The sequence below is a fragment of the Canis lupus genome, chromosome 21, assembly GCF_048164855.1.
Source record: "Canis lupus baileyi chromosome 21, mCanLup2.hap1, whole genome shotgun sequence".
Lineage (NCBI taxonomy): Eukaryota > Metazoa > Chordata > Mammalia > Carnivora > Canidae > Canis > Canis lupus.
In genome coordinates, this window is record NC_132858.1 from 21,711,786 (window position 1) to 21,959,172 (window position 247,387).

The 247,387-nt window shown below is 38.7% G+C and overlaps 4 protein-coding genes, 3 long non-coding RNA genes and 1 pseudogene across 17 annotated transcripts; 5 read left to right on the top strand and 3 right to left on the bottom strand.

Moving 5' to 3' along the window:
• Positions 1–1,515: 1,515 nt before the first annotated feature.
• On the bottom strand, positions 1,516–37,761 carry LOC140612857 (uncharacterized). 4 transcript variants are annotated; one of them, XR_012013965.1, is made up of 4 exons: positions 37,016–37,761; positions 36,840–36,939; positions 16,668–16,764; positions 1,516–1,921 (listed from the first exon to the last, which is right to left on the bottom strand). It is a non-coding gene; the product is annotated as an uncharacterized lncRNA (long non-coding RNA). The 4 variants fall into 4 exon arrangements; XR_012013967.1 differs by lacking the exon at positions 1,516–1,921 and adding an exon at positions 14,197–14,360; XR_012013963.1 differs by lacking the exon at positions 16,668–16,764.
• Positions 5,242–32,022, top strand: DEPDC7 (DEP domain containing 7). Of its 2 annotated transcripts, XM_072791061.1 has the most exons (10): positions 5,242–5,436; positions 8,229–8,435; positions 22,973–23,363; positions 25,566–25,693; positions 26,502–26,688; positions 29,333–29,544; positions 30,514–30,656; positions 31,051–31,176; positions 31,290–31,368; positions 31,701–32,022. In XM_072791061.1, exons 2-10 carry the CDS (start codon positions 8,411–8,413, stop codon positions 31,892–31,894), a joined length of 1,485 nt encoding a protein of 494 aa, XP_072647162.1. In that variant the 5' UTR covers positions 5,242–5,436; positions 8,229–8,410; the 3' UTR covers positions 31,895–32,022. The 2 variants fall into 2 exon arrangements, with proteins under 2 accessions (XP_072647162.1, XP_072647161.1); XM_072791060.1 differs by lacking the exons at positions 5,242–5,436; positions 8,229–8,435 and adding an exon at positions 12,622–12,778.
• Positions 37,412–76,155, top strand: TCP11L1 (t-complex 11 like 1). 4 transcript variants are annotated; one of them, XM_072791062.1, is made up of 10 exons: positions 37,412–37,673; positions 41,601–41,784; positions 51,594–51,726; positions 53,292–53,412; positions 54,752–54,972; positions 61,002–61,138; positions 63,134–63,330; positions 66,501–66,682; positions 68,575–68,747; positions 72,228–76,155. In XM_072791062.1, exons 2-10 carry the CDS (start codon positions 41,625–41,627, stop codon positions 72,428–72,430), a joined length of 1,527 nt encoding a protein of 508 aa, XP_072647163.1. In that variant the 5' UTR covers positions 37,412–37,673; positions 41,601–41,624; the 3' UTR covers positions 72,431–76,155. The 4 variants fall into 4 exon arrangements, with proteins under 4 accessions (XP_072647163.1, XP_072647165.1, XP_072647166.1 ...); XM_072791064.1 differs by having other exon boundaries at positions 37,469–37,729; XM_072791065.1 differs by lacking the exon at positions 37,412–37,673 and adding an exon at positions 37,751–37,767.
• Positions 76,156–79,495: 3,340 nt separating this feature from the next.
• On the bottom strand, positions 79,496–149,501 carry CSTF3 (cleavage stimulation factor subunit 3). 3 transcript variants are annotated; one of them, XM_072791066.1, is made up of 21 exons: positions 149,278–149,501; positions 134,524–134,625; positions 134,307–134,402; positions 100,081–100,113; positions 99,600–99,697; positions 97,994–98,060; positions 97,876–97,910; positions 97,661–97,787; positions 95,737–95,814; positions 94,597–94,759; positions 92,396–92,505; positions 91,912–92,028; positions 91,573–91,647; positions 89,642–89,785; positions 89,002–89,104; positions 85,148–85,217; positions 83,711–83,906; positions 81,577–81,730; positions 80,782–80,876; positions 80,590–80,650; positions 79,496–80,211 (listed from the first exon to the last, which is right to left on the bottom strand). In XM_072791066.1, exons 1-21 carry the CDS (start codon positions 149,302–149,304, stop codon positions 80,009–80,011), a joined length of 2,154 nt encoding a protein of 717 aa, XP_072647167.1. In that variant the 5' UTR covers positions 149,305–149,501; the 3' UTR covers positions 79,496–80,008. The 3 variants fall into 3 exon arrangements, with proteins under 3 accessions (XP_072647167.1, XP_072647169.1, XP_072647168.1); XM_072791068.1 differs by lacking the exons at positions 134,524–134,625; positions 149,278–149,501 and adding exons at positions 119,841–119,972; positions 129,169–129,268; XM_072791067.1 differs by lacking the exons at positions 134,524–134,625; positions 149,278–149,501 and adding an exon at positions 129,169–129,268.
• On the top strand, positions 80,153–85,864 carry LOC140612860 (uncharacterized). The gene is made up of 2 exons (XR_012013968.1): positions 80,153–84,367; positions 85,085–85,864. It is a non-coding gene; the product is annotated as an uncharacterized lncRNA (long non-coding RNA).
• A 3,864-nt stretch (positions 149,502–153,365) lies between the features above and the next one.
• Positions 153,366–155,190, bottom strand: LOC140612861 (profilin-2). Its single transcript, XM_072791069.1, has one exon. It carries the CDS (start codon positions 155,144–155,146, stop codon positions 154,724–154,726), a length of 423 nt encoding a protein of 140 aa, XP_072647170.1. The 5' UTR covers positions 155,147–155,190; the 3' UTR covers positions 153,366–154,723.
• Positions 155,191–167,296: 12,106 nt separating this feature from the next.
• Positions 167,297–168,002, top strand: LOC140613566 (protein BEX1-like; annotated as a pseudogene).
• A 60,837-nt stretch (positions 168,003–228,839) lies between these two features.
• Positions 228,840–241,985, top strand: LOC140612863 (uncharacterized). Of its 2 annotated transcripts, none has more exons than XR_012013970.1 (5): positions 228,840–229,012; positions 234,494–234,625; positions 236,331–236,513; positions 237,788–237,841; positions 241,734–241,985. It is a non-coding gene; the product is annotated as an uncharacterized lncRNA (long non-coding RNA). The 2 variants fall into 2 exon arrangements; XR_012013969.1 differs by having other exon boundaries at positions 236,331–236,462.
• Positions 241,986–247,387: the final 5,402 nt, after the last annotated feature.

A 247,387-nucleotide genomic window follows, 5' to 3' on the forward strand; every position in this document is an offset into this window, starting at 1 on the left:
GCTGATCTTAAGTTTTTGTCTAGTAAATTGAAAACACTGGATGTCCTCAGGGTCAATTTCTTTCTTTCTTTTTTTAAAGTAAGCCCTACACCCAACATAGGGCTTGAACTCACAACCCGGAGATCAAGAGTCACACACTCTTCCCACTGAGTCAGCCAGGCACCCCGGCTCTTAACTTTTTGTCTGGAATATCGACCTTAATCAAATATTTCAGTCGATATTCCAGACAAATGCAAACTAAAAGCAACATGCATCTAAATTCCACAAAAAGACTAAATATAAATATAAGATAAAGATTTTATTTCTACTTAAAAATTTTTTTTTTTTTTTTTTTTTTTTTTTTTTAAATTTTTATTTATTTATGATAGGCACACAGTGAGAGAGAGAGAGGCAGAGACACAGGCAGAGGGAGAAGCAGGCTCCATGCACCGGTAGCCCGACGTGGGATTCGATCCCGCATCTCCAGGATCACGCCCTGGGCCAAAGGCAGGCGCCAAACCGCTGCGCCACCCAGGGATCCCTACTTAAAAATTTTTTTAAACATTTATTCATTTGTTTGAGAGAGAGTGTGTGCACGCACACAAGAAAGGGAGGGGCAGAGGCAAAGAGACAGACAGAATCACAAGCAGACCCTCTGAGTTCAGGGCCTGACTCAGGGCTTCATCTCACAACCCATGAGATCATGACCTGAGATGAAACTAAGGGTCAGACACTCAACCGACTGAGCCACCCAGATGCCCAAGATAAAGATTTAAAAAAAAAAAAAAAGATTTTATTTATTTATTCATGACAGAGAGAGAGAGAGAGGCAGAGGGAGAAGCAGGTCCCATGCTGGGAGCCCGACGTGAGACTCGATCCCAGGTCTCCAGGATCACACCGTGGGCTGAAGGCGGCACTTAACTGCTGGTCCACCGGGGCTGCCCCCAAGATATAGATTTTAAAAACTAATTTTAATTAGAAAAAAATTATGAGGCGTGGCAGGGTAGCTCAGTTGGTTAAGGATCTGCCCTCAGCTCAGGTCATGATCCCAGGATTCTGGGATCAAGCCTCGAATTGGGCTCCCTGCTCAGCTCTGCAGTTCCCCCTGCTTGTGCTCTCTCTCTCTCTCTCAAATAAATAATTAAAATCTAAAAGTTATAAGTTTCGGGGATCCCTGGGTGGCTCAGTGGTTTAGCGCCTGCCTTTGGCCCAGGGCGCAATCCTGGAGTCCAAGGATCGAGTCCCATGTTGGGCTCCCGGCATGGAGCCTGCTTCTCCCTCTGCCTGTGTCTCTGCCTCTCCCTCTATCTATGTCTATCATAAATAAATAAAATCTTTAAATAAATAAATAAATAAATAAATAAATAAAAGTTATAAGTTTCATAATAAAATGGTGAAGTGAATTTTGGTATATTTATGTGATAAAAGATTATGTGGTCTATAAAAATGTTTATGAAAGATTCTTAAGGTCTTATTAAGCAAAATATGCAAATACAAAATTTTATACACAGTAAAATATCAAATACATAAAATACATGTTGCTAAATGTTTTTTTTTTGCTAAATGTTTTTTTAAATGCCTCAAATGTTAATAGTGATTGCTTCTAGATGGTGAGATTTTTAAAATATATTTCTTAAGCTGCAAATGTTCTACAGTGTGCAATTACTTTTATCCTATGCCATGAAAGGTAAACTTTGCTTAAAACACAAGTCCTTTCCTCTTCCAACTTGGAATCAAAATACTGGACTTAGCTATTGACTGACAATGGAGAGCCGAGAGTGTTTACCAAGACATTGTGTTAATGGCAGATCCATGACTAGAAACCTTCAACTCTTCATACTTCATACTTCTCTAGAGGGAGCAGACTTTTGCAGGGGCTTTTTTGTCTGTGTTCATTGGCATATCCAGGTTCCTGGCTTCTTCATCTCTAAGTCTGGAATATCTGAGACAAAAAGAAAACTCATTACCATGTCATTCTTGGGTTCCAAGGCCCCCAGTCTGACTTATTTTCTACATCCTTCAGGGCCTTCTTGTTAGTATCTAGGGTTTGGGAGTGTACTTACCAGAAGGAATGGGAAAATGTACTTCTAGTCTATCTTCCTGGAGTCTGTACCTAATTTTGAATTTATAATTTTATAATATTATCCCCCTACCATTCCCACTCATTCTCCTCATTCTCTTCCTTCTCCTTTTGTTTTTAAAGCGGGCCCACAGATTTGCAGTAAGTTTCAGGCCTCACAGAAACTGGATCCACCTCAGTTATTGGCACATGACAAGAAATCAATAAAATTTTTTTTTAATTTTATTTTTTTAAAGATCTTTATGTATTTATTCATGAGAGACACAGAGACAGAGAAAGAGGCAGAGACACGGGGAGAGGGAGAAGCGGGCCCCATGCAGGGAGCCCAATGTGGGACTTGATCCCGGGTCTCCAGGATCACACTTTGGGCTGAAGGCGGCGTTAAACTGCTGAGCTACCAGGGCTACCCAATAAAATATTTTTTTTAAATGGATAAATGATTTGGTCCCATAGTTAAGACCTAATGAAATTAGGATGCCTGGTGGTTCAGTGGTTGAGCATCTGCCTTCAGCTCAGGGCATGATCCTGGAGTCCGGGATCCAGTCCCACATCGGGCTCCCTACAGGGAGCCTGCTTCTCCCTCTGCTTATGTCTCTGCCTCTCTCTCCATGTCTCTCATGAATAAATAATAAGTATTTTAAAAGACAAAGTACAGGGATCCCTGGGTGGCGCAGCAGTTTGGCGCCTGCCTTTGGCCCAGGGCGTGATCCTGGAGACCTGGGGTCGAATCCCACGTCGGGCTCCCGGTGCATGGAGCCTGCTTCTCCCTCTGCCTGTGTCTCTGCCTCTCTCTCTCTCTTTCTCTCTCTCTCTGTGACTATCATAAATAAATAAAAATTTAAAAAAATAAAAATAAAAAAAACAAAGTACAGTTGAATCTTGTGACTTAAAAAAGAAGATCTAATGAAAATATGGTACTTGACATTGAATCCTACAAAGAACGGTGCCATTGAAATATTGGAAAATTACGAGAAACACAAATCTTAAAAAAAAAAAAGAAAAATCTAATTGGAAACACCCCTCAAGCAATGATGCAAACTGGATATCTTCAGTATCTTAATATTCTGGGGAATGCCTTTTGGTTTTGAAAAAAAGTGAACTGAAACAAAGCAGCTAAGCGGTGACCAATTGCTGCTTAAAGGCTCTCGCGAACTTGTATAAGCAGCACAAGATTTTACCTTTCATCTAAATCCTAAATAGAAGGCAGCCTGGGTGGGTCAGCGGTTTAGCGCCGCCTTCAGCCCAGGGCGTGATCCTGGAGTCCCGGGATCGAGTCCCACATTGGGCACCCTGCATGGAGCCTGCTTCTCCCTCTGCCTGTGTCTCTGCCTCTTTCTGTGTCTTTCATGAATAAATAAATAAAAATCTTAAAAAAAAAAAAAAGGAAAAAAGAATACTTTGTAGATCCACTTGAGTAATATGGATATTTAAAAAATAATAATAATAAAAAAATAAATCCTAAATAGAAGCCTCATGGATCATCTATTCTAGCAGTCCCTAAATCTTGCTGCATCCTGAAATCACTTAGGAAGCTTATTTCCAAGTGCAAAAGAGATGGAACATTTTTGTACACACCCTACTGGTAATTATTAAATTATATACTCTTTGGACTTCCAAGCAGCAATTTATAATTGGCTCCTGGCAAACTGCAACTGAAAAGGCCATAGGAACTTAAAAACAAGGAGAAAATCTGCATCAACAAGTTGATATAATTCCAGCACTCCAAATTTAGAAAAATTCTGCTAAGCGGAGTATTGAATGGGACGAGATTGCAGAAAAACACCAGAGATGACATTCAACTGTTCTTCCAAACAAAACAGGATGTTGATACAGTGAGTAAATGGAGATCTTGGCAGACTCCAACTATCAACCTCTAATTCAAAGGAATAAAGAAAGAGTGGCAGAAAGGATAAGTCACAAGACTTAAGTGAAGTAGTTCAATCAAAACACTCTCCCCACATTTAAAAGGCCTTCCAAAGCCGCGGGTCCAAAGCCGTGGGAGTTGGAAAGCCTCAGGGCAAGCACCTCCTCGGTAAACATAGGCAGGTGGTGTGGTATTTCCCCACTAAGAGGAAGTTGCAATAGGAAAGACAGTAAATATAGTCACACCATGTAGATGGAGTGAGAACTTGCCCAAACATTAAGTTAGAAAGCTGGCCCTCCTATAGAGATTTCATCAAACACAAAAAAGAAGCTCTTAGGATGTTGGATTATAGACCTGGCCATGTACATTTACACCCATGAGCTCTCTGTCTAAAGACTGGAAAGAAGGTACTTAACAACACAACAGTGTATAATGTGGAGATCCAAGGAGGATCTCTTTCCCCTGTGTTAAAGCAAATGTTAAGCTTGAACAGACCTCTCCTCTTCTAAAAATGAAACAAAACAAAACTGAAAAACCTTGAAATGGGTGTACCTAGGGGGCTTAGTCAGTTGGACTACTGACACTTGGTTTTGGCTCAGGTCATGATCTCAGGGTCATGGGATGGAGTCCCCTGACAGGCTCCAGCAGAGTGATTCTTTCCCTCTTCCTCTCTCTCCCTTTCTGTCCCTCCCCTGGCTTGTGTGCATGTTATCTCTCTCTCTCTCTCTCATAAATAAATAATATCTTTAAAAAAAACTTGAAATGGAGCTTATGGGACAATTCTGCAATGTAAATAAAAGAACCTAATAGCATGGAGGAAAGAGTCTGTTTTTCTTTTTTTTTTTTTAAGATTTTATTTATTTATTCATGAGAGACACACAGAGAGAGAGAGAGAGAGAGAGAAAGGCAGAGACACAGGCAGAGGGAGAAGCAGGCTTCCCTCAAGGAGCCCAATATGGGACTCGATCCCGGATCCCGGTATCACACCCTGAGCCAAAGGCAGCCGTTCAACCGCTCAACTGCTGAGCCACCCAGGCATCCCAAGAGTCTATTTTTCAATCCTCAATTCACCAGATATTCACTGAATGCCTACTGGGTGCCAGGCACTCTTCTGGGTGCCCAGTATAAGTCAACGAATTTTCCATTGAGGGAGGGGGAGGAAACAGGCAATAAACAACAGATTTTTTTAAAAGTCAGTGTGTGTATTAGAAAGAGATAAGGAATTTGGAAAAGAGACAAAGATCACATTAAGAAAGATCTGGAGTGTAGAGCCACGCTGTGGAAGAGGAGGTTGTGGCAGTATTTAAACAGGATGGTCAAGGAAGTCCTTGTTGTGAAGGTCACATTTAAGCCAAAACTTGAAGAACAAGAGAGAAACAACCGTGTGTTTATTTGGGGAAAGAACACAGCAGGCACACTGAGCAGCTGTGCAGGGGTCCTGAGGCAGGAATGAGCCTGATGTGTCCATGGAACAGATGAAAAGCTATTGTGGCTGGAATGGCAAGATGGAAAGGTAGAGTGTGCAGAGGTTTAATCGGTGGCATCTCCAGACTTACGGTTCAAGGACTACTCTAGCAGCCTTGTTAAAACACTGAGAAGGGTGGGGGCAAAGAGAAAAGCAAGGTCAATCAGGAAGCCGCTGAAGCAGTCCAGGTAAGAGACAACAGAGACTCAGGCCAGAGTAGTAGGAAGGGAGGGAGTGGGACATGGTCAGATTCTGGGTATATTTGGAAAATGGAACCAACAGGTTTTCTCATGAATTGGGTGTAGTGGGTGACAGAAAGAGAGAAATCGAGGAGGACTTCAAGATTTTTGACCTAAGCAACTAGAGAGTTGGTTGGCACTGTCATTAACTGAGCGGGAGAAAGTTGGTGCAGAACAGATGTAGAGGGGGAAAGATCAGGAGTTTGGTCGTGCACATGATATGTTTGGGATGTCTGCTGGACAAGCAAGTGGAGAACTAGAGCCAGCAGCAGATATGAGGCTGCAGTTTTAATGAAATGCTTGGAGAAATAATTTTGGAAGTCTTCAACAAGTTTTTAAAAAACATAAGACAAAAAAAAAAAAAACATAAGACTAGATAAGGGAGTAATGGAGAAGAGGACAAAGGACTGAGCCCTGGGACACTTGACCCTTAGTAGGCAGGGAGAAGAGATACAGAATATGAATAACAACCAAAAAAATAAAAATAAAAAAAAATAACCAGTGAGACAGGAGGAATAATCAGAGTACTCAGCTTTGTGTTTTATGGCTCTCGGCAAAGGCAATTCTTACCATTTTAGTTTTTGAATTTCTAAGATCATTTGAGGGGCAGCTGGGTGGCTCCGTGGTTGAGCATATCTGCCTTCAGCTCCTGGGATCGAGTCCCGCATGGGGCTCCCTGTGGAAGCCTGCTTCTCCCTCTGCCTGTGTCTCTGCCCCTCTGTCTGTCTCTATGAATACATAAAAAAAATCTTTAAAAAATAATAAAATAAAGATCATTTGAAGAGAAGTTTGAGATGCAAAGGCTATTCTTAACTGACATTGACTCTTGGGTAATATATGAATGGTATCTTGAATTCTTTTTTAATCAGAGAAATTAAAGGTTTATGATTCTTTTTAAAAATATTTATTTATTTATTCTGAGAGACAGAGAGAGAGAGAGAGAGAGAGAGAAGCAAAGACACAGGCAGAAGGAGAAGCAGGCTCCATGTAGGGAGCCTGATGTGGGACTTGATCCTGGGACTCCAGGATCACACCCTGGGCTGAAGGCAGACACTAAACCACTGAGCCACCCAGGGATCCCTATGAATCCTTTTTTAAAAAGATTTTATTTGGGATCCCTGGGTGGCACAGCGGTTTGGCGCCTGCCTTTGGCCCAGGGCGCGATCCTGGAGACCCGGGATCGAATCCCACGTCGGGCTCCCGGTGCATGGAGCCTGCTTCTCCCTCTGCCTGTGTCTCTGCCTCTCTCTCTCTCTCTCTCTCTGTGACTATCATAAATAAAAAAAAAAAAATAAATTAAAAAAAAAATAAAAATAAAAAGATTTTATTTATTTATTCTTGAGAGACAGAGAGAGAGAGAGAGGGAGAGACATAGGGAGAGGGAGAAGCAGGCTCCCCACAAGGGCTCCGGATGTGGGACTTGATCCAGCATCCTGGGATCACACCCTGAGCCAAAGGCAGATGCTCAACCTATGAACCACCCAGGCATCCCAAGGTTTATGAATCTAACAAGTTTTGTAGCTTTAAATATCCAGTGGTAGTTTTTTAGACTTTGCACGTACTGCTTCAGAAGAAAAATAAAGCTATACACATTTTGCGGAGGGAGAAGAGAAGCACCATTTGTGAAAGAGAAAATGGTGTTGATCTAAGCCAAATTCTGTCTTAATAAAGTTATGACAATGATGGTCATAGTTTATCTCTATGTATAAGTTTGCCAGCCCAAAGTAGTCACACGACTTTGCTACAGACATTACTGTACTTTAAGTAGTAGTCATGATATATGTTAGCTTTTACTTAATTGAAACTTGTAGAGAACAAAAAATAAAACAACTGTTTAATGTAATTCACTGCTCCATGAGAAGGGTCATTGTTGAATTTTATGGTCTATATAAAGAACAAAGGGGGTGGATTGTAGATAACTGGAATATTTCTACAAAATACTTATGGTAAACATAGTTTATTCTAATTCTTTCATAGCATCCACAGCTTTCAACTAATAAGAAAACTTTAAAAGTCCTGTATTTGAAATCACATGAAGGGTAATTCATTATTAATACTAGTTGATTCCTTAATCTTCTATAATTTAAATATCCAAGTAAAATTGTACAGAAGTTTATATTAAAATTTTATGTTTATTTAAAAAAAAAAAAGCTTAAGGGTCACCTGGTTGGCTCGGTCAGTAGAGTGTGTGACGCCTGATTTCAGGTTTGTGAGTTCAAGCCCCACGTTGGGCGTAGAGATTACTGAAAAATAAAATCCTTAAAAAATAATGACAAAAATAAATAAAAATTTTAAAAACTTAGGATACACCATGATATCAAGCATACTTTGTATACAGAAAATTATACACTTGGAATGGATTTTTGCTTGATACTACATCTGAGATATTTTTTCAGGCATTCACAAAAAATTGTTGAGAGCTAAGTACTGAGAGCTAAGTACAAACTACCTTCTGAACTAAGTGCTGAGGATACAGCAGTGAAAAGACAAAAATTTCTGTGGTCTTGGAACTCACATTCATGAAAAAAGTCCTGTCGGGAAAAAGGAAACTTCGAGATTTTATTTTTTATTTTTTAAAATTTTTATTTATGATACTCACAGAGAGAGAGAGAGAGAGAGGCAGTGACACAGGCAGAGGGAGAAGCAGGCTCCATGCACCGGGAGCCCGACGTGGGATTCGATTCCGGGTCTCCAGGATCGCGCCCTGGGCCAAAGGCAGGCGCCAAACTGCTGCGCCACCCAGGGATCCCAAACTTTGAGATTTCAGAGAAGTACTGCTCAAGATGTGGTTCACTGACATCCTGCTTTGTAAGTATCAGTTGTGAATGTTAATGTGAAGATTTGTGTATTTTTACCATAATCTAAAAAAATGATGGAGATTGTCAGTGACACCACCCCAGAAGCAGGAAATCAAAAAGTGAGATGGAGGCAGGAATCTGCATTTTTTAAAAGTGTATAATGGTAGAAACCATTATCAGTAGAAAATTTAATTTTAGACTGTGATATTTATTTTCTCTCTTTTTTAAGTAAGCTCTCTGCTCAACATGGGCTTTGAACTCACAACCCCAAGATCAAGAGTTGCATGTTAAAAAAAAAAAAAAGAGTTGCATGTTCTTACAGACTGAGCCAGCCAGGTGCCCCTAGACTATGATTTTTAGAATATTTTTATCTTATTTATTTAATTAAGCAATCTCTACACCTAATGTGAAGCTCAAACTTATAACCTTGAGATCAAGAGTCACATGCTCTTCTGACTGAGCCAGCCAGGCATCCCTAGAATATCTTTTTCCCCAAAAATTTTTATTCAAATTCTAGTTCTAGTTAATGTATTGTGTAATATTGGTTTCAGGATCTAGAGTATCTTTTTTTTAAGATTTTATTTATTTATTCATGTGAGACAGAGAGAGAGAGAGAGACAGAGGCAGAGACACAGGCAGAGGGAGAAGCAGGCTCCATGCAGGAAGCCCGACGTGGGACTCGATCCCGAGTCTCTAAGATCACACCCTGGGCTGCAGGCGGTGCTAAAACGCTGGGCCACTGGGGCTGCCCTAGAGTATCTTTTTAAAAAAGTTATTCACTTCTTTTAGAGAGAGCATGCACAATTAGGGGAGGACGAGGGGGCATAGAGGGAGAGGGAGAGAGGAGAGAGAGAAGCAAACTTCCTGCGGGGTGCAGAGTCCAACTCAGGGCTGGATTTCACAATCCCCAGATCACAACCTGAGCCAAAATCAGGAATCTGACCCTTAACTGACTGAGCCACTCGGGATCCCCCAGGACCTAGAGTATCTTTAAAGTCCTCATAGACCCAAGGTCTTTGGTCTCCTTAAAAAGGCCATTTTATGGATGCCTGAGTGGCTCGGTGGTTGGGTGTCTGCCTTTGACTCAGGTCATGATCTTGGGGCCCTGGGATCAAGTCCTGCATTAGGCTCCCTTTGAGGAGTCCGCTTCTCTGTCTGCCTATGTCTCTGTATCTCTGTGTCTCTCATGAATAAATAAATTAAATCTTAAAAAAAAAAATCACCTCCCCAAAAGACCATTTTAAGGACATGCAAATCTAAATTTTTCTTCTAAATTATGAGTGGATGGATTCAAATTTGTTTAAATGAACTCATTTGAACTGACAATCTATACCAAGCAATGCAAAATACATGTGAGCAAAATCTTCCTAAGTAACAGAAGAGGGTATTTTCAGGTGTATATTAACTCTTTAAGCTTTAGAAGACTTTGTAATAGCCTACATGAATAAACATTTTATTTGCATGTCTATTTATTGTTTTTCAAATTCTACCAATAAGTGAAATCATATGGTATTTATCTTTCCCTGTCTGACTTTCTGACTTCTTGCACTTAGCATAACATCCTCTAGTTCCACCTATGTTGTCATGAATGATAAGATCTCATTCTTTTTTATGGCTAATATTCCATTATACCACTTCCTATTTATCCATTCATCTATTGAGAGACACTTAGGTTGTAAAGCTGTTATTTTTTTAAAACTCTGTATTTTGATAGAAGGATAATTAATAAATCTATTATATGCCTAACACTAGATACTAAAAGAATCTGAATGGTTAAAATATGCTCTCTGCCCTGGACAATCTTCCAGTTTTGTTAGGCAATCCACATGTGTGTGCTGAAATAATTAGGTAATATCTGTACAAGCTGGGGGAGGGCACACTAAATAGTAATATATTTGGTAAGTGCCATCGGTGGTCAGAGAGGGAATACGTCAGAGCACAGACTATCCAGTGAAGAAGGTGGGATTTGAGTTAGGCCTCCAGGGTGCCTAGAATGTGGTTAGGCAGAGAAGAGGAAATAGAGCACTTCAGGGGAGATAAATATAGCACAAACTGGCAAAAATTATTTAAGATGTTACATAAATTGTCAAAATGATCAGTAAAGTCAACTTTTTCAAAAACCCAATACTAGTGTTTGTCAAGGCTTGTTTCAGAGTTTGGTATGAGTATTTTTTTTCTCTCTCAGGCAGTGAGAATGAACATGTGTTTTTATTTAATTATGCAGCCTGGGAATGCCTGAAATTGGTCCTAAGCTGTATCTTATCTCTGTGAGCAGGACCCAACTGAGAAATCACAGAGGAAATTCCTTGAACAGAAGTGGGGCCACGTTTTACTACCACCAGGGGGAGAGAGCATATAAAAAAGGACTAACCAGTTGGCATTGTTTTCTAAATCTTCAGAACAGCAGGTATCCGGATCCGGATCCGAGGCACTAACTAAACTGTGGTTCTAGGATCACAGTGTCTTAAGTTTGTAGTCTTTGTAACAAGCACATGTATTTTCAGTATTGTATTCTTTGAACCACTCGTAGGACCTTCTTCCAATAAGCTAACCAATGAACTCCCACCTAACGCCATCCTAACTTACAACCTAATCACCCCCCCAAAAAAAACAAAAAACAAAAAACAAAAAAACCAACCTGATCACCCAGGCATCCTCCTTTTTTTTTTTTTTTTTAATTTTTATGATAGTCACACACAGAGAGAGAGAGAGGCAGAGACACAGGCAGAGGGAGAAGCAGGCTCCATGCACCAGGAGCCCGACGTGGGATTTGATCCCGGGTCTCCAGGATCATGCCCTGGGCCAAAGGCAGGCGCCAAACCGCTGCGCCACCCAGGGATCCCCTCCTTTTTTTTTTTTTTTTTTTTAGGCACCCTCCTTCTAACCAGACATATGTTCCAGAGGTTTAAAATGATTACAAAATTCCTAAATTTGGAAAAAATGGGCAAGTATCTGGCAATTGAATTACTAGTCCCTTACATCATTCATCCTTTCAGAAGCACCCACAGCAGTGAACCTCTGGATTGTTCACCTTCAAATTCCCGTTAACAACCCTCCCTCCTCTTCTCTCCTAACCTTCACTCCCTTTGCATAGCAAACCCTGTCCCTACCCTTCTGACGGGGAGTGACTTTGGAGGCGGCACCGATCTCCTTGGCAGCTAGCCCCATGGCCAGCCAGCTACCCTCCTAACCATGACCTCTAGACGTTGCTCTCCTGGGCCAGATAAAGATTTGTTTGTTTTTTTACAGGGAGGGATGCCTGAAAAACTCCGTGCATTCGTCATCATGACATAATTTAAAGCACTAACGTTTCAGAACCAACTACTAATATTCTGAACATGACTTAGCTTATGTAATGAAATAGCTTCATGGAAGAACTTCATGCCACGGGCACCCGGAGGGCTCAGTTGGTTAAGTTTCAGATTCTTGGTTTCTGCTCAGGTCATAATTTTGGGGTCTGGAATTAGCTCTGCGCCTAACCCAGAATCTACTAGACATTATTTATTTCCCTGTTCCTCTCTCTCCAATAAATACATAAAATCTTAGAAGTAAACAAAACTCCACCACACCAGGAGCTCCTAGGTGGCTCAGGCATTAAGCTTCAGATTCAAACTCAGCTCAGGTCTTGGCCTCAGGACCTCAGCGCCCTTGGGCTCCATGCTGGGCGTGGAACCTACTTAAAAAAACAAAAAACAAAAAAACCCTCCACCCCACCGGTGAGGGCACTGAGGCACAGAGCAGTTAAGCCACTTGCGGAGTCCCGGAGTTAACCAACGGTGGCGCAGGTCGGCACCCTGACAAACGAACTGAGCCGGCGGGCACCGCCTGCGCCCAGGTGAGCTAAGCCGGCGGGCACGGCCTGCGCCCAGGTGAGTCGAGCCGGCGGGCACGGCCTGCGCCCAGGTGAGCCGAGCCGGCGGGCACGGCCTGCGCCCAGGTGAGCCGGGCGGGCGGGGCGCTCACTGCAGCCGGCGCTCGGGAGACGCCGAGCAGCGGCGGGAAGCAGGCGGCGGCGCGGCCCCCCGGCCCGGGCTGACCCGCTCCCCACTCGGCCGCCGCGCGCTGCCCCGCGCACAGCGCAGCCCGGGAGCGCACCTCTTCGCGCCCGCGGGGCTGCGGGTGACAAGCCGCCGGGGCAGGCACGTGACCCGGGTGGGGGCGGGGCTCCGGGGCGGGGCGGGGGCGGGGCTCCGGGCAGGCCTCGCCCCGTCCCGGGCCAGTTACCGGGCGGCGGAGGCGCGGGCGCCCACTCGGCGGAGCGGCGGTCGGGCTCCGGGGCGATGGCGACGGTGCGGGAGAAGGCGGCGGCGCTGAACCTGTCGGCTCTCCGCAGCCCGGCGCAGAGGCCTCCCGGTAGGTGCTGAGGACCCGGGTCCGGGCGGGGGGCGGGTTCAGGCTGCGTCCTGCGCGCACCCCGCGCCCCGCACCCCGCGCATCCCGCGCCCCGCAGCCGCTCGCGCCGGTCCCGTCTGTAGGCGAGCTGGGTCCTTCTCCCGCGGGGCGCCACCCCCGCCCGCCCAGCTCTTGCCTAGTTCCGCAGCTCGAACGTCGCCGCCCTTCGCCGGCTCCCCGGTCCCCGGAGCCAGCCGCTCCCCGGCTCCCGCCTCCCCGCCCCCGGTGCCCCCGGTGCCCCCGCCCGCTTGGCTCCACCGCGCGCCCCTCTCGCCCGCTCTGCTCTCCAGACTCCCTGGGAGTGACGGGCTGTTTCTGTTCGACTTGGCATTAAAAAAAAAAAAAAAGTATTCGTTATAATTTTCTGGACGAGCAGCATTTCAGTGAATAGAAGTTTGAACTTTTAAAAAATGGTCCTATGACATTCGGGGGGAGGTGTTGGTGAACTCTGCCGCCAGCCTGACCCTCTCTTTGGGGGCAGTTTGCTTGGCCTCTTTTTTTTTTTTTGCATCTTTCTTTGAACGTCCAAGCAAATGAACGGAATGGACGATCGGTTCTAAAATTCTGATCCTAGCACATGTACAACTCAGTAAATAAAGATATTCAGATAACACTTGTCTTCCCCCCCCCCCCAACCTTTCTAGAGAAGTTACAACCTTTCTCCCTTTCTGTATCTGCTGTGTGGGGGTGTTAACAGGTTCCTGTCTGACAAAAACTTTTCCTTTGGAAAATACCAACCAGTGAAACTGACTCCTTCCTCAAGACGACAGTAGTCAGTGAATTGACTTAGGCCAGTTGGGTGCATCTCAATGGCTCCAGTCTTGTGTTTGATTTATAATTACTAATGCTCCTTTTAATCTTCAAAATACTAATGATAAATGGTGATGGAGAACTACGTGCCTAGGAAGGTTCGTAATATTGATCTTATTCAGCTCCAATTTAAAGAATTCAGATAAGCATATGAGGACTACATTCAGAATTTCTTTTTGTTTTACATGCTGAAGAGAAGGGATTCAGTCATCACTTGAGAATTCAAAATTGGAAACAGTCTTGGGAAATCTTTAGGCTTACTTTCTGAGTGAAAGAAATTGCCAGCTTTTCCATGATTAGAAGAAACATAGCACCCTGTCTTCTCTGACAGCTGAGATACCAGTTCTGAGCTTTGGGCATTTGTGAACAAGTTCTGAGACAGCATAAGGGAGGATGTATTCAAAATTAAATAGACGACTCTCAGAGGGAAGAGCCGAAATGCTGGTTTAGCAGATTTGAACCCAAGGAAAAGACCAGTTTCCTGCACTGCAGGTGCAGGGGGCAGAGGAGGGCCCACTGCCTTTTTTCATTTGTTTTGCTTGTTAAGAGTTGGAACCCTACCTGTTTGCATTTGTTAATCCCTCTTCCACCCTTTAGTGGCTCTGTCACAGTCCCATGGAGCACAGTAATAGGAGCCTGTGCTGCTTCTTGGTCCCTTGCTATTCGCTCTCTGTGTGCTCTGGCAAGCAGCTTTGTCTTCTTCCTTTTCTGCCTATTAGTTACTCTTCCACACCTGTAACAACCAGGGACCTGATTTATGTAGAAGAAATGAACGCTGTAAGCTAACCTTCAGCATGTATTTTGAAGATATTTGCCTTTTAATACAAACAAGAAAGTGGTACGTTCTCCTGCTATCCCTTTATACTGTAACCTAATTCTTTGAATTCACCTGGTATCACTTTTCCAAGGAGCTCAAAGTACTTCCCATATGCTATCTCATTAATCTCTATGAATTAAAGTAGGGGCCAGTGCCTACTTAGGTGGGTAGTTCCCCGAACCTATTTTAAAAGTGTTATTAGAAGATATTTCTTTTACATACTTTACCTACTTGCGGCCTTCTTTTTAGAGGCAGTCTGTCTTTAGCCTGACATCTCTAATAAATGTAAGGGGAAAACAAACTTTGGACTATCAAAACCAGTATGCAATAAAAGCATTGCATCTTGGTATCAGTGTATAGCAAGTTTTCCCCACTCAATCACAGCTGTTTATGTGAATCCCCAAAGCTCAATTCTCTACATCTGTCTGTTTTCATAAGGTTTTGGTTAATGTCCAATAGATGTTCTTTTCGTTTGTCTTGACAATTCTGTGAGTAATGTTTTAAAACCTCTTGGAAAAAAAAAAATTCCTGAAACTCTCTTTAATCCTAAATGACTTAGGCTTTACATACGATTTTCTGATGAAGAGTTTTATCCTCTGGTATGGGGCACCTTGGTGGTTCATTCGGTTAAGATCGTGACCTTTGGCTCAGGTCATGATCCCAGGGTCCTGGGATCCAGAGTCCTGAGTTGGGCTCCATGTTCAGTGGGGAGTCTGCTTCTCCCTCTACTCCTCCCCCCTGCTTGTGCTCTCTCTCTCAAATAAAATCTTTTAAAAAAAATTATTTTAAAAAATCCTCTGGTATGTGACACATCTGTCTTATCTGCTAGCAGTCTTTACTGTTTAAAGTTTGACATCATCAGGTGGTATGAATAGTTAAAGGATAAACTCTTTGAGGGTAGGGACTCTATCCCCTTAGTTCAGAGGAAGGAAGAAGAAGAAAGATACCTTCTCTTTTTACTTTTTTAAACCATTTTTATGGTCTTTTTTTTTTTTAATTTCCTTTTTTTTTTTAAAGAAGCAGCTTCCTTTTTTTTTTTTTTTTTCCTTTATTTATTTATGATAGTTACACAGAGAGAGAAAGAGAGGCAGAGACACAGGCAGAGGGAGAAGCAGGCTCCATGCACCGGGAGCCCGACGTGGGATTCGATCCCGGGTCTCCAGGATCGCGCCCTGGGCCAAAGGCAGGCACCAAACCGCTGTGCCACCCAGGGATCCCCCCCAACTTTTTTTTTTTTAATTTATGATAGTCACACAGAGAGGGAGAGAGAGAGGCAGAGACACAGGCAGAAGGAGAAGCAGGCTCCATGCACCGGGAGCCCGACGTGGGATTCGATCCCGGGTCTCCAGGATCGCGCCCTGGGCCAAAGGCAGGTGCCAAACCGCTGCGCCACCCAGGGATCCCTTTATGGTCTTTTTTATTCTTTTTCAAACACTTGTGTCAAGGGCTGACTTTCAATAGGTCACAGCGAGAGAGCTGCCCTGCTATGTTCAAAATCCAGACCCAGAAGCAGGGTCTTTTATGAATGGTTTAGTTCTTTTTACTTTTTAAATACATTTTTAGACTTTAGAATAGATTTAGATTTACAAAGAAGTCATGAAGTTGGTAGAGTCCTATATGCCCTTCACTGATTTTCCCTTACCATTAACATCTTACGTTAGTACCTTTGTCACAATTAATGAACCAATCTTAGCACATAATTATTAACTGAAGCCCATACTTTATTCCAGATTTCCTTAATTTTTGCCTAATGTTCTTTTTGTGTTCCAAGATCCCATGCAGGATATTATATTACATCGAGTCCTTAGGCTCTTCTAGATTCTGACAGTTTCCCCCTTTGTTTTGAGTTACACATCTGATCGTTGCAGGGTACTGATGCTAGCCTCCTGACATATATTATCTCCTGTGATCCTCACAGTGACCGAGAGACCTGGAATTAGCTCTGTTTTCAGCACAAAAGTTATGGTGTTTGCCCAAGATTGCATCATTAGTAAATGATAGAACTGAGAATAGAACCCAGGTACCTCGTGCTTCTGTCTGTGTGTATCCACAGAAACTAGCACGGTACCTGCTGCACTAACACAAGTTTTTGTGTCTAAATAGTATTCAGTCAATCCAGTTTTTGAACTTCGGGCACTGCTGACAAATTCTTTGTTGTGGGGACTGGCCTGTATTTAGCAGCGACCCTAGCCCCTCTACTCACTAAATGCCAGCAGCACTTACCCCTTCTCAGCTTCTGACAGCCAAGAACATCTCCAGACATTGCCAGATATTTAGTTGGGAGTAAAATCATCCACTAAGAACCCCGGCATTAGCCCTCCTGTAAAAAATTTTAAAGTAATATAAATTTTCATCTACAACTAACAAGTATTAAATAACCAAATGTATTATGTATTATGTAACTGTCTATAAGGCAGTTAAATAAGTTGAACTTTTGAAAACTGTAAAGATATTTGGAAAAAAGAAGGTACTAGCTCACTGTTCAAGTTTTGTGGAAAATTGCCTAACATGAGCTATCTGAATTCTTTTTTTTTTTCTGGTGGGGAGGGGGCAATCTAATGCTCAAGAATGAAAAGGAGATTGTTACATGTTCATTTAGAAGTAGCATTTTTTTTTCATAGTTCTGTGTGTGTTTACCTTGCATTGGGATCCACTTTCATAATGTGTATATTGATCTAAGGAGGTGAATAATCCTAATTTGAAGTAATTATAGAACTGTTTTTGATCCTAAATAAGTTTCACCAGCAGGGCCACAGTTGATGTGTTCTGCAGATCATGGTTCAAGCTGATTGTCCCTTTGTAACTTTGTTTTTTATTTGTAACTTTGAATAAGTAATTTGTTGGCATGTCTGCCTTATGACTTGATTTTTAGAGAATTATTGTAATAACTCGATTATTTAATGGGTATTTATAGAAAGAAAGATAACTTAGTATTACACATATATCAGAGTTCAATTTTTAGAAATTTACCTTTTTTATTGTTGGTAAACTCTTTTGGGTAAATTTCAAGTACATGCTACTGGAAAACAAAAAAAGATGAGTCTGCTTGAAAAATGAATGTTGGGATGCCTGGGTGGCTCAGTGGTTTAGCGTCTGCCTTTGGCCCAGGGTGTGATCCTGGAGTCCTGGGATCAGGTCCCACATCAGGCTCCCTGCATGGAGCCTGCTTCTCCCTCTGCCTGTCTCTCTGCCTGCCCCTCTCTCTCTCCGTATCTTTCATGAGTAAATAAAATCTTAAAAAAAGAAAAGAAAAATGAATGTTAACTAGCCTAAATTTATATAGTGCTTACAAGCATGTATAGTATGTTATAGATCTAGTTTAAAACAATTTTCTAGGCCATCTTCCAAAAATCGTTTTATCTGATAAGGTCATATTTGTTCCTAAGCCTCATTTCTTACTATATTTTATGTGGTGTTCAATGTCCATATCTAAGTGGACATGGGTAGAATTTCAGTCTCTAAAATCCTATAATCAGCAGTTTAGACCTGAAACCAACCTTAAACACAGTGTTCAGCTCTTGTATCAGTAAGTGAAGAAACCAACCTGTAGAGATTAATTCTCTTATCCAGGGTTATCACAGCTGATCTCTAGACTCTTTGATCCTTCCGTCATGCTTTTAGAACATTCTTGACCAAAAGTAAATAAGGAAGCATCAGGATACAGATAGTAATGAATTTCCTTTCCTTTCCTTTCCTCCCCTCTCCCCTCTCCCCTCTCCCCTCCCCCCTCCCCCCTCCCCCCTCCCCCCTCTCCCCTCTCCCCTCTCCTTTCTCCTTTCTTTCTCCTTTTTCCTTTTTTTCCTTTCCTTCATGATTTTATTTATTTATTAATTCATGAGAGACACACAGAGAGAGGCAGAGATACAGGCAGAGGGAGAAACAGGCTCCATGTAGGGAGCCTGATGTGGGACTGAGTCCCGGGACTCCAGGATCACATGCTGAGCCAAAGGGAGATGCTTAACTGCTGAGCCACCTAGGCGTCTCTTATTATATGTATTTCTAAAAATGTTTTATTCATTTATTTGACACATGGAGAGAGAGCACTAGCAGGGGGGAATAACAGACGGAGAGGGAGAAGCAGGCTCCCTGCTAAGTTGAGGCTCAATCCCAGGACCGTGGGACCATAACCCAAAAGGAAGGCAGATGCTTAACTGACCGAGAGACCCAGGCACCCCTCTTTATTTATTTTAGAGAATGGAGAGAGGGGGTAGGGGCAGGAGCAGAAGGAGAGGGGGAGAGTGAATCTCAAGCACGCTCCAGAGGCCCAGCACAGAGCCTAACATGTGGCTTGATCTCACAATCCTGAGATCATGACCTGAGCTAAAATCAAGACGGGGGTGGGGTGGGTAGACACCTGGGTGGCTCAGTGTCTGCCTTGGGCTCAGGGGGTGATCCCTGGGTCCCGGGATCGAGTCCCACATCGGGCTCCCTGCAGGGAACCTGCTTCTCCCTCTGCCTGTGTCTCTGCCTGTGTGTCTCATGAATAAATAAATGAAATCTTAAAAAATAAAATAAAATCAAGAGTGGGATACTTAGCCCAGTGAGCTACCCAGGCACCCCAGATAGTGATGAATTGTAAGAAATGTCTAGCTCATATGCAAGTGAGGGTTGGGGACAAGCCAAAGCTGAAATTCTGATGCTGGACTTACAAAGCGCTCATTGTCTACTACTGGTTCTTGAATCCTGTTTAGAAGTCACAGTAATTTGTCTTACTGGGCCATGGTCTGCTATACTCATATTCATTTCAGCTCTTAGATGATGATAAATAAGTTTCAAACCAGCATGTGGGATCTGTGTTCAGCTGGTGAAGTCAGCATTAAAAAAACAGGTTATCCTGGCGTGGGTTTTGGCACATGTACTTGTCAAGTGCAGGGTATATTATGTAGTAAAGTATCTGTATGAACATGAGCTAGTTTGGGTCTGTGGGTGGTGATGCTTGGGGGGAAATATCCCAGGATGCAATGTTGGGAATTAATGGTCAGTGAGAACAGAGGGGACCTGAAAGGGCTGAATTGTATCATGCCTGGAGGACTTTGGAAACACTGTGTAGCTCACAGGTGCCTACTATCCTGCTCTAACCTGTTCTTTAATCTTTTATACTGCGTTATCCAACCTGCAAAACTTCCTGATTTCCCATATTTAAGTAGCAAGTTAATACGGGGAAATTTATTCTTCTTACTTCCCCTCTGAACATTAGCCTTTTCCATGTCACTGAAGCTGTGTATGCTTTCCCTCCCACTCCCTTCTGTTGTCTTATTGATCTCCAAGTAGGAAGTGACTCAGCCTTGATTTTTAGGATTTCTATACTTACCTACTTGTAATTTAACTGTTATGACTGATGTGTTTCAAATTTAATATCATTACCAGCCCAGAAGTCTGTTTCACTCCTACTTAAAAGGCTCTCTGATCTCTACAAGTTTGGATCTTATTTTCCTCTCCTGTCCTAATCCTGTGTACTATGGCTAGTATATAGTATAGAATTTATGATATCTTACTATATTTTAGGAATAATGACTTTTTGTTTATTGGTTGTTTTATTTAATGACTGCTGTTTTTTAAATAGCTTTGTTAAGGGTTCACAAATCTTCTTTCCTTTTCTTCTTTTTTTTTTTAGGGCTCACAAATCTTTTTTTTTTTTTTAAGATTTTTATTTATTTATTCATGAGAGACACACACAGAGAGGCAGAGACATAGGCAGAGGGAGAAGCAGGCTTCATGCAGGGAGCCTGATGTGGGACTCGATCCCCGGTCTCTAGGATAATGCCCTGGGTGGAAGGTGGTGCTAGACCGCTGAGCCACCCAGGCTGCCCAGGGCTCACAAATCTTAAAGTTGTTTTGTTTCTTCTAATCTTATTGGCTCGCTTAAAGCTCTTTCACTTAATCCAAATCTTCCAGGAAAGGTTGATGCCGAAACTGGTGACTTACTTTTTAATATATTTACATTTGAGTACTAGAGAAAGTATAATTTACTACGTGTGAAACTGGGAGCAAGTTTGTTTAACTCATGAACCTCAATTTCTTCAAAATAAGATTATTAGTAAGTATTTCAAAGAAGTTTATCAGGATTAAACAACAGAAGTAAGAGCTTGTCCTATTTAAGTACTCAAATATTAGCTCTTATTAATAACAATATGATGAAGATTTGAAAAGAGACTAGAGAACAGACATTAAGTTCATTTAAATCTCAGCTATAATATCTACTATTTTAAGAAGTTAAGAATATTAACTGTGAATACTTCTTTTTTTTTTTTTTTTTTTTCAGTTCTTATGGCAGGAAATAGTACAGAGTTCTAGACATCAGGAATGACCTGGACATATTTTGAGATTTCATTAAATGCTCCATTCCAGCTCTATTCAGTAGATATTAAGTACTAAGCCAGTAGTAAATCTAGTTCCAGCTTGGTTTATCTAGTTGATTCTCCATAATTCAGTCCTTAAAACTGCTCACATGATATGTGGATAGCTGGCATCAATTACTACCTTCTCTGTTTAGTACTGGATTACGGAGTATCTTTAATTTTAAAATATAAAGACAGTCTTGCTTATTATTCTAAACTAACATTATAATGGATAAGTTACCCATCTACGTTTGGTATGGGAAGTATACAAATAAACAAAGGGCGTGCGCGCGCGTGTGTGTGTGTTAGTAATTTTCATGGTGAAGATGTTAAAATTTCTAAAAGTGTCCTAATGACACTGTAAGTGAATATGTGTAATGGTTCACTATGATTTATTATAATACAAAAGATGAATTCCAAATGACCCACTTAAAATTTATGACCCAAGTACATTAAGTGGAATTTTAATGTCCTTCAGGAACTTATCTTTGCTTTCATCTTGTACATTCTGTTTTATCTAAAAAGGCAGGAAGATAATTTCAGGTAGCAGTTTCTTTAATTATAGCTCTTCTTATTCCTTACAGTTGTACTGATACATAGTTTTCCTTTTTACATGACCTTAAGGGAAGTAAGGTTTTCAACTTCACTGCAGAGTATCCTAAAATTAAAGTAATACACTTAACAAAAATGGGGGCTTAAAAATTAGAACCACTGGTGAAAAAATTAGAACCACTGAATATTCAGAGGATCGTTGAAAAGTGTAACACCTAAAAAGGCATACTTTGTATTTATGTAAAAAGGGAGCCAGCCAGCCAACAAGCTGATGATTAGCTAGACTCTATTCCATCAGTTTATTAAAACCTAAGGTCCATTTTTTTTCCTTTTGTTTCTCCTTTTCTTTGTAGTTTTGCCAAAAGCAGTTTATTATAACGAGGGTAAATGTGATAAATGTTTGAAAGCATGTTTTCTTTCTTTTCTGTTTTGCTAAAATCTTGCCCAATTTCTGTGCTTTTCCTATCTCTGTGGTAGCCTGTAAGCTCCTATTGGGCAGGAACCAGTTTTCCCTGTTACAAAATACTTAACTCAGAAGCCTGCAGAATAGGAAGCTTTAAAAATACTAGTTTATTCCAACTAATTGTGTGTGTGTATAACTATACATTTATCTATTTACTGATAAATGCTTTAAAATCATATAGACCATGAGCCAAAGGCCAGTATCACCTCTTATAATAAAATGTCTGGAAGTTACACTTAATCCCTGTGAATCTATTTTCCATCTCTCAAATAGAGATTATGTCTATCTCATAGGGTTGCTAATGACCCAATACTATTTCTGTAAGGCACTTAGAGTTCTAGCACATAATTTGCAACTGCCACAAGGTCCTGCTTGATTTGTACTCCCCCACCCCAAAGACCATTTCCACTCCCTTTTCATCTCACTTCCTAATGTTTTTTCCCTGGTCACCCACTCAGGCCATGCTGGCTTTGTTCCTCCTCTCCTGGCCAAGCACTCTTACTTCTCGGGCCTTTGCTCTTTCTGTTCTCTCTGCCCTTTCCTCAAATATCTGCACAGCTTGCTTCCCGGTTTTACTCAGGCTTCTGCTTAGATATCACCTTGTCAGACCTTTCCTGACATCTCATCTGAATAGCATTCTCCTCCTCACCAGGCTTTTTTTTTTTTAAGAAGTTCTTTTTTTTTTTTTTTTTTTAATTTTCATTTATTTATGATAGTCACACAGAGAGAGAGAGAGAGGCAGAGACATAGGCAGAGGGAGAAGCAGGCTCCATGCACCGAGAGCCAGACGTGGGATTTGATCCCGGGTCTCGAGGATCGCGCCCTGGGCCAAAGGCAGGCGCTAAACCGCTGCGCCACCCAGGGATCCCTCACCAGGCTTTATTTTTCTTCTTGGCATTCATCTAACATATACATATTGCCTCTTCCCATAAAGTATAAGTCCATGAGAACAGGGACTTTATTTTGCTCACAGTTGTATCTTAGCACATAGAACAATGTTCAGCATATAGTAGGTACTACATGTTAAATGAGTTGCTACTAATTAAAAGTTCAATAGCAAGCTGACTTCATAATAGTTCCTTATTAGTAACTTTAGAAATTGCTGCTTTTTGCTTAAGGATTGCTTAGACCTGGTTATAAATGAACAAGGCTACTCTGCGTTTTTTCCATTCCAGGTTTCAGTGTGGCCCAGAAACCATTTGGAGCCACATACGTGTGGAGCAGCATTATAAACACTCTTCAAACACAGGTGGAGGTGAAAAAGCGAAGACACCACTTAAAAAGACACAATGACTGCTTTGTTGGTTCAGAAGCTGTGGATGTCATTTTTTCTCACCTAATTCAGAATAAATATTTTGGGGATATAGATATTCCTCGGGCCAAAGTGGTGAGAGTGTGTCAAGCACTTATGGACTATAAAGTATTTGAAGCAGTTCCAACCAAAGTCTTTGGAAAAGACAAGAAACCTACATTTGAAGATAGTAGTTGCAGCCTTTATAGATTCACAACCATCCCTAACCAAGACAGTCAATTAGGCAAAGAGAATAAACTATATTCATCTTCCAGGTCAGTATATAATGTTAGATTATCTTGGGGTTGGGACTCCTACGTGGCTCGGCGGTTGAGCACCTGCTTTTTGGCTTAGGTGGTGATCCGGGATCAAGTCCCACTTCAGGCTCCTGCGAAGAGCCTGCTTCTCCCTCTGCCTATGTCTCTGCTTTTCTCTCTTTCTCTGTGTCTCTCATGAATAAATAAATAAATCTTTAAAAAAAAAAAAAAGATTATCCTGGGGATATTGGCAGGATTTCATCTACTTTTCAGTGAGAGACTGACTGGCTTTATGTTGTTTTAGAAATTGTAAATTAGGCTAAATTCTGGGTCCATGGGTAAATTTGATAAAATACAGTGGACTTCTGTTTATTTGGTGTCTCCTGGAATTCTTAGTCATATTTTATATTTGGCAGAAATATTCAACAAACTGATTTTTCTACTTCAATTTACAATTACAGTGTAAAAAATATATTAGTTTATACACAAAGTGGTATGAGAACAGAAAAGGTGGAGGTAGGCAGGTAGGTTATCACTAGAATCCAGGAAATGGTGGATGTGAAGTATGAAAGACATGTGGGGCCCAGAACGCAGAGGGTTTCCTATGACATAAGAGTTTGCGATCCGTCATACAGATGTTGGGGAGGCCACAGAAAATGATCTTGTTTCTTAGAAAGGTCATCCTGGCAGCCATGCAGACAGCCTAACAGGGAGAGCTAGGTAGGAATCTCTTGCAATAGTGCATTCTACAGATGAGAGTGAATTAAGCAGCTGTAATGAAGAAGGAATCATTTAAAGGGAGACTGGGAGACAGAATTGTAGAACTCCGGGGCGCCTGGGTGGCTCAGCAGTTGAACATCTGCCTTTGGCTCAGGGTGTGATCCCGGAGTTCTAGGATTGAGTCCCACTTCGGGCTCCCTGCATGGAGGCTGCTGCTTCTCTCTCTGCCTATGTTTCTGCCACTCTCTGTGTGTCTTGTGAATAAATAAATAAAATCTTAAAAAAAAAAATAGTAGAACCCAGTGCTTGAAATGGATGTATGGGATAAGTGCATAATTGGTTATTTGTCATGCAATAAAACATTTCCCTTTTATTTCCTTCAGCTAAACTGTTGTAGCAGTGACCATGTAACTGAAGCTCTTATAATTGAGATTAACCCAAAGAGTTTTAGTGCTACTTTCAGTTATTTTTAATGTATTGTGTATCAAATATTGTGTGTTTTTAATGTATAAATTATCTTAATGTAATAACTTTTTTTTAATGTAATAACTTTCAAAAAGATGAAAAAATTTACCTTTCTATATAGAAAAAAGATATATATATATTTTGACATATAGGGAGGAAATTTGAGGGTAAGGCAGGGCCAAATCAGTGCTTTCCAGATGCAGGTCTACATGCTTTATCTGAAACCTTTGGGGCCACATGCATTTAGAAATTTGGAATGTTGGGGTTTTTAAAAAGATAATTTTGTACCTAGACCATCTATTAGATAACACTCCTAGAGGAGCCTGGGAGAGCATCTGGGAACCAAATGCATTAGTATTTCTACATTAGTATTTTAAACAAAATACTTCTACCAACTGGGATAAGACTAAGTCTCGGGACCAATTTTGTCACCATATGAGTTTTTTTTTTTTTTTTTTTAAGATTTTATTTATTAATGAGAGACACAGAGAGGCAGAGACCTAGAGGGAGAAGTAGGCTCCTCTCAGGGAACATGATGCAGGACTTGATCCTGGATCCCAGGATCATGCCCAGAGCCAAAGGCAGATGCTCAGCCACTGAGCCATCCAGGAGTCCCACCGTATGAGTTTTGAATGAATTTTAGATTTCTCACAGCTTTTTGGGTTACAGAATTGTGGATAAAGGATTATAGGTCTATATTTGGAAAATGATGAGCACTTTCCACCAAAGAATGCCCCAGCAATAGAGATAACTGATAAAGACAGTAAGCATAATGAAGTTTGATTATGTCTTAAAATTGGAGATCAAAATTTTAGTCATTGAATTACTTAAATCTAAATATTCAAAGGAAAATTTAGAGTATATTTAGGCTTGAGAAAGAAGGTGGATGTTTTTGTATTCTACTCTTATAATTTGCATTTGTTGTGTTTTTGCTCTGAAATACATAAACTTTGTAGAAACTCTTAGCTCTCTGATAGTAAAGTATTTCTCTGGGCTTACTAATAAACATTAATTTAAAAATTAAATTCATTTTAGGTATTCGGATGCATTATTTAAGTCCTCTGATATCAAATCAGCAAGTTTAGAGGACCTGTGGGAAAATCTGAGTTTAAAGCCCACTAACTCCCCTCACGTAAACATCTCTGCAACCTTGTCTCCACAAGGTAAGTAAAGATACAAGTGAGAAATAGAAGACTAATTTCGGATAAAATTATTTAAAACTTTTCAATCTTAACCTTTATTAGAATTTAAATATTCAAAGCACAAAGAAAGAGCACACTGTGTATTAAAGCTGTTTATATTAAGTTTTAACAGAGGTCTATTATCTTTAACAAATAGATCAGTGTTGGAATTCTTGAACACTGACTTTTGTCCTATCAGCTGGAGGAGGTTCAAATCTGCAGTGTTTTTTGCTTGTAGATTTTTATTTATTTAAAATATGCCCTCAGATACTTTCTCTAACATTTTATTAGGTTAAGGAAAATTTTGAAAATTACATTCAGACATTACAGAACTTATGTTCTTCTTTGTCTGTGGCAATGGAATGTGGATTAATGACCAATTTCTACCTTCCCTCCCCCACCCCAGTTACGGAAACCCGGAGTGGAATAATCAGCCAATAGTTTCAAACCAGTTTTCAGATTGAATAATGAATCATTCTTTCTTCCAAAGTCCTTATTAACATGTTATATGACTTGATCTCTTATCTCTGCCATATTGCTTTTACAGTAAAAAGAATGACAAGAATTCCTGTCGTCCAAAGTCTGTTCTCCTACACTTTAAACAAATCTTGAATTGTTTTACTTTGTCATAAGAACCCACTTCATAAGGTTGCCTTTTTCCCCCTCCTTCTTTTCTTTTTCTTTCCTTTTATTTGGCCACAAATTTGTACCTAAGACTTGCCTAGATAAGTATTGTGGTGAGCTTTTAGTAAATACTGTTACTTTTTACCTTGTCATTTTTCCTGTGTAGTTATTAATGACATATGGCAAGAGGAAACCATTAGACGTCTCCTGCAGCTGGTAGACCTTCCGCTTCTTGACTCCTTGCTCCAACAACGAGAGGTATCCACAGTTCCTCAGCCTAAGAGGCAACCTGACTTGGTCAACAGCAGTAACTATCTGGATCGAGGGATTCTCAAGGCTTACAGTGACTCTCAGTATGTGGCAATACATTTATCTAATAATTTGAGTGTGTTTGTAGGAAGATCATAGGTCATGGTTTTAAGATAATCTTTTGAATTCTTCCGTCCACAGGATCAGATACGCGTTAGTCGTACATCAAGTGAAGAAAATGTTTTATAGTCCCATCTTCTTATCTTTGTTAAAATGTAGGGCTCTCTGGTCTTCAAAAGGACCTGCTACAAAATGAAGAGATTTGGCAAATTCTTTTTTTTTTTTTTAAGATTTTATTTATTTATGAGAGACACAGAGAGAGAGGTAGAGACACAGAGGAAGAAGCAGGCTCTGCAAGGACCCTGATGTGGGACTCAATCCCAGATCCTGGAATCACGCCCTGAGCCAAAGGCAGACACTCAACTGCTGAGCCACCCAAGGCATCCCACCAATTTGGCAAAATCTTTTTTTGTTTTTTTTTCAATTTGGCAAATTCTTAGACTCATTTGATTACCTATACTTTTATGCTTCTGCAGAATATATTGAATATGTATTTTTTTATTTAACTAGTTTTATTAAAGAAATGAAAGTAACTCTTGCTCTCATATTTGACTATCATTTTTCTGAATATAAATCTTAAGGTGTAAAGGCTTAATTTCAGGTGCTAAGGGAAGTATGATTTTTTTCCGTTAAGAGGAAGGGTTCTATATTCCTTGCAACTTTGAAACTCTTCTAAGTAGAATTATTAAAGGTTAAAATCTTGTATTTTCTAGCTTATTTAATTTTTAATTATTTCGCCTCAGCAGTAGTTAGGGAGATGGGAATGTTTAAAAGGAATGGAACTTAAATTTTTCAGCTTATTATTCAACAAGTATTTAAATCATTATGATGAGCACTGAGTTTATAAAAAATAAAATTGAATAAATCACACCTATAATCTCCTTTTTTTTTTTTTGAAGAGGGGGAAGTGGCAGAGGGCTAGAGAGAATCTTAAGCAGGTTCCACCCCCAGCACACAGCCCAAGGTAGGGCTAGATCTCATGACCCTGAGATTGTGACCTGAGCTAAAATCAGGATGCTTAACTGAGTCTCCCAGGTGCTCTACACATCTCTCTATATATATATTTTAAGAATTTAAAGCATATTTCTGTCATCTAGTTTTTTTCTAAGTTTATTTTTTTTAAGACTTATTTTATTTATTTGAGAGAGAGAGAGAGCACAAGAGCAGAGAGAGGGAGAAGCAGACTCTGCACTGAGTGGGGAGCCTGACATGGGGCTCAATCCCAGGGCCTCAGGACTCTAGGACCGTGACCCAAGCCAAAGGCAGATGCTTAACCAGCTGAGCCAGCCAGATGCCCTTCTAAGAGTTTATTTTTAAATAATCTCTATACCTATCACAAGGCTGAAACTTACAACCCCAAGATCAAGAATTGTATTCTTCACCGACTGAGCCAGCTTGGCGCCCCATATTTCTACAGTTTACCTTACATTTTAAATAGAGTGAGAAATTGTGCTAGAAGTGACCTTAAAATATCATCTAGCTGCATCTTCCTATGAACTTGATAAAACTGATGTGCAGAAAGGTGACATGACCTGCCCGATAATAATGCATCTGGGTCATGGCAGAGTTAGTTCGCCTGGGTTCATAGCAGTAGAGCAACATGATTGTTTTTTTTAATTTTTATTTATTTATTTTTTCAAAATATTTTATTTATTCATAGAAACAGAGAGAGAGAGAGAGAGGCAGAGGGAGAAGCAGGCTCCATGCAGGGAGCCCGATGTGGGACTTGATCCCAGGTCTCCAGGATCACACCCCAGGCTGCAGGCGGCACCAAACCGCTGCACCACGGGGGCTGCCCTGATTGTTTTTTTTAAACTTTATATAAAATGCATATATTAACAAGTTGAAAATTAAAAGTTACTCATTCTGGGCAGCCCGGGTAGCTCAGCGGTTTAGCGCCACTTTCAGCCCAAGGCGTGATCCTGGAGACCTGGGATTGAGTTCCGCATCAGACTCCCTGCATGGAGCCTGCTTCTCCCTCTGCCTCTGTCTCTGCCTCTCTCTTTGTGTCTCTCATGAATAAATAAATAAAATCTTAAAAATAAATAAATAAAGTTATTCATTCTGTTTATTGAAATGTAGCATTTTTTCTGAAGTTACCGGGTTGCATTATGTTGGAAATTAATATGTTATGTTTGAAACCCTACCTTATGGTTTTCTTTTCTCTCCTAGGCAAAGTGAGAGATGATAGATCGATCATACATAAAGCTCTAAAGTATACAACATCATGTTAGAAAAATACTGGCCTAGGGGTCAGATCTGGGATCTAGTCCTGCCTGGGACCTTGAGCAAGGAACTTAATTTAAGAGTTTCTGGGCCTCTGTTGCAAATTTAAGAGTACAGACTGGATTTTGATTGATTTTTTCAGTTTATATTGTAGTGGATAGCTTCTGTTTTCACTTCAAAAAAAAAAAAAAAAGACATATGAAGCCAAACTTTTTATCTGTGATACACGATCTAGCTCTATGTTAAAAAGAATTACATATATCTATCTCTAAGTATAAAAATTTACCCTCATGGCAAACTTGAAATAGGTAGTAAATTAGGTACTGTGTGTATATATGTTATTCTTTGCTTTATAAAATAATTAAAATATATTTTAAAAAATAGTTCTTTTTTCCCCCATAGGGAAGATGAATGGCTCTCTGCAGCAACTGACTGCTTAGAATACCTTCCAGACCAGTTGGTGGTGGACATAAGCAGAAACTTTCCTGAGCAACCAGATAGGATAGACTTAGTGAAAGAACTTCTGTTTGATGCCATTGGCAAATATTACAGTGGCAGAGAACCTCTGTTAAATCATTTATCTGATGTTCATAATGGCATTGCAGAACTCTTAGGTAAGTAAGATCTTACTAAATACTGGAATTTGTCTTTTGGAGGAAACAGGAAAAAGTTAATTATCCTCAGAATTAACCAAATGGCACTGCTTGCTTCAAGCTTGAAATGGATCTGGATTAATCCCTGGAAGGTATGTTTACTTCAAAACTTCTAGGGCTCATTTGAAAAGAGGCTTTAGTAACCTCTAAAGTTATGCAGGGACTTCTGGTTGGCACAGGGAAATGCTGCCCTCATTCACTGGAAGTTTAATAAGTATAGTGTGGCAGTTCTCTTTTTTAGAAAGCACTACCATTTTTCCCCCTTCATTGTCTTCAGAATGGTAGACACTCTGTCCCTCTACCAATGAGCCAGACTGTTCCACATGGTTTGTTGAAAACAAATTGGGGGTTTCAGAGAATCCTTTCTACTTTTCTCAGGTAGAGGCAGATACATCAGTACTTTACACATATTGTATCCCTGAAATGTGTTGAATTAATGAAAAGCAGGCTGAGAATTCATTTACGAAGCCAAGAGTTTGATTTAACATCCTAAGTTAGAAATAGAAAAAAAAAAAAATCCTAAGTTAATTATGACAAAGATTTAGGGTATTAGTTGCCAATTTGAGAATAGGCTGCCTTGATGGTTGCTATCGATCATTTATTGTAATTACTAGTCTTTTTGTTCTATTTTGCTTTTGAAAATGGTTTTGAGGGGCACCTGGGTGGCTCAGTTGGTTAAGTCTCTATTTTTAGCTTAGGTCGTGGTCTCGGGGTCCTGGGATCGAGGCCCGTGTTCAGCTCTCTGCTCAGTGGGAAGTCTGCTTCTCTCTGGCCCTCTTCACCGCTCGTGTTCTCTCTGTCTCTCAAATAAATAAATAGATAATAGCTTTGAGTAAGTTGAGTGTTTAGCTTAAGCTTTACCTTGAATTTTGTTCCCTTTGAGAGTCATATTTGGTCAAAATTAAAAGCAGTTTTTTCTTTTGGCTGAAGTGAACGGGAAGACTGAAATAGCATTAGAAGCCACTCAGCTCTTTCTAAAGCTTTTGGATTCCCAAAATAGAGAAGAGTTTAGAAGACTACTGTATTTCATGGCTGTTGCAGCACATCCTTCTGAATTTAAATTACAGAAAGAAGTAAGTCTTTTGTCTAAATGTTAATTGTATTCAGTAGCCTTAATACTTACAGGACCCACATGTCAGATTATCTTACATGGGGGATCCCTGGGTGGCGCAGCGGTTTGGCGCCTGCCTTTGGCCCAGGGCACGATCCTGGAGACCCGGGATCGAGTCCCACATCGGGCTCCCAGTGCATGGAGCCTGCTTCTCCCTCTGCCTATGTCTCTGCCTCTCTCTCTCTCTCTGTGACTATCATAAATAAATAAAAAAATTAAAAAAAAAAAAAAGATTATCTTACATGGGCATAGGTATGTTGAAATGAATAATGGCTATTAATATTCAACATTGCCTTTTTTAAAAACTCATTCTTTTAAATATACACTATTGGGTGTGTTTTGTTTTGTTTTTATAGAGTGACAACCGAATGGTTGTGAAAAGGATATTCTCAAAAGCTATTGTTGACAATAAAAATTTATCCAAAGGCAAAACTGATCTTCTGGTACTCTTTTTAATGGATCATCAAAAAGATGTTTTTAAGGTAAAATTCTGAAGGTAGTTAAGTTGAGCTTATGTAATAGATCATTAGATTAAAATGCACTTGAATAATGTCCTGTCTCTCTCTTTTTTTTTTTTTTCTTTCTTTTTTTAAAGATTCCAGGAACTCTGCATAAAATTGTTAGTGTTAAGCTCATGGCCATTCAGAAAGGAAGAGATCCAAATAGAGACACAGGTAATCAGAGAAATACTATTTTCATGGTCTACCAAAGATAAATTCCTAGTGTTTATTTGAAAGTGTTTTGCTTTAAGTAGTTGCCCTTTAATTTCAACTAAACTTTAAACTGAGAGTTATCTAGACTTAGTAGAGAGCCTCCTTCTGTCAAAAAGTAACCTGACCAAGGTTAGAAAGTCAGCAGTGCTTAGCATCTTCAGTGCATTTTACAAATTGAAAAATAAAAATATTGCTTTTTTTAAAGTTAAATCTGAGAAATAGATTCATTGACCGAACTTTTTACTTTATTTATTTATTTATTTATTTTTAACTTTTTACTTTTAAACTTAAAGGATATATATATTGCCAGAGAATTGATCAAAGTGATTATTCTGACCGTACACAGAAGACAACCAAGGATGAACTAATGAATTTACTAAAGACTATTGATGAAGATTCAAAACTGTCTGCCAAAGAGAAGAAAAAATTGCTAGGTCAGTTCTATAAGTGTCATCCAGACATCTTTATTGAGTATTTTGGAGACTAATTTTTTTACTGTCTGTATATAATTTATGTATTTTAAGAATAAATTATGTATCCTAAGTATCTAATCACATTTGTAACCTTAGAATTCTAAATATGAAATTGTACTTAATAAAAGTTTTTTTGTATAAAGTTCCGTGTCTGAAACTGAGTATTAGATGGTGTATTGCTGTTAAGTATTGACCTCTTTAGGGTGAGCTGATTTATAATTCCTGTGCCCAATGCTTTATAGAACATCATAGAAATTTAATGTTATGACATGGCAGTATTTACATAACAAGGTATTAAATAGTAAGAAAGTCTGTAATTACAAGTTAATAGGAGTGTGGTTTTTACCTTGAGAGGTATTCCTTAAAGATACAAGCTAGAAACTCAGGCTATGATAAAGTGAATTTGCTAATTACCATAAACAGTAGACAAGTCAGAAATTGAACTGTCCTATTGATTTTGAAAATTTCAGCATCTTATAAAGCTTATTATTTATTCAAAATATGTAAAAATGAGAAAGAATAGAATAATAGAGTAACTTCCATGTACTCGCTATACAGTTTCAGCAATTGGCAATTTATGGCCAATCTCATTTAACCTATACCCCCATGTGTTCCTTGCTCCCACCCCAACAAACTTCAGACATCCTATCACTTCATCTATGAAATTTCAGAATGCATGGCTAAAAAAATGACATTAAAAAAAATAACCACAATATCATCATTACATCCACACAAACCCACAATTCTTTAATACCATAAAATATGCAGTCAATATTCACATTTTCTGCTCTTAAATGACTTTGACAGTTTATTCAAATAGGGTCCCATTAAGGGTCATAAATTGCAGTTGGTTAACGCTCTTTGTAAGTCTATTAACCTATAGGATGTTCTTTTCACTGGTCCTCCTTCCCTCTCTGTCATCAAATAAACCTAACCCAGTCAGTTCTTTAGTTTCCCACAATCTGGATTGTGCTGATTGCAAGCCTGTACTATCTCTTATGTTCCTCTCGTATCCTGTATTTCTTTTGAACTAGTCATTTGCACTAAGATCTTCAACTTTTCATCCAAGGTTATGATTATTTTGGAACTGCACTATCAAGATATATTTGGTAAATAGACCAGCAATATACTACAATTTGAAACTTCATCCATACAATAATTAAAAGATTAAAAGGAAACAATTTTTCTACTTCGACTTTTTTTAAAAGATTTTATTTATCCATGAGAGACACAGAGCAAGAGAGAGGCAGAGATATAGGCAGAGGAAGAAGCAAGGAGCCCAATGTGGGACTTGATCCTGGATTAGTACCTGAGCTGAAGGCACACACAACCACTGAGCCATCCAGGCATCCCTACTTTGACTTTTAAAGAGAGGTAGGAAGGGCACTAGGCTGGTTTAGTCATTTGATGTGTGTGACTTGACCTCTGGGTTGTGCTTTTGAACCCTACGCTGGGTATAGAGATTACTTAAAAAGAAAAAATCTTAAAAGAGCGGCAGGGAGAATTCAAATGATGCGCCAATATGCTACTACGTCAATCTTATTTTCTAACATCTGATACCAACTAGTCTTTGAATAGAAGGTTGAGGACTCTGTATCTGTGATTCCTGTTCTCCTAATAAAGCAGGGAATAACTTTGTCAGGTTTCTTGGTTTTGGTTTTCATAGGTAAGGGAAGGCAGTTGTCTTTACTATGTGAAAAAGAGAAGATGGTTCGTGACTTAAGTGTTTAGGAAGTTTTCAGAAATTACTGAAAGCGTGATGAGACCACATTCGGGGCGTGGAGGTGGTTCTTGCCTGGCTGAACACTCAGATCACCTGTGAAATTTAACAGTTCTTCCCTCACATCACCCCTGGAGTCTCAGATGATCATTTTAGAACTCCTGCCCCCTAGGAGATTCTCAGGTGTAATCAGGGTTGAAAACGACTAATCCATCTAGAGACTGTACATGAGTGCAGAGCAACTGTGTGTACTATCTGACTTGCAACCTTTACTTTGCACATAATTGAATGATTATTTGGCAAACAAAACTAACACCACTTCTTCAGGGGAAGCCAGAACTAACCGCCTAGTTATTACATTCATGTCCCTAGAAGCAGTATCATTCTAATAGAATTATAATTTCACAGAAAACCTAGCAAGACCAGTTTACCTCAAACTTCCTAAGAAAGAATAGTTTTTGTTTTTTTAAGATTTGAGAAGAGAGAGAGTGAAAACAAGCAAGGGAGGGGACAGAGGAAAAGGGAGAAGCAGACTCCCTGCTAAGCAGTGAGCCCAATGCAGGGCTTGATTCCAAGACCCCAAGATCATGACCTGAGCCGAAGGCAGACACCCAACCAACCAAGCCACCCAGGCGTCCTACAAGAATAAAATTTTAAGAAAAATTGGCTCTATTTACTGCGAGCATGGTCAGAGTTTTAAGGTGTAGGTCGTGTGCTACCCTGAATGCTGTGGGCAACCATTCCGTATCCCTCGACTGTCAGCTGCTTGCTGTGTGCCCTCATTCACTCATCCATATCCCCTGGGGACCCATCCCCACTTATACACCTCGTGCCTAGGTGACCGTGAGCCTTGCCACCACCTTAGCTGAGTAGACCTGGGCTGAGCACTGATCCAAGGACAACTTCCCTATAGGCATAGGACTGATTTTACACAAAAGTCAGCTTTGCCAAGGAAATTCTATATAGAAAAAATAAAAAATAGGGATCCCTGGGTGGCACAGCGGTTTGGCGCCTGCCTTTGGCCCAGGGCGCGATCCTGGAGACCCGGGATCGAATCCCACGTCGGGCTCCCGGTACATGGGGCCTGCTTCTCCCTCTGCCTGTGTCTCTGCCTCTCTCTCTCTGTGTGTGACTATCATAAATAAATAAAAAAAATAATAAAAAATAAAAAATAGAAGGGAGTAACAACTAAGAAAATAGAGAAACCAGCCTGTGATTCAGAAGAGTGCAGGAGATCGCAGCAAGGAGCAGAGATGTGATGAGAACCATCCTGTGTGTCTTGGGGAGATGACAACAGTACTGATCTCTAGAACAGCTGCCAGCTTTCTCCTTCCCAACCCTACCTAGCCTTGCAGTGAACTCTATTTTGAGGTAATTTGAGTTTCCGGTACTTGCAGCCAAAAAAATTGTGTCAATAGGTTCTTAATATTTAAAGGAAACAGTTCCAGATCTATCAGAAGATAAGAAACCATTACAAGTGAAACCACTGGTTTTGATAGTGTAGCAATGTCACCTCCAGAAGTGAAAACTGTTTATATTATTCCCTACAAGAAGGTAGTGGACTCTCAGTAGGGATGGGGTGAGGGGAAGAGTGGATCTCTCTAGCGACGTGGTTCTTAACCGGCTGCACGTTGGAATCACCTAGAAAGCTTAGTTTTTCCCTGGCATCACCCCCAGAGTTTCAGATAATCGTTTTAGAATACTCCCCTACCCCCAGAGGATTTTAGGGTGTAGTCAGGGTTGAGAACCACTCATCTAGAGACTCTTTGGTATATTAGTCTGGACTCAGAAGTGAAAACTGAGTATTTTCTTTGGTGAATCTTTATTCCAGTTGAGTATCTTAAGGCTTTTGGCTTTTTTTTTTTTTTTCCCCTCTCCTAAAGTGAATCCTCATCTGAGGACTTTCATGTGCGTACGTAAGAAAAAAAAAAAAAAACCTCATGTGGCAGTTGATGAAAGGTTGGAGGGTGTTGTATTGCACTAAGCTTTCAAGACTCCAGGAGTACCTGCCCACGTGTGATCTATTCAGCAGTGTCTGAGAGCACTAATTTCACTAAATCTTGCTTTTCTAGTTAAATTTAACAAGTTTTATAGGCTATGGGTAGACTTATTACCATCATTTTGCTTAATTAAGGCATACGTGACTTATGCTCAGTCTTGCAGCATTTTTTCAATTGAACAGTTAAGAATCACAAGCTTTCAACCATTAGAAACGACAGATACCCACCATTTGCTTCAGGTGGATGGAACTGGAGGGTGTTATGCTGAGTGAAGTCAGTCAATTGGAGAAGGACAAACATTATATGTTCATTAATTCAGGGAGTATAAGACATAGTGAAAGGGAATAAAGGGTAAAGGAGAGAAAATGAGTGGAAAACATCAGTGAGGGGCAGCCCGGGTGGCTCAGCCGTTTAGCGCCACATTCGGCCCAGGGTGTGATCCTGGAGACCCCAGATCGAGTCCCACATCCGGCTCCATGTATGGAGCCTGCTTCTCCCTCTGCCTGTGTCTCTGCCCCTCTTCTGTGTCTCTCATGAATAAAGAAAATCTTAAAAAAAAAAAAGAAAAGAAAAGAATCAGTGAGGGTGACAGAACATGAGAGACTCCTAACTCTGGGAAGCGAACAAGGGGTAGTGGAAGGGAGGTTGGAGGGGGGGTTGTGGTGACTGAGGGGGGCACTTGACGAGATGAGCACTGGGGGTTATGCTATATGTTGGCATATCAAACTCCACTAAAAAGTCATATAAAATAAATAAAAGTAAGAATTTTTACAAATGACAAAAAAAAAAAAACCCACATAGCTTTTATTTTTTTAAGATTAGCTATAGGGATCCCTGGGTGGCTCAGTGGTTTAGTGCTTGCATTTGGCCCAGGGTGTGATCCTGGAGACCCAGGATCGAGTCCCACGTCGGGCTCCCTGCATGGAACCTGCTTCTCTCTCTGTGTGTCTTTCATGAATAAATAAATAAAATCTTAAAAAAAAAAAAAAAAAAAGCTTAGGTACAAAAACTGTTCCTATTCACGTAGTTCGCGATCGAACTGCTAAAAAAGGTGAGAAAAGCCCCTTTTTTTTGTTTTTTGTTTTTTTGGAGCAGCCTCCAGTCCAGCGCTGAGATAATCGCGGCCCCCAGTAACTGTGACGGAGGGAGCCGAGGCTCCGGAACCCGCCTGGCTCGGCACCGCGGCTTCCCTTCCAGAACTCCCAGGTCCTAAAATGCCTGCAAGCGCGCACGCCTTACCGACACCAGGCTGGACCGTCACCGGAGCCCTTCGTCCCCTCGCCCCGCGTCTCTGCGGGGCTGAAGTCTCGCTCTTTCTGTCGACAAAGTGTGGCAGCCACTTAGATAGAAGCGATGACCTCCCCCGCCCCGCCCCCCGACAGTGACTCTGTGCCACTGAAGGGAGCCTCGGCTACCTGGTTTTTTTTTCCAAACTGAGGGAATAGTAAACAACGTGCAGCTACGGAAACCCGACGACGGTACTACCGAAGCCTGAAGACCCGAGCGGGGGAGGCTCTGAACGAGCTCACGGATTCGCGGCCGGTCTCCTTCTTTCCCTTGACGGAGTCCGCGCAGCCTCTACCACGTGCTCCGCTCCCGCCTCACACTCCAGCGGCGCCCACCCTTCCGTACGGAAACATGGCGCCGCCCAGCACGGGGCGGGCGCCGCCCGGCTCGGAGCCACCCTCCCACTGAGCCCCGCCGGCCGACTCCGAGTCTCCGTACGGAAACATGGCGTCTCCCGGCTCGAGCCCCCGCCCGCTGAGCGCCCTCGGCCCGCACGGGACCGCGCCCCCCCCACCCCCCGCCTTTCCGTACGGAAACATGGCGCCGCCCTACGAGGGGCGGGGGCCTCCCGGCTAGAGGGCTGCGTCCTCCTCGGCGACGCTGGAGGGGCGACCGCGCTGGCCGCTGCCCACCGGAGCCGGGCTGGGAGGACGGCCCGCAGCGCGCCGGGGGATGCGGCCTCAGAAGGGCGGAGGCTGAAGCATCCCGTGCTCGCCGCGCGTCGCTCCGCGCCTCCGCCTCGCTCCGGCCCGAGCTGCAGGAGGGAGAACGCCGACTCCGCGGCAGGTGAGGGACGCGCACGGAGGCCGGCAGCCCCGCGGGGCCCGCACGGGAGGCGCCAGGTGCGAGTCACAGGCATTTCTTCGGCTCCTCCGGGCAGGTCGGGTCCCGCGCGGTCGGGTGGAGGAGGGAGAGGCAGGGGCCGCGGCGGGTGGCGGCGTAGGGCGGCCTTTGTCCCTCCCCTCGGGGCCGCCCCGCCGCCCGCCGCCGCCCGCACGGTTGTTTACATCGGAGCCCGGGGGCGAGGGGCGCCGGCTGCGGGAGGGAGCGGGCCGGGCGTCGGCGGACCGAGCGCCTTGCCTTTGCTGACAGACCCTTCCTGTGAGGAGTCTGTGGCGGCGGCGCGCGCGACGACCTCCCCTCGGGCCCCTTGTCGGGCGGAGCAGGAGCTGCTGGAATGAAGGAGCAGCTGAGAGCCGCGCCCCCGGCAGCCCTGTCGCGGCCGCCGCGGTGCGCGCCCGTCGTCCCGACCACCCCCCCCCCCCCCATCCAAGGAGTAGGTCGCTGCGTTTGGTTGGCAGATGAGGAAACTGAAGTTCCACAGCGAGGGAAGGGTCCGAATTGGAACCCGGGTCCGCCTGAGGCCAACGCCCACGCTTCCCTCCACACGCGCCGACCTCGCGGGGAGGACACAGCTGTCAACAGATACTCAGTGGGCGTCTGGAAGGCAGGCTTACCACGGACGCAGCATGTGTGGGAAATACGGTTGGTGGGAACGGAGAAGTCAAAAATCTAGGTGAAGAGTTGTGTGGGGGTTTTTTCGTTTTTTTTTTTTTCTTTCTTTTTTTATTGGAGTTCAATTTGCCAACATGTAGCATAACACCCAGTGCTCATCCCATCAAGCGCCCCCCTCAGTGCCTGTCACCCAGTCACCCCCACCTCCCCGCCCGCCTCCCTTTCCACCACCCCTTGTTCGTTTCCCAGAGTTAGGAGTCTCTCATGTTCTGTCTCCCTCCCTGATATTTCCCACTCATTTTTTTCTCCTTTCGCCTTTATTCCCTTTCACTATTTTTTATATTCCCCAAATGAATGAGACCATATAATGTTTCACCTTCTCCGATTGACTTACTTCACTCAGCATAATACCCTCCCGTTCCATCCACGTCGAAGCAAATGGTGGGTATTTGTCGTTTCTCATGGCTGAGGAATATTCCATTGTATACGTAAACCACATCTTCTTCATCCATTCATCTTTTGATGGACACTGAGGCTCCTTCCACAGTGTGGTTATTGTGGACATTGCTGCTACAAACATCGGGGTGCAGGTGTCCCGGCATTTCAGTGCATCTGTATCTTTGGGGTAAATCCCCAGCAGTGCAATGGCTGGGTCTAGGGCAGATCTATTGTTAACTCTTTAAGGAACCTCCACACAGTTTTCCTTTTTTCAGTTTTTGTTTTTTAAATAAAACTAGCCATTTCACAGGCTCTCCCCAACCCATCTTTCCCTCTTCAGCGTGGGCCACTTGTTCTCATCTTCCTGTGCCTTCACGTGTGCCCTCTGAGTAAAATGCCCCCCTTTTCTTTTCTTTTTTTTTTTTTTTAAAGATTTTATTTATTAATGGAGACACAGGCAGAGGGAGAAGCAGGCTCTGTGCAGGGAGCCCAATGTGGGACTCGATCCAGGGTCTCCAGGATTACACTCTGGGCTGAAGGCAGGCGCCAAGCCGCTGAGCCACCCAGGCGTCCCAATGTCCCCCTTCTCACCTCCTCTTTCACTCTAGACACTTATTAATTGGGTGAAATCCTGCTATTTTTATTTTTTTATTTTTAAAGATTTTATTTATTTGTGAGAGACGCAGGCAGGGGGAGAAGCAGGCTCCATTTAGGGAGCTTGATGTGGGACTGGATCCCGGGTCTCCAGAATCACGCCCGGAGCCCAAAGCAGATGCTCAACCGCTGAGCCACCCAGGTGTCCCATAAATCCTGCTTGTTTTAAAAGAACTCAAATGTCACCTTTTCTGGAAAGCTTATCCCAACCTCCTTCCAGGCAGAATTCATTTCTCCCTGTGCTGTGCTCTCTTACTGGTTTTATCATGTCACCAAGGCTTAAGTTTCACTGTTTCCTTGTGAGTGTGTTTCCCTTTCCAGACCTATTTTTTTTAAAAGGTTATTTATTTATTCGAGAGAGAGAGAGAGAGAGAGAGAGAGAGCACGTGCGCACACGAGAGAGCATGAGCAGGGGGAGGGGCAGAGGGAGAAGCAGACTCCCCACTGAGCAGGGAGCCCTGGGTGTGGCTGGGTCCCACGACCCTGAGATCATGACCTGAACCCAAGGCAGACACTTAACTGACTGAGCCACCCAAGCATCCCTCTCCAAACCTACTTAAATAAGTATATATATTAAAAAACAAACAAACAAAAAAAAGTATATATATTGAATCAGATCTAAGGCAATGATGCATGCCAAATGTGCAGTAACTGGCCCTACGAGAGTTCAGAGAAAGGTGCACACACTGTGGGAAAGGTGTCCTGGGAGGAATAAGACCTGAGCTGCACCTTAAAAGGATGGGGTTAGTTTACTAAACTGAGTGTTAGAGACCAGGAAAGCATGCCTTCCTCCTCACTGTGCAGTAAGAGTTACTTCATCCTTTCTGAGCTCATTCTCAGCATGTGAAAGATAAAATTAGAAGTGTGTGTGTGTGTGTGTGTGTGTGTGTGTGTGTGTGTGTGTGTTTGTCCTTTCTCATAGAATATGCTGGTAGTGTTATCTTTTGGATCTTGGAGCATATCCAGAGCCTAATAGGATTTAAGACAGAGGAGATGGGTGTCTGGAGTGGGATATTGGAAGGTAAGGGGGAACTGCAATAAAGCAACCCTCATATTAATAATACAGGCCTGGGAAAAAAAATACAGGCCTGAAAATGTCAATTCCAGTAACTTCATTCTATTTAATGGAGGGATCTGAAATTTCAGATAATTAAATCAAGTGATTCTTCTCTAATGTGCAAGAGAGCCTGCCAGACCTTTTGAAAGCAGTCAACATTTCTTTTGATCCCTGCATTGCCCTCCAGGTGTACAATAAAGGCTAATTAGTGTTTATGAAAATGGTTTGTGATCTCCAAGTGCTGATGGTACAAATACTAATTATTTGCAGAATTATGAATGCAGAAACGTGTCTAGCTTCTCTCTTAATTAGAAATACCTTAGGAAGAGAGAACTCTAGGAAAGAACTGGGGGGGGGGGGGTTGGTGAGGAAAACTTGACAAAAACTTTTACAGTAAAAAGAGGATACTATTTCAGGCCTTTTTTAACTGGCCCAAACCGATGTATTAAGTATTATTCTTGTTCTAACCAGCAACTTAAAAAAATTAAAACCCCACCCCAACCGGTACATTGTGGTTGTCTGCAGCTTCCTCCTTACCATCTTTTCCTGCTGACTGGCAAGAAGTTAATAAAAATATTTGCCCCACACATTCTTACGTGCTTTGTAAGATTCCGCCTTGTGTCATCCCTCGATTTCTTATCCAGAATCAGAGAACCAGCTCCTCAGTCCAGTGTATTCAATTGGAAGCCCAAGTTAAAAGCATGATTTTCAGAGACTTTGCCTATCAGCTCTCAGGAATGAAAGTAAAAAATTGAAGAATCACTCTTTGATTAAAATAGAAGCAGGCAGTTGATAGTATTATCTTCCAACAATGTAAGGTCCTGTTTTCTTTTGACGTGGTACTTAAAAGTGAGACAAAAATACTCAAACTTGTTACTCTGTATCTGAAGTACAGGTCCATAGATTTGATACATTACAAGCATAGTTTTACAAATAATCTGTTAAATCACTGAGGTAGAGTATGATAGCTGGATAAGGTCTCTGCAAGCCGATTCATTTTTACAGGTGAGAAAATTGAAACCCAAAGAGAATAACTGATTTGCCCAGAGTCACACTGCTAGTTAGTGACAGAGCTAGAACGTGTGGTTCACTTTGTCTTTCTTTCCTAGGGAAGTGAATAAACTTAATTGAGAATGTCTGAAAACCCTGACAAGCCCAATATAAATGAAGCAGGAAAATCAAAATCGAATGGTTCTGAGCAAGACCTTGAAGATGCTGTGGAAGGTTCTGATGAAGCTTTACAGAAAACAAAGTCGGGCTCTCCCAGCACCCGAAGAGTGCAAAGACCTCACTGTAAGCAGATTTGACTTTGGTTAGAAGCAATATTACTGTTTTCAGATGATGTTTTGATTAGGCTTCCTTGTGGCCCTGAGCAGGGTTCTAATACTGTGATATCATTGCCAATAACTGGCATTTAAGAATAGCAAGTTTCTCCGCTGGCAGCCTAGTCATTTGTGGGTTTTCAATTGCTTGAGAAATTAAAATTTCAGGATAATGTCCAGAATATTCCTGTCTTCCTGCAGTCTCCATAATATTCCACTTTCTCTGAAGTGCTCTGAGAAAGAGGGTGGAGTGCAAATTGTAGCTTTAATTTAAAAAGCATCTGAAAAGTCTGAGGCAGGTTCCAGCCAGGACTGTGCTTGTGCAGGTTAAAAAAGAAATAGGTTTTGAATGTGAGTGAGGTCACCACACCCTAACTTCACTGCCTGGGGGCTTAGTTCCCACGAAGTTGAGGGGATTCAGCTTGCTGAGTGTGTGGTGAAGTCATTTCAGATCCCTGGCAGGGAACAGGCTCGCGGATGAAAGGGTGGTAGTTTCCGCAAGTATTCCCAGCAGTCGCCCCAACTCATGTCTTTTATTAAGAATACTTAAGCTTTTTGAAGTGAGTCCAAAAATGAAAGTTTTAAGAGGAAGTGTCATAGTCTAAGAATGTCAGTGCTGATGTTATCTCTTTAAAGTGTAGATGATCAGTAGTTCTTCATATTTGAAAGAAGCATGAACATTTTTGGGTTTGAGGTATGTTTCTTTTAAAATGATTAAAGCCCTTCCCAGGTAATTTATTAGTCCGCACAGTATTCTTTTCTTTTTTCTTTTCAGTGAAGGAAGCTTTACACCCAATGTGGGGCTTGAACTCACGACTCTGAGAGCAAGAGTTGCATGCTCTACTGACTGAGCCAGCCAGGCACCCCTCAACATAGTATTCTTTTTTGATTGTTTGTTTAAGATTTTATTTATTTGAGGGCAGCCCTGGTGGCTCAGCGGTTTAGCGCCACCTTCAGCCCAGGGTATGGTCCTGGAGACCCAGGGTCGAGTCCCACGTCGGGCTCCCTGCATGGAGCCTGCTTCTCCCTCTGCCTGTGTCTCTGCCTCTCTCTCTCTCTCTCTCTGCATCTCTCATGAATAAATAGATAAAATCTTAAAAAAAAAAGATTTTATTTGAGAGAGAAAGAGAGAGAGCATGAGCTGGGGGAGGGGTAGAAGGAGAGGGAGAAGCAGACTGCCCACTGAGCAGGCAGCCCAACATAGGGCTCAATCCCAGGACCATAAGATCATGACATGAGCCGAAGGCAGACACTTAACTGACTGAGCCACCCAGGTGCCCCTCAACATAGTATTCTTACAGCAAACATTATGGACCCCATCTTATAATGGTTTAGTATCACATAGATTTTGATAGGTATACTGGTAGGTTCAGGGAAACATGCTGTTAATAACAGTCTATCATGCATGTGTTAGGCCTTACAGAAAAAAAATTATTTTTGGAAAAAAAAGGCAGGCTCTCCCAGCAAGCAAAGTGTACAAAGACCTCACTGTAAGCAAATATGACCTTGGTCATATTGGTCTCCAATATGTATAGCTAGACTTCTGCTGTCTCATTTTTATTTATTTATTTTTTACTTTTTATTTCTTAAGATTTTATTTTTACCTCATCGTTATACCCAACATGGGACTTGAACTTACAACTATGAGATTAAGAGTCACATATTCTAATGACTGAGCCAGCCAGGTGCCCTGTTTTCTTATTTTTAAAATGAGGAAAATACACTTATCTCTTAGGATGATTGTAAAGATTAAATGAATTCATATGAAGCATTTAGAATAGTGCTTGGCACCTAATAAATGCTTGATAAATATTAGTTGTTAATACTACTGGCTTGTCATCTGTTGCATTTAAAGATACCAGGACTGATTGCTATAATTTGGATGTATAGTAATGGTTTTATTCTTTACAGTTTCTGATAAAGGAGGACCTTTGGTTTAGATCTTTAGTCATTCTTTGATTGATGGCTTTGCCTTTGGCATCCTGTCTGTCTAATGGCATGACTCCAAATTAATGTCAAGCCAACACTAGGCTACATTATCTGAGATTGTATACAGTTATGCCTTTAAGCAAGAGTCCTTATCCTGGGACCTTGATCGAGTTGATAGGGGGTCATAGGAACAGCCAGAAAAGTATATCAAAATTTGTGTGCATATGCATTTTTTAGGAAGAAAATCATGGAGGATTTCATTAAATTCTCACAGAAGCCTATACCAAAACAAGATATAAAATCAGTGCCCTAAAATATTCCTCTGGCTTCCTTGCTCTTTCTCCTTATCATAATAGGTAGGCATAGGGCTGTGGGCCTCTGTGGTAAAGCTCAGACCCCATAGTCTGGGGGCCACATCAGGAAGCATCACTGATCACACATAGAGCATAAATTAAGAATTTATAAAATAAGAAACTGTTTGCGGACATTTGAGTTTATAGTAACTCTAAAATCACTTCTGGAATTCTACGAATTAAAATGTAACGAGCAAAAAGATAACCTTTAGTCTTGAAAATTATAATAGAGTAATATTTTAAGGATAGAATTGCTATTGGCAACTGTGATCATGGGATTTATAAAATAAATATATTTAGTGTTTGTCCAGTTTCTGGCGAAGAGCTCCTTTGGAATCTCCTAAGTGATGAGCTCTAGAAAGGAGTCTTTTGTTATGTTAACGAGTGACTTTTGGAGAGCACCCAGGTAACCAAAGGAGGGGGACTGGTTGCCAGGGGACCAAGTCATGTGATCAAAGTCCCATTCTCCAACCTCCAGAGTGGTGAGAGGGGGCTGGAAGATGAATCAATTGCCTGTGGCCAGTGACTTTTTTTTTTTTTTTTTAAGATTTATTTGAGATCCAGAGAGAGAATGAGAGCATGGGAGGGTACATGCGAGCACATGAACACAAGCACACACAGAGGCACACAGTGGGGAGAGGCAAAGAGAGAATCCTTAAGCAGACTCCCCAGGAACCATGGAGCTTGATCCCAAGACCCTTAGATCATGACCTGAGCTGAAATCAAGATTTGGCTGCTTAACCAACTGAGACAGCCAATGGCCAGTGATTTAATCAATCGTGCCTATATAATGAAGCCTCCATTAAAAACCCAAAAGGACTGTGTTGGGAGAGCTTCTGGGTTGGTGAACACGTGGTGGTACTGGGAGGGTGGCATGCTCAGAACATGGAAGCTACATGCCCTTTCCCCATACCTTGCCCTACACATCTCTTAATCTGGCTGCTCCTGAGTTTATTTCCTTTTATACTGAACCATGAATGTGGTTAAGTCAGTGTTTCTCTGAGTTTTGTGAGCTGCTATAGTAAATTAACAGAACCTGAGGAGGGAGTCATTGGAACCTCAGATCTATAACACGGGTGACCATGTGGACTTGCAATGGGGGCAAGTACCCCGCTATCTCCTAACCTATGGGATCTGACACTGCCTGCAGGTAGATAGTGTCAAAATGGAATTAGATTGTAGGACACTCAACTGCTGTCTGACAACTGCGTGGTGGTATGAGAGGAAAAACACCTCACCTTGCCCCCCACCAAATACACATTGCAGTTTGGGGGCAGAACCTTTAGTAAGTGATACAAAATATTGAAAAAGAAAAAATGGCTGGCTTGTGAGAACTGGTTGACACTAATCTGTGGTGGTGACTTGATTCCAAAAGATGATCTGTTCTTTAAACATTGAGATCCTCAGGGTAAGGATCAATCAACTGTAACTTAATGTCTCCTCTGAGATTCTCTACTTCTATATGCTTCTCTGCTCACAAAGCACCTTCTGTTCTGGTGTTTAATCACCTGTTGACCAGTAAATAAAAGATGCTGTATTTTGATGAAAAAAAGAACTGTTTTCCAGTTAATATCTTCCATTTAGCATTTTGGTTTATTAAATCAGGTCTTTGTGAGTTTAATTAGTAGGTCTTGGTCATCCTTAGATAAATGGATGACACTGAGTTCTTACATTTTTTTATTTTATTTTATTTTATTTTATTTTATTTTATTTTATTTTATTATTTTTTTCTTACATTTTTTTAAAGGTTTTATTTTATTTTTTAAAGATTTGCTTATTTTAGAAAGAGTGTACCCATGTGTGGCAGGAGAGATGGAAGCAGAGGCAGAGGGAGAGAGGGTCTCAAGCAGACTCCATGCTGAGCACAGAGCCCAACTCGGGATTCAGTCTCACAACCCGGAGATCACGACCTGAGCCAAAACCAAGAGTCACGTGCTCAACCGACTGTGCCACCCAGGTGCCCCTTTATTTTTAAGTAATCCCTACATCCAACATGGGGCTCAAATTTAACCCTAAGATAAGTATTGCATGCTGTACTAACTTAGCCAGCCAGCCAGGCGCCCCTGTGAATTTAATTAGTAGATCCCAGACATCCTTAGATAAATGGTAACACTAAATTCTTACATTTTTTTAAGTTTATTTATTTATTTAAGTAATCTCCACATCTATCATGGGAACTCACAACCCCGAGAACAAGAGTCATAACACTGTTATGACTGAGCCAGCCAGGCGCCCCCCTAAGTTCTTACATTTGTAAAGGTCATGACTAAACTTTGACTGAACAGAGACACCATAATTCAATCAGTCAATATTTATTAAGTGCATATTGTGTGTCAGGAATCTAGCAGGGAGCCAGGCCCACAGTGATCTCTTTGCTCCTGGAGCTTGTGGTCTAGTGAGGAAGACAAAATAACAAGCAGTTGCTACACAGTGCAGTAAGTTCTGTGGATAAACTTTACCCTTGCTGCACTATACTCACTCTATAGTAGTTTGGGGGTGACATTTGCCATTTGAGAATTCTCAAACACAAAATAATCCCACTTACAACCCTGTAATTAGTATGCAGTGAACAATTCCTGTGTGTGTAGATTTGTAATGTATCTTGATCATATTTTAGAATTGTAGCTTTTATCTTTTTGGATCAGGTATCCTTCATTAATGAGTTTGATTTTAAGTAGTTGCTAAGTTGGACAGCTCCTGTAAACTGGTGTCTGATGTTCCGTCCAGTTCCCAGCACTTGTTACAAACTGTTTTGTCTCAAGTATGCACAAAACCCTGAGAACACACTTGTGTATAATTTGGAAGATTCTCCTCTTTCATAGAATGTTTCTTCAGTTGTCTTCTTTTTTGCATATTAGGAAATAATGGCTCTGGAAGATTTAAAGACTTAGGGGCAAAGGGAGATGGAGAGAGAATCCCAAGCTGACTCAATGCTGAGTGCAGGTTTTGATGCCATAGCCCTGAGATCACAACCGGACCTAAAACCGAGAGACAGACACTTAACTTTCTGAACTACCTAGGTGCCCCTGGCCCTGGAAAATTTAAATGATTCTCGTTCAAGGTCACATCAAGAGTCTAGAAGGAGCTGGACTTCTTCCTGACTTGCTCTGTCCATTGTTTCATGACTAAGTGACATGCAAACAGTGTTTGTCATTACCCAGATGCCCCAAATTATTGAAAAATGGTAAATTTACTGTGAAAACTTGGTGTGTTTCTGTTAATTTCATAAATTTAAGATGATTAGACATTTGAAGATTTTTGCAAAACCAGAGTTAAAACAAAGCTTGGAAGCCCTGGTGACTATCCTGAATCTCTCTTTATAAAAAAAAAAAAAAAAAAAAGATTTTATTTATGAGATACAGGAGAGTGAGAGAGAGAGAGAGCACACGCGAGAGAGAGACAGGCAGAGGGAAAAGCAGGCTCCATGTTGGGAGCCTGACATGGGACTCCATCCCCGGTCTCCAGGATCACGCCCTGGGCTGAAGGTGGCGCTAAACCGCTGAGCCACCCGGGCTGCCCTGAATCTCTTTTTAAGAGATAAATATTTGGTGTGCCGGGCTGGCTCAGTTGGTGGAGCATGGCTCTTGATCCCGGGGTTGCAGGTTTGAGTCCCACATTGAGCGTTATGATTACTTAAAAAGTAAAATCTTAAAGAAGATAAGAACTCTATGGAGTCTAATAACTTCTGATGCTTGATGGTGACCTACCACAATGGAAGTTTCATTTTCTGATAAATGGTGACAGAAAATATTAGCTTTAATAATCAGGCATATAGCAAATTCCTGCTCAGTGCCTTTGAATTTTTAATCTGCTTTATTGAGGTATAATTTATATGGAATAAAATTGAATTTTAAGTATGCAATTTGAATTTTGACCAATACATTTACAATTGTGTCACTACTACCACAATTATAAGCTGCTATAACATTTTCACCACCTCCCCATACTTCCATGCCCCTTGGCAGTGAATCTTTCCCACCAATTGATCATAGTGTATAATCCATTTACTCTATTGTTGAATTTGGTTTGCTATATTTTGTCGAGGATCTTTGCATCTGTGCTCATAAGGGATACTGACCTATCATTTTCTTTCCTTATAGTATCTGGTTTGGGTGTCACGGTAATGCTGACCTCCTATAATGAGTTCTGGCCTTTGGCAACCACTTCCTTGCTTTCTGTCCTCTAATTTTGCCCTCCTTAGGATTTCAAATAAATAAAATCATACTGTATGTAGTCTTTTGTATCTGACTCTTTAACTTGGGATAGTGCTTTTAAGATTCACCTATGTCTTTGCATGTACCAGTTTATTCCTTTGTTATTGCTGGGTAGCATTCTGTCGTGTGGTTATACTACAATTTGTTTATTCTGCAGTTGATTAACATTTGGATTAGTTCTAGGTTTTGACTGTTATGAAGGATGCTGCTATTAACACTTGAGTACAGTTCTTCATGTGGCCATATATTTTCAGTTTTCTTGGGTAAAGACTTAGGAGTGAGGTTGCTAGGTCATGTGGTAAGTGTATGTTTTACTTTATAAGAAACCAAGAACCAGTTTTCCAAAGTGGTGGTACCCATTTTTCATGGCCATTGTTTAGGGATGAGAGTTCCAGATGCTCCACTCTACGTCAGGACTTGGTATGATTAGCCTCTTTAATTTTGGCCATTCTAGTAGGTGTGCAGTGGTATCTCATTGTGGTCTTAATTTGCATTTCCCTGATTCTAAAAGGAAAAACCTATAGTTTTCTACCTGTGTGGAGCAAAACCGAGTGCTTCCTCCTGTGTTTTTCTCCTGGGTATCTTTTACTACTCATGCAAAATGTATAACTTCTAGTACCAAATATGTGGGTTGTTTTTCCTCCCACCAAGCAATTTTCTGTGACACGGCTAGGTGGCCTACACTTCAACTAAATTCTGACACTATTTACCCAGAGATAACATTGGATCTCTCAGGTAAAGGCCTTAGTCCTATAAGAATACCCCTCCCTCATCCTTCTGCTTTGGATAGTAGTCACAAATCTAGGTCAGAAGACCAATTAACTATAGATTTAGATTCCAACAGCCCCTCCATGGATTCTACTAATTTGCTAGAGTGGCTCACTGAACTCAGGGCAACATGGTTTCCAAGTTTATTAAAGATAAATACAGATGAACAGCTAGATGAAGAGCTACATAGGGTGAGGTTTGGGAGGGTCCTAAGTGTAGGAGCTTCTGTCGCTATGAAGTTGGGGCGTATCACCCTCCCAGTATGGATGTGTTGGCAACCTGGAAGTTCTCTGAACCCCCTGCTATTGAGACTTTATGGAGGCTTCCTCATGTAGGCATGATCAATTATTAATTCCATGTTCAGCCCTGCTACCCTCTCTAGAGGATAGGGCTGAAAATTCCAGATTTCTAATCATGGGTTGGTCTTAATTGGTCCCCATCCAGAAGCCACCCAGGAGCTCATTCAGAGTTACCTCAACAGAACAAAACATGCTACTTGTGCTTATCACCTAGGATTTAACATGGGTTTTAGGAGCCCGGTGTCAAGGAAGAGATCAAAAACCAAATATTAAAACAAGATGCTCCCAGCGTTCTTATCACTTAGGAAATTAGAAGGGTTTTAGGAGTTCTGTGCCAGCAACCAGGGGCAGAGACCGATATATATTTTTTTCTATTATCTCACACTGATGATTAATGATATTCAGTAGCTGTTCATGGCCTATTGGCCACTTGTATATTTACTTTGGAGAAATGTCTGTTCAGATCTTTTGCCCATATTTTACTGGTGGTCGTCTATTTTTGCGTTATAAGAGTTCTTTCTGTATTCTGGATACAAGTCCTTTATCATGTGTGTCTTACATATCTTTTCTCCTATCTGTCATGCTTTTTCATTTTCATGATAGGAATTTTGGTAAAGCACAAGGTATCAATTTTTTTCTCTTATATGTTGAATTTTTTGTGTCTTACTCTAAGAAATTTTGCCTAACTCAAGATAAGGATTTCATCTTTCTCTCCTAGGAGTTTTCTAGTTTTAGTTCTTATATTTAGACCTGTGGTCTATTTTGAGTTCCTTTGCACTTAACATGTGAGGGAAGGATTGTGGGTCATTCTTTTATGTACAGATAGCCAATTGTTCAAGCATTGTTTAGTTAAACTAATCTTGCCTCATTGACCACATGTATATGTATGTATGTGTATCAGTCTATTTCTGGGTCCTCTGTTCTGTTCACTTGATCTCTATATAGATCTATCTTCATGCCAGAAACACTGTTTTGATTGTTGTAGCTTTATAGTAACTCTTAAAATTAGTGTAAGTCCTCTAACTTTATTCTTTATCATAATAGTTTTCATTTCCCTAAGTCCTGTGCATTTCCATGTAAATTTTAGGATGATTTTGGCATTTTCAACAAAAATCTTGCTGGGATTTTTACTGGGATTACATTTTATCAACAGATCACTTGGCAGAAATTGACATCTTAATGAGAATTCTTATCTGGGCTTTGACTTTTGGATATTCATTTTAATTTACCAATATCCATGAAGCAAATTTTATTTATTTATTTATTTATATAGTGTTTTTACTAATAGTCTGTAGAAACACTGGGAAGAATTTTTGTCAAGTATTCCCAGCTTCTCCTTACGTTCCTGAATAAAGATTTTTTTTAAAAATGTATTTTATTTATTCCTGAGAGAGAGAGAGAAAGAGGCAGAGACACAGGCAGAGGGAGAAGCAAGGGAGCCCTATGTGGGACTCGATCCCCGGACTCCAGGATCACGCTCTGGGCTGAAGGCAGGTGCTAAACCGCTGAACCACCCACGGATCCCATTTTTGATCTTTAAAACTATTAAACCCCATACAAGCCAGTGACATTATTTATCTCATTTTAAGCCTAGATCTTATCATCCTCACTTAAAAGTAATACAGTTATCCTCCAGGTCAGTGCCTCTCAAATTATTGTTTCAAAACATTCTTAGCATCCTATACAGGGTAGTGAGTGGCTTTAGCATTTTTTTGAATAGTACCTGGCACCCTAAATTACTTGACAGAATTTTAATTTGGGGAGATTCGTTCCTGGCATGGTATTAGTGGTGGTGCAAAATGTAAACTGCTGATGGGAGCAATTGAGGAAGTCCTAAATCTGGCTTTCCTTTCCTAAATTTAAGATAGAAATGTAGGAAAGAGATTGGAAAACAACCCTCCACATATTGGAAAATGTAATAGTCTGTGCCTTAAAAAGTTTGCTTAAGTCTCTGTTTCCTTTAATCATTTTCCACTGACCAGTCTTAATTTAAAAAACAGATAATTTGAATGTTGGAAGTGGTCTCCGTTTTTAGGATTCTAGGTTAAAAAAAAATAATGAAATAGGTGAAATTCTGTTGTTTGAAATGGCCAGAGTATTTTCATAAATAGAGGCATAACCAAAATTATTAGCTGGTACTAGAACCACTGCCTACTCCTTACTTTAATAGAAATTTTAATCTAGAGAAGCAATCTCTTACACTGGGTTTTGTTACAGCTAGTCCTCCTCGATTTGTGACAGTAGAAGAACTTCTAGAGACAGCGAAAGGAGTCACTAACATGGCTTTAGCCCATGAAATTGTAGTAAATGGAGACTTTCGGATTAAACCGGTTGAATTACCAGAAGACAGGTAAGGCGGTTACTGAGTTACCTTGTTTAGTGGAACTCTACCATTTTCCAGTTCTGGAAAGGTCTTCTTCACTTGGTGTCAGTATATTTAGGTGTATTTTTTCCTTTTGTATGTTGCTAAAACAAAACAACCAAAAAAACCCCACCCAACAATACATCTGTACTTGGAATTACTAGTGTTTGGAAATGGATCTCAGGACCACTGATCATAAGTAAAAGGTCTAGGAAATCTGTGGACAGCTTTCATGTCAGCTTCTCCCTACTGCTTAAGACTTAGCTGTCCTATCTTGTGTTTTCATTGTATTGTTTCATTCATTGCTTGTAACTATCATATCGTACTATAAGTGTTGGTTTACTAGTGTTCTTCACCAGATTGTAAGCTCTACAAAGACAAGGACTATGCATTATTCTCTAGGTTCATAGCACTTAGCACATATCATATTGAATTTAAAACTCTTGATTGTAAGGTGTATCTTTTAAAATGTATTGTCATAAGAAAGAAAAATCATTGCCTGTTTTAATTGTAAAAGTCCCATATAAATATTGGGAGTCTGTTAGCCAAGGAGGAGGAATGGCTGCTAGGTTGCCAAGCTATGTGTTGCCAACATGAATCTTCTATGACTTTACAAATATTTTTTTAAAGATTTTATTTATTCATGAGAGACAGAGAGAGAGAGAGAGAGAAGCAGAGACACAGGCAGAGGGAGAAGGAGGCTCCCTGCAGGGAACCCAATGTGGGACTCTATCCTGGGTCTCCAAGATCACGCCCTGGACTGAAGGTGGCGCTAAACCGCTGAGCCACCCAGGCTGCCCTACAGACAATTTTTATGTTCTGTAAAGATAGTACTTTTTCACCTTAATAATGAAGAATTACTTGTTTTGCTTTCACAATATAAAGACTGTGGGCTTTTTTTTTTTTTAAGATTTTATTTTTAAGTAATCACTATATCCAACATGGGGCTCAAACTCTTAACCTTGAGATCATGCTCTACCACCTGAGCCAGCCAAGCACCCCTAAAGATTGGTTTTAATGAGATGCCATATATTAGCTATTACAATTTGGTACCTAATTGAGCAATTCCCTCATGTATCACATAGGAATAGGATATTTTCTGTATTTCTATATTTTCTTTTATTTCAAGTCCTTCGGTCTTTATATGTGCTGAATTGTTATCTTAAACTACCTAATCAAAAAAATGTTAAACTTGCTGGTATCAGGGAAAATTAAGAAAATAGTTCTGAACTATTCGATATGCTTATTATCATATGGTACTGTTATATACTATTAATTGGCCCAATGTCTTATGTCAAATTAGTTGAAAATTAATTTGGTATTTTTTGAAATAAATTGCTTTTTATTTTAAATACCTCACTTGTGAGGTATTTATTGAAATAAAGCACTAAACTACAAATAAGATATGTGATTGACAAGTATATTTGGGACATCTTTCTGATGTTCATCCAAATTATTTTAAAATTTTCTCAACCTAAACCCATAGAATTTGTGCTTTTAAAGGTGATTTGAGGCTTAAATATTTTGTTTTTTCTTTTTTCATTTGTTTCCAGCTTGGAGAAGAGAGTAAAGGAGATTGTACATAAAGCTTTTTGGGATTGCTTGAGTGTCCAGCTAAGTGAAGACCCTCCAACATATGACCATGCCATCAAACTTGTTGGAGAAATCAAAGAGGTGAGGCAAAGAGCAAATTGTGGTGCTTTTCTAGTGTGTTATGAGTATTCAAACTCTCTGTGTTATTGTGCCAAAGACTTGAAAGAAATAGAAGGATTGAGAAGTTAAAGTTCTTCCTAAAATGTGGATTAATAACTATTTTTGCCTCTATGCCCTTATTAAAATTTGAAATAAGCTATGATAACCTGAAGGCTTTACTTTGTAAATGAAGGTATGTATGTACGTATGTGTGTGTGTGTGTGTGTGTGTGTGTGTGTATTTATATAGATTTATTTAGAGGTGCGTTGGTGACTCAGTCAGTTCTGGGATCAAGCCCCACGTCTGGCTCCATGCTCAGTGTAGAGTCTGCTTTTCCCTCTACCCCTCTCCCTGTTCATGTTTGCTTTTATGTGCATGCTCTCTTTCTCTCTCTCTAATAAAATTTATCTTTAAAAAAATTATTTATTTTGAGAGAGAGTGTGCACACACATGCACAGGGGCAGGGTCAGAAGGAGAGGGGGAGGAGAATCTCAAGTAGACTCTGTACTGAGCATGGAGCCGAACATGGGGCTTAGTCTCATGACCCTGAATTCATGACCAGCCAAAACCAAGAGTCGGATGCCATCCAGGCACTGCTGGAGGCTTATATTTTTTAAGACAGAATTATTTAAAGAAAAAAAATTACTTTACAGTATTGGTGATTTTTTAAAATTTTAATAGGTGTGGATATATTCAGTATATAATGGCCAAAAAGTGGGATCCCTGGGTGGCGCAGCGGTTTAGCGCCTGCCTTTGGCCCGGGGCGTGATCCTGGAGACCGGGGATCAAATCCCACGTCGGGCTCCCGGTACATGGAGCCTGCTTCTCCCTCTGCCTATGTCTCTGCTTCTCTCTCTCTCTGTGTGTGACTATCATAAATAAATAAAAAATAAAAAAAAAAAAATTCAAAAGATCCTTCTTAAAAAAAAAAAAAAAAAAAATGGCCAAAAAGTGATTTCGGTCTGTGGGATAGAGAAGGCATTAAATGGAAGTTAAGATTCTTTTTGCAAATATCTTTAGCAGTAGTATCAAAGAAGAAATGTGTCCATGGCTCAGTCAGTAGAGCATGTGATTCTTCATCTCAGAATTGTGAGTTCGAGCCCCATGTTGGGTGTAGAGCCTACTTTAAAAATAAAGAAATGATTCGTAAACATATTTTCTGTAGATTTGTTAAGTTAGAAGTTAAAATATGTATCACAGTAACAATTGTGTTACAGTAACAATTGATAAGCCCTTATTTGGGTAATTGTAAATTCCTTTGCATATATTCAAAAGTGATGTCTAAGAAACTTTGATTAAACTTGATTATGCTCTCTTGTAGACACTCTTATCTTTCTTGCTGCCTGGTCACACTAGACTGAGAAACCAGATAACAGAGGTCTTGGATCTGGATCTGATAAAGCAAGAAGCAGAGAATGGGGCCTTAGACATTTCAAAGCTGGCAGAATTCATTATTGGCATGATGGGGACCCTGTGTGCACCTGCTCGAGATGAGGAAGTCAAGAAACTAAAGGACATTAAGGAAATTGTGCCCCTTTTCAGGTATGGGAATTGTGTTAATTGCCTTTAGTGTGCTTAAAATACAGAGCCTCTTTTCTTTTTTTTTTTTTAAATTTACTTATTCATCTTAGTGTGAGGAGGGGCAGAGGGAGAGAGAGAGAGAGAGAATCTCAAGCAGACTCCCCACTGAGCACGTATGCAGGGCTCAATCAGAGCCTGTTTTCAAATTTAGACTTCTTCAAGTATAGATATTCATGAATTAAAAATTAAAAAAGCAAACACTTTATAAAATATAGAAAAGTCAAAAGAAGGAAAAAAATCACCCATAAGTTTACCATCTAAAGGCAAAATCACTGTTAATCATGTTGATTTTGTTATGTTTTCCCCCCCTCAACTTTTTTTTTTTAAGACACATTTATTCAGCATCACAATCAGACTATTACATTTAGCAATCAACAGCATGGGTGCAAAAAAAAAAAAAAAAACCCTACATTAAAACCCTTGTTGGAATGCTTTACACTTTCCACAGAGCAGAAACTAAAATAACCTGTTATACAGTTAGTCACAAATACTGTCCCCGAGTTTTTTGCCCATACACATGAGTATTGTCTAAAACATGTCTTCTTTGTAGCAGCTAGGCCCTGCCACCACTGTGCTTGGCTGAGTTCACAACTCTGTTGTAACCTGTAGCTTCCCTGTCACTTCTCTGGCTCTCCTCTCCTGCTAAGCTTTGTTTCTTGGCAGTAATTAAAACCTTCTGCCAGTGCCATAGCTGCTGCTGCTGCTGGAACCACCATAGCCACCTTGGTTTCGTGGCTTGGCAAAGTATTGGCCTCCACCACCATAGGGGCCAGAGCTTCTGCCTCCAAAATTTCCTCCTTTCATGGGTCCAAAATTTGAGGATTGATTGTTGTAATTGCCAAAATCGTTATAGCTTCCACCACCTCCAAAGTTGCTTCCATCATTACCAAATCCGTTATAGCCATCCCCACTGCCACCGTATCCACCACCACCTCGACTGCCACCGAAACCACCTCAACCACTGAAGGTCCCTCCGCGACCAAAGTTGTCATTCCCACTAAAACCACCTCCACGACCACTACCAAAGTTTCCAGAACCACTTCGGCCTCTTTGGCTGGATGATGCACTAGCCATCTCTTGCTTTGATAGAGCTTTCCTTTCCTTTTTTTTTTTTTTTTTTAAAGATTTTATTTATTCATGAAAGACACAGAGAGAGAGAGAGGCAGAGACACAGGCAGAGGGAGAAGCAGGCTCCATGCAAGGAGCCCAACGTGAGACTCGATCCCACAGTCTCCAGGTTCACGCCCTGGACCAAAGGCAGGAGCCAAACCGCTGAGCCACCCAGGGATCCCCCTGATAGGGCTTTGCTTACTTCACAGTTGTGGCCATTCACAGTATGGTATTTTTGAATGACAATCTTGTCTACTGAGTCATGGTCATCAAATGTCACAAAAGCAAAACCTCTCTTTTTGCCACTGCCTTGGTCAGTCATGATCTCAATCACTTCAGTTTTCCCATACTGTTCAAAATAATCTCTTAGATGATGTTCTTCAGTGTCTTCTTTAATGCCACCAACAAAAATCTTTTTCACAGTTAAGTGAGCACCAGGTCTTTGAGAATCTTCTCTTGAGACAGCCCTCTTTGGTTCCACACTCTTCCATCCACCTTGTGTGGCCTTGTATTCATGGCTGTTTCCACCTCCTTCACGGTGGCACTCATGACAAACCCAAAGCCTCTGGAGCGCTTGGTGTTTGGATCTCTCATTACCACACAGTCCCTAAGCATCCCCCATTGCTCAGAATGGCTCCTCAGTCTTTCATCAGTTGTTTCAAAGCTCAAACCTCCGATGAAGAGCTTCCACAACTGCTCAGGCTCTTTGGGAGACTTTGACTTAGACATGATGGCAATGGGAGGGGAGATTTTAACGAAGCTTACTCGGTGGCATCCAGGGGCAGAAAGGCCCCCCTCAGCAATTTATTTAGAAAAATACCAAACTTACAGAAAAGTTGTAAAAACAGTGCAGTTAATACTCATATATCCTTTACACAGATATATATCCTTTACACTCATATATTCATTGTTTTAAGGCTTTATTTATTTGAGAGAGAAAGAGAGAGCATGGTGGAGGAGGGATAGGAGGGGGAGCGAGACAGAATCTCAAGCAGGCTCCACACTTAGCGCAGAGCCCAACACAGGGCTCAATCTCATGACCCTGAGATCGTGACCTAAGCTAAAATTAAGAATCAAATGCCCAACCAACTATGCCACCCAGATGCCAAGCAACTAATGCCTCCAGACATTGTGACATTTTAGCCTTAAATGAGCAGGTATCTCTCAAGAATGTGACATTCTTCTATGTAATCAAAAAACAGAGGCACCTGACTGATTCAGTTACTAGAGTGTGTGATTCTTTTTTTTTTTTTAAAGATTTTATTTATTTATTCATGAGATACACAGAGAGAGGGAGAGAGAGGCAGAGATACAGGCAGAGGGAGAAGCAGGCTCCATGCAGGGAGCCCGACATGGGACTCAATCCCGGGTCTCCAGGATCACGCCCTGGGCTGAAGGTGGCACTAAACCGCTGAGCCACCTGGGCTGCCCTCCCATCTTTTTTTTTTTTTTTTTTAATTTAAATTCAGTTTGCCAACATATGGTGTAACACCTAGTGTTCATCCCTCAAGTGCCCTCCTTAATGCCTGTTACCCAGTTACCCCATCCCCCACCCACTCAAATAAATAAAATCTTAAAAGAGTTGTGTGCTTTACAGACTGAGCCAGCCAGGTGCCCCAAATTTGTATAATTTTTATGTTAGTATTATTGAGGAAGGATTGACACAACACTGTCTGAGAATTTGACTTTTGGATAACTGCTTAGCTCTGTTTTTCTATAAACAGATAAAGGTGTTATGTATCAAAATGCTACCATACAACATTGCTTATTGGGAAAGTGATCTCTGATTGATAAATTGCATCTGGTCTAAAAGAAATGATAATGAACTATAAGTACTGGATGGGACACCATACTTGGATATCCTTTAGGGTAGTAGCTTTTATAACCGGTCATGGCCCTAGTGGAGATACTAGAAGCCATGCCATAGAATTATTACAAAACCTATTAGCATATGAGGCTTGTAAGCCAGGTGGCTCCCACATATCTGTCTGCTCTTGGCTGATACTGTAACATGCTGAAGAGGAATGCTTGATGCTGCCTTGTTGGCCATCTGTGTGAATAGATGATGCCAGACTGTGGCTTATGGTAGTCTCGTGAGCCCAAATGTTCAATTGAATCTAAGAAGACCTCCTGGTGGGCATGATAGGCCTTTTTCTATGAACATTATACCCTAATCATTTCACTTTTTTTCTAATTGAAAGTGTCATTGAGATAATTTTACATTCATGTGAAGTTTTGAGAAATAATACAGTACACTTTATCCAGTATCTCCTAAAACTAACATTTTGCAAAACTATAGTGTATCACAACTAGAATATTGACCTTGATACAATCCAGTGATCTCACTTAGATTTCCAGTTTCACTTGTATGCATTTGTGTGCATGTATATTAATTTTTATATAACTTCATCCCTTGTTTAAGTTTGTGTATTCACCACTGCATTCAAGATAGTGGACAGTTCCAGCACCACAGGATCCTTTTTATAACCAACTTTTAATTAATTAATTAATTTATTTATTTACTTACTTATTTTTAAAGATTTTATTTATTTATTCATAGAGACAGAGAGAGGCGGAGACACAGGCAGAGAGAGAAGCAGGCTCCATGCAGGGAGCCTGACGTGGGACTCAATCCAGGGTCTCCAGGATCACGCCCTGGGCTGCAGGTGGCGCTAAACCGCTGAGCCACCGGGGCTGCCCCCAACTTATTTTTTAAAACTCCCCATAAGCATTTGCAGTGGCTGCAAAATACTCATTTGCATAAATATAGTTGACTATTACTCTATTAACATGGACAGTTGGAGGACTTATAATTATTTACCATTTAATCCTGCCATGAACATCTTTGTGCACAAAACTTTTTTCTTTTTTCTTTTTTTTTTTTTTTGAAAGATTTATTTTTATTTATTTATGATAGAGAGAAAGGCAGAAACAGGCTCCATGCTGGGAGCCTGACGTGGGACTCGATCCCGGGACTCCAGGATCACGCCCTGGGCCAAAGGCAGGCGCAAAAGCGCTGAGCCACCCAGGGATCCCCAACTTTTTTCTATATTTTAGGTTGTTTCCTAACTATAAGTTCTTAAATAGTATTACTGTGTCAGAGGATAGGAACAGTTTTAAGACTCTCATTGCATGTTGCCAAATTGCTTTCCCAAAAGTTCCTTTCAGGTTCAGCTTTCTTGATATTATATAAGGATTTGGTACATCAAAAATACTCTGCATTGTGAAGTTACCTCAGGGTTTAGAAAGCTTTGAAAAGATCTCCCAAAAAGGGGCACCTGGCTGGCTCAGTCCATAGAGTGTGTGACTCTTAATCTCAGAGTCATGAGTTCAAGCCCCCTGTTGGGTATGGAGATTACTTAAAAATAAAATCTTAAAAAAAAAAAAAAAGAACAAAAAGCAAACAACTCCTAAATATTGATTTATTTATTCAACAGACTCTTATCGAGCATCTGTTATGTGCTAGGCATGGTGCTGGATGTGAGAAATAGTAAGAGCTTCTAATAAGGACACGTGAGGAGTTCCTAGGAAGTGAGTCCCCTAGGGAGATAGCTTGCCACAAACTCAACCTAAATCAAATTCCTACTAGGAAGAGAAAGGATTGGGAGCCTGGCAAAGTGGGAGTCCACCCACTGTTGAAAGGGAGGCAGCTGATTGTGGCCATGATGGAATGTGGGCCCCTGTTGTCAGATCTTTTGATTTTTCAGGAAAAGCTGAAAATGGAGGTTTTTAAAAACACTTTGTGAGCACAAATGTGTTTGTGGGCTACTCCAGTCCGCGGCTGCCAGTTGGCAGTGTCCAACAGTCTCTGGTCTGCAGTAGGTGGATTTGGGGAACTGCTAAGGAACGTTCAGAGAGAAGACGCAGAATGTCCCCTGGAGAAGTGGGCTGTCCCATGTATTGGGGACATGGACAGGATGGCAGGGGAGAGGCCATGAATTGTTCCTCAGACTGTGTATCTTTTCCGTAATAAACTCACTCACACGTATGGTCATTGCATCATACGGTGTTTGGTCAGTCCCAGAGGGTGTCAGGAGACTCAGAGGACATTTGACCCTGTTCTTCCTTCCATGTGGGGCCACACCCAAGCCTGTACCTTGGGTTCTCAATCACCTCCTGCAAGTAGGTCACTTAGCAGCTCCCAGCCCCTGGAGAGAGTGGTTATGGTACATGATGGGCAGGACTGAAGGGATCCTTAGTATCGAGTCAGGTCTGCCCATTGGGTACATTCAGAGTGTGGACTTGTAGTTAACTGCCACAAAACTAGAACAGAAAACATGCCCTGAAACAGAGCCTGGGAGAGGAGGAGATGAGAAAAGAGAGTTCATATTCTTTCTTTCCTAGGAGAGTGAATTAACCTGTATGAGAGTAGAGACTGGGTGGCCAGCTCTCTGTCCTTGACCCGGGGTCCTGGTTGTCCTTCTTTTGTGGCTTCCAGGAGCGCTGACCCAGTGCCGAGGAATGAGTTCTAGCCTAGACAGGCAGTGAGGGAGCTGTGTTTTCTTGGAGGTATGGTGTGGAGGAGTGGGGACAGAAGGCAGCTTAAAAATTTGCAGTCTTTTTAATCCATTATTTAAATTTTTGTGTTTTCTAAATTTTTCTTTTTTTAAAAAAAAGTTATTTGGTATTTATTTTTTGTTAGGTAATCTTTATGCCCAGTGTGGGGCTCATAATCAATGACCCCGGGGTCAAGAGTTGCATGCTGATCCAGCCAGGTACCCCCTCTAAATTTGTTTTTCTTAATCTACACTCTTAGAATTTTCCAATTTGCTGCCCTCTCTGAGATGGAAAGCCTTTCTAAATCTGTTCCCCTCATTCCTCAAAACAGCACTTCCTTTACAAGTGCCCAGTTCTAAATGCTTTTCTCCCCTTTCTCGCAGGGCAATTTTTTCTGTGTTGGACCTAATGAAAGTGGACATGGCGAACTTTGCTGTCACTAGCATTAGGCCGCATCTCATGCAGCAATCAGTTGAATATGAAAGGAAGAAGTTTCAGCAGCTTTTGGAGAAGCAGCCAAGTACGTCTAATGCTTTATGGTGTCCTGCACTCTGTTTTTCCATTTCAGGGCTGTAGTTTGTTGCACAACTATACCGTTTTCAAAACAAAGCTAAAATTCTGTTTGAGAGCGTTCTAATTTCAAGACCAAAAAGCACAAGACTTTGGACTTGACAATGGACAAGCAAGAGAAACAAGTAGAATATAAGAATAGAAATTTAAAAGAACAAAGAGGTCTTAAATTAAATGGGTTTTTGATGAAAACCCCAGTTTGGGGTAAATCGTATGCTTGGCCTTGATTTTTTAAAACATGACAAACTTCTTGTGACTGTTTAATTCACTTGCCCCTCTCTCTGAGGTAAATGAGGAATTTTACTTTGCCTCCATTTTATATTGCAGAAAATCCTTGTGGTTTTATACCCAGAAGTCTCATTTTCGTAAGCCTCTCAGACAGCTTCAGGAAAACAGGATCATAGAATCCAAACCTGGGTTGCATTTCTAGGGTGTTTTTAGGGGGGTTCTGCATTGACAGTTGATGTTCTGGGTAAATTAGAGTCTCTGGATCCAATTTATTACGAGTTCCACTTAGACTCTAACTTTGGCAACTCCAAAATGAAAATGGCAATCTCTTTTTAGATCCTGTTGCCTGACCAGAATAGCTATTAATGCTGCACCCAGAGCAGGTGTTCATGCAGCCGCAGACAGAGAAAGCCAAGGTGGTCCAGGAGGGGTCAGGAAAGAGCGGAGTAGAAGAAACAGTACCAGGAGAAGATGGGCTGATGCTGCACACGAGGCATGTGCCAGGGCTGCATGTGCATTATCATTTGTAACCTCACACCAGAAGCCTACGAGGGAGACCCTATCATTTTAACCCCATTTTACAGATGTGGAAATTGATCTTGAGAAATTTTTGACCAGAACTGATTGACCACTGCGTTCACTTTCTCAACTGGTGTTGTCCTGCCTTTGAGGAGGCCTTCAGGCTTGCGACGGAAGAGCCTCAATGGGAGAGTCAAGTGCCAACAGCCCGGGTGCAGCAGAGGAGCCACTGCTGCACTCCCCAAGCCAGTTGCTCTCAGACTTCCTCCTCATATGTAAAAGCAGGTGGACTATGGAGTGTGCTGCCTACAGAAGGCTAAAGGGCCGGTATGGCTGCCCAGCAGGACGTCCGTGCCACCAGTGTGCTGGCGGAGGTGCGTCCTGCAGCGGTGAAAAGTGGACACCTACCATGCCATTGGCCGCCCACTTGGTTGGAAGGTGGCCTTCGCCAGCAGAGCTGCAGCACGTTCTGGGACCTGTCAGAGGGACCAGTTCTGAGACCTGCTCCCATAATGTGGATTAAAAAACCTCATCTTTCTCTTATGCTCCTCAGAATCCATGGTGTGTTTCTCAGCTTAGAAAAGGAGGGAGCGCATGAGGGCAGATGAAAGACACTTGAGCTCCTGTTGACAGTGCTCCAGATGCCTCCGAAGACACGTCGTATGGGTGCCAGAGCTCACCCCCTATGAGGCTGAAAGCAAACCGGCTTGCTGGGAGGCTAAGATCCAGACAAGGGAAGGGCCTCCTTTTCAGTGTGGAGGATATTTTACACTGGGAAACTGTCACCAGTGTCTCATCCCATCTGTCTCTGGGCAAGAATTTCTGCATCTCACTGAGCTAGAGTCCTCAGAGCTCCCAGCCTGGTCTCCTGCGGTGGTCCGGGTGGGAGTGAAGAGGGTGGTCTGTTGAACCATCAGGAGGGAGCAAGGCCTGGCTACGTGCTTTGTATTCACTATCTTGTTTAATCCCCAGAACTGCCAATGAGGTGGTATTGTACATCTCTTTGTTAGGAATCTGATAATCCTTAGCTAGTAATTGGCAATACTGTGATTTAAACTGAGTTTTATTTGATTCCAAAGTCCATATGCTATATATATATTTATATATAGCACACCTTCAGGATGATCTTCCTTAAAGTCATTCCGAGAAGCCTCCCTCCTGAGTGTCATAGTAATGTTCACAGCCTTGTTTTTCACAGATTCCCTGGACTTTGTCACCCAATGGCTGGAAGAAGCCGCAGATGACCTTATGAATCAGAAGTATAAAAATGCTCTGCCAGCTGGGGGAGGGGCCACTGGCTCTGAGGATAGTCCCATGCCAAATCCTGTGGCTGTCCAGAATTATGCCTACCTGAAGCTTCTGAAATGGGACCACCTGCAGAAACCTTTCCCCGAAGTAGGTGCTCCAGAGCAGTCTAACCACTCATTTCTTTTTGTGCTGCAGAACTTTAAAAAAATAATAATACTTTTGTTACTATACAGCTCTCTTACCAGAAAATCTCCCCTTTTAAATTGAACAATTCAGTGGGTTTTTAGTCTATTTACAGTTACAGAGCCATTACCACAATTTAATTTCAAAACATTTTCATCACACCAAAAAGAAACCCTGTGCCCATTAGCAGTCACTACCCTTTCCTCCCTCTCTTCCCCCTTGGCAACCACTAATCTGCTTCCTGTCTCCGTGGATTTGCCTACTCTGGACGTTTCCTATAAATGGGAGCCTACCATATTGACCTTTTGTGTCTGGCTTCTTTGACTAAGCATCATGTTCATCCATATTGTAGCATGTATCAATACTTCATTTATTTTCATTTTTATTTTTTTATTAAAAGATTTTATTTATTCATGAGAGACACAGAGAGAGAGAGGGAGGCAGAGACACAGGCAGAGTCTTTTTTACTGTGAAAAACATAATATGGGGATCCCTGGGTGACGCAGCGGTTTAGCGCCTGCCTTTGGCCCAGGGCGCGATCCTGGAGACCTGGGATCGAATCCCACGTCAGGCTCCCGGTGCATGGAGCCTGCTTCTCCCTCTGCCTATGTCTCTGCCTCTCTCTCTCTCTCTCTCTCTGTGTGACTATCATAAATAAATAAAATCTTAAAAAAAGAAAAAGAAAAGAAAAACATAATACAAAATTTACCATCCTTTTTTCTTTTTTTTAATTTTTTAAAAGTAGGCTCTACACCCAGCCAGGGGCTCATACTCACAACCCCGAGATCAAGAGTCACATGTTGCACCAGCTGAGCCAGCCGGGTACCCCCAAATTTACCATCTTTAAATGTACAGTTCAGTGGCATTAAGGATGTTCTCATGATTGTGCCACCATCACCACTATCCTTCTCCAGAACTTTTCCATCTTCACAAATTCAAAATCTTTAAATACTTAATGCCTTTAAACACACCTCATTCCTCCTTCCCTACAGCCCCTGGCAACCAGCATTCTACTTTGTGTCTCTGGATCTGACTGCTCTGGGTGCCTCAGAGGCTGGAATCCTACAGCATTTGTCCTTTTGTGTCTGGGTTACATCACTCAGCAGATTGTCTTCAAGGCTCATCCATGTTGTGTGTCAGCGTTTTCTTTTTAAGGCTGACCAATATTCCAGAGTATGGCTGTACCACATCTTGTTGATTCATTCTTCAGTTGATGGACATTTTGGTTGTTTCCACGTTGTGGCTGTTGTGAATTGTGCTGCTCTGAGCATATGTGTGCAGGTGTTTGTGGGGGCACATGTCTTCAGTTCTCCTGGGTAAATACCAAGGATGAGAATTACGGGGTCACGTGGTGGCTCTAAGTGTAACACCTGGAAGGGCTGCCAGGCAGTCTCCCCCAGTGGCCCCATCCCATTCCCATCCCCCAGCAGCGTGTGGGGCTTCCGGTTTGTGCTGCTGAGCTGCTGGACTGTTTTACACAACTCGATTAAAACCATGACAGTGATGTTGCTTTTCAGTTTTATCTAAATAATAGTTTCCCATTCCGCATAGAGCATTAAAAAAAAAAAGTAAAACTTCTTCACAATAAGTACCTCTGACTCAGTGGCCCGTTAAGAAGATGACTAACAAGGGATTGCGGTCATCTTGTCTGCAGCGTGCTGGCTTGGTGTGTAAACCATCACCTCAGTTTTGAGGGCACTCAGGCTTTTTATCTCTAGCCTCAGAACCTGCTACTTCTCTGAATCTTTCTCATCTAAGTTCCTGATTTTTCCTTTCAAGACACTATAAGCCTAAGGCTTTCCTCTTGCCCCTGAATTCCCTGTTTTGTGCCAAAGGAAGCTTTAAAGAGGGTGTTGTGTTGAGGGTTGGTGGGGGAGGGAGGATTCCTTTCTGAAGAGTGGCATGTTCTCTCCTGGAGGGCAGTTTGCAGACTGACGTATCTTAAAATACAGCTGTGGGGGAGATGGTGTTTTCCTTGGACATGGATATCTACCCTCAGGATTGATCGTTGGAAATCTTGTGTATCCTAAACTCCAGTCTTGAGCAAAGCTGGGATGCTGCTGGGTAACAGAGCGGAGTCAAGGGAGAGGCTCAGTCTGCCACAGCATCTCTGTTGAACAATAGAGGATCCTGAATCTTCAAAGGTAGTTTTTATTCCTGGAGAAGAATTCTGGGCTAAGACCCTGAATTGTTAATGTCTTGCTTTGGTGTGTCAGTTTCTTATAGCAAGACTGGTCCTTAACATTTATTTGGTTCACCTGTAAAAACTCTGATCAGAAGGCATAACTCCTCAGCTTTTCTAGTGCTCTTTCCCTAACCCCACCCACCACCCCTCCAACGGCCGCCCATGGGGGTGCTTTGGCCTGGTGGGACCCACAGGTGTCTAGCACCGGGGATGCAGTGGTGGAAGTTCACTCCCTGCTTTCGGGAGGCTTTGGCTTGTTATTTGTCATTCCTCCTTTTCCTACTTACCATTTCTTTTTCATGTTCTTTATTCACTTACCACTTCTTAGGGCCTCCTTTGTGCTAGATACTGAGGGGACACCAAGGTGAATAACTTAGGCTCTCCCTTCAAGCAGCTTCTCCCCTCCTTCCCTCCAGGTGCTCTGGCTGGGGTGACTGGCTGGCTGCTTTGCCCAGGCCTTGGTGGGGGAAGTGTTCGCAGGACTCGGGAGTTCCAGTTTTAAAGCCAGCACAGCCCTGGACCAACTGGGATGAGTTGGTCTCTCGGCTCCCTTCCTACCTCATTACTCTTTCCTGTCTAATGATACAACTCCTAGTTATCGAGTATTGGCTCTGCTAGCCCACTTTCTATCCCTGGTCTTCCATCCCAAAGACAGCCCTGTGAAGCAGGAGTCCTCACTTCATAGAGGGCTCAGAGGGTTGAAGAAATTTGCATGAGCAGAGATTTCAGTGAGGGTGGGCCTCCTGTCCTTACTGTGCTCTATGGAAGTCGGAAGGAGAAAGGGGCTCTGAGGTGGAAGGGTGGTTCACGCAGACTCCCTTAAGCTCTGAAATGACTAGAAAATGCTGAGGGAACCTGTGGAGGCATGTGTGGGAGCTGTGGCCTCACTGCCCTCTGCTGGCCAGCCTGTGTCTCCAGCTCAAGGACCATTTCTGTGTATCCATTACAGACCGTGTTGATGGACCAGGTTCGCTTCCAAGAACTCCAGCTCCAACTGGAGCAGCTGACCATCCTGGGGGCCGTGTTGCTGGTCTCTTTCAGCATGGCAGCCCCAGGAATTTCCAGCCAGGCTGACTTTGCTGAGAAACTCAAGATGATCGTGAAGATTCTGCTAACAGATATGCATCTGCCGTAAGTGGCCGCAAGCTGGGGGGGGGGGGGGGTTAGAGTGGGGATGGGGCTGGGAGGGATGGGGGGAGGTGGGAGGCAGCAGTAGCAGAACACAGACTAGGATGAGGTCTCCCGATGTGGGGAGATCCCGGGGCTGCTCTCCAGGAACTGAGAGATGCCCTTGCTCCCTGGTTTTCTCGTCCCAGCAGAATTTATTCAGGTTCATACGAATGGCGTTACAGTCGATGCTAGGATTGGCAAGGCTCTAGGAGAGTAGCTTTCACATGTTTAGGACCAGGACCCACAGGAGGAAATTCCTTTTCCGTTGTGACCTGCTACACACTTCAAAGACACACATGCCTGAAATAGAAACTTCACAAAGTGAAACTTACTCTATGCTTAGTACAAATTCTTAGAACTTAAAAAAAAAAAAATATCAGTTGCTACTCACTGAATTGTTCTCACAACCTGCTAACAGGTTGGGCCACACAGCCCTAGGGAAAGGTCCTATAAGAAGCAGGTGGCCTTCCCCCCTGAGTCCCTGGGCTGTGGACAGTTTCCTGCCCTCTGCACATTCCTTGTGACCATTCTGTGTTGTGTAGAAGTGGATCAGATTGATCCAGCAGCATGGACCCACACCTGTGCGGGGGCAGCTTGCTGGTCTGCTCTTGCAGAGACATCTGGTCAGGTGGTTCATGGGTTCACAGCATGTAGAATGTTTTCTTAATGGTTACAAGTAAACACCATATCTGACAAGGTCCGGATCAGAAGATTCCTCGAGAATGTCCCCAGACACATTCATCCTCACCAAACGGCAATTCTTTTCTTTCTTTCTTTTTTTTTTTTTTTTTTTTTAAGATTTTATTTATTTATTCATGAGAGACACAGAGAGGCAGAGACACAGGCAGAGGGAGAAGCAGGGTCCCTGCAGGGAGCCTGATGCAGGGCTCGATCCCAGGACCTCAGGATCATGCCCTGAGCCAAAGCAGATGCTCAACCACTGAGCCACCCAGGCGTCCCCCAAACAGGAATTTTCTTGCCAAGTTCGCACAAGACATGCACATGTCCAGTGTGATGAGGGGTGTGTGCACATGTGGTGTTAGGCCAGGAGGGGGCTGCTGATCTGAGGCCCTTGCACGGGGCATCCCTGGGCTGTCACCAAGGTCCCCCCACCCCCAGCAGACCTGGTTGTCCACTGCCTAAAGCTACTGATAAGGGGGCCTGTCTGGCGCTTCCTTACGAGTCCAGGCCTGCACTGTTGGGTCCACGCTGGCACTCGGGTCGGCAGAGTTGGTACCAGCAGTGAGTCTCAAGGCTCTGACATTTGCTCTCACTGCTTCTACTATACAAAGGGTCCAGGTCCAGGACAAAGGCCTTAGAGAAAACCCACCAGCAGGAGGGCTCCCCATAGATACCCTAGGAGAGCCCTAGGACTCCGGGAAATCAAGATGCTAATTTTCTTAACTTTGGGATTTCAATTTTATTTATTCTTTTAAACTAGTTCATACATTCCCATGTTTCAAAAATCAAAAAGGGACAGAAGGGTTTCCAATGAAAACTTCCTCTCCCGCTCCTGTCCCACAGCTCCCAAATTTTGGGTTCAGGCTTCTTGCAGCACACAGAGCTAGCCAGAGGTTGGGTTTGGGGTTGTTAGTGCTGGGAGAGCCTGAGCCCTCCCCTTCCCGGTGTCCTTTCCAGCAGAGAGCACAGGAGTCCCCTGAGTCCAGTGTGCACAGCCTGAAAGGGCGGGGGCAGAGAAGAGAGCCCCAGATTTTCTCTTTGAACATGTCAGTCTGTGAATGGGTGATGGTGACTCTTCTCAGGGCTTGGTCTCTTATTTGGCTTGAGTGGGGGGAGACGTGCACTTTGTTTATGGGCTCTTTCTTCCCTGCCTTCTCCTCTCCTTTCTCAAGCTCCTTCCATCTGAAGGATGCCCTGACTACCATCGGGGAGAAGGTCTGCCTGGAGGTGAGCAGCTGCCTTGCCCTGTGTGGGCTCACTCCCTTCACCGCGGAAAAGGAGGCCGTGCTCAAGGGCCAGATCCAGGCTGTGGCCAATCCCGACGACCCCATCCGCAGGATCATGGGTATGACTGGGGGGGGAAGATGGGCGGCAGGGATGTGCCCTTGGAGGGGCTGGCAGACTGGCCCCTCTGAAGAAATTTGGAAGATTTTGATAGGTTGTGAGTGCTGATGAGTGAGGAGAGTGAGTAATAATTCCCAGCAATGAGAGCAACCCAGAGGTTTGGACAAGTGACCAGGAAGCTGTCATTGTTCTGGGAGCTTTGACTTAGGAATCACAGGCTTTGTTCACAACCCTGCTTCAGCACTGTGACGTAATAGAAAATATATGTAGTGGTCACTCCCCCCCCCCCCCCCCCCCGCCCCCATTCCTAGCACAGAGCTCCTAAAATTCTTGTAATTTCCTAAGTGATAAGAGCACTAGAAGTATCTTTTGTTCTAAGATTGGTCTTTGACCTGGATCCTGACACAGAGGATCCTTTGGAATTTCCTGGGTGATAGGAGTGCCTTTTGTTTTAATGAGAGGACTCTGGGTGGGCTCTGAAGGACCAAGCCATGATTAGAAGCTCGGCGTTTTCAGTCGCACGCCCTCTATGCTCCAAGAGAGGGGATAGGGGCTGGAAATGCCTATGATGAAGCCTCTATAAATAACCCAGGAGTACAGGGTTTGGGGAACATATCCATGTAATGGGAGGGTGATGTACCCAACTGCACAAAAGCTCCTGCCCTCGACTCTCCCAGACCTCACCCTATCTTGTTCTGGTTTTCATTTGTATCCAAATTCTTTATTATCTAATAAGCTAGTAAACATACGTGTTTCCCTGAGTTCTGTGAGCTGTTCTAGCCAATAATCAAAATCCAAGGGAGAGGATCATGGGAACCTCCACTTTGTAGCCAAATCAGCAGGAGCTGTGTGTGTCCTGGGGACCTGCTACTCGCAGTTGGCATCTGAAGGTTGCGGGGGGTCAGCCTCGCGGGACTGAGCCCGATGTGTGGGATGTGACACTGCCTCCAGGCAGTGACAGAATGGGGTACAATTGTAGGACACCCCACCGGTGTAGCAGAGAATCACTGGGTGTGGGGAGCCCCTGCCCTCCCCCACATCTGGGGCTGGAGTGTTTGGGATGTGGGGTGAGAGTGAAGGAGGAGCAGGGGTTTTCTCCACAAGCACCTGCTGCATGGCTTGAGCAGGTGACCAGATGCTTGAGGTTCCTCATCTCTACGGGGAATAATAGGGACAACCCTGCACGGTTGCTGGAGGACCACAGGGCGGGAGATCTATAGAGTGCTTATCAGAGTGCCCGCAGCGCATCGCAGGTACTCACTGGAGAGGAGCCGTTCTTAAAAAGATTACTGTGTTGGCTGTTACTCTTCATCGTCACAGCTGTAGCACTATGGAAAATTCTGTTCATTGGTTGATTGAGAATACAGTGATCATCTAATTTTGTGGTGTCTGGCTGGCTCAGTCGGTAGAGCATGTGACTCTTGATCTCGGTTGTGAGTTTGAGCCCCACGTTGGGTATAGAGATTACTTAAACTTTTTAAAAATGTTTTCATCTAGGGGTACCTGGATGGCTCAATTGGCTAAGCGTCTGACTTTTGGTTTCTGCTCAGGTCATGATCTCAGGGCCATGGGATCGAGCCCTGAATCAGGCTCTGATCTCAACAGGGAGTCTCCCTGAGATTCTGTGTCTCCTCTCTCCCCACTCACAAAGTGAGTGTGCTTTCTCTCTCAAAAAAAAAAATATTAAAAATTGTTTTTCATCTAATTTTTTAAAAAATTCATATTTCTCTTTAGTGTAATTAATTCTGAGGTCATTCTTTAGCTTCTTTATGAAACCAGGTAGGTGTTCAACATGTAAATAATGAATAGTTAGCAGGCTTCAGGGAAAAGCTGAATGATCCATGGTTATCAGATTTCAGGTTGGAGTAGAGGCTGAACCAGTAACGTGAGCCTGCTTCTAATACTATGACTTCCTTTTTTATCCTTTTTAAGTAACATTTTATGGAAAAAGTTATAGGGATCAAAGACTTTTTTTTTTTTTTTTTTTTTTTTTATTTATGATAGTCACACAGAGAGAGAGAGAGAGGCAGAGACATAGGCAGAGGGAGAAGCAGGCTCCATGCACCGGGAGCCCGATGTGGGACTCGATCCCGGGTCTCCAGGATCGTGCCCTGGGCCAAAGGCAGGCGCTAAACCACTGCGCCATCCAGGGATCCTGGGATCGAAGACTTTTTAAAAATTAAATTACTTCATCCCATCCCTGGCTTGGTCACAGTGTCATCTGTGGGTCATTCAGGGGGAGCCTGTTGCTGACATAAGGATCATCAAAATTAACATGACTGACCTTGGTAGAGATGCAGAAAAATGCGGTAAAGAGACGGATGGCTAAAAGCTGCTCCGTGTCCCACCATGTTGGGTGCTTAGTGACCACTGGTTACTGCCCTGGGGATAAAAACCAGCCCTGGGGTAGGAATGATAGGAGGATCTCTAGTTCTAGGTGAGGCTTCCAGCTCTGAGAACCTCAGAAAATCAAAGTAACTTTGAAACGGGTGATGGACCCATTGGGTCAGCAGTTGCTCTGTCAGTATATCTTGGGATCCGAAGGGCGTAGGTCATTTGTACCTGAGAGGGTCCCACAGGGCAGGTGCAGTTTGAAAGAACCCGATTATATAAATGCCCCTATTGCTTTTCTAATAAAATTTGTGAGAAGCGTGGCTTGCATACTCTTTTTGGTTGACGAGGACAGTGCAAAAGCATCAGAGAGAGCAATGACTTAAAAAGCACCAACTGAAGTTATTCCCAAGAAGTAGAAGCTGCAAATGGCCAAAGCTCCATGGCCTCCTGCTGTGGGCATGAAAGAAGGAAGTTCATGCTTCTTACATGTGGGTTTGGTAGGAAAGGCTCACAAACCGACAATGCTGGAATCTTCTTTTATCTCTTCTCATTTTTGAATTTATAATTCCTGCTTTACTACCACCTCCCCACCCCCCACCCCCCCATTTTTTATGTGCTCTTCGGCAGTGGCTCATGGTGGTCTCCGTATGTCTTTCTCCTCAGCAGAATCTACTGAAACTGCAGTCTCCTTTTTTTAAAATAATTTTTTTAAAGATTTAATTTATTTGAGAGAGAGACCAAGCACAAGCAGGGGGTAGGGGCAGAGGGAGAGGAAGCAGGGAGTCCAACGTGGGGCTCCATCCCAGGACCCAGAGATGGTGATCTGAGCTGAGGGCTTAACCAACTGCACCACCCAGGCGCCCCTCTAGTCTCCTTTTATTGATTCATGCATTTGTCCTTCCTTCGCAAATGTATTCTGAGCTCTTACTGGGGCCAGGCCTCGTGAGTGCGAGAGGAAACGTCATAAACGGGGTGAATGCTCAGAAGCACTCAGTGCTGTGGGTCCACGGGCTAGGGGGTGGGCTGGGAAGAACTCTCCCGGAAGAGCGATGGAAAGGGGATGTTGAAGCTAAAAACCAAGCAGCATCAGAGGTTTGCAGAGTCATCCCGAACAAGTAACAACTGACTGCTTTCTTTTGGATCACAGATTCCCGAATCCTGATCTTCTTAGAGAGCTACCTTGCCACAGGTCATCAGAAGCCAGTGCCCACGGTACCCGGGGGATTGGGCCCGGTTCAGAGAGAGCTGGAGGAAGTTGCTATTAAATTTGTGCGCCTGGTCAACTACAACAAGCTGGTCTTCAGTCCCTACTACGATGTCATCCTCAGTAAGGTCCTCGTCCCGCCCTAGCGCATCCGCGCTCCGTAGCCGCTGCCGCAGTACTAGCCTCCTGGTCCAGTACCTGTTCTCCACCATAATGTTGCTTTGGAAAATGGCTATTTAGTACATCTCTGTGTAACAGCCCTGATTCCAAAAGGAGGATTATCGTGTATCACTGTTGAAAAGAGTTGTTGAAAAGCGCACTGAATTCTGTTTTGAAGGTTTGTATTGATGAGTGCAAGTTTACAAATCAAGAAGCTTCCTGTTATCCTGAGTTTGAGGTAGCTCTGCTACCGCCGTGGTCTGCGCCTGACGCTGTCCTGATTCTAGCTGCCTTGTCTTTCCCAGGGGGCTGGGGCCTCTCTCCTGCCCCCTGGGTCCTTTCTCTTTAGGACACCCGAGAATGAGAGACCGAGCCATGACAGTGTTGAGACTCTTGCCCCTCTCTGGCACACCCCCCACTGTCCCCTCCAGCTATTTTGTGTTAGAAGGGCTATGCATAGTCTTACTGTCCCCCGCCCCCCCAGGCGGCCCCCATATAGGGCTTTCTCCCCCTGCCTGGCCTAGCCAGAGCTCCGGAGCCCTTTTGCTCTAGAGGAGATTTAATTGATTTTAAAAAGCTTATTCTTTTATACAGAATTATTCCTGAGCCTGGATGACAGCAGTTATGACTTCTGGGATCTAGAAGAAAGGAGATTCTTTGACTTTTAAGCTTTGAAAGTTAAGGAGGAAATATTTTTTTAAACTATATATATGTTGGTGTAATTTAAAAGACAGATGTCTGAAGTTTTTACTGAGAAATTCACTCTGATACAATACACAGATGTATTGATTGGATTTGAATTTGAGAAATAGATTTCAGTGTTTTCAGATATAACAGTAAGAGTGTAAGCTCACTTGGATAAGGAAGTCATAGAAAATCCCCGGTTGTGAAGCACTATTTTTTGAGAAACTTCAGTGATTGGAATTCCTGACATATCCTGTGACTGAAAGGGTAGTCGAGGTCAGATGGATGACCCGCTATGGTAAAAAAATAAGTAAAAGGTGTGTGTGTGTGCATGGGTGGGTGTATGTGTGCGTGGGTGTGTGTTTTAGACAGGGACATTATATTAGAAGCAGAGCCATGAAGTCGAGCGTGAACTCCAAGTGCTGGAACAGCAAAAGGCAAGATAATGCAAGGAATCCCTTAAAGCTGGTGAGGGGTTGCGGAGGGGCAGGTCGGCTTGGCAGCCTCCGCGAGAGGAACGTTCACTGTGTAGACTCACCGCGAGGGGTACCAAGCTTCAGGAGCAGGAACGGTTATGGCGGGGGGATGTGATTGTTCCAAATACGTGCTACAAACTGTGTTCTAATGGTGTTTTTTACTTGCAGTCAGAAATACATGCTGTGTTATGTGGTCAGAAATCCTATTGTTAAAGTTTTTACTCAAGGACAAATCTTCCCTGGTTTCATTGGAAGGGAATAAAAGTTCAGTAAGTAGAGCTTTTAAAGAACAAAATCACATCTTTAATAGCGTCTTCAAATGAGGTCGCTTTTGGAAGTGTTTCCGGAGTTCATTGCTCTGTGGCAGCTGTGCTTGTTGGTCATACGGTGTCCTCCCAGGCAGAGAGGCTCTGTGCCCTCTGTGGAGCTTGAACTCATGACCCTGAGGTCACAAGTCGCATGCTCCAGTGCTCGCTTCGGCAGCACATATACAAGTCGCATGCTCTGCCGACTGAACCGCCAGGGCCTCCCCGCCACCCCCCATCCTGCACACTTGCCCGCCTCCACCTCGGTGTTTGTGGTTTTGGCCTTCCTCCGCCAAGGATGAAGGAGAGGAGCTTTACCTCCAAGTATGTAGCAGGGTCGGGGGACGGGGGAGTTAGGGCTTCTGTAGTCATTCTTACTAAATCTTAAAAAGCCTTCTTTTTGCCTTCTTTTATAAGGATTGACTTTTTACAAGGTGTGTTTTTTTTTTCTCCCTCATGAATTCCTAAATCGACAACATTAAGTTTGGACCATTGGAAATCTTGATGTATATATTACAACGGACCTGCACAGACCCTCATGCCCCCCACTACCTCAGTGTCCACTGGTGGAGTTCTCCAAGTGGCAAAGCCAAGAATGAAGGAGGCAAAGTTCAGAATCACAATATTCATATTGAATTGTGTTGTTGTTCTCTGGAGTAGGTGAGCTACTTTCTTCCTGGAATCTCATAGGATTATCACTAAGGGCCAGGAAAATTCATTTAGTTCATTTAGCCACTCAGGAAATGTTTGTTGAACATCTCCCCTCGCCCCCGATACAGTGCTCCCTCCAAGATACGTATCAACGATCCTTCAGAATTGAACTGGTTCTGTGTCATGCATTCTGATTGGATTCGACAGGATTTCCTAACAGGTTTGTGGAAACAAGCATCTTTTAGGAAAGTGCGAGGTTTATTTAGCGGTAGTACTTTACTGTGAATAGAACTGAACACCTTGAGCTCGGTCCATCGTAGCTAGTTTGTTTATCTGATGGTCTCATGGATGAATGTCTAGGCAGGAACTGCTACTTTGTCAGCTCCTGGTGGGGGGATGGATGGATGGATTTTCAGCATAGATGTTTTTTTCAGAGTCTCATTACATTTAAAGCAAGCTGCACAGTGGGACTGTTTATGTGACCGTATAACCCGACTGTAAATACACTTCCGGTAAGGATGTCTTGCTAATTGAGTGCAGTAGGCAGGTACATAAGAGCTTTTTTTCTTGAAGTTATTAAGAAGCCTGACACTGCAGGTGTATACTGTGCACGTACAGGCTGACGACTAATGGATTACTTAGCAGTTCTGTTTTTGTGGAGGTGCTTATGTTCATTTCTCCAAAACCTTAGGGTTCCTGGGAATAAAGGGCTTGCTGCCACCACCTTTCCTGATGAGTTATGAAGGGAATAGGTGTTTGCTTCTTGATTTCCAGTGGCTTCTGGCACGCTCTGGTTTTTATGTAGAACACTGTATTTCTTTTCATTTTTGAGGCACGGTGGTAGAGTGGAAAAGGTTGGGAGCTGTCTGGAAACTGGAGTTAACGACCCCATTTCTGATACGTACTAACTGGGGCAAATCAGGACCGACCTCCAGCACATTTAAAGTCAAAGGACTAGACTTGATCTTGAAATTGCGTTCAAGTCCTCACATTCTGTGACGTGTCTCATTTGAGTGAGCTAAGCATCCTGCGGTAGGATTGTGCACAGAGCTCCTGATTGAGAGGACGGTGTGGGTTGGAGTCTTCTCTCTGTTGCCTTCTTACTGGTTATGTGATACTGGGCCAGTCATTGTCCCTCGGGCCTCAGCATTTTCATCTGTAAAATGGGAAAATGACTAACTCATACGTCTTGTGAGGATTAAATTGGATACTGGATATTAGAATGCTCTGTATATGGGAAAGGACTATAAATCGCCTGGTGAACCACCAAGGAGAGCATGTAACCCTCTACCTGTAGGTGTACATGCGTCTGTACACGCGTCTGTGCCCAGCCTCCCTTCAGTCGGCGCGTTCTACAGGCTGGAGGGAAGGTTCCCCTGTCCCACGACTCGTACTTTCTTCTGTATTAAAGCTGCACTCCTCCTTTTCCTCCTCTCCCTACTTCCACCTCCACCCCACCAACTCCTCCCCACCCTCGCCTCCGTATTTGAACTAAATGAATGTGAGTGAACAAATGAAGGATGGCAGATGATGGGCTATGAAATTCCTATTTAAATTGAAAACAATCTAAATAAAGAACCACATTGATGTTTGCAATTGCATATTTATATTGGATTTTGAATTCTATAACTGTTTTGTTCATAGTGCTCAAAACAACTCTGTGGGACGGAGGAGCGCTGTAAGCTCAATAAGCTCTATTAATCTGTCAAATGCTCACTGATCCTGTCTGAAATAGCTAGAGCCCTAGAATAGAAAGTGTCAGAAACCTGAAAGGGCAGAACTGAGTTACACCTGGCCCTAGTGTGGGCTTGTTTATATTGCCTGCAGAACCAAAGAACCAGGACTGATGTGTAGGCTTGGTTGAGGTTTGAAATCAGATGTGTCTAGAGTCAGTAGCACAAGTCACATTTTTCACCACTTTTACATTGTATCTGAACTAAACAGAACCATTTTAAGAATAAATGACTGGGTGGGGATCCCTGGGTGGCGCAGCGGTTTGGCGCCTGCCTTTGGCCCAGGGCGCGATCCTGGAGACCCGGGATCGAATCCCACATCGGGCTCCCGGTGCATGGAGCCTGCTTCTCCCTCTGCCTGTGTCTCTGCCTCTCTCCCTCTCTCTTGGTGACTATCATAAATAAATAAAAATTTAAAAAAAAAATTAAAAAAAAAAAATAAATTCTTTAAAAAAAAAAAAAAAAAAAAAAAAAAAAAAAAAAAAAAAAATTAAATGACTGGGTGGATGGATGGATTTACTCTGAAATGGTTCTGACTTAAAAGCAACCCTAGAGGGGGATCCCTGGGTGGCTCAGAGGTTTAGCGCCGCCTTCAGCCCAGGGTGTGATCCTGGAGCCCCGGGATTGAGTCCCACATCAGGATCCCTGCATAGAGCCTGCTTCTCCCTCTGCCTGTGTCTCTGTGTGTCTCTCATGAATGAATAAATAAAATCTTAAAAAAAAAAAAAAAAAAGGCAACCCTAGAACTGAAGAAGCTCCCTCACTTCATTTTCATTCATTCCACCTCTGCTTTCCCAAGTGCCGTCTTCCTCGTGCTCAAAGCAGAACTCTGGATAGGGCCTAGGGAAGAAAATTTAGAAAATGGATGAATTGTTTTTCTTGTCTTTTATTCCCAAAGCTTAGTAAGCTGACCTTTTGTTGAATATGTAAGATTTTACTTAGATCAGGAACATGGTACCTGAGTTTTGTTACTTCGTCTAAATGATGTCAGGACTGAAATCTCAAATAGAACTTCACTTAAAAAAAAAATATGGGCAGCCCCGGTGGCGTCACGGTTTAGCACCGCCTGCAGCCCGGGGCTTGATCCTGGAGACCCTGGATCAGGTCCCATGTCGGGCTCCCTGCATGGAGCCTGCTTCTCCCTCTGCCTGTGTCTCTGCCTCTCTCTCTCTCTCTCTCTCTCTCTCTCTCTCTCTCTCTCTATGAATAAATAAATAAAATCTTAAAAAAAAAATAGAACTTCACTGCTGAATGGCAGGTAAGAGGACTGCCGACATTAATGATTGCTTTGGGAACTGAAGTGTAAAAAAAATTTATGAAAATGCTATTTATGACTTTACTGTCGTGTAAGTGAACTCTTGGTTTTACATGCTAAGCACAGGCCAGCAGAGGGTTTATAAAATTACCAGAAGAATTCATAATTACTGACCAAGGTTAATATACTGACAAAAGTATATTTTTTTGTTCTTTCCTAATGGTACAAATTTGGTTCAGTTTTACATTTACTAGGGAGCTACAGCCTCTTCCTTTACGAGGTGTGGCAGCATATTGAAATTCAGTGCTAAAGGCTAGAGTTTGATTTTTAAGGACTTAGAGTCCTTCTATCTTACCTGGTCCTAGGATTCTCTAGAAAATGTCATTGCTCTTATAATAAGGGAAACATGGATATCTTTTGGAACTTTCTTCTGGATCTAGTACTTACGGATAGAGGACGGTTCCTGGACATGTGGGACTGGCTGTATGAGCATCTGCACATTACGGTTATTTTTTTTTTTTTTTTTTCACATTACGGTTCTAAAAGTAAGTTCAGATTTCTAACATCATGCTACTTGATCAACTGTGTCTACGAAAGGAATGATCAAATACTCACAAACATGTTAAAATCTAAAAATTCATATATATCTATACCAGAGCATCAGAAAATAGTTTCTTCTAACAGATAATCCTTTTTGTGTTTAGATCAAATAATAGGGGAGAAACAGCCTAGAAATAAATGCAGCAAGAACAGCTATAACACACCAATGGCTGCTTAGTGGCACTTTTCAAGTTAGGCATGTGTGGGTTTTCTCTTTATTACAATGCTAAAAAAAAAATCATTTTTCATGCATTCATTAGCTTTGTGTTGTCGTTCATGCAGACATCCTCACAGATGGAAGCCCTTTTTTGTCTTTAACCCCCCCCCCAAAAAAAAAGCCCTTCCCAAAGATAGCAGCACTTCGAGAGAGATTCTGTACCTTGTATATTAAAGCCTGTGATGCTATTTGGTACTACTTGTTGCCTTTCACACTGCTTTGAAAACATTATAAAGGAAGACAACTACACAGCTTAAAGATGATACTTGAGAGGATGACAAAATCTGAATTAGAAGCAGCTGACCTTGTTTTGAGGCTGTTTTAGCATTAATGGGAAGAAACAAGAGACACAGGCTTGTGAATACCTTAGTAAATATTACCTGGCTAAGGCAATATAAGCTTATGTAAGAAAAGGATTCAAGATAACCTTTTTTCTATTATAAGCAAGAGTTTTATAGAAATATTTGAAGCCAGCTTAAAAATGTATTTCATCCTTTTGAATTCAAATTCTAAATGTGTACCCATATGTTACTGTAATACTTTTTTCTCCCCCTTCCCGTTAGCTTTTATTCTGAATCACAACCCTTACGTTCAACCAGTTTTCTGGCAACTCATTTCTAGAAAAATGACTAAAGAGGAGGTAATGTTGCTAACAAAGTTTAGGTTAGAATATTCGTTGCTAACAAAGAATTAGATTAAACAACAAACCTAATTCTTTGGACTTACAAGTTAATGCCATGTGTGCATAGCTCCTGAGGGACATGTTCTTGAGCACTGAGCACCCTCTGAAATGTTTGTGAGAACAACACAGTGGGTGGTGAAAGGAATTCCCACAAATGGCTTTTAAGAGACATGAAAGGTAATAGATCTGCCTCAGATTAATTGGGGGAAAGCACATTCATATGAGGATTTCTAAAATGTTTAATTTGCCTCTTAAATTAGATCCCTCATGTTTTCAGTAGGTTCTGAACCCAGGAGGGGACATGCAGGTAAGTGTATGTACAGTAAATACAAGAGGACTTTTCTTTGTATTGGCATTTATTTTTTAAAATGGTATTGGCTAAATGACCTAAAATAAGTAAATAGCTATTTTAAATAAATTCTGAATGGAAGCAGCAGCAGGAGGCATGACATTTTTGAGATCCTTTTATTTTTTTAAAGGACTGTTTTAAAATTTTAAACTACAAAACCGATTCCATACATTCTGCCATAAATAAAAACAAACAATAAGGCAGGACTCTACATAGGCAAACTGAGAACTGTTTTCAGAAAATGTGATAAAATGCTTTACAATCATAAGCCATCCAGTTTTTAAAATAAAACTGTTGAAAACTCACAAATCTTCAAGCGGCACATACAAGACACCCTTGAAGAGGGAACAAAGGTGGTTCTGCCATTTTGTGCTGTTCTCACATTTTTGAAAACCTAGTTTTGCTTAGAGCATAGGTCTGTTCCATTTTCTAAAATTCACACAGGTTGGTTTGTTTTTTTCTCAAGAACCATATGATAGAGGCACCAATGACAATACAACTTTGTTTCCAAGAACCTTGTAACAAAGCATTGTCTCTTTTAAACATACGACTTAAGAGGCAAAAGGGGAACCCTGGAGAAGTTCTCTTCCGGAGGCAGCCGGGGGAGCCCGCCTCACCGAATCCGCTTCTGCTGCCGCGCTCTGTAGATGTCGTGAACAGGGGGGACGACAGCTCCCTTTTCTTCATCTTCATCTGAGTCCTCGTTGGGCCTCTTGACCGCCTTGGTGAGTACCGCGTTGCTCTCCACCGGGCCGTTCCCCTCCACGGCCAGCTCCGGGGCGCCGCCCGTAATGATCCTCACAGCCTCCTCCACAGCTGCGCAAACCACACAGAAAGGACTGCTGGGGGAGGCTGGCTGCACGCACTATCAGGGACACTTGCTTTCAGAGCCTACGACTGGCAGAGCAAGGGAGGGCAGTAGTGATGCTACAGAATTAAAGGAAAAGACGCAAGCTGTTCTTACTACTCTCAGAAGCCAAGTCCCTAGGAGCCTTCACACGCATAGAAATGATGGGCTTTTGTGGTGGTTACTCAGTGGCATTAGAATGTGAACAAGCCTCTCTGGACTAAGGAGGGTTTGATTGCCCTGTGGCCTCACTGCACTCCTGCAAGATAGCTGGATCTGGAAACTTCAGTGGCAAAGAATAACAGACCATGTGAATTTGGCCCTGAAGCAGAGCTTTCGTGACTTACTATTTGGTATCTTGCATCTTCGGAAAATTTCCATCAGTTCATCCACTTGCACAAAAGGACCCTATTTTGAGACAAATAAAAATCCCTAATAATCTGACAAGTTAAAACCACACTACTTGACATTTTCCATGAGATGAGAAAAAGCACATAATTACTGTAAGCCACAGAGCAAGTATATAACAGTGAACAAACCTGGAAACAGATGGGAGGCGGGAGAAGTTTCATTAAGACAACGGCCGCAGGTGGCACTGGGAACACGCCCCCGGGAACCGGGTGTAGGCCTGGCGCTGTGACACAAGGAGGGGAGGAATCAGACAGGATGGAAGACTCTCTACAGAGGTAAAATAAGTCAGAAGTAATTTATGTCTAGAGTTCCAGATCTGTTGCTTTCTTGACATTTTAAATTGCTCTTAGTGCTTTGCATGTTTGACCAACTAAAGTGGATGAGACAGAGCCATCTCACCCCTGTGGCCACTGGGAAGCAGAAAGTAAACAAGGGACTTTGGGGAAGACAGCCAGGGGCTGAACTCCAGTCCGTTTCTGTCAGAGACCATTTCTAAGCCGCCTAAATCATGTGTTCAGCAATCCTGTTTTAAGGTCGGTTATTCAACAGCATGTTTAACCATAAGGGCCTCGTTCAAATAGGATCTGGAGGGGCTACTACCCGTTAGTAAGTGTAAATAATACCAAACAGCATCACCGAGGTACACTGCCAGTCGTACAGGTAATTTGTATGTAGCAGCATTTCTGAAGACTGCCTAGCGTCACTGCCAAAGCGCGTTACTGGAATCCGGATCACTGAGGGTTTTTTCGTTTTTTTAAAGACATTCTTAACTCATCTTGCTTCATAGATTACAGCTAAGTCACTTGTAGTGACCCAGAGTCTAATAATTAACCTGCAATGGAAAGGTCACATCACTCCCCCCCACCTCTGGATTTAAATCAACAAACAGAGGTCTCAGTACTGGATCTAAAGTCATGGCTTACGTGCTAAATGTCGTGGCTGAAATGGAATCATCTGCTGAGTGTCTGGTTTAGGGTATTCTGGTTTTCTATCCACTTCATCTTTCAGAACAGGCACTATAGAAGGAGCTACAACTGGGTCTGGAATTATAGCTGCTAGCTTAGCACGGGAGACATCCTGAAAATGCAGAACAGAAGAATCCTAAACCTGAAAAAGGGGCTTGAATATAATTGTGCAGTTCTACAATCTTGAGGATACACTGTGAATAACTGGGTTAAAATCACAGAAAGAGAACCAAGAGGGTAAGTAAGAACGTGACGGTACAGACCGTTAACCATTCGACAAGGAAAGCTGCAAGGCTCTAGAGATATGGAATCCCAAACCCTTACCCTCGCCCTGCTCAAGAATGGTCAGACCCCGTGCTACCGGGTAGGTAGGACAGTTGTAGGACAGAGACCAGCTTTTTTGAGTAAATATCTAAGATTGGGCACCTGATAGACACTGGGGCCATTTGAAAAACTTTACAATTTTAGACATTTTTTTCTGACACTTCCCTTCCACTAGAAGTGAACAATATCGGTTTAACTGAAGCCGAGTTAGGTGAAGTCCCTCTTCATGAAAGCTAAACTAATCACTTATACTAGTTAATATGATTCTGTTAACTAAATTATTCCCAACATATTGTTACAGGAAATAGGGATATAGAGTGAGCAGCCACTGTTTGTCCAGACATTTTTTAGCCATTTATTCCTTCTTCGATGAGGCAAATAGTAACCTCTCCATTTTCTAGAAGGGACTGAAGCTCAGAGTTCTGATATTTCCAAGGTCACAGAACTAAAAGGCAGAGAGGACTGGGAGCACGGGCCTCTGACCACAAACCCATTCACCATCCTCTTTTTAGTTTATCAGCAGTGCCCCACCAGGGCTGAGAACAGTTCTCCAGGACAGGTCGAAAGGGACAGTGTGGCCACCTATCTATCAACAGATCCTATCCCAGAGAAGTTCCTCTGCTATAGGCGCTGGTGTCAGTCTACCTGCCCAGAACCAAAAGAGTCCCTTATGCCATCATTGCATTTCACGTCCTCAAAATTTGCTCGTATGCAGTGGGTGGCAGATCTAAATGAGCAGGCCCATGGAGAATGGCCTTTTTTCTCTTCCCCTCTCACATTATATACACACAGAAGTATATATAATTCTCTCTCAAAAATAGATGAAATATGAATATTTAAAAACAGTTCTACTTGGAAATAGTAAGAGCTCTATTAATTTCCATTTCATCTTGGTGAGGTTGAAATAGTCCTTGCTAGTAACTTCACTTAAAGGTCTTTTGCTTTTCATTGAGAAGTAAACTACAAGCTGAACTTAATGAACCCTGAGCAGTCACCCCTAGTTACAGACTGGGACTTCCATTAATGAATAGGTCTGAAGCTCAATTATGGGAATTTTCCTCAAACATTTAAATCTAGTTCACATGCCAGACAAGGGAGACCCAGGCCAGAAGAGGCTGGTGAAGAGAATGATGGCCAAAGCATCCTAATGTTGATTGGCTTCAAGGGACCAATCTAGGATTTTGTGGATATAGTTTCTCTTCAGATTTTCATTGTTTTCATGACACAGGAAAACAAAACAAAAGAATAATTTACCCCTAGCCTGAACAGGTTCAGGGTTCAGATTTCTTAAGACTCAGTTGTCTATATAAAGGAGTTCTGTTGCTAGATAAGCTAATTTCCTCAAGAGCCCCCGCAGTACTGCTTTAAGATACAAACCTCTCCAGGAGCTACATTTGGCTTAAGATCTATCAAAACACGTTTAATAGTTTTAAGAACTTTTAGCAAAAACAAAATACCTAAAATGACAATTTTTCTTCCTTCCACAATACCTTCACATGCCCACCAGATAGAAGATACAGGACACCAACGATTTCAGGGAAAGGCTAAAAGTGTTAGTTAACTCTCACTCTAATTCTCATTTTGTTCAGTACTTTTGATATGCAATGTTTCATGAACTCAAAAAATTCCTGAACTTTTCCGGTTTTCTGAAAATCTATTCTAAAACTAATTTCTATTTCAGAATTTGCTTTAGAGGGATGTGTATCCTTGAACTATTCTAAAACATAAGAGGAGGAACGCTACACACATCTTGATCCTAAGTACATACCTTATAACCAAGCGCTTTTAGTTCACTTGCAGAGCAAGGATATAAGTCCATGAACTTGTATCTGTCCACCAGTAAAGCTGTTTCTTTGCCTTCATACTCTTCTTTGAATGCTGTAAACCGTCTTTTCTCCACTTTGAGTATGCTAGCTAGATCACCAATATTACTTTCGAAAGCTAGAAATCGAGCCCAGATTTCTCTGTAATAAATATAATCAGTACTTAATTATTCTCGGTTTGGAACAGGAAGTCCATTTCCAAAAACCTCAAGTTCCCTCCTCCCTTTATTTAATTATAAAAAGCTTTTTTTTTTTTTTTAATAAATGAAGATTTCCAAATTACAGGACAGTATAACAAATATTTAGAGATCATCATCATCATTACCTAGATTTAATCATCGTCCATGTATTTTGCCATATTTGCCTCATCTTGCTTTTGCTTAAGATTTGAAAAATTATAGATATAATCCTTCACCCTGCACACTTGTGTATTTAAGCCATTTTTGACATTTTATTTAGCACATCTTCCTATCAGATTGTGGCAACAGACATATTTACCTTAAAGAGGGGTAAACTCTAAGTAGAAGAGCTGAAAAAGGAATATACAGACTTCCAGTTTGTCCTGAATAATGTGGCTTCCCCATTTTGTCTAGTGGCATGAGGTAGGTGGAATACCTTCTTCATTAAATGTATGAATAAAAATATATTCTAAAATATGTTATATAATTGTTTTTTTTCTCATTAACATGGATTATTTGGGACATATTTGTACCTCAGTGCTGTTGTAACTGCCAAAATTAATTCTCTGAGACTCTACTTAAATGTCAGTAAACACCTTTGTACTAAAATGACACACTGAATGCCCACTACATACCAGGCATGGCACTATCACAAAAAGCCTATATTGGCAGACCTTCTATCACTGGATGAGACCAGGCTTGGAAAGGTCATGAAAGGTACCCAAGGTATAACTGGCTGAGCTGCAATTTGAAGCCAAGACTCCAAAGCCACCTTACCACTGTACCACTAAACCATGTTCCTCTGTTTGGTAAAACTGACAGCCAGAAGCATAAACCAGGGATGTAATATGTCAAACAAACTTTCAATATCTAAGAGTCTTTGCCTGGAGTTAAGGTAAAATTTTCAAAATTTTTAATTGTTCATAGCAATTTCTAGGGCATGGTAACCTAGGAAGATATATTAAAATATTTAATAATAAATTGCCAACACATCTCAAAACAATTCTAACCAGTATACAAGTATTTTTTTAAAAATCTTAAAACAAGTATAAAAATGTTACAGGCAGGCATTTGTTAAATTAAACTTCAAGAGAAAAGGGAAATTGCTCCTGAAACTTCTACTCAAATGTTCATCTACAGATCACAATTCAAGTATTAAAGCTGCTATCAGAACCCAGCCAACAAGTTTTCTCAACAGCTTACCCAGACTTCTCAGGAGGAAGGCTTCCAGAGGTTAAGACTCGTTCAAACAAAACTCGGGTATTATTGTCCTCTAGGATATTAAAAAGATTTTAAGTATTGAAAAATTAGGTTTTACTATCAACAGTGTATTTACACAGGCATCTCTAATTCTGACAAAAATCCTATGCAAAAAGGTAACTATTTCCCCAATTTTTATAGAGGAGTTAACCTATAAAACAACTGGGGTTCAAAACAATTGAGATGATCTGGCTCACTGTTATTAAAAGCTGGAACTAGAAGCCAGGTCTTCTTACCTGTAGTTCAGCCTGCCTTCTGTGTACTGCAGTTATAATGTCAGACCATTTCCAACAGTGTGATATCTGAGCAAGGCACCCCACTGGCCTTTAAAAAATAATATATCTGCTGACATTGGGTCAGATGATCGATATATTTTAAATATATGGAATGTGATGGATAGCAAGCTCAAATTTATATATAAGTGATTTTCTTACTTTGCAGCACCAGAACGACTCTCTAAATAACTACTTTAAATTCTCATATAGGTACAATTAAAGTTGAAATCTTGGTAGGTCCTCTGTAGCTGGAAGTGGGAAATAACACTTCTTCCTAAGGGAACTATTAAAATTTAGCAATTACTAACAATCACTGAACTGTATATTTAAAATGGATACATTTATGGTATGTAAATATCTCAATAAAGTTGTGTTAAAAAATCCAGCAGTGTTGGGTTTTATTGCCTCAGGATAGTTATTGTATTTACTACTACATGTCCACATGCAAAGTAAAACCAAGAGATTAAATGTATTGAACCAAAGAAGATGGCACCATATTCATGACGTTCATCTAAAACTTAATATACTGTACTTCAAGAAATAAGTAAATCTTGTATTTTATTATTTTTGCTTTAATCCAGACACACTTTCTACCATTCCACATAATTTTCCCATTGCTTTATATGCTGTGTTCTCTACCTGGAATAATACATTTTCCTATATCTTTTCCTGGCTAACTACTCTTCATCCTTTAAGACCCATCTCATGTTTCCTCTAAAACCACACTGCCCAACAGAAATATAATGCAAGTTATATATTTATAATTTAAATTTTCTGTGAGCCATGTTGAAAAGGGTAAAAACAGGTGAAATTAATTTTATTTTTTTTAAAGATTTATTTATTCATGATAGAGAGAGAGAGAGGCAGAGACACAGGAGGGAGAAGCAGGCTCCATGCCAGGAGCCCGACGTGGGACTTGATCCCGGGACTCCAGGATTGTGCCCTGGGCCAAAGGCAGGCGCTAAACCACTGAGCCACCCAGGGATCCCCCTAATTTTATTTTATTTACTTATTATTTTTTTTAATATATATTTTTTTATGCAATATGTCTAAATTATTTTGACGTGTAATTAATATGAAAATGATTTATATATATATATTTTTTTATGGATAGGGACTCTTTGATATCTGGTATATATTTTACACTTATACCACATCTCATTTTGGCCTAGCCACATTTCAAGTACCCAGTACTTAGTGGTCTAGTGGCTACCATAACTGCACAGCACAGCTCTAGAACTTAAATTGTACTCTCTTCTCTGTGCTTTCAGAGTACTTCATTCAGGGCTCTATTATAGTAGGACATTTTTTTCATGATTGCCACCATCATCATAAGTAGTTAACACTTAGAATATGCATACCACATTCTATATAAGTGAGACACATGTAAAAACTCATTCTAATCTTCTCAACAATCCCATGAGAGGCACTTTTCTCATCTACAGATGAGAAACTGGAAACAAGATTATACACCTAACCCCAGAAGTCATGCTACAACTGAGAACCAAATGATGATGCAGTTATGTTTACACATGATTCCCCATGAGAATGCTCTGAGAATAGGAATGGAGTCCTATTCACCTTCATATTCCCAGGCTAGTAATCAGAAGGTATTGAATAAATGATGAATAGACGGATAGATGAACAAATGAACGAACTATGTAAAACACTGATTTTGGAAGACAATAATGCTGATATCAGATATCATTTATCATCTGCATTTTAAAAATAAAGCAAAATAATTTGCAATTGGTGAGGAACATTACTTTTTTTTTTGAGAAACATTAATTCTGTAAAAATTTTTTAGGATTTCATTCATTTATTCATGAGACTCACACACACACACACACAGATGCAGAGACACAGGCAGAGGGAGAAGCAGGGTCCATGCAGGGAGCCTGATGCAGGACTCGATCCTGGGTCCCCAGGATCAGGCCCTGGACTGAAGGTGGCGTTAAACTGCTGAGCTACCTGGGCTGCCCAGAAAATTTCTTTTTAATTAAATGCTCCACTGTCTCATTTTTTTGGAGTTAAGTCCTCTTCCAGAGTATAGAATCACTAAGCTAAAATACCAAATTATATTTGGGTTTTTTTTTTTTTTTGAAGATTAATTGATTGATGACAGAGAGAGGCAGAGACATAGGCAGAGGGAGAAGCAGGCTCCTCGCAGGGAGCCCAATATGGGACTCGATCCCCCGACCCAGGATCACGACCTGAGCTGAAGGCAGATGCTCAACCACTGAGCCACCCAGGCATCTCCATATTTAAGTTTTATTATTTTCTACTATATAGGTATAAAGAATACTTTATTTTTCTAAAATATCATTCAAAGCATCGATATATACCTGTAATATCTAACTCATTTACATGGCACGTAATTGTATCTTTCTTTCTTTCTTTTTTTTTTTTTAATTTTTATTTATTTATGACAGTCACACACACAGATAGAGAGGCAGAGACATAGGCAGAGGGAGAAGCAGGCTCCATGCACCGGGAGCCCGACGTGGGATTCGATCCCGGGTCTCCAGGATCACGCCCTGGGCCAAAGGCAGGCGCTAAACCACTGTGCCACCCAGGGATCCCTGTATATTTCTTTCTTAAACCAATTTTTACACTAGATCATTTCTAGTCAAGAAATTACACGTACTGGACTGTGGGTAACTAGACTAAAAGACATATACACATATATGTATACATATATAAATATATGTATACATATATAAATATATGTATACATATATACATATATATAAATCCCCTAGCTCAGTGCCTGGTATAAGGTCCTAACTCAGATCTTAGCAAAGGATGGACATTATTATTAAAACAGAATAGAGGGGGTGCCTGGGTGGCTCAGTGGTTTCGCGCCTGCCTTCGGCCCAAGGCGTGATCCTGAAGTCCCGGGATCAAGTCCCACATTGGGCTCCCTGCATGGAGCCTGCTTCCCCTTCTGCCTGTGTCTCTGCCTCTCTCTCTCTCTCTCTCTCTGTGTCTCTCATGAATAAATAAATAAAATCTTAAAAAAAAAAAAAAAACAGGATAGAGAAATAAAGATGGTAATAAACATAATGTTTCTTTTTGAAATCTCTTCCCCAGCAGCCTCCAAGCATTTCACTTTACTACTTGGGCAGCTTTGACTTTTGGTAGCTAGATATTTGTTGTCTGTTTCTCCACCCCAACCCAGGAAATGAGATGATTTGCCCGGAGTTGTCACAGATGAGCATAAACAACTGTGTTTCCCAAGTGTGAATTTGTTGTTTTATCTTACTACTGATTAGACTTCACTGATGAGGCACTAAAGACCATTCTTCAGAGTCAAAAGTCCTCTACCAATATTCAAATAAAAATTCATGGTTGATAGGCCACAAATACTTCTTGAGTGCCTATTTAAGTACCTGGTTCTGGTGTGATGACAGAATCATAATACAGTTGAGGAAAAAAGAAACTCAGCAACATATTTTCCGAGAATGATATTGATGGTTTAGTAATAATTACATAACCATTATAGATCTAGAATTGACTTACCATTGAGGTGAGAAAGATAGTCAATATAGGCCAAGACATATTCTGGAATGTCTCCATATTTCTTTAGACCCAGCTCAAAAATCTTAAAGGCAACCGATTTGTCCTATAAGTAAAGAAGAATATACTGATCTCCATGAAATGTCAGACAAGATACTCAAAAGAATATTAAAACTACAACACCTAAACAAGTTACATTAAGTATTAAAATGTTAATTAAAATCATATTAAGTAAAAACTGCTGAGTTAAAAACCAAAGGATTTAATAAGGCATAAATTAGCAGGCAGTGGGAACTTGGGTGATACTCCAAAATAATTTTTTTTAAAGATTTTATTTATTTATTCATGATAGACATAGAGAGAGAGGCAGAGACACAGGCAGAGGGAGAAGCAGGCTCCATGCCGGGAGCCCGACGCAGGACTCGATCCCGGGACTCTAGGATCGCGCCCTGGGCCGAAGGCAGGCGCTAAACCTCTGAGCCACCTAGGGATCCCCTCCAAATAATTTTATACAGATACACTTAGACTTCCTTTATGATATGGAGCAATTAAAACTTAATGATAGAAACTAGGACTATCTTTTAATCAATTTATCTCAGATAAAAGAAATTATTTTACCTTTATATTTTATTTCAGCACTTACCTTACTACAATAATACTCCATGAGTGCTGCAGTAACATAGACATGGTGGCGGGTTCTGGTATCTTCTCTCGCTTTTTTAAATATCATTCTTCCAGATTTGATACCTTCTGCTCTTCTTGCAAATTTCATATATTGGATATATACCTATGCAAAAAAAAAAAAAAAAAGCATTTCTTTTCTACGGATTAGGTAAAATGTGATCCCTGCAGCATCCAAAACAGTCTCACCTTATTCCTATACTAGTATGTTTCCTGTAGAAGACAGCAATCTTGAATACCCAAGATATCAGAAAGTAAGCTTATAGATAGTGCTCTATTGAAGCCCACAAGCAAATTTTTTTCTGGTATTAAAGATGCATGCCAATTAATTTTTAATGCAAATAAATTTTTAAAAATTGATAAATAATTCACATATCACAAAACTCACCTTTTAAAGTATATAATTCAGTAGTTTTTAGTATATGCACATGGTTGTACAATCATCACTACTATCTAATTCCAGAATATGCAATTAAATTTTAAGGAGGGAACAGAAGTAAAACTACTAGAAAACACTCCATTAATAAATGCCAACACCTAGAAAACTTGAGATTTAATCTACTATAAGCATGTTTAGTAATATATACTTAACATTACTTTTTCTTGGTTTACTGCTTTAAAAGCCCCTTCTCTATTTTTCCAAAGACCATATAATATAACTTTACTGATAAACGATTATGAGCCATTTTATACTCAGCACCACAGGGTGCCCAATATATAAATATATAATATTTGTTCAATGAACAAATGTTTTTGGACTAAGAGTAGAGTCCTGATTTGCCCAGTTTTGATGATGTCAAATTATGTTACCCAGTTTTGATGGATAGATGGATGAATGGATGAATGAACTGAGTTCCTTGAGGAATGAGATTTTCTCTAATTTGTCATCATACTTCTGGAATCTAGCATACTTCTGGTGCACAGAACAATTTGCTAAGTGAATTTTAAAATCATAAATAAATGCAAGCAATTAGAACAGTGGAATCCTAATACAAACAGAAAAGCAGTAGATTTGACTTGAGGCAGAATGTCTAGAGCCACATGCGTTGGCCTATCCCTTCCCCCGCTGGATGAAAGAGCTTCATTGTATTTTTACAGAAATTTGGGGCTTGGATAACCACTACTATGGAGAATTCAAGATAAAGTGAGTTCCTGTTCAATTCCTTCCCAGAATATTGGTTTCTATTGTTTTGATTTATTTAAAAAGAAATATTAGGCAACAATTACGTGGCATAAATGGTTTTATTTATAGAGTTATAATAGAGTTGGGAGAGAGAGACAAAAGATAGCGACAGAGATATTGAGAAAGAGCACAAGCGGGGAGGAGAGGGAGAAGCAGGCTCCCTGATGAGTAGTGAGCCCAATGCAAGGCTTGATCCCAGAACCTCTGCCAAAAGCAGATGCGTAACTGACTGAGCCACTCAGGTGCCTCAGCATGAATGGCTTTAAACCGTGATCATGAGGAAGGTTTTAGAGAAAGCACCACTGCTTCATACTGCTGTGTTAAAAAAAAAAAAAAAAAAAAAATTGGGCTAGATCAGTTGGTAGAGCATGCAACTCTTGATCTCAGGGTCATGAGTTCAAGCCCCACATCAGGTGTGCAGACTACGTAAAATAAAGAAAATAGTAAGAAAAGAAAGGAATGAGAGAAAAGAAAGAAAGAACAGATCAGTAATTGGCTATGAAGGGGTCACATGAGGGAATTTTTGTGAGGTGACTGAAGTGTATTTTAATTGTGACGGTGGCCCCAGGACTCAGTGTTATTGGTCAAGATTCACTGAATTATACCCTCCCCTCAAAAAAAAAAAATCAGTGAATTTTAACATATGTAAATTAAAAATTTTTGTTAAAGCTGACTGCAAAGGTGGTAAAGGGATTTATAATGTTACTCACCAAGGTAGGGTCAATATCCTCAATTGCCAGAAGTCTGTTATATATACTGTGAACTTTCTCATACTTCATGCGACTCTAAGGTGGTAGAGAAGAAGTGGATATAAATATACATTCATAAACAAGCAGGATTTGAGCTCTGAGGAATCCAGAGGCTGCACCCCACAATGGCACCTGCTTTGAGCATAAATATATAATGAGATGAGGACTAGTAACTGTTCATCTTGCATCATCTCTACTAAAAGCAACATGCTTGGCAAAGAAGCAACCAGAAAAAAAAAAAAGTTTAGTCCTGCAGGGAAAAAATCCAATTATAACAAAGTTCTAAATATTGTTACTGACCTCTTCATAATCTGCATATGCAAAATAAAGAAGCATATTCTTCTTTAATAAAGTGCTTATGGCTCTTTCATATATATTAGCAGCTTCATCACTAAATAGTTTGGCATTATTCATATCCTAGGAGAAAAAAATTTACTCTTTAATAATTTTCATACAACTGAAAGAGAATGAATGAATAGACACTCACATGTATACATATGGACACATATGCATTTCTGGATTCTAAAAAAATTCCAAAGACTTCTTCTGTATGTTAAGCAACATACAAGTAATCTAAATGGTCCATCATTTTAATACATTAAAAAGCAGCCCCTATATTTTAATTATGACTAAGGGAGTCAGAGTGTCACTAAGCTTTATATTGACATGAGATTAAGATTTTCAACACTCATACTTCATTACCAAAATTCAATGTTATATTTTTAGCAAATTATTGCTCTATTAAAACCATGAAAAGGCCAAAGGAGGAGAGAGGAATACTTACCCCTTTTTCCGCAAGCAGTTTACTTGACTGCTCAAGATACTGGGCAGCTTCATACCAAATATCAGGGTGATGGCCCAATACAAGCAGGCACTGTTCATAAGCAAACATAACTAGGGAAGACAGTCACCACATTCGATTAAAATAAACATTATTTATGAAACTATCAGTACAAGCAACACAACTAACTTTGTAAGCTAAAACAGGCCCCTTGATAATGAATGATAATTAGAAATAAAAGCTGTAGTGATTTCTGGCACCATTATCCACCACGCCCCATCCATCCATCCATCCATCCATCCATCCATCCATCCATCCATCATTTATCAAATTAGTATTTACTGAGCACAAACTATATGCTAGAGAACGTAAGAGACACTGATTCTATCAGTGACTAAGACTTCCTATACTCAAGGAGTCTGCACTGTGTTGGGAAGATTGATATTACGAAGGCAATTATAAAATAATAACTATTATGAGGAAAATACAGTGTACTCTTAAACTTGCAGCAGCAGGACTTAGCATAGTTTAGGGACTCAAGAAAGGCTTCACTAAGGAACTGATTTCTAAAGCAAAACCTGAAGAAGGGACAGAATCTGGTTAGATGAGAGAGTAAATAGAGCTCAGGAAGGAATAGGGAACATGGTGTAGGCAAAGGAAACTATCTGCAAAGGCTTATAGGTAAGAGTAAGAAAAGATTGAGAAATTGTTTAAAGTTCCAAATTCTAGTTCTGACAGTAGCAGAGTTGTTTCTATTAAACTAACTCTCCTGAAAATAAAAATCATAAGCCAAAAAATACAAAAAACAACTATTTAAAGGCACTGAAGACGGATCAAAAGAAACCAATGGCTAAAACAGAAACCATAGAACATTGAGTCCTTAAAAAATCAGAACCACACAGGGTAAGATCCATATTTAATATGGCTTTTCCCCTCAGGGACACATCCTTTTGTGTACAGTTCTGGGATAGCTAGCTCTCAAGTCAAATCCTGAAGCTTACTGGCTTGAGGTAAGTAACATGGCATCCTGGGAGCAAGAATAGCTAGAAAATTAAGGGAGAAAATCCCCCTCGCAGAGAGAGCCACAGAGGGTGGAGCCTGAATACTTAAGCATAAATGCCCTCAAATCTTTACCTGGCCTCTAAAATATACATACCCAGGGAAGAATACAAAGAGCTCAAGTGGAAAGCAAAGCTGGAAGGCTGAAAATGCTGAAGAGGTTTCCCAGCAGCGGCCCACTGGAATGGAGACCAAGTTTAGAATTTGAGTCTCATCAAGTTACAGGGTCTGGATAAACACCCTGAACTTTACATTCTGTTTTAGATTTTGTTCCAGGACAAAGAGATTTACCGTGAGATTAAGGACAAAACTAAAAGACATCCGTTCTAACAAGGTCCAGGTGATCTGTCAGTAATTTAACTCCCTGCCAAAATAAAATTCAGCATTTTTCAGAGGAAGATGACAGAATCCAGTCTTTACAATGTATCATTTGTACATCTGTATCATGTTCAAAATAAAGTTTTAAATGTCTAGACTATGTCCAAACAGGAAAATGCAATCCACACTCAAGAAAAAAAGGAACCAACTCCATGATGGCCCACATGGTGGAATTAGCAGATGAGGATTTGGAACTACTGTTACAAGGATATAAAGGAAAAGATGGTAATAGACACACAGAATATTAACAGAGAAATGGAAACTATAAAAGAGGAACTATAAAAAATACATTTTTTTAAAGTAGGCTCCACCCTGAGATCAATACCTGGATGCTTTTAACCAACTGAAACACCCAGATGCACACACACCTCCCGCCCCTGCCCCACCATTTTTCTAAGTAGGCTCCATGCCCAGTGTGGAGCCCAATGTGGGGCTTGAACTTACCACCCTGAGATCAAGACCTCAGCTGAGATCAAGATGGACATTCAACCTACTGAGCCACCCAGGCGCTCCCTAAAATATCTAGAATGGAAATTTAGGCAACTGAAAAGTACAATATCTGATATGAAGAATTCACTGGATGGGTTTAACAGCAGATATGATAAAACAAAGGTCAGTGAACATGGATGGAGACAGATCTATAGAATTTATTGAATTTGAAGAACATAAGAGGAAAGAAAGACTGGAGGTAAAAAATAGCCTATGGGATAATATCAAGTGATTGAACATATATATAATTGGAGTCCCAGGAGGGTTAATTGTGTTACCTCTTTTTGTGATAAGAGTCTGATCTTCTGTACGAAGAGGGTTGCTCTTTTCCCACTGTATGTATTTCTTCCACATATCCACCTGCTGGGCTTCTTGGGGAGTATTCTGAGGAGGCACTGACGGAGCATTGCGGTCCAAACCTTTCATTACTGTCTCATATTCCTAGACAACAAGCATTGAGAATTCTGTGGTGAGCCTAGTAACAATTCAGATAAATGGAGTTGATCAGGTTGGAATATGTTGTTCAAAATACCTATTTTTCCCAAATACCACTTTGTTAATACAATCTAAAAACTATTGACGAGCAGGGAGAAAGATAACAGGATTACTTACCCAAGAACAGGTCCCCAGGCCTGAGTGAATAGAACACCCCTGGGCCCTCTCTGCAGGTGATCTAGGAGGTCACTCTCCAGGACACAGGTGTTGACAGATCAACATGACTGATGATCTGCTGGCATCATTACTGCTAGCTTTGGAGAAACTGTCTGTCTTTTAAAATTTCAATAGCTTGTATTACTAAGCTATCTTTCCTACTTCTAACAGTATCAATGAATGGAAAGGTATGCACATAAGACAAAAATCTGCCCCTGAGAGCTATGAGACCACAAAGCAGTACAGTATTCAAATATATATGAACAGATAGAAGGGAAACATAAGAACTACTTCATCTTTTGTAGGTAGAACTTTGTCTCCATGTCCTATTCATGTGTTTTAAAAACATTTCTTCCAAACTTGATTTATTTTATTTTTGTCCTTTAACATGTTTATAAAGAGGTGTTTAATTTCAAATATATCTGCTCAGACAATGAAATTAATTGTCATTGGCTAAGACTGCTAATAACTGGGGCACGTGGATGGCTCAGCTGGTTCAGAGTCTGCCTTCAGCTCAGGTCATGATCCCAGGGCTCAGGGATTGAGTCCCACATTGGGCTCCCCACTCAGTGGGGAGTCTGCGTCTTCCTCTCTCTCTGCCCCTCCCCTGTTCATGCTCTCTTTCTCGCTCTCTCTCAAATAAATAAAATCTTAAAAAAAAAAAGACTGCTAGTAATTGAAAATGCCAAGAGGAACACTAAACAAAGAAAACTCTTGTATAAACAACATACTCATCATTAAAATAAGTGACCTGTTGAATTCCATACCTTTGCTACACGCCTAGCATTCATGTAATCTCGACTCCGATCCTCAATCATTTTTTTAGCTAAATGAATATTGATACCCTAGGAAAAACAAAGGGAAATGTGTACTATTTTAAAATTAAGCATACTATATTAGCACAACACAGTTAATTTGTTCATTTACTAAATCATTTTAAATTCTATATTTTAAAACATTTTTAAAATAAAATCAAGGTCAATCACATTACATGCTTCAGGGATCAAGGAGAATCTGCTTATATCTGTTAGGAGCTGGTAGTAAATCTCCAGGTATCAGGAATTTCTAAAGATAAGGAATGATTTGGAAAGGGTCAATTATTTCATGGAAAATTCTATTAATAAAAAATGCTATACAGATTCATCAGGGTGAATAGCCAGCACTTTGCCTTAAAAGCCATTTTCTACCTAGTTCCATGTAACTTTAAAAACAAATGCAAAAGTAGCATGGAGATATAAACATTGTGTTTCACATTTAGCAGTTCTCAAACAGTAGTCCAAGGATTCCTGCTAACCAGGACCCCTTCACAGGGCCCAAAGGAGTTTCTCAGAGGCTACGTGATGTTTAGTATCATAACACATTGAATTTAGAAGCAGATATAAAAATCTATTAGACTACGTTGAGATTTGCAAAAATATAAAACAAGGTCACTCTTCTCACTAAAGTTTTTCTTGTTTTAGAAAATACAGTTTGTTTTAATGTTATTATGTTAAAATGTAAGGAGTTTATTATTGTGAAATTCAAGTGAATTAATAAATATCTTGGGCAACCCTGGTGGCGCAGCGGTTTAGCGCCGCCTGCAGCCCAGGGTGTGATCCTGGAGACTCAGGATCGAGTCTCACGTCAGGCTCCCCGCATGAAGCCTGCTTCTCCCTCTGCCTGTGTCTCTGCCTCTCTCTTTCTCTGTAGCTCTCATGAATAAATAAATAAAATCTTTAAAAAAAAAAATCTTGAAATTTTCTCAGTTTTAATCTCAATATGCTAAATACTGATAGATAAAAGCCACATTAACATTAAAAGTTCTTTAAAAAAACACACACACACATTAAAAGTTCTTTGTAGATTTTAATAGTTCTTAAAATCTAAAGGCCAAAAACTTGAGAACCATTTCTCATGCCTATGAGGGAACAGTTTCAACATCCTACATAGTTCTTCCCCATCACAATGGACATACGAGAAACTTTCTTTTAACAATACAGCTTATTTGGCATGTATGTTTACATTTATGAGCCAATTAGCTCAGTTGGTTAAAAAATACACCAGTGTTGGGATCCCTGGGTGGCTCAGTGGTTTGGCGCCTGCCTTTGGCCCAGGGCGTGATCCTGGAGTCCCGGGATCGAGTCTCGCTTCAGGCTCCCGGCATGGAGCCTGCTTCTCCCTCCTCCTGTATCTCTGCCTCTCTTTCTCTCTATGTCTATCATAAATAAATAAATAAATCTTTAAAAAAAAATACACCAGTGAAACAAAAAGCTTGGACTGCAGCCCCACTGCAAGCCAATAAATCACAGCACTCTATGTGAAAGATATGCAACACAACTGATCATTATTACTGGAAACAATTAGATCTAACAAGGTCCCATTTCATAAGAGATGAATGGTAATGTGTATGTATGTATGACTGCATGGGTATGGTGTATCATTGATATAAGCAGTTTTGTAAGAATTATAGTATCTCCCAGGGTATTCTCTAAAAAATAACTCAATAATAGTAGGAGACTCTCAAAACCTTACAAACACATTAGGAGTGGTTCTTTGATTACAATCAATGTAAAAACAGACCTACGTAGCACTAATATCCAGGTACCTTATACTAGAGAGGCTACAATCCACAAATCCACAATGCATAAAAATTAAAACAAAATTTAAAATGGCTTACTTATAATAATAATGAACTACTATGGCCTAATTTACCTCTTCATACTTGTTATAGTCTCTCCAGAGCTGTTCAATGTTGATCATTGGATTAACACAACCTCGTTGATAAACTCTTCGGACAGCTGTTATTCTCTGATTTTCTGCATAAGATCCAACAGCTTCCCTGGCATTCGATAAAAAAATGCCATCGATTATATTATAGCTAAAGCAACTATTCACATGGGAAAAAAAAAAACTATAAAAATACTTACACGCCTTTTAAGAAATTGATGTAATCCACCCAAATCTAAGAAATAAAATAAAATGTCAGTATCTTTCTTAATAATTTCAAGTTTATTAAGTGTGTATATGGAAAAAATTTAACTCTACCTGATAAGACATAATTTCCATTCCAATTTTATCTAGTGCAAAGTCATATGCTTGAGCCATTTTTTCTCTGAAATAAACGTGAAAGACATTTTTGTTTATTTATTTTTAAGATTTTATTATTTTTTTAAGATTTTATTTTTGAGAAATCTATACACCCAACGTGGGGCTTGAACTCACAACTACAAGATCAAAAATCACATGGTCTACCAAATGAACCAGCCAGCCATCCTCTTTAAAATTTTATTTTTAAGTAATAACTACACCCATTGTGGGGTTCGAACTTATAACCCCAAGATCAAGAGTCATGTGCTCTATTGACTGAACCAGCCAAGAGACCCAAGACATGTGTTTTTAAAAACACGTATTTGTTATTAAAACATATCTACAACTAAAACATATGGGGTGCCTGGCTGGCTCAGTCAGTAGAGCATGCAACTCTTGGTCTTGGAGTTGTTTAAGCTCCATGCTGGATGTAGAGATCACTTAAAAATGAAATCTTTAAAAAATAAAAACATAACTTCTGATCATATGATCAAAATGGCATTTGAAACTTTGTATAAACAAAAATGTAAAGATATTTGCAATTACATAAAGAAAGTAGTTCTCATGTGTTTGTCAATGTCGTTAATTTACATACTTTCTTTTACCTACTGTTTGTGAGCTTATCAAAGATAAAGCCCATGTTTCACTTATTCTTATATCCTTTAAACTGCCTTAATCTTACATGTCGCAGATTCAAATGTGGAAATATCTGGTTCTTTGACTAAGGAGGTAAGTTATGTCTGAAGATGTATTAGCTCCTAAGTAAAATTTAGGCAGGAAGAACTTCCTCTTCAATACAAGATAACAAAAGATGAAGAAAAGAAAACAAAGATAGAATTCTAGTTATAGAAATAACTTAGCCTGTTTGCATATGCATAATATATGCAAAAATAGCATTTGAGAGTCCATTACCGAGTTTCCGTGAAGAAGGATAGGTGGGTGTTAAGTCATAGTGGGGAGTTACATTACATAAGAGAACTATCAAAGATGGCTTTGAGTACGTAGGCAGCACATTGCATTGTAACCTGCCAAAAGTAAGAGTGGTGCTCTGACAAGTAATAAGATACTTTTTTTTATTAAGTTTCACAACAAGCCTGCCAACAAAATGATTTGGTGTTACAAATGTACAGTGTTGGGATCCCTGGGTGGCTCAGCGGTTTAGCGCCTGCCTTTGGCCCAGGGGGTGATCCTGGAGTCTTAGGATCGAGTCCCACATCAGGCTCCCTGCATGGAGCCTGCTTCTGCCTCTGCCTCTGCCTGTGTCTCTGCCTGTTTCTCTCTCTGTGTGTCTCTCATGAATAAATAAATAAAATCTTTAAAAACAAAACAAACAAAAAAACCAAATGTACAGTGTTTCAAACATAGAAAGGCTTAGTTGATTCAATTCTCCAGAATAGGACTTTCTTTGAAGCACTTGTTCCAAGTTTTACGGACTTCTCAGAGAACCCTACTTTCTGAATTCTTAAACCTCTTCTCCCCAGAGTTAAGAGAAGGTGTGAGTTTATGTGGAATTGACTGTATGCCTGGAGATGACTTGCATTCTTAAGATCTTGTTTTAACTTACTTGTAACTTGGCAGTTTACCCTTGGTTTCTCGAACATATGAAAGGTAACACTTCCATAAATCAATGTGCAAAACCTTCATAAGGCATCTCTGAAATAGCTATAAATACAAGAAATTACTATCAGAATCCAGTTAAATAAATTTCACACAGACATGGGAGAAATGGAACATTAAAAAAACAAATCCACTCTTTCCAAGAATTTATCTTCATATAGATAAATGGCAATTTAACAAATCCTTCCTATATTCAGTTTAGATAATCATTCTGATGATTTTGGTCAGTAGAGTATAAATATCTCCTTTTCCAAAATTTTTTAATGAACATCTTCAAACATACAAAAAAGTTGAATAAGTACAATGAATTCCTATATAATCACTACCCAGATTCAACAATTGTTACCATTTTACTAAATTAGTCTATATGTGTTAAGTCCCAAGTTAAACTTCAGCATAAAATTCAAAGTATGTTTCTGAAGACTCACCTTTTCAACCTTGTCATAATTTTTAGCTTTTATCTGAAGAAAAATAGAGAAAAAATATAGAATTAATATTGTTGTTTTTAGAGTATTGAAACACCATGCCAGAGTTTGACTAATCTTGCAAATTCCTCCCTACACTTTTGACTATTTCTGCCTTACAAAAATAAATAGAATTTTGAGCATGACATGGATAATTATGCATCGTAAATATGCCTTATATAAACTGATTCAACACATGTAGCTTTCATACAATTATTTAGATTGAGATTTTATAAATTTTAAATTTTGTAAAATAGTCACAATGTAGATACAGAAATCTATACAAGGCATACTTGAATAAAGCTTTATCTACTGGAGACTTAACGCTTTATTTTCCCTGAGTAGCTACTACTAGAACAATCTGAGTATGGTAGCAAAATGATTTGTTAATTTTGACTACAATTAAATTTTAGTCACTCAGTCAGCCTACTATATTCTAGGCACTGCAGTAGGAAATGCAGCTACCATGGTGAACAAAACATGTATAGGGTCTGGGTCCTCATAGGACTTAGAATTTTATGGGGAAAAGCAGTGCCAAGTTGGGGAAAATATAGGGTGCTATGCATGTGTTTAAGGGGAGCATACAACTGAGTCTTGGGGACTTGCAAAAACTTTCCTGGAAAAAGTGAAGATGTTAAGGATGAGGTGGTAGGCTGGTAAAGAAAGGGAGGAGTTATTCCAAGCAGGAGGAATAACATGTGCAAAGACCAAGGCTAAATATTATCAGACTTCCCTTTCTCGGAGTAGTTTCATCAGATGGTAGGTGGATTATTTGATTGGTTAGAGAAATCCTGGCTTGTGGTCCTTTTCTCTCAGTAGTATATGTAAATTTTCTGTTTTCTGGCTTCAGGTGACACAGATGAAAATTTTGACAGACTTTTTTCTTCTGCTGATAACTTGCTCTCTCCGGAACTTGTTAAGATTTCCTCTTGATCTTCAGAGTTCATAAATTTTAAGACGATATGCTTAAATTTTGCACTTCCAGGCAGCTAAATCAAGACTCTGGAATCAAACCTCTTGGATTTACAGACTATCCACTTAACCTCTTTTCTCCTTATCTGAATAATTGGGATTATTGTACCTATTTTGTAAGTCTGTTACAAGGACTCCATGAGTTGATGTGAAGCCATTTGAACACTGCCTGGCAAACTGAGGACATAGTAATTGCCATCGATTATTCTATTATCTGCCTGGAATTCAGCATGCCCTTTTAAGTTACAGATATTTTTCAGCTCAGGAGCTTTTTAAAAAATCATTTCCTCTTCCATCTGTTCCACTTCTTTTCTTTTAGAACTATTATACCCATTAGATCTCCTTGTTCTATCCTCAAAATCTGTTATTTTTACACTGTTTGAATTTTTGTTCTAGGTTTAAAACTATTTCTTCCACTAGATTTTCCAAGCCAATAATTTAGGTCTCCATGTTACCATTTTGGCCCATTTTTCAAAAATACTGCACTTTCAACATCACTGTGTTCATATTATTTTGTTGAAGTTATTGTCTCTCTCCTCTATTTTGTTAGGGCTTGTCCAGTTTTAGTTAGCACTCCTTTCTTGTTGCTGAATCCTTAGATGTGCAGCTGTTTTTTTTGTCTATTCACTGAAGCTTAGTGTTGGCAGACCAGGGTAGCTGACCCTTGACCTACTAGGACAGCTATGTAGCGGGTGTAGACAGCAAATAGGCTGTTAGTAGTCCTTGGACATAGATTCAGAAAGAAATCTTTGCTCAGGAGTAGGGAGGATTCAGCCTGCTGGTTCTGCTTCTTTTTGGTTTCTTGCAGGCCACGCTGATGTCAACATTCCTCTGGGAGTAGAAAGGCAGTTGAGGGGTTCCAAGTGTTTTTATGGGTCAGTTTCTTACTCTTTCCCTTAAGTTCTCCACGAGCCCTCCTTTTGAGGCAGTCATAAAATCCAAGGTTTCCTTGCATTCCCCTGCTTGTCTCAGAAGAGGTAAACAGTTGAGTTGAAAGTGGGAGTGAAGTAAATTAGTTCAAGTCACCAACTTCCCAGATGCAGACGACAAATTATATACAGTTATCACAATTGGCCAGGAAAACCAATATTCATAGAGAAAACTGGCCAAGAATATGAATAGGCAATTACCAGAAGATGCAAATGGTTAAAAAAATAATGTGTCAAACAAATACAAACTTCCAAAACGGGAGAAACAAAATAATAGATATCACTTTATACCAATTAGTATGGTAAAAGTTTAAAACGGGTATTAACACTACTGAAGTGGTTTGAGGAAAAGGGAGTTCATACACTGCTTATGGAAATATGAATTGTTATGGCGTTTATGGAAAGCCATTGGCAAAAACTGTTCAAAAAAATATATATATACCTTTTGACTTAACAATTCCATTCTCGGATCTACCCCACAGAAACAAAAACATCAGAATACAAAGTGTTGTACAAAGTTATTGACTGCTAACTTTGCAGCAACAAAAATAGTTAACAAATTAAAGGTCTATCAATAGGGAAATGGTTTAATAAAATATGATGCATCAAAATGATAGAATATTATATACCCATAAAATGAATTAAAGCTATAACAGATAACTTGGGAGAATTTCTGTAAGATTTTATTGAATGAAAAAATATTAAAATGTGTAGAATTCACTTTTATATAACAATGATAAAAAATAAATCTTGTTTGTACATATCTATATTTGTAGACAATTTTAGGAGCCCGGAGAAAATATGGTATACACACAAAGTTGATAATATTGTTACAGCAGAGTTCTACTATGGGTAGAAGGAAAAACAGACAAGAAAAGAGAGACAATACTTCAGGGACTGCACATATACGATTTCATTTATGTATTTAAATAGAAAAAAATCTATTTTTTTAATCTATTTTTGTGTAAGAAATGTAAACCAAAAAATCTGGCTTTTTTCTCTACATGAATTGGTCCTCTGTCTTGGATTATTTATTGCTTCAATTGGTATTACATTCAATACATGTAAGTAGAAAAACTATAGAATTCTCTGGTCTTGAATACCTGGTCACTGATTGTCATTCACTAATTCAACCAATAAATATTTGATAGCCCCTCACTAGAGCCTACACTGAGGGCATTAATATAGCAGCTGTAATCTAATTTCTTTGTAAATATTCAAATTTTAAAATATCAACCTGCTTTGGTAAAGCAGTGTGATAAAAATAAAAAGATTTTGATCACCTTGTATCAAATACTGAATTTTTCCCAGAATCCATGTTCCCACTTATAAAACAGGGATAAGTACATGTACTATAAAGTTTCCAAGGATTGAAAAGAAAGCATCTAGGCATTCCAGATGCATAAATCATACCAATTAATAAAATTATGAACTCAAGGAGTATAAACTTTTCATTACATATTCTCTAAACAGAGCTATATAAACCAAATAACCAAAAAGGGCAAGGTTTGTTATTATAATTGGCCCTAATTTGATAGAAAAGCAAAGGTTATGCTGCAGGTCATATTCAAATTCCATTTTGGTGAAAAACCAGCATAAGAACATGTGAATACCCTGCCCTTTGTCACACTACTAGTCCATTTTTCTTCTTTTAAACATTATGCTATGTTATTTACTAATTTACCTGAAAACATCTTATTTAGAAGTTAAATGTTCTTAATATTTATCATAGTTAATATAGGCTTGTACAGGAATCTACTTGATAAATTAATGAAAAAAATCTTTAAAAATTAATGTAAAATTCTAGATACTGCCTTGAACTTTGACATTAGAGATTATTGGATCTGCCATTAACCAATGAAAAGTGTCTCCATTTAATAAGCCCATTATATACATACACATGCTTTTACAAAGCTTACTAGAACTTGCTCATATCTTGCCTATTAAATGTTATGGGGGCACCTGGCTGACTCAATTGATAGAGTGACTCTTGATCTTGGGATCATGAGTTTGAGCCCCATGTTGGGGGCAGTTTACTTAAAAATAAATAAAAGCAATGTTATTTAATTTTGAAATGAAAATAACAGGGGCTCTTTAAAAAATTATCTTTCGCCTTCAGCTCTCAAACTTTTTTTTTTTTTTTTTTTTACGATAGTCACACACAGAGAAAGAAAGAGAGAGGCAGAGACACAGGCAGAGGGAGGAGCAGGCTCCATGCACTGGGAGCCCGACGTGGGATTCGATCCCGAGTCTCCAGGATCACGCCCTGGGCCAAAGGCAGGCGCCAAACAGCTGTGCCACCCAGGGATCCCTCTCAAACTTTAATGTACAAATAATCACCTTAGAAGTGTGGACTCCTGTTTGTTTGTTTTTTTTAAGATTTTATTTATTTATTCATGACAGACACAGAGAGAGAGAGAGAGAGAGAGAGAGAGGCGCAAAGACACAGGCTGAGGAAGAAGCAGACTCCATGCAGGGAGCCCCACGTGGGACTGGATCCCTGGTCTCCAGGATCACACCCTGGGCTGAAGGTGGCGCTAAACTGTTGAGCCACCCAGGCTGCCCTGGACTCCTGTTTTTTAACAGAAATCGCAACTTATCTTAATGCAGACTTTTAAAACTGGTTAGAAACATGCCAAAATATAAATAATGTATGTATTAGTGAGATGTTATGATTGTTCTTTCAAAATTTCTAATGTGGTTATTTTTATAACTAAAAAATTATAAGAAAAAATTAAGGATACTTTTTAGTATTTTTCTGATATATCTACTGTTTACCTTAAGAATGTCATACAATTACGATACTACTTTTTTAATGAATCATGAATTTTACCATGACATGAAAAGTTGTTGTGGAGGGAAAAGAATAAAAATTATCGGGGGTTATTGGGGTTACTGGTTATTTGGGGCAGAGTAAAACAAGTATAACATTGAATAAACATAAATCATCACTAACACTTTTGAACAATTCCTATTTCCAGTCCTTTCTTAATTTCCAGTTATTTCCCAAACATTCATTGAACATTGTCTTTTGGAACTATAACTATCCTCCGGTAAGTACTGGAAGTAATGATGACTTACAGCAGATTATTTAATTTTTTAAAATATAAGCTGGGTCAGACGAGGAAAAAAGTTTAATAAATCTTTGACCAACTGTGGTAATGTCCATTTTTAACAGTTTAACTATGCCCTTACCTGGAACATTTTTATATGGAAATTTAAAGGAGCCCCAATATTTACCTGTTCAAAATTAAATTAGTTTTTCCTGGCTAATGTTGGAACATTTTTCATAGTTCACTGAATACTTTAAAAGTTTGGTGTAAATGCCTATAAAACATTTTTCTTATCAAATAAACCTATATACGTCAATAGCATTTTGGCTTATTTCCTCAAATTCAATTTTTTTCTTATGCTTTGGGACAAGAAAACAAATCTCCTAACATCAGAATTTTAAAAAGAACATTATTTACAATATTTTCAATTATAATAATTAGTAACTGTGTAATTAATTTTAAGCAGCTCAAAAGCATTTGACAAATAAACCCAAACGACACGGTAACTATGAACATGCAAAACGATCCCTATATACTTTAAGTTTTTTATATAGTAACCAATTAAGAAAAGTCAGTGCTTATGGTTTTGTTTTTTAAGATTTTTATTTTTAAGTAGTCTCTATACCCAACGTGAGGCTCAAACTTACAACCCTGAGACCAGAAGTCGCATGCTCCACTGACTGAGACAGTGAGGTGCCCCAGTGCTTGTGTGTTAAGACACTACTGGGCTACCCAGCAGAGGCAGGGCTAGGCCTCATCTTAAGTGAATTTACATGGTAATTGCTTTTAATAAATGTGATGAATCAATAAATTAATTGTAAACCTGCTTTCCTAATTTGTTCCCTACATCTTTACCAAAGCAAAGTAGACACACTTTTTGTGGAATTTAAGACCATTTAAACTGAGTTCGAGCTACAGAAGTGGTCTCATTCTGCTTGTCTTAATTATCCAAAAAGTTTGGCCCCAATCCTAAAAGCTGTAAGCAAACATCATTTATTTTTTATTCATCTACTTTTCCCCACTGCTCTCCAATCTCAGATCCTGAAAAATACATGTTTAAGATTAAAGAATATAAGCAGTTTTTAAGGAATTTGGGAAACACTGAAGAGTAACACTTTAAGATAAACCAAGTTTTAAGTTGCTGGAGTAGCTGCAGAACATTCTCCTTTCCACCACCTAGTCCCAGTATCAGCAAGGGACTGTCTGCAATAAATTCATTTTTATTTCACAAATAAATATGTGCCTTGTGTGGTAGGTCATTTTCCAGCACTGGAGATAGAGTGGTGGATTAAACTAAGTTTTGTAACTCATGGAGTTCTATTTTAGTGAGTAAGTCACTAAAGAAACTAGGAAGTTTTAACTTTTTGTTCATCTGGTACTTATTTTTCCTACAACACGGTATTTTATCTAGAACTTACAACTTTCTACTACATGTAGTTATAAATGTATGCCTACATATACAGATTTAGATACACCTGTTCATGTCCCACAAATTTCAGTTCTCCAAGCACTTAAAATGTGTCACAGAAATAATATATTATTAAATGAGTGGAAGGTATAGGCCACTGTTACAGTCTTATTATGACTGAAATTAAAATGTGCTAAGCAAAAATAGGATTATCTTCAGTTCTAGATTAAGTTTATGTTCATGTTAATACTTCATACTAACCAGACTAAGTATTAATTGACCTTCCACTTTTCTGAACCAACTAAAGTCATCTTTACTGTGTGCACAGGATTTACCAAGTGGATACAAGAATAAGAAACTGATCTCTATTAAAGAGCTTGTAATCTACTTGGACAAATAAAAGTAATTATTGGAAAGAACACAAGACTAACTTTCAATTATTTTGTATCTGTCCCATGTCCTATAAAATTCAGAGGAAGATGAGTTCCATGCAAACTGGAGTTACCAAGGGAAGTTTCACTAAGCAGGTAGAATCTAGGGCATTAATGAGGAAAAAACGTTTGTGTAAATCAGTGACAGGAGTTTCTGGAATTTTCTGTCGAATTGCCAAGACATACATCCACATAAGAATGAACATGTACTGGGAAAGCAGTTTGGCTAATTGTAGTAGAGGTGCACTTTACAAAGGGCCTAAAAAACTAAGTAGAGTTTAAATCTGATGCACACAAAAAAATGGATGTCACCCAATAAGGAATGTACAGAAACTACGGCTCATCGGTAGTAGGGTGGGAGGTGCAGGCTGAGGAAGACTGAGGTGGCTTTCGTGCTACGGAATGAAGCAAGCAGGCACTAGCTGACAGAATAATTGCTAAGAGACTGTTGCTGTCATCCTTAAGTGGGGTAACAGTAGCCTGAACTTGAAGGAGGGGAAATAGGAGGAGAAAACCAGTTTTTTTTTCATGAGAACAAAAAAATATTGATAAGTTGCTGTAAAATTTACTTTTTATTAGATTAAAATGAGATGACAATAAAATGGTACCTGAGTACAAACAATTTAAGATTAAGAGACAAGGTATTTGTTTTTAAATCAGACTGAGGATTAAGGAATCTGTATTCTAGTCACTTGTTTTAAAGGAATATATACATACCAGGATATATAATTAGGTATATTCCCTAAAAGCAAAGAATATACATAAGCAAAGAGTAATTTCTAAAAAATATGCATTACCAGGCAGAGAAAAAGAACAGAACTCTGAAGAATACATAAGATGAGAAAAAAAGGACAAAATCACATCAAAGTCAAAGGACATTATAAGAGAACTGGTGAACAGAAGGATATGCAGGTCGATGGAATGGAGTAACAAAGATCAGTAGAACTGGTAATAAAAGTTACTGCTTAACGGGGCACCTGGGTGGCTCAGCGGTTTAGCGCCTGCCTTGGGCCCAGAATGTGATCCTGGGGTCCTGGCATCAAGTCCCACATCAGGCTCCCTGCATGAAGCCTGCTTCTCCCTCTGCCTCTCTATGTCTCTCATGAATAAATAAATAAAATCTTTTAAAAAAGGTTATTGCTTATCTATTACAAATTTAAATTTAAAAGTTGGATTCAATTTCTTAGAAGTTGAAATCAATGACAAAATGCTGCTTATACTAGCAGCATCTTTACTTAATAAATTAAGCACTACTTAATTGCTTAATTAAGCACTACTCTAATAAAAGTGTGTATATATATGTATGTATATATATATTAATTCATTTAATCCTAGAACACTAGTCAAGTAAATAAAATATGATTGTATTGTTGTTACTTAAAGATGCGAAAACTGAGGCACAGGAAGGTTTAGTAACTTGCACATGATTGCACAACTGAGCTCTTAGTGACTACACTGTATACTGCTCTTTAGCAAGATATAAGTATGAGGATATTCACTGAAAGATTGCTTCTAATACAGAAATTTGGAAACGTAAATGACCAAAGGCAGAATGACTAAGTAAATTATGCTTTGTCTAAACCAGTGGGATAGGATATACATACATAAAATAATGATGTAGATTTATTTAATACTAAATAAAAATACCTGCAATATACTATAGGTGGAATTTTAAAAATATATACACATTTTGTATGTTTACCCATCCATCTATCCTCCTCAACTGCAATCTAGAGTGCAAGAGACATAAATTAAGGAGAAATGTACACAAAATTGTTACCAAAACTGTTATCAATGGGAAAATTGAGGTTTGTCTCAGTTACGTATTTCCCTAGCACATTTTCTATAACACAATTTTACTGCAGTAAAGAGAGTTGGGTTTTTTGTTTTTTTTTTTTTAAGAAAAAAAATCATAGTTGATTTGGGGCAGTAAATTGTTCTGAGTAGTTTATTGGTATCTTTTCACTAGTTATAAACATCTCCATTTCAGATTCATTTTTACATGCTCTGAAATTCTCAGGGCTACAAAGCTAAAAAAGTTAAATAATTGATAGGTAAACACGCAAAACAGATTTCAATCAATACCATCAAAGGTAAAACTTTCACCTAACTTTGATTTTGCTCCAACTTACAGGGTATCTGCCAAAACTACCACTTGACATCTATAGGCATGGCCTATTTTACTTAATGTCTAAATTCTTTGCTTCCAGTAAAAATATTTTGTCAACCTTATGGCAAACATTTTTCAAAAATATCCTTTAAATTTTGAGTAAGGAAAAAGAGCAGGATATTTTAGTTTTTGAGAAAAGTAGTTTGGTCTTAAGTATCAAAAATTACTAATTATCAGGCAGCCCCGGTGGCACAGCGGTTTAGCGCCGCCTGCAGCCTGGGGCATGATCCTGGAGACCCTGGATCGAGTTCCATGTCAGGCTCTCTACATGGAGCCTGCTTCTCCCTCTGCCTGTGTCTCTGCCTCTCTCTCTCTGCATTTCTATGAATAAATAAAATCTTTAAAAAAAAATTACTAATTATCAATGGGCTAATTGGTTTGCTACTCTAGCTCCATTTTGCCACCTCCATCATTCCTTCAAAATTACTTTGTGGTTCAACAGTACAGTAGGGGCACCTGGGTGGCTCAGTCAGTTAAGCATCTGACTCTTGATTTCTGTTCAGGTCATGATCTCACAGTTGTGAGGCTGAGCGAACCCTGCATCAAGCTCCATGCTGGCTGTGGCACCTGCTTAAGATTTTCTCTTCCTCTCCCTGGACCCCTCCCCACTCATACTTTTTTAAAAGAAACCAAAAAAACTCAAAACAAACAAAAAATCCAGTACATTAAAATTGAGAATGAGAAATATGGAAATATGAACAATAATTTGAGATCTTTGAGCTAGTAGGAATGTCAGAAAACCAAGTTTATAAGCTACTGATCTCAAAAATAGCATCAAATCCAAAATGCTGTGCAATTGTGTAATGCTTCAGCAGATGTATTGATTCACTTCCCTCAAAGGTCTAACAGTTTCTTTTCAATCCATATAAATATTGTTTTCTATGCTACCTTAATTTTCAGCTTTTACGAATTGTCCTCTTAATAAAATGAAAACCTTTCCAGGCATACTTAAAATACTATTCAGTAACATAATTTCACAAGAACTTTATGTATCACCTTAGAAAGTATCTCACTCCATTCTCATTTGCTGAGTTACTCTTCCATGAGTATAGTCATACAATTTTATTTTTTAACGTATGGAGTAGGATTTTTCTATTCAGTAATTTCTACACTCAACATGGGGCTCAAACTCAGGACCCCAAGACTAACTCACATGCTCTTCCGACTGAGTCAGGCATCCCTGGAGGGGAAAATTTTTGAAGTGGAAGACCATTTACTGAAAACTTTTTACAATTCTTTCTTACTATACTTTCCCCTACATTTGCAATTTTATGAATTGAGAATTGCTATTTTAAAAAATTAATAATTGAATTATCATTGGACAAAAGCCATATTTTAGTCACTCCTCTACTGTGAATCATTCTAGTTTCACTAATCAATTTCTTTCCCATTTTGATAGATTCATGAGAAAACGATTCCGCTTGCAATTTTTTTTTTCCGCTTGCAATTTTCAATGGCATCATAAACTTTTCATTTCCTTGGCATTGATTATATGCTTTTACATTGCTAAATCGAGTATAACATTGATAAAGGTATGTAGTATCATGGGTAATACTTTATCTGGATTTTCTGAAAATCACTTCTGGAAAAGCAAGATTAAGCTTCCATAATGAAGTGGATACAAATTTAGTAGATTGCATTTCTCTACTTTTTGAGCAACTTGCCTACTTTTCAATTTCCTTATCAACACAAGATTCAAGAATGTGGAAAAAATCCATTTCCTCATTATACAAAATTTAGTGTATTCCTCAGACTAAAATATTACATTTTTAATCAATGCTTCTATTCAAATATTCTAATTTTAGATCAGAAATAATTAAATTCTGCAACTCTGCCCTCCATATCCAGACATTTGGTGTTTATCCAAAACACCAGAACCAACATTTGTATTATGACCCAATTTTAGTTTTCTCAATCCTACATAGTTATTAAAATGACCTAATTCCAAGTTGCATTTAAGAATACGCTCACCAAATAATCTCTTAATCATCTTTTCCACCAAATTTCCACATTTATTTAATCTTTTTCCTCTCTATTCTTGGGCAAACTATACACTGGCCATTCTCATTAAAATTCAGAAGCAATTTACCTGGCTTATTTGAAAGATCATGCCAACAACCTTTGATAGTGAAATGCCAATTCTAAAGAGTTAATCTGAAGAAATTATACAAGTAAAAGTATTTAAATAAAATCCTATTTGTTAAGTTTCTTTCTTTTTTGTGTGTGTAAGTTTCTTATAAAGCAAAAAACTGGAAACAATACAATGTACAACAAAGGACTGGTTAAATAGCACATTATCTAGAATGGATTACTTTGATTATTTAAAAGCAATTTGGTATAAGACAGACAAAAATATGCTACCATGTGGAAAACCTAAGTTGCAAAAATTCTTAAGATTTTATAGATAGCTACATCTTGAGAGCTAACAGTAGTGTCAGGTAGTGGGAATACGATTTTCCCCCTTTGTACTTAAATTCTTCTGCAATAAACAGGTATTGTATTGTATTACTCCTTTATAAAAGAAAAATAGGAGTTTTATTTTCCCTTTTAAATAATGACAAATTCACTTTTCCTCTCATTTCTCTTAACTTCCATTCCTTTGATGCCACTTCATTATGCTTGTCTTTTAAAATTCAACCATTTAATCAACACTTTTATTCACCCACATATTTAGCTTTAGTGACAACTGTGTAAAGAAAGCCTGCTGTAACTATTTTTTTCAATATTCCATTGGCTTATCTGAAAACAAATGAGTCAACATCATAAAAAAAATCCCACAAAGGCACTGACTTTCATCAGTTTATTTCACAGCACCTACAAAGTGCCTACATAGAACATTCAATAAACAGTTGCCCTATCAATGTGGGTATATTTATCATTGATTGCATATTCAAAGTTAGCTTGTGGAATTAATATTATACTAACTCAAATACCTATGAAAATGTAAAAATATAAATGAATAACTTTTATAAAAAGCTATGAGTTCTATAACTCTTGTTGAAACATTAACTGAAAAACCCCACCTTAATAAAATGGCTTAGAAAGATTATAGTGTCAGTCAATTTAGAATAACAATTTTATAAAATAAAGACTGATTAAAATGATATTATGGATTTTGAAAGTAGATTTTCACATGGTTTAAACTCCATGCAAACACCCAAATCAATTTTTTAATTCTCTTAAATGAAGTTTTTATTTCCCATGTAGCACTGCTTCAAATAACCACCGGAAAGATGAGAAATTGGGACTCCGAAAGTGAGATTTTAACAGTAGACATAACTAACAAATTATCTTTATGAAAATCAAAGGAATAGTTCAGGTAAAAACAATATTAAGTTCTATAAAGAATCATGGAATAAGATTGAGACCTAAAACTTCTCTGTGATGGACAATTCCAAAATTCAAATTCTGATTCTATTTTAATAAGTCCTACTTTAAAATTTTAAGTATTTATTATCTCCAGAATATTTATAAAATAACCTAACAGGTACTTAAATTTAAAAACTTTTTTCCTTACTACCTAAGTTCCTAAGTACCTTTCTCCAAGCAGGCCTATAAAGGCTTAACAAAAGTATGCCCTATTTTGTAAGCAATTTGATTTATAGAGTTTGAAATGTTTGGCTTATGTTTTACATTTTAGGTCCTCTAAAGATATGTTTATGGGAACATTTTCTAAAGTGATATCGCCAAAAATAAAGAATTAAGCTCAAATTCTATATGGAATACTGCCATTAGGTTTCAGTAGACAAGAACGAAGGATTATACTGACATTTCTGCTATAAAAAACCAGACCCTCACAGTGCTGTTATTTATTTTTATGTTTGTTTATATATTTAAAAAAAAGCTGAATAGCAAGCTCTGGATCAAGGTAATATTTTAGCTTATATATGAAATCTAGAGGAAGGTTCCTCTCATCTAATAAACAGATGGCCATGCTTTCTAGTGGATTCTAACATACACAGGTCTAATTTTGTCCAGACTTTATGTTACAAGTTAGTGTAGCTGTCAGATTATCAAAATCTGTGACATGTAAAAAGTAATAGGAAAATAAGTTTCCTACTGCCCAGTTTCTCTAAGAAGCTGAGCTGACAGCCCTTTTCTAACCACTACCTAAACCTGAGGAAAGAGGCTAGAGACAAGACCATTGCCTCCCGCCCCTGCCATTCCTCTCATCAAGCAATATCCACACAAACAAGGCCTAAAATAATGTAGGGATGAACTTCCAAAATGCTACATTTGAGATACATTGTTGGATAGGAGGGTATGCATGTTGGAAATCCAGATTTTACAAGTGTTTAACTACCTCACTATTGGGAAAACTAGTTTAAAAACGTTTACTGTTAATAAACAAAATGTTTCATGTTAGGTAGTACAAATTAATCCATATATAAAATTCACTTCAAAGCGCTTTCTATAATTTTTTAAAGTGCCCTCATAATTTTGAAGCCTGTTGTTAATATCTCAAGGGACACCTGGGTGGTTCAGCAGTTGAGCGCCTGCCTCCGGCCCAGGACGTGATCCTGGAGTCCCGGGATCGAATCCCACATCAGGCTTCCTGCATGGAGTCTGCTTCTTCTTTCTCTGCCTATGCCTCTCTCTGTGTATCTCTCATGAATAAATAAATAAAATCTTTTAAAAAATAATAATAGCTCAAGAAAATTTATACTGTGAATCAAGATTTTCTTCACAAATATTTTATAGTAAGTCAATTAAGGGGGAAAAAGTACCTAGCAAAAGAAGTACTTGAAGTACTACTTAAAACTATTATCATTACATTTTCTTCTCATGTCTTCCTAATATTGAGTTGCAAGAATATAGAAAGCTCAAGACATGTGAGAAAAATAACTTGTGAACACAAGATTTAAATGGCAAATTGTAAGTTTGATCAACTAAATGAAAATCTAAGCACAGAACATGTATTTTAAAGCAAAGTATTGAGAGTTAAGTCAAGAACACCAAAATAACAAAGAGAAATATTGGTTTTTGGGACAGCCCAGGTGGCTCAGCAGTTTAGCGCCGCTGCCTTTGGCCCGGATGTGATCCTAGAGACCCGGGATCAAGTCCCATGTCGGGCTCCCTGCATGGAGCCTGCTTCTCCCTCTGCCTGTGTCTCTGCCTCTCTTTCTGTCTCTCTATGTCTCTTGTGAATAAATAAAAACTTTTTTTTTAATTTTTTATTTATTTATGATAGTCATACAGAGAGAAAGAGAGAGAGGCAGAGACACAGGCAGAGGGAGAAGCAGGCTCCATGCACCGGGAGCCTGACGTGGGATTTGATCCCGGGTCCCCAGGATCGCGCCCTGGGCCAAAGGCAGGCGCCAAACCGCTGCGCCACCCAGGGATCCCAACTTTTTTTTTTTTAAAGAAAAAAAAAGAGAGAGAGAAATATTGGTTTTTCATCATAGGGCATATTTATCTTTTCTTGGAATGTGACACCGAGAACATAAATAAGGAGAGCATACTATTTAAAGATTATGACAAAATTACTTCAACTTTTAAACAGCAAATTGTGAGGTATCCCTTCTATAATATATAGGTTTCTGCAAATAAAAAGCAAAACAGAAAAATGTGGTAAAAGTATCAGAGCTTAAAAAGAAATCCAGTCTTTCAACATGCAAACATGCTCAATCTCATTCATAAGAGAAATGCAAATGAAAACCACAGAGCTTATTTACTTATACTGACAAAAGTTTTAAACTGTAATAAGATTGTATATTAAGAAGATCTGAGGAAGTTGAGTTTTTTCAAGGAATATCAATTGTATTTTAAATTTTTACAAATTCTGCAGGGAAGGAATGTGGATATAGAGAATTCAAAAAAATCCAACATACTCTCTGATCCAGCAATTCCTCATCTAGAAACACTCTACAACATACTCACACATAGGAAATGACATGTAGAAAGACATTCAATGCAGTAATGTTCATATTAAAACAAGTCTGGGAAGAGCCAAACACCCCTCTGTAAAACATAATAACTTTAAAAATTCACTTTGTTAAGCAACAAAGAAAGAAAAGCAAGGTGCACAATAAAAGGCAATTATTCATGTAAAAGCAGAAGACAAAAATACGGGCTGAGCATTTGTCACTGAGGAGAGGACGGATGACTCACGGACAGGTAGGTGAAAAACATTTCACTGTAGGTCCCTTTAGTATCTTGGATTTCTGAACCATATTTTTAAATAATATATATGTATTTTAAAACTCTAAACCAACCCTCCAAATACTCTAAAAAGACATGGGATATGTATTATGCACACAGAAATTACAATCTTCCGATTTATTTTTGATTTTTTAAAATTAAATAATAAGTAAGCTCTATATCCAGCATGAGACGTGAACTTACGACCCTGAGAACAAGAGTCGGATGTTCTACCAACTGAGCAGCCAGGCAGAAATCAGATGTATAATACTGTTAAATTAACAATATATTCAAAGCAGGACTTTTGCAACTTCAAAACACTCAAAAGAATTTAAGCATTTTAAAAAGAAATCTATCTCAAACTGATAAAGTACTACCATACAAATTTAACTCAGATAATTTTCAAACCTAAAAATGAGTATCAACTAAAGAAATAAGACATTAGTATAACTCAAGATTAAAGTGTTTTATAAGGTATGAGTAACATTTTATTATTGGAATGATTATATATGGGTAAAAATAGGAGTCAACACAAACTGTTGAACACACACTTCATAAACTTCAAGCACTAAAGTGATGAAATAAGATCTACCAAATTTATTTTATAAATATAATAAAATTCCTAATTGCTTTCTTCTTTAAAAGTGAAACTAAAAATATACTATTAATTACAATTCTAATAAAGGCCCATTCACTTATGAGAACTTTCATTAGAACGGAGTGAATTTGGGGGAGAAAACTAAAGAAAACAAATATTTATGGTAACCGGATGGATACTATTATTTTTAAGCTTGAGGAAATTGTATATAACTGGAAATGTCCAAAATTATTATCTTTGACAATGCCATTGTTTTTATTAACCTTGCCTAGAATTTTTGTATCCCCATATTTTTCTGTATGTAGAACTTTGACAGCTATTTTCTTTCAGAATATTAAAGAGGCAATTCCAAGGTCTTCTGGCTTCCATTGTTGTTGGGAAGTTGCCAATCAATCTGCATTCATCTGGTCCTTTGACTTTTTGTATATTGTGGCTTCTGCAATTTTGTCTTGTTTTCTATGGTTGCATTTTCATGTGACTAGGTGGGAAGTTTTTTCTTTTTTAACTACTTGGGATCCATTGAGCATACTCAATCTGTTGAATTCTTTAATTCTGGAAAATTAGTATGTGTATCTTCAAATTGTGCTTCTGAAACTTCCAATTAAACACATTTTCACTCTATGCTTTGTGGCTCTTAATCCTCTTTCATATTTCCTATCTCGCGGTCTCTTTAAACTCTAATCTGGATTTCTTCTATTCTCTTTAGTGTGTCTAATCTGTTTTAACTCAATTCAACCTTAAACGAAGTCTTTGCAGATCTGTTTCTGCTATGTGTGATTTCCTTTCATGCTGTTTTTAACAACTGAAATCCTTCTCCTTGGAAAAATATTTGTGGAGATTCTTTTGCAACTTATGATGAAGGTACATTCTTCCAGAAAGGGTATGAGTAAACTTATCAGTTTCTTAAGAGCCTAAATTCAGGTTGAGTCCACCTTTATGGATTTTTGTGGGGTTTTTTTGTTGTTGTTGAAACATCAAAAAAAAAAAAAAAGAAAAGAAAAAAAAAAAAAACACCAAGTGCTTATTTATTTGAACCACAAATCCATGCAAGGAACAACTCAGCGTTATAACTTATCAGGGCTTCTCCATTCCACTCTACTCAGGATCACAACGCTCAAGGCTTTGACTTTTGTTGCCGGAGCTTAGAAGCATTCAAAATTGCAGCTTGCATTCTCCTGGTGTGCAAAGATTCTCAGGGTAAAAACAACTGAGGTACTTTGCTTATCTCCCAGTGTTCCTATTTTTGTTTTTCTGTATTTGTTTCCCAATGTTTTTGGCCTGGCAATTCCTTACTATACTATCAAATCTTCAATAAGGCTTTTAAGATGATTTTCAAACTCAGTCCAGTAGTTTTAGTTGCTAATGGAGAGTAACCAAGCTCACCATACTATCCAAGTCTTCAACGTATTTTTCTTAAACATCTAGCATTCAAAAAACTTGGGAAAAAATTTTGTAGCAAACTATCTTGAAAAGTAACTTAACTTTAAAATCCAATGTTCATTGAGACACTAAATCCCAAAGGTTAAAAAAAAATACAGAATTAAACTAACCAAAATATATTTCCTATTATTACACAATTCCCAAGTTAAGTGTCACTCATCCTCACTTTACGAATCCAGCAATTTAAGTTTACCTTTAATGTCTGCTATGCCTAAGTAAGTGAAGCTTGGGTGAAAATTAGAAGAACAAAAAGTAAAATGATAAATAATATTTTTTTGATAAATAATACTTAACACAGAATATATGTAATATAATATTTTATAGACAAAAGCTAGAGTAATTCATCTTTTATATTTGTTTTTAAAAACAAATCTATTTAAAGCTAGGTTTATGGATTAAAATAAGTATTTGTATATGTTAGTAATATTTAATACTTTAATATTAATATATTTTTAATATTTGCAAAAAATTCCCACTCATCAATCAGATGTTGGGATTGTGTCAATGTTGTCAATGTTAGTCAAAGCTGTGAAAGGGGGAGGGAAAGAAGTAGACTGTTTACACTTTACTAATACAACAAAACTATCTGAAATCGATAAATCAACATGTGAAAATAAAAGTTTTAACTTCATATAAATGTCTCAGAAATTTCACTTCAACATAATACTGCTAAAACTTTATTATAACTAGTGGGGCACTTATCTTACACCAGGTTTTAAAATTTTATCTGAAACTAAATCACAACCAATTTTTTTTAAAGTTACTTCAAAATGGCAGGTATATTAGTAATGCCCTTTGAGTAATTTTTAAAAAACACTTTGTGTTATACATCAAGGTAACTCTAAATGTCATTGAAGCTTATTATACAATACCTAAATATCTGGGGGTATCAAACAAAAACACTACCTTTGTATTTTTAGAAAAACCATAAGTACATTTTTTTTCGGAAGTATATTTTTTAACCTGTTAACAGGAAAGCTACTGGATTTTTAATTTTATAAAAAATAATACATTGTCATAAGTTGGTACCATACTCTAATCCTTACAAATTAAAATTCAAAGGGTATGTGGGTGGCTCAGTGAGTTAAACAGCTACCTTAGGCTCAAGTCATAATCCCAGAATCCTGGGATCAGGAGTGCATTGGGCTCTCTGCTCAGTAGTCTGCTTCTCCCTCTTTCTGTCCCTACCCCAACTTGTGCTCTCAAATAAAATCTTTTAAAAAAATTGTATTCTGGTATTATAAACTGATAATTTCAATTTTACTTCCCACTGCAATATTTCATCCAACAAATATATATATATATATTTTAAGATTTTATTGATTTATTCATGAGAGACAGAGAGAGACACACAGAGAGGCAGAGACACAGGCAGAGGGAGAATCAGGCTCCATGCAGGGAGCCCAACATGGGACTTGATCCCAGCCAGGTCTACAGGATCACACCCTGGGCTGAAGGCTGCACCACTGAGCCACCCGGGCTGCCCTCATCCAACAAATTAATATAGAGTGCCACTATGTGTCAAGCCTTGTTCTCAGTTTCTGAAATATATCAGAGTACAAAAGACAAATTATAAGCATAATAGGTAAACTGTTCAATATATTAGGAAATGATTAAGTATTTCAGGTGAAAAAAATAGAGGAAAGATGAAGTTTTGACAAGATGGGAATTGAGCAGCAATTTTTAATTCAGTAGCCACAGCAGATCTCACAGAGAAGACAACACTTTGGTCTTGAAGACTGAGAACTTAGTTAAGCAGCTACCTGGATAAATACTTTTAAAGCAGACAAGAGTTAATTTGTAAAGAAAACCTTGGAGATGGGAATATGTCCAGAACATTTAAGGAGGCCCGGGAGACTGAAGAAATGTTACTATGTGAATAGTAAAGATAATATAAAGCTACCAAATACAAAATTTTATACTTAATCTGGCATCCCAGTATTTATTCCTAATTAAAAACTAATCAATCTATCAGATTTTGACTAAGAAATAACTAATTCTTAAACATAAAATTTACAAACATGAACTCAGTTAAAATGTATGAATTTTTATTAGTATATCAATTTCCAATTGGAAGAGAACACTGATTGTTAAAGATTCCAGAAAGTAGGGATCCCTGGGTGGCGCAGCGGTTTAGCGCCTGCCTTTGGCCCAGGGCGCGATCCTGGAGACCCGGGATCGAATCCCACGTCAGGCTCCCGGTGCATGGAGCCTGCTTCTCCCTCTGCCTATGTCTCTGCCTCTCTCTCTCTCTCTGTGACTATCATAAATAAATAAATAAATAATTAAAAAATTAAAAAAAAAAAAAAAAAAAGATTCCAGAAAGTAGCCAAAACCAGTCAAGAACCAGAATTCACTAATTCAGTAATCAAAGTTCCAGTATAATTCTCAATTACTCTTATAGCTATAAGAACACTATTTCATGTAATACCTTTCTAATATAACTTATCATTACATCAATAATTCTTATTAATACTTCCTTCCTCATTAACATGTTGCAGTGGGTAGACAATATTTCCACCCTAAGAGATTTTTATACTTTACAAAAATTTGAAAATTTAGAAACTGGAATAGATATTTACCAAAAAAAGATGTTTGGAAACCAGCTCTTGTGCTTTATTTTTATCCAGTCTTTATGTATTCCAAAAATATTTATAAGACATCAGGCTATTAGTTCCAGGGTTCTCCTCAAAACGAAGTTTCAATCTTTGATACTAAACAAAAGTATAAGGGACATTTTAAAAATCTTGGTTAATTGTCCTTTTGGTACAATTGTCCCTTTTAGTGCACACTTGCACACTAACCTCTGTTTAACCAATCTGGAAATCATGTTACTGAGTAAACTAGACACCGGTATGTGGTGTCCTAGGAGAGGCATTTAATAAAAACAGGTTTTACTTATGGTGAAAACTTTTCTAGGAATCAAACTGTTTAAAGCAACCACTTAGGTTTTATCTACCTATAAAAAAATAACTAGTTTCTACCTTTGAAAAGGCTTTTCTTTCCCCCAAAAGAAGTCTGGCCAATTGTTACATTTTCCTCAATCTGAAGGCAATTTCAGGGAATAAAGGGTCTTATAGCTTCTTAATTCTATTAGTTTCTAAGACTGAAATGCCAAGTAAAAATGAAACCAAAAGACGATTTCTAACCAACATGTATTTTTCTTTGAAAAGTAAAAAACAAACTTCCAGTTAACATCTAAATTTATGTAGGCATGGACTTAAAACAATAGCCCAGTATTATGTTCTCTCAACTTGCTATTTTCCTAGAGCAAAATTATATTCACATTATTTTACCCATTATAAAGTTTCAGATATTCAAGCTTTTTCTCCATTTCTATTTCCTAACAGCTTGGGTGCAATTATTAACTATCAAGCTCCTATGTTTTTGTAACTAAGAAATACTTCATGTAATAGTCACAAGTCATCTGTTTGAAATAGTGGGAAGGACTAGAAGCAAAATTCAGCTTATCAACTATTAAGTGGTTTCAACTGCTCAAATAAAGCAATGTTCTTTTTTTCTTGCCTCTATTGAGACAGAACTAGTGGTTCCCTTTGCCAGGGATTCACAAATTTCAGGCCTGTTGATAAGTCTTGCTGCCATAGATTTCCTGGAACAATCCTCACATATTGTTTTCTCTATCATAGCACCCAACAGCCATCTTATAATTTTTCTATACCGAAATGTAAACTTGTTCACTGAGATGTTCATAGCACCTTGGTGTCTAGCATGCATTTATTCAGTAGATACTTGAAAGTTAATTCCCCTATTTTCTCCTGACACATGAAGTGAAAGCAAGAACCTGAAGCAATGTATTTGATGACTTTTTTGAGAACCTATCAACAGTCAACTGTAGTACAGAAAAAATAGTTTAACACTTTGGGAAATTAATACAATGCAGGCAAATACATCAATACATATCTATTAAGTCTTCATTCTAGTAAACATCCCCAATTTTAAGGTACTTTTAAAGACTCCATATATAAAATTACTTGCCAAAAGGATTTGCTAATAAAATTTTGCATATTTTAATCTGCATAGAATCTGATAAAAGTTAAACTGATTATACTTTTCTCCCTATTAAAAATGATTATCACTGAATACACTGAAGTGAGTTTCTATGGTTCAATTATGAAATTTAGAATTGCAAAATTATTTTATAGGCAAATAATCTGAATTTTTACATTTCATCATAATGGTTTATTTAGGATCAATTGAGCAGTACCAGGAAGTTGAATAAAAAGATATTTCAGTATTCAGTGACATAGACTGGAGATGTATCAAAAATATCTTAACCTTCTGAGTCTGATAAACCATAAATTATAAATAACTTGAAATGTTGGTCCAGCTTCAATAACTAAGACTTTCCTATTAAATATAGGAGCCAAGATCCTCTTTCACAACTTTTTAAAAGGAGCACTAAATATTGTTGTGCCCTTTACAATTTTTCATTTTTATTTTCATGAAGTTTTTCATAATTTCAAATATTTTAAAGATTTCCCCTCCAAAAACACCCAAACACACACACACCCACACACACCACAATAAATAAGTCTATCCTATCAGAAAACTTATTTTTGCAAGGCTTCCACACTTCCATAGAAAGAAAAGGTAACTGTTAAGTAAGATACTCAAAGGCACTAAATCTTAAATTCTGGCCTTGATTTAAGAATATTTCATCCTAATAAAACTCATGAGTGCTTATTAAGAACAGAAGGTAAATGGATTGTTCTCACATTAATGTTGAATATAGTTTTGAAGAATGAGCTCTTACCAAATAAAAAGTCCAGAATTAGATTTGCTGTGTTTGTGTTTAGAACTCCTGTTATTTGAAATTAGACTAAAATATACACAGCTAAAATTTTTTTTGAAACTGTGAAGGGTAAAAATACATAGAATTTTTGAAGTAAGATTTTACAAACTATAAGATGAGGCTGTATGGAAGTTCCTATACCATGCCAACTTCTAAAACACTTGTAAGAACTATATGTGGTTGTGAGTAACTTTACAATTGTGAAGGGTAAAATTACATAGAATTTTTGAAGTAACATTTTACAAATTGTAAGATGAAGCTCTATGGAAGTTCCTAAACCATGCCAATTTCTAAAACATTTTTAACCGTATGTGGTTGTGAGTAGTTATACATAATCTACTTTTTCAAAGGACTACATGCCCAGACCCAGGATTTAGAACACTTGTCTATAAACTCCTCCCACTTTCTTTAAACACTTTGATGCTAACAAAGTTGTTTAAATAATCTAAATCTGGGATCCCTGGGTGGCGCAGCGGTTTAGCGCCTGCCTTTGGCCTGGGGCGTGATCCTGGGGACCCGGGATCGAGTCCGTCGGGCTCCCGGTGCATGGAGCCTGCTTCTCCCTCTGCCAATGTGTCTGCCTCTCTCTCTCTCTCTCTCTCTCTCTGTGACTATCATAAAAAAAATAATAATAATAACCTAAAACCTCAGAAAAGCTGATCATCTGGAAAAAATGAGGTATAATACATACCTACCTCAAAAGGCCAACTGTGATTAATCACATATCCCATACAGAGTACTAAACAGTGCCAGAATATATTAAAGGACTAATAAATTTGAGCTATTACTGTTGAGGCCGGTAATGAAAATGAAGGTAAAATCACTGTCAGCAGGATACAACTGAAAATCAACAATGTATTTTTAAAATGTAACCTGAACTCTTCTAAGAATCTATTGTAGAAAAATCATTCACCTTCAAAAATATCTTCCTCATATACTTTTTTCCTTTATGTGATGTCCACATAGGTTTCCATAAAGTTTAATAGTTTTGAGATTTACAATGAAAATATTATCGAAAAACATCTGCCTATGTTTAAGAACTCCAGTTCAATTCCAAGCATATTTTAGGTTAAGATCTATAAAAACTTTAGTTTATTGCAAACATATTTATATTTAGAATAAGTTGCCTTAGTAAAAATATAAAAAATTCCTGGGCAGCCCGGGTGGCTCAGCAGTTTGGTGCCTGCCTTCGGCCCAGGGTGTAATCCTGGGGACCCAGGATCAAGTCCCACATCAGGCTCCCTGCATGAAGCCTGCTTCTCCCTCTGCCTGTGTCTCTGCCTCTCTCTTTCTCAAGAACAAATAAATAAAATCTTTAAAAAAAAGAAATTCTCACTGAAACTCCTAACATTACAACAGTTCTAAAGACAACTCTTGTCTAGAATAAATAGGACTTTTCATTTTTATACAAATTACTGGAAACAATACTTGAATTCACATTAAATGTTTCTCCTATTCAGATGGGGAAGGGTTAAGAATAAGAAACAAAATCTGTGTGGTAAATTTTACTTAAACACTAGGGACAGCAGAAAACGGACCATTATGGAGAAGCCTGAGTGGCTCAGTTGGTTAAGCCACCACCTCTTGATTTCAGCTCAGTTCATGCCTTCAAAGAGGTCATGAGATTTGAGACCGAGCTCTGTGATGAGCATGGAGCCTGCTTGAGATTCTCTGTCCCTCTCCTCTGTCCCCGCTACTCCCTGCTTGTGAGCACTCTCCCTTTAAAAAAAAAAAAAAAAAAAAAAGAATTGGAACATTTAAAGGCATAATATACAAATAATCTTATCCTTCATAGAAACAGGGAATTCTAGAAAAAATGAATCTAGAACAGGTGAAAAATGTAAACATGATCTACATATTACATTATAGAACACCAGTATTCCTTTTCAGTGTGATAGTATAGTGGTTATGTAGGAAAATATTCTTTATACAGAGAAAGATAAAGTATGTATGGGCACAACACATCAAGGTAGAAAGTATATAGGTATTTAATATTCGTGCTATTCTTTCAACTTTTGTTTTAATATTCTCATAATACAAATTTGAAAGAGGAGGAAGGTGCCTGGCTGGTTCAGTCAACTCTTTTGATCTTGGTGCCATGAAGTCCAGTCCCACACTGGGCATGGAACCTACTGTAAAAAAATAAATAGGGTAGCCCCGGTGGCTCAGCAGTTTAGCGCCACCTTCAGCTCAGGGTGTGATCCTGGGGACCCAGGATTGAGTTCCACATCAGGCTCCCTGCATGGAGCCTGCTTCTCCCTCTGCCTGTGTCTCTGCCTCTCTCTGTTTCTGTTTCTCATGAATAGATAAAATCTTAAAAAAAAAAAATATATATATATATATATACATATATATATATATATATATATATATATATATACATACACACACACACACACACACACATACATAAATGGCTTACCTAAAAGAACAGGAATTCAGTAGAAGAGCTTAAAGTACAAAATCCTAGGTCACGAAGTTTCAAATTCTGTACCATTTCTATTCTTCCACACTATCCTTTATAATCTGCAAATTTCTTGCAATTCAAGAAACTACCTATTTTTCAAACATCTTTTCTGCACTAACAAAAACTGATGCCATTGTTGCAGTAACAGAGGAGAGGTAATCCTGCTGCAATTGAGATCCATGGCAAATAACCACCCCAGCTATTAAAGGATTGTATCAGGCACCTAAATATAAATAAGTTTTGACTTGGAATGTCTGTCTTTTATTTTTTTTAAAGTCTTTTTTTTTTAATTTTTATTTATTTATGATAGTCAGAGAGAGAGAGAGAGAGAGAGAGAGAGAGAGACTGGCAGAGACACAGGCAGAGGGAGAAGCAGGCTCCATGCACCGGGAGCCCGACGTGGGATTCGATCCCGGGTCTCCAGGATTGCGCCCTGGGCCAAAGGCAGGCGCTAAACCGCTGCGCCACCCAGGGTTCCCTGTCTGTCCTTTAAATGTAAATCTTACTATTCTAGGAACTCAGGAAATTCAAATTTACAATCAAACATCCGGGTTCTAGGAAAATACCACTTCCATGGTTTAAGCAATCTTTAATTGCTAACAGAAAAATGGTTTTCTTTAAAGTGTTAGCTTTCTAATCTGTACCTCAAGCAGCAAAAAAACTAAATACTTAAAATATACAGCATTTGCAAACACAGTAACTTTTTAGACTCACTTTCTGTTTTAAAGCCAAAGACCTCAAGGTTGTTAAAAAACATATACATTCTTATTTGAAATAACTTGCCATTTGGCCAACTAACAAATCACTCAAGATAATTTTCTGTGGCTTACAATGGTTCTCATAAAAATATAAAACTAGTTAAGGTTCTATAAACCTAATGAGCTGAAGAGCAATTGTGATCTTCCTAAGTGATTTATGACTGAATTTAAAGGTATTACTGATAAATGATAGTGTATGATTTGCAAAACTTGCTATCATCACAAACCATTGAAATCTTGTAAATCATCTCTTTTCTAACTACACTAACCACTAAGCTGTCTAATTTTTATAAAGATTTTATTTATTCATTCATGAGAGACACAAAGAGAGAGGCAGACACAGGCAGAGGGAGAAGCAGGCTCCATGCAGGGAGCACAACACAGGCCTGGATCCCGGGTCTCCAGGATCAGGCCCTGGGCTGAAGGCGGCGCTAAAGCACTGAGCCACCGGGGCTGCCCCCACCTAAGCTGTTTAAACGAAAAAAATCTGGAGGGGCGCCTGGGTGACTCAGTTAAGGATCTGCCTTCAGCTCAGGTCAATATCCCAGGGTTCTGAGCCTGTTTCTCCCTCTGCCCACTTGTTCTCTCTCACAAATAATAAATAAAATCTTCAAAAAAATTTTACTTAAAAAGAAAAAATGTAGATGCAAGAAAAGCTAATGCTTTCCAATAGTTTTCAAATATAAATAAACTCAAAGTTTGAGTCATGAATAGAATACATATTCACACTCAAACATACCAAAAAATTAATTTATCAGAAGAAAAACATCAATGATTCCTGACAAAATTAACAATTTCAAAATGAAGTGGGTGGTTGCTGAGTTAGAAATTTGATTTTTACAATCATAAAGCATCTCCCCATTATTTTATTAATTACAAAAGGAGAAATAGTAACTACACATTGAGAAAATGGTCATCATGGACATCACCAATAAGGTGTAAATGATGTACCTCTGGATGAAATAGTGAGGACACAAAATCACTTGCAGCTTCTCAGTTAAAATGTACAGCACTTGAATCTAATGAGGAAATACCAAACCTAACATTGAAACAGTTCAACCTCAGAAGAGACGAAAGAGGAATGACATATAGATGCTAATTTTATTAGAAAATTGCTATAAAGGGCATGACTAGAACAATAATAAAAGAACATGGACTATAGATTAAAATTTTATTAATGTGAAGTTTCCTATGTGTTTATAAGAAGATGTGTTATTAGATGTTGGAGGGTGCCTGGATGGCTTGGTGAGTTGAGCGTCTGCCTTTGGATTCCAGGGTCCTGGGATGGAGTCTCAACATCAGCCTCCCTGCTTCATGGGGATGGGGATCCTGCTTCACCCTCTCACTTCCTGCCACTCCCCCTGCTTGTGCGGTCTCAAATAAAATCTTTAAAAAAAAAAAACACTGAAATAGGGCACCTGGGTGGCTCAGTGAGTTAATCATCAATTAATCAGACTCGATTTCAGCTCAGGTCATGATTTTATGGGCCTGAGATTGAGCCCCACGTCTGGCCTATGATAAGCCCCGCGTGGAGCCTGGCCTGGTTGAGATTCTCTCTCTTCCTCTGCCCACCCTGCCTCCAAAAAAGAAAAAAAAAAAAGAAAAAGAAAAGAAAATACACCAAAGTATTAAAGGTTGTAATGTATATGCAACCCAATCTCTATGGTTCAGGGAAAAACAGAACTGACAAAGCATATGTCAGATGTTAAAAACTCGCGAATCAGGACCAAACATACAAAAGAGTTCCTTGCACTGTTCTTACAACTCTACTGTAGGTTTAAAATATTTTCAAAAAACTTTAAAAAGCAAAAATGTCGGTTTGTAACCGATAAAAGCAAAGCTCTTACTGTTCAACCCATAACAAAGTAGATTTAAACCATGTAATTCCCCAGTAACTGCCATACAATTTGAATCTTCCACTCCCAATAAATCGTGATGTTTTACCCATTTTCTCATCTAGTAACATAACCTAATTAAGAGAACCACAAAACCAAGAATTCGCTTATTAAACAAGTTAGACAAATTCATTTAAAAAAACAGTAGATGAGAGAATTAAATGTACAGACCATGCAGGAAACATTCTTCTTGGCAATCTTTCCCCAAATACTTTTAAGCTCTCTCCTACAATACAGTCTACACTTACATTAGATACTTCCTTAAAATAATGAGGTGGACATTTAAATTTTATGAAATTTAGATATTATTCCAGTTCTTCTATAAATATCACTGATGCCACAAGTCTTAATTAGAAGATGGAAAGAGCCAACTCTCCTAAGGTCAGATACAGACTAGAAATAATAAAATTACCATTTTTTAAAAGTCCTATTTGATTTAAAAGCTACCAAAAGTCACTAAGGGAAAAAAAGTTTTAAATAAGAAAATATTCATTAAAAATGCCTGAAAAACAATGTACTCCTGTGATGAAAAATTCAGAAACCTGACTACATAAATAGCTAGAAATGACCAGTTCTTTGTTAGAACATTCCGTTTCCCATCCCCCAAAAGAATTAGTACTTATAAAGACTCAAGTACTTATTAACTGAATGGATGTTGGCTAATAATCTGAAAACATGAAGATATGGTGGTATTCATGTTTAAAGACTCTCAAGGATTAAGGTTTTAAGAAAAAAAGCTGCAGTAATTTTAAGCCATACTCAAGCTTACATGGTCCTCCCTAAACACATGGGACTCTTAGACTTTGTCACTTAAATGATCATATTATTAAGAAAACAAGTTTACAGAGCTAGAAAACTGGGTTTCAAATCCAGGAATAAAGTCAGCAACTAAAAAACTGTCAAAGTTCAATAACGCAACCACAACCCTGATTTCAGATCTAAGAGTCACCACACTGTCAGGAATACTACACCAAGCACACAATAGATGCTTCTACAATTACTTCTAGATTGATTCTGTATCAAGTGATCTATCACAGTGTAGTCAAAAGAGCAAGCCAGACTAAACACTCTATAGTCCAAATACAGGTTTGTGAGATATGACATATGCTCACAGAAATGAGATTGAATTATTGAGTTTTTAAGCCTCGATTCCCAAAACCAGTTGCTAGAAATAGCTAATAGTACATTTCTGTGTGCTCATCCTGTGGAGATCACGTCAGCAATGGTATACTAATTGCAAGCTTGCAGGTTTTAAAAGCTTCCCAGGTACTCCTATAACACTGTAGATTCTAATCTTTGATTCTACTACCCCTTAGAATCTTATCTTCCAGCTCTGAATTTTGGGTTTTAATTTAATGTCCTCTTCTGGTTTAAATACACAATGCCTGTATATTCAGTTTAATAAAAAAAAAATTGAGAAAATCATAATCAATCTGGTAAACACTCCCATTTTTCTTAAAATTTAACATGAAAAATACAGAAAATGTCACCATAACAGACCTTTTCCTTTATCATTATGTGAGGTGATAGAGGTTAAACATTGTGGGTATTGTTTTACAATATACATATGTATTGAATCATTACGTTGTACACCTGAACTTATGCAATGGTATATGTCAGTTATATCTCCACACAACTGGAAGAGAAATAAGACTACTTCCCATATAGAAATAAGACTTACAATAATGTACCGGTATATGCTAGAACTAAAATTTTGCATTAAAAAAGGCCATAATTGAACATGTTCTATCACATAAATAAAACTATTAGAAAGCTTAAAAAGAGCTATGGGACTATCTATTGGCCTTATTACATTCCGAAGTATTATTCCAAATTATACTTCAAACCTGTCTTTGTCAGATTTTTGTTTTTAGAACTATCACTTAACATTACCAAATTGAAAATTTTTCCTTGGGTGAGTGGGTGGGGTTTGGGGACATGGGTGGGTCTCCTGGCATACAAAATGGTAAAACTTACCCCAGGTTATGCTTCCCTGAGACTTAGAAAAGCCGTTTTGTTTCTCAACAAGTTGTATTCAAACCAAATATTCACAATTTTGTTGAAATTTCTGTGGATTCTGAATATGTGGGGGAAAAAATTTATACAGACTTCAATTTATTACACCTTTATATTAACCATTTTCTGTTCCAAAGTTGCTAAGAGAACTGTTTATATAAATTATAGTCTAAAAAGTAAATTATTTACAAGCAGATAAATGCATTCTTGTCCACATTTTAAAATACAGCTTTTAATAGACATCAGCAGTATATTTTAGACATCTTCATTTCTTGGAAGTGCCTCGAACCAGACTCATTCAAAATGAACAGCTGTTTGCAAGTTGGTAGTACACACCAAACAAAAGCAATGAACCCATTAGAAAATATTTGAGCCTTTAAGAGGTCTTATTGCTTTCTTTTTAAGAGAAAGTCAATTGCCACCTGGTTCCCTTATGCTTAAGTTAGAACCAAAAACGCAAAGCACCCTCAAAAGGCTTTTTCTGTTAGGATTAGTTGTATTTCTAATTATGAAAGTTTTACTCCATAATATTAAGGGCTTATGTGTTTATTCATGGATGCCATGCTGCAGCATAACTTTAATTAATACTTCTTAGAATAGGGGAAGTGGGTCGTATACCAAAATAGTCCCCTAAGAGCTTGTTGATTACAATGCCCCACAATTTAAAAACAAAAAACACTATTAGGTATTATATAGCAAGTATTGTTATTCCACAAATGCCCAAGAAACTTAAGCTAGAGCATTTTTCATAGGGAACCTTTCAACTGCATGCTCAAATAGCCCTTTTTGTTCCATAACAAATTTTAGATGTGTACTTATTAAAATCTGGTTAGCAATGCCTTTTCCACATTTTCAGAATATACCATAAATCTTATTACACATAGTAAAGTAGAATATAAAGAATTTGGGTTAAAAATTGGGAGTCTTTTGCAGAGGGAAAAAGATGAGCATTGCTTTTTCAGTATGTTTATCAGTGTCTGCAAAGATTATAATTTTGCTTTATAAAGTAGAGAAATAGAAATATACAAGCTATTAGATTGATCAGTACAAGGTTTGCTAGAAAATAAATTACTGCGTTTCACATAAAATACTAAATTATCTGGAAGACAAAGAATAGAAAATAAGATTCTTTAAAAAAAAAAAAAAGAATGTTATCTAAATTAACCATGTCATTTTGCAAAATAGTTTTATTATATAATGCCTGAGTGAAAAGGCCTCAAAGGAAAAAAATGTATAGATCAAGTTAGTATTAGTGACAAAACCTAACCACCTATGCTACAATAATGGAAAGGAATATGTGGACAGGATATTTCAATAAAAATTGAAATAGAAGTTTGCTAGTTTTAATAGTAAACACATAAATATTTCCTTTGTTTTGAAAATAGTATGTAATCATTCAAAGCACTTTTGTATATTTGATTACTCAGTTCTGTGTTTGTAAATCATTCCTGTGTTCTTTTACACCCCTACACTACATGTATACAAGCATTTAAGAAACTACAGTTAAAGATCATGTTGTGTTTTAGAGTACAATCTGAATAATCACACAGACATGGACCAACATTTATTACAAACAGGAAAAGAGCAGATCTATAAGAAAAGAGTACAGATTTTTTTAAAAAGAGATTGCAAGCTGAAGTATAGGAAAGAAATTATAATCTGAATGCAATAATTTTATCTGCATTTAAAAAATCACATTGCTCAGTATATACAAAGCATTATAACAACAGTAGTTTGAACTGCTACTAAGAGGAATTAAAACAGTATTGACAGTGGAGAAGTTTATTTCAATTTAGGTCACTCATGTTCCATCCTGAGTTCACTTCCATTTTCCAAGAAGAAAGGTATTTTTAAGAGTCATTTTTCCCAAGTAGAAAGGTTATTTTGAAAAACTGAAATGTATACTTTACAACCCATTTTTATAAGGATTCATGTTTTTAAATTTTTTTAAATAAAAAGCAATCAATTCTCTACACACTTTTATTAAAGAATTACAGCTTTCACAGATAGCAAGATACATTGTTGCTATTATCAGCAGCATTACCTTCATGATTTCTCCTTCAGCTACCCATAAAAAAATCATTCTTTCATGGGAAAATTTATTATGAATTTGGCCCAATTCAAAACAAATTCCTTCTAACAGTAAGATATTGCAGCTTATGTGCTGTCACACTGATTATCTAGCTACATGAAAAGCTACAGAAACCACAAGGGGAAAAAAGAACATAAAAAAGAGTATGGCAAAACTATAAAAATGTTCTCAATTTTGTGATAGTTAGCAACCCTTCTGACCACGCTAAAAAGTGGTTCTTTAAAAAGCATTGAGGCTCTGACTGGGTATTCCACTTAACTCTGATGTTTCTATATAATTAACATATGCAACACTAAAGTAATCTGACCTAGTTCTGAACTAGTTTAATAAAGTTTAATAAAGCTATTCTTTTAATTTTACACAAGTAACTAGGTACTGCAAATGCCACTAATGGGCTGATATACTGACAAATATAAAAATATTAGACTAGTATCATTATCTTCTCTACTAAAAATTTTATTATGCTCTTTTGCAATTGATGTTGATATTTCAAGTTTGAAAGCAAAAAAAACCCACAAAAAAACCCACCTTTTGCTACTTTGTTCTTAAGAAGGATTTACAAATTTCTCTGGGGAAGCAAAATTATCTGTTATTAATGATGTATGTATTTTCACTTGAAAAGAACTAAATGTATTTGGACTCATACGCATTGGTTTAGGTGACCATAAACAAATGAAACATATTTTTCCCACCATGAAGTACTGAGTTACAACAAATGTATTAAAAAAAACTTTATTTTCTTGAGAGTGCATACAAAATGTTATGTAAACACTGTTAGTATTATCTTTCATGTAAAGACATTGTTATTATTACTTCAGATTTTAATGTATTATAAATAGGTTATGTGTCTCCTCCAGAAATATTAAAGGCCACACTGGGTGATATGACCAAAGAAAACTTTAGCCTTGTACAGGCTAAACAAAGTACAAAATGTGAAAATAAAAAAAAAATAAAGAGCAAATCAAGAAAGAGAAAAACACAGTTCAGGATATGCATTTCTGAATCAGCAATTTAACATTTTAATTCCTAAACCAAAAATGTCAATTTTACAAAACACATATATAATTCTTTACCATTTCTTCTCAAAAGATGTTTTATACATACATTCATATTTGTGTGTGCATGAGAAAGAATTGCAAATATTATGAATTAAATATATCAGGCAACTGCTAATAGCTCTGAAGTATTAAATGAGCCTGTTATTTAGACAATTTTCAGCCCCTTGAAATAACATCTAGTCTTAGAAATCTTTTTTAGAATGCAGTTGGTATTTTTAGCTAGGAAATGGAAGAAACAGACTTATTGTGTTCACACTCACAGAATGGAGTATCTAAAAGCCAATTTCAGTTTAACTTAAGCTTAATAAAATGCATGAATAAATACCCAAATATATGAGAAATTTCTAAAACTAAAGCACTACTTCATTATACAAAAACTATTATGTATTAATTATGTTCATTTCTGATGAGTTTGCATATAAGCTAATGTGTTTGCAAAATCAAACTGGAATGCAGAACAAGTACAGGTGATCCAGGTTCCTTGCTTTAATGAGTATTACAAAGCAGCACTGGGTTCAGCATACTTCAGACAGGCCTACTCACTCACCTGGTGAATTCCACGCCAGTCTACTCTGATGATTAAATATATTAAGGAAAGAAATGGTCCCAAAGGATAACTGATGAAACCCTAAGGATATGGTCTTGGGTCAAAAGCACAACCAAACTCCATGTAAGGTACAGTCTCTCACACATACACACATACATACCACATACACAACCACACAAAAAATTTAACACACACACACACAATGTTCCTGCTATTATCCAGTAATTCCCACCTACCCCCGAAGTAATATACTGTAAACTCTAGCACAAATATAGTTAAGTACACTGTAGCCTCAATTTAAACTGGCTGTTAGTTGGGTCCATTATGAGGAACACATCACAGGTGACAGACACCGTGTTGTGCTGAAGTCTGTTTAGTACTACGAATGACTAAAGCCCTCTGAAGAGGTCCAAAACAGACCTATATATTATCGAATTCCAGTCATTATGGATAATGTTATGATGAGGCTGCAGTGTATTTATGTTGAGAATTTATATTACAAAATTAACATTCAAAATAAGAATACTTCATAGTCTAAGTTAAAAAGAAATGGATAGAATTTTCACTGTAATGTGGATATTATTCCCACCTCATCCCTTCCATTAATTCATAACCTGAAAGATGATTACCTGGTGCCACTGGTATCAACACATTAATGCTTTATTATCATCTTGACTGCTAGTTCCAGTTGTCAAAAATGAACATTTCCCTTCTTTCTAATCATAACAAGAATGAGGCCCTTACTCTTTAAAATAAACATGCCTAACTTAAAATTTCAAGTTAGAAAGCAAGAAAAAAAAATACCAAAGTATCATTGGGTAAATTATGATTACACAGATTTGAATCACATTAGCTTATTCCTGAATAATGTAAACTTTATCCTATTAAAAAACCTTATCTTTAAATTATCAAAATGCTTACATTTATTGACAAACCATGCATTTTCACAAAATTAAAACTTGAAACAATTTTTTAGCTAACATGTTTCATTCCACCACTCAATATACCCTATGAAACTAACATTTCTGTATTTTCTTATAATACCATATTAGTTTGTAAGTAGGAATAAAAAGAAAATGAGTTCTAAATAAATGACACAGGAGGCAATAAATTGACACATGACAAGTAAATAAAAGGCTAAAGCACTCCAATACCATTGAAACTGTTTTAATGTTGTTGCAACTCCAAAATGCAACAATCATCAGCTTGTAAAGACCCAAATTTCAAAAATTCATTTTAATTACTCCTTCAAACCTATATTACAAAATAAAGGCAAGAGACATTTAAATCCTCCTTGTCCTGGTTGTGCTATCTAATGTTCCTAACTTGTTTTCTATCACTCTAGTGTATGCTGCAATTCCCATCAGATGCTATATAAGAAAAAATAAAATAAAATATTAACCTCTGCTTCAATGTATAGTTTCCAGAATCTGCCAGAACTGGGGAACTGGGCAACAAGGCGTTCATAAGTCTTCCGTGCTTTGTCTATAGGTTGATTCTAAAATTGAAAACCAATAAACAGCATTTACAATGTTAGGATTATGAAATATTATTTACTGCAGAACCAAGTAGTGTGATTGGACCCATAGAGAAGGAAATGTAATCCTATATCACTAAACCTGTGCCTCTCGAATGAGAATGCTCCAAGCGTCAAGGTCATATGGATTCTCTTCTAATTTCTTTTCGGCTTTCTTCACCTTCTCTGGGACATACTCAGCTGCCTGGAGGAAAGAAAAATAAGGAACTGATGTTACGGTTTTAAAACTTTCATGACTAATTTAATCCAAGCACAAGTTATCAGTCCCCAGTACAAAGCATAAAAATGTACTCTTACAAAAGAGGCCTGCACTTTCTACAATCTATGTATATGTTATCATTTAAGTCACTTCCATGAAAACAGAATTTAGTGATCACATACTTTTAAAAGCCATTATTAAACAAACCCACTTTTTATATTAAATATTATAGAGCATTCTCAAACTCTGTGGTCTCAGGACCTCTTTTATATTCTTAAAAATTACTGAGTATGCCAAAGAGCTTTTGCTCAAGCAATTATTTCAGTATTTACTATATTACAAATTAAAACTGACAAAAATGTTATTTTTCATGTACAATAAAAATAAATTTACACGTTAACATAACTTTTATGAGAAATAAATTTACAAATTCAGTGAGAAGAATATCCTTATTTTGTATATTTGCCAATCTGCTTAGGGTCTGGTTTTCAAAAAATGTAGCTGGATTTTTGTATCTGCTTCTGTATTCAATCTGCTGTGATAGCACATCATGTAAAAATTCCACTGTACTCTGAGAGATTAAGAATGAAAGGGTAAAAAAAGTATCCTAAATTTATTATGAAACAGTATGAACTCACAGATCCTCTGAAAGTCTTAGGGAACCTCCCGGGTCCCTGGACCAATTTTGAGAAACACTGCTATAGAGCATTCATCCTGAGCCACAAAAGAAAAAGCATGAAATGATATGTAAAGTTTTTTTTGATATAAAAGTTTTAAAAATATGAATCACAAATTGTATATATAGTATCATTAAAACTAATATAAATTTACAGTAAGAGATTTCTAAGACTGTACTAAAATGTTTAGTGGTCATGTGTGGGTGATAGTTTTATTTTTATTAAAGATACAATCTTAAAAAAAGTGATGCCTAAAATAGCTAGCACCTGAGGCAAAAATACAAGTACTACTTCTCAAATCATTGTTCAGAATACCACTGTGTGCCACAAAAAGAAAGCAATGTTCAAAGAAGTCAGATAAAAGTGTTTTGTCTTTTTGCAGGACTTCTTAAAATCTATAATCTGACAATACACAATATTCAAGAGGAGATAAGAGAAGGAAACACTGCCCCTAACAGCTTTTTTTCCCCCCCAGTGGCAATTAACATCTCACAGAAAAATGTCAAAAATCCAATTGGGAAAAATATTTTAGACATAGGTTTAGGAAAACAAATATACCCGGGAAAAATCTATTCTTCTTTGGAATAAATTGTTATCTACCACAGGTAAAAGTATGTTTGTAATTTTGTATGAAACTTTTCTAAAACATAAGCTCTAAAATTAAAATCTAAGAGCTCTACAAGTAGGTTAGCTCAAGAAACTAAGACTAGGGAAGTTTAATAAAGGAGGATTGCTGGCCCCAACCATATATTAAAACCCAAAATGACATGGCAAAATGGTTTGATAATGGTTCATGAATCAATGGTTCATGATGGTTCAGAAAGAGAATGATCTACGGAAAATGAACAAAGAAAGGTGGTATTTCAAATCAGAATGGTGGCTTATTCGACGTATGGTGTTAGAATAACTGCAGTCAACTTTATTAAGATAAAATTGAATTCCTATTTTACCCTTTCTAGCAAGGTAAATTTCGGATAGAGTAAAGGGCTAAAACAAACAACAAAAAAGAACTAGAGGGAAATATAATGAAATGGATCTTTGCATAGAAAATTGTCAGAAACCTCTGAAAAAAGTACACTTAATTCAGTTTTAATTGTGCATGAAAAAGTATTATAATCAAAATCAGAAGACAAACCTAAAAAATATCCAACATATTTGGCAGAGTACTAAATTTATTAATGTATAGTCAATAAAAGACCAGAAACTCAAAAAGAAAATGGGCTAAATATTGGAGTTCATAGAAAAGGAAGTAACAATGACCTTTATATATTCAAAGGAAATACAAATGTAAACCATAAAACAGAGATCCAAAGTGTTTTTTTTTTTTTTTAAGATTTTATTTATTCATGAGAGACACAGAGAGAGAGAGAGGCAGAGACACAGGCAGAGGGAGAAGCAGGCTCCATGCAGGGAGCCAGATGTGGGACTCCATCCCGGGACCCCAGGACCATGCCCTGAGCCAAAAGCAGGCGCCAAACCGCTGAGCCACCCAGGGATCCCCCAAACTGTTTCATAACCAACACTGCACTAGCGAGGGTAAATAAAAATATTCTCACATTGTTATGGGGGCAAGTAGTAATTTGATCAAAATTTAATATGAATGTCTGATTCTAAATTCCACTTCTGGCAACTTCTCCTACTGCATACATGCACAGAGATGTGCACTGAAGAACAGTATTTAAATAATGACACCATGGGCGCTCAGGTGGCTCAGTGGTTTAGCGCCGCCTTTGGCCCAGGGCCTGATCCTGGAATCCTGAAATCGAGTCCCACATCTGGCTCCCTGCATGGAGCCTGCTTCCCTCTGCCTGTGTCTCTGCCTCTCTCTGTCTCTCATGAGAAATAAATAAAATCTTTAAAAATAAATAAATCATGACACCTAAAAACTAAATAAAGGAATTTTTAGTCACTTAAAAAAAAAAAAAACCAGCAGGGCAAGTCTATAGATAGCAACATGGAACTATCTCCATAATTTTGGGCGTAAAAAAAATTGTACATGAGCTGGGGGAGACAGAGAGAGACTCCCAGAAACACACACTTACTTTATAATATAAACTCTTCTACTGTTTGAATTTTTACTATTCACCTGAAAAAATATTTGTTCGGTGCCTAATATGTGCCACACATTGTTGACGGGACACTTGGGATACAACAAAATAAAGACTTCTCCTTTCAAAGAGTTTACTTCTTGAAAAAACAATTTTTTGAATGAAACAAGGATCTTATAAGATACCAACTATGAAATCTTAATGATAAGAAATGATATAGGAACTTCAAATCAGGAACTAAAAAACAGCTAACCTATACCTGAATTGCTTTAATACAATGCTAACTAGTGTTGTGTTTCAAAGCGGTCGGATGGGAGGTCTATTCACTCAAGAGCCAATTGCTGAGTATTAGCCTACCACATCAGATAACAGATACCATAATCTAAAAGAACAGAGAAGACTCAAAAGATAATATTCAACCACAAAATCACAGCAAAAAGTATAAATAAATGTCTCCTTGCTACATAAAATAAGGCATTCCTTTAGTGATTCTCAACCCTGACAGCACTTTAGAATCACCTGGAAGAACGGAGATTTAAAAAAGATGCTCAAGCCCCAAGTCATAGATCAATTAAATCAGAACCTCTAGTAACAGACCTGAACCATCACCAATTTTATTTTTTTTAATCATTATTTACTTTAAAAACTCCCCAGATGGTTCTAATGTCAGCCTTAGTCAAAAACTTTAGCTCTCCAAGGGTTTCCTAACCCTTTTTGGTGCCCCACCAAGTCTATTTTCATAGACTATAGTCTACTAAAGCCTATGGGCTCTTTCTCAGAATAATAATGTTTTTATTTACCCTTCATTTTTTTTTTTAAAGTAAGTTCTACATCATATGTGGAGCCTGAACTCACAACCCCAAGATCAAGAGTCACATACATGCTCTATTGACTGGGCCAGCCTGGAGCCCCTCTCAGAATAATGTTCTTTTTTTTCTTTTTTTAAGAATAATGTTCTTAAATACATTACAAACTATGTACTGTACACAATATACACAAACTATGAGATAGTGTACAAAATACACAAACTATGAGAGACTTCAAAGGAAACCAATTATATTGAAATGTAATCACTAAAATATTTTCAAAGTTTTACACAATAATACATAACACATTAAATAACAGGATCTAGTAATGAGTCTAATGATAAGGACAATATTTGTAATATTTATAACCAGTTACAGTTGTTGCTAATGCTGCTAGTGTGGTTTCTTGCCTACATTCATAATAGAAGGAAAAGCTCAATTTTAGAGATTAGTAAAAAAAAAAAAAAATTTTTATTTTCCCCACCCAACTTCATAGAACCCCTAAAATTCTAACCAGACACCACAGGGATGGGGTTACAATGCACCTAAGAACCCCATGCAAAGGATGGAGAACAGATGTAAAAAAACAAAAACAAAAACCCACAGCTATTGAGCATCTCCTAGATCAGGCATTAATCACTCCTTTTTAAGTAATAACTCCATTTCATAATAAGAAATATAATTAGGGGATCCCTGGGTGGCTCAGTGGTTTAGCGCCTGCCTTCGGCCCAGGGTGTGATCCGGGAGTCCCGGGATCAAGTCCCACGTCAGGCTCCCTGCATGGAGCCTGCTTTTCTCTCTCTGTCTCTGCCTCTCTCTCTCTCTCTCTCTCTCTGAATAAATAAAATCTTAAAAAAAAAAAAAGAAATATAATTAAATTATATGAATCTTCTCAATGTCCAGTAAGAATCTGACAGAACCACAGCTCAGCTCTTTTCAGAATCTGTTATACCCCTACATATTTTCCTCTTGTCAAGGATGTAAGTTCGTAAAACAATCTACATAGATAATTCTCAATCAAGTACATTAATTAACAAGGAAACTACCCAGAATGGCCAAGAATACACTCTGGTAGTTATGGCCACATTTAACTCCTACAATAAAAAGTTATTCATCATGATGAACCAGGCGGGTAGCCAAGAGCATACTTCTGTTCTCTTGCCTGGGCATATTTCTATAGGGCAAAGGAAATTTGAACAGTTTACTAGTATTCCACAAGACACTGGACCTCCATAAGGAATGGCACTGTATTACTATTTCCTAAATTTATTCCAGATCAGAGGAATAGGTTACTTTAAGAACATTTAGGACAAGTTTCCAATGCTCATTTGAAATGGAATGAGGTCGAAACTGTGCTTAGTATCGCAAAAGAACAACTATCCTATGGTTATAAATCCCCAAAACTTATTACAATAAGAAATTATATCAAAAATCCAGCTTTTGCCTTTGGAATAAACTTTAATCCCATTATCATTTTTTAAGATTTTATTTGAGACAGAAAAAGGGGTGCAGAGGGAGAGAGAGAAGCAGACTCCCCACTGAGCAGGAAGCCTGATGCTGTGGACCTGAACATCATGACCTGAGCCAAAGGCAGAGACCTCCCCATTACCATTCTTTAGGGAATTTTTAAAAAATATTTTATTTATTTTTTATTTAAAAAAATAATTTTTATTTTTATTTATTTATTTTATATTCATGAGAGACAGAAAGGGGGGGGGGGGACAGAGACACAGGCAGAAGGAGAAGCAGGCTCCATGCAGGGAGCCCAATGTGGGACTCTGAGATCACGCCCTGAGCCAAAGGCAGACGCTCAACCGCTGAGCCACCCAAGGGTCCCTCTTTAGGGAATCTTAAAGGGAGTAGGATGGACCCCAAATCAAATGCAGAACAAAAACTGGACTATTTCCCAAGCCATGTACATTACCAATGATATTAGTAGGACTTTGGGAATGTCTTTGATTTACACAATTGTAAAAACCAGAAAAATAACACAACTGTACAGCATATACAGAGATACATACCAACATTCACTATTTCAAATGGGTGCAAAACCCAGAAAAACTGTAAACTACACGATGTGTTTTTTGTATAGGGACAAAATGTTACTCAGGAATTATCTCTAGCATCTGTTCTATAAATTGTTTTTCTAGTGGTAGGGTATTGCTAACATACTTAATTTCTCTGAATAATAACAAGTGTACAACTAACTAAAAGTATGAAAGAAGGGTAAATTCATTACACATTGACCTTTTTAAATTTTCTTTTTTAAAATGCCTTTAAAAGACCATACACAAATCACTCATCTCAAGTATACAATTCACAATAAATTTTTAAAAAACATGTAATCACCCAACAAGAACCATACTAATAGTCATCACCATTTCCCAATCCCCTACCCCCAGGGAACCACCAAAACTTTCAGTCTCCAGGGTGTGCAGGTATTTAATGTCAGTTGTAACACACAATATGTGCTGTTTCTGGCTTTTACTTTGCATGTTTCCAAGGTTCAAGTTTCATCATGTTTCGGTACTTTTCTCTTCAATGCCAAATAATATTCCATTGTATGGATAGATAATCCCACATTTTGTTTATCGGCTGATGGATATTTGGATTGTTTCCAGTTTCTGAGTGGAGATCATTTTGTGTTTTCATACATGTATACACCTCAGGTAAAACTGCTAGGTCACAAGGGAATTCTATTTTTAACATTTTGAAGAACTGTCAGACTTTTCTAAAGTGACTGAACCATTTTATATTCCGACCAACAGTGTTTTAGGAGGGTTCCAATTTCTCCACATCCTTGCTAACACTTGTGTTTTGATGATTATACCCATCCTAGTAGGTGTAAAGTGGAACTCCTTGTGGTCTTGATCTACATTTCTCTGATCACTAATCAAGTTCAGCATTTTTTGATGCTCTTATTAGCCATTCGCCTTGGAGAAATGTTTATTCAGATTCTTTGCCCATTTTTAATTGGGTTATCTTTTTATTGTTGAATTGCAAGAGTCTTTTGTATTATAGATACATCTATTAAGTCCCTTATTAAATATCAGATTTACAAGTTTTCTCCCATTAGGTGGGTTTCTTCCACTTACCATGTTAAAACTTTGTTTTTATGAAGCTAACCCAGAGAAACAGACTTTGACAAGGGCCTCACAGGCACTATGTACTATTTCAACGATTCTCAAACTTTTTGTAAAAAATCACTCTGCATTCTCAAAAACTGAAGAACAAAAGAAAAATTTTTAGAAATGTGGGCTATACCTATCAATATCATCACATAATAGAAATTAAAATAGAAAGTTTTTTAGTTCATTTTAAGATAAACTGATCTTCTTTAAAAATATTTTCCAAAAAAAAAAAAAAAAAAAAATAATTGAAAACCATGGCAGTTTATTTTGTGTGTGATTCTTTAATATCCGGGTGAATAGGAGACATTATCTGCTTCAGCTTTCAATCTATTGCAATATATTGTTTTGGATGAAGTATGATTATGTAACTATGTATACGACTATGTATGTAGTTGAGAAAGTGAAAAACACTTTTAATGGTCTTTTCATATAACTGTGGATGGCTCATATAGCCTCTGAAAAACTCTAAGTTAAGCTTTACTGAAACTGCAAACCAGTTTCTATATGGCAGCCTAACTAATATTAAGGGGCTGATTAACAGGAGGTGGGAGGGGGGAGGGGGGAAATGACAAACATGATTAATGGCTGAATAAAATAAAATAATCTAATTTCTTCTTCCCATTCCCACCAGGGAGTACAACTTTCACAGGAAAAAAGTAGTTCTCCAAATAGCTGCTTTCATGGTAAATGAGGAGGGTGTTACGCTACATCATCTCAAAGTTAAATTAAAATAAAGGTCAGTGAAAATTTAAGCCAAGTGATGAACACAAAAAGTATAGAGGAGAAGATGGTAAGTTAAAGGATTTAATCCTGCATAAATAGGTTTTGACCATGACCAACAGAAGTAGAGGATCTGTCTCAAATATGGTTTTGTAATGACTATCTACCACTATTAAGGGTAATGACTGATTAAATACAGTAGAGGAAGGAAAACCATAAAATCCTATCAAAAGCCTAACCATCCTCAAACAATCTACGGTTTTTCTCCACTTATTTTATCAAGAATATATTCAAAAACAACTTTTAAGGTTCAGGTATCTTCAACTCCTACATGGTTTGCAAGCTTCATTTACATAAAAATCACGTATGGTACTTGTTTCAAATGAAGATCTCAGTCTCACAGAGTCTGATATTAAGTTGTACACACACATACTTGTATAAATCACCTCAGTGATTATGATTCAATAGACCATGGACTCCATTTGGAGAAACACTACTTAATCGAACTGTTCTGTAAATGTATTTTTCAAAATGAAAAATAAAGTGGCAACAGACCTAAGTCATTCCATTTTTTTCCCTAAAACATTTTTTTTAAGATTTTGTTTATTTATTTATGAGAGACAGAGAGAGGCAGACATAGGCAGAGAGACAAGCAGGCTCCATGCAGGGAGTTCAATGTAGGACTCGATCCTGGTACTCCAGGATCACACCCTGGGCTGAAGGCAGGCACTAAACCGCTGAGCCACCCAGGTTTCCCTCCCTAAAACATTAATAAAGCTGCATAAACTATACTATCTATGTGAAGTCTTAAGTCTCCCTTGGTAGATAACCTTTATTCAAAATTAAAAATAGAGTAGCACTTTGCAAGATTATCTGCAAGTAGTAACTGAGATGATTCATATGCCTAGAGAATAAACCCTTTAGTTTATGTGACAGGTGACATTAGGACTGAATGCCAGCTTAGTCCTGTACTCCTTTATAGTGTAAAAGAACTCTACTAGATTTTTTTTTTTTGTAAATAAATCTGAGTATGTATCCTGCATATAATCTCTTCAACCCTTCTAGAAACTAAAAATCTACTAAACATGTAAACAATCAAAACTTAAGAAAAAACAGGCTAAAGATTGTTGGTCCAAATAATGGTACTTATCATATTTGCTTATTAAATGTTTATTCATTCACTAGGAAACAAATAGATGCAAACTACAAATAAAGACCAGAGTCTTTTAGAATTCAAAAAAATGTGGCTTTAGACCAAAAGTAGCCAACGTATTAATTCACTAGATAAACTAAGTAAAACACTGGAAAAACATCAATTTGGACACAGTGTTGTTGTCCTCCTTAGCTTTATTCGTTCGGTATTTATGGATTATTAATTATCCATTAATCTAAAAATTTGCTAACTTAAATCCTTTTTTACATCAATTCTCACAACATTACCAACTATTCAGTAAAACAAAAAAACTCAAATTCACACCTAGGTCTGGCCTAAACAGAAAAGATTTAGAGATAACGGCAGAAAAGCTTAAAACTATGAACTGTTTTTGGCAATTATCCACTTAATAGGTACAAACATCCTTTTAAAAAAAAAAAGATTTATGTATGTATGTATGTATGTATGTGAGACAGAGAGAGAGAGAGGCAGAAACACAGGAGGAGGGAGAAGCAGGCTCCATGCCGGGAGCCCGACGCAGGACTCATCCCAGAACTCCAGGATCATGCCCTGGGCCAAAGGCAGGTGCCAAACTGCTGAGCCACCCAGGGATCCCCAATAGGTACAAACATCTTAACATGTATTTTGCAATTCTGGAAAGTCTACATGGGATGTAAACTGTATTCTCTGAAACTCCTATATTATCACTAAAGGAATGCAATCTCTCTTAACACAGCACCTTTCTATTGTACTTCTAAAGAAAATAAATACTCATATAAATACAGACCAATCTCTCTTAGGAACAGTTATTGCCAACTAGTGTATTCTACATGGCCGAAAAAATAACGATAAAGATGAATTCAATTTTGGCTGCCCCTAATTGTTACACCAAGTATCACAACAGGAGGAGAAAATGTAGGAAAGAATATTACAAAAAAATTGTTAAAAACAAAAAATAACTGGGCCCAAAGAACACATCGTCTAATACTTGGTCCTTCCCCTCCCCAAAATCCACATTGGCTTTAAAATTTTTTTGGCACTACCATTACCTTTTAACTGCTAGTAAGCACTAATGCTTACCCAACAAAATCCTAAATCAAGTTTCAGGTTTCAACACCATATGTCTTTCATCTTTCATTCATCTTTCATCTTAAGAAGTACATAGCAGAGAACAGTTTTCATTATTTTCCATAACGTCCCAAACTTATTTTTGACCAAAAGACGATGATTTATGGCTGCAAGTTCCTCTCTTTAAGAACTACCGGTAATTATGCTTCTTCAAGTCATGCAAATTTTCCAAAGTGAGGATCATTTTGTTTGTATTATATGCCTTCCTAATCCTAGGGGAAGTTATATTTTGTTTTATTAAATGAGTGCAGAGGGATGCCTAGGTGGCTCAGCGGTTGAGCCTTCTGCTCAGGGCGTGATCCTGGGATCTGGGATGGAAACCCACATCAGGCTCCTTGTGGGGAGCCTGCTTCTCCCTCTGCCTATGTCTCTGCCTCTCTCTCTGTGCCTCTCATAAATAAATAAAATCCTTTAAAAAAAGAGTGCAGAAACAGAATTTTAGGGATTTAAAGGTTCCTAAGAACAGGCCTGGCTGAACACATTTTTCTCTCTCTTCATATCTAATAAAGCTTTAGAAACCCTCCACTCTTACGCCCAGAATATTTTACTTTGTCCTCCAAAATTAAATTCTATGGGAATTTGTAATGTATGGCATAGAGCTTAAATGCAAAATTCATCCATTCATTTACTGTACATCTTTAAATGTCAAAACAGAATTTCCAAGATTCCTAGATGCAAGGAAAACGGCAGTCCCTTCAATTCAGGTCTAAACCCTAGTGAAGCAACTCCAAAGAGCTAAATGCTGTAGGGGTACTGCACAAGGTAAAATGGAGCTTAAAAAGAATGAGATCAAAAGTTGAACCAAGCAGTAAAACACAAATATGACAAAAATATAGCCATAATTCCACACAGGAACTAAATGTGTTTTCATTAGGGAAGTGAAGGGGAACTTACAAGCACAGTTTTGTCACCACTGAACTGGCAAAAACAGTAATCAAGAATACCCTTGAAAACTGGCAAGGTAATTTAAATAGCTCTCTATGCAAAATGGAACTTCCTCACAAAAGCTTAAAAAGGCGGCGGGGGGGGGGGGGGGGGGGGGCGCCACAACAATAAACCTTAGCTAGTGATCCTACTTGTTCAAAATCATCTCCCCCTTCTAGAAGGCACAAATCTAAATTTCAATACCAAGAAAGTAATAGCCACATATATATTTTAATAACAAATTTAAGATATAATCAGGCTTATTCAACAAACTTTGAGCTTCAACTGCTAAAAGGCTAAAAGAAATCCACACTTCCTATCTTGCCAGATTCTTTGTCCATCACATCCTTTGGTATCTTTCCAAAGCAAATGCACCACCATTCAGAGTGGCTTTGGTTTCTTTGTTTGCTTTTACTATTCTTTAGTATTATTTAGTCTTTTTCTTGTCTATCATTTCAGCTCATTTTAGGTACCCTGTTCCTCTAAATATTCAATGACTAAAAGGTTACTGAGGGATCCACCATCAACCCACAGAATACTAACTGCAAAAGGAAAAATAATCCTTCACGATGAAGAAACCTAGCAGTCATCACCCCACCCCATCACCCCAGTTCCAAGGCAAACTAGTGGAATCATTTTTTTAACCATGTCACTCTTGAAGGTGTAATCTAATTACTATTGAAGGTGTTTCAATTACTATCAGTTAAAGTTGAATAAACCAATATCTGGGATTTGCTGGGAAATAATGAGGATGGGGAGAGCAAGTGAAAAGTATGGGGAAAAAACAAGGTCAGCCATCAGTTAAAGCTCTATGATAAGAACATCATACATTATACTATTTCTTCGTTTTTTACATGTTTGAAATCATTACAAAATTAAAGAAAAGATTATATAATAACACTGTTGATAATCAGACATCAAAAACCGTCTTTTAGGTTGATGGAGGAAAGATACAGGAGACACCATAAAGGTTAAGACAAGTTAAGCATCCAAAAGAAAAATAACCATCGCTTACTTTTTAAACATTAGATACAGAGAAACCCATGAATCCACAGTCATCTCCTTTTAAAAGAGAAAGGAAAATGGGGCACCGGGGTGGCTCAGTCAGTTAAGCATCTGACTCTTAGTTTCTGCTCAGGTCCCGATCTCAGTGTCCTGAGATTCACTTCCAACTCTGCTGGAGTCAGCTTGAGATTCTTTCCTCCTCCCTTTGCTCCCCCCACCCCGCCCACTTGCATGGGCTCTCTAAATTTAAAAAAAATCTTAAAAAAAATAGGGGGGTTAAGGGGGTGCCTGGTGGCTCAGTCAGTTAATGGTCTGCCTTTCACTCAGGTCATGATTTCAGAATCCTAGATCAAGCCTCATGTCAACCTTCCCTGCTTAGCAGAGTCTGCTTCTCCCTCTCCTCCCTGCTTGTGCTCTCTCAAATAAATAAAATGTTTGAAAATAAATAATTTTTTAAAAGGAGAAAAGAGGGATCCCTGGGTGGCTCAGCGGTTTAGCGCTGCCGTCAGCTCAGGGGGTGATCCTGGAGTCCCCGGATCAAGCTCCCTGCAGGGAGCCTTTTCCCTCCCTCTGCCTGTGTCTCTGCCTCTCTCGCTCCGTGTCTCTCATGAATAAATAAAATCTTTACAAAAAGAATATTGGAAAAAAAAGGAGAAAGGAAAAAAATTCTTTACAGAAAAACATGAGCGAGTCAGTAAAGACAGAATAGAATTTTTAACATCACCATTTGCCACCTCCAAAGTAATAAGTGATTCAATTGACACATAACTAGTTTTAAAAAGCTACTGAGGAATACAAAGTCAATCCACAGATTACTAACTGCAGAGAAAATAATCCTTCACAATGAAGAAACCCAGCAATCATCTCCCTGCCCAAATAATCGAACTTAACCACCATTAATAGTGGAACAACCTAGCATGAAGTGCCTTTCCATGTAACATTATACCATTCTACCCAAAAATATTTAACTCAAATATTATCAAAGCTCTCAGTTTAGACCTAACCAACCACAAAGTTTTCAGGAAATAACAAAAGATGAAGGGACGAGTTAAATGATACCACATACACAAAAATCAAATCAACCCAGAAAATAAGTTTTATTAGAAAATTGTCTTGGATTCTGCAGACAAGTCCCTGGGAAAAGGGGGGGAAGGAGAACTATTCAAGAGACAAAACTAATGGGGCATGTAAACCCAGATTAGATTCTGATAAGAGAAAAGAAAAAGAGAGAGAAAAACCCTATGAATCATATTCTTGGGACAACTAGGGAAATGTGAACAGGAACCAGGCTTTAGAAATGATAGGTTAAACTATTAATTTTTTTAGGTGAGAAAATGGTATGGTTATATAACTGCATCAATGTCCTTAAGTAAAAGAATGATGAAATATAAGGGCCTGAAATATGTCTCGACTTACTTTCAAATAAATATGCAAGCAGAGATAAAACAAGTTTGGAAAAACAGTTAACAGTTATTGATTATAGGTTAAGAACTGTATTGCAGGCATTCATCTCACTTTTAACTTTTCTCACGTACTAAGTTTCCTTTGCACGGTAAAACTTTTAATTTCTTTTTTTCATGTAAATTTTCACCACCATCCCCTTTCATTCAAAACAAGAGAGTTCGGAAATATTCAAAGTCATGACATTTCATTTCAGTGTCCTTATAATTTAAGAAAAATTTTGGAACTAACAAAAAGTTCTGGAAACTTTCAATGAAACCTTAGGACGTTACTCCTCAAGTTTCAAGTGACAAAATTAGGTATACATCTCAGAATAACCATAGGTATACATAAGCAGATGTGATATTATGGTTTTGAGACTGGAGATTTTGCTTTCCTGGGCATCGAGATAACCATGTAAAATGTTAACAAGGTTTCAGTCAACGAGCAAACACAAAATTCAATTTAGCAAGCTCTCCCGACGTGACATTTACAGTCCCCAGACTACTCAAGAGGAACTGCAACTTTGGCCTCTGTCAACCTCCAAGAACAGCCTCTACCTTCTAAGCTGGGGACTTAAAAAACAAAAACCTAAGTGTAGTTCGTTACCGTGGCAACAGGGAATTTCAGGAAATTGAGACTGCAGGCTAGCGGGCCTCCATTTTAAAAAACTATTTACCTAAACATTCCAGGACTTAAATCGAAAAGCAAACTGACTGACATCTTTCATGAAGTAGCAGTTTCCTCCTTCAAACTAAGAGGCAAAAATACTACTCTACAAAATTCTGAATAAAGAGCCAAACACCCTCAATCGTTTCGCTAAGTACCTGAATTTTAAAAATGCTTGTAGATCATTTACGTCCAGTACTAAAGGAGACGTTTTTATTTGAAGGGGCAAAAAAAAAAAAAAAAAAAAAAAAAAAAAGGACCTCTCGTTTTCCGATTTATCAAATGCTGCAACATTTGGATCGCTTGAAAAACGAAAATGAAAATGCGGACAGGGGGAGAGGGAAAAAAAAAAAAAAAAAAGAAGGTATCAGGAGAAAGCTACACAATCCCCAAATCTCAGCATTAACCACGCTCTTTTTTTTTTTTCCTACACTGCTTCCGGCTTCATTCGCTCTGGCGAAGAGACCATTTCTCCAGACGAGTTTCACCTCACGTTATTTCGCAAAACTGGTCACCTCTCTGGGGGCATATCGGAAGGGGGGGGGGGGCGGGGGCAGAGGAAACACCGTCAAGTTTTTTTCGAAAACAGAGGCCACACGTTCAAAGTAATCGATCCTCAACCACCCTAATGCCAAAGCAAAAATGGTTATTAAAGGAAGGAATCCCCCAGGAGTAGTCCCATAAACCTAAACAGGACGAAGCAGCTTCCTATTGTCTAAAGCAAGTGTTCGCGTTAACGCCTCAGAGAAGCCAAAACAAGAATTTCACGTCTCCGTCAGCTCTCGCTCCCCGGTTCCCACCATTTCCGCTGAACCCCGTCCTCCGGGTTCCTCAGACCCCAATTCCCTCCTCAGGCGAACATGGCTGGAGCACCCGGACCGACACAGACGTGGAGAGAAGAGGTCGCCACGAGGCCCCACCACTCTCTTTCCTCACCTGCTCCGGGGCTCCGTCTCCTGACATGGCCTCAGCTGACTAGAAAGGGAGAGCTGGCCCGCGATGCGAAGCTAGAAAAGAAAAATTAAACTAAAAACCACCCCAAACCAGTAAAGTTACCCCCGGCCCGGCGGAGCCAGACAGCCAACGCGAATCGCCACCGCCCACTCAGATATGAATTAAAATGGCTGCGCCCCTGCCGGACGAGGAGAGGGGTGTGGCTTCGGCATTAACTTCCGGGGCGATGGGCGGAGCTAAGGTCCCGACGCGCCGGTTTGCTCGGCCGCGCGGATGCGGGGAGGAACGCCGAGGTGGGCGTAGGGTCTGCGCTGACGTCACGACGCCGGGCTCCCGGCGCTGTTGCTGAGCTGGCTGCAACCGGCTGGGAGGCGGGAAACTGTTTACCCTGCAGGCTCGCGCGCCTTTTGGAATTTAATTACCACGCTGTGGAACCTGGGTTTTTTCACTGTTGAAGCCTGACTGCCAATCAGTGTAGTTCGGGCCAACTGGCCATCTTAGGGAGCGATGCTAAGTTTAGAAGCCTTCTATATTTTGTTTTGTTTTGTTTTGTTTTGTTGTTTTTGTTTTTGTTTTTTGCCTTCTATATTTTGAACGTAAGAGACATATTGAGGTTTTCCTACCATCTGAACTAATGCTTTCTGTGCTTGTTAGGGATGCTCTCATCCATCTTACACGGTCACTATCTCCTATTTTGTCTGAAGTTTGTTGTTGTTTTTTTTTTATGGATTCATTCATCTTTATTTCAAAGTTTAAAGCACTGTTTATTATAAGAAACTTCACTACTCGATGTGTATATTTGCACACATGCAAATATGCAAACATATGTGCAATTGTTTAAAGTTTTGACGTCAGTAAGGCCCCGGGAATTAAGCTCAGCATCTTACGGTGATTCCTCGTATGCAAAGTGGAGATAATAGCGCTCAGGCCCCGCAGCCAGACTCCCATTCCTTCAAACCCTGGCTTCCTCTCTCATTGGATTGGTAACCTTGGGCAACTTGTGCCTCAGTTTCCTTGCCTATAGATACGAGTAACAACAGTAGTATCTGCAATTTAAATAAGGTGGACACGTGAAAGTGCTCAGAGCCGCCCTGGCCGTAACCCAAGATTAGGGGAGAACAGGTCTCTTCTCAAACTAATTTCCAATTAAAGATCATCCTGGGGGGATCCCTGGGTGGCGCAGCGGTTTAACGCCTGCCTTAGGCCCAGGGCATGATCCTGGAGTCTCGGGATCGAGTTCTGCGTTGGGCTCCCTGCATGGAGCCTGCTTCTCCCTCTGCCTGTGTCTCTGCCTCTCTCTCTCTCTCTCTCTGTCTATAAATAAATAAAATCTTAAAAAAAAAAAAAAAAAAAAAGATCATCCTACGCTGTCCCCTCTCCTCCTCCTCGCTGATGGAGGCCCACGTATGCAAAAGTAAACTTCGGCTTTCACCATGCACGCCTTATTCTTCTCGGTCTCTCCGTGCCTCTGCTCCTATTTCCACACCACCCTTTCCACAGCCTGAATTCTTACCCTTCCAAGTAATCAGACGCTTGAACGAAAGATGTTTATTAACACAAAGATGTCAATGTTTATTGCACCATCCGACAATGGAGGCCTCGTTAAGTAGGTTACGAAACATCTCTACAATGGAATGTCGTGAGGCCAGGAAACATGTTAATGTTCAATGACAGATATCCACGATATTGTTAGCTGAAAAAGAATACAAAAATAGTGCACATTATACTGGAGATGTGTATACACACACACATATTACATCAAAATATTATAAGTAGCTGTCTCTAGGTTGTGTGTCATATACTTTTTAAACCTGTTTTCTGAGTCTGTCTATGACTAATGTAAGAATAAGTCTTTAAGGGGATGCCTGGATGGCTCAGTGGTTCAGTGCCTGCCTTCCGCTTAGGGCATGATCCTGGGATCTCAGGACCGAGTCCCACATTGGGCTCCCCGCATGGAGCCTGCTTCTCCCTCTGCCTGTGTCTCTGCCTCTCTCTGTGTCTCTCATGAATAAATAAATTAAAATCTTAAAAAAAAAAACAAGAATAAGTCTTTAAGAATAGTATTCATACACATATAAAAGAATAGCTTTCACATTCTGTTCTCCAAAGTTTGACTCAAATGCTTTTTTTTCCTAATATTTTTATGAAAAACTTCAAAGAGATCAAAGTTCGAAGAATAATACAATGAATGCCTATATCCTCATTACACTGATCCAGTGACTAACATTTTAGCATGTTTGCTTTATAGGTATGTATTTATACGTGCTGTTTGCTATTTACAAAATAATTTGAAAGCAAAAACAAATATCATGATGCCTCATCCAAAAATATATTGGTTTATGTTTTATGAGAATGAGGACATTCTCCTTCATAACTATAGTACCATCATCACACCTAAGGAAATTAATACTTATTTCCTAACATTATTTACTATTCAGTTTATATTCAAATTTTCCCAGGTATCCCCAAAATATCTTTATAGGAGTTTTGTTTTGTTTTTGTTTTTTACAAATGAGGATCCAGTAAAGTTTCAGGTATTGCATTTAGTAGTTATATCTCTTCAGTTGCTTTTATTCTAAAAATAGTCCTCTCATCTTTTTATTTTTTAAGAGACCTGACTGGTTTTCTCTAAGAATGCCCCATAATCTGGATATATCCAAGAGTGTGCTCTAAAGGAGTGATAAAATTCAGGTTAAACATTTTGGCAGGAATATGTCAGAGTATAGCTATGAACTTACTTCATTTTGTATTACTTCAAGAGATACATCAAACTACTAATTTGATGTTAAATTTGATCACTTGTTTTGATGGTGACTATCAGATCTCTCCTTTAGGTATATTTCACCCTTTGTAGTTAACAAGCAGGTAGTTAGAGTGAGGCTTTGGCACAGTGCCAATTTCCTATTCCTGCAACAAATTTTCACCATGATTTCATGGTCTATTAATAAATCTTTCCTGAATTAATAGTGAAATCCTTGGTCTCTAAATAAAATGTTTCAATTCTATTATTCTTTCTACATTAATAGAAAGATCTGTGTAAAAGAACTCTTCTTCAATAATACTATAAAAAGCAGGGTAACTGTTTAATTTTTTTCCCTTTAATGATAAATTTTTAAAGTAAAGGATTTGATCTAATAATACCTTCTTGAAGTAGTGGAAAAGAAATTTTTTTTCTGGCTTTCTCTTTTTGAGTATCATTGTAGATTCATGAGTTTTTTAAGACTCAAGTTGTTTCAAATTTTTTTCTTTTTTATGATAGTCACACACACACACACAGAGGTAGAGACATAGGCAGAGGGAGAAGCAGGCTCCATGCACCGGGAGCCCGACGTGGGAGCCCGACATGGGATTCAATCCCGGGTCTCCAGGATCGTGCCCTGGGCCAAAGGCACGCGCCAAACCGCTGCACCACCCAGGGATCCCGTAATCCTTATTCTTTGGGAGCCAGTACAAGTCGCTTTATACTGAGTTCCCTATCTTTTTGACATGATGCCATTAGTTTTGGGAAACTTCCTAACTTACTGGCACAAAATGTCTTAGACTCACTTATGTATCTTCCCTCTTACAGAACTGTACCCTCCCTGTCACAGACCTAGACTCAGTCATTTCTCCAAGGTACCTTGTTTCCTTCAGTTTGGAAATAGTAATAGAAACAAAATGTGAATGACAGATGTTTTCTTTGCTACTGGGTACCATTGTTTCTAGGCCTTTTCAGTGTTCAGAGATAGGAAATGTATTTTTTAAATTACAAGTTCATATATTGATTTTCAATTCAAATTTAACAGACTGTCTTTTTTCTTTTTTTTTTTTTTTTTTTTTTTTTTTTTTTTTTTTTTTTTTTTTTTTTTTTGGTTGGAATAAATTTATTTCATCTGTCTGTAAACAAGGTGTTTAATAGTTATGGCATTTTTTTAAATGCATATTAAATCAGATGAGTTAGACTGTATCCCAGATGTAACAAAGTGCAGGGAAAGAAATGGACAAATCAGCAACAAGATTTGTTTTTAAATCTGTACATTATCCACAAGGCCCAAACAATAGAAGCAAATACTAGAATGTCCCTAAAGTAGTGCCATTCGAAAGAAACCTTTAATAGGTCAGTTAAAATCCATCTCACAATAGCAACAGTTCATTTTAACAATAGTATGGCACAGAACACATATGAAAAAAATTCATCACAAGACAGCCAAGTCCACAATAATGCAACTTCATATAAAAACTCAAGCTGCAAATAAAAATTGGTCCTATGAAGAACAAACTGGACACACTCCAGATGGTTATGTTGGGATACCTAATGTCCATAATGGCAGCCTTTTACAATTTTACTAAAGAGTAGAGCTGGTGTGCAAAGAAAAAGACAGGAACACAAATCTGAGCTATTGCAATGATGGAATGTCCCTGGGGATTCGATCTGTATGGTTACTGTAAGGTCATGGGAGGAAGTGCCTTTTGCTCTCGTTTTGCAGTTGCACTCTTCACATATCCTATAGACAGAAGGTCTGTCACTACTCAAGTGCAACAGCAATACTGAAAGCAAACTACTGCAGCTCTCAATAGCTCATCAACAAAAGGGATATTACTTGGTTAAATAAACCAGGCACTGCATAAAAGATGGAAGCAAACCAAATACTTATGTGCAAAGGTAAAGGGTGGGAAAAGAGGAGTGAAGGAAAGATGCATGCACTTTTTCCTCCCAACCATGCGCTACAAAAGGAAGACTAAATGAGCTAAGTAAATGCTCAAAGTGCTGAAAAGACATTGATCAAATTAGAGATTGTACAACCGGCACCTTGCTTAATATTAACTTATTTTAGTTATCAATATCCCATTAATTGCTAAGACAAAGTGATGCCCAACTTGGCATGCCCCCTCCCCCCAAATTTCAAGGTATCATGCAAATCATTATTGTGCTGCAATTATGTTGCCAGATAAGGGTTGGTTACATACAGTGGTTAACATACAAATGATCCATTGGGCAAACAGGAATCATGACATTAGAAAATAGGTAAAGAAAAATTAGCTACCATCTATAGTCTGGTAGCACTGTGACCGTAATTGGGGTGGTGATGAAGACAGTTGCTAGGTAGATGGGGAGAGGCTGCTTACACATCAGACCTCCTCAGGTATAAAGCGAGTTCATATGCTTTCTTGTTAAGTGTGCCTCCGTGGACACCTTCCTTTCCCATGACTATAACCAATGCTGGAGTACACAGGGAAACAAAACAAAAGTGAACAGAATTATTTAAGGGGGGGGGGGGGGGCAGAAAGAAAGACACCTTTCCCCACCAACAGAGGGATACAAAGGAGACACAGGTTCATACCCCATCACCCTGCATTGCTAATAAAATTTCCAGAATTAAGACTCAAGCTTACAGCTAGGAAAGTTTAAGAGCAATTTTCCCCTAATACTTAACAGTCTGCCTAGCAGCTAGAACCCAGAGTCTCTCAAGTATTTTGCCATTGAGTATGCCTTCTTATTCAATCCGCCTCCATGGACCCCTTCTTTTCCCATTACAAAGACCAAGACTCTACCAGCTCTGCCGACAGCAACGTTGTATGTTGGCTCCCCACCTTGACTCTTTGTCCGGATGTCCATTGTGCAGTCACCGTCGACGTATAGGCTATCTCTGATCACCGAGCACTTCTTTGCGCCAAGAGTCAAACCGTTGGTAAAGAAACCTTCCCGGTCTTTTCCTACAATCATATCTATTTCTACTGGCGTGATGCTCTGGAAGACGCCCCCGGCCGTGGCTGCCCAGACGTATTTGGCGTCGCAGTAGCCGACAATGGCGGCCTCCTGGCAGCAGCCATCGCACATCAGGTTGTCCACGTAGCTCTGCCAACCGGCCATCTTCGAGCCCTTCGCACTGCAGCGGGGACGGCGAGGAGCAGCAGGCGCCCAGACTGTCTTTTTTCTTTAGCGCTTCTACATTTGTATCTCATTTCTCTTATTCTAGAAATCTTGGTCCTTACAAAATACATTGTTATTAAAAAAAAAGGTTTTGCACAACAAAGGAAACTATCAACAAAACTAAAAGACAATCTACTGAATAGGAAAAGATATTTGCAAATGGCATATCTGATAAAGGGTTAATATCCAAAATATATACAGAATTTATATAGCTCAACACCAAAAAACAATCCAATTTTAAAAATGGGCAAAAGACATAAACAGACAATTCTCCAAAGAAGACCGACAGATGGCCAATAGACACATAAAAAGATGCTCGATATCCCTCATCATCAAGGAAATGCAAATCAAAGCCACAATGAAGTATCACCTTACACCTGTCAGAATGGCTAAACTCAAGAACCCAGGAAACAAGTGTTGAGAATGTAGAGAAAAAGGAACCAGGATGCCTGGGTGGCTCTTCGGTTGACCACCTGCCTTAGGCTCAGGGTGTGATCCCCTGGGCCCAGGATCAAGTCCTGCATCGGGCTACCCACATGGAGCCTGCTTCTCCCTCTGCCTGTGTCTCTACCTCTGTGTCTCTCGTGAATAAGTAAATAAAATCTTAAAAAAAAAAAAAAAGAAAGAAAGAAAGAAAAGGAACCCTCATGCACTGTTGGTGGGAATCCAAACTATTACAGCCACTTGTGAAAACAGTATGAAGGTTCCTCAAAAACTTCAAAATACAATTACCATATGATCCAGTAATTCCACTATTGGGTATTGTTTATGAAAACATTAATTCTAAAGGATATATGCGCCCCTATGTTTATTGCAACATTATTTACAATAGCCAAATTATGGGAGCAGCCCAAGTGTTCATTGATAGATGAATGGATAAAATGTGGCGCGAGCACGCACACACACACACACACACACACTGGAATAGTATTCAACCATAAAAAAGAATAAAATCTGGCCATTTGCAACAACACAGATGGATCTAGAGAGTATAATGCTAAGCAAAATAAAACAGTAGAGAAAGACAAGTATCATATGATTTCACTCATGTGGATTTTAAGAAAGAAAACAGGAAAAAAGGGAACAACCCAAAAAACAGATTCTTAACTATAGAGAACAAAAATATGGTTATAGGAGGGGAAGTAGGTGGTAGGATGGATAAAAATAGGTGAAGGTGATTAAAAGTACACTTATCTTGATGAGCACTGAGTAATATATAAAATTGTTGATCACTAAAAAAGTTTTTAGATTAAAATGCCAATACTAAAATATCAATATCAATATATTTTCTGACTGATGCTTAAGTCTTCTTTAAAATTCTTTTTGTCCTTAGATGGTGTCATATTAAGGATGTTCAGTCAAGGTCCTTCTACTTGAAATAATTCTTGTATCTCTGAGTTTACGTGAGCAATTTGTTTTTTGTTGTTGTTGTTATTGCTGTTTTTACGTGAGCAATTTGATATATAATTAGGTTCTACTGTTTCCATTTGGTTTCAATTTTAATGTTTGCTCTTTTTAGCTGTAATTTTATTTTTAAATATAAAAACCTCATTACATAGCTCAAGAATCAAAACTCTATAAAGTTGTTCTCAGAGGAATTTCACTTCAGTATCTAGACCCTCCACCCACCCAACCCCATTCCCATCCTCTATAGGTAATCATTTTGATTAGTTTCCAGCTAAATCCTTCCAGTGTTTCTTTTTGCAAAGATAAACAAGCATATATTTTGCCTTTTTTCTTACACAAAAGGTCCATTAGTCTACACTTGCTTTTTTCACTTAATATATTGTGGAGGTCACTCCCTACTTTATCAGTAAAGATTTTCATCTTTTTTTGTTCGTTTGTTTATTTAATATTTGAGTAGTACTCCACTGTGTGGATACACCATAAGTTTTACCCAACCTTACTGTGGGATATCTATGCTGTTTCCAATCTTTTGCTCTACAAATAAGGCTTCCGCAAATAATCTTCAGCATATATTGTTTTATATTTATGTATATGTATCTTTGGGGCTCATTTCTAAACTGAGATTGCTGAATTAAAGGGTAAATAGACATGTAACTTTATTAGATCTCACCAATCCCCCTTTCAGGGAAATTGTGCCATTTTGCACTCCCCAAGTCTGTAGCTCCTTCAGTGTTGTCAAATTTGGACTTTTGCTAATCTGATAGGTAAGAGGTGGTATCTCAGTACTGTTTAATTCACATTCCGTTTTTTACAGGTGAAACTCTAATCTTATCATATGTATAAGGGTCATTTCCTTTTACTCTGAACTGTCCATTCATGTTTTTTTGCCCATTTTTCTATTTTTGGTCTTCGTTACCTTGGTTTTTAAAAATGCTCTCTGTATTATAGAGATTAACTCTTTGAATGTTATATAGGTTACAAATATTTCCCCCTTATTTCTCATTTTTCTTTTAACTGTGCTTTTATTGAAAAAAAAAATTTTTTTTCTTTTTTTTTTGTGAGGGTGGCAGGAGGTTGGATGGGGTTATTTTTTTTGGTCATGTAAAAACAAATTTTTAATTGTTATGTAGTAGAATTTATCAATCCTGTTGCTCTGGATTTTGGGACTAAGATAGAAGGCCTTTCTCTGTTCCCAGGTAATAAATTCATTCATGGTTTTAGTACTTCTATGGTTTCATTTTTTCCATTTAGATAGTATTGCTAAAATTGGCAAATAAAAATACAGTACAATCAGTTAAATTTTTATTTCACTTGAATAACAAATAATTTTTTGTAAAGTATGTACCAAGGGGCAAATGTAGACAACTCTACATTTTAACTGGCAACACTACATTCAGATTTATGATCATGTTAGAGTTTATTCTGACGCATATTAGGCAACATGAGTCCAAATTTATCTTCTCCCAAATACAAATTCAATTTCCTTTTTTTAAAATAAAGATTTTATTTATTTATTCATGAGAGACACAGAAAGAAAGGCAGAGACACAGGCAGAGGGAGGAGAGCAGGCTCCATGCAAGGAGCCTGATGCAGGACTCAATCCCAGGGAATCCAGGATCACGCCCTGAGCCAAAGGAAGATGCTTAACTGCTGAGTCACGCAGGTGTCCCCAAATTCCATTTTCAAAAAGTAATTTTTAATGAAGGAGTAATCTTAAATAAATTAGTGACAATGTGACATTTTGCCCCTGAATGCTGTGCTTTGCATCTTTGAAGAATTATGAACATTTTCCTACCTAGCCAACATAATACTATTACATCTAATTAAATAATTCCTTAATGTCATCTAATACCTAATACATACTTAGATTTTCCAATTGTCCCAAAATGTTCTTCATATTTGGTTTACTTAAAATGAGAGCCAGTCCAGGATAACACATTGTGTTTGGTTTTTCTGTTTCTTACATTTCTTTTAATCTAAATTCGTTTTTTCACAACCCTGATTGTTGAAGAGACTAAGCCAGTTAGTTGTTGTTGTTGTTGTTGTTTTTTAAGATCTATTTATTTATTTGAGAGAGAGAGAATGCATGCATGAGCCAGGGGAGGGGCAGAGGGAGAGGAAGAGAAAGAATCTTCAAGCAAACTTCCCACTGAGTGTGGAGCCCCATGGAAGGCTGGATCCCAGGACTCTATGATCATGATCTGAGCTGAAACCAAGAGCTAGATGCTCAACTGACTGAGCCACCCAGATGCCCCAGTCTGTTGTGTTTTAGAATGCATGTTCCACCTATGGATTTGTCTCATTGCTTCCTCATGATGTCGTCCCATGAGTTTCTTGTTGTAGGTGTGGTTACACTCCATTAAATAACATAAAACTGGGTAGCCCAGGTGGCTCAGCGGTTTAGCGCCGCCTTCTGCCCCGGGTGTGATCCTGGGGATCTAGGATTGAGCCCCACGTTCGGTTCCCTGCATGGAGCCTGCTTCTCCCTTCTGCCTGTGTCTCTGTCTCTCTCTCTGTGTCTCTCATGAATGAATAAATAAAATCTTTAAAAAAAATAACATAAAACTTAATATGGGATTAGGGTGGAGACGGTCTAATTCTGCCATTTTTTTTCTTGCAACTAGAAAATAATTCTTTGGAACCACAAACATGTTAGGTTTTTCATCGATTATTCACCTGTTAGTTCTTACACCAACTGATAATTTTTGACTTGCTACGTTAGAGGTTATTTTATTATCATTTTCTAATTATATGATTGACTTTACATTAATTTACTAGCATTCTTCTGAAGAATTTTCCCTTATGGGGCAGCCCGGGTGGCTCAGCAGTTTAACGCTGCCTTCAGCCCAGGGCGTGATCCTGGACACTCAGGATCAAGTCCCACGTCGGGCTCCCTGCATGGAGCCTGCTTCTCCTTCTGCTTGTGTCTCTGCCTCTCTCTGTCTCTCATGAATAAATAAATAAAATCTTTAAAAAATTTTTTTCCCTTGGGATCCCTGGGTGGCGCAGCGGTTTAGCGCCTGCCTTTGGCCCGGGGCGTGATCCTGGAGACCCGGGATCGAATCCCACGTCGGGCTCCCGGTGCATGGAGCCTGCTTCTCCCTCTGCCTATGTCTCTGCTTCTCTCTCTCTCTGTGTGACTATAATAAATAAATAAAAATTAAAAAAAAAATTTTTTTCCCTTATGAACTGAGCCCTAAAAAAAAAAAAAACAAAAAAAAAAAAACCTAGAAAGCAGGTTAAAGACTTAATTTTTTAAAAAAATATTTATTTATTTATTCATGAGAGACAGAGAGAGGCAGAGACATAGAGTGAAAGCAGGCTCCCCACGGGGAGACCAATGCAGGACTCCATCCCAGGAATCTGGGATCATGACCTGAGCCAAAGGCAGACACTCAACCACTGAGCCACCCAGGCATCCCTAAGGACTTAATTCTTCTCTAATTATCAAAGTTTAAGTAAGGGAATGAATTAATAATATGTGATTCAAATGGGATCAAATAAGTTTTTCCTGCACTTTTCTCTTTTGGGTATAATTTTGGAATTCAGACTTTCATAAATTCATTGTGTTTCTATAAACTGCAACCAAGAGAGTGGGTTGTCCTAGAAGCCGCATGAAGAAAGTTTACCAAGAAGGAAGTGATCAACCATGAAACCATGAGGCAACTGCTAGGTCAAGTAAGATGAAAATTGGGGGTATCCCTGGGTGGCGCAGCGGTTTAGCGCCTGCCTTTGGCCCAGGGCGCGATCCTGGAGACGCGGGATCGAATCCCACGTCGGGCTCCCGGTGCATGGAGCCTGCTTCTCCCTCTGCCTGTGTCTCTGCCTCTCTCTCTCTCTCTCTGTGACTATCATAAATAAATAAAAATTAAAAAAAAAAAAAGATGAAAATTGGGAATCCTCCATAGGACTTAGCAATATAGAAGTTATTGATGACTTTAACCACTGCAGTTTTGAAGGAGTTATGGGGGCAAGTACCTGATGAAGTGGGTTTAAAAAAGAGAAGAGAGGAATTAGAGAGCAGTCTCTGAACGGATTTTCCTGCAAAATAAAGCAAGAGAAGGGAGGGGAAAACAATAACTACTAGAACAGTAAGTTGAGAGAAATTTCTATCTGTTTTGTTTGTTTACTATAGATAGCTTTTAGAAAATAGACAGAATTTGCCAAGGGAGGGATACTTGGGTGGCTCAGCAGTTGAGCATCTGCCTTTGGCTCAGGTCATGATCCTGGGGTCCTGGGATCGAGTCCCACATCGGGCTCCCCACATGAGCCTGCTTCTTCCTCGCCTGTGTCTCATGAATAAATAAATAAAATATTTTAAAAAAATAATTCACTGAGGGGAAAAAAGGTCCATCCTTTGTATCTTGCTTTGTTCATACAGTCCGCCTTGTGAAGAACAAGAACCCATAAGAATTTTTTTAAAAAATCAATTTCCATCAGCAATCTCATCAGGCTGCCCCCCTCAAGACTACCTTATTTTCTTTATTCTCACTGCCATTCTATTAACAAACATTTCTTCTTCTTTTAAAGTCCTGCCAAAAAATGTATTTCTTCCAGATGCTTCTTTTCTTTAATATACTGAGATATATTTCACATATTACATTGTATTAATTTTAGGCATACAACATAATGATTGCTGCATGTATATATTGTGAAATGATCAGTACAAGTCTAGTTAACATCCATCACCATCTACAATTACAATTATTTTCTTGCAATGAGAACTTTTAAAATCGACTCTCTTAACTTTCAAATAAACAGTATAGTCTTGTTAACTATAGTCACCATGCTGTACATTACTTCCCCGGGATTTATCTTACAACTTGAAGTTTATACCAAGAGTAATATGTGGCTGTTGTTAGAGTGGGAGAGTTAACAGCAAAACGGTGTACTGGTGGGAATGATAAAGTAGCAAGTAAAACATTAGAGATAAAAGGGAGAGTTGCCAGAATAGGATAGATGAAGGAAATTTGAATGTTGTGCATAAATGGAGGAAGGACTGTCTTGAGATAGAAGAAGCATAAATAATTCAACATATAGAAAAGTTGAGTAGGTGAGTGCAGTTGCTGAGACTTGGTTAGGTGTGTTGGTGAGAGTCTTTGGAAGTTCCCTTGTAATTACTTCCATTTTCTGGTGAAGTAGGAAGCATGATCACTGGCTGAGAATAGGTTTTAGAAGTGAGAATTTGGAGGTTCAGAAGAAAGAAGAAGGTATGAAAAGATAACGTGAGAAGGGTGAGGGTGAGATGACTAGGGACGTATAGTAAGATTGTCTAGTAATCTAGAGGGTCCAGTTGAGGTGTCTGGCCAAGAATATAAAACAGACTGGCCTGCTGTTGTGTCTTGCTCCAGCCTCAGTTCAGTCATAAAAAAAATCAAATAAATATATGGGTTAGGGGAAGACATCTACATTTTTTTTTTAATTTTTATTTATTTATGATAGTCACACACAGAGAGAGAGAGAGAAGCAGAGACACAGGCAGAGGGAGAAGCAGGCTCCATGCACCGGGAGCCCGACGTGGGATTCGATCCAGGGTCTCCCGGATCGCGCCCCGGGCCAAAGGCAGGCGCCAAACTGCTGCGCCACCCAGGGATCCCGAAGACATCTACATTTAACCAGAGGTCTGGTTTTGTCAAATGAATGTGAAGAAACAAAAGGGAGAAACAAGTGTCAAACTTTTATGGAGGGGAGTGTTTATAATGACTGACCATGGAATTAAAACTGGGTAAGGAGGGGAAATGGGTATCACCAGATTTGAGGACCTATGGATGGCATTAAAGGATCTCTAGAATAAGCTGAAAAGATAGGAGGTAGAGATCAGAGAATGGAATGCAGAAAAGTGAGATCACAGAGGATCTGTACTTACTGATAATGACAAATCAAGGTTATGACCAAAGAAGTGAGAGGCTGAGGTAAGTTGGAGAATAAGATCAGTGGAGGTGAAATCAAGGAATTGAATTGTGTGGGTGCTGGACGATTAGTCTAGGTGTAAATTGAAATTAACAGGAATGAAGAGTAGTACAAATGGAAGAAGGCAAGAGCCAGGAGCTAAAATCTTTGAGATAGATAAGGAGAATATTTCCAAATATTAATAACAATATTGCTACCATCAACCACACTAATGAAGAAAGTCTAAAGTTTCTCTGTAGCAAAGGATGTTAGACTTTTTGGTCTTAAGATCATTGTAGGAGAAAAAAGAAAAGATCATTGTAGGGGTGCTTGGGTGGCTCAGGCGGTTAAGCGTCTGCCTTCAGCTCAGGTCATGATCCTAGGGTCCTGGGATGGAGCCCTGCATCAGGCTCCCTGCTGAGCAGAGAGTCTGCTTCTCCCTCTCCCTCTGCCCCTACTTCTGTGCTCACTATCTCAAATAAATAAAATCTTAAAAAAAATCACTGTAAACCTTTTATTTTTTAATTTAAATTTTAGTTAACATACAATGTGATATTGGTTTCCAGAGTAGAATTCAGTGATTCATCACTTACATACAACACCCAGTGCTCATCACAAGTGTGCTCTTTAATACTCATCACCAGGGCACCTGGATGGCTCAGTGGTTGGGCGTCTGCCTTCAGCTCAGGTCATGATCCTGGGGTCCTGGGATCAGGTCCCACATCAGGCTCCCCATAGGGAGCCTGCTTCTCCCTCTGTCCATGTCTCTGCCCCCCTCTCTGTGTCTCTCATGAATAAATAAATAAAATCTTTTTTAAAGATTTAAAATACCCATCACCCATCTAGCCCATCCCCCCTCTACATGTCTACATCAGCCCTCAGTTTGTTCTCTACCATTAAGAGTCTCTTATGACTTGTTTCCCGCTCTGCCTTTTTTTTTATTTTCCCCCTTCCCATATGTTGATCTGTTTTCTTTCTTAAATTCTATATGAGCGAGGTCAATTGATATTTGTTGTTCTCTGACTGACTTAATTCACTTAGCATAATATACTCTAGCTCCATCCATGGTGTCACAAATGGCAAGATTTCATTCTTTTTGATGGCTGAATAATATTCTATATACGTGTGTGTGTGTGTGTGTGTGTGTGTGTGTGTGTGTATAATGATATAAATGGGGCAGCCCCAGTGGCGCAGCGGTTTAGCACTGCCTGCAGCCTGGGGTTTGATCCTGGGGACCCTGGATCGAGTCCCACATCAGGCTCCCTGCATGGAGCCTGCTTTTCCCTCTGCCTGTGCCTCTGCCTCTCTCTCTCTCTGTGTCTTTATGAATAAATAAATAAAATTATTTTAAAAATGATATAAATGTAGCGTATGGATATATATACTACACTTTATCTATTCATCAGTCAATTTTGACTATTGTTGATAGTGCTCCTATAAATATCAAGGTGCATGTACCCCTTCAAACCTGTATTTTTGTATCCTTTGGGTAAATACTTAGTAGTGCAACTGTTGGATCATAGAGTAGTTCTATTTTTAACTTTCTGAGGAACCTCCAAACTGTTCTCCATGGTGGCTGCACCAGTTTGCATGCCCACCAACAGTGCAAGAGGGTTCTCATTTCTCAGCATCCTTGCCAACACATATTATTTCTTGTGTTGTTGACTTTAGCCATTCTGACAGGTGCAAAGTGGTATCTCATCTTGGTTTTGGTTTCTAGCTCCCTGATGATGAGTGATGTTGAGCATCTTTTCATGTGTCTGTTAGCCATAAGGATGTCTTCTGTGGAATACGTTATTGGGGACTAAACAAAATTAAAACTGAGAAAGCATTAAAGTATTTATTAAATAAATTAAAAATAATGAGGGGAACCCTGGGTGGCTCAGCAGTTTAGCGCCTGCCTTCAGCCCAGGGCGTGAACCTGGAGTCGCGGAATCGAGTCCCACATTGGGCTTCCTGCATGGAGCCTGCTTCTCCCTCTGCCTGTGTCTCTGCCTCTGTGTGTGTGTATGTGTGTGTGTGTGTGTGTCTCATGAATAAATAAATAAATAAATCTTTTAAAATTATGAAAAATGATGATAATAGTACAAGTTAACACATATATGTTTATGCAAAATAACTGCATTTCCCCAAACAAAAATAGTGAGAAACAGTGGCATTTTACAAACCTCCTTAATATCTGGTTTAGTAGAAACAACTGGATTCTCATACTCCTTCTGTATCCAATATGTTCCAATCTCATGTAGCTTCTGGAAAGCTCTCCTGTACATTCATGAGAGAATGAGAATAAAAGCCGACAAACATGATATATTTTCATCTTGTGGATACCGTGAAAAATCTACATACTCCCATATAGCATAACATAGTACCTTTCAGGCCTATCTTAATTTAAGTCCCAATCACTCAGAGCTCCCCACCAACATGGATAGTTTCTATATACACCAGCCATGATTTAGTTAAAATATTAGTGGTATTTTTATTATACTGTTTTTACATATTTTTTTTAAATTCTTTATTTAAATTCAATTTAGTTAACATATACTGTGTTATTAGTTTCAGAGGTAGAATTTAGTGATTCATCAGTTTCATATAACACTCAGTGCTCATTACATCAAGTGCCCTCCTTAAAGCCTGTCACCCAATTACCCCATCCCTCTCACTCTGTTTTTACATGTTTTTAATCCTGGCACTCTCCAGACACTTCAGACTGCCTGTCAGAGTGGTCTAAGTTATCTCCCAAAGTATGAATTAATATTTCTATTGTACTTGATAACAAAGTGGCATATTTATTTTTTTAATTAAAAAAAAGATTTTATTGATTTATTTTAGAGAGAGAGCACAGGCATTTGAGGGGCAGAGGGAAAGGAGAGAGAGAATTCCAAGCACACTCCTCACCAAGGCCACATGCAGAGACCGACCAGGTGGGGCCTAAGATCATGACCTGAGCCAAAACCAAGAGTCAGAGGCTTAACTGACTGAGCCACCCACACACCCTGGCATAGATTTTTAATGATCTGCTCCCGACCCTATTTTTCACATGTAAGTCCTATCTTAGGCATGCAATTTTTCAAAAGGTCAAGTTTTTTTAGGAAAGTATTTATTACATTGTAGCAGAAATGTGTATATGTACATATATTCTTATTCCTCCCTTCTTTATTTCATGGTTCTGCACCTTGCTTTTATTACTTTTATCACAGATAATCCAAAGATCTCTCCACATTCATACTCAGAGATATTTTTTTTAATTTTTATTATTTATTTATGATAGTCACAGAGAGAGGGGGGGGGGGCAGAGACATAGGCAGAGGGAGAAGCAGGCTCCATGTACCGGGAGCCCGACGTGGGATTTGATCCCGGGTCTCCAGGATTGCGCCCTGGGCCAAGAGCAGGCACCAAACCGTTGTGCCACCCAGGGATCCCCATACTCAGAGATATTTTTTTTTTCTCAGAGATATTCATTCATTTTTACAACTGCATAGGGCTCCATTGTAACGATATATTATAGTTTCTTCAACTCCTTCCCTATTGATAGGTTGTTCCAATCTTTTGCTATTACAAGTAATGCCACAATGAATAACAATGTACATATATTTTTTTCTATTTGTGGAGGTGTCTTTAGCATAGATTCTAAAAAATGGGATTGTTAGTCAAAAGGTAAATCCATTTGTTATTTTGGCAGATATCAGATATTTCTAATTTTGTTAGCTTATATCATTTTCCTTGCTTACCACCAATGTCTGAGATTGCTTATTTCCCAACAGGCCTGCCATAGAGTATGTTGTCAAACTTTCAGATTTTCACCAATCTGTTAAGTGAGAAATGGTATCACAGTAAAATTTTGTTTTGCATTTTTTGTCATAAGTTAAGTTGAGAAAAATTTAGTATGTTTAAAACCATTTTTATTACCCTGTGGACTCTCTATTCCTGGCATTTGCCCATTATTCTATTGGGTGTTGGTTCCTTTCTTCTCAATGTCTAGGAGCTCTTTATGTAGAGGGGAAACATTAAATGATACCTTGTCAGATCAACCAAACCAGAAATAATCTCCACCTTTACAGTCCTTACAACACTTCTCACATACTCCCTTGTGTTATGTTTGCATTCATATTTTATCTCTTCTGCTAGATTATATTTATTCTCTCATAAAGTACTTTTGAGTGGATCAAATTTTGGTTTTAGCTATTGCTTGAAATGTGTAAATTATTAACAAGAACTTGGGAATTTGTCCTTACAGTTATTATTCTACATTTTTTGGAATTTATTTAGTTCCTTCTTTTCATTAACTCCTTTTTTTTTAAGATTTTATTTATTTATTCATGAGAGACACAGAGAGAGAGAGGCAGAGACACAGGCAGAGGGAGAAGCAGACTCCTCATGGGGAGCCCAATGTGGGACTTGATCCTGGAATACCAGGATCATGCCCTGAGCCGAAGGCAGACACTCAACCAGTGAGCCACCCAGGCGCTCTTGTCATTAACTCCTAACAACATTTTAGAGCTGAAAGTAATTCTGATACTCAAATTGCACAGGGCCAATTTTACTTATGAACAAAATTGGAAGAATCAGAAGTCAAAATTAGCAAACTGAAAACAGCATTGAGCTTAAAAGAAAATATAAAACACAGGATAGTTAGACATGTGCATAAGGATGGATTAACATTAGGAAATCTATTAACATTATCATGATAAAAATAAAATCATTATCATTTGATATTTGTTTAAAAATATTTGATAAAATTCCACACCCATTTATGATTTAGAAAAAGGGAAACCTCAGAGGGTGTGGGGGCCAGGGATGGCCCCAAAGAGTAGGAGGCAGAGGGGGAGCAAGTGTGTGTCCGTTACCACTGAGCACTCACGGCCAGAATCCAGAATCAGGAGCAGGACATTTGTAGGGATAGGCCCCAGAACAACGGGATTCAAAGAGGAACAAACAGGGCACCCCGGGTGGCTCAGTGGTTTAGAGCCGCCTTCGGCCCAGAGCGTAATCCTGGAGACCTGGGATCGAGTCCCACATCAGGCTTCCTGCGTGGAGCCTGCTTCTCCTTCTACCTGTGTCTCTGCCTCTCTCTGTGTGTCTCTCATGAATTAAAAAAAAAAAAAAAAAAAGGAACAAACAGTAAAAAAAAAAAAAAAAAAAAAAAAGTCAACATGGAAAATGCCAGCTAGGAAAACGAAAAAAAGGATGAAGCAAGTTGCTAATAAAGGAGACTCCTTGGCCCTTCCTTTGAAAGCTGGTGAATATTGTGTGACCAGAGTAAACTGTAGGCGGTCCTGTGTTAGGCATGATATAGTGGGGCATGATTCAGAGACTTGGAGAGCCACAGACAAGGCTAAGAGAAGAGGATAGGAAAAGGATTGGGGAGGAGGTGAGACCGCAGATGGAGAAGCTCAGAGAAAAGCAATTCGGTCATAGTCAAGAGGCAGTTAGCACTGACCTTCCTCACCATAACCATCATGATATGTTTGCCTTATGCCTGGAATCCCAATATTTCCTCTGAGGTTAATAGGAAGACACACCTGCTTCCTAAACTTGCATGTTCTCCATGTATCTTTGTTGTAAACCTTTTGGTATTACACGTCTCTTGTGCGCCCTCTGTGACAAACTTCTAATTGAATGTTGTATTTTGACCCAATCTGTAAGATTCTGTCAGCAGGAGAGTTTTACCCTCCTGCATGGCAAGATGCTCATTATGTATTGTAAAGTTAATAAAGCAGTTTGTAAAAGTGAAATAGAGAGAGAAGAAAAAAGAAAAGGGAAACTAGGAACAGAAACTTCCTTGTTTAATAAAGACTATTTCCCTGAAATCTACAGCAGATAATTTTAAAGCACAGTAATGGTCACTTTCACTTCTACTGCTTAACACTGCACTGGAGGTCCCAGTTAATGCCAAACGAAATATAAATGTTGGAAAGTGAGACAAATCTTTCAATATTTGCAAACAAAATGATTTTTCTATCTAGAAGATACAAGTAAATCAATTGACAAACTGTTGGAAATAATGGTAAAATCCAGTAAGGTGGTCAAATAAAAGAGCAACAAAATTAAGAGTTCCCTATACTCCATCAGTAATGGATTAGAAAAATGTTGTAAATAATATCTTCATGATAGCAATAAAAACCGTGAAACAAACAAAAAAAAAAAAAGGAAAAAAAAAACCCATGAAACATCCAGAAACAGCTCTTTTCCTGGTAACCTATGACCTCTGAATTACCTACTGCTGTGGTCAGTCTTATTTGATCTAGCAGCAATATATATTTTTAAGGATAATTATTTATTTGTTTATTTATTTATTTATTTATTTATTTATTTATTTATTTGAGACACACACACACAGAGGCAGAGACACAGGCAGAGGGAGAAGCAGGCTCCTTGTGGGGAGCCTGATGTGGGACTCGATCCCAGGACCCTGGGATCACGCCCTGAGCTGAAGGCAAGTGCTCAACGACTGAGATATCCAGGTGCTCCTCTACCAGCAACATTTGACAAAACATATCACTCCTCTGTTTGGGAAACATTTTTGTCACTTTACATTCCAAATACACTATTATACTCACATCTTGGTTTTGCCACTACCTCATTGATCAAAATTACATACATACACACAATATGTGTGCACATATACATATCTGTATACATATATAACACATATCAGCCAACATCATTCATAAGACAAATAATATTAACACATATATTTAAGTATTTTATTATTATGAATTTTGCCACTTGCAGTGTTTCCATGAATCCCCCAGGTGGCAGACAAATACAATTTCCACTTGATAAAACTAACTTGGTAAGAATGTTACTTTCTTATTGCAAAATCAGTAAGATTAATAAATTTCAAATTAGAAATATTAATCAGAATTCTAGAGTACAGGCCAAGTGTATGATATGGAACTAATTGCTTATAACTTACATTAGGACATTATTAGGAGCATAAAATGGCAATTGTTAAATTGCTGAGCAGTCATTATAATCAGGCACTTTGGTAAATATATATATATATATATTTTTTTTTTTCCACCTGACCCGCCACCCTAAACTCTTCGAAATGTATCTGCTGGGTATGAAAGTTAATATTGGTCCTTTGGGAGCTGAAAAAAATCAGTTAAGCATCACTGATAATAAAGCAAAAGCTCTGTTAACCAACCAATTGGGTTTTTAAAAATTCTTTAGAGATTTCCACCATTATTACTAATTTTAAACGCTTGTCAGTCAAGATTGGTCCTGAAAGGCTGAGTGTTGTATTTGATATAATTTACCCACTTGCTATAAATACGTTAAGTGTACTCTACATCCTCACACTCAACAGCTATATTTTTCTAATGTTTCAGTCTGCTTTTGACGTTTTGATGTATTTTATAAAATAGGGGCATGACTACAGCTAGGCAGAGGGATGGGCAAATAGTTTAAAGGCGTATGTGAGAAGGACACAAATATAACTGGGGCTTCATTTTTTACAGTATCAATAACACTACCAAGTAATGAATTCTCTATGTACATGATGAAAATGACTAGAAAGACTATTGAATCACCTTAAACTGTTAATTATACACATCTCTTACACATTTCCTAAATTTAATCAGACTCTACTGCTGGCATTTAAAATGATCTGAAAAGAAAAAAAAAGAGAGAGAGATAATGAGTTTAAAAACCATCTAGGCATTGTTAAATTATGTTCATTTTTCTAAATATTGAAAAAACTTTCTTAAATTAGTCAAGAACTAGAACTATATTGGCAAAAACTAAGATGGAAAAGAGGAGCCAATTATAATCTCATCACTTTGAAAAACAGTTTTTATTTCACATTGCCCCTTTTTGTATTCAGTCATATGCACATATTTTTCCCATTGTAGAAAACATTTGGTATATACAATTTTGATTTCTGTGAAGAGCTTTTTTTTTTTTTTTTTTAAATGTGGGGCCAGGGCACCTGAGTGGCTCAGTGGGTTAAGCATGTGCCTTCAGCTCTGGTCATGATCCTAGGGTCCTGGGATCCAGTCCTGTGTTAGGTTCCTTGATCACTGGGGAGTCTGCTTCTCCCTCTCCCTCTGCTGCTTCTCCTGCTTGTGCTGACTCTTTCTCTCTGTCAAATAAATAAATAAAATCTTTAAAAAAAATAAAAATAAAAATGTGGGGCCAGAGGATGCCTGGATAGCTTAGTTGATAGAGCATGAGACTCTTGATCTCATTGTTGTGGGTTCGAGCCTCACATTGGGTATAGAGATTTTTTTTTTCTTTTTCTTTTTTTTTATGATAGTCACACAGAGAGAGAGAGAGGCAGAGACATAGGCAGAGGGAGAAGCAGGCTCCATGCACCGGGAGCCCGACGTGGGATTCGATCCCGGGTCTCCAGGATCGCGCCCTGGCCCAAAGGCAGGCGCCAAACTGCTGCGCCACCCAGGGATCCCTAGAGATTTTTTAAAGATAAAATCTTTAAGAAAAAAAATTGGGGGCTGATATTAACTAGCATGGCATAGACTTTATACTGTCTCCAATTGCCTTTAAAGAGAAACTAAACACTTGTCAGGGACAGGCACCTGAGTCAGAATCTACTGTGTAGATAGACTCCCCACTGATGAATTAATCCAATCTCATCTAACGTACTTGAAAGGTTGGAGAAAGAAGAGAGACACCAGGAGAAGGAAGGACCATGTGGACTATGGTGTAATCAGTCTTTGAATTGTCTCAGTTATGAAATGGCTTAATAATTTTAAACCACACACGCCCTTACAGTTAACCCTCTGTTCCCTTAAGACTAAAAGAACTGTTCTTTGTAACCTAGAGTGTGACACAACCACATTTTGATAAATTATCGATTAGTGTCCTGTTTCCTCTTTTTATTCTGTTTCGTCACCTTTTATGGGAGCTTGTTCACTGAATGATTCATTTGAAATAGAAACAATTTTTAAAAACAGATTTTACCAACTCTGAAAGCAACTTGATATTACATTAAATAAAGAATATTTTAGAACTTTGCTTCCACAGTTTCATTATTATTCTCTATTCTGAAATTGTATAAAAGATGTATTCATTTTCTGGGAGAAAAATCTACAATCTCCATAAATTTACATTATTTAAAATGCCATGTTTTCAGGACATGAATTTGGCCCACAAAAGACTCTCAGTAAAATATGTATGGCTCATAATCTTCAGTGAAATAATATTCTGCACAATAGTACAATACTACCACTATACTCTGTGTGGTGCTTTCCATCCAAAGACTCTCCTAAATTCCTTTTATGAGGCAACACATACTTAGACTCTATGGTGGTCATTTCATTGTTTACTGGTAATAGTACACAGAAGGATGGAATGTGCTATCCCTGGCACGAAGAGTTCTGCTGGAAGTTTAGAGAGAATAAAACGTCTTCATACTTCAGTGACTACAGAGAAAACACTTGTGGAAAAGAGCAAAGTTCCAAGAAGTATATATTTATTAGATCTGTGCTGGTTAGTTGGAACTCTTTGTCAATGAGATCATGGTTTTAATCCCAACGTGGCTCATTTATCTTTCCTAGCACCCTTAATCACAGCATGCACCCCTTGCCCCAGCCAACTGCTCGACAATGTCTCTTCTTTATCCAAAGGGGGGCCTGTTAAGAGAACAAAATAATCTGTGCAAATCCACCACTATAATTGGAGAAATAATTTAAAATGTCCAGTTGACAATGGATTAATAGTTATCATTTTCATCTAGACACTTTGTAGTCATATAGAAAGGCACCGCCTATATGTACACAAACAATTCTTAAATTATCTAGATGACAATTAATTGATCCATCTTAATAGTGACAGGATTTAAAAAAAATAGTGACAGGATTTCCTGAGTGTGTTTCATTGTGTATCAATGTACAGATAGAGCCTTGTTTATTCTTTTTTAAATTTTATAGTTGGAAGTTCATACTTTTGACCATTGAGATATGGCATTTGTCTCTCTGTGTCTGACTTATTTCATTTAGTATATGTCCTCAAGTTCCATTCATGTTGTAATAAATGGCAGAATTTCCTTCTTTTTTAAGCAGAATTTTATAACTATATATACAATTTTATAACTACAAACTTACAATATGCATTTTACAATACATACAATGCAATATGTATTTTATTTAACTATATACAATATAAATAGTATATATATTTCTAAAATTCAGGCATATCTATATATTTTAGAATATGTTTATATATACATATAAACATTTATATATTACATTTACATATATACATTTATATGTTCTATATTTTTTATATTTATATATATCACATCCTTTTTATTTAAATTCAATTAATTAACATGTAATGTGTTATTGGTTTCAGAGGTAGAGGTCAGTGATTCATAATACCCAGCACTACCCAGCACTTATTACATTCCATGCCCTCCTTAATGTCTATTACTTAATTACCCCATCTCCCCACACTCTCACCCCAGTGACCCTCAGTTTGTTTCCTACGATTAAGAATCTCTTATGGTTTGTTTCCCTTTCTGATTTCATCTTGTTTTATTTTTTCCTCTCTTCCATGATCCTCTGTTTTGTTTCCTAAATTCCACATGTGAGTATATTACATCTTCTTTATCTATTCATCTATCATTGGACATTTAGGTTGTTTTCATGTCTTGTCTATTGTAAATAATGCCACAGTGTACATGGGGTTGCAGATATCTTTTCAAATTAGTGTTTGTGGTTGCTTCAAATAAATACCCAGAAGTAGAATTGCTGGATCATATGATAGTTCCATTTTTAATTTTTTTGGAACCTTCATGCTGTTTTCCATAGTGGCTGTACAAATTTATATTCCCACCAACAGTACATAAAGCTTTCCTTTTCTCCACATCCTTGCCAAAGCTTATTATTTCTTGTCTTTTTGATAATAACCATTCTAACAAGTGTGAGGTTATAATCTCATTGTGGTTTTGATTTGCATTTTCCTATGATTAGTGATGTTGGATACCTTTTCATGTACCTATTGGCCATCTGTATGCCTTTTTGGGAAAAAATGTCTGATTGGATCCTCTGCCTATTTAATTTAATTTTATTTATCTATTTTGGCCATTTTGAAATCAGATTATTTGTCTTTTGCCATTGAGTTGTATGAGTTCTTCATATATTTTGGATATTAGCCTCTTATCAGATATATCATTATCAAAGATCTCTGATTCTGTAGGTTGCCTTTTCATTTTGCCGATAGTTTCTATTGCTGTGCAGAAGCTTTTTAGTTTGATGTAGTCCCATTTGTTGATTTTTGCTCTTGTTGCCAGTAGAGTCTTAATAAAATTAAGGAAACAAAGGGTTTTAAAAGATTAAAAATCTGAGCATTCGGTTTTTTACCAAAATTACTTATTTGAGGGGCACCTGGCTGGGTCAGTCAGGTAGAGCATGTGACTCTTGCTCTCGGGATTATGAGTTTGGGGTCATTAATTCAAGCTCCATGTTGGATGTAGAGATTACTTGAAAAAAAATAAACAATGTAAAAAAGCCCACCATAAACGATACCTTATTTTAAAAAATCATTGAGGGGCCAGGGTGACTCAATGATTGAGCATCTGCTTTTGGCTCAGGTCATGATCCTGGGGCTCTGGGGATTGAGTCCCACAACGGGCTCCCTGCAGGAAGCCTACATCTTCCTCTGCCTATGTTTCTGCCTTTCTCTGTGTGTGTCTCTCATGAATAAATAAAATCTTTTTTTAAAACATCATTGATTTGAAGCACACCAAACCAATAGTAGCAGAAAAAAAATAGTGATGATTATCACTCCTTTGACTACCTTAGTCACACAATTTATGGTAAAATAATTTGGGATCACCTGCGTATCAGAAAGGACGAGACATATCCCTTACACCTATTGTTGAACTAGAGCTATGTGAAAATTTGGTTAATAATGATTACTGTAGTATTATTCAACAATAAGCCAAAGTGTGGGGGTTTTTAGTAAGACACTCAATCATGAATTAAGTATGAATTCATGAAATGCCAATACATTTTCTCTAGTAGAGTGAAATCTTTAAAAGAAATCCACTGGGGCACCTGGGCGGCTCAAATGGTTGAGCAGCAGACTTTGTTTGGGCTCAGGTCATGATCTCAGGGTCCTGCAACCAAGCCTGCCTTGGGCTCTGCTCAGCAGAGAGTCGGCTTCAGGATTCTCTCTCCCTCTATCTCTGCCACCTCCACTATAAATCAATCAATCAATCAATCAATCTTTTAAAAAATTCACTATGGGGGCTAATTAAAGAAGTGCACAATTTTTAAAAATGACCAACCAACCAGGTTTTTTTTTTTTTAAGATTTTATTTATTTATTTATGAGAGACACACACACACAGAGGCAGAGACATAGGAGAGGGAGAAGCAGGCTCCCTGGGGGACTCCCTGGGGGAAGAGTCCCTGATGTGGGACTCATCGCAACCTGAGCTAAAGGCAGACACTCAAGCACTGAGCCACCTAGGTGTCCCAATCTAACCAGTTCTAGAGGAAGTTTCTCATTTTGGAATCAAATTTTTTTGTGTAAGTGTATATTGACATAAAAGACGTACAAAGTGTCACTGTATGAGTCTAACCTATAAAACAATTGGTCTTGGTATTTTGGGACTCTAAGTCTTGTGATGGATGAACATTTTGGAGACAGCTTCTTTTGTCCTTCTACTCCTATTTGCATCATGGACCACTGCTATGGCTCTTTTTAGAAAGGAGAAGTAGTTTTTTCTTCCTCTTGCAACATGGAATTTCCATATACCCAATCCTTCACTATGTCTGAAGATGTCAGAATTGTTTTAAAAGTCTCATATTTAAATGTTTAATCCACAACTACTAAGATCTTCTTCTGTACTTCCAATCTTCTGTATACTGTGATTCAAAGATAAGTCAGGATATAGTCTCTACCTTCCAGAAACTCAATATTGGTTAAATGTCTGATTACTAAATTCCCTTAAAAAGTATAAACACATTCTAGACTTCACTTTAATAAAAGTATTTTTAAAATTTTTAAAAAGATTTTATTTATTTATTCATGAGAGACACAGAATGAGAGAGAGAGAGAGAGAGAGAAAGAGGCATAGACACAGGCAGAGGGAGAAGCAGGCTCCCCACAAAGAGCCTGATGCGGGACTCGATCCCAGACCCCGGAATCATGCCCTGAGCCAAACGCAGATGCTCAACCGCTGAGCCACTCAGGCATCCCTAATGAAAGTATTTAAACATTAGGATGCAACTATGAGAATGATGTCAGGAACTCACTGACAATGTTAGACTTATTAAATATGAAGCTGTCAATTATCCCCAAATTGACCTATAGTTTCAAGACAATTACCATCAAAATATAGCAGAATTTTTTAAAGATATTGATGAGCCGCTTCTAACATTTATATAGACAAAGTTGAAGGTCTTAAACTACCTGCTTTCAAGACTTATTAAGACAGCCCAATACTGACAAAAGTATAGACGTATACACCAGTGGGGAAAAAAAAGAGTCCAGAAATAAATTCATACAAGTTTTGACCAAAGGTAATTCAATGGAGAAAGGATAGAATTTTCAGCATATGGTATTAGAACAATTGGGACACCTATGGTACAGAAAACTAAATCTCAACCTATACCTTATACCTTATACCTTATACAAAATTAATTCAGAATAGATCACAGACTTCTAAATAAAACTATAAAACTTTTGGAAAAAAAACAAAGAAGAATTTCTTTTTTATCTTGGATTAGGCAAAGAGTTTTTTTTTTTACTTTTTATTTTTTAAAGATTTATTTATTTATGATAGACAGAGAGAGAGAGAGAGGCAGAGACACAGGAGGAGGGAGAAGCAGGCTCCATGCCAGGAGCCCGACGCGGGACTTGATCCCGGGACCCCAGGATCGTGCCCTGGGCCAAAGGCAGGCGCTAAACCGCTGAGCCACCCAGGGATCCCAGGCAAAGAGTTTTTAGACGTGATGCCCAAAGCATATTTAATCCATAGAGGAAAATGTTGATAAATTGGACTTCATCAAAGTTAAAAATATTTTTTTAATTAATTAATTAATTAATTAATTAATTAATTATGACACAGAGAGAGAGCCAGAGACAGAGGCAGAGGGAGAAGCAGGCTCTACGCGGGGAGCTCAATGCGGGACTCAATCCCAGGACCCCGGGATCACAACCCAAGCCAAAGGCAGACGCTCAACCACTGAGCCACCCAGGTGGCCCAAGATTTGCTTTTTGGAAGACATCATTAAAGGAATAAAAAGTCACAAACTGGGAGAAAATATTTACAAATCACATATCTGACAAGAGTTGTATCTAGAATGTGTAAAGAACTCTTGAAACTTAATCAGGACACAACACAATTTTAAAAAATGAGCCAAAGTTTGAACAGTCACTTGACCCAAGAGCATAAACAGATGGCAAATAAGCACATGGAAAGATGCTCAAGTTCATTAGTCTTAAGGAAAGGCAAATTGAAACCATGGTAGGATATGGCTGCAAACCTATTGAATGGCAAAACAACACCACCTGATAATACCAAATGCTGACGAGGTTGCAAAGTAGCTGGAACTCTTATACAATGCTGGTAGAAATGTAAAATGGTACAGACAGGATGCCTGGGTGGCTCCGCGGTTGAGTGTCTGCCTTGGGCTCAGGGCGTGATCCCAGAGTCCTGGGATGGAGTCCCATATCGGGCTCTCTGCATGGAGCCTGCTTCTCCCTCTGCCTGTGTCTCTGCCTTCTCTCTGTGTCTCTCGAGAATAAATAAATAAAATCTTAAAAAGTAATAATAATAAAATGGTACGGACACTTCCTAAAACAGCTTGGCAATTCTTTATAAAGCTAAATATGGGACTCCTGGGTGGCTCAGCAGTTGAGGGCCTCCTTTTGGCTCAGGGTGTGATTCCAGAGTCCCAGGATCAAGTCCTGTGTCAAGCTCCGGCATGGAGCCTGCTTCTCCCTCTGCCTGTGTCTCTGCCTCTCTCTGTCTCTCATGAATAAATAAATAAATCTTTAAAATAAATAAAACTAAATATGTATACTTGCCATATGACCCAGCAATCCCACTCATAAATGTTTTCCCCAAGGTAAATAAAAATTATCCTCACAAAAAACCCACACAAATGTTTATAGCAACTTTATTCATCATCTCAGAAGACTAGAAACAAACCAGATGTCCATCAGTTGGTGTTGAAGAAATGAACTATAGAGCATCTATATCAAAGAAATGCCATTAGGCAACTAAAAGGACAGCTATTGATATAGAGAACAGTGTGGATGAATCTCAGCTACAGTATGTTTAGTGATGGAAGCCAGACTCAAAAAGACCACACAGTGATTGATTGCATTTAGATGACATTCTGGAAAAGGAAAAACTCTTCGGGTGGAGACCAGATGGGTGATTGCCAGTTAATTTCACCAGGCTGTTGTGGAAAATTCTAAACTTGTATGATCTTCCTTGTCTCTTTTGCTGAATACCCCTTGTCTCCAAATTTAGAATGCTCTGTGTCTCAGTTCGTGGAATTTTTCTATCACAGACTTTTCTTTGGTGATCACATTCAGTTCCATAGTTTCAAATACCAGCTATATGCTGACTCCCAAATCCAGGCAATACCTTTATTCTGCCCTCCAGACTAATTAAACCACTGCCTATGTGACACTTCCACTTAGGAAGCTCATAGTACCTCAAACTTAACATGTCCAAAACAGAGCTTCTGATCATATTCCACAAACTCTATCTTCTCGTAGGCTTTACTGTGTCAGAGGATGGCACTAAATCTGTCCAATTGCTTAGGCCAAAAATAGTTCCATCATCCTTGACCTCTCTCTCTTGCACCCTATCCTAGCATCGATTCTAGTAAATTTAATCTTCAAAAAACAAACAAAAACTAGAAAAAATAAAATCTGAGCACTTCTCTCAACCTCTACTGCCCCCACTCTGCTACAGGCCACGATCGTGTCTCACCATGATCACTGGGATTGCCTTCTAACTGGTCTCCCCACTTCTGCCCTTGACCCCCATGTCAGTTCTCTGAGAAACAGATCAAGACATGATTAAATGTACAAGAAATTTATCATGGGTGCCTGGGTAGCTCAGTCTGTTAAGCATCTGCTTTGGGCTCAGGTCTCAGAGTCCTGGGATTGAATCCCAAGTTGGGCTCCCTGCTCGGCCACTCCCCCTGCTTGTGCGCACTCTCTCTCTCTCTCTCTCTCTCTGTTAAATAAATAAATAAAATCTTAAAAAAAAAAAAAAGCAAGAAATTTATCATGGGAAACCTTTGTGGGAGAAAATGAGGAGGGAGTTAGGAGAGGCTAGAAGAGCTGTCAGACTGTGATGTAAGTTTTGGTCCAGATGAAGAGAAGGAAGATTATAGTAAACAATCTTAGGCTGCTGTGCAGTTCACTCATCTTTCAGAGGAGTCCTGTGATTCTTGGGAAGGGGCCTGCCTTATTATCCCTACTATGCTCAGTCGTTGGCTAAAGGCAGCCAGGGCAAAACGGCTTTAAAACACCACAGCTGTGGCCCTCAATCAATTATGCAGCAAGACATTGAGACTATTTTCCAGTAGCTACCATATCCCCTTCGGTCTATTCACTATATAATTGTCAGAGTGATCCTGCTAACACGTAGCCAGATCATTTCACTCTACTGCTCAAAACCTTTCTAATCACTTCCCATCTAATTTAGAATTATACCAAACTCCAAACATGGGCCACATACTACTTATAAAGAGGTGAGATCAATAGGTCCTCAACTTCTAAACTGAAACATTTGTGACAAGTATGGGGTAGTCTGACCTGGTGGTGTCCTGTGACCAGATTTGGTAACAGAATGTCAGATGTTGGCTTCTTAGAAAAAGTACAATTTGACTTCTCTGGAATCCTGTGATATGTTAGACCATCTTCTCAGAGTGTTAGGTCATAGGATATACAGGGGATTGTATCAACATGCAACACATTCGCTTTTCCAATGAGAGAATAAGGAAAGTATGCATGCTTGAGGTTTTCTTGAAGAAGTATCCAAAGATTCATCTACGTCCAGGGACTTGTGAGGCTGTAAGTAGATTGGAATTTCTCTCCTGGTTTCCTACTAAACAATTTGACTAACTCTGTTTTCTATTTGTTACTCCTGGAGGATATAGATGACTCTTCCTGGAATTAATGTACAAGTAAAAGGAACAAGGGCTCCTTGGAGAAATGGTCAATTCCAAATCTGGGACAGAAAAAGACAAGGAAGTGCTGAGAAACTAAGGGGACACTGAGCCAGCTTGAAGGGGATCCCACAGGTCAAATACTGGTGGGTTTGAGCAACAAAGTAAATAATACTAGGGATGGGTTATAACTCATTGATTGACAAAAAAGAAGCTATAAGTTCTTATTACTATAGAAAAATCATCATTTTATAGACCCTGTAATAAGTGATTCATAAAGGAATCATCAATAAATAAATATAAAGTTATTATGTGAGATACTGATGGGGAACGTGATATTCATACAGTCTCTACAGAATACTTCCTAATTACAAAGGGAAAAGATCTTTCCCTCAGAGAAATTCAAGAGGACCTTAACAAAATGAACAAAGTTAACTAACACCAGGGATGAAGCAACTGTAAGACACCCCCCACCCCCTGCCCCAAGGCTTGATGATTTTTATTGGAAGCACACGGAAAACTTTAAAAAGCTGTTATTCTCACAGTTACAGTTTATTTTAGCAAAGGGATATAGATTAACATCAGCAGAGTGAAAAGGAGCATGGGGCAAAGTCTGGGAGAAACTAGGAATAAGCTTCCAGTTGTCTCCTCAGTGGGGTCACATGGACAGCGCTCAGTTCTCCCAGCAACCATGTGTGACCGTATGAAGTGAGGTGTTGGCAACCAAAGAAGCTAACCCAAGCCTTTGTGTCCAGGGTTTTATTGGGGGCCAGTTAGAGAGGCATGTATCACCATGTGACTGACCTTAGGTACCCAGTCACCGGATTCCAGAGGTCAAACTGATGCAGAATGGACCAGGGCCTGAGGCATACGAAAAGGTATTCACCATAAATCAAATTACTAGCATAAATTATCTGGTCAAACTAATACAGGATAACTCAAGGCCCAAGGCATACAAAAACACTTTTTTTTTTTTTTTTCAGGCAGGATATTCCAAGGGCTCAGAGGTTATCTCTCAGGAGGAGCCGGTCAAGGTCCAATCCTTGCTTTGGAATGTGCGGAGTCTGAGCCTGCTGAGTTAACCCTTTATGGCATACTACCTAATAAGAAAAGGGCACAAACCAACAATATAGTACCTGCCAAATCATTTTTAAGTGTACAATTTAGTAATGTTAAATATATTCGCATTGTTGTGCAACAGACCTACAGCTTTTCATGTTGCAAAATTGAAACTTCACACCCATTAAGCTCCAATTTTTCCTTTCTCTTTCCCCAGCCCTTGATAACCACTTTTCTACTTCCTACTACTAGATTTTGAGTACTTAGGTACCTCTTATAAGTGGAATCATATAACATTTGTCCTTTTGTGACTGGCTGATTTCACTAGTATAATGTCCTTGAGATTCATCCATGTTGTAGTATATAACAGGATTTCCTTCTTTAAAGCTGCATAATCTTCTACAGTGTGTATATATCACATTTTCTTTATCCATTTATCCACTGATGGACATTTGGGTTGCTTTCACCTCTTGGCTAGTATGATAGTGCTGCACTGAAAGTGAGTGTGCAAGTATCTCTTTGAGATTCTGCTTTGAATTCTTTTGAATTCCCAGAAGTGGGATTGCCAGATCATATGATAATTCCTTTTTTTAAAAAAAATTTCGACTCCAATGCAGGGCTTGAACTCACGACCTCAAGATCAAGACCAGAGCTAAGATCAAGAGTTAGACAGATGCTTAAGCAACTGAGCCACCCAGACAGCCCTTGGCAATTCTATTTTTGATTTGTTAAGGAATCTCCATACCGTTTTTCATAATGACTTACCATTTTACATTCCCATCAACAGTGTACAAGGATTCCAATTTCTCCATATCCTCACCAACACTTGTTATTTTTTGTTATTTTGATAGTGGTCATATCTCATTGTGGTTTTGATTTGCATGACTCTTATGATAAGAAATGTTAAGTATCTGTTCATATATTTGTTGGCCATTTGTATATCTTCTTTGGAGAAGTGTCTGTTGAAGTCCTTTGCCTATTTTCAATCAGAGATTATCTGTTTTTATTGTTGTTGAGTTTTAAGAGTTCCTTTCATATTCTGGATATTAACCTCTTATCAGATACATGATTTGCAAACATTTTCTCCCTTTCTATAGGCTGATTTTTCACTATGTTTATTGTTTCCTTTGATGCACAGAAGTTTTACAGTTTGATGTAGTCCCATTGTTTATATTTGCTTTGTTGCCTATGCTTTTTGTGTCATATCCAAAGAATCATTGCCAAATCCAATGTCCTGAAGTTTTCTCCCTGTGTTTTCTCCTAGAAGATTTGTAGTTTCAGGTCTTATATTTAGGTTTTTAATCCATTTGGGGTTAATTTGCATATGGTGTCTGTATAGGATCCAACTTCATTATTTTGCGCATGGATATCCAGATAGCTATTGGCTTTTAAAATTCTTTTTACTGGGATCCCTGGGTGACTCAGCGGTTTAGCGCCTGCCTTTGGCCCAGGGCGCCATCCTGGGGTGCCAGGATCGGATCCCGCGTTGGGGTCCTGGCATGGAGCCTGCTTCTCCCTCTGCCTTTCTCTCTGTCTATCATAAATAAATAAATCTTTAAAAATTCTTTTTACTGAATGCCTGGCAAAGATCTTATTATAATGTCATAATATGCTGGTTACTGAGGGCATTTTCTTTTTTGGTTTTTCAGTTTAACTTAAGAGGAAAAGTTATCTCAGTTTGATTATATAAAAGAAATGTGTGAGTTTTCTCTAAAAATATATTTGAATATATAAGCAACAAGTACAATCATATATATCTTATAAATGTGTAAAAGGAAAAAACCTGAGAAACTTTAATAGCACTCAGTAAATGCTAATATAGAAAAGTCAATTGGATAGAAAGAACAATAATAATAGGAAGAAAGCAATTTATTAGTTAATTTGCTTTCCAAAACATACCCTGTATTAAGAAGGCTTTGCTTAGAAAAGCAACATGGAAAACAAACTCAAGTGCTAAGTATTCTCTGGAAAAAAAATAGGTGAGTGTCCAAGGTAATATGATAGTGAAAGATGGGACAAAACAAGAGGCATTTGGATTAATTTAATTAGTGTCCTATTGAATTTAAGAATGTAGTGTCCTGCACATGCACAGACATAGATCAATAGCAGATTTAGGGAAGCACCATTAGACTGCACCTGTTGGAGTCCTCAATGAATCCAGTCCTTGTTTAAGGCCTCCAGTTGGAGCTGACAGTTGTTGTAGGGATTAAATTATTTAAAGCCTTCAGCTGGCTAGTGTAGGCAAGCAGTAGCTTAGAAAACACTTAATCTATTTTTTAAAATCTGTTCCTAAGTTTGCTTTGCTTAGGCTGTAAGACTACATGCACCACCCACCTGCCACATTCTGGAATCTTTTTGTCAGAGAGAGTAAATTTATCCAAGAAAAAAAAAAAAAAAGATCTTTAAAGGATATCTACATTTTAATATAATATGCTTATTTGGAGCATAATTTATTTGCAATAAAGATTTTGCTAAGCAACCAAAACTCATTGATTAAACTTATTTTCAAAAGAGAATTACCAAATTACTTATTTCAAGAATGATCTTTTAAAGTTTTATTTTTAATTATAGGTAGAGCGGCTTTTGGTAACAAACAATGCATGGCCCCTTTCAACAGGATCATTTTTAAAAGGCAGCTCCATATATATTAAGTAATTTGGTGGTCCATTACAATATATTAACTTCTTTTTAGAACATTAGCATTCCTTAATAAACTGCAATGTGCCTTGAAGTGACCTAACAAGGAGTTTGGATAAAACCTTCTGGATAATTCTGAGGCAGAGGATTTAGTAGGCAAACCTCTTATATGTAATTAATCATTACCTGGAGGCCCAGTGTATCTTTTTCACTGATGAAACCTGCAAATATCTTCTTTCGTACTAGAAATTTTTAGTCCAGTTTGGGTCTCTATCATTTGTTAGGTGCATAATAGATGAAATTAATACACTTCCAAAATAAAGAACTATGTTTCTGATGTTATTCACTATCTGAAGTTCTTTCTTGGCTGTCCCTAAAATGACAAAACTGTTATTTCTTCAAATTGCTGGATATGGAATAAAATCACTATAGTGGGCATATACTCTTATTTTCCTGAAATTTGTATACAGAGTTTTTGAAACAGACAAAACCCAGTGGAATAGGAATAAAGTATTGAATGTAAAAGTCTAAGCTCTTTAGATTACACGTCTCAAGATCTCTTACTTGTAGAGTTAATACATTTTGTCACCTTCTTTCTTTTCCTCTATAGAACTTTTCATTATTTTTAGAAGCTCATTTTGAGCATGATAAGTTGAAGGCCAAAATTTAGATGTATAGCAGAGGAAGAAAATCAATTTAGGACAAACTGCCTCTTAAATGGAGAATATAAATAAAGCTATTCTAGTGTAATTTCTTATTTGGCTGCAAGTATTGCCCCCCCCACCCCGAAGGAAAGTGGAATATGATTTCAAGCCAAATGGTGGCAGCCTTTGGAGAATCAACTTGGGCAAATCAAACCGAATAACATCCACACTCAGTAGCAGCTACACTATCATGATTTTTATTTAACTAGTTTTGTTCAGTCAGGAAGAGTTTCTTATTTTCTTCCACGTGCTTTAAAAATGTTATCATGGGCACTATCTCAGAACCCCATGGGCAAGGCTGTCAAGAAGTGGTAGCTCTATTCCCATTTCTAGGCCACCCCCTCAGGGAGCCTCTTTCTTGCGTTCAGCAGGCTCCCTAGGGAATCATCTCTCCTTCCTCTACTCTTCACAGCTGTCACCACCTGCTCTATTTCCTGGGGTTACTCCCCCACCCCCATCCCACCTAAAACTGGTTGTGGTCTGACCCACTTTCTTTAGCTACCCTCCTTCCTTTCTGTCTTTGAAAAGAAGTCTGAAGCCTGTTTACACAGTAAGGGAACAAAGTACTTGGAGGAACCGACAATCCAGCTGTCTCTGCCTTTGTCATAAACATGTCCTTTGTGGGAGACCCATCAACCCTCACGTGACCAACTTCCTCTTAGAATCTATAAAGAATAAAACCAGTGTGTTTCTTTTACTTCTCTTTCAGCTATTTTGCCTTTCAGCTAGTACCACTTTCCCTACAGTGGCTGCTGACTGCATACCCAAGGACTGTTGGCATGCAGAGTTCCATGAGAAGATCCTGGGCTGCTGCCCCCAGAAGGGGCTGTTTGTTGAATGGCTTCAGGAGGGAATAAGCACCTTTCACTTGGCTACCCTGGACCCGTTACAGTCATTTACAGTCACCAGCCTGGTTTTTTGAGGCATCTGAGTCTTCCCTTCCTGCCTTGGGTTTCTCTTGGCTGAATGCTTATCAAGATCAGCCAATCATGTCTATAAATTTCTAGTGTGTGTTATTAAAAAGCATACTATCTGGAGTATGTTGGAGCCTTGATTTCCCATCTATGAGATGGGTAAACATGACCCTCTCCACACGGGTTCAACTCTACCTCTCTGACGCTTCTCACCACACTCACACCCACACGAGAGGCCACTGGTAACAATCTGTGGCCACCTCCCGAACCCTCACTTGGGTAAGGATTCAAGATTTCTTTCCTTTAGTCTGCTTTGCACATCTCACGTATTAGCTCTCCTCCAGGGCCAAGCTGATTGAATTTGCTTTCTGGCTTTCTCTTATCTTTCTCCATTTGGATTCAATGATCAGGTTTCCTATTTTTTTCCTTGGAACTGGCCTGGTAACGCTATAGAACACTGCCTCTGGCCATTTCCTTGGAAACAACAGGCAAATTAGATTAACTCTCTCAAGAGCACGGAGTTATGTTGTATTTCTCTTAACCACAATGCAGAATGATGTCCTCTGGGTAGTATGCACTCATTATTAATTTTTTTAATGATCATCGTGTTGAAGATTATAGCTTTGACGACCAGTTCTGCTTTAAGAAAGCCTTCCATATAATGAGCCCTGAGAAATGTATAAAATTGTTGAATCATTATGCAGTACACCTCAAACTAATCTAACACTGTTAAGTATACTTGAATTTTTCTTTTCTCTTTTTTTTTTTAAGAATTTATTTATTTATTTGAGAGAGAGAGCACATGAGCAAGGGGTAGAGGGAGAAGCAGGCTCCCCACTGAGCAGGGAGCCCATGTGGGGCTCAATACTAGGACCCTGCGATCATGACCTGAGCCAAAGGCAGAGAGGCTTCACTGACTGAGCCACCCAGGTGCCCCTACTTGAACTTTTTTTAAGGTGAAAAAATAAAAGAGCACTACATAAGGCTTTATCCTTGCAGTGATGTGATAGGCTTAGAATCAGCCCACTGGGGAACAGCATGGTGTAGTACCCATGATCATGACTCTGGAGCCAGACTTTCTCCTGTGTTCAAATTCTTGCTCTGTCACTTTCTAGCTAAGCAAGCTTGGCCAAGTTACTTGAATTCTCTAGGCCTCAGTGTCTTCATCTGTAACCTGGGTGTAATGACAATACGTCCTAGGGTTGTTATGATGATTGAATGAGTTAACATTAGTAATGAACTTAGAACACTGCCCAACACATTCCAAGCACACAACTGTTTATTAATTAGACAAAAAGAGGTTTTTAAAAATAAACAACTGATCTACTTCTACCCTCCTAGGTAGTATTAAAATATTATCATTTGGAACAGGAGAGTCAGCCAAGTTCCAGAATGAATTTAATTATAATTGCTTTGCTTAATATTGAATGCTCTCAGTTTCAGTCTTCAGTCACTAATGACAGTCATCTAGTGGATAACTAAGTGTGACGTGTATTGCTCTAAAACTTAGTGATGAGGGTCTTTTTTTTTTTTTTACAAAGTTTCTCTAAAATGGAAATGGAAATATCTTTCACATAAAATACTTAAAAAGTGTGTTTATTTAAATATAGTTGAAACAAAGTGTTTTAAAATTCTTTCTACACTTTTCGTATAGATTAAGACTTACTAATATATTGACAACACCCTAAAAGGGAACGATTAAAATAAATCATGGTACATCCTTTAAATGGTCTACTGTGCAGCTGTTTAGAAGAATGCGGTAAATTTGTATATACTAATATGGAACAGCCACCCAGCTATATTGTGATAAAAAAGGAAAGTGTAGAACAGTATGTATGGTATGCACATATATGGTTTTGAAACACCCAAAATAAGGTGTAAATAAAAGGCAACTTCATTCTTTCCCTTCAGTATCCCTTTAAACTGTGGATGAAATCTTGTGGAAGATCATAACCTTTCTGGTCACCCTTAGGAAAAAAAAAATTAAAAGTCCCCTGAGCACTTTAATTTCCCATAATAGTTTCATTTCTGCTTTTAAGTTGGCCACTCCAATAAAATAAGCCTCTGTAAATTAGAGCTTAGCTCTGTTTTGAGCCTGAGGAAAGAGGCAGGCTGGGAAACTTCTTGGTTTCTTAGTCTTGGTCTTCCACTGGCTCTCCCCTGCTTCTCTAAACAACTCTAGCTCCTCCAGGTTTGAAAGAAGAGGGAAAAATAAAAGATGGGAAAGGTCATACCTGACTGACAAACAGGTCATTCTACTTGGAACCTTTCAGAATTAGCAGATATTTATTCTGACTTTTGATCTCTTCTATGGTTTTCTCAGAAATCCCCCAACTAGGGACCTCCAATTGCAATTCCTGAGATGTGGTTCATGCTTTTCTCTGGCAGGCCACTTAAACTTCTAACCCTCAGCCTATGGATGTCTGAGGATGACACACTCTCTATCTCTGTCTCTGTCTCTGTCTCTCTCAGGGTCTCATGTCCCTCTAAGGCAGCCCAATTGGGAAATGTTTTTTGTAAGCCAATTTCAACCTGGTTTTTGCCCCCTGAATCCATTTGATCCTCATGTCAGTGCAGCTCACTCCCAGGAAAGCTTAGCCTCTCCATTTTCTGCCTCTTTGGGCCTATTACCATAGTCTCTCACTTTATTTTTATTTTTTTTAAAGATTTATTTATTTATTTATGATAGACATAGAGAGAGAGAGGGGCAGAGACACAGGAGGAGGGAGAAGCAGGCTCCATGCCGGGAGCCTGATGTGGGACTCGATCCTGGGACTCCAGGATCGCGCCCTGGGCCAAAGGCAGGCGCCAGACCCCTGAGCCACCCAGGGATCCCCCAGTCTCTCACTTTAAATTTCCCAGCTGTACATCAGGTACCATTTCATCATGTCCTCCAAACTCTGAGGGATGCTATCTAGCCCAGTCCTAGAAATGGTCCCTTTGAAGGCTTCTTGTTGGTTTAAGGTAAGGGAAAACATCATTTTCCTTACCCCCACGGGCATACGGAAAACACACAAGAATAACACAGTCCTTTCCGAGGAAATCCCCTGCTCTGGCCACTTCAACTCCAAGTCTTTTATGCCCCCAATACTGGCCAAGGTTTACAAAGCCACGTTTTGATTCTTGCCTTTGTAAGTCTTGTTTGGCAGGTAGTCACTCTCCTTGGAATGTGAGTGTATGTGGTAGCTACTGTTTTCTCTTAACCTTTGAGGATATAGCTGAAACTAAAACAGAAAGGGTCTCCTTAGAGCCTCCTACGTATTATGTATCCGGAGAACATCTCTTCAAGGATACCCAAGAAACAGGTGCTTGCTTGTAGGGGACAGAAGGGCTGGAGCAGCGGGAGACAAAGAGAGACATTTCACCATATAACCTCTTGTGCCTTTTACATTTTGTACCATGTGCATTTGTTACCTATTCATTCTGTATATGTAATAATCTCATCCCAAGATGCTTCCTCTTGTAAAGTCACAGCAAAAACACACTGAAGGATGGTGTTTGTTGTTTTTAAAAGCAAAAGTCTAACTCAAGGCACAAAGTGAAGAATTGATATAATTATAAAGATTTCCAAGTCACAAAAGGCACTTCATCTTTAATTCTCACTTTAGTGCTATGTTTTGTTTTATTTTGTTTGGACTAAATTATATTATCTCAATCCTTCATTGCTTCTTGGTACCACTGAACTGATAAATTATGGTTGGTTTAGTTCTACTTAAATTCTGTTTAACATTTGATTTTGAGTCACAGAGGAGTCCAATTGGAAGGAAACTTAAAAAGTATTTGACTGTTCGTCAGGTGTTGGTTGAAGAAGCCGAGGTCCTCATAGTAGGTTATCGTAGCAAATACATACTCCAGTTAACCTCCTGAATGCAATGAAGCCTGCCCATTCTTTGTCGTGTGTGTGTGTGTGTGTGTGTGTGTGTTTTGTTTTCTTCTTTTTTTGTGTTGAAGATAAATGAGAGTATTTACTGCATTCTAGAACCCAGTGCCAGCCATTGTTCTTGCCTTGTGCTACCCTTAGGGTAGGACTCAGTACTTCTCATTATATCTCAGAAGAAAATCCATTCTACAAGGCACTGGAGGGAAAATTTTGTAGAGAAGATGGATTGGAGGATTACATCATATAACACATAATAAAATTTAATAAAAATTCCCATTAACCAGCTCTGTTTTCTCCTCAGGTTCATCGCCAGACACCAGCTATCTTCTCTCCCTTCTAGCCCTTTTTCCAGGCAGACTTGTCAGGCCGCGCCTGGTTACAATCAGCTTTACAGGCCCTGGCATCTTTCTTCTGAACTCCTAAACCTCTCTCTTTTTTTTTCTCTCACAGAGTAATTCAGCTCTTTTCTTGTTTCTTCATTGTTTGCATCTTCACACCTGAAATCCTGTTCAGCTAATAATGCACTTCCATTAGAAGAAAGCAAGTAGTAAATAACATGTTTAAATCTTCTTTGTCTCAAAGCATTTTTTTTTCCTTTCCCATTAAGGAAAGCAACGATAAGTAAACATTGAATTTAGATTTATATCACTGAGGACATTTGGTGTCACAGAACCCCAGACAATTAGACATATAAAGACCTCAATTTAAAAGGTGAAGAAACTGAAACCTAGAACAAAATCTACGGAAGACCATTAGTTATCCTCCAAAGTCTGTTTTCCCATCTCTCACAGTGATACAATTAAAGCTTGGTGTGGCCACATGACTAAACTGTCACCAATGGAATGGAAACAGAGGTGCTTTATGCAGCTTTCAAAACACTTGCTTAAAAGGAATTTGCTTGTTCTTCACTTCCTCTCTTTCCCTGTCTGTTGGACTGGAAATCAGACTTGACAGTAACGCAACTCAGACCATTCAGAAAAAGCCAATGCCCTAGCATCATGCTACTCTAAGTGTGGCCCGTGGGCTAGTAGCATCAGCATCAGAACTTGTTAGAATAGGCCCTACCCCAGATGTATTTCATCAGTCTGCAGTTTAATGAGATGCCCAGATGATTCACATTTATATTAAAGTCTGGAAAGAACTTCTTAGAAGATAGCAGAGCCATAAGATGGAAGGAATCAGGGTCCCTGATTGTCAGGAGCTCAACTACCTTGAAAACCAGCTATGTTCCACACCCTCCTTGCCTCTTTTTTTTTGGGGGGGGGGGGGGTAAAATGCATAACATAAAATTTACTATCTTAACTATTTTTTAGTGTACATTGCAGTGGTGTTAAATACATTTGTATTGTGCAAACATCACCATCGTCTGTCCCCAGAACCATTTTGATCTTGCAAAACTGAAACTCTGTACCCATTAAACACCAGCTCCCCATTCGTTCTTTCCCCAAGCTCCTGCCAACCACCATTCCATTTTCTTCCAGACCCACTCACTTTAGGGCTGCTGAGAGAGAGAAAGGGAAAAAAACCAAACTTCTAATTTACTTAAGCCACTATATTTGGGGACATACTGCTCAGATTTCCCTTCTATAGGACTGAAACATTCATTTCCTCACTGTTAACAGTATTTGCATATGGCAGCTTTAGCTCAGTCCCTCTCCAGAAATTGCCCTTGGTAATTCTGGGTGAGAATTTGGGTGACATAACTTACCCAAAGTCTTTCTACAGTCAGCCATCCTATATCCAATGATTCAGGGGTCAAGGTGAGTACGAGTCCCCTTGCCCCAATTTGAGACAACTCAGAAGAGTCATTCCAACTACAAAACTTCCCTTGGGTTATTGTGACTATATCACAGTTATACTTTTTTCCTCTGCCTAATTCTGCTTCTTCTACTCCTCTACTCCCCCTAGGGCTGTTCTCATGAATACTCCCCAATAAATACTCATCTGATATCCTTGGCCTACGGATAAGAGGTATCAAAATGGGGAAGGCCATACCCTTAAAATTACCAGCCAAAATAGTAAAAAGAAAAAATAACATTCTAGCAGTAATGATAGAGATTGTTGGCCTTAGAAGCCATTTATTTTTCCCTTTTTAAAAACTGAAGTATAATTAATATGCAATGTTATATTGTTTCAAATATACAATATGATGATTCAATAATTCTATACATCACCCAATGCTCATCAAGATAAATGTACTACTCGTAATCTTCTTTATCTATTTCACCCATCCTCTCACCAACCTCCCCTCTGGCAACCACGAGTTTATTTTCTGCATTTAAGAGTCTGGCCTTTTTATTTGTTTGTCTCTTTTTCCTGTATTTATTTGTTTTGTTTCTTAAATCCCACATATGAGTAAAGTCATATGGTATTTGTCTTTCTCTGACTGGCTTTGTTTCATTTAGATTTATCCATGTTGTTGCATATGGCAAGATTTCACTCTTTTTTATGGTTGAGTAATATTCCAGTGTGTGTATATACCACATCTTCTTTATCCATTCATTTATGGATGAACATTTGGGTTGCTTCTGATACAGGGAAGCCAAAGGGACTCCATGAAAAAATTGCTTTTTTTCATTCCTTTCCCTGCTTCTATTCTTGCTAGGACTTACACCTTCAACTTACACAGGCTCCTCTAATTGAGCCAGCCAGGCATCCCTATTTTTAATTTTTTGAGGAGTCTTCATACTATTTCCACGGTGGCTGCACCAACTTGTATTCCCACCAACGGTGCACAAGCATTCTTTTATCTTCACATTTTCACCAACAATTGCTATTTCTTTTTTTTTTGGTTTTTAGCTATTCTGGTATATAAGGTAATATCACATTGTGGTTTTGATTTGCATTTCCCTGAGCATCTTTTTATGTGTCTGTTGGCTATCTGCATGTATTCTTTGGAAAAATATCTATTCAGTGGGAGAAATATGCAGCCAAGGATACTTTATCGAGCAAGGTTGTCATTCAGAATAGGAGAGATAAAGAGTTTCCCAGACCAACAAAAATTAAAGGGGTTCATGACCACTAAACCAGCCAAGCAAGAAATATTAAAAGAGGTGGTCTTATTTTTTAAGGAGGCTTTTTGGGATGCCTGGGTTGCTCAGTGGTTGAGTGTCTGCCTTTGGATCAGGTTGTAATCCTGGGGTCTGGGGATCAAGTCCCACATCAGGCTCTCCATGGGAAGCCTGCTTCTCTCTCTGCCTATGTCTCTGCCTCTGTGTGTGTGTGTCTCATGAGTAAATAAATAAAATCTTTAAAAAAATAAAGGAGGCTCTTTGAGTGGGAAAGAAAGACCAAAAGCAACAGACTAGAAAGGAACAGAGAAAGTTTACAGAAACAATGATTTACAGCTACTACAATATCACTAAATTCATATCTAACAATAATCACTCTGAATATAAATGGACTAAATGCTCCAATCAAAAGACACAGGGTATCAGAATTGATTAAAAAAAAAAAAAAAAGATCCAGGACGCCTGGGTGGCTCAGTGACTTAGAGCCTGCCGTCAGCCCAGGGCATGATCCTGGAGTCCCAGGATGGAGTCCCACATCGGGCCCCCTGCATAGAGCCTGCTTCTCCCTCTGCCTATGTCTCTGTCTCTCTCTCTCTATGTCTCTCATGAATAAATAAATAAAATCTTTAAAAAAATAAGATCCATCTATGTGCTGCCTATAAGAAATTCATTTTAGGCCTAAAGACACCTGCAGATCGAAAATAAGGAGATGGAGAATCATTTATCATGCTAATGATGGTCAAAAGAAAGCCAGAGTTGCCATACTTATATTAGACAAACTAGATTTTAAGCCAAAGTCTGTAACAAGAGATGAAGAAGGGCACTATGGGCAGCCCGGGTGGCTCAGTGGTTTAGCGCTGCCTTCAGCCCAGGGTGTGATCCTGGAGACGCGGGATCGGGTCCCATATCGGGCTCCCTGCATGAAGCCTGTTTCTCCCTCTGCCTGTGTCTCTGCCTCTCTCTGTGTGTCTCTCATGAATAAATAAATAAAATCTTTTTAAAAAAAATCCAATTAGAAAATGGACAACAGATATGGACAATATTTCATAAAATAAGATATATGGATGACAAACAAGCACATGCAAAGATGTTCAACATTATTAACTATTAGGAAAAAGCAAATTGAAACCATCAAAGAGTTATCACTACACACTAACTAGGATGGCTAAAATTAAAAAAAAAAAAAAAGAGGGCACTATATGATAATTAAGGTGTCTATCCAACAAGAAAATCTAACAATTGTAAATATTTATGCCCTCAACTTGGGAGCACCCAAATATGTAAATCAATTAATAACAAACATAAATAAACTCATTGATAATAATATAATAATGGTACAGGAGTTGAATACCCCACCTACAGCAATGAACAGGTCATGTAAGCAGAATCAACAAGGAAACAATGGCTTTGAATGACACACTGGACCAGATGGAGTTAACAGATATATTCAGAACAGTTCATCCTAAAGCAGCAAATACACATTCTTTTCGAGTGCACATGGGGCATTTTCCAGAATAGATGACGTACTGGGTCGGTCACAAATCAGGCCTCAACAAGTACAAAAAGATTGAGATCATACCATGCATATTTTCAGACCACAGCACTATGAAATCAGCCACAAGAAAAATTTTGGAAAGACCACAAATACATGGAGATTAAAGAACATCCTACTAAAGTATGAATGGGTTAACCAGGAAATTAAAGAAGAAAGAAAAATTACATGGAAGAAAATGAAAATGGAAGCAAAACACTCCAGAGCCTTCAGGATGCAGCAAAGGTGGTCATAAGAGAGAAGTATAGAGCAATATAGGCCAGCCTCAAGAAGCAAGAAAAGTCTCAAATATACAACCAAACCTTATACCTAAAGGAGCTAGAAAAGAAGCATCAAATAAAGCCTAAAAGCAGCAGAAGAAGGGAAATAATAAAGATTAGAGTGGAAATAAATGATATAGAAACAAATAAACAACAATAACAGAAAACAACAGAACAGATCAATGAAACTAATAGCTGGTTCTTTGAAAGAATTAATAAACTTGGTAAAAAAAAAAAAAAAAAAACAAACTTGGTAAACCCCTAGCCAGACTTATCAAAAAGAAGAGAGAAAGGACCCCAATAAATAAAATCACAAATGAAAAAGGAGCTATCACAACCAACATCACAGAAATACAAATAATTATAAAAGAATATTATGAAAAAATATATGCCAACAAATCGGGCAATCTAAAAGAAATGGGCAAATTCCTAGAAACATATAAACTACCAAAACTGAAAACAGGAAGAAATAGAAAATGTGAACAGACCCTTAACCAGCAAAGCAATTGAATCAGTAATCAAGAATCTCCCAACAAACAAAAGTCTAGAGCCAGATGGCTTCCCCAGGGAAGTTTTACCGGACATTTAAAGAAGAGTTAATCCCTATTCTTCTCAAACACTTTCAAAAAATAGAAATGGAAGGAAAACTTCCAAGTTCCTTCGATTAGGTCAGCATTATCTTGATTCCAAAACCAATTGATGTAGTCCCAATAGTTTATTTTTGCTTTTATATCCTTTGCTTATATATCCTATATAGATATTAGGAGACTTATCCATATCTAGAAAAATGTTGCTAAGGCTGGTATCAGATAAATTATTGCCTGTGTTCTCTTCTGAGATTTCTATGTTTTCAGGTATCAGATTTAGATCTTTAATCCATTTTTAGTTTATTTTTGCGTATGGTGTTATAAAGTGGTCTAGTTTCATTCTTTTATACACATCTATTCAGTTTTCCCAGCACCGTTTGTTGAAGACACTGTCTTTTTCCCATTGTATATTCTTGCCTCCTTTGTCACAGATTAACCATAAAATCTTGGATTTATTTCTGGGGTCTCTATTCTGTTCATTGATCTGTGTCAATTTTTGTGCCAAAATCATACCATTTGGATTACTCAGCTTTGTAGTATATCTTGAAATCTGAGACAGTGATACCTTCAGCTTTGTTCTTCTTTCTCAGTTGCATTGGCTATTTGGGATCTTTTGTGGCTCCATACAAATTTTAGTATTATTTGATATAGTTCTAGTCAAAAAAGTATTTTGACAGGAATGCATTAAATCTGTGATTCCTTAAAAAAAAAATCTGTGATTGCTTTGGGTTGTATGGACATTTTAACAATATTCTTCCAATCCATAAGCGTGGAATATCTTTCCATTTGTTTGTGTAATTTTCTATTTCTTTCATCAGTGTTTTGGAGTCTTCAGAGTACAGGTCTTTCACTTCTTTGGTTAAGTTTATTCCTAGGTATTTTATTTTGTATGTGTGCAATTATAAATGGGATTGTTTCCTTGATTTCTCTTTCTGCAACTTTATTATTAGTGTATGAAAATGCAGCAGGGATCCCTGGGTGGCGCAGCGGTTTAGCGCCTGCCTTTGGCCCAGGGCACGATCCTGGAGACCCGGGATCAAGTCCCGCGTCGGGCTCCCGGTGCATGGAGCCTGCTTCTCCCTCTGCCTGTGTCTCTGCCTCTCTCTCTCTCTCTCTCTCTCTGTGACTATCATAAATAAATAAAATAAAATAATAAAAAAAAGAAAATGCAGCAGATTTCTGCAACAAATACATGCAACAAATAAATGCAAGTTATTAACTTTGTATCCTATAACATTACTGAATTCATTGATCAGTTCTAGTATTTTAGCAAGGGGTCTTTTGGGTTTTCTATATATATATCAGGTTACCTACAAATAGTGAAAGTTTTACTCCTGCCTTACCAGTTTGGATGCCTTTTATTTATTTATTTATTTTTATTTTTTTAATTTATGATAGTCACACACACACAGAGAGAGAGAGAGAGAGAGAGAGAGAGGCAGAGACCTAGGCAGAGGGAGAAGCAGGCTCCATGCACCGGGAGCCTGATGTGGGATTCAATCCCGGGTCTCCAGGATCGCGCCCTGGGCCAAAGGCAGGCGCTAAACCGCTGCGCCACCCAGGGATCCCTGGATGCCTTTTAAATCTTTTTCTTGTCTGATTGGTGTGGCTAGGGCTTCTATTACTATGTTGAATAAAAGTGGTGACAGTGGACATCCTTGTTTTGTTCCTGATCTTAGAGGAAAAGCTCTCAGTTTTTCACTATTAAGTGTAATGTTAGATATGTATTTTTCATATAAAGCCTTGTATGGCCGCTCTTATAAGACCTACAGCATGCACAGGTAGTGGTCCACACAATACTGCAATTTTTTTTTATAATGAAATCTCTTAGAGATTTCTTTTTTTTTTAATTTTTATTTATTTATGATAGTCACAGAGAGAGAGAGAGGCAGAGACACAGGCAGAGGGAGAAGCAGGCTCCATGCACCGGGAGACAGACGTGGGATTCGATCCCAGGTCTCCAGGATCGCGCCCTGGGCCAAAGGCAGGCACTAAACCGCTGCGCCACCCAGGGATCCCCACAATACTGCAATTTAACAAGAACTGTCAAGTGTCTTCCTATGTGGCTTTACCATTTTGCATCCCTACCAGCAATGTTTAAGAGCTCTGGTTTATCACTTGTTTTTGTTTTTGTGTTTTAGCCATTCTTGTTTTCTTCCCTGCCATTTTGGACTCTGTTTCAGCTATCCTAATAGGTGAGAAGTTTTCATGGTTTTAAGTTGCATTTCCTTAAGTGACTAATGATGTTGAACATCTTTTCATTTGCTTATTTTCTTTCCTCTTTTTTTTTAAAGATTTTATTAATTTATTTGAGAGAGAGAGAGAGCATGACTGGGGGGACAGGAAGAGGGAGAGACAGCGAAGTGGAATCCCTGCTGAGCAGGGAGCCTGATAGGGGACTCAGTCCCAGGACTCATGAGATCCTGACCCAAGCCAAAGGCAGATGCTTAAACCAACTGAGTTGCCTAGGTGCCCCTTATTTATTTATTTATTTTTCTTTTTAAAGCTTTTATGTAAATTCCAGTTAGTTAAGTGGCACAAGGAAGGATCAGTTGGTTAAGTAACTGGTCCAGTTTCATTCTTCTGTATGTTGCCATCAAGTTTTTGCAACACCATTTGTTGAAGAGACTTTTGCCCATTGGATATTCTTTTTTTCTTTGTGGGAGATTAATTGACAATATACTTTTGGGTCCATTTCTGGGTTTTTTGTTCTGTTCCATTGATCTACATGTCTATTTTTGTGCCAATTCCATACATTTTTGTAAATGATTTATTTATTTGAGAAAGAGAGTTAGTGCAGGGGAAAGGAAGAGAGAGAATTCTACGTAGACTCCCCACTGACAGGGGAGCCTGATGCAGGGCTGGATCTCAGGACCCTGAGATCATGACCTGAACTGAAATCAAGAGCTGGATGCTTAGGGCAGCCCAGATGGCTCAGCGGTTTAGCGCCGCCTTCAGCACAGGGTGTGATCCTGGAGACCGGGGATCAAGTCCCGCATGGGGCTCCCTGCATGGAGCCTGCTTCTTCCTCTGCCTGTCTCTCTCTCTCTCTCTCTCTGTCTCTCTGTGTGTGTCTCTAATAAATAAAATCTTTAAAAAAAGAGTTGTATGTTTAACTGACTGGGACACCTTAGTGCCTCTGTACCAGAACCATACAGATTTGATCACTACAGCTTTGTAGTATAATTTGAAGTTTCGAAATGTGATGCCTCCAGCTTTCTTTTTCTTTCTCAAGGTTAGTTTGGCTATTCAGGGTCTTTTAGTGATTCCACACAAATTTTAGGTTTGTTTGCTTTACCTCTGTGAAAAACGATGGAGTTATTTTGATAGGGATTGCATTAAATGTATAGATTGTGTTTCTTAGCATGGACAGTTTAACCGTATTTGTTCTTCCAATCTATGAGCATGGAATGTTTTTCCATTTCTTTGTGTCCTCTTCTATTTCTTTCACCAACTTTGCGTAGTTTTCAGAGTACAGGTCTTTTACCTCTTTGGTCAGATACCTCTAGGTATCTTATGGTTTCTGGTGCAATTGTAAATGGAATTGATTCCTTAATTTCTTTTCCTGCTTCTTCATTATCAGTGTATAGAAATGCAATAGATTTCTGTACAATGATTTTGTGTCCTATGACTTTGCAGAAATTGTGAATCAGTTTTAGCAACTTTTTTGGAGTCCTTCGAGTTTTCTATAGAGAGTATCATGTCATCTGCAAACAGTGGAAGTTTCTCTATTTCCTTGACAATTTGGGATGTCTCTTATTTCTTTTTGTTGTCTGATTGCTGAGGCTAGGCCTTCCAGTACTATGTTAAATAACAATGGTGAGAGTGGACATCCTTGTCTTGTTACTGACCATAGAGGAAAAGCTGAGAGCTTTTCCATTGAGGATGATATCAGCTATGGGTTTCTCATATATGGTCTTTATTATTTTGAGATATGTTCCTTCTAAACCTACTTTGTTGAGGGTTTTTATTAAGATTGAATGTTATACTCTCCCTCTCTCTCTCTCAAATAAATAAATATAAAATCTTTATAAAAAGGAAGTGCACCTGGGTGTCTCAGTCAGTTAAGAATGGATGTTGTATTTTGTCAAATGCTTTTTCCGTATCTCTTCAAATGATCATATGGGTTTTTTTTTTTTTTTTAAGTAGGCTCCATGCCATGTAGAGCACAATACAAGGCCCAAGCCTATGACCCCAAGACCTCAGTGAGATCAAGAGTCAGACGCTCAACTGACTGAGCCACCCAGGTGGCCCTGAAATGACTGTATGGTTCTTATTCTTTCTATTATTAATGTGGTGTATTGTGTTGATTGATTTGCAAATATTGAACCACCCTTGCAACCGAAGAATAAATCCCACTTGATCATGGTGAATGATTCTTTTAATGCATTGTTGGATTTGGTCTGCTATTATTTTATTGATAATTTTTGCATCCATGTTCATCCATATTGGCCGGTAGTTCTCTTTTTCAGTGGAGTCCTTATCTCGTTCTGGTTATTAGGGTAATGCTAGTCTCATAGAATAAATTTGGAAGTTTGCCTTCCTTTTCTATTTATTTGGAATAGTTTGAAAATAATAAGTATTAACTCTTCTTTAAATGTTTGGTAGAATTTGGGGTGCCTGGTTGGCTCATTTGGAAAAGTCTGTTACTCTTGATCTTAGTGTTGTGGGTTTAAAATGTTTGGTAGAATTTGCCTGTGAAGTCATCTGGTCCTGGATGCTTATTTTCCATCTGTATATCTTCTTTGGTAAAATGTTTGGTAGAATTTGCCTGTGAAGTCATCTGGTCCTGGATGCTTATTTTCCATCTGTATATCTTCTTTGGTAAAGTGTCTGTTCAACTCTTCTATCTTTAAATTGGATTGTTTTCTTATTGGTAAGTTTAAAGAGTCCTTTGTGTAGGGCAGTGCCAGTGGCCCAGAGGTTTAACACTGCCTTCAGCCTGGGGTGTGATCCTGGAGACCCAGGATCGAGTCCCACAACAGTCTCCCGGTGTGGAGCCTGCTTCTCCCTCTGCCTGTGTCTCTGCCTCTCTCTCTCTGTGTCTCTCGTGAATAAATAAATAAAATCTTAAAAAAAAAAAAAAAGATTCCCTTGTGTATTTTGGGATTTTGGGTACAAATCCTTTATCAGCCGTGTGTTTTGCAAATATCTTCTCCAGATCTATGGTCTGAATTTTCATTCTTTAACAGTGTCTTTTGCAGAGGCAGAACTTTTTAATCTGAATAAAATCCAACTTAAAATTTTTTCTTTCCTGGATCATGGTTTTGGTGTTGTATCTACAACACATTGCCAAACCCAAGGTAACCTAGAAAACAGGAATACTTTCTTCCAGTGTCTTATATTTTTGCATTTTACATTTAGTTATGATTCATTTTGAATTAATTTTTACAAGAAATGTAAGGTCTGTGTCTACATTTGAAAGTGTAATTGTCTTAACACAATTTGTTGAAAAGACTGTTCTTTCTCTACCAAATTGCTTTTCCTCTTTTGCCAAAGATCAATTGTCTACATTTGTGTAAGTCTATTTCATGGCTCTCTATTCTGTTCTATTGAACTACATGTCTATTCTAACACCAATGCCATACTGTCTTGATTACTATAATAGATCTTAATATTATATAATGTGAGCCCTCCAATTTTATTTCTCTTCTTCAGTACTATATCAGTACTGTGTTGGCTATTTTAGGTCTTTTCCCTTTATTTTTTAATTTTTCTTTCTTTAGTAATCTCTACATCCAACAAGGGGCTCAAACTCACAACCTGAAGAGCAAATCAGATTTTCTACCAACTGAGTCAGCCAGGCAAACCTCTTTTACCTTTCCATACAAACTTTAGAATCACAGGCAACCCAGGTGGCTCAGGGGTTTGGCGCCGCCTTCAGCCTGGGGTGTGATCCTGGAGACTCAGGATCGGGTCCCACGTCGGGCTCCCTGCATGGAGCCTGCTTCTCCCTCTGCCTGTGTCTGTTCCTCTGTGTGTGTGTGTATCTCTCATGAATAAATAAATAAAATCTTTAAAAAAAAACAACTTTAGAATCACTTTGTCAGTATCTGTGAAATAACTTACTGGGATTTTGGTTGAGATAATATTGAATCTATGGATCAGGTCAGGAATAATTGAATCTTAATAATATTATATCTTCCAGTCCTGAACACAGAATACTTCTCCACATATTTTAGATCATTTTTATTTCTTTCATTAAAGTTTTGTAGTTTTTGGCCTATACATGCTGTATATATTTTCTTAGATTTATGCCCAAGTATTTCAATTTTCATGTTATTGTTAATGATACTGTTTTTGATTTCAAATACCCATATGCATTATTTGTATATAGGAAAGCAACTGACTTTTGTATATTGTTATTACTATTTTTAAATATTTTATTTATTTATTCATGGTAGACACACAGAGAAGAGGCAGAGACACAGACGGAGGGAGAAGCAGGCTCCCCATATGGAGCCCCATGAAGGACCCGAACCCAAAACCCCAGGATCATGACCCGAGTCAAAGACAGATGTTCAATCACAGAGCCACCCAGGTGCTCTATGTTCCCTTGTCTTAATGTACTAGCTAGTACTTCCAATGCAATGTTGACTATATCTCTATTTAATTTTCCCTTCTAGTCTCTTCAAAAGCCAGATATATTCTGGAGAACACTGGACTACCACAAATGCAAGCAAATAGTGGTCTTACTTACAGTTGCTGTGCAAGATATGGTATCTTTGCTAGAGCAAATTAAATGGCTTCAGGTACATGGTACAGTCATTGGTCTGAAGAACGATTTCTTTTCCAAGCCTATCAGAAGAAGCTTGCATATATTTTTAGCCTTGCCCCAGGGTTACATTAATTCTTTTCCATCCTCTGTCACACTATATTCTGAAGGGGCCTGGGCCATGCAGACATTCCTTAGAATATCACATTAGTCCATTTTACTGATGACATCATGTTAATTCAGCTGGAAGAGGAAGAAGTGGCAAATACAGCGGGGGCTTTGATAAGACACATGCACTCCAGAGTGCAGGAAATAAACCCGGCATGTGCAGGAAATAAACTCTACAAAGATTCAAGGTCTTGCCACATAAAGTGTTCTGGGGCCAAGTAGCCTTGCTACTTGATTATGTTGGAACAAACCCTCCAGAGTAAAAGACAGGCTTCCATTTCAGAATCTGATTCCAAGAGACTCGACAAATGACTCAACCTTTTGTGACAGGTCAGTCAACCCTAACTAACATTGTAGGTAATACTCCTTGAATGCTTACTTTTTTTATAATCCTTTTTCTATAATCCCTATACCACAAAGAGGGACAGTAAGGTACAGAATCATTAATAACTTGTCTGAGGTTACTCAGCAAGTGACAAAGCTGGGCTTTGAACCCTGACATTCTGCTTTCCAGAAATCACACTCTTAAATCATTATGTGACATTGCCTCTCTATATCCAAGGTCAAGTCAGTGGCAAAAACTGAGCCTGAGTCTTGGTTTTCCTGAATGCCAAGTTAGTGCTCTCTGCATTCATCTTCTCTTCATTTCCCCAGTTGTGGGTAAAGTTTTTCCTGTTCTCCAATTACAGTTGGTTCTCCATCTGTTGTCATAGTTAAGAGCTTGCACTATGGTGTCAGACAGACCTGAGTCTCTACCACTTTTCAGCAGTGTGTCATTAAAGATATCACTCACATTCTTCGAGTTTTGGTTTCTTAATATGTAAATAAGAATAATAATAGTACTTGTTTCATGAAGTTGACATAAAGATTAAAAGATATAATATTTAATATATAAGATAAAACCTTAGGACATAAGCTTAAATAATTGTTAAGTGACCTTATCATTATTTCTGTCTGGCTTCTGGAGTTCTAAGATCTTTCTTTGCCTCAGCTTTGGCTTCTCATTTTGACTGGGGAAATTTGATTCCTGAGAGTTCATTTTAATCTGCTTACTCAAACTCAAAACATTGACTAGCAAATGGAAAGAGTGCTGTGATTTGCCCTGGTACAGATACCACAGAGAGATTTCCTTGAGTCTCAAAGTTATTCGATATGTATACACAGCAATTGCGTACATGATTACGTAAAATGGAAGACCATTTATTTGTGCCTGAAGTATTAATATCACCATGTAATCAGGAAGATAGTTTTTCTTTGAAGGCAGTAGTTCTAAAAGGGTCATCTCTTTTATAAATATAAATACCTTATAATATCTCCTTTATCATCTTGAAATAAAATTCATTAGTACAATAAATCATTTATACATGTAATAAACAAAGAAGGCCCTAACTTCAATGTAAAAGAGAAATGAAGGGAATGCATTTTATAATAAAATATGTATTTCACGGGCACTGGGTGGCTCAGTCAGTTGAGCATCTGACTCTTGATTTTGTTTCAGGTCATGATCTCAGGGTCATGTGATCAAGCCCTGTGTCAGGTTCTGCGCTCAGCACAGAGTCTGCTTATCCCTCTCTCTCTGCTCCTCCTCCAGCTTTCTCTTTACCCGTAGAATGAATAAGTAAAATTTTTTAAAATTTTTATTTATTTATGATAGTCACACACACAGAGAGAGAGAGAGAGGCAGAGACACAGGCAGAGGGAGAAGCAGGCCTCATGCACTGGGAGCCCGACGTGGGACTCGATCCCGGGTCTCCAGGATTGCGCCCTGGGCCAAAGGCAGGTGCCAAACTGCTGCGCCACCCAGGGATCCCAGAATAAGTAAAATTAAAAAAAAAAAAAAATATATATATATATATATATATATTTCAATATATCAGTGCTCTGGCATGACTATATTATGGGATAAAGAGACAGTTAGATGTTTGCATCTGTGCCCAGAATCATAGGTAGCTTTAATAGCTATAAATGCAGATTGCTAGAGTTGTGTTGAAATGGTAACTTGAATGTTGAGGAAATTGTGGCTGTGATTTATTTTTTTCTGAAATGATGAAAAATTTACTGCAAATCAAACTAACATATAGTTTTCCTTTCTTTAATCTGCAAGCTGTATTTCTAGAAAATTCAGTGTATATTAGAATTGGAGAGGGGGCACTGTATTTATACGAAAAAATGGAGGTAGGTTGTAGGTTCAGGTAACTGGGAACAGGTTTTTCACTGATATATCAGGAGAGACATCAAAAGTTGTGAGGGACCCAGAATAATCCTTTGGAGTGGACAGCATCCTTGGCAACTGTCCATTAAATCCCAGCAGTGCTTCTAATCATTGTGACAGCTGAAGATTCTCCCTCAGAAGCCAAAATGCCCCTGGAGAAGTTCCACCTGTTCTGAGAACCATAGCTTTAAAGAAAATGTCAGTATTATGTATGGTTTTATTATACCAGGGCTGTGGCATGCAAAACTTCCCAGAAATTTTTTTCTTCGATATAATCATTATTTTACACTATCACCATTTTACAAATGAGGAAACAAGCTCATAGAGATTAAGCCACTTGTCCCTGGTTGGCCTTACCCCACCCTGCTCATTATATTCCCCCACAGGGAATACCTGGGAAAACTATGGGGTCTCTGGCCCAGGGCTCAGCAATGAAATCGCTCACCTCCATCTCCCGGAAATCCCCTAAGTTCTGGTTCCAAGGACTCTACTGAGCTGCCTTGCTGGTGGTAGTTGCCTTTCCTCAGACTCTCTCTGAAGGCAGCTGCCCCCACCTCCTCCCTGCCTCATGTCCATGGCCATTGGCTGTGACTCGGGTCATTTCCCAGGGTAGTCTGGCTGTGGTGGGAGACGTGTCACCACTTTCTCCACTTTCTGTTACTGGGTCATAAAGCAGGTAGACTCTGGTTCCAGTTTGCTGAGGAGTTTTCTTTCTTTCTTTTTTAAAAGATTTTATTTATTTATGCACGAGAGACACACGGGGAGAGGCAGAGACATAGGCAGAGGGAGAAGCATGGAGAGGAGTCTGATGTGGGACTCGATCCCAGGACCCCGGGATCACGACCTGAGCCAAAGGCAGACGCTTGACCACTGAGCCACCCAGGGGGCCCTCTTGAAGAGTTTCAAGGGGGCAGTAACTGTTTTGTTTGATTTGGTCTTTATTCCAGGCCACTCTCCCTGGGGGGGTCTGATGTGGGCACCTGAGCCTGGGCTGGAAGGTTCTCTGTCATCCCTCACTTAAAATAGTGAGGCACCTTGGTGGTTCAGTGATTGAGCAAATGATTTTGAGAGGATAAAATACAGTATTAGTATGGTAGAGGCAGGTGTGCCAGGTAAAGTACTCCGTAGGCCTCTATAGCGCTTGGCGGCCCGAGGTTGGGAGAGAGGACAGCAGGCTGAAACTCATAGTAAGACCGTACAGTGGTACCGCACTGCTAAGGGGCAGTTTGGCAACATGTACCAATAATGTTTTCATGCTCATGAGTCAGTAATTTATCCCAGGGAAGTGATTAGGTATATGTTAAAAAAAATTTTGTTGAAAAAAAAAATTTGTTGATGGTAGCATTATTTATAATAAGAAAACTTGGAAACAAGTATATAAAATATGGTACTGGTTAAATATAGCATATCGGGACATTATGGGTTATTACACAATTATAAATTGATATCTTCAAAGAACATTTAATGACATAGGAAAAGATTCCATAATGTGTGGGAAAATAACTACAAAACACTGCTGAAAGAAAATTTGAAAGACACAAATAAATAGGAAAATATCTTGTGTTCATGGATTGGAACATGTAACATTGTTAAAAATGTCAATACTACCAAGATGGATAGATATTTAATACAACCCCTATCAAAATGTCAGTGGAATTTTTTTTTTTTTTTTGACGAAATAGAAAAATTGCTCTAGGGATGCCTGAGTGGCTCAGCAGTTGAGTGTCTGTCTTTGGCTCAGGGCATGACCCCAGAGTTGCGGGATCGAGTCCCACATGGGGCTCCTGCAGGGAGCCTGCTTCTCTCTGCCTGTGTCTCTGCCTCTCTCTGTGTGTCTCTTATGAATAAATAAATAAAATATTTTTTTAAAAATTAAAAGTGTTCTGGAGGTTGGTTGCACTGCAACTGAACTATACACTTAAAAATAATTAAGATGGCAAATTTTGTGTATATGTATTTTACCACAATTCAAATAAAAATTTTAATGAAAATTTGAACATAAAAATAAAAGATAAATCATGTCTATATGGAATTATTTCAATTTAAAAATATATAAAAATATAGATGAACAAGTATATAAATATATAGAGAGAACATATATGTTACTATACAGAGAGATTCAGAGAGAAAAAAACTGAAAAGAAATACATTAGGGGCACTTGGGTGGTTCAATCAGTCAAGTGTCTGCCTTCTGCCCAGGTTGTGATCCCAGTGTCTTGGGATTGAACCCCACATCAGGTTTCCTGCTCAGTGGGGAGCCTGCTCCTCCATCCTACTTGTGCTCTCTCTTGCTATTTCTCTCTCTCTCTCTTTCTCCATCTCTGTCTCACATTAAAAAAAAAAAAATCTCTTTTTAAAAAAAGAAATACTTCAAATGTTAGCAGTGATTCTCTGTGGGTCAGTTGAATTAAGAATGATTTTTTTTAAATTTTTATTTATTTATGATAGTCACAGAGAGAGAGAGAGGCAGAGACACAGGCAGAGGGAGAAGCAGGCTCCATGCACCGGGAGCCCGATGTGGGATTCGATCCCGGGTCTCCAGGATCGCACCCTGGGCCAAAGGCAGGCGCCAAACCGCTGCGCCACCCAGGGATCCCCAAGAATGATTTTTATTTCCCTCTATACTTGGTCCGAACTTTTCAATTTCTTACAATGAATATATCCAATGTATATTCTAAATCAGAAAAATATTTAAAACTGGAAATAGTGGGGCACCTGGATGACTCAGTGGTTGAGCGTCTGCGTTTGGCTTGGGTTGTGATCCTGGGGTCCTGGCGTTGAGTGCCACTAAGCTCCCTGTGGGTAGCTCGCTTCTCCCTCTGCCTATGTCTCTGCCTCTCTCTCTCTCTGTCTCTCGTGAATAAATAAATAAAATATTTTAAAAATATATATAAAATAAAAATAAAAATGGAAATATACTCTTGACCACCTGGGTGACTCAGTTAGGTGTGCAACTCTTGATCTCGGCTCAGGTCTTGATCTCAGGGTCGTGAGTTCAAGCCCCATATTGGGCTCCACACTGGACATGGAACCTACTTAAAAAATTAAAAACAAGGAAAAAAACAAACAAAAAAGACAACAGAAATAGTACTCTTAAAAATTAAACACTCGTTTGGTAAAACCTATGATAAATTTTTTAAGCAGGTAAGGCTAGTAAAAGATCAGGAAAAATATTAGAAACGTTCATGACAGGACTAATAGCCACAAAACATAAAAAGCTATGACAAATCAATAAAAAAATAAACTTGCCCAAAGAAATATAGGCCCTTTAAGAGAGTCCAAGATGGTAGAGGTGTAGGAGATCTTAGTTTCATCTGGTCCCAGGATTTCAGCTAGATAGCTATTTAATCATTCTCAACACCTGTGAACTCAACTGGAGAGCTAAGAAAATAGCTGCAACTCTACTAATAGAAAAGCGACCGACCACTTTCTGCCAGGTAGGAGGCACCAAGAAGTGAATTTGAGGAAATAGATGGGAAATTAAACTGTGGTGGGAGGGAGCCTCTGTCAGCCAGCTATTGGGAAGCCACAGAGAAACGGAGCCCAAAATTAGAACTTTCAGAAGTCGGCTCTGGTGAGGGACAGTGAGGGACATCCCTGTCTGGAGGGGCTAGGGCGGTGGAGCAGGGAACAGAATCCTAGGTGGGACAGTGTAGCCTCAGCACCCTCAGGGGCACGGGAAGACTGGGGGTGCCTGAGCGCAGCAGAGTTCCCAGGCATGGGAGAGGGCCAACTGGCTGCAGCCAGCCAGCCCAGGAGAGGACTCTCAGCTTGGGTTGCTGTGGACTAGGAACTGGGGCACAGTCGGCACAACGGCTCTCAGAATAGGGGCTCAGCAAGTGACACCCTGGCCTCCTCCCCTGGGAGGAGCAGCAGGGAGCACACTGCGGGAGTCTACAGGGTTTGGGAACTTCAAGGGGGTGTGCCTGAGAGAAATGCTCAGTCACAGGCTGGGTGAGCATGGAGTGTGGAGGGAGACCTGGGAGACAGGAGTGGTTGGCTGCTTTACCCTGAGGGTGCACTGAGGTGTGGGGGCCCCAGAGCTTTCAGCTCCAGGGCGGGACCCTTGGGCCATTTTTAGTCTCATCCTCTAAGGCCCTGTAGAAAGCCTTCAGGAAACAAAAGCCATATGGAACAATCTGGAGCAGATTGCCTAGCCCGGCCCTCTGGCAAGGGCGGTGCATTTCTGCCTGGGGAAAGAGGCCTGGGAGTCAGGGCAACAAGGCCCCTCCCCCAGAAGACCAGCAAAAACATCCACCCAAGACCAAGTCTACCCAACATTGAGAACTGCATAGCTCCACCGCTAGGGGATTGTAGCATATAGAATTCATGGTGGGTTTTTTTTTTTTTTTCTCTCCAGATTCTTTAAACTTTCAACTTTAATTTTTCTCTTTCCTTTTTCAACCAATTTCCTATTTTATCAACTCTTTTTTTAAATCTTTTTTAATTTTCATTTTTACAGTTAGATTCTATCCTTACGTTTTTCTTTCTTTACAATTTTGGGCTGCAGTTTCTTCTAACAGACCAAAATACACCCAGAATCTAGTGTATAGCTCTGTTCTCTTCACTTGTCTAATCATATTCACTTTTTTCTCTCTTTTTCTTCTTCTTCTTCTTCTTTTATTTTTTTAAAAGTTTGGGGTTTTTTTTGTTTTGTTTTGTTTTGTTTTTTAGGGCAGCCTGGGTGGGCTCAGCTGTTTAGTGCCAGCTTTGGCCCAGGGCATGATCCTGGAGACCTGGGATTGAATCCGACATCCGGCTCCCTGCATGGAGCCTGCTTCTCCCTCTGCCTGTGTCTCTGCCTCTCTCTCTCTCTCTCTCTCTCTCTCTCTCTCTGTGTCTCTCATGAATAAATAGACAAAAATATTTTTTAAAAGAGTTTTTTTTTAAATGTTCATCTTTATAGTTACATTCTAGCCTTTCAATGTATTTATTTATTGTATATACATGTTTTTCTTTCTTTAGAATTTTGAGATGTAGTTTGTTATAACAAACTAACCACAATACACTCAGGGTATAGTGTTTTCCTCTGTTATGTTCACATGTCTGTTTATATTCCTTCTTTTTTTTGTCTTTTAATTTTCATTTTTACAGTTACATTCTATATTTTTGTTGTATATAAATTTGTACATATAAGTTTTTCTTTTGTTACAATTTTGGGATCTAGTTTTCTAACAGACAAAAATATACACAGGATCTGGTGTATTGCTCTATTCTGTTCACATTTCTGATTATATTCCCTCTTTCTGTTTTTTCTCAGGTTTGGGTCTTCTGACTTGTTTATTTATTTATTTGTTTGTTTCTGACTTGTTTAGTATATATTTCTCTGAGGCATTGTTGCCACTTTAGTATTTTGTTCCTTGTCCATATATTCTTCTCTGGGTAGAATGACAAGATGGAAAAACTCACCTCAAAAAAGAACAATAGGCAGTACTGACTGCCAGGGACCTAATAAGTATGGAAATAAGAAAGATGTAGGAACGAGAGTTCAGAGTAATAGTTATAAAGATACTAGCAAAGCTTGAAAAAAGCATAGAAGACATTAGAGAATCCCTTTCTGGAGAAATGAAAAAACTAAAATCTAATAGAGTCTAAATAAAAAATGCTATTAATGAGGTGCAATTAAAACAATGGGGCTCTAGAGACTAGAATAAATAAGGCAGAAGAAACAATTAGTGATACAGAAGACAAAATGATGGAAAATAAAGAAGCTGAGAAAAAGAGATAAACTACTGGATCACGAGGGGGAGAATTTGAGAGATACATGATAATAGAAAGCAAAACAATATTAGAATAATTGGGATCCCAGAAGAGGAGAGAGAGGGGCAGAGGGTATATTGGAGCAAATTATGGCAGAGAACTTCCCTAATTTGGGGAAGGAAACAGGCATCCAAGTCCAGGAGGCAGAGAGAACCCCCCCTCAAAATCAATAAAAATAAGTCAACTTCTGACACATAATAGGGAAACTTGCTAATCTCAGAGACAAAGAAAAAATCCTAAAAGCACCTTGGGACAAGAGGTCTAAAACCTACAAGGATAGAAACATTAGACTGGCAACAGACCTATCCATAGAGACCTGGCAGGCCAGAAAGGACTGGCATGCTACATTCAGGGTGATAATGAGAAAAATATGCAGCCAAGAATACTTTATCCAGGCAGGATGTCATTTAAAATTGAAGGAGAGATAAAAAGATTCCAGGACACAGAAACTAAAAGAATTTGTGATCACCAAACCAGCCCTGTAAAAAATATTAAAAGAGATGTTTTAAGGGAAGAGAGAGCCCAAAAGTAACATAGACCAGAAAGGAATGAGACAATATACAGAAACAGTAATTTTACAGGTAATACAATGGCACTAAATTCATATCTTTCAATAGTTACTCTGAATGTAAATGGGCTAAATGCCCCAATCAAAAGACAGAGCATCAGATTGGATAAAAAAGCCAGACCCATCCATATGCTGTCTGCAAGAGACTCATTTTAGAGCCAAAGACTCCTCCAGATTTAAAGTGAGGGGGTGGAAAACCATTTATCATGCTAATGGACATCAAAAGAAAGCCAGGGTGGCAATCCTTATATCAGACAAATTAGCTTATAAACCAAAGACTGTAATAAGAGACGAGGAAAGACAGTATATCATAATTAAAGGGTCTATCCAACAAGAATATCTAACAATGATAAATATTTATGTCCCTAACATGGGAGCAGTCAGTTATATAAGCCAGTTAATAACAAAATTAAAGAAACACATTGATAATACAATAATAGTAGGGGACTTTAACATCCCACTCACTGCAATGGACATATCATCGAAGCATAAGATCAACAAGGAAACGAGGGCTTTGAATGACACTGGACCAGATGGGGTTTATATATATATATATATATAGAGAGAGAGAGAGAGAGAGAGAGAAAGAGAGAGAGCATTCCATCCTAAAGCAACAGAATACGCATTCTTCTCAAATGCACATGGAACATTCTCCAGAATAGATCACATACTGGATTACAAATCAGGTCTCAACTGGTACCAAAAGATTAGAATCATTCCCTGCATATTTTCAGACCACAATGCTTTGAAACTGGAACTCAATCACAAGAGAAAAGTTGGAAAGAGCTCAAATACATGAAGGCTAAGAAGCATCCTACTAAAGAATGAATGGGTCAACCAGGAAATTAAAGAACTTTAAAAAAATTATGGAAACAAAGGAAAATGAAAGCACAGCTGTTCAAAACCTTTGGGATGCAGCAAATGCTGTTCTAAGAGGGAAAGTATATAGCAATACAAGGCTTTCTCAAGAAATAAGGAAATAAGGAAAGTCTTAAATACACAACCTAACCTTACACCTAAAGGGACCCGGAGGAAGAACAATGAATAAAAACTAAACCCAGCAGAAGAGAAATAATAAATATTAGAGCAGAAATCAATGAAATAGAAACTAAAAGAACAGTAAAACACATCAATGAAACAAAGAACTGATTCTTTGAAAGAATTAATAAGATTAATAAACCCCTGGCCAGACTTATCCAAGAAAAGAGAAAGGACCCAAATAAATAAAATTGTGAATGAAAGACTTCACAACCAACACCAAAGAAATACAAAGAATTATAAGGACATATTATGAGCAATTTTATGCCAACAAATTAGGCAATCTGGAAGAAATGGGTGCATTCCTAGAAATGTATAAATAACCAAAACTGAAACAGGAAGAAATAGAAAACCTGAACAGATGCATAACCAACAAGGAAATTGAAGCAGTAAAAAGAAAAAACTCCCAAAAAATAAAAGAGTCCAGGGCTGGATGGCTTCTACCATTGGCTTCTACCAATTCTACCAACATTTAAAAAAGAATTAATACCTAGTCTTCTGAAGCTGTTTCAAAAAATAGAAATGGAAGGAAAACTTCCATTTCTTGGAAGTTTTTCCAAGTCTTTCTATGAGGCCAACATTACCTTGATCCCAAAACCAGGCAAACTACCTCACTGAAAAGGAGAATTACAGACCAATATCCCTGATGAACATGGATGGCAGAACTCTCACCAAAATACTAGCTAATAGGATCCAACAGTACATTAAAAGGATTATTCACCACAACCCAGTGGGATTTATTCCTGGGCTGCAAGGGTAGGTCAACATCTGCAAATCGATCGATGTAATACACTGCATTAATAAAAGAAAGGATAAGAACCATATAATCCTCTCAATAGATGCAGAAAAAGCATTTGACAAAGTACAGCATCCCCTCTTGATTAAAACTCTTCAGTGTAGAGATACAGGAAATATACCCAATATCATAAAAGCCATATACAAAAAGCCCACAGTAAATATCATTCTCAATGGGGAAAACTGAGAGCTTTTCCTGTAAGGTCAGGAACACAGCAGGCATGTCCACTATCACCACAGCTATTCAATATAGTATTAGAAGTCCTAGCCTCAGCAATTAGACAACAAAAAGAATTAAAAGGCATCTGAATTGGCAAAGAAGAAATCAGACTCTCACTCTGCAAATGACATAATCTTCTATATGGAAAACCCAAAAGACTCCACCTCAAAATTGCTAGAACTCATACAGGAATTCAGCAAAGTGGCAGGATATAAAATCAATGCACAGAAATCAGTGCGTTTCTACACATTAACAACGAGATAGAAGAAACAGAAATCAAGGAGTCAATCTCATTTACAATTGCACCCAAAACCATAAGATACCTAGGAATTATCCTAACCAAAAAGGCAAAAGATCTGTACCCAGAAAACTATAGAGCACTCATGAAAGAAATTGAGGAAGACACAAAGAAATGGAAAAATGTTCCATGCTCACGGATTAGAAGAACAAATATTGTTAAAATGTCAATGCTACCTAGAGCAATGTATACTCAATGCAACCTATCAAAATACCATCAACTAATTTCACAGAGTTGGAGCAAATTATCCTAAGATTTTTATGGAACCAAAAAAGACCCCAAATATCCAGAGGAATTGAAAAAGAAAACCAAAGCCAGTGGCATCACAATTCTAGACTTAAACTCTATTACAAAGCTGTAATCATCAAGACAGTATGGTACGGCACAAACAGAGACACATAAATCAAAGGATCGGACAGAGAACTGAGAAATGGATCCTCAACTCTATGGTCAACTAATCTTCTCTAACAAAGCAGGAAAGAATATCTAATGGAAAAAAAGACAGTCTCTCCAACAAATGATGTTGGGAAAATTGGACAGCCACATGCAGAAGAATGAAACTAGACCATATCCTTACACCATACACAAAAATAGATTCAAAATGTATGAAAGACAAATATGAGAAAGGAACCCAACAAAATCCTAGAGGAGAACACAGGCAGCAACATCTTTGACCTCAGTCACAGCAACTTCTTGCTAGACACGTCTCCAGGTTCCTGGGAAACAAAGGCAAAAATGAACTATTGGGACTTCATCAAGATAAAAAGCTTCTGCACAGCAAAGGAAACTATCAACAAAACCAAAAGACATCTGACAGAATGGGAGAAGACATTTGCAAATGACATATCAGACAAAAGACTAGTATCCAAAATCTATAAAGAACTTATCAAACTCAACACCCAAGAACAAATAATTCAATAAAAAATGGGCACAGAACATGAACAGATGTTCCTCCAAAGGAGAGGTACAAATGGCCAAAAGACACATGAAAAATGCTCCACATCACTCAGCATCAAGGAAATACAAATCAAAACCACAATGAGATATGACCTCACATGGGTCAGAATGGCTAAAATTATCAACACAGGAAATAACAGATGTTGGTGAGGATGCAGAGAAAGGGGAACCCTCCTGCACTGCTGATGGGAATGCAAACTGGTATAGCCACTCTGGAAAACAGTATGGAAGTTCCTCAGAAAGTTGAAAATAGAACTACCCAATGACCCAGCAATTACACTACTGGGTATTTACCCCAAAGACACAAATGTAGTGATCTGAGGGGGCACATGCACCCCAATGTTTATAACAGCAATGTCCACAATACCTAAACTATGGAAAAAGCTCAGATGTCCATTGACAGATGAATGGATAAGGAAGATGTGCTATATATACAATGAAAAACTATTCAGCCAATCAAAAAAATGAAATCTTGCCATGCAAAGATGTGGATGGAACTAGAGGATATTATGCTAAGCAAAATAAGTTAGAGAAAGACTGTTACCATATGATCTACTTATATGTGAAATTTAAGAAACAAAACAGAAGATCATAGAAGAGAGGAAGAAATAAAACAAGATGAAATCAGAGAGGTAGACAAACCATAAGAGACTCTTAATCACAGGAAACAAACTGAGGGCCACTGGAGGGGTGGGAGGTGGGGGGAAAGGGTAACTGGGTGATGGGCATTAAGGAGGCACATGATGTAATGAGCACTAGGTATTATATGCAACTGATGAATCACTGAACTCTACCCCTGAAACTAATAATACATTTTATGTTCATTAATTGAATTTTAAATTTAAAAAAAATGAAAAAAAATCAAAATTAAAACAAAGAAATACAAGCCTTTTACCTACAAATAGTCAATTCACAGAGGAAATAAATAAAAATGGTGAATGAACTGCTGGGTGGCTCAGCAGTTGTCTGCCATCAGCTCAGGGCATGATCCTGTAGTCCCAGGATTGAGTCCCACATTGGGTTCCCTGCATTGAGCCTGCTTCTTCCCCTTCCTCTGCCTCTGTCTCTGCCTCTTTCTGTGTCTCTCGTGAATAAATAAAATCTTAAAAAAAAAAAAAAAGAATAGAGGTTTATTTTCATTAGCAACCAAGGAAATATAAACTATAGCAATAAAATATCTTAATCAGTCTGAGTGGCAAAAGTCAAAATAATGGATAACATCAACTCAGTGAATATTCAAAGACAAGGACACTGTTCTATTCTACTGATGGGCCTGCACAATGGCCAAGCATTTTTGGAAATCAAACAGGCATTTATGTATCAAATTTTAAAATTCACATATACTTTGACCAAATAGTTTTATTTCTTAGAATCCATTCTAAAGAAGTACTCTCATTCACAAAGAAGTGTGTATATATACTCATTGCTTTACCATTTCAGAATAACAAAAAAAAAAAAACTAGAAATAATCTGTCTATAAATGACTTAATAAATTATGGTAATTTATACTGTGTAATAGTATCCTGTAGTTACAATGACTCTATTAGGTATCTATGTATTAACCTGCAAGGAATCTTAAAGACCTAAGGGAAAGAAAATCATTATAAAAGAAAAAAACATTTGGGGCACCTGGGTTGGTTGGTTAAGCATCTGTGTTTGGCTTAGGTTATGATCCTGGGATCCTGGGATTGAGCCCCACATCGGGCTCCCTGCTCAGTGGGGAGTCTCCTTCTCCCTTTGCCCTTTCCCCTGTTTGTGCTCTCTCTTTCAAATAAATACATTTTTTAAAATATCTTTTTAAAAAAAGTTTGAATATGTATATGTATACAAGTACATATATAACATTCAAACCAAACTGTTTAAAGAGGTTTTCTCTAGAGAAGAGGGATTTGAAGGTAGATGAAGAGTGATTTTTATATTTTGTTCTGTATATCTCTCTATTCTTTGCATTTATGATGAGAACATGTTCACCTAAATATTTGTGAAAAGGTATTTTTATCAATAGTAAAAAATTGTAAAGAAAAACCATTTTAGATAACAGTGATTTTTACATAAAAGAAACTGATTGATTGGTTTTAGGAGTGAAGATTAGATTTTTTAAAATATTTTATTTATTTATTTGAGAGAGAGCAGGAGCAGGGGGAGGGATAGAGGGAGAGAGAGAAGCAGACTCCCTCCTGAGCAGGGAGCCCAACATGAGGCTCGATCCCAGGATCCCAGGATCCCAGGATCCCAGGATCATGACCTGAGCTGAAAGCAGATGCTTAACCAACTGAGCTACCCCAGGGAAGATTAGATTTTTTTAAAGCAATAATCTTTTTTTTTTTTTTTTTTTTTAAATTTAAGTAATCTCTACACGCAACAGGAGGCTGGAACTCATGACCCTGAGATCAAGAGCCACATGCTCTTCTGACTGAGCCAGACAGGCACTCCTAAAGCAATGATCTTTTCTAAAGTCAGAGTTCTGAAGACACTGAAGTCTGATAATACAATAATTCACTTCATATAATTCTCAGCAGTCTGATGAAGGATAGTTGGAAGACAGGCAGGCAGGGACAAGAACCTCGCCCTAAGAGGAAACTACCCTTAAAAGGATTTTATACCACCCTGGAAGGAGTCCTCCACCCTTTCCCATGAGACAAAAACCTGATTGGATGATAGGGTAGGGTGGGTTAATCAGATTAAAACAACCCACCAACAAGCCCCATAAAAACCCTTTAGAAATGCAACCCTCTCTGGTCCCTTCCCACTTCAGGAGCTTTGTACCAGCACTTTGCTACCGCTCAATAAACCTTACTTTGCTGCCCATCTCTCTGTTCTATCTCTTCATTCTTGAACGGTGCGACCAAGAACTGCAGGCACCGATGGAGAAAAAAAATCCTGTAACAAGTGCACACTGTTTTTTCTAACCATTTCACCATACAAAAGCTTTTAGTGATCATGAAGGTGATGGCACTAAAACCAGCCACCCAATACTTAGTACTCAAGATACACGTTGTTCTATAAAAATGTGATAAAAGTTTTAATGGGGTGTAATTATATCAGTTTGGATATTTTTCAGCCACAAATAACCTAAGATTTACTTAAAACAGTGCTTCTAAGTGCCCTGTTGGCATTGGGGCAAGATGGTCCCACCCCTGGGAGGAATATACAACCCTTTATCTCCAGACACCAATTGCTACTACCTCCACCCAGTCATTGAATAAAACAAAATTGCACCTTCACCCCCATGTTTCCAAATCGTTGTGCAGTAAATACAGCTTCTGACTGAGGACCACTAACTTCAATAGTGAGGACCCGTGTTATTGTCATTAAACGAGAAGCTTGAGAACATGGTGGTACTGCATCAACCTCAAAGATGCAGTACCTCAAAGATGTTATCAAGACCCCAATATCTTTCCATCTTTTTGCAGTACCTCAAAGATGTTATCAAGGCCCCAAGATCTTTCTGTCTTTTTGAACTCTGCAATCTACAATTTTTTTCATGGGTCCCCTTTTTTTATTTTTAAAAAAGATTTTATTTATTTATTCATGAGAGACAGAGAGAGAGAGAGAGAGAGGCAGAGACATAGGCAGAGGGAGAAGCAGGCCCCATGCAGGGACCCTGATGTGAGACTCAATCCTGGGACTCCCAAGATCATGCCCTGAGCCAAAGGCAGACACTTAACCGCTGAGCCACCCAGGTGTCCCTTGTAGGTCCCACTTTAGACGGAGAATAAATCTGTAACAAAGATCCCTCAATAGACTTCCCAGCCAGTCCCACAACCAGGCTTGAGTACTTGCCTATGCCCTCCCTATTTAGACAAGAGAGAAGGAGAATGATATTTGGTACCTGCAGCTTTTTAAAAGGGGGGCAGCCTTGGTGGTCATAGTGAGTAGCGCTGGTATTTTAATGTCTTCAGATATGACTGAAGTGAAAGATTGTCTTGTAGTCAAGAAAAGACTAATGTTCCAATGAAGGCATAGTACTACTTTTTTGTTCTGAAAAAGACAAATGTTCCAATGACTTAGTGCTTTTTATTCTCTTACTTCATCATCTCCACTTTCATTTTTTATAATCTTTATAATCAGCTGGATTCAACAAGAACTTCAGAAAGAGACAGCATGGGAATTAAATGACGGGCTCCAGGAAGCCACACTACTGTATCTACTCTAGCTTTACTTTTTCTCTTAGGAAAGTAAGCTGGAGTAGGTATAGTAGGATAGCACAGTGGCTCTGGATTATGCCTTCTGAAATATTCCTGGTTCTGCCAAATGGTAGCAGTATGGTTAAGTTTCTTCATCTTAGGCACTGAAAAAAAAAATCTCTGCCCCCTTGGAGCTTACATTTTAACACAGATATACAAACAATACTATAAAAAATACTTTAAAATATGTAGCATGTTAGAAGATGATTGCTATAGAAAAAAAAAAGAGTAACAGATCTAGTATTTTGGGATAATGGGGGTATGCTGCAGTATTGCAGGACGGTCAAGAGTAGTCATACTGAGAAGGTGGCATGTGAGCTAAGATTTGAAGGAAGTAAGAGTGAACTATGGGGATGTATAGGTGAAGAGTATTCCAGGGGAACAACTAGGTCCAAAGGCAAAAGTACTAAAACAAGAGAATGACTGATATTTGTATGAAAATCAAGGATGTTAATGGTGGCTGGGTGAAGTGATTGAATGAGAAAATGGTAGGAGATTAGGTCATAGACAGGAGGAGAGTAGAGAGGATATAGAGCCTTGTTGCTTATTGTTAGGGCTTTAGTTTTTTATTCTGAGTATGATGGGGAGACAGAGGATTTTGAATAGAGGTGAGACATTATCTGACATTTTTTTTAAAGACTTTTAAAATTTATTAATTCATAAGAGACACAGAGAAAGGCAGAGACACAGGCAGAAGGAGAAGCAGGCTCCATGCAGGAAGCCCAATGTGGGACTTGATCCCGTGACTCCAGGATCACACCCTGAGCCAAAGGCAGACACTTAACTGCTGAGCCACCCAGGCATACCTATCTGATAGGCTTTTAAAAGAACCCTCTGATTATTTTTCATGTGCTGAGAGTGGAGGAGGGGCAATGGTGGAAGCAGGCAAATCATTTAGGAATCTATGGTAGTCATCTGGGCACGACAAGATGGTTTGAACTAGTGTGCTAGCAGTGGAGGAGGTAAGAAGTGGCCAAACTCTGGACATATTTTGAAGGTAGAATTAGCAGAGTGTAATGATAGCATATATGACTCAGGGTTTGGAGTTGCCATCAACTGAGACAGGCAGCACTGTGGTAGAGGTTTGGGAAGTAATGTCAGAAGTTTTATTTTGGATATGTTAAATTTGAAATGCCCATAAGACATTCTTTTTTTGTTTGTTTGTTTTTTGAAGATTTTATTTGTTTATTTGACAGAGAGAGAGCAAGCATGAGTTGGGGGCAGAGAGAGGGGGAAACAGGCTCCCCACTGAGCAGGGAGCCCAAAGTGGGGCTCAGTCTCAGGACCCTGAGATCATGACCTGAGCCCCAGGCAGATGCTTAACTGACTAAGCCACCAAGGTGCCCCAGCCTTCCTATACTTTTGATTCAGCTAAAATAAAGTTGGGTTTTCTGCTGTTCCATCTTGATTTTTATTTATAACACAAGCAAAACAGTCCAACATTATACAAAATTTAAAAAGAAATAAAAGCTTCATAATCTCACTATCTATATTGTTCTTATTTTTCCACCTGTTTGTCTTTTGTGTCATTTTGAAAACAGTTTAAGGGATCCCTGGGTGGCGCAGCGGTTTGGCGCCTGCCTTTGGCCCAGGGCGCGATCCTGGAGACCCGGGATCAAATCCCACATCGGGCTCCCGGTGCATGGAGCCTGCTTCTCCCTCTGCTTGTGTCTCTGCCTCTCTCTCTCTCTCTGTGACTATCATAAATAAATAAAAAAAAAAGAATTAAAAAAAAAAAAAAAAAAAAAAAAAAGAAAACAGTTTAAAAATAGTTGAATCATAGTGTGTATAGACATATGTATCCTGGTTACTTCAAATAACATTATCCCATAAGTTACTTTGCAAGTTTCTACATAGTTTCCATATCTATAATTTTTGGTGGTTACAAAACAATCCATATTTACTTGTGCCTTTCACTATTATTGCTCATTAGACTGTTCGTTAATCCAGCAGTTTTATAACTAGGGCTGCAATCTCATGCATTTACAATTTTTTCCCTCCTAGGATATATTGCTAAGAGCAGAATTACTGGGTCAAAGGGTATGAACATTCTTATAACTCTCCATATATAATGCCAAATATGTAAATTTGCCAATTTACAATGGCAAAGGTGGTTTTTTTCATAAGAAGAAAGAAACTAAAACCAATCACATGAAACTAGAGTCCTATATAAAACAGATTTCCTAATTCCATTTTAACGGAAGTCTACCCATACATGTTTTTAGCCAGGCTACACAGCCTTAGCTCATTTTTCTAGCCTTCTTGCTCTCTATGTTACACTTAAATTTTAGCCTGAGGACTTGCTTGCTGTTAGGTATGGTGAATGCTCTGATATAATCTTTTTATTACTTATACTGAGAATCGACTTTAAAAATAATTTTATAATTAAAGACTCATATTTTCCTCTTTATATCCTTACTCTCTTATTTAAATGTTCTAGTTTTATGTCTGACTCCAGCTCGTTTAATGCAGCAGGGGATAATCAATGATTTAATCTGGCACCACCCCCACTGCCCTGGCTTAGGTTAGCTATTCAAAGACATTTAAGAGGCAGAATTAACTGGCCTTGGTGATTAGCTGAATAGCTAATGCCCTTCCTCTTAAAGGTTGAAGAGAAGCAGGCGAGGAATACTGAAGTAAAAACCAGGCAAGCTGGTTCTGACTGGGTTGGTTATGCCTTCAAGGTAACATTATAAGGGCAGGAGCAGTAAAAGCTAGTATATCACTTTATTTGGGCCACAACCATTTTGCTTAACAAACTACCCCAAAACTCAGTGGTTAAATCTCTGCTCATTGTTCTTCCTCTTCCCTTCTCTTATTTTCCCCTTTCTTCCTTCCCTGAACAATTTGATCCTGAAGCTGTTAGGTAGTGCTTAGCAAGGTAATATCTGTGTCTATCTATGTCTGGCAGTGTAGGGGGAGCTATGGTGACCAGAGCAAGCTCTGACCAAGGTGAGTGCTGGAGCTTGAATAGGGTAAGGAAGGTGTCTGCTTGGGGTGTGGCCTCATTAAGGGAGGAGTCAAAGCCTGAGTAGGGTAAGATAACATCTGCACAGGGGAGGGGGAGATGGCAGGGATGGGGGATTGGCTAAGTGCAGAGAGGTTCATAAAATAATATTGAGAGTAATGGGTTTGTTGTTTTTGGAAAAAAGCGCAGAGATAGAAAAGAAGAAAACTAGAATTAATCCTGTGCTACTGGATTAGAATAGGCAGTATCAAGTCAAACTCATGGTTTTCAATATATTGTATATATTATATATACTGGAATGAATTATATTCAGTTATATATATGTTGTATTGAATAATACTATCATATTTATGTATATTCTAGAATTAGATTAGATAGTAATGGTTGTACAACATAATATACTAAAAGCTATTGAATTGTATACTTTAAAATGGTGAATTTCATGTTATATGTATATCTCAATACAAAATTATGTCTATATATTGTTAGATAAATGAGAAATATAAATGTAAATGTATATGTAATATACATGTAAATGTGTAAATATATATATATGTACATACATGCTCATATCCCACCTCTGTCTACTGAAAGAACCGAAGCAGTGACACTCCAATAGCAATGAGCAAGCCCAGTGACAAAATTCTGAATTTTAAATATCATTCTCTTTTAAAAAGAATCAGGACTGCTTAGAAGAATGGTTGTTTCTAGGTATGGCACAGGAAAATGGCAATATGATCTTGGGATATCTTATTGTCTCAGAAAATAAAGGAGTAGTCAAAGAATGCTGGGGACATGTCAAAAGATGCAGAAACCAGCTTGAAGGAGTCCCCATTGAACAAATCTGGAGAAATTTGACCAGAATAAACAATGAAAGTAACAGATTACAGTCTCTTGAGTAAAATACAAAACCATACTGACATAAATCATTGATTAAATGTTTGATGAGGGGATCCCTGGGTGGCGCCGTGGTTTAGCACCTGCCTTTGGCCCAGGGTGCGATCCTGGAGACTCGGGATCGAGTTCCGCGTTGGGCTTCTGGTGCATGGAGCCTGCTTCTCCCTCTGCCTATGTCTCTGCCTCTCTCTCTCTCTGTGACTATCATACATAAATAAAAAATTAAAAAAAATAAATGTTTGATGAGAAATAGGGTATTTATATAGTATCCACAAAATATTTACTGATTATTTGGACAAACAAAAAAGTTTATAGAGGAGAAGCTCGGCAGACATTACTTTAATCAAGTATTAAGTGAACATCCTTGGTAATGAGACTAATTGAAGTCAGGTTGCCACTGTACAAGATGAGGAAGGAAAAAAACAGCATCGCCTCTGTGATGTTCCTGCCAAAAGGGGAGGAGGGCATATGCATTGAAGTAGTCCTGGTGGGAACTATCAAAATCCAAGTGTGATGAAGACTGCATCTCCACAGAGGAAGGCCTGATGCCCCAACTGGGAAAGGAGAGCATCCACTTACAGGCATGGCCTTGTGCAGGGCAGCAGATTCCAAGAAAGGTGCAGAGAAGTGGCCTGAGTGTTGGAGCCCATGTGGGTTGAGGTCATGGGCAGGGAGTGTGGGGAGGCAGAGCCTGAACAGGTGAGGAGGGCTTCTGTGTTTAGGAGGGGCCTAGACCAACTTGTCAGAGCCAAGCAAAGTGTCTACATGGAGAGGAGGCTTGGAGTGGGGCATTAGAGCTAAATAGGAGGAGTAACAATTATGCCTAGGCATTTTTTAAAAAAAGACACAAAGAGAGAGAGAGGCAGAGACATAGGCAGAGGGAGAAGCAGGCTCCATGCAGGGAGCCCAATGTGGGACTCGATGCTGGGACTCCGAGATCACGCCCTGAGCTGAAGGCAGACGCTTAACGGCTGAGCCACCCAGGCGTCCCGTGCCTGGGCATTTTATATACAAACTACAGAAAACTAAAGACAAAGAGAAAATCTTGAAGAAGCCAGAGGGCAAAAAATTACCTTACCTACAAAATTACAGTGGACATGTCATCAGAAACCATGTAAGCAAGAATAGAATGGAGTGAAATATTTAAAATGTTGGGGGAAAAAAAAACCCTACCAGCCTAATGAATATGGTGTAATATAATGATAATTTCCAGTGAAAGTATCTTTGAAATGATGGAGACATAGTTTTTCATAAACAAAAACAGGGAATTAATTGCAAGCAGAACTACCCTATAAGAAATGTTTTAAGAAATTTTTCAGACAAAAGGAAAATTATACAGGTTAAAATTTAGATCTCCATAAAGAAGGGTAGAGCATTGGAGAAGGAGTAAATGACAGTAAAATAAAATTTTTTATTTTTCTTAGTCTTTTTTTAAAAAATCTTTTTTAAGAGAGAGGGAGAGAAAGAGGAGCAGAGGGAAAGAGAGGGAGAGAGAATCCTAAACAGACTGTATGCCCAGCTCAGAGCCTGACATGGGGCTCAATTTCACAACTCTGAGATTATCTCTGAGCTGAAATCAAGAATGTCACTCAACCTACTGAGTCACACAGGCACCCCTATTTCTCTTAATCTTGATTGACTTTAAAAGATAACTATTTGTTTAAAGGAATGGTAGTAACAATGTATTGAGTGGCTAGAGCACATGGACAAATGAATAAATGAATAAATCGAGAATTTTATAAGGAAATTTACATAGTTTCAAAAAGCTCCCCAAAGTGATTATTACAAAGAGGGAAAAGAAAACTTAACAATGGAGAAATCTAGTGAACACCACTTTTTGTCAGGTGACCAAAGCAAATATCAATAATGAGAAAACCGTGTGCCACAAGAACACAACATGATCTCAGATGCATTTCTGCCAAAGATGCATAATCAGAACCTATTTGTGAGGGAATATCAGAAAAACATAATTCGAGGGGCATTCTACAAAATAACTCTCCTATAATTTTCAAAAGTGTCACAATTATGTAAATCCAAGAAAGACTAAGGAATCATTTCAGGCTAAAGGAGACTCCTGAGACCAACAGCTAAATGACAACATAGGACTGTGAAATGGATCTTTTGGCAATAAAGACCATTATTAGGACAACTGATGAACTTGAATGGTGTCTAAGGATTAGATGGTGATAATGTATCAATGTAATTTCCTCTTTTTTTTTTTTTCAAATAGAGGAATATAGTCCCTCTCTTTTTGAAAAAAAGATTTTACTTTTTCAGTTGACACAGGGAAAGAGAGAGAGAGAGAGCCCAAGTACAAGTAGGAGGAGGGGCAGAGGAAATGGGAGAAGCACATTCTGCACTGAGCAGGGAGCCCAGGACTCTGAGATCATGACCTGAGCTGAAGGCAGATGCTCAACCAACTGAGCCACCCAGGCGTCCCTAATTTCCTCATTTCGAAAGTTGTATTGTGGTTATGTAGAATGTCCTTGTCTGTGAGAAATACACATGTTAAGTATGAGGGGCCCAGTGATGGGACATCATGTTAGCATCTTACTCTCTAATGATTCAGGGGGGAAATTCTTTGTACTGTACTCACAAATTTACTATAAGTTTCAAATTGTCTAAAAATCAAATAATCAAATGAAGAAAAAAAGCAAGTGAAAAATGTATATAATTGTATATGTGTAAGTAGAGAAAGAACTGAAGTTACGCATTAAGCTATTGACTAGTTAATTTGGGGAGGCAATTACTCATTGGAGTAGGAGTGAGGAGGGACCATTAAGATGTTACTCTATAATCTTCTCTATTTGTAACTTTCAACAACAATAAAAAGTCAACCATACTTCTGAAGAAAAAAGACCTCACTTGAAATGACTTAACTTTGAAGAGCTGCTAGTGGTAAATAATACTTCTGGCACTCTGAGGCACCCAGGCTGATGGTTATAAAAGATTTTCAAGAATAATTTTATAGGGATGCCTAGGTGGCTCAGCGATTGAGTGTATGCCTTTCTCTCAGGGTGTGATCTTGGGGTCTTGGGATCAAGTTCCACACTGGGCTCCCTGCATGGAGCCTGCTTCTCCCTCTGCCTGTGTCTCTGCCTCTTTCTCTCTGTGAAAATCTTAAAATATATATATTTTATATATTAACTCCCACCATAGAAACTAGATACTGTTGACCCTTGAACAACATGGGTTTGAACTGCATGAGTCCACTTAAACATGGGTTTTTTTCAATAAACACAGAGGGGCACCTGCCTAGCGCAGTCAGAAGAGCATGTGACTCTTGATCTCAGGGTCTTGCATTTGAGCCCCACATGGGGTGTAGATATTACAGAAAGAAAGAAAGAAAGAAAGAAAGAAAGAAAGAAAGAAAGAAAGGTACTGTAAATCTATTTTCTTCTTATGATTTTCTTAATGACATTTTCTTTTCTCTAGCTTACTCTATTGTAAGAATGCAGTATGCAATACATAGACAAAAATGTGTTAATCTATTGTTTATGTTGTAAGTAAGGATTCTGGTCAATGGTAGGCTATTGGTAGATAAGTTTGGGGGAGTCAAAAGTTATATATAGATTTTGACTACGTGGGTGGTCAGTGCCTGATACCCCTTCATTGTTCAAAGATCAACTTTACTGCAATTTGGCCTCTATTTGGAAAGAATCAGCCAGCCTTATCATAGCTAAGCTTAGCTGACAATTTGTCTTTTTATTTACTTTTTTAACGGTTCCTTCGTAGATGTTTGGGAAATTTTAAGTACTTGATTCAACAGAACTTGCTTGCATTTGTTCATATGACCACAGGCATAAAGCAATCAGGACATATTTAACAAAGAAACCAAAAGGAATGAGTATACTATTGGGAGAGGCTTATATACTAAGTATAAATAAAAGCCTGAACTCTTTTCATAACTCCTGATGAGTTCACAAGAATGTAAAAACTGTTAAGGGAAGGGTTTTACATTGAACTTCACATTAACAATAGACTAGAATTTAAGTTGCCCTTAGTTTTACCAAGACGCTATAAATATAAACAAAGAAAAAAAAAGGAAGAGAAGAGGAAGAGGGAATTTTAAAACCATACTACAGTGTTTTCTATGAAACCACAAAGTTATCCAATTATCATTTGTTTCTGTTTTTGTTTTTTGGGTGTTTTTTTTTTGTTTTTGTTTTTGTTTTTGTTTTTTAAGAAATGTTGAGGAGTCAAAGATAGTGTATAGGCAAGGTTTTAAAGTCACATGCTAGCCTGGGTGGCTCAGCGGTTGAACATCTGCCTTCAGCCCAGAGCGTGATCCTGGAGACCTGGGATCGAGTCCCGTGTCAGGCTCCCTGCATGCCTGCATGGAGCCTGCTTCTCCCTCTACCTGTGTCTCTGCCTCTCTCTCTCTGTCTCTCATGAAGAAATAAATAAAATCTTTAAAAAAGAAGAAAGCTAAGTGAGTGAACAAGAGAGTGGAGACATTTGTTTACACAAAATAAGAGAATTTACAAAATTCTTTGAAAAAAAATAAAGTCACATGCTGTATATATGTGAATTTTAGATGACTCAGCGTACTAGTTAGAATACAGTATTCTGAACCATCTCAGGACCTCATTTCTGGCTGTTTTTTCAATGAACCGCAGTGACTGCCACGTAACATTTAACATTAATAAACACAGCAACAAATATATACATTTCGGGAAACTCTACAATGTGGAAGGCACCTGAGGATGAAAGGAACTTGGGTTTGGGAATCATTTAGTTTCCGACTATTTTTAAAACTGAAATTAAAAAAATAAATAAATAAATAAAGCCGAAATTAGGTTTTAGGCTTCTTTTGTAATGCCTGGAGTACCTAGTACAGCGTTTGGCTCACACAAAAGTACTTGTTGACTTAAGAAAAACGTACCCTGATATGTGTCCTTAGAGACTTATTTCCCCGTCTTGATTCCCTAAGGCTGGGGTAAAAATAGAACATGACCAAACTGTGTTGCAGAAACAAACTTCTGGAAATATGCAATACTGGGTCATGCTTTTTTCCCCTTTCTACCAATAACCACAGTACAACTACATACACAGAATCACAGTTTTACACATATCCTGGAAAAAAGATCAGTGTAGGCACTTGGTTTTACAATATAGTAATGGAAGAGTTATTTCTCTCTCAGTAGTGTTTCCTCTCATACAAAAATACTCTATAGAGAGTCCACGATTTGACTTTAACGTCTACTAATATTAATAAATACAAGTTTTCCAAAGACTTTAAGTAGGATCCACGCCTAGCATGGAGCCCAACATGGGGCTTGAAATCATGACCCTCAGACAGAGACTTGAGATCAAGAGTCAGAAAGAAGCTTAACTGGCTGAGCCTCTTATGTGCCCCTCAAAAAACTCTAAAGCATAGTTTTCTGTATTCTCTCCAATAAAATCCTATATAATGGTCATGCAGTGATTTAGAGAATATTTTATTTATATTAATTATTCAAAGATCTGATTCTTTAAAGGCTTGAGTTAAACATAATTTTCTTCAGAATAGACCAAAGTACTGTTTATTGTGACTTTTCTCCTTCTAAGTCACCAGTTTTTATATTTCTGTAGTATGGTGGTGGAGACTGGGCTCTGGCTTCTGACGACCTTGTTTGAGGGAGGGCCTTGCTTCACTAGTCATTCACTTGTGAATTCAACCACCGCGGTTATGCCTTGGTTTCCTTATTTCTCAAAGAGCACTAGTTAAATCTATCATTATGAAGTGATTGTAAGGATCATATTATATAATGCTTAGCACAGCATCCCTGACGCGAATGAATCCTATGAAAATGCGTGCCCAACATTGGAGTCAACTTTGACTACCATGCAAGGAAAAATGGATCCAGATTTCTAATAGTTTGAAATCTTAAATCAATTTGCACTAGGATAATTAAATGCTAAGCTAAGAGATAACATCTCTATGTTCAGAATGAATTCAGAGTAGGGGAAAATTTTGTGACTGAAGTCCTTGAGGGGAATTTTATGGGGGAGGAAAATCTGCACTGAGCTTTGAAGAATGAGAAATAATAAGCACTTAGAATCTTTTGTAAAATAGAAGCAATTTTGAGGGTTTATTGGGAATCATTTATATATAACTATTTTGATTATTTTGTTTATGTGAAATATTTATATCTATTTAAAATGCTTAATTTCTTTATAAATGATAACACTTATAATCTAATTAGAGAAAATCCAATTAAATAGTAAGTACTTAATTACAGTTGATTTGGATCTGAAAAACAAACTAATATAGTAGCTACTAATAACTTCTTAGCATAGATATGCCTTTCTTCATTCATCCTTATGGAAAACATGTATCTGTTATACACCTTAGAAAAGTATAATTGATCTATTAGTACCAGGCTTCATATAGGAATTACAGGTGTTCACAATCCATGAAGATATTGTTAGAGTTCTGTTTAGCATTTGGTAGACAGTAACATACTGTGAACCTACATTGCATATTATAATTTTATTTTATTTTATTTTATTTTTATTTTTTTGCATATTATAATTTTAAAAAGAGATGTAGGAACCCAAAGCTGAAAAAGACCCCATATAACCATTTAGGATGATTTCAGCCTTTTCTGTTATGTATTTATTTATTTATCAATTAAAATTTTTAAAAAGTATATCTCTACTCCCAGCATGAGGATCAAACTCACAATCCTGACATCAAGGGTCACATGCTTCACCAACTGAGCCAGCCAGGCACTCCTTCTGTGTTTATTTTATTTTTATTTTTTAAAATTTTTATTTATTTATGATAGTCACACAGAGAGAGAGAGAGGCAGAGACACAGGCAGAGGGAGAAGCAGGCTCCATGCACCGGGAGCCCGACGTGGGATTCGATCCCGGATGTCCAGGATCGTGCCCTGGGCCAAAGGCAGGTGCCAAACTGCTGCGCCACCCAGGGATCCCCTTCTCTGTGTTTAAAGTAGGAAATGAACTCAGATTCTCTGAAGGACCTAAGTTATCAGGGAGGTGTAATCCTTCTAGGCCCCTCTGGGGTATCACTTGATATTTTTACCTTCTTAATCACCAAATTGCCTACAAAGTGGGAAAATAACATGTGTCCCCAAATGGGATTCCTTGGATTAGGCCTATGCAAGTTGAGAAACAGGGAAAGCATGTTGTCACAACCTCTGTCAAAAAGCTCTAGCTTTTTAAAAACACATTTCCCCAGTGAGTTCATACAGCTTCCAGAATCATCTTGATACTGAGCCTCTCTACCCCTGGGAGTACTACTCACTCTTCTGACTCTGTCCTTCTCCAAGCCAGTGGTCTATGCTTCACACTCTTGGCTCATCAGAAATCCTGGCCCCATTCCTTTAGAGTCTTGCTACACAACAGTTACTTAATTTAATACATTATTGTACTAGGGAATCCTCAATTGCCTCCCTGCCTCTCCTCTTTATTTTACTGAAAAGACAAAAGACGGTCTATTGCTAGGAGTATTCAGAACATTGAAAACTAAGAACACTATGTTGTTCCTGAGAAACGTTCTTCCAAATGTCGACTCTGATAAGGTATTTCACCCCCAGTGAATCATGGGAGTAACAATCACTTTTATAAAGCACCTATAATGAGATGGAAAAGAGAACAACCCCGGCAAAATTTAGACCTGTTAAAATGTATTTATGACTTAGAAATCTATTGTTAATTTGCACAACATGTTCTGATGGCAGGATGATTTCCTAAATTTGAACTTGAAGTTGACATAAAGAGAAGCAATCTGACACCTCTGTTGCAATCAGCCTATTTTCAACAGTCAGGAAAACAAACTCAAATAAAAACCCATCTCTAAGTTTTTGGTAGGGTAAAACTGAAGGGATGGTGTCACTTTTCCTTTCTTGGGCTTTTAAAGCTCTACGAGGACATTTTCTGGGAGTTATGTCCATTTGTTACAATGAATGTGGCAGGCAGATAGAGCTCACAGAGATGTCTCAATGTCTGAAAATTTGCAGGTTCCGGTAAGAGCTGGAAATTTCTATTCTAAATGGAGGCTTGGTAAGCGGTCCTGATACATGTTTACTAAATTGGTTTAATTACTTCTGGTTCTCACATTCTGCTTTTGAGTTGAATCTTAAATATTTGACAGTTTTAGCATGTGGGATTCACAAGCAACAAATAAAAAAGCTATCTTTACAAATTTCCTCATCCTTTAAAAAAACAGTAATAAACATTTTGAATCTAGAAAGCACTCGTTTCGACAAATTGGACTGTTGTCTCAAATGGGAAGAAGCTTTTTGCTAATTGGATGTCTTGGCTTTATCACTTTTACGATGAAAAATGGTAGAGCATTTTAGGTACCTTTTGCCAAGAAAACAACTATAGAGTAATGCTAAGATTGGAATGGGCTATTTAGGAAATGATTCTTCAAATTGCAAATGCTTACAGGTAGCAACTGTTTAATAAATTAAGTGGCCAACGGAGAACAGATTTATCACTGTGGCTGTATAAGTTGCATTTTTACAAGAGCCAAACAAATAAAGAAGAGATGAATGGTGATTTGTGTCTGCTATCAGTGAATTAAAGTGGATTATAAAGATGGCGAATACATGTTTCATATACATATGTCACTTCATGTCTTCTGGGAAGCAGACATCAAGATGGAATAAGAAGTGCCAGAGATTTATTAGGGATAAGGCCTCTGAAAGATAAAGGCGAGAGAGCAGTAGTCCATCTGTAATGGAAATCTGGCACCTGTGGGAGGAGCAAAGGAAAAATTAAGAATTAAACAGGAAGAGCTATGGGCTCTGTGGCTCTCAGCAAGTCTTGGCCCTTCCTACAGAGAGTTACAATGTAGATTGCCAACAGAAGAGTTCTCTGTTGGCAAAAATGGCCAGACCCTAGGCCCCCAACTCTGTTCTCTCATTGGCTTAGAGCTGCCTAGAGAGAGTGCCCTGGGTTTGGATGCTACCACAAATCCTAAATGTAGTGCAGCCAAAAACTACCAGCTGATTGTACTCTTCAGAACCAAGCTTTCCCTTGAAAGATCTCTGAGCAGTGCAACTCTGTGGGTGACGCAGTATGAATTTTTTTCATGCATATCTTCATCATGTGTACAATGAAGAAAATTGAATTCCATCTGAGTCAAATTTTTTCTGCCTTGACTAGTAAGACACCAATATTATTTTGTTAAATTTGCAATTTTTCTTTGCCAAGAGATGCGTGACTTATCAGCCAATACACTACTTGTGGATTCAGATGTCTTGCTTTATGCTTTCTGAAGTTGGTTCTAGGTTTTCATTTGCTTTGGATAACAGTTAATTTGTAATACAGAGCATCATTTGTCATCTCATGATAATATCGCATTATAGATAGATTCCATGATTATTGTAAGTTTTGGGCATTTCGCACCTAACTCCTATAGTATAAAGCAATTGTTAGGTGTTATTAGTGATGCAATTTTGAAACAAACTTCTTATCACAAGTCTTTAATTTCTGAATGAATTTACTTAAAGAGCAACTTGAAGTTTTAAGGCACAATATTAAAAAAAAACAAAACAAAAAACTATGACTCCTTGTAACTATATGTTTGTGTGATGAAGAGTATTGTGACTACACAACCAAAACAAAGTATAAAAGTGGATTAGAGGCAGAGACAGAGTTAAGACAAATGATTATACATAACTCCTGATTTCTATTTTTCATATTCATCAAAATGGCTTCGTTGCTCCTTTTGATTGATGTACTAAAAGTAAATATAAATGAGAAGAATTTATAAAATAAATGTATGTCAAAATTAAGTTTATTCTGTGTGCAATGTTGACTTAAAATGGATTTTACAATATTATTTATTTTTTTTTAAGTAGTTTATCGGGATGCCTGGGTGACTCCGTGGTTGGGTGCCTGCCTTCAGCCCAGGGCATGATCCTGGAGTCCCAGGATTGAGTCCCACATTGGGCTCCCTGCATGGAGCCTGCTTCTCCCTCTGTCTGTGTCTCTGCCTCTCTCGCTGTATCTTTCATGAATAAATAAATAAAATCTTTTTTTTTTAAGTATTTCATTTATTTATGAGAGAACATGAGTGGAGGGTGGGGAAGGGACAGAGGGAGAGGGATAAGCAGACTCCCTGCTAAGCAGGGAGCCCTATGGGACTCGATTTCAGGACCCCAGGATCATGACCTGAGCTGAAGGCAGATGCTTAACCAACTAAACCACCCAGGCATCCCAAGGATTCTACAATTTTAATATTTGTATAACCCCTCTTTTATACCACAGATTAAAGGAATGCATTTCTTGGGGTGGGATAGAAGGTTGGAACTTGTTTAGGAAATAAAAAAACTGAAAAATAAAAGAGGAGAGCTCCACAAAGGTGAAATGTCAACTGATCAATTTAAGACTTTCCTGGTTATCTTCAAGCCATCAGCTGCTGTCATACCCCATCTTTGTAACTTCAGTGGAATTGGAATTCTCATTTGAGTGGGAATTGTAGTTAGCAGTCCTCGTAATCTTCAAATCAATACTACCAAACCTTTGAAGAATCAAAGGCATGTCGTTTGAAAGGAAAGTTTCCCCTTTCCCCCTGGTCCCTACTTACCCAAGTCATTTTCTGGAGAGAGCACAGTTATTAGTTTAGTTTTCCAGAGATACTCTATGTATTTGCATATATATATATGCAATATTATATATAATAATATATATAATATATATAAATGTATATGCATATATATGCATACTCTATGTATTTGCATATATATATGCATATATATATATATCCATTTATCCATAAATCTTTATCTGCTGCACTAATGGGAACAGGTTTTTCTCTTTCTTTTTTTCTTTCTTTCTATCTTTCTTTCTAATTTATTTTTTTCATGATTTTATTTATTTATTTGAAAGAGAAATAACGAGAGAGCACAAGCAGGGGGAGAGGGAGAAGCAGACTCCCTACTGAGCAGGAAGCCCACCATGGGGCTTGATCCCAGAACTCCAGGATCATGACCTGAACTTGCTTATGAATGTACATAACATAAGGGAAAGGGAATTGTGGAGATCTCAGGTGAGGATTATCAGTTGAAGTTTCTTTATTTAATAGGATATTTTCCTTTATAGTAGAGTGAATTATTTTCGGTAGGACATACTATGTTTGTTATAGTAATGATCCTTTGAAATAAATAATTCTTTTAATATTTGTCCAATATACCAACAAACTTCTCTTCTGCTTGACACTTTGTCATTGTCCTGAATACCAGTCTTAAAAGCCTGTTACATTAAGAACTTGAAAACATATTTAAAAAGTGAAACATAAGCAAAGTTGGGCTTTTGTAACATAATTCCTAGGGACAGATGCAAAGCTGTAATACAATGGAGTATTTCAGGAGCAAATAGAACTATTCTGTAACATTTGATAAGAAGTTAAACCCTACTGAGCTATAGATACTTTTGTTGGAATTCAGCAGTTGTGATCTGCAAAATCTTAAAGCAAACTTTTGTTGTACTAAACTACTTTTGTTGTATCAAGTGAAATAATATTCAAGGAGTTAATTTATTTTTAGATTTTTGAGTTCCTTTATTTTTAATCCTGTGACTCAGGATTAAATTTTTTACTGGGGGGGGGGGGGGCAGGGAGGGGCAGAGAGAGAGAGGGAGAGAGAATCTTAAGTAGGCTCCACACCCAGAGCTGAGCCCAAGGTGGGGCTCGATCTCACTACTCTGAGATCATGACCTGAGCTAAAATCAGGAGTTGGACTAAAAAAATTGAGCCATCCTGGCGCCCCCTCCAAAAATTTTTTAAACCCTTTTACACTTAGTGTTCACGAATCTATTTTCTTTACTTTTCAGAATATTTTTCATTTTGACAAGAAAGGAATAGCATATGAAATGGTGCCATTTTCTTATGATGCCAGTTTTAGCGAACTCCTTAAAGAACACCAGCCTTTAGAAAGATGTTTATCTACTTGCAAAGAACATAAACCCCAAGAGATTTTCTGAATTCTTCCCTAATTTGGGGGATTTTTGTCAAATTGCCTGTATATGTTCATATACTCACACTTAATTAGTAAATTCTTCTTTTAAAAAGGCTTGTTTTAAAGAGAAGCACAACAACTGTGATATCTTTGGAACTTATAAATATCTAGTCTAGAATTTCCTTAAGCTTGTCATCTGTTTCCTCACTTCAAGAGTTGAAACACTGTTAGGCTGAATTTTTAAAATGTTGGGTTTGTTTTGCCAATACAGGAAAAGCAACACTTCCTAATTTGCTTAGATTCATGCCCACGTCATTTGAAATTATATCAGTTCCAGAGAAACACTATTGTAATAAGGAAATTAGCAGGTTGAATGTGTGCACATACATGTGGATGTCTGTGTGTGTCTGTAGTGTGAATGTGTACTAGTAATGTGAAAGAGGATTTTAGAAAATCAGTTTGAACATCAATTCATTTTTTAAACATTTGTGACCAACAGAGAGACTGAACACACATTTCATTAATTATTTCAATAAATAAATATTTTTCTAATCTTTAGATCCTTGAGTTAGGATTCATTAATAAGTTATATTTTTATTGGAGCATAGTATTTCCTAAATGGTGTTTTAAGATCAGTTACACATTAGTACAGTCTTTTAGATAGTAATAGCAGCCTGTGATCATTTATATACATGTACTAAAAATAATTGCATAAATCTAGCTCAAAATTCTATTCTATGTGGACATCTCCCTTATAAAACCTGTGGTAAGTAGTTAATCAGTTTTTTTGGTTGTTAATTTTTATTTTTATTTTTAAATATTTATTTATTTATTTATTTATTTATTTATTTATTTATTTATTATAGACGTAGAAAGAGAGAGAGAGAAAGGCAAAGACACAGGAGGAGGGAGAAGCAGGCTCCATGCCGGGAGTCCGACGTGGGACTCGATCCCGGGACTCCAGGATCACACCCTGGGCCAAAGGCAGGCGCTAAACTGTTGAGCCACCCAGGGATCCCCAGTTGCTATTTTTAGTTAAGAGAATGTATGGGGAACATCTAGAATTGTTCCTGGTACAATTAACTTTTTTGCTTAAAAACAGTCTTTAAGTGAAATCTTGTCAGTAGGTAATCATTAACTTTATTCAAAGGTTTATCATAAGTTATTTTTTTCCTCCTGATTGTTTATGTATTCACTGATTATGTGAGTAAAACATGTTTATTTTTATGAATCCAAACAAAACAAAGCTAAAGTTTACTATAATCCCACTTCTCAGTAATAGTTTCTATTAAAATTAGGTGTGTGGGGGTATATATATGTTATAATTAGGCAAATGTGTATATTTGAGCTTATTAAACAATGTATTTTTATTCTACAGAAATAAATCATATTAACATTTTTAAACAGTATGTCTTAGATAGCTTTTTCTGTAAATAAAAGTAGACTTTGGGTGACATGGGCGAAGAGGATTGAAGAGTACATTAATCAAGATGATTAACAGTGTGTTAACTGTATTGGAATTTTTTAAAAAATAGATTTTTGCTTTTTTTTAAGGTCTTATTTATTTACTTGACAGAAAGAGAGAGAGAGGGAGCAAGCACAAGCAGAAGGAGCAGCAGAGGGAGAGGGAGAAGCAGGCTCCCCACCGACCAGGGAGCCTGATGGAGGGCTCCATCCCAGGACCTTGGGATCATGACCTGAGCAAAAGGTAGACGCTTAACTGACTGAGCCACCTAGGCGCCCTGTTTTGTTTTGTTTTGTTTTTTAGATTTTATGCTTTTTAAATCCTATAATGTATTCCATTACATGGCTGTACCAGTTACTTATCTTAATACCCCTGGTGAGATTTATAGTCGAGTATATTAGGCTGCAATTTTATTCACAGAGTCTTCAAGGAAGACACTCTTTTCACTCATGCAACAAAGTTTTATCAGAGTCTACTACTTCAGTGGAGCTTACACTCTAAAACGAAGAGACAAAATAAACAAGCATGTAGGCAAGCGAACAAGATTTTTTTTAGAGGATGATAAATGCTAGCCAAAGACTAGTGTGACTAGGATGCAGTAATTGAGGGGATGAAGTCAGAGAAGCATGCTTTGTGATCCTCGGAAAGAAGCCTGAGTGTTATTTGCATTTCAATGGTTAGCTCTGGGAGGGCTCAGGCTGGGGATCTTCAAGATATTCCTGGCTACTCATCTGCCTTACCTCTCACACCACTCTCTCCCTGCCCCCCCTTCCTAATCCCACTGGACTTCTGACTCTTCTTGGAATACATCAAGCTCTTTTCTGCTTTGGGGGTCTTTATATTTCTTATTTGATCAGCCTAGAAACAACAACAACAAACCAAACCACTATTCCTCCACATAATGATGCAACTCCCTCATTCATATCACTGAGGTCTCTGCCTAAAGCTATCTCTTCATACATCCCATCTGAAAATGCCTCACCTCTACCCCCGCCCCCTTCATGATGTCTCCGTTTGAGTCCCTAGGAACTCTACATGTTTCTCTTGCTTAATTTTTCTTTGGAGCATTTACTGCTCCCTGGCTTTATTTCTTTACTTGCTTGAATTCCATAAGCTCCACTAGAATGTAAATGCCATATAAGGGCCTGGATTTGGTCTGCTCTGTACATCATTGTATCCCCTAGTGCCTAGAACATTGTCTGACACACAAGGGGTGGTGTTATTAGGTATCCATTCTGTGCAACATAGTACACAAAACTTAGTGGTTTCAAACAATAAGCATTTATCTCATAGTTTCTAGGCATCAGGAGGGGCTAAGCTGGGTGGTTGTGGCTCAGGGTCTTCACGGGGTTGTAGTCACTATTGGTCCAGGCTGCAATCATCTGAAAGCTGCCTGGTAGCTGGAGGGTCTGCTTCCAAGCTCTTTCACATGTTCGTTGGTCAGAGGCCTCAGTTCCTTGGTTTCTCCATGGGGTGCTCTCCACATAGCCAGTTGGAACGTGATGAGAGAGAGCGAGAGCGCAATTGGTTAAGGCAAAAGCCACAGTACCTTGTTATGACCTATTCTGAAGCTGTACATCATCATTTTTGCATCACTCTATTTGGTAAAATCAAGTTACTCAGCCACACTCAAAAGGAGGAGAACAAAGGTCCATTTTCTAATGGGAGGAGTATTACAGAATTTGTAGACATGTTTTAAAAACAAACAGAAGGATGTATAAATTGGGTTATGTCTTTAAACAATCCCTCTGGCTGCTGTGGGGAGAATGGTCTATGGGGGCGGCAAAACAGAAACAATGAGGCTGATGCTGATGCTGATGGTAGCCAACACTTACCAATTCATTTTCTGTGCCAGGAACTGGTTGAAACACTTGACAACTATTAACTCACTTAATCCTCAGAACAACCTTACAGAGATATGCATCATTCTATTGTCTGTATTTTATAGATGAGGCAGCCGAGGCACAGAGACATGAAAAAACAGCAGTGTAGATGAAAGATGATCTGATACAACAGCTCTGACCCAGGATATTTCAAATGCATTTATGTTCTCTAATTGATGATCCCAACTCATCACAAGGTATTACGGTAATCTCTAAATTAGTTGAAGATAATTCCACAGTGATGCAAGGTAATACTCTCATAAATATATGCTATAGATTTTAAATTTCTGCCAATGATTCTAGAGTAGTCAGTGGTCTATCTCTTTTTTTCAGTAGAAGTACATAGTTATGATAAGAGTAAAACCGTGGAGTTTAAATTTCATTTTATATATTTCTGGGGAAAGAAATAACAAATTTACAAACACAGTCATGAGTATGTTTATCCTTTTGCAGATTTTACAAAACAATTTTATTTTGTTTTTTCAACTATTTGGATAAGTATATCTGCAGCCTCAGAACTTAATCTATAATTGCCAAGCCATGAAGCATTTTTTTCTGACTCTAGATGGTATAAGAAATACTATTTTCCTACTATACCAACTATATAATAACTACATTAACATACCATTATTTTAGTTCATTGTATAATTTGTATTTTAAATAAAATAAGCTATATGTAAACATATTAGATTTACCTTGACAGAGTTTTGAAATATTCTACTGCTTGTCATGCAAAGAATGAATGGTCTTCCTCATTTTGAATGAAATTCTGCAGTCTGGCTGCAGATCAAAACTGACCTTTACCTGTAATCCTTAGTGTATTGATTAAAGAAACTGTTTAGATTTTGTTGCACATTTCATTTTACTGAAATATGAACTAATTGTACTGTACACAGGAAAATGTCATTTTTATTTTGCTTTCATTGTTGATTGCTTCCCCTATCATCTCACAGGCCCTTTATGATACCCCCATCACTCTTTCTTTCTTTCACATTTTTTTTCCTGTAAATATGTTTTAACCCTGCTAGAAAAGAAAAATCTATTGCTTCATTAATCCCAATAGCAGTTTTATGAATAATATTTCTTCTATTATTTCAAAGGAGTGAGCAGGTCTCTGTGCTATATGAAAAACAAACTGTGAAGACTGACCATGCCTGAACAGGGCTCAGTGTTTTAAGAAACAAACAAAAGGCACCACAGCATTAATCTCATGCATATCTAATAACATACATCATCATTGTGCTACATAGTAATTTAGATAAATGGGTAATAAGCAGGTGACACAGATAATTATACTTATATTTAATGAAGGCAAATCAGGCATTTGGGGGGTCAGTTGGGGATAGAGGAAATGTGAACTTAGTCTGAGCAGAAATTTCAGTAGATAATTGGTTATTAACCGAGAAGAATCCAGACAGTTGGGACTCTGAGTATTCTGGTTGGGGCATAGCCACAGGATAGACTTTGGAATTGAGGGCAAGACAATGAATTCTCTTCTCTCAAGGAAAATTGTCTCTTTCAGAGTGGGATGAAAACTAAAAAGGATGGTCTAGACATACAGCTGAACGTAGTAAAGGTAAGAAGAGTTGTTTAAGCTTGAGGTGCCTGATTCCTCCTTTTAGGGCATGAAAAGAGGAAGAAGAAAAGCAGAGAAGGGAAAGCATGAGGAAAATCAGACTTTTTTTGGTAGCTCAAACCCTCCCCTTCTCTCTCTGACTTCTGGGGCTGATCTCAAAGGTACATGGACCTCTCAAAGGGGACAATGTGACCCTGAATATCTTCTCCAATTAGCCTGAAATCTTACTAATTCGACATTCTTAAATATTTCAATTCACCTAACCTTTATATTCAGCCTACTATATATCAAGTCGCATAAATGATCTCATTTGACTCTCAGCTTCTTTGCAAAGTAGGGGTTCATGGAATTTGAAGATAAGGAAAAAGAGACTGAGAAAGGAATGAAGTGTGTTCAAAGTCACATATTGACTGAAGAGTCTCCTGATTCCTCCTTGTCCAGTCTCCTTCCACCACTTCCTGGGAGGGTCAAAGGACAAAAAAGGGAGGCTGTGTCAGCAAGGCTGCTGCGATGAGTGGGGAATGGGAGGGTATGATTTACACTGCAGACATCACAGATGTGTGTTTTTATTATGACACTTTTCAGGCATATGGCAGAAAAGTGTGTTGCCTTAACAAAATTGACATACTAGGACAATTTTCTGACAAATGGAAGCAAAGCATCATGAAAAGTGGCTTTTCCAATTCTGACATAGTCTTTGAGCTATTGACTGCTTTGGGTATTTTTAAACATAAAATTAAGAAGTATGTTTCAAATAGGTACAGCAGTCCTCCCTTATCCACAGGGGATACGTTCCAAGACCCCTCAGTGGATGCCTGAAATTGCAGATAGTACTGAACCTTACATACATTTTTTTTTTCCTAAACACGCACACAGCTATGATAAAGTTTAATTTACAAACTAAGCACAGTAAAAGGATTAATAACAACACTGAATAATAAAATTATAATAATAATATAACAATTATAACAATACACTGTAATAAAAGTTATGTGAATGTGGTCTCTCTCTTAAAATATTTTATTGTACTGTACTCACCTTTCTTCTTTCTATGATGATGTGAGATGATAAAATGCTTACCTGATGAATGAGGCGAGTGATGTAAGCATGACATAAGTGTGACGTAGCATCACACTGACCTGATGCTGTCTCAGAAGGAAGATCATCTGCTTTTGCACTGCAGTTGACTGTGGGTAACAGAAACCGGGAGAGTAGGATCATGGATGATGGGGGACTACTGTCCTTTTCCTAAGATTAAACTTGAATTTACTTGGGGAATGAATGATTCAAGAAAGAAGTAATTTTGGTGTTAAGGATATCTGGATGCTGAGTGGGAATAGGAGTGTCAGAGGGGGACACTTCTGGTTGCCAGAGCATAATCTGAAGCAGTTTGAAGGGTGTGTCTTTGATCAGAGGAGGGAGAAACCAGGTATGTAGGGGGAATGAAAATGAAATATGAGGGGCATCACAAGGAGATAGGATAAAAGCAACAAGGAAGAGAAAAGAGATCAGCGATGCAAATGTCACAACTTTACCCAGACCCACTCTGTTGTCTGTTCTGGAAGTCTGAAAGGCCGAGTTATTCTCAGGTTGTTTCCCTGCCTCACCCACACTAGTAACCTGGGAGCAGCTCCCTAGTTTCCGCCACCCAGAACAGCTGGATTGACACAGATGCAGAGTAGGTTGTGATGTAATATGAGGACAGACCCTCACCTAGAGAATTTCTCCTTAAACGTCTGAAATTGGTTTTTGGTTGTAGTTGTAACTTGTCATAGTTGTTACATGGCCATGCATGACTGAATATCCCACTTTTGTTAGCATAGTTTCTTCTAGATGATCCCTGCATATGTCCTCATACATTCCACTGTGGCACATGACCTCAGAAAATAGGAACTGCAATTTACTCCCAGGAGTCAGGCAATCAATATTGAATATGAAGGGGGATCCCTGGGTGGCGCAGCGGTTTGGCGCTTGCCTTTGGCCCAGGGCACGATCCTAGAGACCCGGGATCGAATCCCACATCGGGCTCCCGGTGCATGGAGCCTGCTTCTCCCTCTGCCTATGTCTCTGCCCCTCTCTCTCTCTCTCTCTCTCTCTCTCTCTCTGTGTGACCATCATAAATAAATAAAAATTAAAAAAAAATATTGAATATGAAGGGGCTGGCTATTTCCCTAGTTCAGGCACAAAAGGAGGAAGGAAGGAATTTGGGAATAGATCAAGGAGTTCCTATTTGGGGACACTCATTTTGATGAATCAGATGGGATGACTGAGGCAAGAGGACTGGGTGTGTACGGTCTTGGATAAGGAATGAAACCTACAAAAAAAAAAAAAAAAAAGGAATGAAACCTACCTGCGTCTCTTTTCTCAATTACCGGAATCTCTGTTCCTTGGTCTGTAGAAGGAGAAAGTGGAACCTGACAAAGTTGGATGACTCTTCTCCGTGAACCATTTTAGAGGACTGTAAAATTCTACTTTCCTTCTCGAGCTTAATGTTTGTTATATACAAGATTTGATGCTGAGACCTGTCAGGAATACTTTTTTTTTTTTTTTTTTTAAGATTCTATCTATTTATTCATGAGAGACAGAGAGAGACAGAGACAGAGACATAGGCAGAGGAAGAAGCAGGCTCCATGCAGGGAGCCTAATGTGGGACTGGATCTCGGGTCTCCAGGATCATGCCCTGGGCTGAAGGCGGCGCTAAACCGCTAAGCCACCTGGAGTGTCCACAATGTTTTTTTTTTTTAAGTAGGCTTCACAGAACAATATGGGGCTTGAACTCAAGACCTCCAAGATCAAGAGTTGCGCGCCCTACTCACTGAGCCAACCAGCAGCAGTAGGAATACATTCTTTAATTTAAACTCTCCCCAAGAGGGATCATAATCTCCTTTATGACTACATGTTTTATAAAAACCTTTCCAAGAATGCATTTAGTGAAAAATCTTTGACTTTGGGTAGATGCTAAGGTCACACAGCTTGGGCACAAAGCCAGCTCCATTATTTATTACATTATTTACCATGTAACCTTGGGCAAGTTTCTTAATTTCCGTGCTTCCATTCCCTCACCTGTCAAATGAGAATAGTAACTGTTATCCTTAAGTTATTAAATAAAAACATTCAGAACAGTGCCTGGCATATGGTAGGAATTAAAAAGTATTTGTGAGATGCATGAATATCATGTTGGGATGGTATGTTCACTCAAAGCTTTTTGGAGGAGACAACATTGACTTACTTGGAAGGACAGGTGGGATTTCAAAAAGAGAAGGCAATATTGAAGACATAAATGTCACAAGCATGGAGAAATAAAAGGTATCATTGGCAAGAGAGAAAAGTGCATTTTTGTGGGGTCATAGAACCTACAGGAAAATGGCTAAAAAGATTTTATGGAATCCAACTATAATGTGCCTCAATGGCCAAACTTAAAAATATGAACATTTTTAGTAACTGAAATAGTCTGAAGGTTTGTGAGCAGGGACATGTAAAGATCAAAACAAGATGGATGGGCTAAGACACCAGGATACAATGTGCAGCAGAGGGACTACAGTTAACAATGGTGTAAAAACTTTATATGGTGACAGATGGTAGCTAGATTTATCACTTAGTAATGTATATACATGCTGAGTCATTATGTGGTACACCTGAAACTAATATAATGTAATACTGGATATAACTACACTTCAATTTTAAAAAGTTAAGAAAAAAGAAGAAAACAAGGAAATGATTTATTTTATTTGCCTGTTTTGCATTTCCTTGGTTTAAACATTTTTTTTTTCTAATATAAAACCTGTACTAGTCCATTATATTGCATTAACTTCCAAGAATGAAATTCAGAAGCTCTGGAGAGAGAGAGAACAAGGTAAACAGTTTTTTGTTTTGTTTTGTTTTACCTTTACAGGCAGGCCTTTTCACTCTATAAGCTGGTGACTGTTGGCAATGGATTCAATCAGACCTGAAGGAGAACTTTACATTTTAGCAAAACCAATGGAAATAATGTGCCAAGGATGGTAAGGATTTTCCAACCACGGAGACATCATTTAGGTTGCATATGCGTGGATGTGTCAAGAAAGAAATTAGAGATTTAACTGAAAGCTTTAGAAAAACTTTAACAAAAAAAAAAAAAAAAAAAAGAAAGAAAGAAAAAGAAAAACTTTAACAAAGGGAGTGATTGTTAGATTCCCTTTTAAGAAGAGGATGAAACTGGAAAAATCAACAAGTTATTAACTTCATAAAATTTCTGAAGTGCTCTAAGAGGCGGAACATGTAAAAAATTGGTTTTATGACTAACTACAAGTAGATCATTTAGAGGGACATATTATTTGTACAAAGTCATATACACAAAACAATGTGCACTGTATTTTATGAGCAATTTGGATAATTTTCAAGGATGAATTTCACTATATGAGATTTTTGTTTTCTGCTGACTGTACTACTGAACTCAGATTCAGATAAGATTTGTGAACTTCCAAATTAAGATGAGATTATTTCTGTTTGAATTGTTTATGTATTTATTTTAAAAACAATGTGTTTTTTAAAGATTTATTTACTTATTTATTTATTTGAGACAGAGGAGGGGAGAGAGGGGGAGAGAGAGAGAGAGAGCACGAGAGCGTGAGCACATGAGCAGGAGGAGGGGCAGAGGGAGAGAGAATCCTCAAGCAGATTCCCTGCTGAGCTGAGTGCAAAGCCTGACTGGAGCTCAATCCTGGGACCCTAAGATCATGACTTGAGCCGAAATCGAGAGTCAGACACTTAACCGACTGAGCTACCCAGGTGTCCTTATTTTTTTTGTTTTTTAAAAGATTTTATATATTTATTTGAGAGAGAGAGAAAGAACACAAGTCGGGGGAGGGAAAGAGGGAGAAAGGACCAGCAGACTCCTTGCACAGCAGGGAGCCCAACTCAGGAGTCTATTCCAGGATCCTGAGATCAGGATCTGAGCCAAAGTCAGACACTTAACCAACTGAGCACCCAGGCGTCCCTATCTGTTTGAATTTAGTAGGAAGAGTTTCTTTTTTCCAAGGAAGAGAAACAGATCTTTGGGCTGCAAAGAGTTACTTGAGTGGGCCTCCCAGTTATGCAAATATAGGTAGGAGTGGGACACTCCTGAACGTTTTTTCCATTCCAGCTGCCCCTCCCTGAGCACCAGGTATACAAAACTGATCTCCAGCAGGAGGTAGATTATTTGCATAAGGAGGCCAGGATCTTTGGGAGGGACTAAACAGCAGAAGATCCCTGTTGAACCTCTCCTGCCTCAGACATGTAGTTAGGGAGATCTTTTTGGCTGACTGGGTCCTCCTCACACTCTCCCAACTCCACAGTGGCAGGAAAGGCACCCTCCTAGGGTCTGGAGGAAAACGAAAATAAACTCCTAACCTGAGGAAGGAGAGTGTGCATTGATGACCCAGGCTCTGTGACAGATTCCAGGGTTTTTCTCTGGAGAAGTATCAGCATCCCTTGCTTAAGGCTGATGATAGAAGGGCCATTTCTCTCTGTTGACACCTAGATGTGGTACCGTGAGGAACAAGGACAGTGATGAACACAAGGTGAGTACAAGAAGTGGCCTCCTTTGGAAGGAGTGATTTTTGGGTTTGGGGGTTGGGGAAAGGCCTAAGGGAGAGAAAGAGAGAGAGAGAGAGAGAGAGAGAGAGGTCTTAGATTCCATTTTTGGGTGTTGATTTCAAGCAATTGTGGCTGTAGTATGTTTGTGGAGAGTTTCGTATTGCTGACACAGAAAATTCATTCTTTCATTTTACAAATAGAAGTTGATTTACAGGTCCAATTATATGTGGATTTTTCTTAATATATGCAATATAGTACTGTCAATGTATTGCTCTTTTTTGTGATTTTTTTTTCCCTTCAAATTGATTGCTTATTTTTAAAAAAAGTAATCTCTACACCCAACGTGGGGCTCAAACTCATGACCTTGGGATCAAGAGTCATATGCTCTACCAACTGAGCCAATCAGGCACCCCTGTGGTTTTCCTAACATTTTTTTTCCTAGCTTACTTTTTAATTTTATTTTTATTTTTTAAAAGATTTTATTTATTCATGTGTGTGTGAGAGAGAGAGGCAGAGACAGGGGCAGAGGGAGAAGCAGGCTCCATGCAGGGAGCCCGACGTGGGACTTGATCCCCGGTCTCCAGGATCACACCCTGGGCCAAAGGCGGTGCTAAACCGCTGAGCCACCCGGGCTGCCCTCTAGCTTATTTTCTTGTAAGAATACTCTATGTAAAACGTATAACATACAAAATATGTGCTCATCGAGTATGTTATCAGTAAGGCTTCTGGTCAACAACAGTAGGCTATTAGCAGTTAAGTTTTTGGGGAGTCAAAAGTTATATGCAGATTTTTGACTGTGGGGAGGCGGGGATTGGGGGGTGGCACTCCCAACCCTGGAGTTGTTCAAGGTATTTATTGAGTTCCTTTGTTTGCCAGGCAGTGATTTACCCTCTGGGGATAGAGCAGCCAACAAAACCCAAAAATTCTGCTGGCAGGGAGACTTTCTTTGGGGGAAGGTGTTGAGGAAGGGTTAGGAAAATCTATACCCCAGTACCTCTGATGGTGGTAAGTCCTAAGGATAAAAATAAAAACGGAGTTTGAGGCACCTGGCTGGCTGAGTCAGAAGAGCATGTGACTCTTGATCTCGGGGTCATGAATCTGAGCCTCACGTTGGGTGGACAGAGTACTAAATAAAAAACTTGAACCCCCCGCCCCGCGCGCAAAACCCACCAGGGCATTTATGTGTACGTATAGGTGGTTATCACTGAGGAGGTAACATTTGGGTAAGGACTTGAGGAGGAAGAGTGACTGGAGTCTTCGAGGACACAAAAAGTAGGAGGTGTGTTCTTTGTAGACCAGTTCTATGCGAGATCTTATAGACCATTTTAGGTCAGGTTTTTAGCTTTTACTCAAAGCTTTTTAGCTTTTACTCAAAGCTTTAAAGTGTTTACTTGAAACACTACGGAAAAGTGCTAAGAAGAAAAATAGTTCCTACACCCAAAGCCAATGGGTTTTTTTGATAAATGTCGCCTCCCTCCTTAAATCCTCCAATAGCTTCCATTGCAGGTAGAATAAAGTCCTAAATCCCATCCAGACCTTTGCTTCTTCCTCTACCCTCATCTGCTTGGATTTATCCTCTCACTCTGACTAAAATCTCTCCTTCAGTTTCTCAAAATTTCTACTCTTGCCTTTTTCTAAATGACTTTTGCATATGTCTTTTCTTTTGTTTCAACTGTTCTGTTTGGGCTACTTTCAACACATCTTTCAGATCTCAACTTTCATTTACTTACTCAACGTGTATAGTTGCACACAGTCCTATGCTTCAAGGGGTCCCCATGATGCATTCAATCTTCTACTGTTACAATCTTGAAATCCTTCATAATTTTGAACAAGGCACCCCACCTTTTCCTTATTCACGGGCCCTGGATGTAGCTGGTCCTGTGGATCAGCTGCTATGCACTACTGTCTGAAAGCTGGAGACACGGGTGTACAAAAAGATGTGCTTTCTAGTTTTGCAGAGCTTTCAGATTGGTGGAAGAGGTAGACATCAATCAAATAAATGAAAATAAATAACTGAGGAAATGGCAACTGAGAAAATTGCTACCCATGAAGGATATATGGGGATCTGGCTTAGAGAAGTCGAGAGGTTCTTCCTGAGGAAGTAAGTGCTTTAGTTGAGTCCTGGAGGGTGAGAAATGAATGAGGTTTTTTTATGGCTTCCCAGCTTCCTCATTTGATTAGGGTCTTCCTTCTCATTGCAGGCTGTGCTCTTTTCTATAATGCTTATTAATATTACAATAGGTTATTTGTATAATAACCAGCTTTCTAGAGAGTATGAACTCATGGGGTATCTCCCTTTTCCTTGTATCATCAGCTTAGAGCCTAGTCTCTGGTATATTGTATTTTAGTAGTAATTCTGAAAGAAAAGAGTTTTTTTTTTTAATTTTTGAAAGCTTTTATTTATTTGAGAAAGAGCGTGTGCACACACACAAGGAGGGGTGGTGCAGAGGATGAGGGAAGGGTAAAGCAGACTCCTCTCTGAGCAGGGACCCAGACCCAGAGCTTGATCCCAAGACCTCGGGATCATGACCTGAGCTGAAGGCAGAAGCTTAACTGACTGGAATGCTTGGGTGGCTCAATGGTTGAGCATCTGCCTTTGGCTCAGGTCATGATCCCGGGGTCTTGGGATCAAGTGCTTCATCAGGCTCCCCGTGCTAGTCTGCTTCTTCATCTGCCTGTATTTGTGCCTCTCTGTGTCTCTCATGAATAAATAAAATCTTAAAAAAAAAAAAAAAGCTTAACTGACTGAGCCACCCAGGCGCCCCATGAATGAAAAGATTATTGAGTTTTTTTTGTTTCCATCTTTTTACACACAATCAACTTTTTCATATACAATTTAGTAGTCTGCATTTTTTAAAAAATGAAGGCTGGAAATTTTCCTTTTTTTTTTTTTTTTTTTTTTTACAAACTTCATAAAATGGCTGTCAGGGGCTTTGAAAAGCTATCTGGATGTTGGTGTTCAGAATGGATTGGAGAGGGAAGAGGTTGCAAGTAAAGAGATTAAGTTAAGAGGCAATAGGTATAAAGTGGAGGAGGACTTGAGTTAATAGTGTTTATTGACTTACTTAGCAGCATTTACTAAAGACAACAATAAATCAGGCGCAATGCAACTGTCAAAAAAAAAAAAAAAAATACAGACTCCCCTCCTGGAACTTATCGTGCAGTGCATACCAAATCAGGGATAGAAAGGGAAAAAAGTCCTCTTCAGCGTTTTTTTTTTTTTTCAAAGGATTTATTTATTTATTTATTTACTTATGAGAGACAGAGAGGCAAGACATAGGTAGAGAGAAAAGCAGGGTCCCCATGGGGAGTCCGATGCACGCGGACTCCATCCTGGGACCCCAGGATCACGACCTGAGCCCAAGGCAGACATTCATCCACTAAGCCACCCAGGCATCCCTCAGCTTTTCAATAAACGTACTTATGCCACAAAATAGGGAAAATCCGAAGCTTCCTATTAAAAGTGGTCCAGAGAAATATTTCGCAAAAGTTCTGGAAATTTGAAGTTCTAGTGGAATAGTTCCCCTGTTTCACTAAGATTTTATTATTAGTATTATTATTGTAACTTTCTCCTGCAAATAGTGCTTTTATCCTTTTTTGGTTCTTTTAACTATTGCTTTAAAAAAAAATCCAAAGTAACTAAATACTAAGTAAAAAGGAATGGCTAATATGCTGCTATCTCTCAGGCAGAGTCATTGTTTTGTTTTTCTATTTTGGAAGCCTTTTCAACTGGTTATCCTCCCTAACTTGGAGAAAACAACTGTCATTCGAAAATACTTCCAACTGCTTCAGGGCAGACTAGCCTTTTCTCTTTTTTAAAAGGAATTCTCAAAAATACTCTTCTCCTGGTTTGAAAAGCAGCACGGAATAAATGTGTAGCATTAAATATGCAGCCATTTGCCACTCCCTGTGCCCTGCCCCAGCCACTGCAACAGAAAATATCTGGGGATAAATACAAATGTGGTGGAGTTAAACCTCCTAGTGAAGATT

Excerpts from the sequence above, each read along its gene's own strand:
- DEPDC7 (XM_072791060.1), top strand. The coding sequence starts at position 12,706 with ATGGCGACGGTGCGGGAGAAGGCGGCGGCGCTGAACCTGTCGGCTCTC. Across the intron at positions 23,364-25,565 it reads AAACTATATTCATCTTCCAG|GTATTCGGATGCATTATTTA; the intron begins GTCAGTATATAA and ends AATTCATTTTAG. Across the intron at positions 31,177-31,289 it reads ATCAAAAAGATGTTTTTAAG|ATTCCAGGAACTCTGCATAA; the intron begins GTAAAATTCTGA and ends CTTTTTTTAAAG.
- TCP11L1 (XM_072791062.1), top strand. The coding sequence starts at position 41,625 with ATGTCTGAAAACCCTGACAAGCCCAATATAAATGAAGCAGGAAAATCA. Across the intron at positions 41,785-51,593 it reads AAGAGTGCAAAGACCTCACT|CTAGTCCTCCTCGATTTGTG; the intron begins GTAAGCAGATTT and ends GTTTTGTTACAG. Across the intron at positions 68,748-72,227 it reads CCCCATCCGCAGGATCATGG|ATTCCCGAATCCTGATCTTC; the intron begins GTATGACTGGGG and ends TTTGGATCACAG.
- CSTF3 (XM_072791066.1), bottom strand. The coding sequence starts at position 149,304 with ATGTCAGGAGACGGAGCCCCGGAGCAG. Across the intron at positions 134,626-149,277 it reads GAGACGGAGCCCCGGAGCAG|GCAGCTGAGTATGTCCCAGA; the intron begins GTGAGGAAAGAG and ends TCTTTCCTCCAG. Across the intron at positions 134,403-134,523 it reads TTCTCATTCGAGAGGCACAG|AATCAACCTATAGACAAAGC; the intron begins GTTTAGTGATAT and ends TTTCAATTTTAG.
- LOC140612861 (XM_072791069.1), bottom strand. The coding sequence starts at position 155,146 with ATGGCCGGTTGGCAGAGCTACGTGGACAACCTGATGTGCGATGGCTGC.